The 288,358-nt window shown below is 38.6% G+C and overlaps 2 protein-coding genes across 4 annotated transcripts; both read right to left on the bottom strand.

The window, feature by feature from the left end:
• Window positions 1–55,188: 55,188 nt before the first annotated feature.
• LOC129772992 (homeobox protein E60) lies at window positions 55,189–69,527 on the bottom strand. Its single transcript, XM_055776541.1, has 3 exons — window positions 69,446–69,527; window positions 55,584–55,711; window positions 55,189–55,476 (listed from the first exon to the last, which is right to left on the bottom strand). Exons 1-3 carry the CDS (start codon window positions 69,525–69,527, stop codon window positions 55,189–55,191), a joined length of 498 nt encoding a protein of 165 aa, XP_055632516.1.
• On the bottom strand, window positions 55,596–252,965 carry LOC129779300 (homeobox protein invected-like). Of its 3 annotated transcripts, none has more exons than XM_055786700.1 (3): window positions 250,863–252,965; window positions 84,060–84,153; window positions 55,596–55,711 (listed from the first exon to the last, which is right to left on the bottom strand). In XM_055786700.1, the coding sequence occupies exons 1-2, from the start codon at window positions 252,283–252,285 to the stop codon at window positions 84,131–84,133; spliced, it is 1,446 nt and encodes a 481-aa protein (XP_055642675.1). In that variant the 5' UTR covers window positions 252,286–252,965; the 3' UTR covers window positions 55,596–55,711; window positions 84,060–84,130. The 3 variants fall into 3 exon arrangements, with proteins under 3 accessions (XP_055642675.1, XP_055642677.1, XP_055642676.1); XM_055786702.1 differs by having other exon boundaries at window positions 55,611–55,711; window positions 84,056–84,153; XM_055786701.1 differs by having other exon boundaries at window positions 55,618–55,711; window positions 84,064–84,153.
• Between the last annotated feature and the right edge of the window lie 35,393 nt (window positions 252,966–288,358).

The following is a 288,358-nucleotide window of genomic DNA, read 5'->3' as shown; positions in this document are numbered from 1 at the left end:
CTCGCTCTCAGCTCTCTAGAGCACTGAGAGCACAAGGCAGACAATCGGATATCCCCGTCCGGGATATCTTAGGTAGCCGTGATCCTGATCTTCTGCTTCATCTATACCTGTTCCTCAGAAACGCCGATGTCAACGTTTAATGATGTTTCCTTCGTCGTGTCCCTGTTTCATATCCCTCCTATCCGATCTATAAACTTTTACTTAGTCGCGGCAATACATACACACACTCTTTACAGATACACGGGCCAAAGGTTGTGCAGTCCACTGATCATTCAACAAGAGCCAAAGGTTGTACCGCTTATGACAACTCTACACGAGCTGATGATTGCGCCGGCTAGTGACCATTCTATCCTGGATTCCTCGAGTCGAGAAAGACGCACCACGCTAGATATGGGGTACATACTAGGGGGGCGTTGCTGATTAATGGTCAGCTGCATCCCAATAGGAGGTATCCCGTGTCGGGCACACGTACAGAGCATCGAAGACTACAACATACCAATTATGAGAACACTTGTAATACTAACCTCGAGCCAACCGCGAGTAATCGGTTACATATTACTAACATAGTTGTAAGCAAGCATTGTCGAAATATTGAACTCCCGGCCCCGTTAGGCTGACGCCATATGAGCCTTAATAAAAATATATATTTTGGATAAAAAAAAAATATCTAAGTTTATCAATGAGTAGACTCCTGAGCATACCTAAAACATTTAGTACTTAAACTCACAAAAATGCGTTGTGAAATAAGCTACAAAATCTTTGGTACGTACTTTCTACTAATAATTACTTCGAGCATAACATCGTCCAGAGACGAAATGATGAGGTGTTATTACCAGTACCGAAAATATTCACGTTCACGGCATTCAAATACGGTGAATTTCAGCCTGCCTTGCATTGACAACCTACTGCTCAAGCGAGAGTCGATAAATATGGAACAACACTATCAATGAACACCAGTGCAATGAACATCAACATCAGCTTGCCATGAAGTTCATTTTTCATTTGCGTCTTCATTTTCGCCATTATATTCGTAACGTCGAAATTGAATATCATTGCGTGTTAGTGAAAATCAAAGCATAAAATTCAACGTCAACTAATTGAGAGTGAAATCGATTAATGGTAAAGGATAGCCATTTATTATACAAAATTCTTGTTTTTGGCGACCTTGGCAATGGAATGTATGGCATAACTCTAGCTATATTTTATGAATCTACTCCCGATTGGCCAGAAATGGCGTACACCCCAATTATATGGGCAATGGGTGACAATAACAGACGAGCGAAAAACGAACATAATCTTGTTTTGATTTCCGGTTTAATGATACTGGCTATAAATGACTAGCAATCATATAAAAACCCCTACGATATGGGTATTGGATGGAAGCGCTTAAACAGCGGAAGTGGAATATCGTATTTCGGTGGCTTCTGGTTCATTAAAAACCGCCCTAGGAGACCAAAAATGGAGTTAGTGAAGTGGAGTTAGATAAAAAAAAGTGTTAGAAACTAAGATCGTGTTAGAGCGAAATGGCGATAGTAAAAGATCATATAAAGCAGAAACGGAAACGGGAACGGATCGTACCCTTCACGCTAAAGATCGCGAGTTCAATTCTCACTCCCGACATTCTTCCAAATATGGAAGTGACAAGCCAGCCAAAAAGTGTTGAAAGTCATTATAATACAGTATAAAAAAGAAAAAGAAACGGAAACGGAACGCTCAACGCCGTTCAACACCGCACAACGGTCAACGCTCAACGGAAGCTAATGTTGCCTTCTCCGGATTCCTTTGTTTCTTAATATGGAAATCAAACACGTTTTCAATAGAAAATCACTGCAAGCGATTAAGATCAACTTAACGTTCGTGATAATCACCTGAAATTATTGACAGTAATGGAAGTGCCTGAATGCAGGCTTTCTGAAATTCGTTCATGCTCTAGTTGTTCAATATACCAGACAAAGTTCACGCGTCTCGACTCTTATGTTATACTCATTATGACAGATATGGCGTTGAGTTTCAACAGAAGAGAATTCATCCGACACTGGGAAAAAGCTAATGTCTTCATTCGTGAACAAATTTTGATAATTTGTGGCACTGGTTATTACAGACCAACAGATCCTCTCTCCAGTTGGGCGACTCTGCATTACCTGGCAATGGAACTCTGTTGTTAGGGTATGTTCGATATATTAAAGAAGAACAAAGAAACCGTTCGAACGCGCAGATTTAATGCTTTAACTCACCAATATTGAACCGGATTTAGATAGAAAGTCACCAGGTTCATTCACCACATTTGATGCAAGATGCGGGTAATTTTGTACTCGCATACATTTCTGCAGATCGGAATGAGTTTCCCCAACACAGATTTCAAAACCAATGAGCATGGGGAAATCGGCATTGCGGCACACAATGCTTTGACTCAGTCATTCGAAGATATCCCTTGATGTTGTTGACTCTCTGAACTTCTACGTATGTCGTTTGTAAAATGTTGATAGCAATTTGCTGCGATAACGTCGATAACGTCGATTGCACAATATGCGTTCAACTTACATGTCAAAATTAAAACTGAGTGCCTGAAGCTCAATAAATTAAGCAAGTTTGCGGTTCGAGAAGTACGTACACTTGGGAGATGCAATAAATTCAGAGGGAAATGTAAAATACATTTATCATTTAGCCATTCTGGCGTTTAAATATCTTAGATGTCCACGAGAAATGAATAAAATGAACAAGGCATCATACCATACGACTTGCAACGAAAAAAGTAATCTATCACAATGCATGAATTGACCTGAATTGGGATTTGTTTGCGTCTGAATTCGGAAATTATTTCATTCAATCACTGGTTTAAACAATAATTTAATCAATACACTCAGATGACTACAAAGGCAACGGTAGTCTTACGTGAATCTTGCGATTGTGTTTTAGGTATAACCCACCCATAGTTTTTGACGTAGGATTACGTCTTCCGGGAACATATTTTTATCTCTACTTTGCGATTTTAAAGTTAGTTTCAAAAATTGATTACCTGCTTTAGAATAAGTAATTTGGATTAAAAGTTATTAATTACACTTGATAAGTACTGAAGTTCATGTATATATTTATTTTGTTAAATTTTAATGAGAAAATAATGTCAAGTTTTCTCATTTCATCAACCGCAAAGTTTTTAAATTGGTAAATGTCATGTATGAATAAGAAAAAAAAACTCTATGGTATGGTATCACTTCATTCTGGAAAAGGGGTCTATTGCCCAAAACAGTTTGAGAACCCATCCTTTTCACTGACCGTACAGCTAATTTAGATCAGAAAGAGAGTACCAAACGAGGCGAATAATGCCTTCTCCCTTATAACATGGCTGATTTGATAGCAGTTGTACCGTATTCATTTTGCAATACTTGTACGTCATTCGTGTGTGTATGTATACTGCTGGAAATAACCGGTGATTCGTTGATAATTGCAACGATGCAACCATAGCCACTGGCTTCAAACCTTTCGCTTTTGGTTTATTTCGTTCCTCATGGCAGCAGAACGAACGCACGCGTGCGGACATGATGATATATGTACAAAAGCAGAAGATGTACAGTATATAGGTGGAGATAAGAGGTAATCGTTTATTCCAGATACACCGGGGTTCACAGCTTTTTGCGAGAAGATTCGGTTCGAATTATTTCAACCGAACGAAATGTTCGAGAGTTTATTTAAATAGTGATTCTATTGATTTAGAATTTCTTCATCAGAATAAGCTGTAATGGAGCAGATTCCCGACCATCACGAAAACCCAATATTTGCTAACTATTAGCGTCCATCGCGCAAGTGTACAAACTGATTTAACCACCTGGCTGACAAGTAGCACCAAACAAATCGAGGCGCATCGAACACAAACGCGGGTAAGCAAACAGATACGAAAGCGCTGGGCGCTCATATATTCCCACAAACAACCCACCGGTGTTACCCGCCAGTAAATCATGACCGCTGAAAAGAAAACAAACCGAGACGAGCTGGCGTTAGCATCGCTTTACCTCTCTCCGTCTGTCGTTCAGCGTTTTATGAAAATGATTGTTTTATTTACCCCACCTAAACATCACTAATTGAACAGGCGGATGGATTTGGGGTCTAAATTAAACATTCAATTACCGTCCGGAGAGCGTTGGTGAGTGAAATAGCTAGCCACACATTAGGATTCGAGCACTGGGAACGGCACAAGAGGGGATCATCCACACGAAGTAAGCGCCCACCTAAATTCCGTCATTCTAACTTATCCAAACGTGGTGCATAAACTGCAAGCATGATTTATTCTCCGTCGTCATCGCTATTATTTTTCATTGTCATATCCTTTTCGAGCTATGGAACTCGCCGTGGTCCGAAGTAAGTTGTATAATTGCAGCGAGATTGCTGGGTGCTTGCAAATGAACATCTTTGCAATAAAATAAAGACACTTCATCATCGTCATCATCTCGGTGGACATTTGCAAATTGCCAAGAGCCTCGATGACTCGCAGTAACTACAACCACACCGAGTCACGAGATAGTTATCAGGGTCCTCCGGTGTGCTCTCTCTCCTCTTCAGCAATCAACGACCGGTAGTAAGTGGGGTAAATAAAGTTTGCGATTCTGCTAGCAAACGATTTTAGCTTCTCCCCGGATCGGTGGTAAGCCTGGAAAACGAGATCGCTTATGTCGTAAAAACAAAAGACTTCTTCTCAACACCCTCTGTTGGTCCGCACATCTGTCCGCAGGAACAGACATAACCAATCCAGTGGCCACCGGAATCGTATAGAAATAGGAATAAAAATTTTGTTTTGACGATTTATAACACACACAAGCGATTGGATTATTGAACCGTATTCAACAAACAAGAAAAATCAATATTGCGAAAAATACTGATGTGCTGAACTGTATTATAAGCAAATTAATAATGTCACACTGTACGTATCCATCATCGGAGGGTGGTCTCGAAGCGAGTCTACCCAAGAGAGGCACAGGAAAAATGAATTATTCGCTCAATTAAACGTACATGCACATTGCAATTGTTTGCATAAATATTTATTACGTGTCTTTGCAGATAGCCGCCATTAATTATCGGCGTGAAACAACAGTGGAAGAGAGAGACAGCGCCAAGGAACTGCTTTGCTGGTAAATAAAAACATTTCTTCGCGGAGAGCGAGATGCAAGACGGAGCTCTGAATATTCTCGATTCGTTCTATGAATCGCTAATTTCCCGCTCGACGCGAGCATATCTTTTCACGTCTCGAACTGAGTGCAGAGAGTAGCGCAACGAATACTTTCATGAAGCCAGCCAAGGATAGCATATAAACAGCATTTTTGCGCCATCGTCGTCACTTTCATTGGAACAAAAACTGATATAATTACGAAACGAAGCGATTGTGCCGCCATTATGGTGCCAATGAATGTATGGGAAAAAATCAACCCTATAATTTCAAAAAGTTACCCTACAAAAAATGTTCATCACCTAGAAAAAAACACCCTATGCCAAATATTAGCTAAGGGAGAGTGCCACAAAGCGGTCAAGGTTTGAGTTTTTTTGAAAATCGAAAAGTCACCCAAGGTGGGGGGGGGTAAAGGAAATCGGGGTTTTCGAAAAAAAAATTTTTATGCCAAATCTAGAGATCTTGAGATCTAGTGTCATCTCAAAAAAAAATTTTTTACGACACTCTGAGACTTTTTCGTTTTTTTTCGGCATGCGAAACGAAATGTATGGGGTGCCAATAAAAATAGTTATCTCGGTTTTTCATTCGGAACATGCTACGAAATGTTGAATTGCACAATAATATACCCTATGCAAAATATTAGCTCATTCGGACTTCATTTACTGGTGTCGCAGACGTTCAAATTTGATTTTTTTTAAATCGAAAAATCAGCGGAAGCCGGGTTTTTTTTTAAATTGATGCCAAAAGTCCTAAAATTGCATGACACGTTGAGATTTACAGTTATCTCCAAAATTGTTTGACGTGGGACTACGTCTAACCGGAATATTACTGAATCGGAAAGATGTTTGCATCAAACGATAAGGAATATTTCTACGCATCTATCGCAATTCATAAAATGTTATTTTTCATTAGATAAACAATTGAATAATTGTTAAGCGTTTTCTAAACGTCATGACTGCCTCGTTGTGATTGGCCCGATTTGCGGTTTCCCCAGCACAGTCATCAAAACCAAGCAGCCTTGGGGAAATCGGCATTGCAAATACATGGAAGTAGGGGGACTTTTGTTCTCACCGAAATATGTTCCCTAACACAGACTTCAAAACCAAGCAGCGTTGGAGAAATCGGCATTGTAAATACATGAAAGTAGGGAGAGCTTTTATTCCCTAACAGAGATTTCAAAACTAAGGTGCCTGGGGGAAATCGGCATTGCAAATACATGCGGGGGTATTTTTGTTCCGGCTGAAATGTGTTTCCCTAACACATACTTCAAATCCATGGAGCGTGTGGAAATTGCCGTTGCAAATTCTTGCAGGTCGGGGGTATTTTACTGCTTCAAACGGTCAAGCTGCTCACAGTAGAGAACCGAGTTGAGAGTCTGGCCATAGTTGCGCAGCTCATAGTGGATGATTCCCTTCCAATCCCACCAAACACACAGCAAAACCTTCCTGGCCGTCAATCCGGGCTTGGCGATGGTTTGGGCCGGCTCATTGCGCTTCGACCACGACTTTTTTCGCTTTAGGTTGTCGTACGTGATCCACTTTTCGTCACCAGTCACCATCTTCTTCAAAAATGGGTCGAGTTCATTCCGTTTCAGCAGTGCATCGCAGGCGTTGATTAGGTCTGAAAGATTTTTTTGCGTCAACTCGTGTGGCACCCATACATCCAGCTTTTTTTGGAATCGAATCTTCTGCAAATGGTTCCAAACGGTTTTATGGTCTATACCCAGTTCCTGGCCAATCGAGTGAGTGCTTACATGCCGGTCTACAGGGATGATTTCAACGATTTTATCGGTTTCCACGACGATTGACTTACCAGTACGGGATGTATCTTCGACAGCCACTACACCATGGACTCCATCTTTGACGCGCTATAACTTTAGACTGAAAAGGACAATCACAACACTGTCAAAACGACATTTGTAGCGCAGATTGTCGTCTTTAAATAGCCGCACAGTACGACCCGATGCGATAAATACAACACAAGATATGTTTAAGTGTTGCCATATATTGACAATATACGACATTTCTTTTTCCCCAACCCAATATAAAAATGAATTCTTTTTTGATTACTTCGGAAATTATCATAGAATGCATCGAAATTTCCGTAATATGTCTTCAGCCGAAAATTTTGGTGGTCCTTTTTTTCTGCATTATAGTGATTTTCAACACTTTTGGCTGGTTCGTCACTTTTACCTTTCATTTTTGAAAGACTGTCGGGAGTGAGAATTGAACTCGTGATCTTTAGCGTGAGAGCCATGAATGTTACCACTACGCCAGATCGCCTCCACTTTAGTGGTCCTGGAAAGGACGCGTTTGGGTGGTTCTGTAGACGCAATTTATATCCTTACTAGCTGACCCGGCAAACTTCGTCCCGCCTAAAATTTGTTTTTTCGTTATCAATACCCTCAAACATTCACGTTTTCATACTATGAGCAAGTTTATGGGTCCAATCGCAGAACTGTTCATTGATGAATCTTCTATTCGACCATGTTGAATTTACCTTTTACTATAAAATTCCTAGTTTTCTAACAAAATTCATCATTATAATATCAGATTATTTTCAGACACAATTCTCGTTCAAGATTTTTCAACCAATAGCAAATAACATGTTTCATCGTTACATGGAATAAATGTTAATACAGAAAATATGAAAAAAATGAGAACTATCATGAAAACCTTCCCCGGCCCCAAAAACCCCTACATACCAATTTTCATGTTGATCGGTTCAGTAGTTTCCGAGTCCATAAGAATCAGACATACAGACAGAAATCCATTTTTATATATATAGATTGCCAATGTACGTAGCACACTCAGTGTGCATCGTGAATATTCTTCTATTGCTGGACACAGTGTAGCCCTAGGCGATTACATATTTGTTCCCCCATCACCGTTATATTTTTGATAACGCATAAAATCAATAATTCGTACATGCGATTCGTTCATACATAACCAATCTTCACATAACGATATGAAAACCGACGCGGTAAGTCCTATTTAATATATCCCTTTGCCTTGTTCCTGAAGCGAAAAATTTCGCAAGTCCGTTTAACACGATGGCAAAATTGATACAGAGGTTGGCCACGGCCTTCCGGTGACATGCATCATGTGCTGATCAATCTTGACTTTGATGAACTCTTTCAAACATATTTATAGGATTTTATAATTTCAATGGTTTGCCTTCAATCCAGTTTTTGACCTGTGGAAATAAAAAAAACTAGAAGTGGGTTATATCTTTGATATAACCGCAAAGTGGACGTAGGACTAACGTTAACTTAGCAATAAATAAGTAACAAGCATATAAATCTTAGAAATTCATCTTTCGAATAGGGTGATTATCATACCACTTCGTCTAACCGGAAAAGAATTATTAACGCTCAAAGGGGGAATGGATTCCTCCTTGAAATTACTCACCAAAAATAATGCCCTTTCCCAACAATTAGAAACTACAAACGGTTGCGGCATTCGTACACAAATAATTTTATAATGCAGCTTCCATCAAAGTGATTTCTTCGATATGGTGGAATATCCACTACATCATGTCATATATTTCGTATCTATTTCATTATCAAATCCATAGTCAATGGCACCCATCGACATCGGAATTATCATCGACACCACGATTATAGCTAAATGATCCTTTCAGTTCAGCCTGCAAAAACTTTTCTGAACCCTAATGCATAATTTTGGTGTCCCTGAAAAGGGCCGTTAATTATATGCTAGAGTAATAGCTTCTTCTTGAATGGCGTTAACGTTCCCTGTGGAACTTTTGCCGTCTCAACGTATTCATTAACTAGCGTCGTTCATTAATACTTGGTTGAGATTTCTATGCCGAATAACACGCCTTGAATGTACTGTAAAGTGGCAAGCTCTAGAATACGCGTGACCACAGTGCAGGTCGGAGAAAATTTCTTCGACGAAAAATTCCCCCGACTAGAACGGGAATCGAACCCGAACCCCCGGCATGATAATGTGTGACGCTATCCACTCGGCCACGGGAGCACGTTACGAGCTGTCTGCTTGGTCCCAATGAAAGTCCTCGCTCTCGTCCTCGAGTCCTCGCGGTACGAGGGTAGAGGTAGAAATGAACGAAAGCAATGGAAATGTCATGTTTTATACCCATCCGTTCGGTTCAACTGCAGAAGAGAAATGGATTTGGAAAAGAAGACCATAATGCATAGGCGTCTGCGTGCGACCGTCCTCATCTCACTTCGCCCCATCAACTGAATGGATTTCCAGAGCGTATGAGAGTTTATATACGGTTTCAATAACCTGTTTTCTAAGCCATTTTAAAGCTATTGAAACAAGTTTTCGGGTCAACAATTAACAATCATATAACTCGTGGACATTTTGTCTTTCAAATGAAATGATTATCATACCACTCCGTTCAGCCGGAAAAGAGGTATTAACGTTCAAAACCTTGCAGTCCAGCGTCACTCTTCTGTTTTAGAAACTTTGAACTTACACCCCGGTACAGAAATGAAAGACGTAGTCCTACGTCAAAATTCTGAGTCGATAAATAAAAATATCACTTATACATGTTATCTTTCGAGAGTGATTGCCACACCATTTCGTACAGCCGGCAAAGAGGTATTAACGCTCAAAATCTTGCACCTCAAACGAAACGCTCTCGTTTTCTAAATTTTAAACTTACACCCCAGAACATCCGAAATAATGTGATGTAAAATACAGGAGCATTCTTCATCAGACGACATAAAGGTGGAGAGAGACTTGAGACTTGAATAATGATGATCATGATTAGAATAATAACGACTTTCAATTTTTTTTTTTCCAAAAACCTTTATTAATCAGACTCAATTACTTATCACCTAACGTTTATAGAGTCAAATTTCACCTTAAAATAAAGCTCATTTGCTATATAATTAAAACTAACTATTGAATAATAACTAAATCTAACACTAGATAGGAAGGACAGGAATATGATTTAGGACTAGATGGAGCGAGTGAGGCAGTTCGGTTTGATGAGGAGGAAAGGAATCAAACAGTGTTATAATTTTTTTTGACGTAGGACTACGTCTAACCGGAAGATATAGGGTGTGAAATGGAAATCTAGGCACTGAACAAGTAGGAAAAAATGCAAGATTTGGAACGCTTATAACTCGAGCATTTCTCAATAGATCGCAAAGGTTTTTGCATCAATTGATAGGAAATATATCTACGCATCTATCATAACGAATATCATTTCAATTTTCATGGGATAAGTAATTGAATAATTGTGAAATATCAAGCATTGTTAAAATGCCCTATGTGCCCATTTTTGATTGGTCCATTTTGTGCTCCTCAAATCGTACCGACCAAAACGGGCAACCAGAGCAGCAGCGAAATAGAATGAAGCACGATTGGAAAGGAAAAAGAAAAAAATGAACGAAACATTGGTCGCAGTCTCACACATGCGTAATTCTCGAGCCAGCCAGTCAGCTTAAAAATCCCCGCTTCGCTGCCGTAACGATCATTCTTTGTGTGGACACCGACTGGACAACATCGTTGCTGGACGAGCTGGACGGCGAGGGATCGAGTGGTAGCGCTGGAGTAGAGTAATAGAGTAGAGTAGAGTTTTCAAAGGGCCTTTCTCAAGGCTAGAGACGAATGAACTGCAAAAGTTTAAAGTCTCTATAATACAATACCTTCCTTCCTTCCGTAACGATCATTCTCATTCAAACCGTACACCACATCGGTTCGCATCACAACACATCAACAAACCAAAAAAGGAGGAAAAGTGAAGGGAAAGGCAAAATCCCGCTCGAACCGTGTTGATCTGGAGTTCCCCGCAAGGGTAGCTAGGCCGAGCGCGTTAGTACCAGTGCACCAGTCCACCTAGCCGGCGTTATATAGTTTCGGCCGCCGAAGTGATTGAGTTAGCTGGCAAAGCTGCTCGCGACGATAAGAAAACCCGCATTCGGAACAGAACACATTCGGTTCGGTGGACATCAAGACAACAACAAGCAGTTGCAACGAGTGGCAAACGCAATCGCAAAACGGCATCAGGTAGCAGAAGAAAAAAGTTTGTTCTTTATACAAACTGCTTTGGAGGCAAATCCAGAACAAGGCGGCATCGAGGGCGTTCGAAATGGTTTTTTTCAAAACCACGAGTACTAAGTTTTCTAAATTGGAACCATTCCATAAAACAAGGCGCTTTTCAGGGCCATTAAACCTTCCAAAAAAGAGTTTAGGAAATACAGTTCAATGCTTTCTAAAACATTATCCAAAATAATAATAAAACACAAATTGATTTTTTCATAATTTGTTTGCCAGGATCTGATGAGTATGTGAATTTGAAAGTTGTTCTGAGCTTATTGATAGTTGGGGACTTTCCTGATTATTCAATTTTCACCAATTCTTAAATTGTTTCCAGATTGAAAGTACAGTAATTTACAATTAGTTCGACATTTAGCTAATTGGACGGACATGTAATGCGACTTATTTAGTTGGACATTTTTGTAAACATAGAGATCCAAATTATGACCCCACATTGAAAGTCGACACTGTCATCGCAAATGTTCAATTACAGGTTAAAATCACCTCCAATGCGACACTGAGTGGTGCTTCGGCACGGCGCATTAAATATAATTTACTGTACAACATGTCACAAAGCTGGATGGGAAGAAATTTTGCAACTGTGAAAGCTGTGGCGAGTGGCAACAAATCGCTAAACAGGAAGGTTTAGCCGAACAAGATGGGGATATCGAGTGATAACAAAACAATAAACTCTTTAGATTGAAGATAATTTTGTGATCCTGAAAAGGACCCTTTTTAGCCTGCATGTGAATCCAACGAGCGAACAAATCGTAAATTTAACGCTCATTCTTCGTCTCGTTGGACTCGCCCCTCTGGCTGAGTCTGCCGATTTGTCTCTATCCTGTGAGTGTGTACCGCTAGAGTATAAAACACGCGGACCCCAAAAAAATATCTTATTTTCTTTCAAACCGTAAACCCGTGTGGTTGTACGGCATCGACATCGTGGACGTAACAAAGGAGGACAAGTTAAGGGAAAGGCAAAGTCTCACTCGAACCTTGCAGATCTCCAGTTCCCTGTTGGTCGCATTCACTGATTGCTCCGCAAGGGTAACTATGCCGAACGGATTGGTGCCGGAGCACCAGTATACCTAACAGCGATTATAGAGTTTCGGCCGTCGGAGTGCTCGAGTTGGCTTGCAAAGCTGCTCACGACAATCAGAAAACCCGCATCAAGAACAGAGCAGCTTCGGTTCGGCGCTCATCAAGGCAACAATTAGTTTTAGTGAGTGGCAAAGTGTTTCTCCGGCACGTTGCATCAAATGTAATTTACTGAACAACATGTCACAAGCTGGATGGGAAGAAATTTTCCAACTGTGAAAGCTGTGGCGAGTGGCAAACGCAATAGCTAAACAGGAAGGTTTAACCGAACAAGATGGGAATATCGAGTGATAACAAAAACACAAGACCAAGGTTCTTTTCAGAACCATCAACATATTCATAAAGAATAAACAGTAAACTAATCCATTTTTCAGGTAGATATGTAGGTATTCACGTAGGAGAAGAAAATAAAACAATATATTTCAAAATATATATTTAACAAAAGCTGTCCCCTTTGTATAGTCCTACGTCACTCCGGTTATGTCCCCGACATTACCCACCCGTCTTTTTTGTGAAATAAAAAAGGGACCATTAGAACTATCAAATTTCATGGATTATTCACCTCTTAATTTAAATTATTGAAATAATTGCCCTGATTGGGTTGAAATGGACAATCACATCCAATGCATGATGGAAAGTGAAAAGAATATTATTCCACTCTTTTTTACATTGCTTTCTCTTTTTGTTCTATTTCAGTTACTGGACAAACAAACACTGAGAGAGAGCGAAATTATTCCTCTAGCGAGCGATAGACTTGTACGGATCGTATATTATTAGCCTGCCCATATTCCCCCCACTACATGCCCATTAAAGCCGCATCGATAAAAATGTTCTACTTTTCGGCTTGTTTAAATTTCAGTAAAAAACATTTTTATAAAATATTTGGCCAATTATTTCGAAAACCAGTATATTGAAGAAACTACTTTTAAGTTTTGGAAAACATAAGTTTCCAACGATACAATTAAAGTTCTTCTTAACACGACTTACCCCCATTTTTCCTGTCCAAGACAGCAAATGTGCAAATGAACGAATAAAAAATAGACCTGGCAAACGTGGTCCGGTCTGACTTAACAACGACCACGTAATTAATATGTTATGTCAATGTCCACTTGTGCTTCACAAGTAAACGAAATTGTTTAGTAGAATACCATAACTAACTATTTATTTTACTTTTCTGATATTTTTTGTTATGATTTTTGTATTACAAAGCAATAAATAAAATACCTATATGATAAATCTAGTTACCGTTGTGTGTAGTTTGCCCTATAAATTCGACAGAATAGCACATAGATGACATTAATCGTAATTATAAGATTTATAATAGTTGGGGTAACAGAGAAAAGGATACACAGAAACACATTCAGACATGAGTAATGAGAAAGATGGATATGATCGGGTGGACGAACTGGACATAAATCTTCGAGTTGAAGCTCGAAAATTGAAAGAAGTGAAAATTCTAGAATTCGAAAAGAAAAGCTTTCAGTTGCAGTGAAAATTGAAGCTGAAATTACAAGAAAATGTGGAAGACGATAGTAGAAAGGGCAGCTAAAAGAATCAGGTAGTTGAAAAAAATGGAAGAAAGGCAGTAAGATTTATCTGTGAATTCCGCATATTAGGACCCATTATTACAGGCATATGCCATGTTCAGCCTCGCGTGCAATCGGAAATTGCTCAACGTCCAGCAACGTAATCCAGTTCATCCAATGAGGTACATATAGAGGTGGAGCAGTAGGCGAAGTGTATCTGTATTGGCAAGTAAAATATCGTGTCGTAATTATTTGGATTCAATATGGAATGTATATGGAAGAAACAAAACAATGTTGAAAGTACTCACGGTTGCATGATAATTTGAGGCAAAATTCTCATGAAATCATTCAACTGGTTGTTTTTTAACAGATGACAATTATATCGGGGCTTATTTCGATTATTCATGTGGTAAAAAGGTCCAGAGAGCAGTCGTAGGCTTAGTTCTCGAAAGCAGTAACATTTTCGGTGAAATTTTGATTAATTGGCGATTATTATCTCACAACATACAAACCGACACTAAAAGCCTTCGAAACATCAACTTCATAACGGTAAAATCATGAAACTTCGTTTGTTTCTATGAACGTGGGGGAGTGAAAATCGCACATGGAAATATCACTTTTATCCGTCTTTTTCGACGTGATTTCACAAATATTCATTCCACGATATCACATTAGCCTCATATTCAGCGGGAGCTCTACAAAAATGTACGTTTTTAATTGATAAATTACTTCCTGAAAATAGCATTTTTACATGGATGCGGTGGGCAATCAAAGATAAACACAACGACTGACATCACTATTTGCGAAATAGTTATAGCAGAGCATGCTGTGTCGCTCGAAACTCGACCATCTTCATTACCTTTTTTTCCAGGACATTGCAGTTCATCCCACTCCCGAAGCATCACACCGTAGACCAGAAGAACATCGAAGCAGGCTGGCCATCATACACAACACACACTCACCTAAAACTGTAAGTTAGATTAAAATAAAAGAGTGAAAAAAAGTGAGAAAAAGTTGGTGTGTCAAATTTGGATTTTCTCGAGGTCCGTCTGACCGAGATCAGAGAGAGTAACAACCTAACTCTTCGTTTATTTTGTTTTATGGTCCATAGGAAATAATATTTCCCATGAAATAATAGGAAAGCTATACACCCTGCTATGTTGGTGATATGGTGATAGTCTCTTACTTTACACCCACAATAACTAAAATGTTGTGTTGTATTGGCATATTTAGTCTTGGGCATCTTATGGTCCTGAAAGGGTTAAAATAACTCTTCAGTAGAATGTAGTATAGCGCTGAAAGGTCGATGGGTTTACGTGGTATTGTAGAAATAGATAAATATGGGTGATTCATGATTCATCATTGATCTCGCGAGAACAATACACGAGATGTGTGTCTTTATTGTCAATGTAGCACGCTCGGTATGCATCAAGAATATTCTTTTCTTGCTAGACACAGTACAGTCCAAGGTGATTAGATATTTGTTCTCCACTCATCGTTATCTGTTAGGGAACGTATAAAATCAAAAATTCGTGTGTGTGATTCAATCATACGCAACAAATCTCTACATAACGGTACGAAAACCGACGCGCCACTACCTGCTTAATATTTCTCTTATGCTTTGCTTTTGTCCGTCAGTGCAAGCTCTGCACTACACTTACTATTCGCATATTCTGAGAATGCATTATGAGGCGAAAAAAAGTTTGCTTTCAAAACAGTTTTTGAGCTATGAGGGAAAGTTTTTAATTCAATAAGTAATCTTCCTTTGTACCTAGCAGCTCTGTCTGACATTGGCATTCAGAAAAACTGATGTCTGCTAGCTGGAGCAGGACCGTGACTTAAATAATGATGATCATGGTTTGATCAACTTCTTAAACGACGTGCCCAGTAGAACTTTTGTGTCTCAACGTAGGCTTTAACAAGCGTCATTTTTATTGGTACCTAGTTGAGATTTCTTATGTAAACTAATACGCCTTGAATGTGTTTTCAATGGAAAGCTCCAGAACACGCGTGTACCAGTGCAGGTCGGAAGAACTTTCTTTGACGGAAAGTCCCCCGGTCAGAGCGGGAATCAAACCCAAACCCCCCGCCATGATAATGTGTGCGCTGTTTTCAATTATAGGGGCTTCAAAATTTATCAGTTCATTCACTTCTAGTCTTGAAAAGGGCAATTTGGAAAAACTAAACTAATCTCTCAGTCAGTGGAAAACCACACCACCATCTAATTACTAGCTGAGTGACTAATGAAATGTGAATACTGTGAAATCGTGAATAGCCTGTTCATAGTCAATAAATTGAAAACGGAATGTGCTCAAATTGGAATTTTTTTTTCTATCCACATTGTGCGTAGAACGAACAATTTTTATTTCATGAAACATACCCTGTTTTATGATCATGCACCATTACTGGAAGACGTAGTTCTACTTTAAAAAAACTAGGTAATGGTTTCTAGGGTTTTCGTTATTGTTACCTATACAATTACGTTAAAAAAAGTAAAACCCGATGGCCGGCCCGTGGGCCGCAGGTTGTGTATGACTGCCTTAGAACATCATCGTTCGACCTCAAGATTTCCGGGATTTAGTTTGCCATTTGAATGGGATCATAATATTTTCTATACGATAACTTTATGCAATAACTTTTTTTTGTTCAGTTTCATTAAGGTATCAATAACAAATAGATAAAATTAATTTGAAATAAGGAAAAAAAAATATTTAAAAAATTGAACAAAAACCGCAGATAATTTTTAAGTGCCCAACATTAGTGTTTTATACTAGAAAATGCTACAGATCGGTTTTCTAGAAAATTATCGATGTATCAGCTCTCGCAGTAACTTTTTAGGAGAACTACCCAAAAATGTTAAAAGTAATAAAAAATCAAGTTTTCCAATTTTTCAGCCCCTTTAAGTTATTATGTCAGTTCCTTGCAAACTTTTTGGAATTCCGAAAATGATCAAAATGAATGATCTTTCATTCCATCACATACGAAAAAGACACTCGGCTAAGTGCTCCCTCTGGCATCTACTCCAAACCTGTTGTATTCACGAAGAAAAATCGCGCTTGGAAATTATTCAATTTCTCTCTGTAAAACTGTCAATTACCAGGCTTACACCTACGCTCGTTACGGCAAATCGCGATTGCATTGGCCACACATATATCTTTATCATTAATAATAACGAATAAATCTGTAAGGCAGCGAAAGAGCAATACAACAACAACAAAATAGATTCCGCTAGTTGGGGCCATAAACAGGACCGCGTGTAAATTGCACTCGCCCCGGAGAACAAACGAAACACGAAACCTGATCCACCAGGCCAGTTAGATATACGTATCCATTATCCGCCGGAAGGGCTCTCTCCGCGCTCCAACTTCAACCAACTGCCAACTTTTCGCTGTTCGAACAACAATTTTCGCTGCTTTCCGTGCTCCGGAGGAGATCCCGTGAATAAATAACACCATCGAGACACTTGAACAGTCTGGGACCAAGGCTAGGGGGATATAAGTGCCAGATCATAAATTATTCGTTATTAAATTAACGCCTCTAAGCGTTATGATTTAAACAATTGAATCATATATTTGCTAAACGATTATACAATCTCACTTGCTTGCTGGTTTTTCGCCTGCGGTTATCTCATATGCTTTTCTATCTGGGGCTTTGGGTTCTTAGGGCGTTGGGGAGCTCAAATGGGGGACCAAAAACACATGTTTACTTGTAAGCGCACTCTTTTCAATATGGTTTGCTGCTTATCTTATTAGATGGGTTGTTCTGGACATATGTGAGAATGCACTAGAAATAGCCTGCTATCGAATGTTATATTATTATAAAAGCGCAATATGACATGAAAAAAAGGGTTACACGTGTCACACAGATGTAATGTCATAACATGTAATTCGTTGGTATTTGAATGGTGTCGAGCAAGTTTTGTCTTTGTTTTTCTCCGTGTTCCCTTTTTTGTTTTTTTTTTCACATTTACAACAACTCGCAGTTTAGTTCATCCTGTTCGACCGTAAATGCTTCCACAAAAAGCGAAAATCTTCCAAAAATCATCGGAAAAGTTCCAAAATGTCTGGAATCCAAGTTCGACCATGCCAATCGGCTAGTAGTAGCGACAGGCGTTTCAAAATTTCTGGAAGATGAATGGCTACAACACATACAAGTACATAAAAGAATTGTCATTACTCACCATGCTTGAGGAAAGGCTTAACACTTCCGTCGCCCAGAGCGAATCGGTCGGGTTTCTTGCGGGGCCCAAATTCAATTCTCGATGCGCTAGAGAAACAAGCGGGCAACGATAGTAATGAATTCGGGTTCGATTCAGGACTACTTTTCTGTTGAATCCGAATAAAATCAACTGACTGCTAATTAGAAAACTTACAAAAAAAATTTTTCAGCCATTTGTACAATGTTGCCAATGATAATAAAAAAATAAATTTAACCGAACGTACTTGATCTATATACTATATTCGATGACAATGAATAACTGCAATTTAATTGAAGAATATGCAATATTCTGTTCAATCGATTGCGAAGATTCTGTGAATATATCATGCCAAGAACATATGTCACTTTTGTGGGAAAATAATCGTCACAAACTATATTACATTTGACAACTCCGACTTTTCACGGGATTCGTTTTTATTGTTCTTTGCGCTTGGTAGATAAAAAGCTAAAAGAAGAAGCACGTTGCAAGTTTTTTTTTTTCTGAGAATGAGAATAGTAATTGCCCAACTCGGATAGGCCCAAATTTTTTTTTCTTAGACGCACATGTGTTTTGTTCATCCTCAAAATGTTCACCGGGCGGCGCAACAGTAAATCTGAAAGCGAGGGAAGTAGTGACGATGGAATAGTGCGAAGCGTTAGAAGAAAAGTTTCGAGTATTATCTCATCGAGTTCCGATTCGGATATTCAGGAACGTGACCGTGAACGCAAGTGAAGACCTGGACGATATGTTAGAAGAATTTACTATAGACAACATAAAGATATAAAAGTTTTTAATATTATTTTTGAGAATGTTTTTTCAACAGTACATTCAAAATGTGGTTTTTCTCAAACGGTTTATTGATTTTCCAATAACTTTGTCAAACATCATATTTTAATCAGACTTCTGGTTTTTAAGTTACAATTTTTCGAATGTAAGATCAATCATTTTAATTACGCCCTTTTTAAAAATCAGTCGTATTTTAAATTGGTCATGTAATAATAAGAATTGTAATTTAGATAGTTTTGTACCAACTTTCAAAAAATCGTAGAGGCTTTGGGGTGGAATTGCTCTGTACGAGAGTCGATAATATACCCAATGCAAAATATTAGCTCAATCGGACTTCATTTTTTAATGTCGCAGACATTAAAATTAGAGTTTTTTGAAAACCGAAAAATCGCTGTAAATGGGGTTTTTTGAGCTTGAGCTTGAGCTTGGGTAGACTGTACAATTCGTAGTTGCTCTCCGTGATAAAATTCCCTGTAATCGCTGTAAATGGGGTTTTTTATGGGTTAACTTTTTGAAATTCGAGATTACCAATTTCATTGGCACCCTAATGTTCATATGTGACAAATGCTACGACACCTTTAGCTGACTGGAATCAAGTATTTGTATCCTCCGACCCTCGAATTACCATTTGAATGACTGAATTTGAATGAAGGTGAAGTAATAATTGAATTTCAACACATTTTTGTCGAAAAATGTCCGAGTTATGTTTCGACATTTTCCGCTAAAAGTTCTCCAAACTAACGCTTAAAGAATTTTTTCAACAAATATATTCACAACGTTTTGTGACTTGAGCACCAGTACCGATTGTTCCAATAATTGAAAAAGGTAAAATTCACATTTTTTCTGAAAATCGTGATCAATTTGCCCCGATTTGGGTGATAGAGTGTGCTCAGATTTCGAGGATCTACGTGGTCAGTTAATTTTTTAATTCACATTTTATTCATTTCAACAACTCTGTCTGATATCTCAATACGATAAATCTTGAGTGTTTCAATTTTTATTTCCGACTAATGGAGAGAGGTACTGCCTATCGGCTTAACATTTATAATTTGAATAGAGAGGGACGTGGAGTGTCTAACCACCGTAAAAACATGTATTGCACCCTAAAACCTCCACATGCCAAATTTGGTTTCATTTGCTTGTTTAATTCTCGATTTATGTAGAAATTTGTGTCTCATTTGTATACCACAGTCTTACCACCATAGAAACATTTATTGCACCCTAAAACCTCAATATGTCAAATTTTGTTTCATTTGCTTGAATAATTCTCGAGTAATGCAGAAATTTGTGCTTCATTTGTATGGCAGCCCCCCTAAGAGAGGAGAAAGGGGTATCTAACCACCATATAATAATTTCTTGCACCCTAAAACCTCCACACGGCAAATTTGGTGTCATTTACTTGATTAATTCTCGAGAAATTTCCCCGGCCCCAAAAACCCCTACATACCTATTTTCATGACGATCGGTTCAGTAGTTTCCGAGTCCTTTAGAATCAGACAGACAGGAAGACAGAAAGACAGAAAGACAGAAAGACAGAAAGACAGAAAGACAGAAAGACAGAAAGACAGAAAGACAGAAAGACAAAAAAACACACCCATTTTAATCGTCAAATTATTTCACTTTTTTACTATATTTCCTGTTCGTGTATCAAGCAAAACATTTTTGGATGAATTTCCTGTCTAATGGTATATAACATAACATATGTCGCAATAACGATTTTGAGTTGCGTTTGAAAACTCTTGATAAATCGTTACATTTTTCGTGGAGTGACCCCTCTATACAGAAATCAAAGTCATAGTCCTATGCCAAAATTAAAATCATTGTATTCTGGTCGAATTCGCTAGATTGCAGGTATCATAGACATAGACATATTTTCCCTCTGTGAAACATGGCTTTCTTCAGCCGACGAACTGAATTTCCACGATTTCAACATTATTCGCCTCGATCGAAATGACTCGTTTGGTGGCGTACTTTTTGGGAACAAAAAATGTCACTCCTTCTATAGAGTCACTCTCCCATCGATGACAGGCATTGAAGTTGTCGCTTGCCAAACACAAATCAATGGCAAAGACCTCTGCATTGCCTCGATATATATTCCTCCAAGAACTATGGTTGGCCGCCATCAGTTTTTTTATATCATCGAGGTACTGCCGGAGCCGCGGCTAATCTTAGGTGACCTCAACTCCCATGGAACAGTATGGGGTTCACTCTATGATGACAACCGTGCCACTTTGATTTATGATCTGTGCGACAACTTCAAATTGACAGTTTTGAATACTGGGGAAGCAACTAGAATAGCCAACCCTCCTGCACGGGCAAGCATGCTAGACATATCACTTTGCTCTTCTTCGTTATCCCTGGATTGCACGTGGAAGGTAATCCAAGATCCCCACGGTAGTGATCACCTACCAATAATTTTATCGATCGCTAATGAATCAAGCTTTCGTGAGTCAGTCAATATTTCGTATGACCTCACGAAGAATATTGACTGGAGAAAATTTGCGGAAATAATATCTGAAGCAATTGTTTCAATGCATGAACTTCCTCCACTCGAAGAGTATAACTTTATATCGAGTTTGATTTACGAAAGCGCACTTCAAGCTCAAAAGAAACGTGTTCCTGCTACCACTTTCCGACGTCGTCCTCCATCACTTTGGTGGGACAAGGAATGTTCAAAGGTCTACCTTGAAAAATCATCCGCTTTCAAAAAATTCAGGAAAACTGGATTAGTGGAATGGTTTCTAAAGTACCAAGCTCTAGAAGCCAAACTAAAAGGTTTGATTAAAGCAAAAAAGCGTGGATATTGGCGGAAATTCGTCAATGGTTTGTCAAGGGAGACCGCTATGAGCACTCTTTGGAATACGGCTAGGAAAATGCGTGGCTGGAACCATACAAATGAAAGTGAGGAATACTCTGACCGTTGGATTTTAAAATTTGCAAGGAAGGTTTGTCCCGATTCTGTTCCTGCACAAAGCGTCGTACGCGACATTCCGCTCCAATGCGACTATGAGAATTTTTCGATGGTACAATTCTCAATTGCCCTCCTCTCATGTAACAATTCAGCTCCGGGGTCGGACAAGATTAAATTCAACTTGTTGAAGAATCTTCCCGACTTGGCGAAACAGCGTTTGCTGAGCTTGTTCAACAAGTTTCTGGAGCTGAATATTGTCCCGCATGACTGGAGGCAAGTGAGAGTGATAGCCATACGAAAACCCAACAAGCTGGCTTGCGATCACAATTCGTATAGGCCGATTGCAATGTTATCCTGTATTCGTAAATTGTTAGAGAAAATGATTCTACTTCGTTTGGACAAGTGGGTTGAAGCGAACAATTTGCTGTCAAATACGCAGTTTGGCTTCCGCCGAGGTAAAGGGACGAATGATTGTCTCGCGCTGCTATCTTCTGAAATCCAAATCGCTTTTGCTCGCAAAGAACAAATGGCTTCCGTTTTCCTCGATATCAAAGGGGCATTTGATTCAGTTTCCATGGAAATTCTCTCAGAGAAACTTAATAATCGTGGACTTTCACCAATTCTGAATAATTTCCTGTACAATTTACTGTCAGAAAATCACATGTTTTTCAATCATGGCAGCTTGAAATCTTCTCGATACAGTTTTATGGGCCTACCACAAGGCTCCTGCCTAAGCCCCCTTCTTGTACAGTTTTTACGTCAATGATATAGATGATTGTCTAACTAGAGATTGTACGTTGAGACAACTTGCAGACGATGGAGTTATTTCCATCACGGGTACTAATCCCGCCGTTCCGCAAAAATCCTTGCAAGATACCCTGAACAACCTGTTCACGTGGGCTCTCAAGCTGGGTATCGAATTCTCTACGGAGAAAACCGAAATAGTCGTTTTTTCTAGGAAGCACGAACCCGCCCAATTCCAGCTTCACCTATCCGGCAAAACGATCCAGCACTCGGTGTTTTTCAAATACCTTGGGGTATATTTTGACTCTAAATGTACCTGGGGAATACACATTGCGTATTTGAAACAGAAATGCCAATAACCGGAACATGGTGGGGTGCCCATCCAGGAGACCTCATTCAGTTATACAAAACAACGATATTATCAGTGTTAGAATATGGCAGTTTTTGCTTCCGATCAGCTGCCAGGATTCATATTCTCAAGCTGGAGAGGATACGATATCGTTGCTTGCGTATAGCAATGGGGTGTTTGCATTCGACACATACGATGAGTCTCGAAGTTTTGGCAGGAGTACCCCCGCTTACTCTTCGGTTCACAGAATTATCCTACAGATTTCTCATCCGTTGCAAGATCATGAATCCATTGGTGATTGATAACTTCGAAAATCTACTCCAACTGATTACTCAGTCAAGTTTTATGTCTTTATACCATGAGTACCTTACCCACGACGTGCACCAGGCATCTCCAACCAAGTTTGCTTCCCATACTTCTGCAATTCCTCTGTCATTTTTGATCTGTCCATGCGACAAAAAAATCCATGAAATCCCAGATCATCTACGCTCAGATTCTATTCCGCCGATATTTTCGGCAGAATATGGGGGCATAGTTAGATCTGATAAAATGTTCTTTACTGACGGTTCACTCATAAACGGGTCCACTGGCCTTCGGCATCTTCAATGAAAATTCCAGTGCCTCTTTCAAACTCAAAGATCCTTGTTCCGTGTATGTTGCTGAATTGGGTGCGATATACTATGCTCTAGGGATCATTGAAACACTGCCCATCGACCATTATTTTATTTTTTCAGACAGTCTCAGCTCAATAGAGGCAATCCGCTCAATGAAAGTTGATAAACGCTCATCTTATTTCCTAACAAGAATAAGACAACTATTGAGTGTTTTGGTCGAAAAATTATTCAAGATTACCTTAGCATGGGTTCCCTCTCATTGCTCGATTCCGGGGAATGAGAAAGCGGACTCGCTAGCTAAGGTGGGCGCTTTAGAAGGCACACTTTTTGAAAGGCAAATTGCCTATAATGATTTTTTTCACATTCCTCGTCAGGACACACTCGTTAGTTGGCAGCGCATGTGGAGTGAAGATGAGTTCGGTCGCTGGTTACACACGATTATTCCTAAGGTTTCGACGAAAGCTTGGTTTAAGGGATTGAATGTAGGTCGTGATTTCATTCGCGTGATATCTCGGCTTATGTCCAATCACTACAACCTAAACGCGCATCTCTATCGCATTGGGCTCGCAGCAAACAATCTTTGTGATTGTGGCGATGGCTACCACGACATCGAGCATGTTGTCTGGTCGTGTATCCGGTTCCATGCTGCTCGCTCTCAGCTCTCTAGAGCACTGAGTGCAAAAGGCAGACAATCGGATATCCCCGTCCGGGATATCTTAGGTAGCCGTGATCCTGATCTTCTGCTTCATCTATACCTGTTCATCAGAAACGTCGATGTCAACGTTTAATGATGTTTCCTTTGTTGTGTCCCCGTTTCATATCCCTCCTATCCGATCGATAAAGTTTTACTTAGTCGCGGCAATACATACACACACTCTTTACAGATGCACGGGCCGAAGGTTGTCCACTGATCATTCAACAAGAGCCAAAGGTTGTACCGCTCATGACAACTCTACACGAACTGATGATTGCGCCGGTTAGTGACCATTCTATCTTGGATTCCTCGAGTCGAGAAAGATGCACCACGCTAGATATGGATTACAGACTAGGGGGGCGTTGCTGATTAATGGTCAGCTGCATCCCAATAGGAAGTATCCCGTGTCGGGCACACGTACAGAGCATTGGAGACAACAACATCCCAATTACGAAAACACTTGTAATACTAACCTCGAGCCAACCGCGAGTAATCGGTTACATATTACTAACATAGATAATAAGAAAAATTGTCAAAGTATTGGACTCCCGGTCCCGTGAGGCTAACGCCAATGAGCCTTGATAAAAATATATATTTTGAAAAAAAAATAGACACATGCTCCAAAACTATAAATAGTATTCTACAGTAACCCTTTAGCCAGTTAGAACAAACTGTATACACAACAGTTTGAGTCCCGGAACTTAATTGATACACTGTGACATTAAAATTTGGATCAACACGTACAGCTCACGAAACCTCGTCTTGCTCTAGGCGCTTAGACCAGTCGGAAAACCAAAAAGCATTTTCATACAAACAGTATTCGTGAATTTGTCTGATATTTTTCCTATTTCCTATTTCAATCGAAGCCGATCGACACTCTTTGCACAATCGATTGGTCATTCCTGCACACACAAAAAGTAAAATCCTGCAGTTGATCTCTTGTAGGAAGACGATCGAAAACGTTCAACAAGAACTATAGCACGTAAAGGGTGTGTCACATCAAATTGCATCACGGAAAAAACGCTGTAGAAATTCGCCCAGTAGACCGATCCTCTTGAAAATTTTAGACAGTAAAATAAAAACTATTAAACAACTTTTGGCATTTTCTTTTTATTCATACTTCGAGCCCAAGCCCGTATGCTCGCACCTTCCTCTTTACCCCGTCCATAAGGTTCTGTACAACGTCAGGTTGTAGTTTTTTTTTAACAGAAATCCATTTTCTCTTGAAGTCCGCCTCCGATTTGACAACTTTTGGGTTCTTCCGGAGGGCCTGCTTCATAATCGCCCAATATTTCTCTATTGGGCGAAGCTCCGGCGCGTTGGGCGGGTTCATTTCCTTTGGCACGAAGGTGACCCCGTTGGCTTCGTACCACTCCAACACGTCCTTTGAATAGTGGCACGAAGCGAGATCCGGCCAGAAGATGGTCGGGCCCTCGTGCTGCTTCAATAGTGGTAGTAAGCGCTTCTGTAGGCACTCCTTAAGGTAAACCTGCCCGTTTATCGTGCCGGTCATCGCGAAGGGGGCACTCCGCTTTCCGCAAGAGCAGATCGCTTTCCACACCATGTACTTTTTGGCAAACTTGGATAGTTTCTGCTTGCGAATCTCCTCCGGAACGCTGAATTTGTCCTCCGCGGAGAGGAACAACAGGCCCGGCAGCTGACGAAAGTCCGCTTTGACGTAGGTTTCGTCGTCCATTACCAGGCAATGCGGCTTCGTCAGCATTTCGGTGTACAGCTTCCGGGCTCGCGTCTTCCCCACCATGTTTTACCTTTCGTCGCGGTTAGGAGCCTTCTGAACCTTGTATGTACGCAGGCCCTCCCGCTGCTTGGTCCGCTGGACGAATGAACTTGACAAATTCAGCTTATTGGCGACATCCCGGACCGAACTTCTCGGATCACGCCTAAACTGCTTAACTACGCGCTTGTGATCTTTTTCACTGACGGAGCATCCATTTTTGCCGTTCTTCACCTTCCCGTCGATGGTTAGGTTCTCGAAGTATCGTTTTAGTACTCTGCTGACCGTGGATTGGACGATTCCCGATGTGACAATTTCAGACCGATGTCCCGATGTGGAATTTCAGACCGATGTCCCGATGTGACTACTCCGGATTCTCGAAATGAGTGCACAGGATTAATTCACGACGCTCTTTTTCGTTCGACGACATTTTTCCAAATTTACGAAAAATTGACAGTGAAGCATGGTCAACGTGATCTATACACTCTTATCTGATTTTAAAGCGAAAGCTGAAGATATAATTCCTAAAAATTAAATTTCTACAGCGTTTTTTCCGTGATGCAATTTGATGTGACACACCCTTTAGCATGCGAATCGAAAACTATTACAGCATTAAATGCCAAGCTGTTCTGAAAAATGCACTCTTCAACGACTTTGCGCTACAGACGATAATGAGGCTGCAGTGTAAATACCGAATCAATAGAGAGAGAAAAAGGCACCCATAATGACGAACTGTGCTCGATCAGTCGATAAACTGCTTAAAACATTGCTATTACCGCAAATTACGGTCATTCCCGCGTAAAACTACCCTACGACTTCATCATTTACATGTTAATTAGCAAAAAGGCCAGGCGCAGTGCTTCGGAGCAATGTGCGCTGCGCTTAGCCTGCGCTGGCTGTTTCCTCTGTTTTGTTTAGTCAATTTTCCACGCACGATTAGCAGTGCAAACATACATACACACACACACACTTAGAGAGAATGCCTGAGGAGTGTCTTTTTTTTCAGACCAACCAACTCGATCCAAGCGCCGTGCGCTTATTAACATCCATCATCACGTGGTGGTGGCATTACGCGACATTAGGCACGACTTAGAATAAACATAGTTTGAGCTGTCAGCGGAGGAGGTGCGATTTAGCTGGCTTAACCACCCGGTACCAAATAAGCGCCACTCGTTTGCAACTTATCAAAATTAGTATGCTCAAAAGTGGGCATGGAAACGGTAAATATTTGAGTTTGGTTTGGCGTTTGCAGCGAAATATTCCGAATTCTCTGTGCAAACACGGCTCACTGCTAACACAAATCTATCATCGTGAATCTCGGTTTCGGAAGAAAAATAAAGCGCCACTAGGTTAAATTGGTTTTTAATTAACGCTCGCCCCTCATGAGTCGCTCGATGCCAACCAAAAGGTCGAGAAATACATCAAGCTGCACCGAGATTGACGTTCTGTCTATTCCCGCAGACGTATAAAAGCCCCAACAACAACGCCAAAATAAATAAATCTTCTGGACGGAAACAATCTCAACGTCGGGGAACCATTCCGAAAGGCAGCGCAAAAACGAAATCAGATCCAACTTGTTAAATGAGCCAGATCGGTCGTATTAATAATCTCCAGCTAAATATATTCATCATTAAATTAATCCTAATGAATTATAGCACAGGCGCAACAATAATAAAACGGAGAAAACTGCGCCCACTTCTTCGCGCAGAGCTCTGCTCGGCAAATCTTCAAATCGGACTCGAGAGTAGAAACACTCCAACCGTTGCCATTTTCCATTCCTCCGGTATTTGAACGGAATGTAAACAACAATATCAATGTGATGAAACGAGTACAGATCGAATTATTATAATAACAGTTCGGTGCATGGATCGAATTAAATGTACATATTTATTTTTCTGTTTTATTTAGTAGAGTGTGGGGAATTGATTTTCCCGAGCGCCGCGGAGCGATTCTCACGACGTCGAAGTGAACAGTGTTGTCAAACGGTTGGTTTTCCCCTGAGACGAACACACGAATGGTGTTGGCAACCACCACAATGGCTAAACTAACAACATTTCCACTATATCACTTACCAAATCCGTTCGTCCGCCGGTCCGTCCATTCATCCATCCATCTCAAACCAACCGTCGTATCGCGAGCATAAGCATAAACATAGGCAAAGAATGGAGAGAAAAAAAAGCGAACGCTAAGTAAAATAAATACACTCATAAGCCAGCTTAAAATCGACGCTAATCCTTCAACGGTGTGTGCGCTCGCGCTTATTCGCTTCCACAGACAGTCGCACGAAACGCTAATCGCCAACATCGGGCGTAAAAGGGAGTGAGAAAGACAGAGAGAGAGAGAGGGAGTGATAAAAAGAAAGAAAGCATAAGAGAAACGAGCGCGCGAAAGAGCTCTTTTCCCATTTCTGAGTCGATTCGAACGCAACTTGGGTGGTCCACGGACATCACTCTTTTATTATGGCAGCAGCAAATATGCGGCGCACCGCAAAAAAAAAAATCTACAGAGGAGCTCGTAACCATTCGACGTGGACGACGAGGAACAGATCGGTGGATGCATTCGGCGGGATTTGGGGTACGAGAGAGAGGACTTACGGCAGTAAACCCAGTGCTGAATCAATGTACCGGCTCTGCAGCCAATTTGGCTACATAGGAATGCATAGAAAGAGAAACTGGGCGCAAGAGACGTGACAACGACAGGGTCTCCGACAATTGAGGATGCACGTGAGCTAGATTTTATGGAAGACTCGAAGAAAGTCCATCAATATCGACGATTTGAACAACGGTTCATCTATCATAAATTAGCGAAAATTTCTGGAAGGAGGACATTGATCGACCTATTCTGTAACAAATTAATATAGAATCCTTTACGCGAGTTGCACTACAATGGCGTATCACGATGTCTACTTCAGCACAACCCTGGCTATCCTTCAAGTTACGCAATCTACGGAATGTACTACGTAAAGAGTGTCTCACATCGAATCACGGAAAAAACGCTGTAGAAAATTACCCATTGGGTATTTTCTCTTGAAAATTTGTTTAGAAGTAGTTTAGAGTGTATTGTTTACACTGTGTAAGTTTTTCGAAAATTGGAAAAAATGGCGTCACCCGAAAAGTAACGCGAATTAATTGTTCATAAGCACCTGGAAAATCCTTTACTATCACATCGCGACATTGCAGAAGGCTGGAGATCATGACGAACGGCAAAATACGGTGAGGAGGTCACGGGCCCGGAAACTGTACACTCAGATGCTTACGAAGCCTCATTGTCTCATCTAACGCTATATAGGCCTCGTGCACAAATTACGTAACGCTAAGAATCCGGATTTTGGAACCATCTCCCCCCCCCCTACGTAACTCAATTTCCTATCTCTAATACACAGAAAGTAACGCAACCTCGACCCCCTTCCCCCCCTTATCGCGTTACGTAATTTGTGCACGACGCCTTACGCCAAGACAGACTTTCGGTAGCTTCCGGAGCTACTGTTCTTCACCGCCCAGCACAAATTTGATGCTTCGTAGGAAGTAACAAAACAGAAATTTTCAAATACGGCCAAGCAATACAAGATTTGGCAAGCGATCTGCTCATGTGGCAAACGGAGTGCACCGTTCGTGACTAACGGTACTGTAAACGGGCAGATCCAGGAGGGTCTACATAAGCGCCTGCTTCCTCTGTTGTAGTGACACGAGGGCCCTACGATGTTCTGGCCGGATCGAGCTTCGTGCCACTATTCAAAGGGCGTCCTAGAGTGGTACGAAGCCAACGGGGTTACTTTCATACCCAAGGACATGAGGACAAGGACGTAAGACTTCGAGCACAATTACATTAGAATTGCGTTTTTTTAACTGTTCAGAAATCCTTAAATATAACTCATTCAATACTACAAATGATGGCCCTAGAAAAACCGTTCAATATGGTATTGAAGTGAACGTCAAACGGGTTGTACGAGTTGTAGTGGTGGAAAGAATTCGGAACTATTATTCATTAATATATTCTATTTTCAGTAGTAAACTGTTGAAAAAAAATCAGATAGATATTCCAACATTACCACGAAAAACTCGATATTCTCTCGTTTTCTTTCATCGATGTTCATGAATGCATATACAAATCCGTATTAATAAAACCGTCCCTACAGAAATAATATTCAATCGCTCGCCTTGTTTCTTTGTTTTGTTTTATTTAACTGAATACGATAAGAAGCGATCATCTATCTTATAGTGCATTGTAAAACCTAAGATTGGCGATATTACATTTGTCTGAAACATTGCCTGTGCACATCTTGACTTGCGAACCATATCCATTAAGCCGGAGCTTGCCTGAAACCGATGTCGTAAGCGGCTAAGAGATAAGCTTGAATGTTTATATAAACATATCCAGTCAAAATCATGCATTGGGTGCACGAAAAGAACTGATGGGACGATATTGAACGGAAACCGCGCTATAAGAGTACCGCGTTATAGGAGGGTTGACTGTATGCAATATATCGCAATTACGATTTTGCGTAATACGAAGGTCGTTCAAAAAGTAAGTTCCAGTGCCCCAGCGCCATCTCGCATGAAAAGTTGAAACTACAAAATTTTTACCATGTGATTTCACAACATTTCTAAGCCGTTTGCAAGAAACCTTAGTCGGATCGAACGCGTCGTTCGTGTATTATTGTGTTTTAAGATGGAAGTGCCGCCTAAAAAATCGTCCAAATATGAGTTACGTTCTACCATTCGTTTTCTGACCGCGAAAAACAATAGTGGTGCTGAAATTCATCGAGAATTGTGTTCAGTGTATGGTGTAGGGTGTATGAGTCTTCAAATTTTTTGTAAATTAATTTATTTATGTTTACTAATCATTGAAATTTGAAAAATTTTACAGGTATCTCAAACTGCCATGTTCGTACTGATGATGATGATGTTTTTTTTTATTGTATTGTAGATTATTAAAAAAAAAAGAAGAAAAACGAGCGTTGTCTACGAAAGTTTGAGCCTCGCGCGCGTTTGGTGGGCTTGGACTAATGTTAATAATGAACACTAGCAGAAAACTGACACACAATGAAATTTTATGTAGGGTCTGGAGTGGAAAATAGAATTGGGATAGCTCATTCAGAATTGTCGTAAACTATCTTTCATCAGATGGTTGTATCGATTATTTCTGATTGTAGCAGATCTTTTTTATGTTCTAAGTTGAAACTTTTGGATATTGGGTTCGATTCCCAATCAGTCAAGGATCTTCCCGGGTTGGAAATTTTCTTGACATGCATTGGAAAAAACTTTGGGCCTGAAGTTGAGACTATGACTATGTCAATGTCAATATGGATAGGAACATTGTTTGTTTTTTCGCAGTTTATGCCTATTTTTAATGTTCTGTTAATAGACATTTATGCCAGTTAGCTTTGTTTTTGTTTTTATAATACTGACTTCTTAATATGTTTGAAAATAAATATTATCTATAAGATAAATCGTCCTGCTCAAACCTTTGTAGGGGTATGAGGTGGGCCATCATCACCATCATGAACTGTGTAGTTTAAAGCCTCTATAATATAAAAACTTGAAAAAACTCACATTTGTACAACTACTAATCGTCCCAATGACATGGTTCGAACACTACTCTGACTCACCAAAGCATCTCGAACAAAATTGGATATTGAAATTTGATATTGAAAATTGGATAATGAAAATTAGATAATGAAAATGCGAACTTCTGAACTGGATTTTGGGATGACGTCAATAATAGAGTTTATGTTTATTTGCATTCCGCATTCATACGAAAATGCTATTTTCAGTAAGAGTTTTATCAGTGAAAAACATACATTTTTCTGAAGTTTCCGTGGATTATGAGTATAATGTGATAGAGTGTGGTGAACATTTGTGAAATCACATCGAAAAAAGACGGGTGGGTAATGTCGGGGACATAACCGGAGTGACGTAGGACTATACAAAGGGGACAGCTTCTGTTAAATATATATTTTAAATATATTGTTTTATTTTCTTCTCCTACGTGAATACCTACCTATCTACCTGAAAAATGGATAAGTTTACTGTTTACTCTTTATGAATATGTTGATGGTTCTGAAAAGAACCTTTGGTGTTGTGTTTTTGTTATCACTCGATATTCTCATCTTGTTCGGTTAAACCTTCCTGTTTAGCTATTGCGTTTGCCACTCGCCACAGCTTTCACAGTTGGAAAATTAGGAGGCGATCTGGCGTAGTGGTAACATCCATGCCTCTCACGCTGAAGGTCACGAGTTCAATTCTCACTCCCGACATTCTTCCAAAAATGGAAGTAAAAGTGACGAACCAGCCAAATGAGTTGAAAATCACTATAATACAGATATAAAAAAAAAAAAAAAAAAATGTTGGAAAATTTCTTCCCATACAACTTGTGACATGTTGTTCAGTAAATTACATTTAATGCGACGTGCCGGAGAAACATTTTGCCACTCACTGAAACTAATTGTTGTCTTGATGAGCGCCGAACCGAAGCTGCTCTGTTCTTGATGCGGGTTTTCTGATTGTCGTGAGCAGCTTTGCAAGCCAACTCGAGCACTCCGACGGCCGAAACTCTATAATCGCTGTTAGGTATACTGGTGCTCCGGCACCAATCCGTTCGGCCTAGTTACCCTTGCGGAGCAATCAGTGAATGCGACCAACAGGGAACTGGAGACCTGCACGGTTCGAGTGAGACTTTGCTTTTCCCTTAACTTGTCCTACTTTATTACGTCCACGATGCCGATGCCGTACAACCACACGGGTTTACGGTTTGAAAGAAAATAAGATATTTTTTTGGGGTCCTCGTGTTTTATACTCTAGCGGTACACACTCACAGGATAGAGACAAATCGGCAGACTCAGCCAGAGGGGCGAGTCCAACGAGACGAACGAATGAGCGTTAAAAGGGAGCGATGGCAAAAAAATACATTCATTACGATTTGTTCGCTCGTTGGATTCACATGCAGGCTAAAAAGGGTCCTTTTCAGGATCACAAAATTATCTTCAATCTAAAGAGTTTATTGTTTTGTTATCACTCGATATTCCCATGTTGTTCGGCTAAACCTTCCTGTTTAGCGATTTGTTGCCACTCGCCACAGTTTTCACAGTTGGAAAATTTCTTCCCATCCAGCTTTGTGACATGTTGTACAGTAAATTACATTCAATGCGACGTGCCGAAGCGCCACTCAGTGTCGCATTGGAGGCAACTTTAACCTGTAATTGAACATTTGCGATGACAGTGGTACAGTGTCGACTTTCAATGTGGGGTCATAATTTGGATCTCTATGTTCACAAAAATGTCCAACTAAATAAGTCGCATTACATGTCCGTCCAATTAGCTAAACGTCGAACTAATTGTAAATTACTGTACTTTCAATCTGGAAACAATTTAAGAATTGGTGAAAATTGAATAATCAGGAAAGTCCCCAACTATCAATAAGCTCAGAACAACTGCCAAATTCACATACTCATCAGATCCTGGCAAACAAATGTTGAAAAAATTAATTTGTGTTTTATTATTATTTTGGATAATGTTTTAGAAAGCATTGAACGGTATTTCCTAAACTCTTTTTTGGAAGGTTTAATGGCCCTGAAAAGCGCCTTGTTTTATGGAATGGTTCCAATTTAGAAAACTTAGTACTCGTGGTTTTGAAAAAAACCATTTCGAACGCCCTCGATGCCGCCTTGTTCTGGATTTGCCACCAAAGCAGATTGTATAAAGAACAAACTTTTTTCTTCTGCTACCTGATGCCGTTTTGCGATTGCGATTGCGTTTGCCACTCGCCACTCGCTGCAACTGCCTGTTGTCTTGATGTCCACCGAACCGAATGTGTTCAGTTCCGAATGCGGGTTTTCTTATCGTCGCGAGCAGCTTTGCCAGCTAACTCGATCACTTCGGCGGCCGAAACTATATAACGCCGGCTAGGTGGACTCGTGTACTGGTACTAACGCGCTCGGCCTAGCTACCCTTGCGGGGAACTCCAGATCAACACGGTTCGAGCGGGATTTTGCCTTTCCATTCACTTTTCCTCCTTTACCATTTCCAGACATGGCTGCTTGGGTTGGTTTCTTGATGTGTTGTGATGCGAACCGATGTGGTGTACGGTTTGAATGAGAATGATCGTTACGGCAGCGGAGCGGGGATTTTAAAGCTGACTGGCTGGCTCGAGAATTATGCATGTGTGAGACTGCGACCAATGTTTCGTTCATTTTTCTCTTTTTCCTTTCTAATCGTGCTTCATTCTATTTCGCTGCTGCTCTGGTTGCCCGTTTTGGTCGGTACAATTTGAGGAGCACAAAATGGACCAATCAAAAATGAGCACATAGTGCATTTTGACAATGCTTGATATTTCACAATTATTCAATTATTTATCTCAAGAAAAATGAAATGTTATTCGTTATGATAGATGCGTAGATACATTTCCTATCAATTGATGCAAAAACCTTTGCGATCTATTGAGAAATGCTCGAGTTATAAGCGTTCCAAATCTTGCATTTTTTCCTACTTGTTCAGTGCCTAGATTTCCATTTCACCCCCTATATCTTCCGGTTAGACGTAGTCCTACGTCAAAAAAAGCCATAAATATGATATTTAAGTGAGACATTTCCACTCCCCCTCAGCCATAGAAACAAACGAACTTTTATTATTTTTACGATACCAGTGGCTCTCAGTGTCGGTGTGTGTGATGTGGGAAAATAGTCTTCGATTAGGCAGCAAGTATTTCACTGAAAATGTCACTGCTTTCGAGGACTGAAACTAGGACTGAAAAACTCTTAGGATATGTCCCCGACATTACCCAGCCGTCTTTTTTTTTTTCTTGGGTACAATCAAGAGGTGTCTGCTCCCATACATATAAACATTTTGAAGCTTTTGAACAAGGTGTTTTTATTTGTTGATTTTACCCTTCAGCACATGAAAAAGCATTTCTTCTGCCGAAGATGAAATGTGTTCTGCCGACTATTTACTATTTTTACTTGAATATATTTTTGACGTAGGATTACGTCTTTCGGGAACATATTGGGGTACAAATTGAAAATCGAAAAGCGAGCACATCGTGAAAATTGTCCAATTTCAAACGATTATTGCTCAGTCATTTCATGATGGATTGATGAATTTTTTTTTTTTTATTTAAATCGTTTATTTTTACAGACTCAGTTACATAGGTTTAAAGGAGCCGAACTCCTTACTGTATTGTTACTAGTATATATACATTTTTCCTTCATTCTAATGTTAATAATATAGGAAACCGATTACTCGCGGTCAACTCGAGTTTAGAAGGGTGACATATTTTCTTCAGGAAAAGGAGGGGATATGAGGATATGTTGACAATGATCACACTCACACTCTCAATCACACTCATCACACTCAATTCTTAAACCTATCTTATATCTAATATGTATTTACATTTCATCTTATTCTTAAGAAGGGATCCGATCTCTCACAAAGGAAAAGGAAAAGGAAAAACTAAGGGTTTAAGGACAATCACACACGAAGATCGATAGCTTTAAGAAATACATATATTTGGGACATGTAATCAAGGTCTAACCGAGCCAACACGTCTCTCACCGGCATCATGGGCTGCCTTCCTCGGGCCCGAAGGGTGACTACTAAATTCGATCTGGCGACAAGATACAGCTCGCACGACCAAACAACGTGCTCGATGTCGTGGTAACCTTGGCCACAAACACAAAGATTGTTGTCGGCAAGATTAATACGAAAGAGTAGCGCATCTAACGAACAGTGATTGGACATGAGTCGGGAGAAGGTGCGAATAAAGTCCCGACTCAAGTCCAGACTTTTGAACCATGGTTTGAGGCTAACCTTAGGGATAATCGAGTGGAGCCATCGGCCCGATGAAATTTTTGTGTTAATCGATTTCGGCACTCCATAACAATTTTTTATATAGAAGAAAATAATATATGTCATGAAACTAACTATGGAACAATTGAAAAATCTCAACCCCTATACCCACTTCTGATTGGTTGAAATTGACGATTCTGTAGGGACGGCGGGTCCCTAACAGAGACATCAAAACCAAGCTACCTGGGAGAAATCGGCATTGCAAATACATCAAAGTAAGGGGAGCTTTTGTTCCTACCGAATTGTGTTCCCTAACAAAGACATCAAAACCAAGCTGCCTGGGGGAAATCGACATTGCAAATACATGAAGGTAGAGGAACTTTTGTTCCTACCGAGATGTGTTCCCTAACAAAGACATCAAAACCAAGGTGCCCAGGGGAAACCGGCATTGCAAATATATGCAAGTCGGGGGCATTTTTATATTGCAAGTAATGTGAGTGACACGATTAATTCTAGAAAATAAAATTTAAATTTGGAACGTTAATGTTGGTTGCTTCGTCAAATTTCATATAAATGACCGATCGTGTACAGTAAAACCTGTTTTTGTGCGGTTTTTATTGTGCTATTTTTTTTGTGCGATTTTTTTGTGCGGTGTAAGAAAAGAAGCATATTTGACGAAGTTATCGTCCATTTAGTTTTTTTCGATGGTTTATATGCATTTCGGTGTGAAAAAAGCATATTTGCATAGTTTTTCTAAGTTTTTGAATGACATAATTTCTAACAGCAACACGTTTCGACATGCAACTAAAAGCACAAAACAGCCACGCGCAACCGAAAAGGCAAAGTTTCACATCGCAAAGCAGAGAAACAAAAGGAAATTGAACGGTGAATGGCGTGGATTTGAGTTATTTTTTGGGAGAAACTTTTTTTATGCGGTCCCATTTACCGCACAAAAAAAGTTTATTTCAAATTGTGTACTGAACACGATTTTTTAAAGCTGCTGGTGAAGTTTCGCACGATTTTTTTTATGCGACTTTTTTTGTGCTGTCCCTATTCCCCGCACAAAAAAGATGTATGTATTGTGAAAAATTTAGGACAAGTGTATGTGTAAAATTGTATATGGTAGCAGTTGTGTTAAAAATGACTTGATATATGAAACGATTTATTTCAATTTTCATACATAAAAACCAAGGTGTGTTCCCGCTCCAGAACGGGTCTTTTGGCTTAAGCTGACTGTTTTGTTGTGTTCATTTTTACCCAAGGAAAGTTCATGCGGCGAGAAAAAATTGGAAAAGTGAAGAAATATTAGAAGTGATTTCCCATATGCTCTACAAATAGTATTAGCTGTTAGTCCAATTAAAATTCGCATTTGGGTTGAATAACCCAGAACGCAAAAGTTATAAAAGGCAAATTACCTTTTCCATTTCAATTATGTTTTCTCTATATTAAAGTAACATGTTTTTACTGATGAGAAAAATTGATAATTGTGTTCGGTATTAGTAATTATCTTATATGACATTGGTGAGTTTTTTTCGTTACTTCATCCATACATAACATAGCAGACATCTCGTCTAGGATCACAGAAGACGGTTTCCATCATATCTCGTTCCACTTCGGTATCTTTTATCTGATACGCACGACATCCAACGACTGTTTACCATTCTTCTGCCATCATCACTCGGTAAACACTAGTGGAATGGACAAACAATATCCAACAACCAAACAAAACGGCCCTTCACAGGGTCAAAGAGTTTAACGATGTAATTTTTCAAACATATCCAAAATCAACAGATAGCCTAACGGAATCCTACTTCAACTATACGGTCGTGTCTCGGAAACAACCTTACTGTGACTTTTTCCTTTTTGACGTAGGACTACGTCTAACCGGAAGATATAGGGGGTGAAATGGAAATCTAGGCACTGAACAAGTAGGAAAAAATGCAAGATTTGGAACGCTTATAACTCGAGCATTTCAAAATAGATCGCAAAGGTTTTTGCATCACTTGATAGGAAATATATCTACGCATCTATCATAACGAATAACATTTCATTTTTCTTGAGATAAATTATTGAATAATTGTGAAATATCAAGCATTGTCAAAATGCACTATGTGCCCATTTTCGATTGGTCCATTTTGTGCTCCTCAAATCGTATCGACCAAAACGGGCAACCAGAGCAGCAGCGAAATAGAATGAAGCACGATTGGAAAGGAAAAAGAAAAAAGATGAACGAAACATTGGTCGCAGTCTCACACATGCGTAATTCTCGAGCCAGCCAGTCAGCTTAAAAATCCCCGCTCCGCTGCCGTAACGATCATTCTTTGTGTGGACACCGACTGGACAACATCGTTGCTGGACGAGCTGGACGGCGAGGGATCGAGTGCCTTTCTCAAGGCAAGAGGGTGGAGGTGGTAGCGCTGGAGTAGAGTAGAGTAGAGTTTTCAAAGGGCCTTTCTCAAGGCTAGAGACGAATGAACTGAAAAAAGTTTAAAGTCTCTATAATACAATACCTTCCTTCCTTCCGTAACGATCATTCTCATTCAAACCGTACACCACATCGGCTCGCATCTCAACACATCAACAAACCAACCCAAGCAACTATGTCTGGACATGGAAAAGGAGGAAAAGTGAAGGGAAAGGCAAAATCCCGCTCGAACCGTGTTGGTCTGGAGTTCCCCGCAAGGATAGCTAGGCCGAGCGCCTTAGTACCAGTGCACCAATCCACCTAGCCGGCGTTATATAGTTTCGGTTTCGGCCGAAGTGATCGAGTTAGCTGGCAAAGCTTCTCGCAACGATAAGAAAACCCGCCTACAGAACAGAGCACAATAGGTTCGGTGGCAACAACTAGCTTCAGCGAGTGGCAAACGCAATCGTAAAACGTAAGCAGGTAGAAGAAAGAAAAAGTTTGACTGCTTTGGTGGCAAAACCAGCCACCGTAAAACACGGTGCTTTTCAGGGCCATTAAACCTTTCAAAGAAGAGTTATTGAAAGTTTTTCACAATACCAATGCTTTCTAAAGTGACATAATATGACATATAATATAAACTGATTTATTTTGTTTATCTTGTTCTTGAACTTATTGGTGGTTGGGGTCTTTTAAATTGATCATTCAGTTTTCACAAACCCATGCATGGTTTCCGAATTAAAAGTGGCTTCAAATTACAACACATTGTATGCAGGATGGCATTAACGAATTTTCTTGGTAGCAAGAACTGCTTTCTTTGGTTGATAACTGATGTTGAAAATTAACTGACGTTACATCTGCATTGTATAGAAAAATAACTAAGGAGCAACATGATGAGCTATGTATTTCCTGCTGCTCTGTTCTTATTTCAAAGGACTTTAATCAGAAGGTCATCCATCCCTGTATTTACTGTTGGTTTTTCAGAACGCTTATAGCTCGTTTATTTCTCGACAGATCGTAGAGTTCGTCTCCAAAACCTCAGTTCTTTTCCATTTTTATTTACTTTGTTTGCGGAGACTACAAATCTTACAATTCATTCGTCTCCGAAACACGGAAACAGTTTAAGGTACGATAATGTGCTCAATAGTGAAATATATGATAGTGAATGAGCTGATGACCACCGATGCATTCCCTATCACAGCCATCATTTTGATTGTACGATATGTGTATACGCCGGAAGATGCCCGACGTTGAACATTTAATAAGTACAAAGCCTTCAGAAAAAAAATCAAGAATCAAGTTTGTAAAAAAAAAAACGCAAAAACACAACACCAAAGGTTCTTTTCAGAACCCCCAACATGTTCATAAAGAGTAAACAGTAAACTAATCCATTTTTCAGGTAGATAGGTAGGTATTCACGTAGGAGAAGAAAAAAAACAATATATTTAAAATATATATTTAGCAAAAGCTGTCCCCTTTGTATAGTCCTACGTCACTCCGGTTATGTCCCCGACATTACCCACCCGTCTTTTTATTTGTGGTGGATGATTCGTCGCTAAGTGCGTAGCAAAATCAGCCATTTCTGGAATGATTGTTGTTAGAAAATAGAATTTTTGAACTGCATTCTAGTGCGATTTTTCAATCTTTTTCCTATAGCAGTTATCTGGAGACCTTCGTAGCCACACTGGTTGCGCGTTCGCTTACTTAGCGATCGATCGTGAGTTCAAAACTCAGAGCCCTCAATTGATCATCTTTATGTTGTTATAGAATAACTACGTCCACGCGAAAATAATCAGCGATGGAGATCGATTCAGTGTCGATGGCCTCTCTCTATCCATATGCATGCTCTGTTTGCAACAATAAAAAACATTGGGCTGTTGTGCTATAAATAACACAACAATGATTATATCAACTGTCTTCGCTGTCCGGTCTACTGAACATTGGAAGAACAAAAGGAATACTCTTACGCCTAAAATGGCTACTGTGGAATTTACAATTTATAGATACCAACCGTTCTGGCCGGGAGATTTTTTGTCAAAAAAAATTCTTCCGACTAGCACTGTGGCCACGCGTATTCTAGAACTTGCCACTCCAGAATACATTCAAGGCGTGTTATTTGGCATAGAAATCTCAACTAAGTAGTACTAATAAAAATGACGCAAATAATACTTACGTTGAGAAAACAAAAGTTCCACTAGGAACGTTAATGCCATCCAAGAAGATACCATAAACATATTGGGTAGGGAAAAAAGAAATGTCGTATATTGTCAATATATGGCAACATTTAAACATATCTTGTGTTGTACTTATCGCTTTGGGCCATACTATACGGCTATTTAAAGACGACAATCAGTGCTACAAGTGTCGTTTTGACAGTGTTGTGATTGTCCTTTTCAGTCTCAAGTTATAGCGTGTCAAAAATGGAGGCTACCAAGCAAGAAATTCGCCATATTTTACGTTTTTACTACCTGCGAGGTAAAACTGCAACGAAGGCGGCCGAAAAAATTCGTGTAGTTTATGGACCCGATACTGTAACGATTCGTACAACACAGCGTTGGTTTGATGGATTTCGTTCTGGTGTAGTGGCTGTCGAAGGTACACCCATACTGGCAGGCCAATCGTCGTGGAAACCGATAAAATCGTTGAAATCATCCAAGTAGACGGGCATGTGATTGCTCGATTGGCCAGGAACTGGGTATAGACCATAAAACCGTTTGGAACCATTTGCAGAAGATTGGATTCCAAAAAAAGCTGGATGTATGGGAGCACACGAGTTGACGCAAAAAATCATTTAGACCGAATCAACGCCTGCGATGCACTGCTGAAACGGAACGAACTCGACCCATTTTTGAAGAAGATTGTGGCTGGTGATGAAAAGTGGATCACGTACGACAACCTAAAGCGAAAAAAGTCGTGGTCGAAGCGCAGTGAGCCGGCCCAAACCATCGCCAAGCCCGGATTGACGGCCGAGACGATTTTGCTCTGTGTTTTTGGTGGGATTGGAAGGGAATCATCCACTATGAGCTGCCCAACTATGGCCAGACCCTCAATTCGGTTCTCTACTGTGAGCAGCTTGACCGTTTGAAGCAGGCGATTGACCAGAAGCGGTCAGAAATGATCAATAGGAATGGTGTTGTTTTCCACTAGGACAACGCTCGGCCTCACACATATTTGATGACCCGCGGGAGCTCGGATGGGATGTCCTATTGCACCCACCGTATAGTCCAGACCTGGCTCCAAGTGATTATCATCTCTTCCGGTCCATGCAAAACGCTATTGGTGATTATAAGCTGGCCTCAAAAGAGGCTTGCGAAAACTGGCTGTCTGAGTTTTTTGCAAATAAGGAGGGGGCGTTTTATAAGGGGGCTGGGGGGGGGTGCTTTGGGGGTTGGTCGATAATGAAGTTGCCTTCTAAATGGCAACAAGTTTGCGAACAAAACTGCGCATATTTGCGCATCACGTTGTCATTCTGGTCGCGTGATCTATCGGGTTGTCGATGTTAGATGGTTGGATGAAAAATGTTGGATAAAAAAATTTATATAGCCTAATTCTTAGCCTAAAAATGCATTAAACCTGAGAAAGATTCATTCTTTAATTAATCGCGATTACAGTGACAATTATTCGATGTGTTCATATTTTGATTTCAAATTATTCGATACAAAATTGAACGATTACAATTTCAGATATTCGATTATTTGAATTAATCGAACGATTAACCGACGTCTCTACCTATATAACATGTACACGATTAAATCTGGCTCCATTTCAGCTAAATGCTAATGAGCCTAAATATAATAAATAAACAAATGGGATAACAAACACAGTTATCTGAACGTCACTCATAAAATCCATATTCGTAGAAGTTACCATTTTTGAGATACGTACAAAATAGGCAAAAAAAAAGTCACCGGAGGGTTGTGTTTGAGACACGACCGCATAGTTGACGTAGGATTCCGTTAGGCTATCTGTTGATTTTGAATATGTTTGAAGAATTAAACTCTTTGATAATGATTTGATGGCCCTGAGAAGAGACGTTTGGTTATTGGGTATTGTTTGTTCACTTCACCAGTGTTTACAACCGAGTGATGATGACAGAAGGATCGTAATTAGTTGTTAGATGGTGCGTATCAGATAGAAGATGCCAAAGTGGAATGAGATATGATGAAAACCGCCCTCCGTAACCCTAGACGAGATGCCTCCTGTGTCATGTATGGATGAAATAAAGTAAAAAAAACTCACCAATGTAATATAAGATGAATACCGAACACAATTATTATTTTTTCTCATCAGTAAAACATGTTACCTTAATATAGAGAAAACATATTTGAGATGGAAAAGGTAAATTTCTTACATAATTTTTACTTTCTGAGTGTTTATTCAACCCAATGCGAATTTTAATTGGACTAACAAAACCTAATAGTATATGTAGAGCATATGGGAAATCACTTTTTCGAATATTTCTTCATTTTTCCAACTTTCCTCGAACTTTTCTTGAGTGAAAATGAACACAACAAAACAGAAAACTTAAACGGAACGACCCGTTCTCGAGCGGGAACATACCTTGGTTTTCATGTAGGAAATTTTAAATAAACCGTTTCATATATTAAGTCATTTTAACACAACTGCTACCTTATACAGTTTTACCCTTACACTTGTGCTAAATTTTTCACAATACAGATCGGTCATTGATATAAAATTTCACGAAGCAACCAACATTAAGGTTCCACTCACTCACCTTACTTGCAATATAAAAATGCTCCCGACTTGCATATATTTGCAATGCTGATTTCCCCCGAGCAGCTTGGTTTAAATGTCTCTGTTAGGGAACACATTTCGGTAGGAACAAAAGATGCCCCTACTTTCAAGTATTTGCAATGCCGATTTCCCCCAGGCAGCTTAGTTTTGAAGTCTCTTTTAGGGAACCGTCGCATGTGTCGTCAATTTGACCAATCAGAAGTGGGTATTTCCGTTAGGATAGGGGTTGTGATTTTTCAATTGTTCGATGGTTAGTTTCATGACATATATTATTTTATTCAATGCAAAACATTGTTATGGAGTGCCGAAATCGATTGACGCAAAAATTTCATCAATCCATCATGAAATGAATGAGCAATAAGCGTTTGAAATTGGACAATTTTTACGATGTGCTTGATTTTCGATTTCCAATTTGTACCCCAATATGTTCCCGAAAGACGTAATCCTACGTCAAAATAAGTTCTAGATTCAATTTGGAGGAAAAGAGTTCATCTAATTGGAAGCAGTGTTGCCACACGTACAGATTTATCTGAAAAGGTGCAGATCTTTTCGTTATTTTTGGTACAGATTCTGTACGGTACAGAGTACAGATTTTTGTCAAAAAGTACAGATTGATACAGATTTTTTTCCACGAGTGAAATTTCTTACATTTGAACAAAGCTACATTAAGGTACATAATTACTTTTACGCCGCAGGATCGCTTGGTACGGCAGCTCGAAATTTTCAATAAATGATAGTATGCAATCTAGATTCAGAAAAACTATGTATAAACATCATCAAACACACGAATGACGAATGAGATGTAAATTTGATATTCGTAATAAATGAATGAGTATTTTGTATGTTAATAAAATTGATTTTTCTCTTCAACGTATATTTACGATGGTGCAGATTTTTGGAAAAATAGTACAGATGAGTAAGATTTTTAACCCCTCTGGTACCGGTTTAAATGTGGCAACACTGATTGGAAGTTATGTTTACATCCACAAAAATTAAATGAATTCGGAGAGAATACCAATTATACACGAATACAGGTAGGGTAAATGATCTTGGTTTGTCCGATTTGGGGTGTTTTTACGCAACTAGTAAATGTAAATCGATTTTTCTTCATGAAAACAACATATAATCGATACGAGTTTGGGTTTGTTGAAAAGCCCCAAGTCTCTAGTTGCTAATACTACCATAACGCGTTGAAATTATTAAAACTTTTATGTTTTTTAACGATTTTCCTCAAAGAGGAATTATGATCGTGATTTGACCACCTCTGATCAAGGTTTGTCCAAAAAATGATCATGGTTTGTCCGGCTTTAGAAATCTCCATTTTTGAATGAAAACATTCGAATTCTCAAGTAGACGTTGCATTTATTATTGCTTGAGTTTACTGTCATCATATTGATCCATTCATAATTTGGGTTTTCTTCAAAATATAGCATTTTTTTTGGGCATTTTAAAAGTGTTCACCTCAAGACACTCAACATAGAGAAACTTTATTTCTGCTATTCGCGAAGGACACAATAAACAAACTGCACCGCGTCAAGCGGTTGCCATAGAAATCATGTGGACAAACTAACAATATTGAATTGGACAACTCATGATCAGAATTGAGTTCATCAAAATGCGTTAATTTAATGGTTTAGCTATGTAAATCTGATACAAATGGTGTGCAAGAATGATGTTTACAATATTTGTAAGTGTTATAATCCAGAAAAGGTCTGAATACGTGCGAAATAATCATCTGGTGATCGATTAAAAACTAGCTCGAATGAGGGGCGCGTTGACACCAATAGATGGTGTATTTTATAATCCTTTAAAACATATGATTCCGTAGAGAAATACTAGAAAACTACTGTAAATCATGAAAAAGACAATTTTATTTATATGTTTTGAAACATTCGAATACCTGATTTGACAAAGGTGTACTGAATTAGAGCATTCAAAAAAGTGGACAAACCATGATCATATTTTCGACTGGACTGGACAAACCAAAATCATTTACCTTACGTTAGTATAATTTATTCATCATGTTTTCACCATGTTACATAGCACAGTTATATCAAGTCGAATTTTCTTCCTTACAGATGTTGAAAAATAAATCAAAATAATTTGGCAAAACTATTCAAGGAACCCTGGATCGTGCTGATTTAAAAGCTAACAAACTCAAAATATTTTGCGATAGTGCGGTCAAATTGTAACTGGAGTTATTTACAACGTAAAATTGATATGCATTGCAAAACGAAACACACACCACAGCAACCCTTCTACGATTTTAGACTTCGAACATTCCGCTACCCGGGATATATTCTTTATCGTAATAAATTCAGGCGAAAAAAAAAACAAAAGTTGTGACCAATGAATGAGTGACGGGACTGCAAACCAAAAAAATTGTCTTGAAAAAGCTGCTTTCAAAGCAGCTTCTGGCTTACTTAAAGCAGCATGTTGATTCTTCAGTTTTGTTTCGTCTGATATGGGATTGTGTCATTCTGCAAAAACGGTCTTGAACAAATCCACTAAACTGTCCAGAAGATTGATCAATCTAACAACGCAATAGGAAAAAATCCAGCAAACTCAATTTGAGAAAGAAGTATCGGATTCCTTTATGATTGAAAGTTTTAAGAGAAGTCTTCTTAAATGGCACTAACGTTCCTAGAGGAACTTCGCCGTCTCAACGTTGTATTACTTGCGTTATTTTTATTGGTACTTGAGATTTCTATGCCAAATAGCACGCCTTGAATGCATTCTGAGTGGCAAGCTCCAGAATACGCGTGACCACAGTGCAAGTCGGAGGAAATTTCTTTAACGAAAAATTTCCCCAACCAGAACGGGAGTCGAACCCGAACCCCCGGCATGTCAGGTGTAACGCTAACCACTCGACCACGGGAGCACTTGTGAAGAGAAGTGTTACCACAAATTCGCGCCGCACTGTAATGCACGCCTTCTCCTCTCACCTTTGAGCTCTCTTTATCTTCCTCCCAAAAGGAAGTGATCATCTGCAACGCATTCCCTTGCGCAGCATTGGCAGTTCTCTTTCCTGTGCAAAACAATTAGGGTTTTTGCAGATGTATACCGCAATCGATCTTCGCATTCCGGGAGGAACATTATCCGATCCCTAACGATTACATATCCCGAAAAAAATCATATGACCCACCGTGACCGCAATAGTTCTGGGTAAAAGTCCTGCTAGTTATGACAGATGTACGTCGGAGGGCAAGTTCATCAACCATTCCAGCGAATTGTGACAGGAAATTAACAGTTGTTTGTTTTTTCTTCAAAATTTTATTACCAACAATTCCCAACGATGGCGCCGCTAGTAACAAAAAAGATCGACACGGTTATAAATCTAATTTATTGACACGAAAAATCAATCATCTTAAAATGACTTAATAGCCACCACCCGTGAGTGTTGGGCTTTGCCAATTCTAATCTTGCCAATCATCCCAACCAGAAAATGATGCTAAATAAAGAAATTAAAGTGATTTCCTTCGCTGGAGAGAACGAAAAAAGATCGACCAGATCGACCGAATTGGCCAATAAATAACACATTGCGGGTTAGGTAAATATCGAGATAATGTTTGATTGCCGTTGATCGCAATAAAAGATCAGAGCCTCTTTCGGCAGTGACTCTCCGTCCATCTCTGATTGAACTGCTGAACGCCGGCTAAGGAACGAGTGAGAACTGACTGACGGAAGATTCTGTATATGTTTTGCCGTTAATTTAACGTGCATCAATCAATTAGAGTTCGGGATCGCATAAAATACGACGATGGGAATCGACAAATCGATTAGTGCTGTTTACGATTAAATTTAATTCTTTTTGAAATATTCCCAAATATGTTATGAGCACGAAAACACGGGTCGGTAAAAGCGTTCTGGAATAAATTCGATCTTAGCATTAGATGATTCGTCGAACTTTGCCCCGATCGATACGAAAATACACACAGTTTCAGATACAATTTTGTCACATGACTCAGACCCAGACCCAGAAGGCATTTAATTGCCAACCAGCGGTTGGGAAGGAGATTTGAAGACATAAAATGGTATAAATTAAGACGCTAACAAATTCCACCAAGAATCGAGTGAGATTAGGAACAAGGACACCCGCTCAGGCTAGGCACCTGTACTTACCATTAATAGTGTTTTGTATTACGCCTCGGCTCCGACAAAGTGTTCTCGAGATAGCAAAAGTCAAGCCAAGCGCGATAATGGCTGTCGTGATTGCCGCTCATTGCAGCCAGAAATTAAGTTATGAATTTATTGACTCGGTACGCGCCATCTTTTCCCCACTCCCCCGCAAACTCGGCGAAAGTTCAAGAGGTTTGCGTACGTTCGAATGTCAGACTCATTATCTACACAGGGGAGGGAAAGAACGCGAAATATGTAAATGAAGCCAAAATAAGTCGCATACACAAAAATACGGTACAACAAAAAATGAGGAAAATTTTTATGATAATTGACGCTTTGCTTACACTCATGAAGTTATTTCTTGCGGGATAGATTGGCTCGTGCGACGGGAAAGTTTTGTTCTCTTTACTAGCTCTCTAAACCACATTTATCGCAATGGTTGTTGACGAATCTATTAGCCGAAGGGATAAAGTTATAGAATACTAATGAGAATCGACAAGTTTCTCATTATTGGTCGCTGACATGAGCCGACATTGTTGAATCGAGCGGATGGGAGGAAAATTTCGATACAAAGTTGCATCACGTCCACAAGTCACGTAACTGTACTTCGTAACTTTTAAAATATTCACAAAATCAACAAATGGTCGAAACTTTTATAATAATAGTACGCACTGTCAACAGAGTCCTTCATTGAGCCGGTACGAAACGTGACAACTTGCACTGAACAACTTGTAGAAAAGGATACACCCTTTTTCAACTAGGCAATTAAGTGAATGCGTTTGGTTCTGTAAGGCTTCCAATTCAGGGGAAAGCAGCGAATTGCGATAAGGATCGACGACTGAACAGAATCTACGCATCAGAACAAACGCAAACAAAGCCAATCGCATCGATATTATCTACTTCGTGTTAATTGAAAATGCCAGACTTCTCGGGGGCAGCGAGGCGTTGATTTCACTCGTTGGAAAAGTAAATTAAACGCGCAAGTGTTAACAGTCGGTTGTCTTCGAGTTCAAAAAATAAAATAAAATAAGAACGCACGGGAAATTGGATTGGAAAAGGGTTTTTGTTGTTCGCTGTGCAGAAGGATTCCGAGGGCAACTAATCTTTAATATGTTCAGATCTAGAACCGATAGAAGTTGGTTCGTGTTGTAGTTCGTTTTCGGAGGTTGGAAAAAGGGATTGAACTGTAAACGTGTTGGTTGTAGATTCTAAGCCTGGATTGTCCATTTGATTTATAGTGAAAGAACACGCAATCTCCTGAAGTAGCTACTGCGAGAACAAAGTAGCTATCTGTCGCTGTACCGATTGCATAATTTCCTTTGGATGTCTATAAAATTTTATTACAATGAAGAAAGCTAACTATAACAAATTCAAAAGTGCAAAGCATTGCCTAAACGAAAATTCCGCGGTTTTGATTAGTCGATATGCACATGCAATCTCTGTGCAATGAAATATGTGTATGTGATTGATTTTCTGCATGTTTCGGAAGGTCGAGAGTTTAGTTTGAGCTAGTATTTTAGTTGTTGCTGGAGACTGGAGAAAATTCGTTCAAATTTAGTTTAAGGGGGTGTTCTAGTGTAGAGACACGAATTTCGGACGTTTTTTCGAGCTCCGTAAAATTAAAACAAAGAATATTTTTACTATCCAGTGTATCATAATTTGTTCATCTATCTTGTAACAATAAAACAAGAATCGAACGCAGAAAAAAATATTCATAACTAGAATAGTGAAGAGATGATGAAGTGAGAGGGTTAAAAAAAAAGATGTGTCATGGCGCACACGATTTCAGCCCTTCTGGTCATCTGAAACAAAAAAATCGAATGGGTGCCTTGACCGGAAAAAATCGCCCCAACTACAACAGGAACAATTTTTTTCTTCGTTTTTGGACATTTATTCTGAGGTGAATGTAATGGGGTCCATTCAACGAGGATAATGATTCGCCCGTTAGGTTAGTTTGAAACATAGGATACGATCCTTTAGCAAGGTTTACGTTTTCCCGTTTAATTTTTGTTTTGAAATATTAGATTGGGGACATGGAAATCCATTATTATTTTCTCGGTAGTAATGATCGATATCTCGAATATGTATGCACGTTGCCAAAGTGAAATTTCACACTAAAACAATGCTGTTTTAGTAACACTTTGATAGTTAAAAAATTTAAAAGTTAGTGGTTTTTAAGTTGACGTTATTAATTTTATCCCAAAAAATGCATAATAAACATGATTGTTTCTACCAATTAAATTGATGCTCTCTAAATGCTCTATAATTTGTTCTGCGACATCTAACTCGTATATTTTCTAAATCCACTGCAATATCATTTCAAACAATTCCTGGTGAGCCTTCAGTTATAATCTTCAAAAATCACGATTTTTACCTCATTGTTCTTATAAAAGCCAATAAACTTTCGACTTTACGTTGAAATATTACATTTTTTCTCTTTTTTCTTTTATAAATTCGTTTATTTTTACAGGCTCAGTTACATAAGTTTAAAGGAGCCGAAATCTTAAATATATTTTTAAAACTATATATATATGAACAATTTTCTTAAATCTATGGTTAGTAATGTGGGAAACCGATTACTCGCGGTGGACTCGAGATTAGAAGGGTGACATATTTTTCTCAGGAAAAGGATGGGGTATAAGGAAATTATCACAATGTTGATAATCACACACACTCAATTCTTAAATCTATTCGTACATCTGTTGTGAATTTACATTTCATTCTCCTGTTTATAGCAAGCGGACCAATTACTCACAAAGGAAGAAATGGAGGGTATAAGGATATAAGGATAATCACACACGAACATCGATAGATTTAAGGAAAACATATATTTGGGACATGTAATCAAGGTCTAACCGAGCCAACACATCTCTCACATTGGGCTGCCTTCCTCTAGCCCGAAGGGAGTTCTCTAAATTCGATCTGGCAACAAGATACACCTCACACGACCAAACAACGTGTTCGATGTCGTGGTAACCTCGGCCACAAACGCAGATATTGCTGCCGGCCAGATTGAAACGAAAGAGTAGCGCGTCTAACGAACAGTGATTGGACATGAGTCGGGAGAAGGTGCGAATAAAGTCCCGACTCAAGTCCAGACTTTTGAACTATGGTTTGAGGCTAACCTTAGGGATAATCGAGTGAAACCACCGGCCCAATTCATCTTCGTTCCATTTGCGTTGCCAGTTAGCGATGGTATTTTCACGGACTAAAGAGTAAAATTCATTGAAGGCGATTTGACGCTGATAAATATCGCCTTCAATCGCACCTACCTTTGCTAATGAGTCAGCCCTCTCATTACCCGGAATTGAGCAATGAGAAGGGACCCACACAAAGGTAATGACATAACAGCGTCTGGATAAAGCACTCAAAATTTCTCGTATTCTCTCAAGGAAGTACGGCGAGTGCTTTTCCGGCCTCACTGAACGGATAGCTTCGACAGAGCTAAGACTATCCGTTACAATGTAATAGTGTTCAACAGGTCGTGAGGCGACGCTGTCCAGCGCCCAGTGTATCGCTGCCAATTCAGCAATATACACTGAGCAAGGATTCTGAAGACTGTGTGAGGTGCTAAAAAATTCGTTGAACACTCCAAATCCTGTGGACTCGTTTATAGTGGACCCATCAGTAAAGTACATATTATCACAATTGATACCCCCATACTTTGCATCGAAGATCGTTGGAGCGATCCTCGATCGTTGATAATCTGAATATTCATGGATATCTTGCTGCATGGACAGATCAAAATGTACAGAGGAATTGATGTAGTCAGGGAAACAAACACGGTTGAGAATATACGAAGAAGGATCAACCTGCATGGAGATGAATTCATGATATGAGCTCATGAATCCAGAATGAAAATTTAGCCCGATCAGCTGCTCAAAATTTCCGATCACCAATGGGTTCATAACCTTACACCGAATGAAGAACCGAAGAGATAATAAATTGAAGCGATCTTCTAGTGGGAGTACGCCTGCCAAAATCTCGAGACTCATGGTATGCGTTGAGGGCATACATCCCAACGCAATACGGAGACAAACATACTGAATTCGCTCGAGTTTAATGAGATGTGTTTTGGCAGCTGATTGAAAACAGAAACTGCCATACTCCATCACTGAGAGAATAGTTGTTCGATACAACATTATAAGATCTTCGGGATGGGCTCCCCACCAGGTGCCGGTAATTGTACGGAGAAAGTTTATTCTTTGTTGACATTTTTTACTCAGATACCTAATATGGGCCCCCCAAGTACATTTGGAGTCGAACCAAACCCCAAGATACTTGAATGACATAGCATGAGTGATCGGTTTACCCAAAAGTTGAAGCTTTGGTTTTGCTGGTCTATGCTTCCTAGAAAAAACCACCATCTCTGTTTTCTCCGTGGAGAATTCGATCCCTAGCCCAATGGCCCAGGTTGAAAAATTGTTCAAAGTATCTTGTAAGGGTCCTTGCAGGTCGGATTCGTTTGATCCTACGACAGACACCACTCCATCATCTGCAAGTTGTCTTAGGCTGCAATTTTGTGTAAGGCAATTGTCGATGTCGCTTATGTAGAAGTTGTACAAAAGGGGGCTTAAACATGAGCCCTGGGGGAGGCCCATGTAAGAGACCCGACTTACTGCCGAATCTCCGTGAGAAAAGTTCAAATGCTTCTCACAAAGCAAGTTATATAACATATTATTCAATAGAGGCGGCAGACCCCGAGAGTGTAATTTGTCTGTCAAAACCTCTATTGAAACAGAATCAAAGGCCCCCTTTATGTCCAAGAATACTGAAGCCATTTGTTTTTTTCCGGCGTAAGCCATTTGAATTTCTGAAGAAAGCAACGCAAGACAATCATTCGTCCCCTTGCCCCTGCGGAACCCATATTGTGTATCTGAGAGTAGGCCATTCGTTTCAACCCATCGATCAAGGCGAAACAAGATCATTTTCTGCAACAATTTCCGTATACAAGACAGCATTGCTATTGGGCGGTACGAATTGAAGTCGGACGCGGGTTTTCCGGGTTTTTGAATAGCTATAACTCGTACTTGTCTCCAATCATCTGGAACAATATTATGCTCCAGAAACCGATTGAATAAATTCAACAAGCGATGTTTCGCCACATCAGGGAGGTTTTTCAGCAAGTTGAACTTAATTCTATCCGATCCCGGAGCAGAATTGTTACATGAAAGGAGAGCAAGAGAGAATTCTACCATCGAAAACTCGGAATCAAGATCGCACCTATCTTGTGGTATATCTCGAACAATTCTTTGCACAGGAGCGGAATCAGGACAAACCTTCCGTGTAAAATTAAAAATCCATCGATGTGAATATTCTACGCTTTCATTTGTTGAAGAGCGATTTCTCATGTTTCGAGCCACTTTCCATAATTTTTTCATTGACGTTTCTTCATTTTTTCTCTTGAAATAAGTCATATTTAAAATATTAAACTTTTTTTTCAAACCGTCTATAACAGAGTCCAAAAATGTATATACAGGTCGGACTCGATTATATATAGTCGATCATTTTTTTTCAACAATTATTTTCAAATCCTATACATAATCGAATCTCAAGAAAATAATTTTTTCATTCATGTATGAATGTCAAACATTAATAGAAAAATAACTTTTTTTGTGATTCGATTATGTATTGGATTCGAAAATTAACGTTGAATGCGAAATTGTGATCGAGTCCGACCTGTAATCGAATCTAAAATAAAATAAAGTTCGATCAGTTACATCAGGAATCCAATTTTGTTGTTGTGGTTTTAGTTGAAAACCTGACCAAGAAAATAATTTTTACTTTCGTTGGTTTGCGCCTGGCACCTACGTTTTGCAAGGAAAGAGTTTACAAACATTAGTTTACAAATGGTGTTAGGTCTTTTCATATTGTTGCTCCAGAATTGGACTGTCCTTGTACCCTAATTTATGAACCATTGTTACATTTGCCTAAACATAGTGTTTTCAAACATCTACCGTTCGGAATTTGAATCATGCGTCGAAAATTGATTCAAATTCCGAGCACTATTTAAATACTAATATTAATGAAGATTTCTGCATGAAATATAATTTTCTTCATCCATTTATAGTATTTTCTTACCTTTTATGGCACTGACCATGGAAACAGCAAACAAAATAGCTTAACCATGAAAAAAAAAACAAAATAGTTTAACCGTTTGAGCGCGATAGATCCTCCTGCTACTGCGGGGAGCACCTTTTAACATAGGATTTTGTCGTTCGAGAACATATTGGGAGTACATATTGAAAATGTCTAGATTATATCCCTTATTGTTCATCCAATTTTCGATGGATTTAAAAAATGGCTTTTCAAGTGCCATTTTTTAAATCCATCTAAAATTGGATGAACAATAAGGGATAAAGGGCTAAAGCTTTTATAATTATACCCAAACTCATTCAAATTTTTGCATATTTTGCTCCGCACTCAAACGGATAAGCAACTACAAAAACTGGAAAATTAACGATGCTCGTTTTTTTCGGAATTTGCTAACGCAAATATTTTATCATTTTATCACTGTTCTATACCTTTTGTATAAATGCCTAATACTATGAATTATAAGCTGTATCACCTGTAAATGATGTTAAAATGAAGCCTATACCACAAAGAATGTCAGGAATTTCATTTGTTACGGAGACGTTCACGATTCGGACTCTCAACAGCAAACTCGTGTATTTGTTTGTAGTAAGCTTCAAGCTGAAATTAGTATTATTCATAAATTCACAATTGCATGACATTGTTTTAGGTTTCTCACATTGTCAGTCTTGACGTAAACTGTCCGTATTGAATATAATAATTGTATAATAAGCGAAAAAAACAATAGTTTGAGCGAATAAATATCGACAACAATTTCAGTGCAAGTAATTCATAAAAAGTTATTTGTTTTTGTTCAATTTGACAGTCTAGTCCACGGTTTTCTTACGAGGGAGTCTCGTAGGTAGATGTATTCACCTTCCGTTACTTGTGGAATGGCTGCCGTCCTAACAATCTTTCATAGCATTAAAGTTTAGTAAATTCACATTTAGTTATGAAGTGTTTGGAATTTGAAACAAAACAGTATAGATTGTTATTTGTTCATATTTTTCAGTTGTAAACTGATCAATGGGCTCCTACAAATAGTTAGTGTCTTGCCCATAAAACTCCCGGGATCTTCAGTGTATCGGATACAAAAAAAAAGTAAAATGTGAAATGCACGTTTTTAAATTAACTAAAATATCTATGATGGTAATTATGTGACAGACAAGAAATTACCTGTCATTCTGACAAAAAAATCAGTAGTTGCAGTAGTTGTTTTCTATAAAATAAAGGTTCTAAACACAAAAGTATAACCAACGATCATAAAATCTCTGATTTTGCAACGGTACTTTGCCTGAATGGAGCATCTGCTGGAAACGAAGTAATCAAATCCTCTGGATTTCAGTGCCTTCAGAAATATCTGCCAATCACAAGAACGACAAAAGATTGATGAAGACCATCAACAATGATAATTAGCAAAATAAATCAAATGAGTGCAAGTACATCCTGGAGACGAACGGAAGCCACAATGATTTCGGATACCTGGAATGGAAAACTAAAGGTGAGTACAATTATTGCTAGCGATTTATTTACATTTTGTTCTTTCGAAAATCCGAGCCGAAAGAATTCTCCTCCACAGCTTTCAACTATTACTTGCTTATGATTTCGACCGTTATAAATAAATTACTTTGAATTGTCCTATCCTTAACAAAAACCACTAGTTTTCATGTATTGATTGTAGCTTATCAATTAATAAGATAGTGTAGCGCAATCAGCATTTCGTTTATTTACAGTCATAACATATTTGTTTACCTAGGCGCATCCGCTTTATGTATTTCGCTCTTATTTCAGGTGTATTACTCAAGTCGTTGGATTTAAGATTAAATGGTAAAACTCGTAAATAAAAGTGATTCGAAAAAAAATAATGCAAAAATGGGCGCCTCCCCTGGTGGAAGCTATTGCTATTGAAAATTTACAGTTGTATTGTGGCTGAACTAACATTAAGATATCACAGATACTTCTCTCCTTTCGTTTCGTTTGCGGGAATAAAAAAATCATTGGAGCACATTTCACAACCAAAAAGTCTAGATTGTGTGAAGCAAGGAACAGAGTTTGGGAATATGCATTTTCATTCGATGTACATTTGAAAGTTGATTTTTACAATAGATAACGTAATAATTAAATCTTCGTTTGGAGCATTACGTGATTTCCTAAGAGAGGAAATCGATATATTTTTCACAGCTATCCTATTGCTTCAACCCAAGTCTGTACTTACACCTAACCGCTTGCGGCCGACGAACCGATCCTGGATTCGGCCGCTGCCGCGGCTGCAGCCTGCATTTCTTGCAGCTCTTCTTCCTCCCTGGTGAGTGGTATCGTTGAATGATTGTACAAACCCTGGGCCATCAGTTGTATTGCCAGTGGGTTCTTCTGGCCGGAGGATTTCTTTATCTTGGCTCGCTTGTTCTGAAACCAAATTTTTATCTGGGCTTCGTTCAAGCCAAGCTCGGCGCTCAACTGTTGACGACGCCTCTCCGTTAGATAACGATTTTCAGCGAATTCGTGCTGAAAGAAAAAAAAAAGAATTGTTGCAAAAAAGTTTCGTTATTGACCCGAGACATAACTTTACATATTAAAAAAAAAGTTTAGAGTTTTACATGTAACAAACTCACCTTCAACCTCGCCAGCTGTGGCCCACTAAAAGCCGTCCGGGGTCGTTTGTCGTCCGCCAGGGCAGTAGCGCTGGTGTTCACCGGTGCCTTCTCGCTGGGACTCTTCTTTGGTTTGCGTGCTCGTGGACCTGGAAATGAATGGGAAAAATAGAGAAGAAATGCGTAAGAAAAAGGTAAACAAGATTTAGTCATTAACTGCTCCACGCTTCCGTAACACGCATCGCAAACGTTTCTCGTTAGACGCGCAGCTTTCAGGGTTTCTCATCTGCGTAATGATATTTGGTAATGAGCGATGAGACCACCAGCGATGACGCCCTTCCGTGTGCCGTACCGGGACGCGACCGTTTCTCCAGCCTGGCGCCATTCGAGCGCCAACCAAATAACACTCAATTTAAATTACAAACGACCAGCAGAAGAAGAAGAAGTGCGCACATCCCAGGAATTGGGCCCTGGGCACTTTACTTTCGTTTTGTTCAATTGTTCAAGATCATGTTTTAAATAGAGTCCAATTTGTTTTTCTCTCCTTTATGTCTTGTTTGCATTGGCTCACATCAACTCATCACGATGATACCCCGGACTATATGTTTATTTACTTTCCTTCCGTTCGTTTCTCGTTTTTCTTTCGAAACCCATGTTGTTGAAATAAACCCTCCGTTCCCTAGATTCGTGTTATTTGTTGATGTGTTGTTCTATTTACCCATTCACACGCATCGCCGCACTACGGAACGAGGCAGGTTCTGGCCCCACAAGTGGTTGCTGTGCACTCAGTCCCAGACCCCATTGACTGGGTGAAAGGAGTCGATCAACATGTTATTTTAACATTTTCATTAAGCTGATAAAATGCACCGTTAACATAGTTCTCACAGTGCAGCACTTAAGACACTTCCAGTGAAATATGGAAAATTGTTACTTGCGTGCATCTTACACAAACCTTGATCAACAATGTTTAACTTGGTGAGTACCATTCAACGGCGTCGAGAACCAAAATATTCTTGTCCATCCTCAACTCAATCCTTTTCGAGAGATGTTGTCATTGTTTCGATTGTTTGCAATACGTTTATAGAATAACACACTGAAGTAGCTCTCAAAGAAATGTAATTTTTGAGATTGATGAATATATGCATAATAATAAGAGTGGCGCAGACGAACGTTCCTCTCTTCATTCCAACAAAATGGTAACTGTTTATGACAAACTTTACAAAGATGATGACTAATCGCCTGAGAATCGGAATATTATAACTCTCCAGCTTGAACGAATTCCAACTCAAACCGTATTCTCTGCACGTTCAAATCATTCATGCGATCTTGGACAAAGTCTCAAAACGAAGATTCATAAGCCAACAAATTTTGAATATGTAAATAGCCAGGCAAAAAAATCTTTTGGGGTTTAAAATACATTTTCCCTATTTTAATGGTATTAGTGTAAGTCCATTGTCAGTCTTCCTTCTTACAATAAGCCATTCCTCGAACTTTTTTTTCGTCCATCATCTTTTGCATGAGCACAGTTCCCACTTGTGTGGCCTTCAAATTTTACTTTCGCTTGAAATCATTCAGTTACACTTCCCTCCTTCAGCATCGGTATGTGCTACACAACTGACCAGTATTCCTTAGTGGATGAAATATATTTCCTTGAGAACCTCTGTAACACCACTTTCTCAGTTCCACTGTTTGGTGGCAACTTGACAAAATAGGAAATCCAATTCATGCTGCTTCAGAAAATGCAGTAGTCTCTCCCGTAGGCAATCCTTCTGGTGAATTTGCTGTTTCATGGCCACAGAAGTAATGAAAGTTTTACTTTTTTCTCCACAGCTACTTGTTGGGGGAGTTCGACTTCCTTTTGATTTTACAGTTTTCCGGTTTTTTTTCCATCAAATTTGGTCCTCTATCTTTGAAAGATTCTGAGTCAATCTCCTAGCATCCTGTATAAGGCGTGGTACACAACTTATGTCACACTAAAAATGCGGTTTCCGAACCTGCTTCCCCACTATGTAACAATAAATAACGCAAGACTAACCCCCTTCCCTCTTAACTTACGTAACGCTAACATAATCAAAGTCAAAGTCGTTTGAAAATTTTTCATTATACTTTAAAATAAAATAAGTAAAAAAACTTTTTAAGTTAAACGGTTTAATTGTGATTAAACATAATAATGTACTAAAAGCAAGAAAATAATTAGGCAAGTAGCAGTTAGCAGTTATCACACCTCTCCTTCATTAGTCTAGGGCATTGATGAGACTAAAATAAAATCGTGGGACATATGATGAAGTCGCTAATTGTGGATAATGGAAATCCAACGTGCCCCACGATTTTATTTTAGTCTTATCAATGCCCTAGACTAATGAAGGTGAGGCCGCCATTTTGTAGTGGCAAAAAATAATTTTTCATGAATAACCGTGTTCTACTAATTATTAATGAGGTTTTAAGAGAATATGTAGTCCGCCATTTTGTAGTCTCAGCCATCTTGGATTTACATTTTTCATAAATAACCGTATTCTACTAGTGAAGCCCTTCAATGTGATACCCATATTGATGGGGTTTTGGAGAACCCATATCGATGAGGTTTTGAGAAAATATATAATCCTCCATTTTGTAGCGGCCGCCATCTTGGATTTTCAAGATCATAAAATACGCAGTTTTATAATGACTGCAGAGATAAAGGAGTGTTCCAAATTTCAGATCAATCGGTCAACAGAGAGGGGGTCAAATTTCTATTAATGTGGGTCAGCGCTACAGACAGACATGTTACAAACATACAAACAGATTACAGGGCAAGCTAAATGAAACCGTTTAAAAAAAATTTTTGATCATAAAAATTGTGATTTCGGGTAGTTGTCACCACATGTACAGAGATGCGTTGCGTAATACTTGAGTGTTTGCATGATCCCATGAAGCTTATTAGTGGTCATTTTGAGTGGCTTTACTATGACATGAAGGGTAAGGGTTGTAGTGTCGATCCCTCAGGAAATTTGAAAATTTTGGTTTGTCTTGAGTTTTCTATTGACGTGGGACTATGTCTAACCGGAGAATATGGGGGTAAAATGAAAACCTAAACACAGAAAATGCAGGAAAAAATGAAAGATTCCGAATGCTTACAACTCGAACATTTCTTACTGGATCGGAAAGATGTTTGCATCAATTGATAGGGAATATTTCTACGTATCTATCGCAATTAATAAAATGTTATATTTCATTTGATAAACAATTGAATAACTGTAAAATGTTAAGCCTTATCTAAAATCCCCTAACTGCCTCGTTTTGATTGGCCCGATCTACGGTTTCCTCACCACAGCCATCATAGCCAAGCAGCCTTGCGGAAATCGACACTGCAAATACACGAAAGTATGGGAACTTTTGTTCTCACCGAAATGTGTTCCCTAACACAGACTTCAAAACCAAGCAGTGTTGGAGAAATCGGCATTGCAAGTAAATGCAAACTGCGAGTAAAGGGTGTGTCACATCAAATGGCATCACGGAAAAAACGCTGTAGAAATTTAATTTTTAGGAATTATATCTTCAGCTTTCGCTTATAATCAGACAAGAGTGTATAGATCACGTTGGCCATGCTTCACTGTCAATTTTTCGTAAATTTGGAAAAATGTCGTCGAACGAAAAAGAGCGTCGTGAATTAATCCTGTGCACTCATTTCGAGAATCCGGAGTTGTCACATCGGGACATCGGTAAGATGCTGGGAATCGTCCAATCCACGGTCAGCAGAGTACTAAAACGATACTTCGAGAACCTAACCATCGACCGGAAGGTGAAGAACGGCAAAAATGGATGCTCCGTCAGTGAAAAAGCGCGTAGTTTAGCAGTTTAGACGTGATCCGTTCGGGATGTCGCCAATAAGCTGAATTTGTCAAGTTCATTCGTCCAGCGGACCAAGCAGCGGGAGGGCCTGCGTACATACAAGGTTCAGAAGGCTCCTAACCGCGACGAAAGGCAAAACATGGTGGGGAAGACGCGAGCCCGCAAGCTGTACACCGAAATGCTGACGAAGCCGCATTGCCTGATAATGGACGACGAAACCTACGTCAAAGCGGGCTTTCGTCAGCTGCCGGGCCTGTTGTTCTTCTCCGCAGAGGACAAATTCAGCGTTCCGGAGGAGATTCGCAAGCAGAAACTATCCAAGTTTGCCAAAAAGTACATGGTGTGGCAAGCGATCTGCTCTTGCGGAAAGCGGAACGCCCCATTCGTGATGACCGGCACGGTTTACCTTAAGGAGTGCCTACAGAAGCGCTTATTACCACTATTGAAGCAGCACGAGGGCCCGACCATCTTCTGGCCGGATCTCGCTTCGTGCTACTATTCAAAGGACGTGTTGGAGTGGTACGAAGCCAACGAGGTCACCTTCGTGCCAAAGGAAATGAACCCGCCCAACGTGCTGGAGCTTCGCCCAATAGAGAAATATTGGGCGATTATGAAGCAGGCCCTCCGGAAGAACCCAAAAGTTGTCAAATCGGAGGCGGACTTCAAGAGAAAATGGATTTCTGTTCAAAAAAACTACAACCTGACGTTGTATAGAACCTTATGGACGGGGTAAAGAGGAAGGTGCGAGCATACGGGCTTGGGCTCGAAGTATGAATAAAAAGAAAATGCCAAAAGTTGTTTAATAGTTTTTATTTTACTGTCTAAAATTTTCAAAAGGATCGGTCTACTGGGCGAATTTCTACAGCGTTTTTTCCATGATGCAATTTGATGTGACACACCCTTTACTTTTGTACCCGCTTGTCTCTGAGCAGACTAGAATATTGTTGATTCATGCATGTACTTCTGCACCCGCAAGTTTTTTTTTGCACTCCGAAAAGTGTTTTCCTAACACGAATTACAAAAGCGGGTACGAACACAACGCTATGGCTCGGTTATCCAAGATTGCATTGAAGGATATGCCTTCATATCTTCAGCTCACTGAATTTCTACCATTTGATGATTAGGCAAAATATTGATAACCCTTTGCTGCGATAACGCCTATTGATTAAACTATATGCGTTCGACATACATGTCAAAATCGAAACTGAGTGCCTGAAGTTCATCAAATCAAGCAAATTCGCGTTTCGAGAAGTACGTACACTTGAGAGATGCAAACTTCAGAGGAAAATGTAAAATAAAATAATCGTTTGATAATTCTTCCGTTCACATATATTGTCCAAATATACACCAAACGTAGAAGAACTGTCATTAAATTTACTTGTAATCTATCACAATGCATGAAACACGGCTTTTATTTAATCTCTTTACTCACAAAGCAAATATATTGTATTCAATTGAATTCGGACATTTTCTAAGTTCCATTCAATCAACAATTTAATCAACCAAACAAGTGATTGCTAAGCTAAGGTAGTCCCACGTAAACCTTACGGTTATTTAATAGATAAAACCCACCCATTTTCAATTATTGAATTCTAATTTTTTTGTTTATTTTAAAGAAAAATGAACGAATAAAAAACGAAATGAACATGAAAAAAAATTGTGTCCAAGATACGACCGCATTGTTGACGTAGAACTACACTGTTATTTTATATAAGCCGCCATACATTGGTGCTTGAAACTACTAGGAATATAAACACTTCTCATCATTTTGCGCTGTTCTCAAAAGAAACGCTTATGTTAATATTACTGGCCTCGAAAAAAGTTGCATTACTTTCTCATGCTCGAGGGAAGCGCAGCTGTCACCCTTAGCGGAGGTGGTTTTGCTACTGGCAAGCGAAATCTAATCACATACAAAATTCTAGAACGACATTTACTTTCTTGGTGACTAAACAAGCGAAATAAACTCTTTTTCTTAATAAAAACCTCGAAAATAGTACCAATGCTTCATTATTATCAATATTAGCGCAAATGCAATCCTAGTTGAAGGCAGTTTTGCGATTGGCACGCGAACCCAAATAACTTATAACATTCCAGTAAGACATTCAAGATGCTTGGTATTCCCCAAATATTTTTTTGGCGCTCAACCTTAACGCCTGCTTCGCCATAACGTCAGTTGATTGCATTGATGCATTCTCACAGGCACCAACGAAGCCCTTATGATGACGGAAAACAAACAATGTTAACAGCTTGGAAAAAGACTGAGTTATGCCACACAGCTTGTTCTCTGCTGTAACACCCATCGATGCGAATTCGCTGATGACTTTGTCAAGAGCGACCGCCTTCACCACCGTTTACATTTTCGACCGACGCGGAAAGAAAAACACACGATATGAATAACGACAAAAACAAACTGAAAAAAATCACAGAAGGTTGTGTCCGAGACACGACCGCATAGTTGACGTAGGATTACGTTACGCTATCTGTCGCATGCTGATTTTGGATGTTTGAAAAAATATATTGTTAAACTCTTTGATAATGATCTGATGGCCCTGATTGGCCGTTTGATTTGGTTGTTTTTTGGGTATTTTTTGTTCATTTCACCAGTGTTACAATCGAGCTATCGGTATCAGTGATAGAAAGTTGTTTCAGCTCCGATGCACGTTTACGAGATTGGCGCTCATATTGCGTGAACATATATTCCGACATATTTACTCGCGTAAAACATTATGGAGCAACAAAAACAACAATTCACTTCTGTTGTTTTTTGGCAGCGGTAGCTTTTTCGGAGATGCTGCTGCTTATTTCTGTTTTTATTTTGGTGGTTTTCGTTGACACCATCACGTCGAGCTAAACGGCGAATAGCGAATTTGATACACTGGATATTGTCATGTAGAACCTTGCGATACGCTTCGATCCTCCTTTGCCTTCCTTGCCGCATGAAGTCATGTTGGTTGATGTTGATCTGATGTGACCACACTAAAAACATATATGTTTACCGATCTGAGCGTCGAACAAAATGAGAAATCTGACTGAGCAGCAGCATCAGCAAAAAGAGAGAACATGCCTGAAACTTTCTGCTCATGATGTTTGCTGTTGCCATCAGTACTGGACCGATGCGGGACACAGCTCGATTGTTGATGTTAGGCCTCGATGTTTACCGCCGCTGCTGCTGCTACTGCCACTTAAGTTCGATATGGGACACAGCTCAATTGTTAACCGCTCAGATTCGATGCTCGTCTTGAAGTTCACTGCTGCACTTTCACGATTCCAAGAAGCATGTGCTCGCACTTCTGATGGAGAGAGCGTGCCCGAAATGCTCCGCTCGCGATGCTTGCTGCTGCCACTAGTAGAGTAGTAGTAGTTTGTCGTTGCTTATACTGCCATAGAAGCTTGATGTGAGGCACAGCTAGCCTATTGACCACACAGTTTCGATGCTCGTCTATATATTAGCCGCGTCCACTGCTGCTGCTCTCCACTGTTGTCAGTTCCACGTCCGTTGTAAAAATGAATAAAATCCACGAACGCTCCATCCTTTTATATCATTTGGTATGTGTGAAGTAGGCGCCTCCTCCTCGATTGTCATACAGCTTGCCGGTGAACGAACGAATCGGGCGCGAAAAAGAAATGACGTCAATTTCGATCAATCAGGCCTAGATATCTTCTGTTTGGATAGTGGTTGAGATTTTTTAATTGTTCGATTGTTAGTTACATGATATATATTATTTTATTCAATGTGAAACATTATTATGGAGTGCCGACAACGTATGATGCAAACATCTCATCAATCCATCATGAAATGAATGAGCAATAAGCGTTTGAAATTTTGACGGGTCGCCCATTTATTTTCTAACGATCATTTATTTTCTAACCGGGAAGCAGTTGACATACTACGCTGCGCTTTTATGTACATGAAAAACCATTTTGAACATGCGGGGAAAAAATCTTATATGAAAATTGCCAGATGTCAATGTTGCCAAGCGTAGTTATTGATGGTTAACCCATCCGTTACGAGCGTCGTCTATAGACGACATCCGCGCGACGTCCTGTGTGTACGAATGTCGTCTATAGAGCTGTGTGTACGAGCGTCGTCTTTAGACGACATGAAATTCATACTGCTCTTCGATCACACCAGCGCAATGTGCATACTTTTCGGCGCAGTGCTTCGTACAGGGGTAGCACTTCGGCGGAGCACACTGCCGTAATTAAAGGGGTAAACCGACGCCGAACCGAATAGCGATGAACGCACCCATATCACGAACTTCGACATTTGATTTGCTATTATGGTGCTACTCGCCTGTGTAGTTCGCGCAAAGGCATCGGCAAAATATTATTTTAGAAAATTCCTTGAGGCATTTGTCTGAAACGTGCTGTGTATGACCGGAGCCGTTTCGCTATATATATATGTATACATATGTCATTCGCCTCCCTTACCGCATCCAGTCAGGTTGGTTGATGGAAAGTATGTTTCTGACGTGATAAGTTTCCTGTTAGTTGCACATGATCAAAGAAAATGTAAAAGTAAACAGGAAGGAAGGAAGGTATTGTATTATAGAGACTTTAAACTTTTGCAGTTCATTCGTCTCTAGCCTTGAGAAAGGCCCTTTGAAAACTCTACTCTATTCTACTCCAGCGCTACCACCTCCGCCCTCTTGCCTTGAGAAAGGCACTCGATCCCTCGCCGTCCAGCCCGTCCAGCAACGATGTTGTCCAGTCGGTGTCCACACAAAGAATGATGAAAAGTAAACAGTATTTTTGATCGTAGTTTTATATCATTTTTATGATAAGTGGAAAACAATACATTAAACTCTTTCGTTTCAAAGCAATATCGAAAGTCCTGAAAAGAACTGGAATGGTTAAATGGGTTGTATGGAATCTGCTGCGTGCTAATGTAATGAGGTTTCAGTCGGATGTAGTAGTTGTTAACTTATTGGCAGCGGTAGTTTTTTCGGAGTCGCTGCTGCTTTCCTTGGTTTTGGCATCTTCGGCTTCTGTGCGTCGGTTTGCAAGGGTTTCGTTGACACCATCACGGTGAGCTAAACAACGGATAGCGGGTTTGATACACTGGATGTTGCCATGTGGAACCGTGCGATACACTATTCCTTAACCGGGTCCTTTGTCTCCTTTAACTCCATAACCGCATCCAATTGTATTGGTTGATGTGAACAGGAGTACCAGCAATGCACACTAGAAACACATATGTTTATCGATCTGAGCGTCCAACAAGAATGAGAAATCTGACTGAGTAGCAGCAGCAGCAGCAGCAGTAGAGAAAGAGAGAATGCCTGAAACTCTCTACTCATGATATTTGTTGTTGCCAACAGTAGTGGACCGATGCGAAACACAGCTCGATTGTTGAGGTTCAGCATCGATGTTTACCGCCGCTGCTGCTGCTACTGCCACTTATGTGAGACACAGCTCAATTGTTGGCCGCTCAGATTCGATGCTGCACTTTCACGATGCCAAGAAACGTTCTCGCACTTCTGACGGAGAGAGCGTGCCTGAAACGATCCGCTCGTGATGCCTGCTGCTGCCACTAGTAGTAGACCGGTTTCAACAACCGTTGCTACTGTTTGCCGCTGCTTATGCTGCCATAGAAGCTCGATGCGAGACACAGCTCGCATTTTGACCGCTCAACTTCTATGCTCGCCTATATATTAGCCGCTTTCACTGCTGCTGCTCTCCACTTGTTGTTGTCCGTTCCACGTCCGTTGTAAGATTGAATGAGATCCACGAATGCTCCTTGCTTTTATATCATTTGGTATGTGTGATGTAGGCGCCTCCTACTCGATTGCCATGCAGCTTGCCGGTGAGAGAACGAATCGGGCGCGAAAAAGAAATGACGTCAATTTCGACCAATCAGGACTGGGTATCACTGTTTGGATAGGGGTTGAATTTTTTCAATTGTTCGATAGTTAGTTATATGATATATACTATTTTATTCAATGTGAAAAATTGTTATGGAGTGCCGTAATCGTTTGATGCAAAAATCTCATCAATCCATCATGAAATGAATGAGTAACAAGCGTTTGAAATTGGACATTTTTCACGATGCGATCGATTTTCATTTTTCAATTTGTACCCCAATATGTTCCCGAAAGACGTAATCCTACGTCAAAACCACACGACGATATCCAAGTTGGATTACCACTGGTGGGGTCCAATCTTAGATCGAAGCGCAGCGAAAGCAAAGTGAACTGGATTGCTCAACAGTCCGATGCCGAATGAAAGTTTGCCTCAGCGAGATCCACTGTTTATACAGGACAAATTCAGCGTTCCGGAGGAGATTCACAAGCAGAAATTATCCAAGTCTGCTAAAAAGTACATGGTGTGGCAAGCGATCTGCTCTTGCGGAAAGCGGAGCGCAAGTATTCCCCTTTATTCTTCTACTCTTTCTTTGTTCACGAAGACTTCAAATCCTACGATTTCACCTCCGTTAGTCGTCGATAAGTTGCTCGTTATTGACAGCTCTGTTCGGGAAAGCACACAAATGGACAGAACAAATATATGGGAAAATGGAAAGTTTTCAGGAATTTGAACCATCTACAAACCAGGGGAATCTAATGTATAGCATATTAAACAAATCTTACGGAATTTCCGATTCGTTTATTATATCTTCTTCTTCAATGGCACTAACGTTCCTAGAGGAACTTCGCCGTCTCAACGTAGTATTACTTGCGTCATTTTTGTTAGTACTTAGTTGAGATTTCTATGCCAAATAACACGCCTTGAATGCATTTTGAGTGGCAAGCTCTAGAATACGCGTGAACACAGTGCAAGTCGGAGGAAATTTCTTTGACGAAAAATTCCCCCGACCAGAACGGGAATCGAACCCGAACACCCGGCATGTTAGTTATGACGCTAACCACTCGGCCAAGGGAGCACGTTTATTATATAAATCGCCAAAATCCGTTCGCGACAAAAATAGTTATTAACGTTAACTTTATTGCATTAAAAACGTGACCTGTTTTCTAATTTGGCACCCTTAATGAAAGACGTAGTTCTACGTCAAAAACTATGTAAAAAGGGAATTGTCCTTACGGGTAAACCCTAGAACAATTATTAAAGAGTCGTTCCAGGTCATCTAGGACAAGGAACAATGAAGGAGACACATTACAACCCAAAAAATCACCATAGTAATGAAAGCTGAAGAGTTCTCTGGAGTAGAATCTATCCCGTGTTTTATATTCGAAATAACTAGTCGTCAGTCTAGTTCCAAACAAAGAATCATCTACAGTCTTTCTTCTCTAAAAAAATGGTTCATACAACTGTATTTACTCGACTAACCGGCAATACATCCACACATTTTACGTTACAACTCTAAGCAGATTTCGACTTCCGATTTTCCACGATACCCCTAAACAAGAGCATCACGCTGCTGTTGTCTGAAGAATGATTAAGAAATAAATTTCTCATTCTAGCACCCATTAGGCATTCACTAATTGCCGAAAATTCCTCAACCCAAAGTACACTTACTCTTGCCTTGAGAGCAATTTATTTAGCTCCCAACTATTAGCTATTGACTTTCTTTCCTTTCCGAGACACTTTTCTAGCCTTTAAGCAAGCAATCCCTTCCCAGCTTCGCCGTCAAGAGCAATTGTGGAAAACCCCAAAATATTCTCATTTCAGATCGCTCGAAACACGTCTCACCACCACTCGCCTTTTTCCGCTATGAATCCTTCAACAATTTTCCAAACATCCCCCTCCCTGGGATGTCTACACTCTGGCTAATTTCAATTTTACAAATTGCTTCCCACCCACTGATCTCTCCTGCGAATAGAGAGGAATTTCCCAACCCCCTATCCCGAAGAGGCGAGAAGAGTCACTGGCCCGATTGAAATTAGGCAGAATGACTCTTTATTTCTCGAGAGTTCGGAGGAGAACAGAGAAAATTGTTTCGTCACCGCTGCCGCCGCTGCCGTCGCCAGCACCAGAAATGGGTCGATGGGGATTATTTAGTTATTCAGCTCTCATTTTAATTTTCCATTTTACCGGAAAAGCCTTTCTCATCTTCTCGACTTTATCCAAATGGAGACGGAGCGAGTGAGCGGTTCCACTGCTTCTGGTAGCAGTAATTTTGGCTTTACGTCAATTAATTCTTGGAACGGAGAATATCTTCCTGGAAAATGTGTAGATGACACGAAGGAAGCTGGGCACTATTCTCTGTTCAAATTCCCGATTGAGACATATTGATTTGCTTCGTTCGTTCGGAGCACCGTTGGAAGCCAAGTTCGCCTCGCTGGGTCGAGAAAAGTCAGGATGGAAGTGTCAGAGTGAGCAGTTTTCTTCTCTAATTAATTGTCTCAAGTTTTAATTAGAAAATTCCAAATTAGACTCGGAGAGTGCCTGGTTAGAGAAGGGGCGAACGTCGATTTGTTATGTGTGGATAATTTAAATATCATTTCAATGGCTCGCGACTGAATGTGACTGATTCGATTGGACACCGAATGGCTTCATTGTTTGTTCATGCTGAATCATCGTGTTTAGAGTTTTGCTATTAAATTCAATTACTATCCGAGTTCGTGGATGCTAAATGGAAGCGTTTGACTGAACAAGTAAATACACTTCAAATTCGCAAGAGAGAACTTTTGTAACGATGACATTAGCGATAGCCTGAAGTGAGTGAGCCCTTTTACCACTGCTTCGAACAATCCCAGATAAACGATCTCCATTTCAACACCTTTGCCCGAGCAAATCGGAGTCCACTGGTCGCGACTTCACCGGTCCTAAAGTGGGTGGTCCGAAGCATTTCACCGGAATTTGCTACTTATTATAATTATTCGTCCCCTTCTCTCAAAACCATACCCCCCTCCAGCCAGCGGCAGCAGTTGAACTGTGTGTCGTGTTGCTTTCGCACAGCTTCCATTGATTTATCTCGCATCGGAATCTGAACTCCTGAAAGCGAAACAGTTCGCGTGACGCGATCGACGGCTGATCGGATTTGAGAGCCGCAACAAAGCCACCAGCCGGGAACTCGAGCCGAGGGGTCGAGAAAGATATGCGAGAAATTCAGATAAAAGTAACTTCTCGCAGCTAGACTTACTGACTGCTGTCGACAGATGGGATCCGTTCACTTCACCCGAAAGGAAAAGGGGCGAAACAGGAGCCGAGCGAGGCGAGGGTTTGTTTTAATTGAATTCAAAATAATAACCATCGTTTATTAAATCAAAACAACAATTAATTGGTCCGCTGTGGCCAAGTTTGGAATGCTAATTGGACGGATTTCAACCGCCTGCTCTCTCCCGCGTCTTCCCCGCTGAAATGCATGAGAAATCTTGTCTCGGACCGCCCACGTTGAAATTGTGGAAATGTGGTCCGGCTCAGCACCCGAGCAGGGAAGCTCTGGCAAACGAACGAACCATTCTTGCACGCCAAAATCCAGAACATATGGCTGCGTTTTCTGGAGTGCCAACTGGACGATCGAATGATTTCAGGAGTGGTAGCTAATCTCTAGTTACTGCGGGAGTGAAGTAATGACAAAGTACCTATTCGAGGTGAGATTAAACACTCGAGTGTGAGATCCGAATTGCGCGAATATAAGGGATTGAATTTTACGTAATCGCTCTTGGCGAAGGAGTATACTTTATTTTAGGGGAATATCTATATTGATCAATCGATCGAAACGAGAATAGTAAATGATATACTTTTACGAAATTTATTCAGAATTTTAAAAACCAACGCAAGCAATATAATGAAACTCCCACGATTATCCGACATCCCAAAGTGTGTCGTAAGCATTAGGCGATCGCGAAATATCCACCCAATTACATCACTCGAGCTTATCGCGCTCGACCCGTTCGATCTACTTGTGTAGATCCCACCACAACCCAGCGAAACAAAACCAAAAAACATAGGACAAGATCTAATCGAACACAGGAAAAGCATTACTTAACACACCTCTCGAGATCTTGGCGCAGCTAAATGAATGAAATGCAGTGTCGAAACCTACGCATCATGGATGCAGTCTCTGGCTCTGGCAAATCGTGATGTGTTGTTGCTCTGTGGTTTTGATGTTTCCTCACATCACATCAGATCCAGCTAGATTAAGTTAAACTTACACGCTGGCTGATCGTAAGCGCTTTGCAATGGGCCATGTTGAACAGAGTTGTCATACAAATCGTTTACACCGATCAACCACATTGTGGGGTTTGTTTGTTTGTTTTCTATCTGAGCGTTGGCACCGATTCGATCGATGATTTTCATATGGTGATTGGATAACCTGAAAAGTGTTCAATCTTACACGTCATTTACAGCTAGGATCTTTTGTGTATTTCTTTTAAATGTAGAACATACGCTCCAATATTCTAGCTCAAGCTTCTCAGTTAAAAAAATTCTAAGTATTTGCACCTACACGCTGTTCTAAATCTCAAGTATCAGCTTAGGCAGACTGCACAATCCGTCGTGAGATTTGTTAGAAACCTAAACTAGTCCAAATAACGTCAAACGCCCTGACAAATCCATTTTCATTGACCACCACCACCCACACCTATGTATGTTTAATATAAAAAAAAACCCGTACTTAGTTACTCAACTTTATAGAATTTACCCGAATTTCATCTACTCATAGAATACAGTGATAGACATTGGTTTAGCCGCACTTAAAAAAAACTTGAAACACTTACAAAACAACTAGGAATGTTCTTTTTATCGGGATACTTATTTGCTGTAGTGGTAGTATATTTAAGTCAATTTTATTGAAAGGACGCGCATCACAATCACACACACACAAGGCGGCATCGGTGGATATAAACATTCAAACGTCGTTTTTTCCCGTGACATACGTTTAGCCGCAGGGCATAAACATCGAGTTTTCGCGAAAGGTATTCTATTGACGGAAGAGGGGCGGAAAATAATAAAGATATTCAGTGAACAAACATTTTCTAATCGCTCGATCGTAACAAAAATTGGTCTATCTGAAAAAGTGGTACGGAATTTCTTGAAATACTGCCAGAAATATGGGATATACATAAAGGCAGAATCGGCTATTCCAGTAACGAAGAGGCATATTGCGCACATCTTGAATGAGTCACCAAACATCGTGTGGGAGAAACCTCGAGGGAAGCCGAGGTTACATACACTCCCGGCAATTCATGGAATGGAAACTAGAATGGAGAAATGTTGTATTTTCCGGCGAAAAAAGTTCAATTTGGATGGTCCGGACTGTTACAGTTGCTATTGGTACGGGGTACGGAGTCAACGGGATGTCGTGAGATCGAAACGAAACTTTGGGAGCGGAAGTTTGACAGTATGGGGAGCCGTTTCCTATCACAGCTTCTCATTTATTTCATTTTCACCCGAATGAACTCCGAGAAGTATCTTCAATCACTTGAGGACGTTTTGATTGACCATATTGAGAATAACGCTACCGAGGATGTCGTTTTTCCAGCAGGATTATGCATAGATCCACATTTCCAAGCAACCGAAGGCATGGTTTGCCGAGAAGGACATTCCGCTTCTTGAATGACCTGCTTGCAGTCGATTGCAATCCCATAGGGAACCTATGGAAAATCTTGGCCGAGATGGTCTATGCAAACGGATGACAATTTGACACCATTTCCAGTCTCAAGACAGTAATTCAGGAGTGTTGGGCTATAATCAAGATGGCAACACTTTAAAAGCTGTCGGACTCGATGCCAAATCGAGTTTTCAAAGTGATCCGAAATGAAGGTGAACATACTAAATATGAGCTACCGATTGGACTCGAAATTTGCCGCACAAATTTTCTTTTATTGAAATTTTAGGAGGCTAAACGAATTTCCACCCTGATTCCACGTATTTGAATTACTCAGAAAACAAAAAGTGAATTTATACTTCTTTTTTGGAATGAATTCGATGAAAACAAACAATAATCGTCTTTTATGAGCAAAACTGTACAAAGAATTGACTTATTTCTAAAAATATTGAGGAAAAATAGGGTGCGGCTAAACGAATGTCTTCCACTGTATTCACACGACTTCCATCAACTACTCCAAACTAGTGTAGGCAGAAAAAATCTTCTGCAGAAAAAAATGCTTTTTCGTGTACTGAACAAATAGAAGTACCGTATTCAAGAGTTTTAAAATGTTTGTATGGATGGGAGAAGATCTCTTTTTCTCTCAGATTGAACGTCAGGTTGGAATTGTACCCCAAAAAAATGGTGGAACGATGCCAAGCAGGGATCAAACCAAGCTAACTGGAGTGCAAGTTGTTTCACACGACTACGTTATCCATAAAGCTACTAGGCGCTGTTACACGAATACGTGAGAATATTACATCACATTATAAGAAGTTGTATCTTAACAGTATGCATCGAAAGTATTTTCCGAGAGTAAAAAGGAAAGTATAGACGTATACCTATAAGCTTTTTGGACATTGGCCGTGTATGTGGCAAAGTATGCTTAAAATGGTTTTTGAGAGAGGAACTTTGTTTCAACGCATTTTAGTTTTTGTTAATGAAAACAGTGATTTGGTTAACATTTGAAGGAGAAACAATAGTCAATATTGAGTATGCTTTCCGTTTTTACGAATAGAACTGACATGGATGGCTGCATTGTCTTGCTGAAAAGCGAAGTCTCCAGACATAAAATCGTCATTAAATGGTACCAGAACGTCTTCCAGGAATTCCACGTACTTTTCTGCGTTTATCCTGGTTGAAATTGTAGCAAGAGGTGTTTTTCCAAGACGTGAAAATCCACCACAAATGGTAAGTGTTTTGTCTTCAAATATTCGGCTCAGGTTCCTTCCTCAAACTATTCCAGTAGTATGCACAACAATCAGGACATTCTAAATTGAACTTATTTTCATCCGAAAATACAACCGATCATTTCGCCATGCCATATGCTTTTTGGCGGAAATAAAATCGTGGGGCATATGATGAAACCACAAACTGTGGATAATGAAAATCCGATGTGTCCCACGATTTTATTTTAGTTTAATAAATACCCCATATTAATGAAGCTAATTATTTTCTAGATTTCAGTACATTACCTGTATAATTATTATGTTTGATCACAATGAAACCGTTTAACTTAAAAAGTTTTTTTTACTTATTTTATTTGAATACTAGCTGACCCGGCAAACTTCGTCCCGCCCAAAATTTGTTTTTTTGTTATCAATACCTTCAAACATCCACGTTTTCTTACTATGAGCAAGTTCATGGGTCCAATCGCAGAACTGTTCATTGATTGATCTTCTAATCGACCCCTTTTACTGTAAAATTCCTAGTATTTCTAACAAAACTCATCATTATAATATCAGATTATTTTCAGACACAATTCTCGTTCAAGATTTTTCAACCACTTCCAAATAACATGTTCCAGTCCCTAAATCGGACAATTCCTTCCTCGACTTCTGCTCTTATCAACACATTCGGCGATACTTTTTCATTGGTATAGATAGAAGAAGATATAGGAGTGCGATTCATCACATTAAAATCAATTTCCAGTTTCGAACAAAGATCAATTTCGCTAGCGCAAACATCAAATGGACTATCAGCACTTGTCACTATGTAATTGTAGAACATATGGGAATTTAATTTTCCGAATTTCCCCTTTTTCCTTTCAGAGTTTTCAGATATTTTTCATTATCTTCTCCTACACTTTAAGCATATTCGCTGAACTAAATGTTAGTTTTTTTCATATTTATTCTTTCTTATTTGGGTCCACTGCTTCGTTTTTCCTTCTTTTTGTTTTTCTGGTATGGGACGTTTCATATAGCACATGGACACAGATAGATTTTAGGTAATTTGATTTCTCCATAACTACATTGTGTCAGCCAGACCACTGTCGGCCCAATGGTATCCACACTCACCTGCGGGAGCTGTTAGGGGAGGACCGATAAGCAACAGTCTATCATCTGCTTCACGGTAGGAATCTCCCTAATTCCTCACTACTGGTGTCAAATCACCATAAAAACATTTATCGCACCCTAAAACCTTCACATGCCAAATTTGGTTCCATTTGCTTGATTAGTTATCGAGTTATGCAAAAATTTGTGTTTAATTTATATGGTAGCCCCCCTTTAGAGAGGGGGTTGAAGGAGGTGTTGAACCACTTTAGAAATGTTCCTTACCCCCTAAAATTTTCACATGCCAAATTTGGTTCAGTTAGCTTGATTAGTTCTTGAATTATGCAGAAATGTATGCTTCATTTGCAGAAATGTATGCTTCATGGCAGAGAGAGAGAAGGAATGTCTATTCACCATGGAAACGATTCGTGTCCCCAAAAAAAAAATCGCATGACAAATTTGGCTCCATTTGCTTGTTTAGTTTTCAAATTATGCAGAAATTCGAGTTTCATTTGTTTCAGCATTTCAAACTATCACGAAAACCTTCCCCGGCCCCAAAAACCCCTACATACCAATTTTCATGTTGATCGGTTCAGTAATTTCCGAGACAGACAGACAGACAGACAGAAATCCATTTTTATATATATAGATAAAATAAGAATTCTATTTTTGATTCATCCCCTTAAAGCCAAAAAATACCTTTCTCATATAAACGAAATCATATATTCGGAATCTTCCAGGAGGTGACAGACGATCATATTTTATGAAAAAAATCCTTCTACGCATGTATTTGAATTACAACAATGACAGAGTCATTGAACTTTTTCTTTGTTCCGGGCTCTGTTTGCCCTAAACTGGCTTTAAAAAGTATTCTTCGTAGGGCGATTCTGGTAAATTACCTTTATCTTTTTCTTGAAATAAGCCGTTGTATAAATAACATTTTCGGTTTCTGTTTCGGTTTAGGATAGAAAAAAAAGACGGGTGGGTAATGTCGGGGACATAACCGGAGTGACGTAGGACTATACAAAGGGGACAGCTTTTGTTAAATATATATTTTAAATATATTGTTTTATTTTCTTCTCCTACGTGAATACCTACCTATCTACCTGAAAAATGGATTAGTTTACTGTTTATTCTTTATGAATATGTTGATGGTTCTGAAAAGAACCTTGGTCTTGTGTTTTTGTTATCACTCGATATTTCCATCTTGTTCGGTTAAACCTTCCTGTTTAGCTATTGCGTTTGCCACTCGCCACAGCTTTCACAGTTGGAAAATTTCTTCCCATCCAGCTTGTGACATGTTGTTCAGTAAATTACATTTGATGCGACGTTCCGGAGAAACACTTTGCCACTCACTGAAACTAATTGTTGCCTTGATGAGCGCCGAACCGAAGCTGCTCTGTTCTTGATGCGGGTTTTCTGATTGTCGTGAGCAGCCTTGCAAGCCAACTCGAGCACTCCGACGGCCGAAACTCTATAATCGCTGTTAGGTATACTGGTGCTCCGGCACCAATCCGTTCGGCCTAGTTACCCTTGCGGAGCAATCAGTGAACGCGACCAACAGGGAACTGGAGACCTGCACGGTTCGAGTGAGACTTTGCCTTTCCCTTAACTTGTCCTCCTTTGTTACGTCCACGATGCCGATGCCGTACAACCACACGGGTTTACGGTTTGAAAGAAAATAAGATATTTTTTTGGGGTCCGCGTGTTTTATACTCTAGCGGTACACACTCACAGGATAGAGACAAATCGGCAGACTCAGCCAGAGGGGCGAGTCCAACGAGACGAACGAATGAGCGTTAAAAGGGAGCGATGACAAAAAAATACATTCATAGAGGCGAATGAACTGAAAAGTTTAAACCCTCTTAAAGCCAAAAAGAAGAAGTAGAAGAAAATACATTCATTACGATTTGTTCGCTCGTTGGATTCACATGCAGGCTAAAAAGGGTCCTTTTCAGGATCACAAAATTATCTTCAATCTAAAAAGTTTATTGTTTTGTTATCACTCGATATCCCCATCTTGTTCGGCTAAACCTTGCTGTTTAGCGATTGCATTTGCCACTCGCCACAGCTTTCACAGTTGGAAAATTTCTTCCCATCCAGCTTGTGACATATTTTACAGTAAATTACATTCAATGGCACGTCGCATTACCACCACTCAGTATCGGATTGGAGGTAATTTTAACCTGTAATTGAACATTTGCGATGACAGTGGTACAGTGTCAACTTTCAATGCTGGGTCATAATTTGGACCCCGAACTCTATGTTTACAAAAATGTCCAACTAAATATGTCGCATTACATGTCCGTCCAATTAGTTAAATGTCGAGATAAGTGTAAATTACTGTACTTTCAATCTAGAAGCAATTTAAGAATTGGTGAAAATCAATAAGCTCAGAACAACTGCCAAATTCACATACTCATCATATCCTGGCAAACAAATTATGAAAAAATCAATTTGTGTTTTATTATTATTTTGGATATTGTTTTAGAAAGCATTGAACTGTATTTCCTAAACTCTTTTTTGGAAGGTTTAATGGCCCTGAAAAGCACCTTGTTTTATGGAATGGTTCCAATTTAGAAAACTTAGTACTCGTGGTTTTGAAAAAAACCATTTCGAACGCCCTCGATGCCGCCATGTTCTGGATTTGCCACCAAAGCAGTTTGTATAAAGAACAAACTTTTTTCTTCTGCTACCTGATGCCGTTTTGCGATTGCGTTTGCCACTCGCCACTCGCTGCAACTGCCTGTTGTCTTGATGTCCACCGAACCGAATGTGTTCTGTTCCGAATGCGAGTTTTCTTATTGTCGCGAGCAGCTTTGCCAGCTAACTCGATCACTTCGGCGGCCGAAACTATATAACGCCGGCTAGGTGGACTACTGCACTGGTACTAACGCGCTCGGCCTAGCTACCCTTGCAGGGAACTCCAGATCAACACGGTTCGAGCGGGATTTTGCCTTTCCCTTCACTTTTCCTCCTTTACCATGTCCAGACATGGCTGCTTGGGTAGGTTTGTTGATGTGTTGTGATGTGAACCGATGTGGTGTACGGTTTGGTTGAGAATGATCGTTACGGCAGCGGAGCGGGGATTTTTAAGCTGACTGGCTGGCTCGAGAATTACGCATGTGTGAGACTGCGACCAATGTTTCGTTCATTTTTTTCTTCTTCCTTTCCAATCGTGCTTCATTCTATTTCGCTGCTGCTCTGGTTGCCCGTTTTGGTCGGTACGATTTGAGGAGCACAAAATGGACCAATCAAAAATGGGCACATAGTGCATTTGGACAATGCTTGATATTTCACAATTATTCAATTATGTATCTCCAGAAAAATGAAATGTTATTCGTTATGATAGATGCGTAGATATATTTCCTATCAATTGATGCAAAAACATTTGCGATCTATTGAGAAATGCTCGAGTTATAAGCGTTCCAAATCTTGCATTTTTTCCTACTTGTTCAGTGCCTAGATTTCCATTTCACCCCCTATATCTTCCGGTTAGACGTAGTCCTACGTCAAAAATGAGAGCTGATATTCTCATCATCAGGTTATAGCTAATGCAGGAATGTAAGTGATTCCGTACAATTTTAACGTAAGTCAGTCGAGTTTAGCAAAATTGTTACTCTCAAAATGGTAGGTAGGTATAATGGTAGCATTTTCTTGAGTATTGCAATATTTTTTCACCAATCACGCCCTAACACACCTGGGTACGGAAAAGCATTTTGTGGTCATTAATTAAGATCGTGAATGGTAGTTCACACAGTTTCACACCTTTCGTGTCACCACCATGGTGCAGCTGAAAACACCCATAACAGCAGATTGTCGAACCGATGAAACCAATGAATGGTCATTTGATTATCTGATGCTAGTGCTCATTGTATTTTTTAATGGAATAATATCTATATAAATAAAAATGAATCGCCATCGTGTTCGTCTCCGCCCAAGGGTTATTTAAACGACGGGAAAAAATGATGAATTATAAAAGTAGCGTTCCGTTACTAGAACATGGTAATGACCCATTCGTGACAACGTTTTGACTTACTAAAAACAGGTTTTTTCTCTCTCTGCGGAGGCGATCTGGCGTAGTGGTAACATCCATGCCTCTCACGCTAAAGGTCACGAGTTCAATTCTCACTCCCGACATTCTTCCAAAAATGGAAGTAAAAAGTGACGAACCAGCCAAATGAGTTGAAAGTTATTATAATACAGATACAAAATTAAAAAAAAAAGTTTTTTAAACGAAGCGAAAAATTGGGAAAATCTCCACAATCAATAAGATGTATTCAACAAGAATTTCACCGTATTGTAGCAAGCTGTATACTATGTTTTATGTTTTTTATTACTCTTAAAACTTTATATCTCTGGAACGGTGAATTTTCAGTAGTGTCAAATAAAAGGTGTTACAACGCTGACTGTTGGATTTTCTATTCAGGAGCCCAAGAAATGATTTCCAAATCAACAAAAACTCCTTTTTTTCCTCGAAGAAGTAATTTTTAATTCCTAAAATAAGTACATTGTTAAATCCTTTCACAAGACAATTGATTTCACTTACGTTTAGTGATTGCTTTTGAATTAAAACAATTATTCTTCTTCTAAATACTTCAACTTATGAGCAAATACCTACAATTTTAAGTTGAACAATTTAATAATTTCTTTGAATAATATCTTTGCTAGTTCGCTAAGCTTAAATTCGAATTTAAACTAGAACGTCAGGTAAAGGATTAATTCAAATTATGAATAGAAGTGGGATGTGAAAAGATCATTTTTAGGAATTCACGGCATTGAACTGAAATTTGGAACAGAAAGAGAACGCTCTCTTTTTTCTAGCGTTTTAACGCCATTTTGCGTTTTCATTGCTCCAGAAACAGAGAAACTATATTTTTGACCTGTATGGAAAATGAGTTCAATGTTTGTTGTTGCGAAACATTGCAAAACAAGATAATTTTAATTGGTTATGGATTGCTCATCAAAATAAGCTACATAAATAGAATCCACATGTTATCAGTAGTACACGGCATGCCGTGATTTGGAAAAAGTCGGGTGGCCCAAAGCGACCCCCAGTTTTCATATCGAGATTATATAACACGTTCACTCTGGCGCTTGCCATCAACGGCTCGCGCAAGACTGGTTCATCGAGTGGCGCTCACTACCGGGGGAACGCATTTGATTTTACTATCAGAAACTTTTGATGAAGTCTTTGTATGAATGTGGGCATGTTCGCATACCTGTGTGAAAACGTTTATGTTTGCGTGCTCAAGATGACGTTAACTTTGATCGTTGGCCGTTGCCGTTTACGTGTGCATTTTTATGTGCACATTCTTTATCTAACTCCACAGGCGTCGTTTTAAGGCTAAGTTCTTCCCACTCAAACATTATCTCCCTCTCGCTTAAATCCTATCTGCTCACTATCACATGGCACACATGGATATATGCCAACACTACCATTCACGATCGAATTGTGGGATTTCATTTCATCCACCATCCTCCATTCCAAAATGACATCGGAATACGATACTCGACTTCCGCTGGTAAGACATTTATACCCAATACCTGAATCGTATGTGTTTATTATATTTTTTTGTCCTTCAATACTATCATCAGCAAACCGGAAGTCGAGAGAATATTATATTCTATATTCTGGAATCCACGTTCATTTTCTGTTGACAAAACATAGAGGTGAGTTCATTTGTTTGTTTTGAAATGGAACTGAAATTAATCAAATTAATCATTAATGTTCAATAGTTTAAAAAAGCAAAAAAAAATCAGGTGTTGCCACTTCACAAAAGTATTTGACTGACAACAACCTAACTTCAAAATATTCTCCAACTAATGATTATTGTAGGAAATGTTCTAAATTTTAATATAACGTAGAAAAAGTGTTTGTAGTGATTCAAATTGTTGTCACGTCTCGTATACTTTTCGTGACGTGACAATATCTTCATGAGACAGCTGATATTCCTCTATTTGGGGACCGATCTTAACCAAATTTTGTGGGTTGTAGACTCTCATTATTTGCTAAGAGAAACCCAAGCACAAAAATGTTAGAACTTAGGTTTATCTGATAAACTTAAAAAATACTCTATTTTTTGTGACGTGACAACGCTTCAAAATACCTACTTTTTAAATGCTTGTTTTTCGTAAATTACAAAATGAAACTTAGGGCTACCAACGGCGCTTCAAACAAGTATTCAATTATCCATTCAATGTTATATAGACATTGAAGTTTGGCAGTTTGTATAAAGAACAAACTTTTTTCTTCTGCTACCTGCTGCCGTTTTGCGATTGCGTTTGTCACTCGCTGCTATTGCCTGTTGTTGTCTTGATGTCCACCGATCCGAATGTGTTCTGTTCTGAAAGCAGGTTTTCTTATCGTCGCGAGCAGCTTTACCAGCCAACTCGATCACTTCGGCGGCCGAAACTATATAAAGCCGGCTAGGTGGACTGGTGCACTGGTACTAACGCGCTCGGCCTAGCTACCCTTGCGGAGCAATTGGCGGATACACCTACGGGGAACTGCACACTTACACGGTTCGAGTGGGGCTTTGCCTTTCCCTTAACTAGTCCTCCTTTGTTACGTCCAAACGCCCACGTTGCTGGTTGTTTTCTTTTTATGATGTGATGCGATGCGATGTTGAACGATGCCGTACAACCACACTGGTTCACGGTTTGAAAGAAAATGAGATATTTTTTTGGGATCCGCGCGTTTTATACTCTAGCGGTACACGGTCACAGGATAGAGACAACGAGACGAACGAATGAGCGTTAAAAGGCAGCGATGGCAAAAAAATACATTCATTACGATTTGTTCGCTCGTTGGATTCACATGCAGGCTAAAAAGGGTCCTTTTCAGGATCACAAAATTATCTTCAATCTAAAGAGTTTAATGTTTTGTTATCACTCGATATCCCCATCTTGTTCGGCTAAACCTTCCTGTTTAGCGATTGCGTTTACCACTCGCCACAGCTTTCACAGTTGGAAAATTTCTTCCCATCCAGCTTGTGACATGTTGTACAGTAAATTACATTTATTACCACCACTCAGTGTCGGATTGGAGGCAATTTTAACCTGTAATTGAAAATTTGCGATGACAGTGGTACAGTGTCGACTTTCAATGTGGGGTCATAATTTGGAACCTGCACTCTATGTTTACAAAAATGTCCAACTAAATATGTCGCATTACATGTCCGTCCAATTAGCTAAATGTCGAACGAACTAATTGTAAATTACTGTACTTTCAATCTGGAAACAATTTAAGAATTGGTGAAAATTGAATAATCAGGAAAGTCCCCAACTATCAATAAGCTCAGAACAACTGACAAATTCACATACTCATCAGATCCTGGCAAACAAATTATGAAAAAATCAATTTGTGTTTTATTATAATTTTGGATATTATTTTAGAAAGCATTGAACTGTATTTCGTAAACTCTTTTTTGAAAGGTTTAATGGCCCTGATAAACGCCTTGTTTTATGGAATGGTTCCAATTTAGAAAACTTTGTACTCGTGGTTTTGAAAAAAAACCATTTCGAACGCCCTCGATGCCGCCTTGTTCTGGATTTAATACCGATTAGGTCCTTTGCAAAAAAAAATCTGAATAATTTGTTTGGCTTCAGAAAATACATATACATACACAAAATCCCTTATTTTTAATCCCGGTTTTAGTATTTTTGAATAAACAATATAATTGAACCGTCTTTCGATTTTCAAACAGAATTATTTCATCTGCGTTGTAAAATGACATATGGCCTCAATTCGCTTAAAACAGGGCGCATCGCCAGCGATTTTTTCAGAATTTCAGTTTTTCAGAATGAGAATAATAAATCATTGAAATTCTTCAAATACCACATACTTGGACTGCAAGGTTACAATCACACTATTGTCATCAATCCTGATAGAACACCGACTGGAGAGCACGTGTGTAGATTCAATGCCCATGTTTCTGAGGACGTTGCTGGAATTGCCAATAATCGACTACATAGCGACGCGAGAAATTGTGATTCGAAAATGAGACAATAATCGACGCTCTTAATGGCCCTAACGTTTCTACTTAGTGCTTATTTCAGTATCTATGCCAAGCAACGCGCATTGAATGTATTCTTAGTGACAAACTTTAGATTATGTGTGACCACAGTACAAATCAGAAAAAAAAATCTTCGACGAAAAATCTCCCAGCCATTCTGGATTGACAAGACGGATGTTACATACACATTGAACAACTAGAACTCGCCACAGGTACTTCATTTATAATTTTCTCCATCACTCATTTTGAATTAATATTTATGAACATGCGGTTAGAGGAGACGAAACAAACAAATGTTGAAGAGATAGCTCGGTGTAATTTTTATATAAATCGTATGATGACGCAATGCAGCCAGGATAACGTCATTCTACGATGTCGTGAGCTGTGCCAACAATTCGAGGTCGCGGTGTGCGCGAATGTAGAGAACGAACGACTGCGATTCCTACGGCACAATAAATAGAAGCTGTGTGAGTGAGAACATATTCACTTGCGAGAAGCTATCGTGTGCAATTCCGACACAGCCTTTGTCGAAACGAAATTAGCTCTTCCGTATCAAATATGTGTTCTATGTTAAAGAGTAACACAATCTCTGCATATGGGGAAAATTCTTAAACGAAAATATTGTCTGGTATAAATTTAAAAAATTTTTAAATGCAAGGAGATTTATAGAAAAATAGTTATCATCACTATGTCTTCTCAGTATTTTGATACTTTGAATAATATTCGCTTAACTCGATTGGACTTGAGTCGAACGGATTACAGAGTGCAAAATTGTGATCCATTCTGGTAATAATTTTACTTTTTTTATATTTACCTTTTTTTCAATTCACATTTTACATTTTTACGTACATCGAATTTAAGAAAAAAAGAAAATAAAGAAAATAAAATAAGTTTTTTTTTATTTTTGTCGCCGGTTATCGTTTACAGCACTCCATACTTCTGTATGTTATAGATCACTATCCCAAACATCCGTTCGATCTCCATCAAAGAATGAATTAAACTAATAAAACGCAAGAGTTACGAACGTTTCACGTTGGTTTATCTTATAATCTAAAAAACATCGAACACACTTTCGTTCAAATAATTTTCATTCGAGTAATTTTACAGATCGTTTGAATGTTTTCAAACACACTTACGATACATTAGAAATTTTTTATTTAACAAACAAAATATCCACTAGAAATAATTTATATGGCAGAACAACGTTTGCCGGGTCAGCTAGTTATAATATAGATTTTTATGCGTAGGCGTATTTTTAATGCAGAGTGAGATACACTTGTTTCTCAATTCCTTATTTCCATACCAGAATTGAAAAGGACATAAGTTATTCGGTTATAATGAATGACGCATCAAGAACCAAGGAGGTATTATCAACTAAGGTTAACAACCCAAAAACAGCCATTAATATACACTCAAAACAAGGCAAAACTTTCAAAATCATCTCACCACTGCACTACTCCCTTCCAATTTCCCTACAACTTTGCAACATTTGCCTAATTACAAGAGCTCTAAATCATCTCAACGATTCGAGAAATGGACCCATCTGTGGAGCGTTTCTTGTCTCTCCACGAAGCGTTCGGTACGTCCGAATGGACATGCAATGACACTTCAAATTGTAAGTTACTGCGGCTGAGTATTTTGATTTTAATTAACATTTCGAATAATTGTTAATTGAGCGTAACAATTATGGAAAGTGTCGCCGGCTGTTGTTGTTGATTTTTGGCCAGCGCGTGTGTGGCGCGCCCACTTCGAACCCTAACAACGTTCCCGCGATTCGTGATAAACGAGGGCGGTAGGGAGCGGAACGCGGAAAGGGATTGTGGGACACTTTCGCTGACAAGGGCCAGAATTCAGACCTCCGACAGGACGTTGATGCATTCGCTGCGCTTGATTCGAACTGACATGCTTACAACGGTTCTGGCTGCTGGTGGATTTTTGCATATGGGGCGCGTTCCGCAAGCGCTGTGAATAATTTGAAATTAAGAGCACCGGCGAAGACGGATTAATTAAGCACGGTGACGCGTTCTGGAGGTGACTCCTTGAAGGAGTTCGCTAGTTCGCTCGCTCAGCTCGCGATTGAGACATGTTGCGAACTGTGCGTATGTTTTCCGGGCAAGCACGTAATGAAGCAAATTTTCCCGAGCGGGTGGTTTCGCGTCAAAAGAAACAGCGTGGTAATTGTGACTCGAAAATTCGCTGCCCGGCGTTGTGTGTGGTCCTGGTTGGTTCTTCGAACCCAGCTGCCAGCTTTGACGTGGTGAAAATTAATTGAAAAAGGAAACTGTACTCATCGGAGTTGACATTTGGAGCTCACGCGAAAGTGGGCCAGAAGAGTTCATTCGCGCCGTCTGGAGCGTTTCAATGGACTGTGAAATGTGATGACTGGCTGACGGTGATGAGCAGTTTCGGAATGGCATGACGTACTCAGTCAGTAGCATCGAGGCGTGAAGTATTCAATTGCTCACGCTTACGGCGGAGAACGAATAATTTTGACCGCAATTAGCCACTCATTGATGAATGCAACATATTTTTTTCAGGTTAAAATATTTTCAAGTCAGAATCGACTATCAACAGGGGGCCTGAGAAATCAATCACAAAACCGCAATGTGCTACGTTACGACGGAACACAAAAAATGGCATATTTCTACGCCCTCGTCACACAATGATCGTGAATTTTCGCACGCGCACAACCAGTGTTTCCAAGAATAGCAGGTCACAAATGAGACCACTATCTCTGGGAATGATTACCGTCGGTACCATTTCGTTTGCTTTTCGTCTCACTTTATTGCTTTAATTGCGCTTTTCAATCACCCAACTGTCAGCGGTGGGGAGAGACAGTTGTAAAGTTTCAATAAAATCCCAAAAAGTGATGCTACATTTACGTACTTACTCACACGTTTTCCGTCTGCCGTAGAAGTGATTCACGAGAATGGACCAGACCCGGCGGAAACGACAATACAATCAGAGGTGACACTTACTTCTGCCTGAAATAGAAAGAGAGAGAGAAAAAATGGTAAAAAAATTAATTTAATTTGACAGCGAGGAGTTGGGAAAGGCGCGATATCGATTTCAAGCGAAACACATAAAGGTTAAAATGTGCAACTAAGTGTGAAACTGGTTGACTTGACTGCCTGTCTGAAGCTTTAAAGATATCGATTTGCTCTCAACCGGCAAACCGGCCGAAGCACTGCAGACGAGAATCCATCCGAAGGACCGGGAAGCAACACGGACCACTTCGGCAATCCACCGTAGCGAGGCTCTCTCGGATCATTTGCTTTATAAAGTGCGTGAATACAATGTATTGAGTCATCGGAAGGATGGTATTCAACAGAATGATGCTATGTGGATATTTACTGATCTGAGTGGCTTGAATTTTTTAAAAGCCAAATTCAACTGATTTGACTTATGATTGTCAAAAATATCGTTAGATTAGAAAGAACATTTTCTAATTTGTACGGAATTTATTTTCTGTTAATTCCTGGAAAAAAATGTGCTTTTTTTACAAAAGTTGCAAATTTTATGTAATAATTTGAATCGCGCAATTTTTCATATTTTCTGTTGGGACTCAACGTAGTTTCCATCAAAGATCATATTTAACCATTTGCGCTCGAGACGCTTTTCTGTCGGGTGAACCAGCAACTCGAGAGTAATCTCACGCGCTCCCGCTTATTTCATGAGTTCGTTATTGCTAACTCAAAATAATTTTAGACACAATAAGACATTTTAAACTCGTATATTTCAACATTATACATACTTTTTTAGCCTCATGAAATACAATTATTAACTCATCTTCGCTAGAAGTAATTTCGTCGTCGTGTTCCTTACTTATTGGGCTCACTAACTTTGAAAGAAATATTGCGATCGCCAAGAAGGCTGAGTTCGAACTGATGTCGAAAACAGAGTCCTACTTAGCTATAGGAGATGAAAGTGGTGCCGCAGACTAAATATCGTGGCGATAAGCAGCCATTCACGCATAGTTTGGGACTTATGTTTTGGTGGCCCTGTCGGCCATGCTGAAAAGGTAGCTTGTGTCTGTAACATAAACAGTTTGCGGTACCGCTTTAATCTCCTATAGCGATAGAATCACCCGAGATAAGACATTTGAACACATCGATCTAAATGGTGCCTCTAAAAAACATACCCATTTTATTCTCTAAATTGTTTACTGGTTTGGCTATCTTCACTGTTTGTGGTATAAACAAAAACAATGATGAATTAATTTTCTATCTAATGACATACAGTATAACATATACTGCAATAATGATTTTATATACTCTTAATTTTTCGTTACATTTATCGCAGAGTGACCACCCCCTATATAGAAATCAAAGACGTAGTCTCACGCAGAGATGCCAACCTTCCTGATTTTTCAGGATTTCCCAAACTTTTTAGCACGCTCCCTGATATCCTGACGGACACTCAATTTATCCTGATTTTTTCTGAAATGATCCGATTTTTCCTGATTTTTGTACTCCTTACATTGTTTGTAATACATTTCCATGCCAAAGTTTTCTGCCATATAGTTCTCCGGTTCGCACTTGTGTATATCCCTATCCCTACCCTTTTTTATCCCTAATTGTTTTGTGGCTTCCCAAAACAGTGCAAGAACAGTGCTTCCACTGCTGATATGCTTTCCTCATTTGTTGAGTAAAGATTAATTTCAAAGAATTGATGATGAATTAAGTGAAAATTTGAATATTGATCTCTCTACTTTGTTTCTGTTGGGACTTGGAATGGATTCTGCATTATGAGCTACTACCGAGCAATCTGTTTTTCACATGTATGGCTCGCAACACTTTCGACGAGGAAGCAAACGTGCTCTGGGAGGATAGAATATTTAAGCTGTGTGAAAGATGACGAAAGATTGTGAAACAGAACTATGGATATAACATTAAATTATAATACTTTCATCATCATCTTCGCTTATTTTTCGTCGGCCTATTTCCGCCACTTCAGTGCCAATCACCGACATCAGGGAGGCGACTCCACCTGTTCCTACCTATCAGACTCAACAACTCATGAGCCGGGCCAACTTCTTTTACTTCCACTCCGAAGGAAGACGTAACCAGAGATTTTTCGCCTCAGAAAATCCCAACGACGCCAGCTGGGATTGAACCCAGGCCGATCGGATTGTGAGGCTGTTACGCTAACCACACAACCACTGGCGCCGTCAAATTATAATACTTTGATTGAAAATGATATTTTTATTTTCCTAAAAATCGACATTGACTTTTCGGACAAACCAATATGAGCTATCCTGATTCATCCTGATTTTTATTTCCATGCTTCCTGATTTTTTCAAATTATAGTTGGCAACCCTGGTGTCACGTCTATAGTGCGAGTGTGTTAATTAAGTTATAGCTTTCAAACCATATATTGACAACTATAAATGCCAACTAAGAAGTTTGTTCCATCTGGTCGAACCATCACTGGAGTATACATTTTCAAAGTTTTGAAAAATTTCATGGCCAAAATTCGCCAAAATTGAACGCGACAAGTGTGTGCGTGAATTATTATCTCTAAAAAATGTATATGTTCCAAATCATCCGCTGTAGCCATCTGATTTGACACCCTGTTAACGTTTAGAAATGTAACTTGCAAAATTAAAAATAAATTTTTGACGACGTTGGGGTTATTCGAATGGATTCAACCGAAAAGTAAGTTCTTAAAATGAGCTAGAGCATGTATTTGAATCGCCATTAAATCGATGTAAAATATGTATTGAAGCTGGGGGAAACTACTTTTTCCCAAACATACTCGTCTGTAGAACAACTGTTACATTTTCGCGATCGATTATGAAAATCATTTGAAGAGCTGAGCACCTAACATAATTGGTACCTCGGGACGAAATATGCAAGATTCCTTCGACCATACACTATGTTATAGACAATATGCATTCCGAGGGTTGTTAATTTCTCCGAAGGCCATATAGTGTCAATCATCACCAAAATAAATACAGAAAATATTCAAAATGAGTACTGTAACTCCGTTGAATATAATTCGATCTAAATTCTTCTTACACTATTGAACTGAAAATTGAATGCATCAGACATTAATTTCACCAAGGTCATCTTATAATGGGTGTTACTTGAAGATGTCGATTGAAAATCTATACCAACGTCCTCAATTATATTTACAGTAATTACACAGATAAGGGAATTATTCCCGAAGCGAACGACACGAAGGTATTCTCCAGTTTCTGATGGAGGACTCGCTGACTGGAGTGAGACTGAAATCGAAATCCCAAATGACATGACATCGATGTAATTTTTGTGTAGTTCGAAGCTTAGTTGCAACGGTTTTCACTTCTTCTTAGCACTACCTTGAGAATGCATTATGTGAATGATTTGGAAGCGACTCATCCGGACGGCAGCAGGAATTATGCATAGTTTTGTCAACTTTAACTTGGAAGCAAACAACAAACGCATTGAATATTGGAAGGTTCCGAATGTATTGGTACGCAAATTCTCAAAACCCGTTTGCAACAAAAATAATTAAGATTTTCTATTGAATTTTATTGAATTAAGATTTGTTTCGGATTCATATAGACGGAACAGATTTTTTGATTTGGTACCCTTAAAAAAGACGTAGTCCTACGTCAAAAAGCGATGAATATTGTATACTGCGTGATGAAAAGTGGAACAAAAAGGAAAAAAAGAGATGTGTTCTTCTACAGTGATAGACATTCGTTTAGCCGCACTCTATTTATCCTCAATATTTTTGAAAATAAGTCAATTTTTTGTACAGTTTTGCTCATAAAAGACGATTATAGTTTATTTTCGTCGAATTCATTCTTAAAAAAAGTATAAATTCACTTTTTGTTTTCTAAGTAATTAAAATATGTGGAATTAGGGTGAATTCGTTTAGCCGCATCCTAAAATTTCGATAAAAGAAAATTTGTGCGGCAAATTTCGAGTCCAATCTAATATTTAGTATTTTCACATCCATTTCGGATCACTTTGAAAACTCGATTTGGCATCGAGTCAGTCAGCTTATAAAGTGTTGCCATATTGATTATAGCCCAACATTCCTGAATTACTGCCTTGAGACTGGAAATGTTGTCAAATTGTCTTCCGATTGCATAGATCATCTCGGCCAAGATTCTCCATAGGTTCTCTATGGGATTGCAATCGACTACCAGCAGGTCATTCAAGAAGCGGAATGTCCTTCTCGGCAAACCATGACTTCGATTGCTTGAAACGTGGATCTATGCATTCAAGTTCATTCGGGTGAAAGTGAAACAAATGGGAAGCTTGCTGTGATAGGAAACGGCTCGCCACACTGTCAAACTTCCGCCCCCAAAGTTTCGCTTCGATCTCACGACATGCCGTTTACTTAAATTGTACCAATAACAACTGTAACAGTCCGGACCAACCAAATTGAACTATTTTCGCCGGAAAATACAACATTTCTCCATTCTAGTTTCCATTCCATGTATTGCCGGGCGAAAATGAGATTGTTCTGCTTATGGGTGGCGGTCAGTTTCGGCTTCCCTTGAAGTTTCTTCCACATGATGTTTGGTGACTCATTCAAGATGCGCGCCTCTTCGTTACTGGAACAACCGATTCTGCCTTAATATATGAGCAGGACATCGTTTTCTAGTTGTTTCGTGTCTTATTCGACCTTTAAGATGCAAAGTAACTTCGGTGTTCCCATTTGTTGGTCGTTATATCCCATATTTCTGGCACTATTTAAAGAAATTTCATACCACTTTCTCAGATCGACAAATTTTTGTTACGATCGAGCGATTAGAAAACTTTTGTTCACTGAATATCTTTATTATTTTCCGTCCCTCTTCCGTCAATAGAATACCTTTAGCCATTCCTTTAAATTCTACGTAAACCACTAATCTGACCTACTTCTTACGTTGTACGTCTTATATTTATCTTGCAAAATGAACATCCCCAAGTATTTTTTTCAAAAAACACAGATAAAGGCTTGGTGATTATGCGAAAACTCGATTTTTATGCCCTGCGGCTAAACGTATGTCTCGGGATAAAACGACGTTTGAATGTTTATATCCATCGAGGCCGCCTTGTGTGTGTGTGTATGTGTGTGTGTGTGATTGTGACGCACGTCCTTTCAATAAAATTGAATTAAATATACTATCACTACAGCAAATAAGTATTCCGATAAAAAGAACATTCCTAGTTGTTTTGTAAGTATTTCAAGTTTTTTTTTCAAGTGCGGCTAAACGAATGTCTATCACTGTATTTGTTGGCATTCGAATGACCCCGAATTGTATGTGCGTATCAGCATCTACGGTTTGTTGTACTAGTGAAAGTATTTAATCCAAGTGTTTGGAAGGTAAGAAGACGATTGACAGAAGTGCGCCTAAACGCAAAAATAGATGTCAGAAAACGTAAAAGCTTGAAGCACATAGTAACACACGATCGTAGGATCGGTGCAGTCAAAGTAACAACTATCTTCAATGGAACTGTGGGAGACTAGTACTGCAATACCGGTATGCAAGGACTAAAATCACGAGATCATTGCTCTCCAAGATTAACCCTTTCGTCGCCCCGTCACCCAGATATGAGTGACACTTTCCTCGTTCAAATTGAATAGGACTTTTAGAAGGAATTTGATAGAATAGGCGCCTAAATGTAACTATAGGATATGGAGAAAAATAATAAAATGTTAACATTAATATTATACTGTTTATACTATACTTTTTATTCATTTATAGATCGGTTGATTTGTACTGCAGTTTTTTTGCAAAATCCATATAATATGACTTTGGCATGTGTTATTGTTATCAATTCGTCTTCAATTGAAAACAAACATTACTAGATCATGTAAAAGTTATCTACAAACTAAGTTTGATCTTCATTTAATAATTTACTCGCAAGTTAGGCCCTGCAAGAAACTTAAAAACGTCGCGTTGGGCGACGAACGTGTCAATGCGCCTAATCGATTACACTGATTCAAAGAGCACTTCTGATCAATGGAGTCGAGCAGGGCTCGGTATAGTCATATTTAACTGAAGATAGTCAGGAGACTATGAAGAAATTCCCCGTCGTATTCAATTAGAAATGACTTTTGGCTTCTTCCAGCAGTTTCTCCGTTAACGTGACTCAACAGTCAGTCGACCGTTTAATCGCTATCTCCCTCTACGACTCGACAATTTCACATTTCACGAATGAGTTCGTTTCCCTCTCTCGCATGTATCACGTATGCATGTATCGATGTTTGAATTCAACGTGGTTTGACGAATACTACAGGTGAGCTAGATTGTTTTGTATCGTGCACGAAAATTACTCCCGCGTATAGAATAGCGTGCACAAAAACCATTGACAAATTTGTGAATTTTGTTTGTTATAAACCCGTTTTTCTGTATGATTTTTTCAAAAATTGAACTCGGAGACAAAGTGAACTAGAATTTTGTTAAGAGTTCTCGCGTAACTTTTGAAAAGGACCTATCTACATTGATCGATTATCTTCATTGACTTTCTCTTTTAATAACCACGGCCTTGCGAACAGATTTGGCGCCAGCTTCGTTACATAGCTTGATAAAAGATGTTACATACTACACTCCTGATCTTCGAACACATCAGCAAAAGTTTTTATCGCAAAGTTATTAACGAAAGAGAATTTCGATGAAGAGAATCGATCAATGTAGATAGGTCCTTTTCAAAAGTTACGCGAAAGTTCCTCCCAAACTGCACGCTATTTACTAATACTAATCAATTTTTCGTTTCACTTTATATGGACGCAAAAATAAGATTGCCTACGCGGGTAAGTAGAGTCGTGTCAGGGGGAAGTAGAAGTTTGGATTGAAGTCAGTGTAATGAAGAAGCAGATTTGTATTCATTAGTCACGTCAATTATAATAATCATTGACTAGGATAGATCATCAGTCATCTTCGATCTCAACGCTCGTCAATTAATTTTCTAGTCAATTCAAACGACGACAATTGACGACGAATGCCGAAGTAGTCCAAATCGAAGCAGAGTTACTGAAAGTAGAGTCGATTTCATTTATCATCGTCCAATGTCCCTGATCAGGACATTATGGTCCAGAACGCTTGTTGACACTTCTCGATCGACATTCACTGAGTGCTCGTACACTGTTTTACTGAAGTAAAATATTTGACTTTTTTGACAGATAAAATTTGATCAACGTGTATCAACAGTCCCGTTGTGTCCAAGTGCGAACATTCGAACAATAGAAATATTCTTACGCCGAAAAATGCGACATGTGTTGTGTATCGATAGAATAGGAATTAATACAAAATGGCTAATGTATAATAGATAAAAATGTGTATCGATGAGATAGGAATACTTCTACGCCTATATGGCTACTGTGAAATATACAACATGAGAAAAAAAAAATGTACACGATAAATTCGGCTCTGTTACAGCTGAATTGCTAGATGAGCCTTGTAATAAAAATAAACGGTTGGAATAAAAAAAGTGTACTTATCAAATATATTCGACACAAAACACGATAAGCAAATATTCAGTTACTGAACGTCTAAAACATGTTTTCGGAAACCGGTACTTGGTTCGATATTTCAGTCTAATTTTGACGTGAAAACCTTAACACAGAAAATGCAGGAAAACATGAAAGATTTCGAATGATTATAACTCGAACATTCCTCAAAAGATCGGTCAAATGTTTGCATCAATTGATAGGGAATAGTTCTACGCATGTTATTTTTGAAGAAATAAACAATTGAACAGCTGTGGAATGTTAAGCGTTATCTAAACGCTTAATCAATACAAACAAATGATTACTTCTAAGCCAACGGTAGTCGCACGTCAACTTTGCGGTTATATCATAATTATAACCCACCCATTTTTTCCAACTTAGATGTTTGACATTGTTTGTCAATTGGAAATGAAGAGTGGAAAATAAAATAGTGTTTGTACAAATTTCAATCCTAACTTTATCTGTCGCAAGTGTCCAATATTTCCCCTCCGGACAAACAGTGTACAAACAGCACCTTCATCTTGGGCCTTCATCGGCTAGTTCAAGCTTAGTTTTGCGCACATTTACTCCCAGCATCGGCTAACTTTTCGTATTACTTTTATTCGTTTTATTTCAAAGAAAGGTGAATTTATCGAAATTAGACTGTGAATCGAAAGCTGATTAGGCTGACCGCTGATCGACTGCCGATAGACTAACGGTCGATAAAGTTTTAAAATCATTCTTCCATACTAATGGAATTTGAAATAAGTCCGTAACAACCTTCTACGACACTACACCCAAATATTTAGCAAATTTTTTGACATTCTCATACATTACTTCAAATGAGCATAAGATAAACTGACCAGACGTCCCGCGTTACGCGGGACAGTCCCGCATTTCAACAAAATGTTCCGCGTAAGATTTCGTCCGCGAAACGTCCCGCATTTGGCAAAAGAAACGAAAATGTCGCGCGATATCAATATATTTCAATATCACAATTTGATCATGTTGATTTTCTTAAATGGATGAACCTCAAAAAAAAACTTTTATTTGGCAGACTGTTCAAGAGCGCTTCTAATGCATCCAAAGATTAATACATTGAGCTGGTTTCATCGCACCGACATTGGGTTTTTTGTTTAGAGAGTGTCAACTGGAAGCGCCATCAACTAAATTGGAAAATTTTTATAAAAGTTTATAAAAGTCCCCTATTGATCCGCAGGGACCAACGTGAGTCAGACGAAAAGAGAGATTAGAGAAACTTTGCAAATAAACGTACATCGAAGGTTTCACGTTGTTCGCGCTCTCCGTTTTACTATTACAAAACATAAATTCGTCATTAGAAAGAACAAATTCTTAATCATTAAATACTCCTCTATCATATGAACCTCGGACAAGTCACAACTATTATTTTTTGACAAAATGGCGGCCGTTTAAAAATAGAGTCTTTGCACGTTTTTTTAATGACACTTTCAATTTACAAAACAAAAAAATTAAATTGAAAAATCATAATTTTTCATTGGTAAAAGATGTATAAAGATTCATTTACTTCAAATATGGAAATGGCTATAATTCGGTAAATAATGGGATTTTTCGAAAAATTCTTTCTAGGGTATATGATTGAATGTCTAAAATTCAAAAATATGAAGGAAAAAAATCGATTTTCCCAAATTTCTATACTAGAATACCCTCTTAACCGTATATCACTTAGCGTGTCCAAAGACGTGGTGATTTCGTTTGGACGCAAACACTCTCTCCTTCACTTTGGTTAGGCTCTGGCAGCCGTGCAATGAAAGCGGGAGTCGTCTGTCAAGGATTTGGGCACCCTGATCGATACGAAACTAACCTTCGTGGGCCACCATCTTCGTACACACTTGTTTGTTAGTACCAGTTTGCCAATTTTTCCATCGTGAACTTAAATGTAACAAATTAAAATCAAACATTAATTTCATGGATGAAGTGACACACAAAATGACCACTGATTGAGAAGTATTTGTCGATTGTAAAGAACAAATTGAAGAAGGACGGTAGTAAATATGCGACGAGCCAGAGTTCAATGATGGGCCGTGTTCGAGAAATGATTCTTACAATGAGTTTTGATAAGATACGAGACTAACACAATGGTTTTACCATTAGTATAAAATAGAGTAATTTATTCTCGATGAATTGAAAACTAAAAAATAGACGCACATTTTCACTCCAATGAGACAGTCTTGTCCAATTTTTTTCATGTTCAACGTTCATATTCGAGATTTAACAACAATTTATTATCAAAAAATTGTAAGGGGTTGTATCTAGGACACGACCGCATGTTCGACGTAGAACTACGCAATTATATTATGCAATCCATTTGTTTACCACTTCGAATATTATTTTATAATTCATTGAAATTTTTTAAAATAACTTTTTAGTTTCTTTTATTGTTACTACTTCAGTAGTAAAAATTTTCATTTTAAATTCGAACAATTTCAAACTGGTAAGCCTGGCTTGGTAAACTGATAGAGAATAATAATATTTTTTTTTGTTTTTCGCCTCTAGCCCTGAGAAGGGCTCTTGTGGAAAAAATGGGTGGGTTATATCTATGATATAACGGCAGGGTTGACGCGGGACTACCGTTGACTTAGTAGGTATTTGTATTGCATTGAATAAATTATCAATTGAATGAAACCATTTTAGAATTCAATTGAATTCAACATATTTGCTTTGTAAGTAAAAAGTTTGAACAGTTGTCATGTAAGATGATTTCATGCATTATAATAGATTATGTTCTTCGTTACAAGTAATTTGATGAGCGTCCTTTTGCGTTTGATATGATGCCTAGTACAAAATATGTGAACGGAACAATTGTCAAATGATCATTGTATTTTACATTTCCATCTGAAATTATTGTACATCTCATGTTCGCGTAGTTCTCGAACCGTGAAAGTTCATTCCCCTCTAGTATCTGAAATGACAATTTTCCCAGGCTTCTCGGTTTGAAAGTACATTTCAGAGAAACATATTCCAGTCTGTACAACGACAAGCGAGTACAAAAGTACTCAACAACAAAACTCCCGCGTCAAAAAACATCAAAACCTCTGGACTCGTAAACCGTTTTAATCCAAACTACTTGATGCATATCAGCCTCGAACAACGAACCCAAAAAGCAGATCATGAATGTAACCAGCTTCACAAGCCTATCTCGGATCAGCCGCGCGAAGAAAAACAAGAAGCAAAACGAAGCCTGTGATACCAATCAAGTCAAATCCTATTGAGCGTGACGACATCATCATCATCACCATCGTTTCATCGCCCTTCGCAAATTCACACCACCAACTTTCATCACAACACGTCGATCCCTATTCGGTGTAAGGGGAGAGAAAAACCTCCACCCCCCTGAGACACACAAGTGTTTGTCCCCGGAGGCTGTGATAAAGCAATAATAACTTTAAAATTAATCCAATAAAATGCAATTTCGGTACACCAAGTGGGTGTTGGATTCTTTCCGGACGTCAGCCCTTCTCCATTACAGAAGAAGCGTGTAATCTCACAAGAACACGTGTTCTTCGTGTCCCTACGAAGAGGGCGCCAGAGCTGGATGTAAACAAACATCGGCCTGGTCCGGGGAAGAATCTTGAAGGGTGAAACAAGTGTCTGATCTAGATCGTATTACAAACATTCACTGAATGTCATTCAGGGGGAAGAGAGTGGATGGTTTATCAACTTCTTCCGTTGTGTTTTCCCCCTGTGCGCACGGAGACGATACAGCTCCGCATTTAATCGACTGTGAAGGGTTGCCTTCCGTTATCGGGTCCTGAACATATGGATCGGTGATGTGATTGTACCATTCTCTCGGTCAAACGGGATGATTTGTGTGTGCGCGCACGGAAGAGGGGTTGAGATTTAATAAATCAACGTTCGATACGCCTATCAGCGGGTTTTCCCTTCGTACGTGAAATTCCATCAGAACGTGTTAGATGTATATTTGTGGTAGCTCGACCTGAGAAAAGCTGGGTGGCTCCAAGCAGTAGATCTTGCCGTCCGACGTGAGGTGCTTGAGAATGACAATCGTTTTCTCTTTACGAGCAGAGTCGAACTGGAGAAAGGCAATGAAAAAATGAAATGGATGAACAGTGTAACTCAAGCCCTTCTGACATCACGACCTATAATCTGAGGAATGCATCATGTTCGTAAAAAAGTCGATAATCCCTGAAGTCCAATGAACTTCGCTCCAACCGGGTAAAGATTCGCTCCTGCACGTTCAAATTTAAACTCCCTTCCATATCCCCTCCCCGCGCCAGAAGATAAAATGGGACGAATCCGGCGACCACTTGATGATGGTAGGTGTTGATTTATTGCTTATTGATTTCCGATTCCCTCTTGGCACTGGAGAATCTGGGATCCCTCTCGCTCGCGCCAGAAGTCAGTTTTTTTTATTGAAAATTAATGATCCATTCCACGCTATTTATTGGTTTTTGGTTGCGATTGAGCAAAGCCTCTAATTAATCGTCAACAGATCCAGCGGGAGGTAAGGTAGAAAGCCCGCGAAAAGGTCGCGCTTAGTCGATAATCTTCGTTCGGGCTCGTGCAGGTTGCCATCGGTTCTTGACTCGATAAAAATGGTCGTAAAAAAGTTATTCCCTATTGACAACCGATTGATATATTCACTATCGAAAAGGTCGCACAAAAGCATCACAAGTTCGATGCAAGGGAATTCCGTACATCAGGCAACGGAAAACTACTCACTTTGCATAGGGGGGCAAGACTCGTAAAAATAAACCGAATTCCTACCAGTCGTAAGTTTTATGACAAACCCCCTATCTGTTTGCCTCCCCTAACCCACAATGTTTACGCAATTTGCCATTCAACAAGACAGGTTCAATGTCTCTATGTGCTGTCAAAACGAGCCACGTTACTGTCACGCAACTTGTTATTGTTCATGTCGGCGAAACGGTGGCGCACATTTCGGCATGTTATAAGTGAACTTCCTGCGATCTATTCCGCCTCGTTTTGCAGCTCGGTCGGTGATTGCAAACGCTGTAAAGGTTGGCAAAGAAACCAATACAACCCAACCAACCGAACTGATTCATTATTTATTGACTGATAGTAAACTGCCTTCATCCAGTCTGGTTTTAAGAAAACAAATCAATCCTACATGATTGTGGTTTCACTTTTGGCGGGGAAAAATTATGAATGTACTCGATATTATCGGCACCGATTTGACATATGTTTTTTCAGAAACTGTCCACAAACATCAAAGTATGAGAATGCGATTTGCATACCAATTGAGTTGGAAATTTTCTGAGATTTCCTTATTCAAAAATGGATCAAATTTGAAAAAAAGGAAACAGACCCATTTTCCACCTTTGTTCTGTGAATTTATGTACATGCCTGCCTGTGCTTTCTATACCGAGGAACGAGTTATGTTGTGAAGTACAATTTTTATTCGCCACTGCGAATAAAGCGTGGGTAAAGCGCTCGCTCGAACTGCTAATGCAGCGTTCATTCATACGGACACTGTGGAGAGAGAAGATATTGCAAATCACCCTGCCCGTTTATATCTTATTGTACTCATTCTCGCTCCAACTAGCAGTCAGTAATTTATCTGATGTCACACACATCGGTTTTGTCTAATACAAAGTTCAAGAGCAAAATCATGCCGGAAGTTCGGGAAAAAACTATATCGAAAACAATTGCTTAGCGAAGCCTTTTGTCGACATTTTAACATTCGGCGCGCTGAATCAGACCCAGATACCAGAAACGGTTCAAAATATGTATACTGTAATCTTTGGAGCTCCCGTGGCCGAGAGGTTAGCGTCCCACATTATCATGCCAGGTGTTCGGGTTTGATTCCCGTTCTGGCCGGGAGGGATTTTTCGTCAAAGAAATTTCTTCCGACTTGCACTGTGGTCACGCGTATTCTAGAGCTTGCCACTCCAGAATACATTCAAGGCGTGTTATCCGGCGTAGAAATCTCAACTAAGTACTACTAATAAAAATGACGCTAGTAGTATCTACGTCGAGAAGGCAAAAGTTCCACTGGGAACGTTAGTGATATCCAAGAAGAAGAACCTTTGGAGTGCATAAATTTGGATACCCTTAAATTGGTAGCCACCCAATACCGAAAGTTATGCTTTTTGTAACCTCACTAAGAAGAAGCGATCGTCATTATTATGGATAAAAAACGCGTGAAGAGGAATTAACAAAGCCTTTCAGGACTAACGTGATCACGTCCATTTGTTCCCTAAGTTAATATGATTTTGTAGAGATGGAACTTGAAATAAAAGTGTTCTTCTACTCCTGTGCCGTCCAATTGTGCCCCATAAAATTATGCTCTCTGTGGCAGTCTGTCTAACGAGTTAACCACGTTCAAATTGGTTCATGCATAAGGAACCGATTCAGAGCGGGGTTGTCAAATGTCGACTGAAGCCAAAACCAAACTATTATGGTAATTAAAAAAGGTATCTTCAGACAAACACAGCGGCGTGTCACCGATCCTCCAGTCAAAGTGGTGAACAAGCGAATTGAGTATAATAATTTCGTAGTCCTGCGCAACAATACGGTCTTGGACACAAATCTCTAGATATTTTTTTGAGAACACTCTACACCTCACTAATCCAAAATTCTTCTTCCTTTTTATTTTGAAGAATTCTAATAGAATCATTAAAGTTAACAGAAATCTCGGTTGCAGATGCAGCATATTTTAAACAAGGACAATAAATGTTCGTATGATTCATTGTGCATCAGAACAGCATTACGAATGTTTTTTTTAATTCTCAAAATACAGTACAAATTGATAAAAAAGACGGGACAATAAAAAAAAGTCACAGGGGGGTTGTGTCCGGGACACGACCGCATAGTTGACGTAGGATTCCGTTAGGCTATCTGTTGATTTTGGATATGTTTGGAGAATTACATCGTTAAAATCTTTGATAATGATTTAGTGACCCTGAAAAGGGCCGTTTTGTTTGGTTGTTGTTATGTATGGATGAAATAAAGAAGAAAAAAAACTCACCAATGCAATATAAAATAATTACCAATACCGAACACAATCATCAAATTTTCTCACCAGTAAAAACATGTTACTTTAATATAGAGAAAACATAATTGATTTGGAGAAGGTAATTTTCTTTTATGACTTTTACTTTCTGAGTGTTTATTCCATCCAATGCGAATTTAATTGAACTAACAAAACCTAATACTACATGTAGAGCATATGAGAAATCACTTTTTCTAACATTGTGCTAAATTTTTCGCAATACACGATCGGTCATTGATATGAAATTTAATGGGACAGCAAACACTAAAGTTCCAAATTTAAATTTTATTTACTAGAATTAGTCGTAACACTCACCTTACTTGCAATATATAAATGCCCCCGACTTGCATATATTTGCAATGCCGATTTCCCCTGGGCACCTTGGTTTTGATGGCTCTGTTAGGGAATACATTTCGGTAGGAACAAAAGCTTCCCCTACTTTCATGTAATTGCAATGCCTATTTCCGCCAGACAGCTTGGTTTTGATGTCTCTGTTAGGGAATACATTTCGGTAGGAACTAAAGCTTCCCCTACTATCATGTATTTGCAATGCCGATTTCCCCCAGGCAGCTTGATTTTGATGTCTCTGTTAGGGACCCGCCGCATGTGTCGTCAATATCGACCAATCAGAAGTGGGTATTTCCGTTAGGATAGGGGTTGAGATTTTTTAATTGTTCGATAGTTAGTTTCATCACATATATTATTTTCTTCAATATAAAAAATTGTTATGGAGTGCCGAAATCGATTGACGCAAAAAATTCAGCAATCCATCATGAAATGACTGAGCAATAAGCGTTTGAAATTGGACAATTTTCACGATGTGCTCGATTTTCGATTTTCAATTTGTACCCCAATATGTTCCCGATAGACGTAATCCTACGTCAAAAAAGGTACTATCCCGTTCAAAACGTTACGTTTGGTCAGCCTAGGCGTTGGCTTCATGGTACATGTCAAACAAAGAAGCGGGTCAGTCGATAGAAGCCGGCGAATGACCTTTCCCCCAAAAATAAATAAACAGCACATCTTTTGACATCCTCATTAATCACATTTAATGAGCTTGAAAGTAACAAAAAATGTGCTATCCAGCCATACTTGTACAGCATACTTTGCTTCTTTTCGCATACTTTGCCACATACACGGCACCCGTCGCTAAAGGTTTAAGGTTCGCGTTATTTACGCTCTCCGTTTTACTCTCAGAAAACACTTTTCGTGTGAACTTTTAATATCCAACTGCATTCTGTAATGTGGTCTTGGTTCAATACCTGCTTGGCATCGTTAGGATTTTTTTATTTTCTGTCCAATTCCAAGCTGACATTTAGTATGAGAGGTCAGGTCTGCTCCATACATACAAACATTTTAACACTCTTGAGAAAAGACCTTTTATTTGTGCATCTCGTCGTATTGTTCTTGCGAGGAAAAGAATGAAATCTGCTGATTCTAGAAAACTACGACTCTTTTTTACACCACTAAAATAGTCTACTGAAAAATTATTTCAAATATTTCGATGCACTCTAAAATAATATTCGAAGCGATAAACAAGCAGATTGAATGATAAAATTCCGTAGTTCTACGTCGAAAATGCGATCGTGTTACAACCTCTAACAAATTTTATGTATTTTCAGGGAATAGGTCGTATAGGTACAGAAGGGCTGAGATTCTATGCCACGAAAAGTTTCATAACAACTGCACTCACTGCGTCATCATCAAATCGTAGCTCGTTTAAAAAATCTTATCTCAAAAACGAAAAAAAGCATCTCTGATATTGAGATATGTTATGTAAAGCCATGAAAACAACAAAAAAACAACTACAATCAATAATTACGAAAACAAAATCCATTGTGTTTGCAAGTTCAATATTTGGTCCTATGCAGAAAAAAAATAATTTCTGAATATTTTTTTATTTTCGAATTTTCTTCTTCAATTTGACTTCAAAAATACATATAACCAAAAAAATTTACCCCGATCCCAAATTTTTAATCGCAATTTTAGTATTTTTGTATAAAAAATATCCAAATAATTTAATCGTCGTTTGTTTATGAAACAGAACGAATTTATATACGTTGTTAAATGACAGATGCCGCTACGTTCGTTTCATCGAACCTTCATTCACACATTTCATCCTCAATTCGCCAGGCCAGGCCGGCGAGCTGGAAACCTTTATGAGTACAATAAATTATTGGAAATTCTTCAAATCACACAATGTCGAAAAACAACAGGAAAAACAATAATCTGGAGTGGAGCAAGGTCGACACACACCATTCATACCACGCTTTCCATCTTCTTCTTCGATGACACTAACATTCATAACTTTCGCTTTCTCAACGTAATGTCACTTGCGTCATTTTTATTAGTTGAAGTCCCTATGCCCAGCAACACGCCTTGAATGTATTTTGAGTGACAAGTTCTAGAATATGTGTGAGACCAGTGCAAGGCAGAAGAAATATTTTGACGAAAAATCCCCCTACCGTTCTGCAGAGACAAGACGGATATTGCATAAACATTAAACATCGAGAAAGTTATATTATTCATTATGAACGCCAATTTTCATTTTGAATTATTTTTTATGAACATGTGGTTAGAGGAGAAGAAACAAACAAGAGAGTCGCGAGAGCTCGATGGATTTTTGTGTGTATTGTTGTGTGTGACGATTCGACGCGGTCAGGACAACGTTGTTCTACGATGTCGTTTACTGTATCAACAATTCTCGAAAATTCCAAATCTGTACGATTCAAGTTCAACCGAGTAGTGCAAATGTGGCAATCTCTCTGAAACGAAAATGATAACAAATTTTCGGGTGTAACAAACACGTTTTAATAAAAGAAATTTCAAATGAAAACAAGCTCTCCTCTATCAAATTTGTGTAATGTAACAGAGTAACACATAATCTGCAATTGGGAAATATCTTGAACGGAAGTTGTGTTTGATTATAATTTTGTATCATATATAATGTTTTGACGAAAAAACTCGGTTGTTTAGAAAAATAGTTAAGTTATGGTCAGGACTATGTCTTTTATGTATCTAAATAACATCGAGTAATAATTTCATTTTTTTACATATCTTTAGCATCTCACCTTTAACATTTTTGATATGCATTGAATTAGGGAAATGAATGGTTTGGTTCTTTTCATTTTCTTCGGCTATGATCGTTTATAGCAATTCATTCTTCAGTATGTGATAGATCCCATCCCCACATATTCGTTTGATATTTTAAAAAGAATGGACCGTGATCATACTCGGGAAAATTCCCCATGAAATGCTTGTTTGCATTGATCCTTTCGAATTGCTCCGCAACGATGTGCAAAATGCAACCACGTTGCAACATTTTGACGTAGAACTACGTCTTTCAGGAAGGGTGCCAAATCAGAAAACAGGTCACGTTTTTATGAAATAAAATTAACTTTAATAACAATTTTCATTGTGAACGAATTTTCATGATTTGCATACCAATCGAATCGGTAACTCTCTAAGATTTGTTCGATATGCTATACATTACAATTCGCTAATCTCTAAACGGTTTAAATTCATGAAAAATAGAAGAATTTCCTTTTTCCCATACATTTGTTCTGCCGATTTGTGTGCTAATCCTACCCGTATTTCGAATGCCAATTTACGGTTTCCCCAACACAGACTCCAAAATCGATGTACCTGTGGATATCCGCTCTGCAAATATACATGCAAATCGGGTGCATTTTTGTTTCCACCGAGCTGTGTTTCCCTAACACGGACTTCAAAATTAATGTGCCTGGGGGAATCCGCTTTGCAAATACACGCAAGTCGGGGGTATTTTTTGGTGTTGAGAACTTTTGTACTCGCTTGTCGTTGTGTAGACCGGAACATGTTTCCCTAAAACGTACTTTTAAACTGAGAAGCCTGGGAGAATCGTCATTTCAGATACTAGAAGTGAATGAACCTTCGGCGTTCGAGAACTAAGTGAACATGAGATGTGCAATAATTTCAGAGGGAAATGTAAAATACAATGATCGTTTGACAATTCTTCCGTTCACATATTTTGGTAGTCTTAGGCATCATATCAAACGTAAAAGGACGTTCATCAAATTTATTTGTAACGAAGAACATAATCTATTACAAAAAAATCGATGCATTCTAAAATAATATTCGTAGTGGTAAACAAGTGGATTGCATAATATAATTGAGTAGTTCTACGTCGAAAATATGCGGTCGTGTTCTAGATACAACCCCTTTCCATTTTTTTTCATCATAATAGAACACAACATAAGAGAATAGAACAGATGTGTCACGTTTGTTTATCTAATGAAAATACGCACCGTCCGGCAGCATAAACATCGAAAACACACTTTCGTTCAAATCGTTTTATTCGTTCTATTTAATCGATCACATTCGATCATTTTTATAGATCGTTAAAACATTTTTAACACACTTATAGGAGAAGTGTGTAATACGCACCCCCTAAGCGAGAATGGATTTATCTTGACCATAAAATTTAAGGTAACAACTACGTCAGTACGTAGATAAGTTAACCCTCAATCATCTGTAATCGTTCTGTATTTTAGATACTGAATAACAAAAGTGCTACGAATTTTGTTTTGTAAGGCACCCAAATTCTAAATTTCCAATCATACGGTGTTAAATGGCCCAGCAGAAGTATAATGTGCCCATGAGTTGTTTCTCTCAGAGACTATAAAGCTCAGAGAAACAGCTTGTATATATGAGAGATTCCATCAATCTATTCCCTTCATGCCCACCAGCGAAGAGGAGAAACCGTTCCTCCGGTGAGCGTGTTCTTCCAGTATTCGTGCATTAATTCTCCAGTCCGCGCTCTTGTTTTCCTGCATTCTCTGAGCACATAATATAGATGCCAGATGACATGTGAAGACATGTTTTCGTTTTGAAGACATTTAATTTTGTGAAAACATATTGAGGTTATTTCAAAGTATGTGAAAACAATTGTTTGTGTGATTTATCGAACATGATTTAGAAATATCGTGATGGTTTGCTCAATTTAGTTCATTATGATTACATTTGAAGACATTTATTCGTGCCATGCTGAGATATTTGAAAAAATTATCTGGCATCCCTCACATACAAGCTATTTTTCTCGTGAGAATGGTTACGGCCGAAAGCGAGCAAATTGCCCGGATCGATGGTATGCCATTCTGCCCGATGGTAAGCTTATGCGGAATTAAGGAGGAAATGAATCCTTTCTTACTATTTTCTTCATCTGAGATATTCACTGGGAACTCGACTCAATAAATAGGACCCACAGTTATCGCCCCTGAACCGGTTTCAAGCAACAAAAACCTTATAGAAATGATGTAGAAAATTACATCGAAAATTGCTTCTAAAGAAAATTATTTTTCTTATTTTTTTAAACATGTTACAAATGTAAAACTTGCATGGTAGGATTCTATCATTGACTAGCACGATTGCGTATATCCATTGCATTTCTATTCTTGCTGGTTTACGAGAAAATCAGGCGGGTCAAATTGCCCGGCAGGCGCGTTTTAGACACATTCCTCTACGATAAATTAGTTATTTTTTTGATTTAACAATCAAAATATTCATTAGAAATAATGTACATGACAGAACAACGTTTACCGGATCAGCTAGTCTGCCGTTCTACGCATAGTTGCCCCATGTTCCAAAATCAGCAACTGAGAAAAATGCATTCAATGAATTTTGCATTTTTCTAGCATATTTGGTCGGTGTTAAGTCAGAGCGGACCAAGTCGCAAAATAGAAAATTTCGAGTTATTGATAACATAACTCGAAGCATTATGTAAGCTACATACCAAATTTATCAGATTTGGAAAATCACACCTACAGCAGGAATAACGGATCGAAATTGTTATGATTGATCAACGAAAACTTCTCATAGTACGCAGTCAGAGCGGACCATGTGCCATTTACCATGGCGAAATGGTTCTATATCATGTGCAGACAGAATGGACCATGTGTCAATCATTTGTATATTGAATTTAAATGATTTCCAAGCGCCGAATTCAAACCAACGAAACTTTTTCTTGAAGCTAATAGTTACCTTGTTGAAATGGACTAGAAGCAGTTAGTGTAAAATGAACACATTCTAAGTATATTAAAAAATAAACTTGGTCCACTCTGACTAAACGGACCAGTGAAAAATGCTGGTTTTAGTGTGAATGATTGCAAAATGTACTATTTCAGAGTGCGATTTAGACTCTAGCGATGACAATGAATTTGAATTTGACGATTATATTGAGGAATACTGACTAAGATGATTGAAAATGGGAAGTTTATGTCTTAACATGTTTGCCGTGCAATCATATAATAGTAATAGTTGGCAGAGAATATAATGCTGAACGCAACCAAATATGAATGCATTTCCAACCTCACACCCTTCCTCGCTCTTATTTTCATAACAGAATGGCACACTTTGACTCACCACCTTTCAATTGATTGAGAAATATTTCGAAATTGCTCAGTCATACTGAACCAAGTCTGAAAAAATGCTTCAGTTGGTCCAGCCAGAGTGGACTATGTACGTATAGGCAGCCAAATAACTGCCTTTTTTAGCATGATACTTGATGTTTTTTACAATTATTATACGTCAAAGTATTGCCAGAGAGTAGCTAACATTTCTGAGAACAATATTGATAAAAAAAATTAAATTCTTTAAAAATTGCAGAACACTAAACTTCAAATCATAAAAATATCACATGGTCCGGTCTGACTTAACACCGACCATTTGTCTACCAGAAGCTTTCAGCATTCCGGTTTAGCAATACACTGGGTTTTTTATAAGCAGAAAACTATTGCTTAATGAAATGTGAAACAAACAATGAGTTTTTTGTGTTTTTCCGAAAGATTATGCATAAAAACATCGCTAACAAAGTGTATACGTGTTCTGTTAAACTTTTTTTTTTATTTGTTTGAGAATTAGTTCGTTTTTCCAAACCAGAAATGAATACATTAGCCCTGCTGAAAGTATGACATAAAATACTTGTACTTGAACCAATTTATTTGATATGGATCTACAAAAAATACATGGTGGGACAGTTATGAATAGAATATCAACATGGGACAATTGAGCTTGATGTAGTTTTATCAAAAGCTGGAAACAAACTATAACTTTTTTTGTGTTTTTCCGAAAGGTTAGGCATAACAACATCGTTTTATGAAGAAAAGTGATGATTGTAAAAAACTAACATGGGACAACTATGCGTAGAACGGCAGTAGAATACTTATAATATTTAACTGAATTCAAACAAATTTCCAGACATTCGGCGAAAAAAGATAATCACTTTTTCTCGACATGTGATTTAATATCGGTAATTGAATCGAAATATCTGTAGAAAACCATCCGGATACCAACAACCAACCATGCACTCATCTTATGTACATGAGTGTAGCAAAAAAAGAAACCTCTAACAAATTACCACAAATTGACCGCTATCCATTAGTCTGATTAGCTCCCGAACGTTAACCCCCCTGGGAAATCTCTGCACACCGGGTCAGAACAACATCAAGCAGATTAAGTGCTCAATTATCGATAATCCCAAAAACAGATTGGTGTTAATTTCGGACCCCTCTTCAACGAGCCACCATCGGAGCGAGAAGAGGGTGTTAAACATTCTATAAAAATAATATACACACACACGTGCATAGCTTCCTTCCGTCGAATACTTGAAGTGGTCCTTTTGGGGTTGAACCCCTACTCGTCCGGGAAAACGCAACGCACAGCGAACTGTCGTTGTGGGATGAAATGGCAGAAAATTGACTCCAATGCAGAGCTCATCATCATCATCCATCCTGCCCAGAGATGGCAGAAAATTGAAAATCATTGCCGTTTTGTTGTTTGGTTTACGAGAGAGGGGAGTGGAAAACGGTTGGCAGAATGCCAATGTGCTTCGGGAAAGATAAGGAAGTAAGGGTATGGGCGCCAGAGCTAGCAAAACGTTCTGCCACCCCTTCGGATTTTTCGGATGCGATTGCCATCTGGGGGTTGGAACAACCCCTCGAATTTGCTGGTGTTCATGAATTTCAGATTATGGAGTGCTGCAGGAGATGATGTTAATTTCTGATTGTTATGCGAGGAGATGTTTCTTCACGCAAATGATTTTTTATTCGATGTTCCCCGCAAATTAATTGAATGTTAATCAATCTGTGAATCAGAAAATATTGTAATGAAGCGCCCAATACCACTCGGTAGCAAAAACGCGGTATGCATGTGGGGAGATACATTCGTGTCGATCCAAAATTTGTTTATCATTTTACGACCCTGTTTGGAAACGTTCCGGGCTCATAAAATTGTCTCCTTTATTGGCCCGTAGATCAATGGTATCGATTTTTAGCTGCTCCAAACAATATCTAGTTGATTGATGCATCATCACTGGTTGTGTACACACCGGCAATGGTTTCGACGAGTGGATAAATGTCACCTTTCCGTCACCATGTTGACTATGTTATTGATTTATTTCGTCAGGCTGTTTCTCGTGTGCCGTCAACTGAATGAAATCAAGCCTGTAATGCGGTTGCGAAAATCTTAATTAGACATTGTTTAGAAACTAATTATCATCTTATTCATCTACATGCCAGCGAGCGTCTAACAATTCCAACACTGAAAACATGACGAATTCTCTCAATCGTCTCTCACGGAGGAAAATGTTATGTGAACTTAATAAGTGTCATGTTTTCGTTCTTCGACCTGCTTTCCAAACCAGGAGGAATACATAACCTCACCGGATCCGTCGAGAGAACCGTTCCTCGAAGTTAAAATTTAATCACGTTCTAGTTGCAATTCGGTCTGCACGCCCCTCGTCAAGTGTCTCTGACCTGTCCCTCTGTGCTCTCAAGTCAAGGGGTGGGAAAACATATTTTCCGCTACTGGCAGTATTCGTCGTTGTCTGTCTCTCTCTCTCTCTCGGACTGTATGTTTGCATTCATTCTTCATTTGAGTCTCTGCCGTTCGACGCTATAACACAACCCGAAAACCCGTTCGTTCATTTCAACGTCACATCTTAACAAACTGTCATGGAGTTAAATTTAATTAAATCCTTCATGTCGCTGTTTCTGTTTCCAACGGACGCACTTCGGCTGCCTCTCTCTCTCCAGCTTCCCAACCGGCAAATAATCATTCATTCTTGGGCCCGAAATTCGTTCCAACTGAATGAGAGTGGTCCATTGTTAGCGAGAAGGGCCGTTCTAAATTTAACACTGTTAAATCATTCAATTGTTCGCGTTTTCTACCCCAACACTTGTCACTGCGATGCGTCCTGCCTGGGTAACTCGGCAGTCTCTGGGTAGTAATTTAATTGAGCATTTGTTTATCGCTTGTCAACGTTTTGATCGCGACAAGCATTTGGACAATTTGTAAAATTTTAATTTGAACACGACACTTGAGCTGTTGAGTAGACAACCGTCTGTAGAGTTACAGAGAAGTCGGTGATTTCATAACAGTATTCTACCAGCAAGTTGATATTTTTTTTTTTCGCAAATGTATTTCTCAGTTGACATACTCAGTTCAACTCTCGTTCGAGTGAGTCGTTTTTCTAGTGTGCTCCTTGGAATATACAATTGAATCGCTTGTTTGAGAAATCCCCCAAACGCCACTTAAAAAAAGAAGACTTTTTGGCAGTTTTTCAATTTTGATTTCAAAAAAAGTTAGTTCTGCGAACCCCCTTAACACTAAACCTACCACGAGAGGTCAAATAACCCATTTTAAACGTTTTGTCGAAATTATCTTGCAGGTCACATTTTCACATAATTTGCCTACACTACTTTTCTTAAAACATACATCGAATGTATTTTTCAGTGTTCACTACTAGTGATGTCTAAATTTTTCATTTATTCGATTATCGATTAATCGTTGGGACATTTTTCAATATTCGATTCATTCGAATAATTCTCTTTCAATATTCGATTAATCGAACGAATATTTGTTTCTCGAAATAATCACGTATCACGTTGTCATTCTGGTCGCGTGATGTTAGATGTTGGATAAAAAAAATATATAGCCTAAGCCTAAAAATGCATTAACCTTGAGAAAGATTCCTTCTTTCATTAATCGCAATTACAGTGACTATTATTCGATGTATTCATATTTTGATTTCAAATTATTCGATACAAAATTAATCGATTATAACTTCAGATATACGACTAATTGAATTAATCGAGCGATTAACCCACGTCTCTATTCACTACTCTCTGTTATTTTTACTGAGAAATATATGTAATCTGCCCTAACTACCGCAACGGATCATTTGATCCGCGCAAACATTCATATTATATCAGAAAGGTTTGTATGTGTGGTTGTGATACAAAACCACTGTATTACACATTTTTGCTTTTGGTTTCTATATGTTGTTGTACAGGGCGGACTCGATTATATACAGTTTTTGATTTCTTTTCATTCTGAATTCTGTATATAATCGAGTCATAAAAAAAATGATTCGTTTTTTTTTGCATGTATCTTTCGTTTTTTGAATATAAAAAAGGAATTTGATTTTTGATTCATCTACTTAAAGTCAGAAAACACCTTCCCACATGGAAAAAATAAATTTATCCAGATTCTCTCAGGAGGTGATAGACGATCATATTTGATGAAAAAAATCATTTAACGCATATGGTCGAATTTCAACAATGACAGAGTTACAGAACATTTTTTCTCTTTCGGACTCTGTTGCCTCAAACTGGCTCTACATTAAAAAGTATGCTACGAAAGACGATTCTGTTGCTTTTATCTAAAAGATGAGAAAATTCAGTACAGGATATAGAAGTGGATCATGTAAATTAGTGGACTTAAATAACATTTTAGAAGTGAATAAGTTAAAAGCTAATAATTTTGTATGTGTTATTATCAGTTTTATCCTAAAAAAATATTTTAATCTAGATTGTTTCTATCAATCAAATTGAAGCTCTCTAAGCGTTCTTTAATTTGATCTTTGACACCTAACTTCTATCTTTCTTAATTTGGCTGCTATATCGATATAAACAATTCCTGGTAAAAATTCAAGCAAAATCTCAAAAATCACTATTTTTACCCCACTGTACATGTAATAGCCACATAAATTTCACATTAACGTTGAAAGGTTACATTTCTTCTTGAAATAAGTCAAATTTGAAACATATAAAAAAACCTTGTTTTCCAAACTGTATATAATCGGGTCCCAAATTGTATATAATCGAATCACATATAATCGAGTCTGACCTATATTTGTATTTGTCCGCCCCGGGTGTCACTTTTAGATGGGTGACACACATGACCATGATAAGTATATTATATTGTGAAAAAAAATCATGATTTTTAATGAAGGTAACCGGTTATTACTTCTAACAAAACAAATCTAACAAAACAAGTCACTATGAAAGAGTTTATGTTATAGAATTTTTCTTGGTTTTTATGTTCATTATTTCGTCATACTACATCTTTCATTTCTGTACTGGGGTGTAAATTCAAAGTCTCGAAAACGTTCGGATGAACGAAGTGGTATGAAAATAAAATTATTGGAAAGATAAAAGATCTGCGAGAGATGTTTTTTACTTATTGGCCATTAACACTTGTTTCAATAGTTCAAAACCGCAAACTAGCAAACTATTTATATCATTATAAATAGTGATAGCTTCTTGAAATTTGTCAAATGTCAAAAAAAATGTCAGTCTCGATTGGTCTACGGTTGATGCATGAAGCATGTGTCACCTGGCCAACCTCTGTCCGTTTCTTATTTGCTGCCGTGAAAAAGGGAAGGGGAAAACAAAATATACATTCATATCCATTCAGCTTTGCGTTAATTGCAGAACAATTAATTGTTAATTGCAGAAGAATTGCAAAACAAAAAATCCGTATCCATAGGGTTTGTAGACAACTCTTTGGGCTACGGTGTGTGACTTCATCCTACCAGAAAATTATGATTTAATACTTCTGTGTTGTCTGTAACTCTGATGCATTGTACTACATAAATTACATCTATCGCTGGATATTTACAAACCGAAGAACCATCTCTGAGTAACGTTGTGATCAGACTGAATGCATTGGTAATTTTTCTCGCTGTTGAAGGGAACAGTCTAGACCAGCTATACTCAACCTGTGGCCCGCGGGCCGCTTGCGGCCCACCGGGCTCTTTTGGTTGGCCCATCTGATCCGTTGCCATTAAGTAATATTAGTAGATCAAATATTTATTCAATATATTTAATCCGGGCTAATCTTGTTGACGTTAGTGAATAAATATGAAATTATTACCTACTAGCTGACCCGGCAAACTTCGTCGCGCCCACAATTGCTTTTCTGATTTATATAATTTCGAACACTCACGTTCCCCGAAAATTATTTCTCTGTGCTCGATCTATATTAGCAGCATATAATTTCTTTTTTGACATATGCATTGGATGCAGACTGAGACACTTCAATCCTGATACTGACTGTTCAAATCCGTTGCTCCGTTCTTGAGTTAAATCGCGAGGAACGGACACCAAATCATGTTTATTTATATAGATTATTTGACATACAACTATGTTTATCGTTGCTATCAAATCAGAAAGCACGTCACATTTTTATGAAATAGTTCTAACGTTAATAATTATTTTAGCTCTGAATGGATTTTGATGGTTTGCATTCCTATCGAATCGAAAATTCTCTATTTTTTTCCGGAACGTAATACATTACGGTTCCCTAACCCATATACGTTTAAAGTTTAACGAAAATTGGAAGAATACACTTTTTCCTATCATGTTCCAGTGGTCGAGGTGCAATATTTAAATATCACTGCTAATCGGATGAGCATAAATCTGTCATTCGAAATGCAAATGCAGTATTCGTTCTAAGGACAATGTGGATAGACAAAACATTGCAATCTAAGCTCCACCGTATTCTATTAATTGAGTGAACAAGCCATTCGCGAATTCAAATTACAGTATTCACAAATTATCAGCCATCTAACTAGCAACCAGACAGCAGGGAGACTTTCGAAATGATTTTTCTTAAGGCCGAGTGTTAAGTTTACTTTTTCAAGTTGAACTTTTTCAAGGCTAGAGGTGAATGAACTGATGAATTTTAAAGCCTCTATAATTTGAAACAACAACATCATCAAAGTCATCTCGCTCCAACTATCAGACAGCAGTCTTTCTCAATGCTGATGTCACACAGCGGTTTTGCTCGATTGAAGGAAGAATGAAAGATAGATATCGCTCGGCATGATGCCGTTTTGTTCGGTGGGGACACAACGTCGATTTGTACACCGTCTGGTGAGAAGTGCCTCTGTTTTTTTCGAATCCCATCACATTTGAATCTGTACTGGGGTGTATGTTTAATATTTCTAAAACCAGAACGTTACGTTTAGGGAGCAACGCACAAAACCGTTAATACTTTTTTGTCGGTTGAACGGATTCGCCTGATAACCACTTCATTCGAAGAATCAAATGTCTACGAGTTACGAGGGCAGTCCAAAGTACTTAGCCTACAACAAAAAAAAATTTGGAAAAGTGACAATTTATTTCTCAACATAGTCTCCTTTTAGCTCGATACACTTGAAAAAAGTTACACGGTGCCAAATCTGGAGAATACGGAGAATACGGGCAGCAGCTCGTAGTGCAATTCGACCAATTTGGCCGTGACGACGGCGAAATTTCCACGGTCGAAACAAAACTACGAGTCCGATTCGACTGAAATTTGGACAGTAGCCATTTACGAGAATGTACTACACGATAAGTAATCTCTCGTGCGATACTGACACCATCGGGCGAAGAGCTAAGTACTTATCGGACCGCCCTCGTATATGCTGGTTACTTAATGACCCAAAAGCTTGTTACAATAGAACTATTTAAATCACCAAAATCTATAAATATGAGTCCTTCGTAGTCGAGATTTGTTGATGTCGTTGGCTATCAGTGAATGTTCTCTATATATTGTGCTCGCCCTAACCAATCTCAATTTAAATTTTGATACTGTGTTGAAAAATTTTTTCACTGCAGAATGGATCTTCAGAATATGCAAGAAACAAGCATAGTGTAGAGCAAAATTAAAGCAGAAAAGAAATTCGAGTTTCCTGTTGCCGTTCTTCCTCTCCTGAGATGCTTCATTCTGCGTTAAAGATGTAATTTTGCTAAGAGATACTGAAAAACTACCTGGAAATTCAAGAAGATCAGTATTTCAGTTTCAGTTCTCCAGACAGCGAGCAATCAACAGTACATTTCAATGCTTGGAATCAATGTGACAATCTTCTCAAATTGCTTCGCGAAAAGTTCGCGCTCTTCACTCAGTGAAAGCATTTATTTATCGGCCCTTGTCATTGCTATCAAATATTTGTATCAATTTTTTTTAATTATAAATTACTTTGATGTTTCTACTCTCAGGCAATGATTGTGTAGTTCTAAGTTAACAATGCGGTCGTGGCTCGTGAAGATCATTCTTCTTTATTTATTTATTTGCGGCCCGCGACACAATAATAATACGTGTTTGTGGCCCCTATGAAAAAAAGGTTGAGTACCGCTGGTCTAGACGAAATGGTCATTAATAAGGTTTTATCGATTAAAAATTTCCTACTGATAGGAGAATTTCTCATAAGATGAGTAAACTAGGTGAAAGACTTTCCGGGCCCGGTCCAACGATGGAAGAGGAATGTTGGAGTGCACATGGGAATTACAAGAACGGTCAAAATCGTCTAAAGAAGAAGCCCAAATTTTGGAAGCAATTCAAGCTCGACACATGTTATGAGTACCTGATAGCGAAATGAAAAAGTCGATTTGACAAATTGGCAACTATGAAGTTTCGGAAAGGCAGCTTCAGCTATTGATACCAAGTCTTCGTAGACATTTGAAGATCGCTGAAATTAATTCTAATGATGGCATTAATGAGATAGCATTGAACGTGTTACAGTTTATCACGAAGAATCGGTTCGAACATCAAAGAATCGGTTCCAAATCGTACAGTGAAGCTGTTTCTATCCGTGTTTCTAGTTTTTTTTCATAATAAAAATTGTTTTGAGGCAGAAATTTGGCAAAATTAATGTGTCCGGCGTCTTTGAAAAAAATAGAATGAGTCGGGAAAGGCGGACACTTGAAGAAAAAGATGGACGCTAACAGAAAATTCATGTGTATGTACTCGGTAAGTTTTCGAGGTCTTCAAATAGGCCTTAAAAATGATCGGATAAAAAGGCTTGACTAAAATCCCTCGGAACGGCTTGTAATTTTTCTCAGCTTTTTTATGTCTGAAATATATTCCGGCATTTGGATTACGTTCTAAAAACCGCTCCGCTGATTCGTCTATGATAAAGGGTGTGTCACATCAAATTGCATCACGGAAAAAACGCTGTAGAAATTCGCCCAGTAGACCGATCCTTTTGAAAATTTTAAACAGTAAAATAAAAACTATTAAACAACTTTTGGCATTTTCTTTTTATTCGTACTTCGAGCCCAAGCCCGTATGCTCGCACCTTCCTCTTTACCCCGTCCATAAGGTTCTGTACAACGTCAGGTTGTAGTTTTTTTTGAACAGAAATACATTTTCTCTTGAAGTCCGCCTCCGATTTGATAACTTTTGGGTTCTTCCGGAGGGCCTGCTTCATAATCGCCCAATATTTCTCTATTGGGCGAAGCTCCGGCGCGTTGGGCGGGTTCATTTCCTTTGGCACGAAGGTGACCCCGTTGGCTTCGTACAACTCCAATACGTCCTTTGAATAGTGGCACGAAGCGAGATCCGGCCAGAAGATGGTCGGGCCCTCGTGCTGCTTCAATAGTGGTAGTGAGCGCTTCTGTAGGCACTCCTTAAGGTAAACCTGCCCGTTTACCGTGCCGGTCATCATGAAGGGGGCGCTCCGCTTTCCGCAAGAGCAGATCGCTTGCCACACCATGTACTTTTTGGCAAACTTGGATAGTTTCTGCTTGCGAATCTCCTCCGGAACGCTGAATTTGTCCTCTGCGGAGAAGAACAACAGGCCCGGCAGCTGACGAAAGCCCGCTTTGACGTAGGTTTCGTCGTCCATTATCAGGCAATACGGCTTCGTCAGCATTTCGGTGTACAGCTTCCGGGCTCGCGTCTTCCCCACCATGTTTTGCCTTTCGTCGCGGTTAGGAGCCTTCTGAACCTTGTATGTACGCAGGCCCTCCCGCTGCTTGGTCCGCTGAACGAATGAACTTGACAAAATCTGCTTATTGGCGACATCCCGGACCGAACTTCTCGGATCACGTCTAAACTGCTTAACTACGCGCTTGTGATCTTTTTCACTGACGGAGCATCCATTTTTGCCGTTCTTCACCTTCTGGTCGATGGTTAGGTTCTCGAAGTATCGTTTTAGTACTCTGCTGACCGTGGATTGGACGATTCCCAGCATCTTACCGATGTCCCGATGTGACAACTCCGGATTCTCGAAATGAGTGCGCAGGATTAATTCACGACGCTCTTTTTCGTTCGACGACATTTTTCCAAATTTACGAAAAATTGACAGTGAAGCATGGCCAACGTGATCTATACACTCTTATCTGATTATAAGCGAAAGCTGAAGATATAATTCCTAAAAATTAAATTTCTACAGCGTTTTTTCCGTGCTGCAATTTGATGTGACACACCCTTTATCTGGTTGCTCTTGCAAGCGAAGCTAGTGGGCATCTGTTTAAAAAAAGAAAAAGAAGATAATCAAATTGTTTTCAAAACAAAATGTTTGTCTTTCGGTGGAGTGTCCGTCTCACTCGACTTGATTAGTTTTCTTTTAACATTAATATTTCTTGAGTAAAAATAAGAAAGATTTGATGAAATGAAAGGAAAGTGATGCTAAAACACTCACGCAACGAAAAATATTAAAAAAATTACTTGTTAGCAATGAGAACTTCATTTTCTGCAGATGAAAATTTATATCGAACTGTTCTTTGCAGATCACTTATACGTTTTAATTCACAATTTTGACAGACAGCCAGCTTTGTGTACATAGTGAGTGTCTAATCAATTGATACACTGTATTGCAAGTTTGTACATCATCCAAATTAAAAATAAAAATGTATTTCATCAATTATACATGGGTGTCCATCTTACCCGCCATGTCCGTCTTTCCCGACCTATGATTACATTCAAATTGTAGCGTGTTCGTAGAGATAGGTGTATAAGAAACGACTGTAAACCTAATGTTAAGAACTGATCCGATCGATCGTGAGTTCAAAACTCAGGACCCTCATTGATCATCTTTGTGTTGTTACAGAATAACTACGGTTCGGATTTAGTAGTCGTACGTTAAAAATGCGGTCCTGTCCTAGACACCACCATTCTTTATTATTTTTGTTTGCGGCCCGCGACACTATGATTAACATGTGTTTGTGGCCCCTCTGAAAAAAAGGTCGAGTACGAGCTCAAAGCAAATTTTTATATGCTGAACATATATTTTACTACTTTTCCAAATACACCGCAATTAGATGTAAATTATCTATTCTGGGTGTTGATACTCTCATGGATGACTTGGACTGTCTCAAAAAAGGTGATTATATTTATAAAACAAATTGATTTATAAAATTTTATTTGAACCAGAAAAGATAGTGTTACTGAAGTTAACTATGGATGTTAGAATTCATTATATATTATTTTCTCGGTATCATTTTTTTTGTAAAAATAACATATTATTATGATATTACTTTTTATATTAATATTGTAGAATATCAACATAAAGCTGGAAATAATATTGAAACTGAATCTCAACTGATTGCTGCTGTTTCTGTTGAGCATATGAGTTATCCTTTCCTTTTTCAGCATTCAACAAAACACAATGTTACTTTTTTGTCGCGAATTTCGCTAAATTACTAGAAGAGGCAGAAAACTCAAACATAATACCTTAAAGCGGAAAATAAACAGGCTGAATTTATTTCGATACTTTGCCAATAAATTTCTCCCGGTGGCTGATGAATGGGTCCGCCGTAGTTTTTACCTGTAACAGAAAAGAAAATTGTATAATTAATTAACGTTGCTAATCTTTCATTCTTAAAATATGTAAATCCAACTTTATGTTGACACATAACTGTACCCGGAGAGCGCAGACAAAAATCCCACTGTGCCAAATTCGTTGATTAAGTTATTATCAATCTTTTCTGCGTCTCATTCCAGTTTTTTTGTTGTTGGTTGCCTGTGTTTCGTTATCGCTTCTCGGAACAAGAAAGAAATCTTGAAAATTGTTTTTCCTGCTACTTATTGCCCGGAACGGTACCACACACATACGGTTTGGCGGAGCGGAATTACCGAGAAGCAAGCGACCGTCCCATCGCAGATGTGGTGTTTCCCTTTTACAAATGTATTAGGGAGACCCCCAAACATTTGGTACCCAAAAATTGAAATTTCAACTATACCCCGCACTTAGAGTCTCTTTACTATTGTAGAACAATTGAACACATAAATGTAAAATCGAAAAAATATGTCTTCCAAGTTTCTCCCCGATCGCGAAGGAACGAATAGTGTTTCGTTCCTGAAACAGGATGGCAACAGCAAAAAATGAAACGACCAAAAAAAAAAGTCCACCGCGAGAACATAAATCACATGAATGGCGGCCTCACAAAAATCTGCGCGCACAGCCAAGAAAAACCGGCGAACGCGGCGAGTGTGCGGCGAAACATATTAGAGCGAACATTATAATATTACGAGCGGAATGAATGCCGTGAACATGCTTAATTGGGCCCCCCGTGTTGGTTCGGTGTGCGTGTGGGGTCCCTCGCTGCTCGGCGCTGCTCCATTTTCGACCAGCCAGCCTGTATAAACCCGAAACGATATGCATTCTCATTTTATAAAATTTTCTGTTTGCCTTTCTGACGGGAGCGCCGAATGAGTGAAATGTCAAACATTTCCAAACATGTCCACTAAGAAAAGATTAGTAAGCAATCGGCTTCCGAACTGTCGAACCGCTGTCAGATTTCCATCAAATGGTGGCCGATTATCGGATGCAGCGGCGTCCAACTGACCTTGGGATTGTCATTTTGTTTTGGCTACGGGCCTTCGGCTGGAAACACATGAGTGCATTTTTGTTCCGCGTCTGTTGTTAATCGCTTTTTCGTTGTTGTTAACTGCAGCCAGCCGTATAAACGTCAAATTCATGAGATTTTTTGGTACTCATTCAACGCGCGATTGTCGGTTTATTCTTTATTTTCCTGTATTTGCGTTCCCGAACGGAACAATGTCTGACTTGGATAGTTCGCATGCATCTTTATAATGTCTCAATTAAACCTCCAAGTGTCGGATGTGTCAAGTCGTTTATTTTGTTTACGATCACATAATCTGACGGGCCATGTTAAGAGTAAAGTGGGTTTTCGGCGGAATTTTGGATGGGCACGGATAAACGAATGATTTCTGACTTTTATACTGTGCCGGTAGATCTTTTCAAGTTTTTTAGTGAAAAAATGAAAAACTTTCATTTAATACATCCTCAATCGTCATTTGGAATTTTTACCTGTCCATCTTACCCCCACCCCATCACAAAAATAGTCTACTTTTCGGTGTTTCGAACTGGTCTGTTCGGAAAACACTTTTATGTGGAACATTTGACCGATTCGAGAAAATATTGAAATGGCAAGAAACTGTACTTGAGTTTCGAGAAACATAGATTCACAAAGGTACAATCCAATCTCCGTTTTAACCCCACCTCTACTTCTATTTTATAAACATACATAGCTAGCATAGGCTAGCGTTCAGATATCAAAGTTCATTTGTACTAAAAAAAATGTGTATGTGATTATCTCTAAACTAAACTATGGTTTTGGTCAAACTTGGGTATTAGCTTAGTATTAACTATCTGGACTGTGCGTATGTTTTGTATTGATATTATTGCTTGTTTCCGAGATAGGGCCATAGGAACGTATGATACCAATGTCAACTTGTCATACTTTTCTTCCTGGAAAGTAAATATTTTTCCCACATTAAAAGTTAAATAAATAAAAAGTAAACAGAAATATTTTTGTAGCATGGTCCATTAAATTATGTTTCACGGGAAATTTGTCCCATTAAATTATCTTTTGTAATTTTTTATCGCCGAATGGACAACCGAAAATCGTTTTTAATGCAAGCGTTAGACTAGTCGGATAAGAATATTGAACGAAGCCTGAAAACATGCAAACATTGAAAAATCATTACTCAAAAACAAACAAAAAATTCCTCGCAGATTTTTTGATGTTATGTAAAAGGACCTTTCAAGGCTTTCAAGAAAAAATATAAACAAATATAGAGCCATTTGTCTCTAACTAAGTAATCTAACAAAAACATATACAATCAATAATACGAAAACACGATCCAAAGTTTTTGCAAGTGTAAAATTATCTGCATAGTTTTTTCAAGAAGACTAACTAATTGCCTTTAAAAATCATTTTTGGACTTTTTATGTATTTTTTTTTTTTTTGAAAACGAAGGTGGGAATTTTTTTATGTATTTTTATTACTTTTATAAATTTTCACATATTCATGCTTAGAATCTAGAACAGCTACTCTTTTATTTAGTCCGTTTTTATATACTGTAAGAACACAATTCTCTGTTTTACATAACAGAGTTGAAGAACGAGGCATGTTATTTTCCGTTTGATAAACTGATTTGGATAGTTCCCTTTATGTTTCCTCTGATAGTTCCAACTAGAATTGTTTTTTTTTGTCTATAATTTTGTCGCGAGTGACATGCTAGGGAAAATTGGTCGTGAAATTTGAACATCTTTTAAATGACTTGCCAGGTTTCAGAACAACGTGTTTACTGAGAAGCATCGATGATATTTCCCCAAATAAGAAAAACCATTCAAAACATTTATTCCAATTGTATGCCAAGTTTATTGAGTTTATCAGGCATATACTGTGAGAATCTGCATCTGGTTCTTGTCTAAAATAATTGCTGGTCAACTGTAATATTTTGCCCTGGTTGATAGCAAGCTTGACTATTCTCAATATTCTCAAAGCTCTACAAGCATATAAAATCCAAATAAATGCTCATATTTCAGATAATTCTGTTGTCCAATCATTCCTTAAAATTCAGCAGTCTACATTTGTGCGTATTTTTTATATGCTTGATAATATTGTTATCTATTATCAACGAGATAAGACCATCTGCCATAACACTCGTTTTTGCGTTACCTGTTGGCCCTTCCACACCGTTTAAAATACAAGTAGATGGTAACCTTCCAGGAACACCAGTTTTGTCAAAAATTGACCGCAGAGTACCATCGACAATTGTTCCAGTCTCCTGGGAATTGTTATCTGTTTCTTCATCAGAGTCTGCACTGCTTAGCACTCTACACCTTTCCCCGGATATATTGATGACATTTCCATTTTCATCATTGGTGATCGACTCCTCATCGATATCTTCAGTGTCAGATGTTTCACTTTGAATACAATCTGCCTCATCTCCAAGTTATCATATACTTGTATATTATCATGTGACGGTAATCGAAAAAAAATTTAAAACTGCCTTCTAATACAATGCACAATGCTCCAGGAGATGCATTTAAGTGGAAATTAGCATATAGAGCTCGACCGTTATTCTCTAGACAAAAACTGTTCTTACATATAATAGAGCGCTCATTTTCATGTTGCCAAAAATAGGGTGACCAACATTTTCGATGAAATAAAAAATCTAATTTTCTTACCTCTACAGATAGAGATAAACATAGTTCGACAAGGTTGTAGTCCCAGTTGTTTGAGAGATCTTTGTAGAACAAAGTTTTTTTCTATCTCTTGAAATAACCGATATAGCGCCTTTCTCCTGGGGGGGGGGTCACCATTAAAAAAAACTGTTTTTTGCTCTAACCTTTATACTTAAAATTCTAGATACAAACTGTCTCCGGAAGACTTTTGGAACATACTGATACAAACATTTTGCGATGCAGAACTTGTTAATATCTCAAATTCACTCAAAGTTATTGATATTTCTTCCCAAAAAATACGCCTCTTCAATTGCTTGCCATTCTTTTTGGGGCAAACATAAAAAATGTTTGTTGACGGAATCTGAAAGAACAAATTTCACTCTATATATTATGTGGTTTTCAAAGATTTGTTATTATTATTTTTTTTTTTGAATAAATTAAAATCGAAATTATGAGTTTTTGGGTGAAAACTCATCAATAACCTTGAGCAGGATTGAGATTCTGCATCGCAATATGTTGGTATTGATAAGCTCTAAAAGTCGTACGAAGACAATTTTGATGTAGAATTTTGAATATAAAAGTTAGAGTAAAATAACCGTTTTTTTCATGGTTACCCTAATGCAACATAGTTAAAAAAAAACTTTGTGGAAGATATTTATTCTTCAGACAAAAACTGTCTTCGACAAAGTTGTTACATATGATAGAGCGCTCATTTTTATGTTATCAAAAATAGGGTGACCAAAATTTACGATGAAATAAAAAATTTACCTTTCTTATCTTTATAGAGAGAGAAAAACTTAGTTCGTCAATATTGTAGCCCCATTTATTTTAATCAACTTTGTAGAACAAAACTTTTTTCTATCTTTTGATATTCTCGATTTAGCGCTTTGTTCCTAAGTTGCATTAGGGTGACCATGAAAAAGCGGGTTTATTTGCTCTAACTTTTTGTTTCGAATTCTACATCAAAGCTGTCTTCGTATGACTTTTAGAGCTTATCAAGACCAACAGTTTTCTGTGCAGAACTTGTCAATACCCTAATCCTACTCAAAGTTATTGATGGGTTTTCATCCAATTTTTTTTACTCAAACACGAAAAATAACATAGCTTTGAAAATCACACATTATGTAGAGTGAAGTTCGTTCTTTCAAATGCCGCCAATAAACTTTGTTTATGTTTGCCCCGGAAAGAATGGCAAGCAATTGAAGAGAGCTTTTTTTTTGGGAAGAAATATCAATAACTTTGAGTGAAGTTGAGAGATTGACAAGTTCTGCATCACAAAATGTTTGTATCAGTATGTTCTAAAAGTCTTTCGAAGACAGTTTTTCTAATGGTGACCCTAACGCAACATAGAAAAAAGGCGCTATGGTCATTTTATTATTTAAAATTCCTCAAGCAGTCAAAATGACTGCTTTTGGGCTATATAGGTATAACACATATATATTTCCAGAAATGAAGGAGGGGGGAGGTAACCACAATTATTCATAAACACAGTTATATGTTGTGTAAAAAGTCACAACATTCTAAGAAACTATACCATTATATACATAACAGCTTCCCTAATTGAAATTGGGAAGCAGTCAAAATGACTTGTTTGGGCAATCTAGTGTTAAGCACTCAATACGTTTTTTCGACCATTATTCTACTGACTAGTTTAATAACAGCTAATGGATGTTTGTTAAGTTAGTTAGAGTATAGAAATTTCATAAATTTTTAAAAATTCATATCTCCATTCTGGAGAGACACCACTATAGTCAAACTTTGTTGAATTCAAAAGGTTTTCTCATGAAAATATTTTTTAAAATATCGAAAGGGACATGTTTGAGATGTAAACATTTTTAATAATAAATTCTATTTAGGAGTAAGATTTTTTAACGGTATATTTAAAACGCTATTTTAACAAAATATTTCATCGATTTCCCAACAACATCACTGTACATTATTATTCAATCAGACATTCAGATTTCGAGTTATGTTTTTTGCAAGATTCGTAATGGAAATTGGTCATCGATTAATAAAAACTGGGATTTTAGGACGCTGTAAACATATTGAAAAGTTTGAAAAAATATCTTAGAAGGTCGTGGCAGAGGCGAAGAGGCGAATAGATTCAAATATTTGAATTTTTGGAAACTTGAAGAGAACGACCAAACTATCGGCCAATAAAAATTAAAAATCTGCGGGTCCTTCATGTGCCTTCACCAAGAGGCATAAACGGAAGCTTGACGCAGGACTATAATTTATAAGAAAAAACAAAAGTTTTTGAATTTAGTTCTTTGAATTGTTCACAAATTCCTGAATTCGATTAACTTTACATTACAATGTTAAATGCCCTGAAAACTATCGTTTTTACATGGATTAATATTTTCCAAACGAGTTGTAAAATTTGAAGCGATAGAAAGTTTACCGAATTATAAACATTTTGAATAAATTTCTGCACATACACATATTTTACACAGTCTTCGATTTCTTTTCACTGTATATAATCGATAAAAAGAAAAATTTATTTGATTTTGTATACATATAGATTTTATTTTTATGAATTTAAAAGATGAATTTAATGTTCGATTAATCCCCTTCAATTCATAAAATATATTACTCATATGAAAAATCCGAATTCATTCAGAAGAGAATCATATTTGATGAAACGTATTACAATTCTGTTGTTTCCATTTGAAATAAGAGAGAACTTTATACAGAATACAGTTGTTAAACATCCAACTTAGTGGATTTAAGTATCATTTTAGAAGTGAAGAAACTTAAAAGTTAGTGGTTCTTAAGGTATTATTCTTAATTTTATCAACAAAAAAAAAATAAACCTGAATGTTTCTATCAACCAAATTAAAGCTCTCTAATCGCTCTACAATTCGTTTTCTGACACTTCTGCCCTTTTTTAATTCCATTTCAATCTCAGATTTTTACTTCACTGTACATATAATAACCAATTAACTCTCGCTTTAACGTGTAAATATTTCATTTTCGCTGTAAATAAGTCATATTTGAAATAAAAAAAAAATATTTTTTTTAACTGTATACAATCGAGTCTAAAATTGTTTATAATCGAGTCCGACCTGTATGTTATACGTTACATATCACAACAACAATGCTCCGTAATATGTATTTGGAATCTCTTAAACTTTCGTTACATTCTCATTTTCAATTTCGTTAAGTGACCCTCAAAGAAATCAAAGGCGTAGTCCCATCTTAGAATGTATTACGTTGCAGAAAAATCAAAAAAGCTCGGTTAACTCCAAACATAAAAGAATTTAGTACTGAAGACAAATAGATCAGGTTCATTCAAAAATATTTATGTTTTTTAAGTGCTAAGTTTATATGAATTGGAGAAATAATGAAAATAGAATATCAAGAACACTTGCTTCAAACTTATTAGCATAAATATAATAGGAATCGATTGAAGCGAAAAAAAAACATTTTTCCGTTTATATGACCTAAGTTTATATCACATTCAACGTCTAGGTCATCGAATATTTCTATCACTACAAAACGCATCATATTTGCTTTCAAATAAGTTGAATACTTGCTGAATGCCTTCGTATTACTGACACAGAAAAATATCTCATTGAAAACAAAATTTTGAAAAAAAGTTCACACAAAGAAATCTGAGTATGCCGTTGCGGACCACCCACAAACAATCGCCGGTGATTAGCATCGCGAATCAAGATTCACAAATTAAAATCAATTACTATACACAACTACTGATGAATAGGACCCACTGTGACAGCCCCTCCACGACAGCACCATGTCTCTTATCTTAGTCAAGAGACGAAATTAAGAAATAACTCTTAGCCGATCCGTCAATCTCTGGCCGTACACCTTCGCGGTGAACCCTATCCCCCTGTTCGCTTCCTCCTTTGTCCCTTCCAAGGCTTGCAATCGATCAGCTCAGACTGAAGTCTTAATTTACAGAAGTTCTCCGGGTAAAAAATAAATCAAGAAGAGAGAGAGAGAGAAAAAGAACGACAATGCGAAATAAAGTCATAATAAAAACAAACACACATATAAAGAAGGAAACCCAAGAGCGATCCACCAGAAATTGATATCCAAAAACGGTCCGCGAGGTATCCACTCTGCAGTGATATAGTTCCAACATTGCTGGGACCCACCCAGGGATTGCAATACTCCTCACATCAATCAAGGTCACCCAACGAATACCTCGCAAGTTTTCACTTGATGGAGCGCCTTCTAACTTGCGAACATAAATCCGATGACCATGACATCATGTGTGTGTGTGTATGTTTGTGTGCACCAGTAGAGGGCAAAAAACAGGTGAGACGATTCCTGGGTCCCAAAATACACATATCCACATTTGTACGGCGGCCAAGAACGGCGCGTCTCGCTGACGGAAAAATTCGCCAGTCTTCACCGAATCCGACTTCGTGTGGCTCCGTGGCTGCCGGGAAAGAAGAAGCTGCCGCAGCCGAGGGTGAGTCAGTCAAGATTATACGTTTTAATCTTTCGGACCTCCCAAAAATAGTTTCCGATTCCAAGCGCGACCACCACCGGAGATATTCACCACGGCAAAGGCCTCCGGGCGGGGTCCTCCGAAAGGGGGCGCCCACTGTTGGGGGGGACTATCCAGTTGCGCGATGTTTAATAAATATACGCTTTGCTTTATTGAAAACTATTCATGGGATATTAAAATGATTACTATATTCATTTAAATTTTAAGATGTCTTCATTAGCCGACGTTTTCTTGTGGCCCGTGGGGGAAATCGGCACCGGCAGTCGGTCAGCCTGCGAATGCTGGAGCGCAGACACGTGAAAGAGAAATCGACGATATCGGAGAAGACACGAAAAATTGTGGGAAAAAAGTGTATAGTAGAAGGCGATAGAGTATCGAGATAATGTCCGATATGAGCAGGTACCACATCGGTACCGATTGGGCAATGGAATGATGAGTACAATTGTAAGTTCTGAACTTGAACGTTTACAATTTACAATCTCTTCAATTTGAAGTTTGTATTCAACATCATCAAGTTTCAATTTTTTTCCTTTCATCAAACTAGTTTTATTATTGCTTACGACAGTCTCACATTTCAATTAGCGGGTTATGAGTCAAGCCTGGGCCGACCCACGAGAGACGATCAAATCGGTTAAGCGGAATATGAGGAACGAGTTATAACTTTTAGGGCCCCCCCTCGTTTGTCCTCCACCGCGGGTATCGTTATCTCGCGGTGGTAATTATGTTGTAAACTGAATAGAGCCGCCCCAATTATATAGACAGGGTCATCTAACCTACTAATGATTTAATTGCCGTTCAGTTTATATTCTCGTTGGTTATTGCTTTTTTTTTTTGAGTGAGTCTGAGCAATCAAGCCAGCGCAAATTCGCCGACCCGCTTGTCCCCCCAGAAGATGCAAAGTGAGTGAGATCGGGCGCGACAAATTCACGACTTGGGTGGTCCAGTGTGTTGCCCCTTGGGGAAGGTATGCTGCGAGGGAGATGGTAGTTAAGCGGCTCCAACTTATTTTTTTTTTCGTTAGAGGAACTCGAGGAACCCAAATGAAGAGGGCATGCGCTTTGATGGATTCATTAGTAGAAGCAGCAGCAGCACCATCAGAAGGGCTTATCTCAAATGTTGCCGCGAAAAAGTTTCCGGTTTTCTCCTCTCGTCCGGCCATGAAAGTGGAGCATATTAAGACAATCCATTAGAGGTGTTCGTTCGGTGGACGTTTGGGTCGAGATAATCCTAATTGACATTCCCAAAATTGTTTGGGTTGTGGCTTAGTGGAAAGAATTCCTCTTAGAGCGTGTTTTCGTATCATTAACACCTTTAGCCAGGAAAGATGGTTGAAAATGAAGAACTATGCAATTTTCGTGTTACACTAAATTATTCCCGTTCTACTATACTGCCGTTCTACGCATACTTGTCCCATGTTCCAAAATCAGCAACTGAGAAAAACGCAGTCAAAGTTTTCTAGCATTTTCGTCTACCAGAAGCTTTAAGCATTTCAGTTTAGCAATACATCGGGTTTTTTATGAGCAGTGAACTATTCTCTAATGAAATGTGAAAAGTTCCCTTCACTTGAATAAATCAAGCTTGATTAAAAGTTTAAAAAATCATGGTGGGACAGTTATGTCTAGAATATCAACATGGGACAATCGAACTTGATGTTGTTTTCGGAAATACTGGGAACAAACAATAAGTTTTTTTTGTGTTTTTCCGAAAGATTATGCATAAAACCATCGTTTTATGCAGAAGGGAGTGATCTGCAACACCTTCGCAGAATATAAATCTCATTGTTATTAGGCATTCGCTAACAAGGTGTACACGTGTTCTGTTATTTTTTTTTTATTTGTTTGAGAATTAGTTCGTTCTTCCAAACCAGAAGTGAGTTCATTAGCCCTGCTGAAAGCGTGACATAAAATTCTTGTACTTGAACCAATTAATTCATTATGGATCTACAAAAAAAACACATGGCGGGACAGTAATGCCTAGAATATCAACATGGGACAATTGGGCTTGATGTTGTTTTTTTTTAAAAAATGGGAACATACAATACCTTTTTTTGTGTTTTTCCGGAAGATTAGGCATAGAAACAACGGTGTATGAAGAAATGTGAATATTGTCCAAAAGTAACATGGGACAACTATGCGTAGAACGGCAGTATAGTGAAAACCACTGCACAGACAAGTGCAGAGCGAGAAATAATACAAGTTACAATACAAGTAATTACGTCATCATTCGGTCACCATTTGCGGAGAGCAGCGAATGGGAAAAGAGCTAAAACGAGAGAGTTTTTTTTTTTCTCACTGGAGCGGTGTTGCTAGTAAAACTATGTCGTCTATATGAATATTGGGTGTTCATCGTACACTGGAGAAATAGTTTAGTAAAAGCAGCTACCAAATCTTTAGTAGCAAAAACATTAGTAAAATATACACATTTCTTGTAAATATTACTAAAATTGCGTAAAAAAGATGTCAGACGCAATGAATGTTTCTACCAGGAATTCGTATATTTTACTTTATACCATTAGTAAGTTCGTTTTTATTGTCATACCTAACAACTGTGATGTGCGCACTTCGCAATCGCCATTTGTCTTTTGGAGACGGAGCGATTTGGAGTTAGCACTTTGTTTTTATTGAATTCAATTATGTATTCATCCCCCCGAGAATTTGTTTTCATATTTTCGGCGGGGAAAATATCACAAGAAATTTTGATCCATATTAACATAATTGACCTAATACCATATTTTGTTTTTTTAGTTGGCCTTAAAATTATATGCAGTACAATCATTCATCATAAACAAATCGGAGATAAGTATTCGTTTTTTTACATCATTACATCAGTCACCTCGGTCGGGAAACTGTTTTTATATTCCCGCCAAGGATAAACATCAGTTATATTCTATACATTACAACACTATTGACCTTTTTCCTTGTCTTTACAACTGGCATGATCCCAGACTCGTAATACTTGTTTACCAAAAACCATCCAAGCTATGGGACTGAAGGTAACGGCGAGTTGGAATCTTTCTTCAACACATCATCGACCGTAAAAAAATTAAGGTGAACATACATAATTTATAGCATATTTAATATCATTAACATATGTATTTCTTTTCTTCATAGGGACACGAGAGAACAAAATACGGATGAAACGTGCTAATTCTACCGCCACTCTGCTAATCAGCTAATGCAAATCAGAGCGATGCAGCAGGAAGAGGAACGGGAACTTGCTCGGGAACTTGCTTTGAAATGCTCATGAAATTGAGGTGGTTGAGGCTGCGATTAAAATTTGCCTCTTGTACGCAGTTCATAGAGTGATTTCAACGAGAAATATTGATGTTGTTTATAGAATAAGTTATTAGTATAATGTATTCTAAGTATGTAGAATTAAACGCAATCAAATACAATTTTTTAAATTAAAAATAATTTTTAAAAAATATTGTCATTATCCCTGATGATTACCTCTCACAAATATGAAGCAAAATTTTCACTGTTATTGCACCAATGTTGGACCAACAATTTGTAGTTTGTTTGACATATGTGCCTACCATCCTTTTTTTGTAACATGTACCAATGATTAGTAGGGTAGAAAATGACTAGAGAATTGGTAACATGTACCAAAAAATTCGTCATATTTACTAAATTTTCCTCTCAGTGTAGTGCTGCCTCCACCTTTCGATCACCTCGCGTTCGTTCGTCAAGATGCCTCCTTCCTTGTTTCTGCACATTTCGTCCCACGGCACAAAGCCTTTGTGCGAGGCGTTTAGTTTCTTGAAGAACTTCCGCGATCGAGAACAAGAACGATAAAGCAGCTCCATCTCCTCACACTCTTTCTCTTCCAGGCGGCGCTTGGGCGTATGGAACAAAAAATTCATCATCGATTTTTAAAAAACCGACCATGTACATTTTGTTTATTGGCCCAAAAAAAATGATTTCAGCTCAATCGGACATGATTTAGGGATGCCTCAAAGCGCTCAAAGTTTTGTTTTTTTGATCCTCGAAAATCACGGATTGAATTTGGAAAATCGAAAATTTTTTTCGATGCCAAATGACTTTAAAATGCATGAAACGTCGAGATCATCTCGAAAAAAAATTGTCCGAAAATCGACCTTTTGGGACTGCGAGGCAATGAAGTTATGGGAAAAAAATTCATTATCGAATTTCAAAAACCGACCATGTACATTTTATTTATTTTATTTATCAACGAATTTATCTGTGCAAAATTTCAGCTCAATCGAACATGATTTAAGGGTGCCTCAAAGTTTTGATTTTTTTCTCCTCGAAAATCTTCCAAAGGGGGAGTAAAGGAAATTCAGAGAATTGAAATGTTTTTTCGATGCCAAATGAAAATGTATAAAACGTCGAGATCTGATGTTATCTCGAAAAAAAATATTAAAAAATTGCAGCGTTAAAAATGAAAAATATAATCTGACTACCCTTCCTTGAATGTCTATCTAGCTAAATAATCATATAGTTCGCACTCTCTGAGACTTATGAATCAGGATCTGCTACATTGGTTGAATATGAATCTTTCGCTTTGCGTAGTCCGTATAATCCTGCTGTTTCATTATGCATGGAGAGGTTCGATGTGTATATGTTGGAGGCAAAGAAGAAAATGAACTTTTTGCACCGAAACCGTACATGACGGGTTTGATGTGTTGGCTCGTATGTCATGAAGTACGAATCGAAGCAGCGTTGTCTCCTTCTCTTTTGTGTCGTGATTTGTAGCACGTAAAAGCAAATGAATGCCACTGGGAGAAGTCATTATTCCGCATCGTCGTATTCTTTTTGTTCAATCTGATTCACTTATTTCGATCAACGATTCACGGGATGTCTTACTAACTTATAAAGAAATGCTGGATTACATTGAAACATGATCAGTATTCGCAAATAATAGAAGAGTTGTTTAAAATGCAAAACATTGCCGTTTTCTTCAAAAGTGAAGAAAATTTTAAAAAAGTTAAAAAAATCGACACGAGACACGACCGCTTCGGACGTAGGACTACGCAATCTTTTTTTTTTTTATTTGTTGGTTTATCATTTCGGATGTTAATTGCGAATTTCATAAATAACTCTTTAGTAAAAAATGTAATGGGTTGTATCTAGGACACGACCGCAGTTTTCGACGTAGAACTACGCAATCATATTATTCAATCCACTTGATTATTACTTCGGATATTATTTTAGAATGAATTTTTATTACTTCAGTAGACTCGAAAGAGTCGAGTAGAGACGAAAGGTATCAGCACTCCTCGTTTATTTGGTTCAACTCGCATTAGACTTCCCCTTCCCACTCAGATATCGATAACAAACTATGAACCCTTTTGCTCACATATTCTGATGAAGATGTGATCGAACCCCACAACATGCAACAGTAACCCTGTTGGAATTTGAAAGCATACTTTCATGAAATATTCATTTATATAAATAAATGCAGTGTATATCTATATTCCAAAATTCTCGTTGTGTCATGCTAGCTCACTCGCATCTGTGTTTTCATTCTATTCTATTTTTGGTTTCCGCCTCTAGCCCTGAGTAGGGTCCTTGTGGAAACAAACTCTACTCCATACTCCTCCTTCACCGACAAGAAAACAATCCTCTCCCGCTCGACGCTCTGCGGCGACCATGTTGCTTCGATGACCGCCAAACGAGAAGTGGTGTGGCTTCAAATCGCGGATGGCTGATTTATACCAAATAGGTTGAAAACGGGCAGAAACGAATGTATCAGTTGCTCGTTATTGACAGCTCTGTTCGGGAATGCACACAAATCGGCAGAACAAATGTATGGGGAAATGAAAATGCTTCCAGTTTTCATTAAATTAAACTGTGTAGACATTAGTGGATTGTACTGTATAGTATATTAAGCGAATCTTAAAGAATTTCTGATTCCATTGGTGTGCAAAGTATCAGAATTTGTTCGCTGAGAAAATAGTTATTAACGTTAACTTTATTTCACAAAAACGTCACCTGTTTTCTGGTTTGGCACCCTTCCTGAAAGACGTAGTTCTACGTCAAAAAGTTCCGGAGACCCTGAAAAGGTTTAATGGCTTGCTTGGTTTCGTAGAATCATTTCAAGATACAACGATCCTTTCTTGCCTTTGCGAGAACAATACACTAATTGGTCATATGTCGCAATTTGTTTCTTTATATCAATGCACGCATTGCACTGAGTACTTAACAAGAGGCATCTTCCGTGCATGGTCATTCAACAAGCATCAAACACGCGTCTAACAGATGCACACAGTTGCAGCGATAGAAACGAAACATCGCGAGAATGACTGTTTATGAAAAATCGTTTCTCGACTCTCGGTCAAAACCGTCAACAAAGGACAGAGCCGATGCGCACGAGAGCAAATACGAATGGCAACTAAAAGTGTCGAAGGTGTGCTATTTACATGTACAGGAAATGAACAAGTTCTAAGTTTCGCGCAACGGAAACAAGCAACACACACAAAGCCAAGCACTGAAGGCTAGAAGCGACCTGTATTCATTTGCACTCTTCTCTTTTTTCGCCTGCTTTGCCATGGTTCGGATGATTGTGTTAATTTCGGACACAGAAAGATTCTGAGAATTTTCCTCAGAGGAGATGCAATACTTATACGCTCTGTACGGGAATGCACACAAATGGACAGAAGAAATGTACGGGGAAATGGGAATGCCTCCAATTTTCACCTTTTTAAACCATATACAGACTATGAGATTGTAATGTATAACATATCAAACAAATCATAGTAAAATTCCGATTCGATTGGTATGCAAATCGTTAAAATCCGTTCGCAGCAAAAATAGTTATTATCGTTAACTTTATTTCATAAAAACGTGACCTGTTTAAACATACGTCAAAGAGTTTAAACACAATCATTCAAGATCTCCTCAAATACAGACATCGGAATCAAGCTTGATGCTGTAGCAGGAAGAAGTAATTTTTGTACCAAACGCAAAACGCCAATCACAGCTATTTATTATGTAGCGCATGTTATCTAAAGCTTGTCAAGTTCAGTTGTTACTCTACTTCCGTGCATACCAATCACATTTTTAAAGAGACCCTGATTTTGATGAAGGTTATTTCGATAACGGAGGCGTTGAATCTTTCGATTCATTCGTCTCCGATTGATTACACATGACACTTTTTTAGTTCAATTTGACATTATGAATAGACTGACATCTCAAAAACGCCTGCAAATTGTGTAGTTTTTTACGAAAATAACTGTTCAGTTCAGAAAATTCCTTATCGAATTTCACAGAAAAAATTGTTCATAAAATATAGACTGAATTTGGAATGGATATGATCTTCGTTCCATTGTCGAATCACCATTGCATCCTGAAAAAGTCACTGTTTGGGAACATTATGCCGTTAAGAACGCAGCAGTTAATGGAGACCATCAAATGGTCATAATCATCGATTTTTGTGTACCACAGCTGACTGCCTTTAATCTGTATGAGCTGTTGTTCCAACAAAACGGTGCAACATGCCCAACATTTTTGACGTGGGATTACGTCTTTCATTTCTATACTGGGGTGAAAGTACAAAGTTTCGAAAACTAGAGCGTTGCTCAGAAATCTCAGTGATGATTTCACAGCGGTTGATGTACGATCACTGAAATCTGTGTATTTCCCTAACACAGACTTCAAAGCCAATGAGCCTGGAGAAAATCCACATGGGGATCCTCACTTCTCGTTTGGAGCAACATCGTTGCCGGCGAGCGTCGAACGTCGAGCGGGAATGAACTGCAAAAGTTTAATGTCTCTATAAACCAAACAAGGAAGGAAGGACACGGAGATCCATTCAGTTATAATTGTGCAGCGATTGGACTTCGTTCATCATGAAAGCGCAGATATCTAAGAAGGCGATCAAGATAGCACCAACATCGAAAAGGCTTGAGGTATTGAAGACAGCCGACACACTTGCAATTTTTTACGACAAATAATTGAATTTTGTTATCAAAATCAATGCTCTGTTAATAATGCTCCAGCGATGAATCAGATTTTTGGTTGAACGGATACGTTGATAAACAAATTTGTCGTATTTAGTCACATGAGCAAACACAAATAATACGAGAGCTGCCAATGCATCCCGAAAAATGTATTGTGTGGTGCGGTTTGTGGTCCGGAGGAATCATTGGCCCGTACTTCTTTAAAAACGAAGTAAGAACAGTGTTGCTGACAATGGTGATCGCTATTGTGCGGCGATTTTCAATTTATGTCAATGAAAAACCAAACGCTCGAAAATCACCTGCTTTATTAAGCAGCAGTATTAAGTGTATACACAAAAAATTGGGATCTTTGATACGCGAATAAATCCAAGAGCTCCAAAAAAAAAGCAAAACGGTGTAATCTAAATAATTAAATCCAGACAGGCAGAAGGCATTAATCATTGACCAGCTCCAAAAATGGATTCCTTGACCGCGAAACTGAAATTCATACCGCAAAAGACAACATAAAACGCGTTGTATCCCTGCGAAAGGAATCGTTGCTTGTCTCATTTTAAAAAATGTAGCTCTCTTGCCGTTGATTAATGTCACAAATTCAAATTAGGAGAAGTAATCCAGGGTCACCCGATCATCATAGCGCATGAAGACTGAGAATTTATTAAATTGTGGGAATTATTTAGTTAGCCGTTCTGTTTATTTATGTTTTTATCAAACATCGTATAGTTATGTTCGAAGGTACTTCAAGGCAGCGAGTACGATAGATCACAACAGAAATATGTCAACCTGGTCAAACGTAACGCTTGTTGTACACAATTCTTGGACACAGTCCAGGTTCATGGATGGCTGTTCAAGACCAGGTGTTTTGACGTAGGACTACGTCTTACATTAAGGGTGTCAAATCAGAAATCAGGTCACGTTTTTATGAAATAAAGTTAACGTTAATAACTATTTTTGCTAAACAACGGATTTCAACGATTTACATACCAATTGAATCGACAATTTTCTAAGATTTGTTTGATATGCTATACATTACAATCCCATAGTCTGGAAATGGTTTAAATTGATGAAAATTTAAAGCATTCCTATTTCCCCATAAATTTGTTCTGTCCATTTGTGTGCTTTCCCGAACAGAGCTGTCAATAACGGGCAACTTATGCAGCCGCTGGAATAGAAACAACGAATAGGGATAGCGAAAAAAGAATATTTGCGAAGTAAGTAAGCTGTCGCAGGCGTATAAGTATTGCATCTCCTCTGAGGAAAATTCTCAGAATCTTTCTGTGCCCGAAACCATAAAGGTCGCTTAATCTGCTCGTTTTGTGTTTTATGTTTCTCCTCGAGCTGTGAACGCTAGCAAATATTTCACTTGAAGTTTATTGCTGCAACTGTCTGCATCTGTTAGACGCGTGTTTCATGCTAGTTGAATGGCGATGCACGAAAGATGTCTCTCGTTAAATACTCAGTACAATGCGTGCATTGATATATAGAAACAAATTGTGACATATGACTAATAAGTGTATTGTTCTCGCAAAGGCAAGAAAGAATCGTTGATTCTCGAAATGATTCTACAAAACCACGCAAGCCATTAAACCTTTTCAGGGTCCCCGGAACTATTTACTAAAGAGTTATTTATAAACTTTCAACATATTCGCAAATAATATCCGAAATGATAAACCAAAAAAATTCAAAAAAAAGATTCCCTAGTCCTACGTTCTAAGCGGTCGGTTCTCGGATACAACCCGTCGAATTTTTTCTTTATTTCATCCATACATAACATAGGAGGAATCTCGTCTAAGATAACAGAGGGCGGTTTTCATCATATCTCGTTCCACTTCGGTATCTTTTATCTGATTCGTACCATCCAACGACTGTTTACCATCCTTCTGTCATCATCACTCGCTAAACACTGTTGGAGTGAACGAACCCTTTTCAAGGCCACCAAATCATTATCAAAGAGTTTAACGATGTAATCCTTCAAAAACATCCAAAATCAACAGATAGCCTAACGGAATTCTACGTCAACTATGCGGTCGTGTTTCGGACACAGCCCTTCTGTGACTTTTTCATTGCGGAAATTTATTTCAATGAATTTTCAAGAAACCGAAGCGGAAAACAACTCGGTCACAACATATATCAATACTGTATTCTTTGATGATGTTCGGGATGAAGAATAATTAGGTAGAATTTATTGATTAAAATGTGTAATGCGGGAAGTCTTCTCGCTATAACCCATACAAAATACATATTATTAGATTACTCAACTCAACATTAGTTGTTTTTTGAACGTTTTCTTTCATGTACCCGAATGAACGAATCCTGTATTATATAAGTGAATTATTTGAGGAAGACAATTGAAAGTACATTATCTCGATTTGATTATTACTAGGATAGGTTTCGGTGTTTTGGCAGAATTTTATGAAAATATTTTCACGGTTACGCCATTCTTCCATGAAGGCTTTTCCAGTTAATATTTGGATGATTCTTTCCAACCACTACAGAGTCTCTAGTTGTCGTGCCAACAGCGTTTGATCTGGAAGGATTGTTCACTGAATGGTAAAAATTTCATCATAATTGATACACGCGTTGAAAAGTTATCGGAGAGGAAATGCGAGAGACGTTCAAAAATTTTGTACGCTCACCCACCGTCGGCAAGAGGAATGATCGCCAAGGATCGGATCTTGGTTGTACCATGCCAGCAATCATCCGAACATAACGCTGATATAGAACCTGGGTACCAAAAATTGTGCAAGGAAACTGTAATTCAAAGTTCGAATTTGTCTTTGCAGAAAAAATCGCTCGCAGGTTGATGATATGGAAATGCATCAAGGTTTTCATCATTGGAGTAACTATGAATGAACAGAAACTTTACAAGAAGTAGTGCCTTCAGAAGATAATTTTACCGTTCACTCGATCACACGAAGGTCCCGTGAAGTTTTGGCCTGACTTAGTCAACTGCTATTACCGCCAGAATGGCGTGGAATGCTATAACCAGAATCATATTGATTTTATTAAAAAAAAATAGAATAAATCCATCAAATTCTACAGATTCTCGTCCCATCGTAAAATATTGGGGAATGGTCAAGCATAATTGAAAAGGTGTGGCAAAACAAACAAAACCCTATCAGATATAGAAAAATGATGGGAAAAATAGCAGATACGATTGATAATGTCACTGTATAAAAATGATGGGAAGTTCAAAAAAAAGTTCCAAAAATTCATCAAAAACACAGAAGAATATTTTTTCCTTAAAGCTCAATAAAAAACCTACAAAAATATATTTTGATGTATTTTTTACTTTTTTCCTCATGGAGAAATTGGAAATTTTGTGTGATAAAATTCTAAATGGAACAGACATTATAATCAACCACTGGAAAAAAAAACCCATCGAACCCCTTCTTAATGGGTTTAATGTAGCGATTAATTGCTACATTAACGCCATCAACGTAAACAAATCTGTCCGCCCTCGGGGGATTCGATCGGGAACCCATCGTGTATCCTCGTGTGTGGCATCTCCATCACGCAGGGTTCCACTGTCTGCCGCGGGTCAAATGCAGCTGAATCACTGGGCGCAATATGATGACGCTCTCTACGCAATACAATGACCAGCAAATCAATCCGAACGGCTTTATAATTTAATGATTTATGATATCCGGTGCCGTCGCGCGATCATTCCAAGTTCAATCCCCCTTGTTGTGTATGGAAAGATTGTTTTTTTTTTGTTATACTTCGTTATTATTTATAGAGAACTGTCGTCGTTCGCTCTCCGCCGCAATGGATCATTGCCAGGAAGAAACGAAATATGAAAAATAGTATGGATCAATGTAACTCCTTCATTCGATGGAAAGATGGATGGGAATACATTTACTCTTATTTTTCGGTGGAATCCTTGGCGCCTGTTTTGATTCAGGTAATGCTAGTACTAAGTTGAATCCAGTGGACAGCGGCGTCTGAGATCTCCCCCAGTGGTCTTATGATGTAGTTTCTAATAAATCACAACGTAGATAGTCTTCCCTCCCCACACTTTCCAACAAGGTTCTGAGGAACACATAAATCATACGCTTTACCGAGGCTTGTTTTGCAAGGAACATGCTCTCAGGAGACTTCTGCAATTGCTGTAAATTCCTCGAGCCCAAGACAAAGGCGACAAATTAATTTACTGCTGCGGTTTGATCCGAACCCTCGAAAAGGGAAGCAGAGACAACAATCATAATTCATTGCTTTGATTTGGCTTCTGCTGTTCACTCGCTGCCTCTTGACTATAAATTATAATAAAAGCCGAGCTAACCGCATGAAACATTTTTCGATATGCTTTTTGTAGCTTTTCACAGCAAGACTCGCTCTGGAAACGCTGCTCCCACATTGAACCGACCGCAAGCTGCAGCGTTGTGCAGCGGGCTCGAAAGCTTGCAAGTACACGAAAATAACCAGTCCATCAACCAGAAATTCTACTCGTAAATTAATCAATCAAACGACTGGTAATAGCTTCTGACAATTGAATGGTAATACCTTCGCAACATCCCTCCACCAACCACCACCAAGATCTAAAAGCATGCCTCCGAAGGCTCGCTGAACTCATCGCAACTCTAGCTAGCTAAGGCTTACATCAGCCTCAATTTAACCACTTGATGCCAATAAAACAGTACGAAACCTGCGAGAACTGTGCTAGGAAGTGCAATAAAGTACTCAACCAAGTCTTGGGTCGGATCGCGAAATCGGTTTCCATCCCAGACACTCTGGCTGGCTTCAAAGTGTGCAAATTACCGCAAGCAGGCAGCAGCCAGCGAATGCCATGCTTCGGAGGCTTCTCAAATTACTTACTTAACAACGTTTGCTTGTAATTTTTTTTTTTTTGCTTGATACACTCCGATACAGACTGCCATAGCACTGGGCTGTGGCTAACGAGATAAGATAATACCCGATGCTGCCTTCCTAGCCGAAGCCTACAGGTCCAATTTACATTTCTCGTTTTATTATATTGTCAATTTGGCTAACAGACTTGGGTTGGCGATAGTACCGGTCGCAGTTAAAACTCAATCCGAGACAGGTTTCCCATAGCTTCGAGTGGATCGTTTGGTAGAATGATGAAAGCTTTGAGAAAAATCCGCGGGATTCACATCTATTTTGAATGGAAATTTGAAATGCCTTTACAATTAGTATGAAACATATCGAAACATAGCTTTTTGGAGCCTTGGAAAAAAAAATTATATAAAAAAAAACATCATGTTGACTGGTTCCCAAATCTGTATGACCACAGAGTTGTGAAAATGAATATATGAGATTTGATCATTTATTTCCTCCAATATGGTTTTAAATATATAAAAATATATAATATTTAGTATATATTCTGTGTGAAAAAGCACTGTGAAATTATTTCAGTATTTGAATAACAGTTCCATATTGTATCAGATGAGTTTTGGTTTCACTGTTCACGTTAAGAAGAGGTCTAGAAGAACTTGAAAAATCATAACGCAAAAACGAAAAAAAAGCCTCTCTGATTTTCAGATACAAAAACCTCAGATTCCAAGAAAAAATATAAAAATATATCGCCTTCCATCTTTAACCATGAAAACTGGAAAAAAAAGTAGGAGGGTCTGAGCCTAGGGGCTCGGACGTAAGTTTAACGTAGGACTGTGATTGTTCGGAATAATTTTTTTCATTGTTCAGAAATCTGTTATTTTGCCCCTTTTGAAACTCCAAATGGTGGCCCTGAAAAAGGCCGTTTGTTATATGTACTCATTACCTCAAGCGGGTTGTAACGAACAAAAAATAAAATTAGCTTTCCTGCCAGAAGCTCAACTGTTGAACTGTCTAACTGAATATGAATGAATATCAGTGTGATACATAATGGGATGGACTGGTAGACGAAGCATATGTGGATCGGTAAACAAAAAAAAATCGGCATTGATTACATTGAATATGAAGAAGAAACAAGAAATGTTGAAAATACTTACGATTTCGTGATATCTTGAGGCAAAATACACATGAAATCATCAAGCTGCTTTATTTTGAATGGATAGCTATGGTATTGTAAGTCATCGGGTGTAGTAGCTTTTTCGGTGAAATAATGTTCGTTTGTACAAACACTGTGAGCCGTGACAATACCTCTTTGGTATCGCTGAAATAATGATTTTCTGAAATAAACGCTTCACAATTTGTTCTTTGACATCCAACTTCTATCTTTCTTAATTTCGCTGCAAAATGGTTATAAACAATTCCTAGTGAGAATTCAATCAAAATTGTCAGAAATCACGGATTTTACTCCAATGTACTTATAATAGCCAATCAAACGTCGAAATATTACATTCCCCTAAATCGCAACGGGCATGCCCCACATACTTTGTTTGCAGAAACGGAAACGGAAATGGAAATGCCAACGGTTGGCGTCAACACTCAGCGTCAACCGAACGGGAACGCGTTGACAACGCCCAATACTCAACACTCAACGCTCAACGCTCAACGGTTGCCAACGTCGAGCACGCAAACACAAACGCCCACATACAGGTACGCGCACATGCATATAGGCACAAACACACAGACGCAAATATAAATATTGACACTTTCACGTTGACATGACATTGACAAACACGACAAATATAACACGTTCACGCCACCGGCGGCGTACGGAAGTTTATCAAAGGCGACTGATAGCATAATCAAATGCGTTTCCCCGGTAGTATGCGCTGCCCGATGAGCCTAGCTTGTGCAAGTCATTGATGAGTGAACGTATTAAATAATTACGAAACAGAAATTAGAGGATCAGTTTAGGATCACATTTTTTTGGTGAGTTCAGAGCCACTCCAACTTTTTTAAGTAACGGCATAACAGCATATTACATGCAATTACATATTAAATTCAAACCCTTGTTTTGATGTTCAGACCGTATGCAATCGGAATTGCCTAGTTTTGTTATTTTTCATCATCTAAAAGCAGTTTGATTTATTTTCCGTACAGCTTTTCCTATCTTGAAACACTGAAAGTCCAAAATAGGGACAAAACGCTAGAATGAAGGGAGCCGGAAAAAGGTTTCCATACAACAAAATTGTCAGGATTGTTAAAGGGTGTACTTTTTAAAATCCGCACATACAAAATTCATTCTCAAAAATTAAGCTTTTATCCGATTATCACCAAATTTTCTTGGAATAAAAACAAACTAAAAAAATTCAAGTTAGTTTTGGCATCATTAATTTAATTTATTTCGCATTCTTATCCGGATACGCGAACCATGACCCTAACCCCAGCCATAAGGTTCTGCACGACTTCAGAATCGACAGTTTTTTGTATATTAACCCATGCTTTCTTCATTTCTTCTACGTTCTTCACCACTTTAGATCGCTTTAGAAGGTGCCTCTTCATCTTCTTCTTGGATGGCACTAACGTTCCAGTGGAACTTTTGCCTTCTCAACGTAGCATTACTTGCGTCATTTTTATCATTAGTACTTGGTTAAGATTGCTATGCCGAATAACACGCGTTAAATGCCCTCTGGAGTGGTAAGCTACAGAATATGCGTGACCACAATGCAAGCCAGCCGATATTTATTTTTTGACGAAAAATCCCCGGGCCAGAACGGGAATCGAATCCGGATCCCCGGCATGATAGGGTAGATCAAAAGTTAGAGCAATTTGAGTGTGTGCGGATTTTAAAAACCCTTTACACCGCGGGTAAGACGGACAGTGGGGGTATAATGGACAGGTGGTTGATTTGTATAGTTGCATTATGAATTTCAAATTTCTGTTGATGGGAAACCCTATTCTATTGCTATGCTATTCTATCATATTTAAACCATCCTATGACAATGAATACTGGTCAAAAGTAGAATAGAGAAACAAAAACCGAAAATCGAACATGATTCCGCGTGTGGATGTAACTTTTGCGGCTTCGATATGAAGCATTTTGAGTGGTTTAATTGCAAAATTGAATTTGCTGATGGTTATATTTCGGTTTGTGAGTTATCAGAGAAGCGGTATTAGGTATGTACGGAAAAGTAAATTCATTCGTAAGTGGTAAATTAAAATTATTGAAATAATTGAGCTGGGAGGGTTGAATGGACAGTCACTTCCATAATCACATCCAATGCATGATGGAAAGTGAAGGGAAGAATATTGAACTCTTTTTTATATTGCTTTCTCTTTTCGTTCTATTTCAGTTACTGGACGCACAAATACTGAGAGAGAGAGTGAAATTATTCCTCTCGCGAACGATAAACCTCTACGCTTCGTATATTATGAACCTGTCCATATTACCCCCCCCCCCCCCCCCACTACATGTCCATTATACCCGCACTGATAAAAATGTTCTACTTTTCGGCTTGTTTTATTTTCAGTAAAAAAACATGGAAAAACACATTTTTATAAAACATTTGGCCAGTTATTTCGAAAACCAGTATATTGAACTGTAAGAAACCGCTTTTAAATTTTTGAAAACATGAGTTTCCAAAGATACAATTGAAGTTTTTCTTAACATGTCTGTCTTACCCCCTTCTCACCTACCATTTGTATAATATATATGCTATAGCAATAAAAGAGCAATTTGAGCGAGCGAAACAAGAGACACATTGCAAACAAGCACGCATTAAAGGTTTTCGCATACTCTTTCACATACACCGCCCAGACCGAGAAAGCTCTAGATTCACGTTTATGCTCTGCTTTTTACTCTTAGAAAACACTTTCCAACTTCAGTTTGTAATGAGGGGTATAATTATCACGCATTTATGTAACATCACTAGTAGCTATGTGGATAGTGTTGTCGTGTAAAACAGCCTTGCATTCCAGTCGGCCTTGGTTCGATCCGCATTGACATCGTTTGGATTTTTTTTTAGTATAATCCCAAGCTGGTGTTCAGTCTGAGAGAAAGAGATGTCTGCTCCCATACATACAATCATTTTAAAACTTTTGATGAAGGTGCTTTTATTTGTTTATTTCACCCTTCAGCACACGAAAAAGCATTTTTCTGTCGAAGATGAATTCGTTAGTTTGTGCTTCGATGAATTTATGCAATAAAAGTCAATAATTTGTAAACGCTGCTCGGTTGGATGTCTTTTCTCGATGAAATAGCAATATAAACTGAGTGCTTTTTGCTTCAACGCTTGGCACGATTCACGAGTGAAAATGAAAGAAAGTGAAATGAAATGATAGTTTGATAAACTTCAAATTTTACCCTGTATTTGGACCTTAAGGGAGCTTTCGAGCTCTGAACAAATAAATCATAAATATGATTACCATCCATTATTTAATTCTTTGTTTATGATCCTTTTAAATACACGAAAATTAAAAGAAAAAAAAATATTCAAAATATAGAAATTTACAAGCTGATGATGTAGGGGGTCAACAAAACCAGTCCCCTGGCGTATCAGATTTAATCCTTCTTTGTAATTAAGAATAAACTATCTATAATATATAATCTTTAAAAAATCTCACTAAAAAATTAAATTAAAAACATATATATTTTATCGCAATTCGACTATCTCTAATATTTTTTTTATTGAATAGACTCTACGAACCAATAGGATTCTAAGTAAATTATAGACCTAAGTTCATATTGATCTATATAAATAAAAATGTAAGGCCAAATGTGTTGCTAAGCGCGAAACGCGCGAAAGAAGAAATCGTCCGATTTAAGCCATCTTTATTTTGATGTTTTCGTCTCTGCATGTAGATCAATTTTATGGAGAGAAATATCGGAAAATTTTCCAAAAACTCAGAAGAAAGGTCGTAAAATTCGGAAAACTTATTTCCCTTATGTTTTAAAATTTTTTTTAGAAATTTATTCTAAAGAATTCATATCAAAACAATAATTTTAGACGGCGCCAGTGGTTGTATGGTTAGCGTAACAGCCTCACAATCCGATCGGCCTGGGTTCAATCCCAGCTGGCGTCGTTGGGATTTTCTGAGGCGAAAAATCTCTGGTTACGTCTTCCTTCGGAAGGGAAGTAAAAGAAGTTGGCCCGGCTCATGAGTTGTTGAGTCTGATAGGTAGGAACAGGTGGAGTCGCCTCCCTGATGTCGGTGATTGGCACTATAGTGGCGGAATAGGCCGACGAAAAATAAGCGAAGATAAAAAAAAAACAATAATTTTGGGCGGGACGAAGTTCACCGGGTCAGCTAGTTCGTTATAAAAACAAACGATAAATGAATCAAATGTTTTGAATTTGATTATATATTTTGAAAATTTCACTTAGCTTTGAAAAAAACAGCACAGCACTGATGCTGACATTTTCAAGCGAATTTCCAGCTGTAAACCATCCACCTCAAAGGTGGTAATAGTGAATGCAAGCCCCATATCTCAACTTCTTCCCACAGCGAGAAACCACCCAGTCACTTGATAAATGATCCAATTTGAAATCGGCACAAAACTAACATTCCCGCGGCCGGCAGGGATTGACAAATGACACAATGAGTTGTGTTGTGACATTGCACCGTGTTGTTTCCATAACTTATCTCGATCTCCACCCAATTTACACCCTTTCGGAAATGAGCGGGCGCGCAAGCGTTTCAATGCATTTCTCTCGGTGTGTGTCCAAGTCGCAAGGAGAGCCGATCGCAGAAATGCAATAAATCGCGTGTTTATGCCTTAAGACGATTTGCGCAAAATTATTCCTTCGTGCTTCCCTCCCTTCGCTTTCCCATTTTCACTTCCCCCATCAGGTGAACAGCGTGGGTGGCATCATTACTCGCTGGTCCACAGCGAACGAACATGCGCTGAGGGCGAGACACAACCAGACAGACAGACGGACAGACAGAGAGTGCTGCCGCTGTGAAGGTGTAAATTAATTGAGTTGTAAATATTTTCACGTCTTGCTTCGAGAGATTCGTCTGTATTCTATTCCCCCGCAGCTTGCCTCACTTCGATATCCGCCTAAATCAAGGTATGATAGGGTTCCCGAGACGAGGAGCAGTGTCAAATTTACCGCTAGAATTTGGCTCACAATGCTACTTTAGATGCCGAATACTGTGTAGTGCTTATTTTTCTCAACGGTTGTTTCAATGCTATCTGGATCTGTGGAATTAAAATTAGCACTGAAAATGAATAAAACAATTCCTTTACGAGAGTTGATCTTTGTGCCCAGATTTGGTTTTACGACTGTCGAAGGAGTAGTAAAATTTAAATGTAAAAAACTGATCTAATCTACAAAGTTGAGAAAGTTAATTCTGAAATTAAAACAGCTACGATCGTCACACTCCGAAACCCATGCACGATGATCGAAGAGCAGTGGCCAACAACTGTACCATATGGACAACACCTTCTGCTCGTGGAGGAGCAAAAATTTATTGCCATAATCCGCTCGTATTGTAAACTATTTGTCTCTATTAGTGTCACCTGCGAGCAAAAGGAGCAGCGCCAAAGACATCCTACACCGGCGTTCGCCGAGAGGCCACCTCAAATAGAGTTGTGCTCAACGGGACGACCCGCGTGGTACTTTACTAGGTTCGTAAAAGGGAAACCGAAACCTCCCTGAAGCCTGTAATGGAAGCAGTCTGACGAGCGCAAATGACCACCGGACTGGGAGATTGGCTATCGGATCCGATCTCGATCGATGCGAGACGAGATTCGAGATAGTAATCGATGGTAATCCATAGCTGGGTCTGTTTGTCGGAATGAAGCTGAAGGAACAATTTGAAAATTTCGCTGCGTTTTACCCACCCCGTCTGGCTTATCTCACGCACGTTAATCGGTAAAAACTTTTTAGTGTGTAATTAAAACGATCGAACCGATGACAGCATTCCAACTGTTCCGACTATGGACCGCAACGTGATTGACTGATATCGTATTGCAAAAGGAAAATCGTTTCGAGAATCGCTTCCACAGTATTTTATTGCCCGTAATGCCTTCTGGGGGAATAAAGTTATGAAAGTGATTTCGGAGTTGGCTTAGGGTCCAATCGGAGGGTATCCTCAGGTGGTTGTGGCACGGTCCGGCTTCGAGTATATATAGACATCAAACGCGTAAATCCATCTTTGGCGAGACATAAAACCGTCCTCTGTCCAAGTCATGTTTTACTGCCGTTTTATTGGTCCCTTACGAGATCGATGCGCGGATTGAGAGTCACTCGCGGGTGGTCGTGCACAGGTCCCAGGGACCCAGCAACCGATGGACCGAACTGCCACAGTATTCCCCGTCTAATGGTCAATCTGGGCCAAAACCGCGATCGGTGAACGGTCCGTGGTCAATTTGTCACCCGTCCGACTGGCCGTTGACCCCACCCAGCCCGGACGCTCGCTCCGTCTGGGTGCGAAAGAATGGCCAATAATAATTGTCACATTTGATATTGATTTACGGCATAAAAGCTTCGTTCGCTTTCGCCCGGGGTGTTCCCGACGAGGAGCCAAGCCAAGCAAGTGGGGCAAAGCGTCGATCGGTGCGAAATGAAGTCATAAACATGACAACAGTTTTGCATTTCTGGTGAATTAGCATTGATCAGTGAGGCAGTCTTGCCTGTTTTGGTGTCGCTTCACGGTGATATTGCTCTCTTGCTCATGGGTAGCGGGATGAAGCTGTACTGGCAACTGGAACACAAATAGATGGTTTTGACACATTCAAGGTCTATATGAACTATCTAATGTGGTTGGGATTCCGTCAACTGTTGGACGATAATAGTCTGACTCATTCAAATTCAGTGACGAAATTTGTAGCCTCATCAACACTCACTACCCCCTACAGGCCCCGCGTCTAGATAATCTTCAGTTGACCACCCGTTCCTGGTGACAATCATCTAGATATACCTGCCGAGCCAGAAAGTTTCCAATATACGGAATAAACTGGTCAACACCTTGAGGAATATAACCGACCCAATAATCGTTCTAGGGGACTTTAACCCTTTCTCTACGAGTGTCGTCTATAGACGACATCCGCTCCTTGAAAAACTAACCAAGGCGAACCTTTTGGTAACCTTCAACCAGATATTGACCGAACGTGATTTCCCTCAAGAATGGTTTGACAGTCTAGTTGTTCCGGTTAAGAAACCAGGCGAAACCGGACGCTTCCAGAATACTTCTGCTCCATATCGCTGACCTGTTGTGCCTCCAAGAATAAGGAAAGAATGGTCAACTGACGACTGACTCAATCGGTCCGAAAGCATTGATTTTTTTTTTCAAAAATATCGCCAGAATTGCACGTCAGGTAATCGAATAGGGATAATCAAATGTAGGGGTTTTGAAAACTAGAACGGAAAAATCGGAAACGGAACGGAAAACCCTGGGGTAAGTTGAAATCAGTAAAAATCGACTATTTCTTTAAACACTACTGCAGATACCGGACGTTATTTGTCGGTGAATGCTGTATGAATGAATGATGATAAATTTAAAAAAAAAGAGAATCATTCATATTTCGATCCTCAGCCTGTTCTACACAATTTATGAATACACTGACATGATACAAGTAAAATTTATTAATTTTGATACAAGGACTCATTCAAACATTACGTAACGCAGTTTTTCAATTTATATTTCAAACTCCTTTTTCTCTACATAACATAACATGTAACATGTATTGACACTTGAATAAAAATGTTTAGGTTTAGTTGGATTTATTTCTAAAAAAGTTCCCACAAGCCATCTTCGCCTCCCTTTTTGAGTGCGTTAAGTAATATTTGAAGATTTGAATGATCCCATAAACCTTATTAGTGGTTATTTCAAGTGGCTCTACTCTGACGTGAAAGCACCGAAATTAGTATTCTTGATGTTATTGTTTCATATATTAATTCCTAGTATGTAGTGTCCATTTTGCGTATATCAGACTACTCCTCCACATCTCACGTGTACCAAAACCCCTTTTTCCAATTGTTTATATATAATTCCTTCAATTTAGTATTTCATCAATCAGTTCGAGGAACAAAACCGCACAATAAACTCATGACAGTTTGCGTTTCAACTTACCTCGCTCTCAGGATAAGTTGAAACATTGGATATGAAAACTAAACATTTTAAAAATTGATATTTTTCGAAACATCCAGTGTGAATCCCAATTGTTTATCGAAATTCTGTTATACCTTGTATATGCTGCAAACAGATTTCAATTTAGTGAATTAGTGATTTTTTAAGATGACTTTGAAAAAAAATGAAAGATTTTTTTTTAACTTCGTATCAACTTGCCCCGGTCTACCATATTGGATGTACAATTAAGTCCCAATCGTTTGACTCAATAGGTTTGCCATTTCAAACATACACATCGGACAACACTGAACACAACTTTATTATAAAGATAAGAGTTGAGGCTTCAAGTATCACTGCGTATTGAATCCTCAAAGTCATACATTTTTCCCATCACCCAAAAAACTCGAAGAAGAGGAATTGGAGTTGGAATTACTCGATGAAGATCAATGCCAGACGCAAACTTGCAGAAATGTTGGAAGTAACACAACGAGCAATTTCACATTAATTAAAGCACCTCGGAATGATTCGAAAACAAGCCAATTGGGTCCCATATGAGTTGAAGCCGAGAGATATTGAAAGACGCCTTTTCACATGCGAACAGAAAAGAAAAGGTTTCCTGCATCGAATCCCCACCCGCCGTATTCACCAGACATCGCTCCCTCCGATTACCATTTGTTCCGGTCGATGACACATGGCCTGGCTGAGCAGCGATTTTCCTCCGATGATTATACCATATAATGGGTCGTTAACTGGACTGCCTCAAGAGACCAGTCCTTCTTTCAGCGTGAAATCCGTATCCTACCAAAAAGATGGGAGAAGGTTATAGCTAGCGATGAACAGTAGGGTAACACGGGGTGATTTGGACCACCCATTTATCTAAAAAATTACGGCTCAACTTGGATTTTCTATAATGTCATTTCCTTCTATTGTTGAACCGTATGTGCCTAAAGTAAAAAAAACTTTGGTAAAACTTCACAAGTAGAGGGAAACGGTAGCATGAATACAGCAAGCACTTTGATCGTCAAAAAATGTGAGTTTTCCGATAGTGGTTTTAAGCTTTTTCCCGCTAATTAACCAAACTTTTCGTGTATTGTGCAGTAAAGTTCTGTTCGCCTACAGAAGAGGAACAATTTGATGTAGCGAAACTGTAAGTTTGATAACAATAAATGAAATTAATTGCATTTTAATTTTTGCGTGTTGTGTGGGGTGACATGGACACGTTTCTGTGGAGTGAATTGGTCCTACAGGTTTGAGACTTTTCTTTGGTCTAATTAATTCCAGATGCCGCTGAATTACAAGAAGAGGATGGACAGACAACGTTGGAAGAAGGAGGAGCTTGAAAGAGCAACGCAGGCCATCGAGAACGGATTTTCTTTGACCAAACATCAAAAGTGTTTGAAAATGCTCGACCAACAGTGAAAAGATTAATGCAGAAATCGAGATGGTGTCAACCCAACTTTTCTGGTCTGAAATCTGGCCAAGACACCTGGTATCGATCCCAAAACATTGTTACTGATTGTAACATTATCCCAAAATACTTTACATAAACATAAGTATGTTTTTTTCGATAAAACACACACTGGACTAAATCACCCCACAGACGGTCCAAATCACCCCGCATCAAACTTTAATGTCCAAAAATCATCTCTTTTATTTTATGATATATTTGGTAGATTAAAGCTTTATATAATGATTAAACATTATTTATCGAGAGAAAACAAGTGTAGCTCAGAATACAATGTGACATTTTTTATTTAGACCGTATTGGTTTGGAAATATTAGGCGATTTGCTTAGGTGGTCCGAATTCCCCCCTTTTCCCCTACTTTGAATAATCTGTGACTTCTCTTCTTTTTATGATAAAGCGTTGAAATTTTCAAAAAAAACGCTGAAAACTTATTTGTACTCTCAATACTTATATTAGACAAGATAAATGATTTCTTTAATTGTGGCCGGTTTTGGATTTGATTCAGATTTGGATCCTGGATTCGGAAAGATCGACCCATCCTTGGATACAACAAACTCGCGCTCACTGGCGCAACTTCCGAAATCACATTTATATGGATACCGGGCCGTTTTGGGATCCCAGGGAATGAAGAGGCAGATCATCTTGAAGCTGTGGGCAGGTAAGTGACACTTTTCACGAAGTTAATCCGTGCAAATGACCAAACTCGATACCGCTCTTCAGAAAGGATCGACGCCACTGAACAAACTGTAATCCGAAAGTTAGTGGATGAGGTAGAACGTCTCAGTCAACATTTTCCAGATAATTATTGACCATTCTATGAAAATGTGGTCTGGTCTTGTCATGCTATAAAATTAACCTGATTGAAGTTTCTGTTACCTTATGTTCAAAAATTTCAAAAAATCGGAAAGTGTCAGCATCTGAGAAAATGTTTCGATTTAAGAACCGAATCTAGCTTGTTCACTTTTTTGTCAGTCAGATTTATATCAGTTTTAGTCTGCAGTGCCTTTTGATGCTGGAACATTTCCAAAACTGATGCTTAGGTGTTAATTTCTAATATTGTCACAAATTACGATGATCGAATCAATCGGGATTTCGAATGCTTTTACTGTTAGCTAGATGCGCTACTTTCGTATCAATCTTGCCATCAACAATCTCTGCGTTTGTGACCAAGGTTATCACGACATCGAGCATGTCATGTGAGGTGTATCTTGTCACCAGATCGAATATAGAAAACTCCCTTCGGGCCCGAGGAAGACACATTGGGACCAGCGTGAGATGTGTTGACTCGGTTATACTTGATAACATGTCCCAAACATATGTTTTCCTTAAAACTATCGATCCTCGTGTGTGATTGTCCCTATATCCTTATACTCTCCTTTTCTTCCTTGCATAATATATATGATATGAGAATATATTTAAGAATTGAGTGTGATCAACATTGTTCCAATCCCCTTTGTCCCATCCTTTTTCTGAAAAAAATAGGTCACCCTTCTAAACTCGAGTCGACCGCGAGTAATCGGTTTCCTATTGAATTAATCAAATGTTCATATACAGCCATTCCATTCCAAACCGATATAGTGGTTCTCAGTTTTCCGTCAAAAGTGGTAGTTTTGTTCATTATCGCGAAACATTAGACAAACGTAATATTTTTCCGAAGAAAACTAACTCATAAGCTTCAATTTGATATGTCGACCATCTGGATCGGTCCCGTAGTTTAAAAGTTATGAGCAGTGTTTCCACACGTACAGATTTATCTGGAAAGGTACAGATTTTTTCGTTATTTTTGGTACAGATTCTGTACGTTACAGAGTACAGATTTTCGTCAAAAAGTACAGATTGGTACAGATTGTTTTTTTTTTTTTGTCCCTTTTATTTATTTTAGGCTCATTGGCATTTTAGCTGTAACAGAGCCGAATTTTAATCGTGTACATGTCACATATTTATCATATCTATAATTAGCACATTACACAGTTGCCATTTTTCGGCGTTAGAGTATTCCCTTCTATACCATTCCATATAGTACACATTTACACAGTAGCAGCCATTTAGGCGTATGAGTTTTCTATCTGTTCTTCCATTATCCAGTTAGACCGGACAGCGGAGACAGTTGATTGATCATTGTTGAGTTATTTATAGAACAGCAGCCCGATGTGTCTTGCAGAGCAGAGCAGTTGTATGGATGAATCGATCTTTGTTCCACCGTGGATCGATTTCCATCGCTGATGATTGTTGCGTGGACGTAGTTATTCTGTAACAACACAAAGATGGTCAATGAGGGCCCTGAGTTTCGAACTCACGATCGATCGCTTACTAAGCGAACGCGCAACCAATGTGGCTACGGAGGCCCCCTTAGTACAGATTGTTACCACGTGTGAAATTTCTTACATTTCAGCAAAGCTACATTAAGGTACATGATGACTGCCGCAATATCATTTGGTGCTGCTGATGATAAAAGCATTTACAATGCAATAATTGATCAGTTTCATGAGGACGGAATTCCTTGGATGCCTTCAAAAATAACGGTTCGCTCGCTTTCGGCGCTTAGATGTTTTTTTTTTTTTTTTATTAAATCGTTTATTTTTACAGGCTCAGTTACATAAGTTTAAAGGAGCCAAACTCCTATCTGTATTGTTACAAGTATATATAATCATTTTTCATTAATTCTAGTGTTAATGAAGTAGAGAACCGATTACTCGCGGTTTGCTCGAGTTTAGAAGGGTGACATTTTTTCAGGAAAAGGAAGGGATATAAGGATATGTTGACAATGTTCACACTCACATTCGCACTCAAATTCATCATACTCAATTCTTAAGCCTATCTTATATCTAATATGTATTTACTTTTCACCTTATTCTATTGTTAGTAAGAAGGGATTTGATTTCTCGCGAAGGAAAAGGAAAAGGAAAATATAAGGATATAAGGACAATCACACACGAAGATCGATAACTTTTAAGAAGATTTTTTTTTGGGACATGTAATCAAGGTCTAACCGAGCCAACACATCTCTCACCGGCACATTGGGCTGTCTTCCTCTGGCCCGAAGAGAGTTTTCTAAATTCGATCTGGCAACAAGATACACCTCGCACGACCAAACAACGTGTTCGATGTCGTGGTAACCTTGGCCACAAGCACAGATATTGCCATCGGCAAGATTAAAATGAAAGAGTAGCGCGTCTAACGAACAGTGATTGGACATGAGTCGGGAGAAGGTGCGAATAAAGTCCCGACTCAAGTCCAGACTTTTGAACCATGGTTTGAGGCTAACCTTAGGGATAATCGAGTGAAGCCACCGACCCAATTCATCTTCGTTCCATTTGCGTTGCCAGTTAGCGATGGTATTTTTACGTACTAAAGAATAAAATTCATTGAAGGCGATTTGACGCTGATAAATATCGCCTTCAATTGCACCTACCTTTGCCAATGAGTCAGCCCTCTCATTACCCAGAATTGAGCAATGTGAAGGGACCCAGACAAAGGTAATGACATAACAGCGTCTGGTTAAAGCACTCAAAATTTCTCGTATTCTCTCAAGGAAGTACGGCGAGTGCTTTTCCGGCCTCACTGAACGGATAGCTTCGACAGAGCTAAGACTATCCGTTACAATGTAATAGTGTTCAACAGGTCGTGAGGCGACGCTGTCCAGCGCCCAGTGTATTGCTGCCAATTCAGCAATATACACTGAGCAAGGATTCTGAAGACTGTGGGAGGTGCTAAAAAATTCGTTGAACACTCCAAATCCTGTGGACTCATTCATAGAGGACCCATCAGTAAAGTACATATTATCACAATTGATACGCCCATATTTTGCATTGAAGATCGTAGGAACGATCCCCGATCGATGATAATCTGGAATTCCATGGATTTTCTCCTTCATGAACAGATCAAAATGTACAGAGGAATTGATGTAGTCAGGAAAACAAACACGGTTGGGAATATACGAAGAAGGATCAACCTGCATGGAGATGAATTCATGATATGAAGTCATGAATCCAGAATGAAAATTTAGCCCGATCAGCTGCTCAAAATTTCCGATCACCAATGGGTTCATGACCTTACACCGGATGAAGAACCGAAGAGATAATAAATTGAAGCGATCTTTTAGTGGGAGTAGGCCTGCCAAAACCTCGAGACTCATGGTATGCGTTGAGGGCATAAATCCCAACGCGATACGGAGACAAAGATACTGAATTCGCTCGAGTTTAATGAGGTGTGTTTTGGCAGCTGATTGAAAACAGAAACTGCCATACTCCATCACTGAGAGAATAGTTGTTCGATACAACATTATAAGATCTTCGGGATGGGCTCCCCAACAGGTGCCGGTAATTGTACGGAGAAAGTTTATTCTTTGTTGGCATTTTTTACTCAGATACCTAATATGGGCCCCCCAAGTACATTTGGAGTCGAACCAGACCCCAAGATACTTGAATGACATAGCATGAGTGATCGGTTTACCCAAAAGTTGAAGCTTTGGTTTTGCTGGTCTATGCTTCCTAGAAAAAACCACCATCTCTGTTTTCTCCGTGGAGAATTCGATCCCTAGCCCAATGGCCCAGGTTGAAAAATTGTTCAAAGTATCTTGTAAGGGTCCTTGCAGGTCGGATTCTTTTGATCCTACGACAGACACTACTCCATCATCTGCAAGTTGTCTTAAGCTGCAATTTTGTGTAAGGCAATTGTCAATGTCGCTTACATAGAAGTTGTACAAAAGGGGGCTTAAACATGAGCCCTGAGGGAGGCCCATGTAAGAGACCCGACTTACTGCCGAATCTCCGTGAGAAAAATTCAAATGTTTCTCACAAAGCAAATTATATAACATATTATTCAATAGAGGCGGTAGACCCCGAGAGTGTAATTTGTCTGACAAAACCTCTATTGAAACAGAATCAAAGGCCCCCTTTATGTCCAAGAATACTGAAGCCATTTGTTTTTTTTCGGCGTAAGCCATTTGAATTTCTGAAGAAAGCAACGCAAGACAATCATTCGTCCCCTTGCCCCTGCGGAACCCATATTGTGTATCTGAGAGTAGGCCATTCGTTTCAACCCATCGATCAAGGCGAAACAAGATCATTTTCTCCAACAATTTCCGTATACAAGACAGCATTGCTATTGGGCGGTACGAATTGAAGTCGGACGCGGGTTTTCCGGGTTTTTGAATAGCTATAATTCGCACTTGTCTCCAATCATCTGGAACAACATTATGCTCCAGCAACCGATTGAATAAATTCAACAAGCGATGTTTCGCCACATCAGGGAGGTGTTTCAACAAGTTGAACTTAATTCTATCTGTTCCTGGAGCCGAATTGTTACAAGAAAGGAGAGCAAGAGAGAATTCTACCATCGAAAACTCGAAATCAAGATCGCACCTATCTTGTGGTATATCTCGAACAATTTTTTGCACAGGAACGGAATCGGGACAAACTTTCCGTGCAAATTTAAAAATCCATCGATGTGAATATTCTTCGCTTTCATTCGATGAAGAGCGATTTCTCATGTTTCGAGCCACTTTCCATAATTTTTTCATTGACGTTTCTCGTGACAAACCTCCCACGAAAGTTCGCCAATAAGCACGTTTTTTCCCTTTGATCAAGTTTTTAAATTGATTTTCAAGGTCCAAATACGTTTGAAAATTCTCAATGGTTCCACGTTTTCGAAAAGCTTTAAATGCGTTCGATTTATCCTGATAAAGCTTGGAACATTGGCTATCCCACCATGAATTGGGAGGCCTTCGACGAATAGTGGAGCCTGGGATGGGTTTCGTTTGAGCGCGAACCGCGCTGTCATAGATCAAACGAGAAATGAAGTTATACTCCTCCAATGGAGGCAAACCATCTCTGGAATTGATGGCTAGAGCAATCGCGTTCGCATATTTTTTCCAGTCAATGTGTCTTGTGAGGTCATATGCCATGTTTATAGATTCAGAAGAATTCGACCCAATGGTGATGGAAATTTTGATTGGCAAGTGATCACTACCGTTGGGGTCCTGGATTACATTCCACTTGCAATCTAACGATAGTAAATTCGAGCAAAGCGAGAGGTCAAGAGCACTTGGGTTAGCAGGAGGTTTAGGTACACGTGTTGTTTCCCCAGTATTCAAAACGGTCATATTGAAGCTGTTACAAAGGTCATATATCAACGATGAACGATTATCGTCGTAATGTTCCCCCCAGGCAGTTCCGTGAGAGTTGAAGTCTCCCAAGATCAATCGTGGCTCAGGAAGGAGTGAGCACATGTCAACAAGTTGCTTGCGGCTAACCGCAACTCTCGGAGGCCAATACAAGCTGACAATACAGAGGTCTTTGCCTCTGATGTTTGCATGATAAGCAACAGCTTCGATCCCTTTCGATGTCTTGTTTGTAACGTTTTCACTATGCCTCACCCCTCAACAATTGTCGAAAAAAAAATTTCTGAACATAATCAGAACAAAAACAAGTCTCGAAATCGGCTCTGCAACGATACGATGAACACTATATTGAAATCAAAACATTTGATTAAACATCGTGACGGCTGCTCGAAAATTTTAATAAATGATAGTATGCAATCTAGATTCAGAAAAACTATGTATAAACATCATCAAACACACGAATGGCTTGCAAATGTAAATGTAGTAATTGTAGTAAATAAATGAGTATTGTTTTCATGCTAATAAAATTGATTTTTCTCTACAACGAATATTTTCGATGGTACAGATTTTTGGAATAAAAAGTACAGATGAGAAAGATTTTTAACCCCTTTGGTACTGATTTAAATGTGGGAACACTGGTTATGAGTTTTTGTAGTGAGAGAAAGGAGAAAAAATGATTTTGCGAACCATCGATTAACTTTGAAAAATCATATCTCAAAAACGAAAAAAAACCTCTCTGATATCGAGATATGCTATGTAAAAAATCCTCAACTTTCAAAAAAAATATATAAAAAATATAGAGCCCTCTGGTCCAAAGCCATGAAAACAATAAAAACTACTTCGATCAATAATAACGAAAAACAAAATTTTTGGCGAGCTCAATATTTTTTAATAAAAGTCTTATTGGCTTCAATTTTATATGTCGATCATCTAAATCGTTTCAGTGGTTCAAAAGTTATGAATTTTTGAAAAAGTCTTTTTTGGGAAAAAGTGGAAAAAATGATTGTTTGCACCGCCCCAAAATGGAAATGGGCACCTAATAAAAAACGGGTCTAATATTTATCGATAAGAACAAAATTGCCACTTTTCACGAAAATCTGAGAACCACTATGTTGGTTTGACATGGAATGGCTGTATAACTATTTGTTTACAAAATAACGATGACTACAACCCACACCACAATCCTAATATATTCAACTAAAAAAGAAAGTCGAAGACCTCATTTTGATCAATTCAATATTTTTGAACATCTCTTCATAAAACATCTCTACGTTTCAACAAAAAATAGTCATATGCAGGGCTGCCAAATATAATTTCCAAAAATGAAAATTAAAATCGGGAAAAAAATCAGGATAGCTTATACGGGTCGGACTCGATTATATACAGACTCGATTATATACAGACTCGATTATATATAATTTCTCGACTCGGTCTCGATTATATTCAGTTTGAAAACAATTTTTTTTAAATTTCGAAAATGACTCATTTTAAGAAAAAATGTAACCTTTCAACGTTAAGGTGAAATTTAGGTGGCTATTACATGTACAGTGGGGTAAAAATCGTGATTTTTTTGCTTGAATTTTCACCAGTAATTGTTGATTTCGATATTGCAGCCAAATTAAGAAGTATAGAAGTTGGGTTTCAGAGAACAAATTATCGAGCAGTTAGAGAACTTTAATTTAATTAATAGAAACAATTAAGTTTGATATAATTTATTGAGATAAAATTCATAATAACACGTTAAAAATTATTAACTTTTAAGTTTTTCGCTTTCAAAATGTTACTAAAATCCCCTAATTTTGATGTTCCACTACTGTATCCTGTACAAAATTTTCTAATATTTCAAATGAAAGCAATAGCATCGTCTTCCGTAGCGTACTTTTTAATGTAGAGCCAGTTTGAAGTAACAGAGTCCGAAACAAAAAAAAAGTTCTAGAACTCTGTCATTGTTGAAAGTCGAACATATGCGTAAAAGGATTTTTTTCTGAGAGATTTTGGAAAAAAATTTTCATGTGGGTTAAGGGAATTTTTGAGGGACCTGAACCTGTAATAATCTGTAGGTGCGATATCCGGTCAGCTTAGCTGATGAAATAGAACATACCAGCCAAACTCCAAAAATTTTCAAATAGTCGAAAGTGTATCTGCGAAAACGCAAATCACGTTGAAATAGATAGATAATAAACAAAAAAACATAAAATGGGTTATATCTATGGTATAACCGCAATGGTGACGTAGGACTATCGTTGATTCAGAGATCTTTTGTTTGAAGTTGAATTCAGATTCATTCTGAATGAATGAATAAATGAATATTTGGGGGACTTCGAAAACGAGAGCGTTACGTTGGAGGTACAAGGTTTTATGCATCCAATATTAGATACTAAAATATCCTACTGATGGGGAAGAATAATCTTCAGAAGCTATCCTGTTAATTGCGATTGATTGAAAAATCACAAAACCAAATGTATTTGGTCACAGTGTTACATGGATAGAAAACATTCAAATGAACTCTTTCACATGAATGTATTTTTAAATTCCCAGAGGAACTGGCAGATTATTTTCAGTAACGATTAGATATTTCCACATTTTCCTCGATACTGGAAGCCCACCAGTGGTTAATGCTAATTCGATAACCACCTGTTAATAGCACTTGATTGAAACATATTTGGTCACAGTGTTACTTGGATAGAAAACATTCAAATAACCTCTTTCACATGAATGTATTTTTAAATTCCCAGAGGAACTGGCAGATTATTTTCCGGATCTTTCTCGATGCTGAATGGCATCCAAACGGAAAGAATTCCGCGCGTGTATGTGTGTGTGTGTAGCGGCTGCTTCGAGATCTTCCCGGGGAACCGTTTGTGGCATCACTCTCGTCTTGATGGATTCATGTCTGGCCTAAGGTGCACAAACAGGCTCTTGGTGACACCGTTCATCCGTGCTTTCATGATAAACGAAGAGCTTCACCACAACAGCGACAACATGCTCCAATCGCTGTTCAATTAGAACTGAGTGGATTTCCGTGCGGCGCTCGCTTATATACCGATTGGTGATTTCAATAGCCTGTTTTGAAAGCAATTTTAAGACTATTGAAACAAGTTTTTGGATCAAAAAGTAACAAGTATAGAACGCGTAGACATTTTACCTTTCGAATGAAGTGTTTATCATACCATTTCGTTCAGTTGTTTAGGAGCTATTAACGCTCAAAATCTCGGTCTCCGGCGTAACGCTTTCGTTTTCGAAACTTTGATTTTACACCCCGGTATAGAAATGAAAGACGTAGTCCTACGTCAAAAAATAAACATAATACATTCTACAATACCAGTGAGTTTTTTAAGGTTATTATGACTGTTGTCATTTCCAACCAGTAAAATAAAATTGAAAAGTATGAAAATCAGGAAAAATCAGGATCATCAAGAAGGTTGACATCTCTGGTCATGTGGCAATGAAAAATGAGTGTTTGAGAAGTCGTCATTATACAAAATTGCAAAAATAAAAGATTGGGAAGCGGATAAACGATTTTGCACTGAATAGTTTCTAGTTCATATTTGAATTCTATTATGTTTGTTATTCTCATGTAGCGTGCATTCAATTCAATACCAACGTATACGTCTACCTCCTCGAACATTTTATCGCATCGTTTCTCGAATCAATCCATATGTTTTGCTTACAATCTCAATCACAACCGTGTTTAACCAGTAGATCTTAAAGTTCATCACGTGATGCATGCTTCATTAGTCAAGCACATAGTGAGTAAGCATAACAATTAACAATAATAATAACAATTCTTGATTTTAATTTTTTTCTCGACACAATCACGATTGCTTCCATCTCTGCGAGCAATAACATTTCAATTAACAATGTGCAACTCGTTTTTTACAATTCGCTGCGGAGAACATGCCGCACGGAAGAAACGAAACCCAAAGATCGCTTCACTCGTCTCTCAAGAGCCTATCATCAGTCAGTCAATGTGTCTGCGAATGTCTGCGGGGCTGTAATCCGTGCGATCAGTTCTACTAAATTCTTCGCTCGATTGAATCAACCGGTAACGTTTGAATGAATGCCACCAACGGTGGGAGAGATTATAATGTTGATCTGAATCTTTTTTTGATGATCACCCATATTGCCCGAACTATTTAGATCGGACGTCTAATTTATCTCAATAATAAATATCGATGTAAAAACCTATAACTCACGACTACTATCAAGAATCATCCCCCGCGAATCGGAGGCAAAAAAAATGATCACTCTTTTCGCGCCCCATCGGTGTCGGTGTATCGAATAAATCTCCCAAATAAAGCCATAATGGTATACCCACCGAGAGTGCCAATTCGATTCGATTTCACGCGAAGGAACCAAGCTTCCTTCCTGACCGAAAAGGAAACAGCATCTTGGCTCCGAGAATCGTAACTCTTGTTGCGGACCATTTCGTTTATCAACCACGCGAGACGCATTATGTAAATTCCGTTCACGCGACATCGATTCGAGATCAATTTCGAAACAATCGATATTGCCCCGACTAGAGATGACCCGGGGGTGTTTCGGTGGTCAACAGAGAAATATCTGCGTTTGATAAAGCACGGGGCACAGGGGAAAAAACGTGGGAGCTAGACATACTCCGAACTCGCGTGGCCTTATTTAGAGTTCACACTCCATAAAGATATGGTGCACAGGACGGAAAGGCGCTGAAAAAAAGAGGGTTTCCTGGGTGGTCCATAATCCGGTCCACTTTATACCGTCATCAATTCCATTTGCTTGAGTTATTGAATTGCAGTGCTCGTGAGCAGAAACCGCGCCGGATTGGTGGGAATAATCTCCCAGAAACATATACTATACGATTTTTCCTCATGAATAATCCATAGTGCGATCGCGGGAAGCTCATCTCTTAATCAAGATGAACGGAAATTAACGCCGCGCGATCCGCTGGCATGTTGTACACCACGTTCTGCGTTGTTCGTTTGCCGAGAGAAATGTGGACATGGAAGCCCATCTTCTTCGCTGGCACTGCCATTCACAATAATCGGACGATTTTTTGTCACTTTTCGTTGCCCATCATGAACATATGCTCGGACCGGTTTTTTTTTTGTTGTTGTTGTTGTTGCTGATTTCCAATGAAGACGCAAGCCATCACATCCAACAGCAAATGAGGCAATCCGACAGGTTGACACTTACCTGTAAATGAGCAGGGAGAGAGAGAGGAAAAAAGAAAATTTAATTTCGAAAATAAGACATTACAGGATTCTTGCAGAACAAAACAGATTGATTCCGGGACAGAGCAAAATGAATGAAGAGGCCTCATTTGATGGAGCCCCAACCTTGACACAGCTAATACCGAGAAATGAGCAAACATGTTGGGAGGCTTGCCAAAAATGTTGACCGCTGTTTTACTCCGCTGATTGCGCTTCTGGAATTTTGTCGCTAACATAACATGGTTTGGCGAGAATGAGCAGTTTTGGAGCAAGCACTTTATTTCCTAGAATTCTCGGTAAAACGTTCGGAATGGATTGAACCAGTCTGACGATGACTTTCTGTTTCAATCTGCAATCATCGCACCAAAATGCTTTTTGGTAGCAAACATTGTAGGTAGTGTTGCCACATTTTCATCTGTACCGGAAGGGGTGAAAATCTTTTTCATTTATACTTTTCTTCCATAATTTGTAGCAGAAATCTGTACTATCGAAAATATTGGTTATAGAGAAAAATCTGTTTCATTAGCTGTTTATAGAAATACTCATTTTTTTTCTTCAAAATATTACATTTCTTTCTCTTCGTAAATGGCACTGACGCTCCTAGTGGAACTTCATCGTCTCAACATAGTATAACTTGCGTCATATTTTACTAGCACTTAGTTGATATTTCTACGCCAAATAACACGCCCTCAATGTATTCTTAATGACAAATTGAAGAATACGCGTGACCACAGTTCAAGTTAGAGGAAAATGTCTTTGCCGAACTACATACACCCATACCTCGCTATACGGCCGCTCTTTATACGGTATTTCGCCATAACGGCCCTCTTCAATTTAGGCACGTTTTCGATTTACGGCCTAAAATGTTTCGCTATAACGGCAAAAAAAATTTTCGATGTCGATATTAATACATAATAATACAAATTTTTTTTCGAGATCACACTAGATCTCGACGTTTCATGCAATTTTAAGACATTTGGCATCAACAATTGTTTTTCGAAACCCCCGATTTCCTTTACTACCCCCTTGGGTGATTTTCCGATTTTCAAAAAACCTCAAAAAACTGGCTTTGCGCCGCTCTCCTTTAAGTCCGATTGAGCTAGAAATTTTCCATAGGGTGTTTTTTCGAGGTAGTGAACATATATAATGTTAATAAGAGCATCCAATGAAATGGTTTGACTTATAGAATACAGTAAATCATGAAAACATTCCACAAAAATAAAGTAAGAAATAAAAATTAACAAAAAATCTTGAATGTACATTGTAGTGAAATATTCGAATGATACATATAATACAATAAAAACTAGTAAATAAAATATTTATTAAAAAAAATTCAAGTTAAACAGTTTCATTGTGATTAATCATAATAATAATACATATACAGTACTAAAAGCTAAAAAATAATTAGCCAATCTCGGACGCCCCTCACAGGCTCTATCTTCCACACCAGCTATTTCTTTGTATCGTAATTTCGCCGTTTTCCCATGTGCACTCAAACATCGCAACAGTTGCCACGCGCTTCTCGTACAGTTACAAATGAGAATCCCGGATTCTGACTTATGCACGGGAAAAGTACATTTCGGACCATTTCTCGTGGAAAACACTTCCCTCATCGGCCACTTTTCTTTCATTGCCTGATTTCCATGTTACTTCAATTTACACAAGACTCGCGACTGTGAACAAAAAGAAGCGATTTTCAATAGACATCATGGATGTCAGGTGATTTTTCAGATGACTTCACATGGTACGAAAAAATATCTTCAAATGACTTCACAAACATATTGACGGAAACTAAAATTCATAGCTTACATTCGAACAAAATTTGATAGCTTATTCCATTTTTTTCTCGAATCGGTATTGTTATATAACGCATTTCATTCAACTTACCTTGAAGTTTCGAAGTTTACTTCAATAAATGTGAACAAAGAATATATAGCGCAATTGTGAACTAAATTTTATTAGTTTAGAAATGACAATTGGCTTGAAAAACCGTTGATTCAGTGAATATACTCCCAGCTCTTCCACAACTTTCACAGTAAATTTACAAGGCAGTGTTTTTGCGCCACCAATTTTTTCAATTGTTTCAAAAATATTTTTTTTTTAAATAATAAAAATACAATGTCACAATAATTCCAATTCTCGAGCGCAAAAGAACTAATGTCTTCCAGAAACAATATGTATTCAGACCGCATAAAGTACACCAAAATATAAAAAAAAATCGTTTTGTTGTTGAATTTATTCTATATACTTGTGAATTTTCTGCATAAACAAGTTATACTGATAAAAAAGCGAGCAAAAGAAGCTGAGACAAAAGTCTTTTGACGATATTTCCGGGCAATAGTTGGAATTTTATTGAAATAATATCTCTCAAAAATTCACATACGCTATCATACTGAAATGTCTTCAAAGAATCTTCTCAAAATCAAATGTATACACAGTAAGTCAAATGTCTTCAAAATGAAGACATGTCTTCAAATCTGGCATCTCTGATAGACACTGAAATGGTGAATGAACTCAACTGCCTTTCAATAGCGAGAGCGCAGAAGGTTGAATTAGCACGGAAATAGCGGGAAAGAAAACAGAAAATGATCAGCTTGGATATACCCAGCTAACAAGGCTTACTCATAAAGTTATTTTTACTCACTTGTATGGATGAATTTTTATCTATATTCTGATTTATCACCCAGATGAATTTTTTTGCAACATATTTCAAATCAGGCCGCGGGCCGCATAAGCAACGTCGCGGGCCTCAGGATGGCCACCACCAGGGCACCTTCCCGGTTTTTCAGGATTTCCCAGACTTTTTGGCACGTTCTCTGACGTTCCAGACAAACACTCAATTTTGCCCGATTTTACTAAAATGATCCCGATTTATCCTGATGTTTGTATTTACTTCATCAGAATGAAAATGATCCGCAATAATTACAATGGGATCTCTGCCAAATTTGTCCTGGTTGGAAATGAGAGCTGTCATAATTCGCGTTGGCGCGGATCATCATAATCCGCGTTGGCGGCATTGAGCGTCTTTTTACGAGTTCGGCGAGCGTCAGATTTCTTCTTTCTTTCTTTGTTTTTAAGAGGCTTTAAACTTTGCAGTTCATTCGCCTCTAAGAGCGTCAGATATAATACAGGGTCTTTCGGATTAACCGCTCACGCAACAAATTTTAATAACTTCTACAAAAGTGAACCGATTTTCATTTTCAAAAAAAAACAAAATAAAGCTTATTTTAGGACATTTCCGATGTGACCACCCCTTTTTTGATTAACGCGTTAGAAACGGTGAACGAAATTCTTCATGCACAACTCTAACATTACGTCTTCGATGTTGTTGAAATTCCGAGTTATTCCTTCTTTAAGTTCCTCTAAATTTGTGGCGTATAAACATAGCAACGGTCCTTCACGTATCCCCAGAGGAAGTAATCGACGACGAGAAACGTTGAAATTCTTAGCATAAGGGGACAAAGTTTCATTAAGACTTCGGTTGCCCGAGTAAAACTATTTCACTAAAAATACACGTTCTTGTAAATTGTACATCTTGACACTAAAAACCATCCGATCAGACTGAACGAATAGCCGAATATTATCGTCCCGAAGTGGGTAATACAGTGTTACCATCGACGGAGCGAAAAAAAATCCATAAGAAGCTATTCGATTTTTTTTGCGTGATCGTTTAATCTGAAAGGCCCTGTAATTGATTTTCAGGCGAAATGAACACGCTTTTGAAATAAAAATTATGAATGGAGGTTTACTTCTCCTTATCAAATTAGTATTCTATGTAAATGAAAAACACTTTTTTGCAGGTGGTGAAAAAATCTCATGCGAAAATGTATACACAAATGGTTAACTAAGAGTCAAGAATACGGGTTTTATGTAATTGAATAACTTGATGTTAAAATTTTCATTCAAATTTTAACATTTTAAAACTGGCCTCGTGCCTTCTGATCTGATAAATGAAGGTTTGGGATTTGGATCGCACTTGTATAATAATTACTTTTTATTTCGTTATTCCAAAGCAATTCAAGTAATTGAAGGTGCATTGTTGACATTTATAAAAGCTCGAAGATGGCGTGAAAGAAAAATCAGATTTGCACGCTTTTGCATTCGTCTATACATTTCCTGATATTTCTACCAAAAAACTCATCATTATAATGCAAAATCATCAGATACAGTTTTTTGCTTCGTAATTTTTACAATTTTCGTAAAACCAAGTTCCTTTGTTATGTAGAATACATATTCGATTGGGAGAAGTAAAGTTTCATGCACATTTTTTCATTTAAAAAATGCGTTTATAAAAACCTGATGAATCGCTTCACAATGAGTTTCATGTTCTGTCATTGTGACGCTTTCGCTTCACAATGACAGAACATGAAACTCAATGCCGTCAACGCGAATTGAATGGATGAGTATTTAGGCTAGTACTGAGTAGTCTTTTTTCTCTCATTCCAGTATCATACTTCTAGGCTCTAGGATTCTATATGAAGTACAATAGACATGATAGAAAAATCATATGAGATTATGTAATATGTAATCCAGGACAAACAGAATTAACCAATATGATAGATGTTAGCGCAATGCTACACTTTTTGACACTTTGACAACACAAAAAATTAATTTGATGTCTGGCTAGGAGGTACTGTCCTACCAGCTAAACTAACCGGGAATTACACCATCAGATCAACAAATGTTCAGGTCCCTGCAAAGTTGTCTCAAGCGAAAAAAGACTTCGGCTTCATGGACATTATAAAAAATTCCTTCAACAGTTTTCGATGAGAAAAAGCCAAGATGTTCTGGGAGGATGGCGTAGTTTTTGACGTAGAACTACGTCTTTCAGGAAGGGTGCCAAATCAGAAAACAGGTCACGTTTTTATGAAATAAAGTTGACGTTAATAACTATTTTCACTGTGAACGAAGAATTCTCATCATTTGCATACCAATCAATTCAAAAATTCTCTAAGATTTGTTTGATATGCTATACATTACAATTCGCTAATCTCTAAACGGTTTAAATTCATGAAAACTGGAAGAACTTCCTTTTTTTTTGTTGTGTACTTTGGTACTCGCTTGTCGTTGTGCAGACCGGAAAATGTTTCATTTAAACGTACTTTTAAACGGAGAAGCCTAGGAAAATTGTCATTTTAGATACTAGAGGTAAATGAACTTTCGCGGTTTCGCGGTTCTAGAACGGTTGTAACGAAGAGCATAATCTATTACAAAAGTTTCGATGCATTCTGAAGTAATATCCGAAGTGGTAAACAAATGGATTGCATAAAATAATTGCGTAGTTCTACGTCGAAAATATGCGGTCGCGTCCCCTTACGATTTTTTTCAGGTAACCGATTTTTACCCAACAAAAATTTCTTTACGGAGTAATTTAATATTTAGGTACGGTTTTCATTCCATTCCATAAAACCAGAAAACGCTTCCAATACTTCTCGAACATTGTTAGATTGGGAATGTTTCTGGGATTTGACATTGTAGCTGCCTTGAGGGTCCAATCATCGAAATCAAATGTCTGCCTCACCAGTGATACCAACTTCAGGTGGTATTAATTTATTGTTCCAGGAAATCTGTACCTATCTGTGCTTTTGTACAAAAATCTGTAATCTGTACCAAAAAATCTAAAAAACCAGTACCATTCTAGATAAATCTGTACGTTTGGCAACACTGATTGTAGGTCCAAATTGAGGCGATGTAGAATCCTCTGTATCATTCTATATATGAAACCCACATATTATTAACTCACTGCTTCATCATCTCACATCAGAAACAGTCCGATATGCAAAACAACAGCCGACCTCTGGCAAGCTTCTTTCGGCTCAACAAGATCAAGCGAAGGGGGAAAACCCAGCCAGCAACAAAAGTGAACGAGACATACAAAACTGCACTTGATTGTGGTAATCTGTGGTGCTGGTGTGCATAATAATTACCCTCATTATTGTCATTACCAATCATTAGAGGTCCTAATGATCGGATATCACAACCTCAACCAATTGTTTGCACAGAATCTCCCAGCAGCAGTAGCAGCAGCAACAACAGACCTCTGATACGAAAGGATCATCGATCGATCAATCAAAGCATATGACGACTTTTAGCACACAATTCTGGTTCAGGAAGAGACGAGAAGGAAAACAGAATAATTCATATCCCCTATCTCTCGGAAAAGTGGCAGGCACAACGCAGATGGCACTATTTCTCGGTCTAATGAGTCCCTTTTATTTTGATGATGCTTTCTGAGCACAATGTATTGAATCGTTCTTTCTTCGGCATCTTCCGCTTTCTTCCGAAGAAATTGGATGGAAATGGGAAGTGATAATACCTTCCGTTTTGCGGCTTTTCGTCGCCACCAAGGCTCATTAGAAGCCATCAAACAACGTGTCGAATCACTCCTCATCCGTTTTCCCCTTTTTTTCATGTCAATTTTGGTCTAGTGGCGTAGTGCAGACGGGCTAATAGATATGTATCGCTAGGGATAATTTGAGACGATTGTTTTAGATTGACGGTTATCACAATTGACACAAATTAACGATGAATAATGTCCGCAATGTGCTGCCAAAGAGTCCGAATGTGAAAGTTTCAACCACTTGCCGCGCGGGGGCCAATTACCCGATCAACTAATCCAATTCATTTCGCTCCGGTATGCCATTGAGGCGAACCCACGCCACGGGCTGGCCGCGGCCAGGCAGTGCAGTGGTAATCCAAATTGTCACATTAGGCTCACCGATGGCCTCGATTCGAACCGATCTCCTCCCCGTTTATGGTGGGCTGTCGACAATTCCACGTACGCTAATACCCGTCTTAAATTAACATTAATTCTGTCAACAAAGAGATCGTCTCGTACGAAACCGGCCGAACTCGTGATCAGGAGCCCCCTTCTTTCAGAGTACAGATGTATAAAATATAGAAATACTAATCCATTGAAAGTACCACGCGTACCGCTGATCCGATTGGACCGCGCTCGGATTGGCACACGGTGATATCTGTGGCAGTAAAAAGTATGGCGTTCCGCTCCGACGAAGTGCGCCTACTCGAGCGCAAATTTCAGTTGCACTTGCACACACCCTGCCTGTATCCGTGAAGCTTCCGCGAGAGATGAGGTATTCTCTGACCGGCAGTCATGGTAGCTGACGAGCGCGCGGTACCAAATATGGGAGGCAGGCGGTCACAATTACCCCCGTTCGCTGCTGCTGCTGCTGCGATCTGAATGAAGACGACGATGACGACGGTCGGATGACGAACGGGGCCATTCGCAATGAATTGCCATTGATGCCACAGGTTTTGGGATTACCCGATAGGGTTGGCAGCGTTGAGAAACTTGTACGTACCATAAGGAATACGATAGCAGTAAAATATTGATATTAAACGAAAGAATGAATAATACCATATCAGAGCAGGTACTCCTGTGGCCGAGTGGTTAGCGTCACACATAATCCTGCTGGGGGTTCGGGTTCGATTCCGTTCTGGCCGAGGAATTTTCAGTCAAAAAAAAATTATTCCGACTTACACTGGGATTACGTGTATTCAGGAGTTTGCCACTTCTGAAAATATTCAAGGAGTGTTACTTGGCATAGAAATCCCAGCTAAGTACTACTACAAAAAATGACGTGAGGAATACCTAAATCTAGCATATAAAGTGATAGATGACCAACATTACAATTTTCAATATCTTATGATCACTTTAAATTATGACTGATTTTTTCCGATAAATTCAATCAACAATTTACAAATGTAGGGGACATAAACGAATACTTCGTAATTCGGAATCAGTGCCGAAAACATTCACGTTCACGACATTCAAATACGGCGAATTTCAGCCTCCCTTGTATTGATAACCTACTGCTCAAGCGAGAGTCGATAAATATGAAACAACACTACCAATGAACACCAGTGGAATGAACATCAACATCAGCTTGCCATGAAGTTCATTTTTCATTTGCGTCTTCATTTTCGTCACGATATTCGTAACGTCGAAATTGAAGATCATCGTCGTCCAATTGAGAGTGAAATCGATTAATGGTAAAGGATGGTCATACATCACACAAAATTCTTTTTTTTGGCGACTTCGGCAATGGAATGTTTAATATAACTCTTGCTACGTTTTATTGATCTACTCCCGATTGGCCGGGAATGGCATACACCACCAATTATATGGGTAATGAGTGACAACGGTTTATTGATACTGGCTCTAAATGATTCAACATCGCACAACGGTCAACGTTCAACGAAAACTAATATTGCCGTTATCCGGATTTCTGGTTTTTTATTTTTTTCACCTTTTCAATAAAAATACACAACAAGCGATGAAGATCAACTTAACGTTCGTGATAATCACCTGAAATTATTGACATTAATGAAAGTGCCTGAATGCAGGCCATCGAAATTCGTTCATGCTGTTTTCGTTCAATATACCAAACAAAGTTCACGCGCCTCGACTCTTGTGTTATACTCATGATGACAGATATGATGTTGGGTTTCAACAGAAGAGAATTCATCCGACACTGGGAAAAAGCCAATATCTTCATTTGTGAATAAATAATAATTTGTGGCACTGTTCAGAATAGATCATATACAGATAGCTTTGATGGCATTCTTAGAGCTTTACAACGTCTTTGCGATCCAACGGAGAATATAAAGAGGAGAGGTACCATCAAAGAACTCATCCACAGTATTGGTGATTATGATTTCATCTAATTTGAACATTATTCATGTGCAGTACTTGAAGAAGTGGATAACACTTAGTTATATCAATTTTAAAAAGGGGCGACCATGAACAGAGTTGTTGTAAAGTTTGAAGCCCTGAAACTCTTCTTAAATGAAAGCCGCCGAAAATCGACGGATGAATTTTGAAGACGCGACATCCACATGTATCAAGCTTTATATGTTCAAAGTAAATACGCGTTATATTCAGGAAGCAGCTTGGAGCACAGCACAGGAGGCGAGATACGAATGTCTGGATAAATTCAAAGAATTTATTAGGTTCTATCAAGGTCAAGAAGCTTTTTGCAGTTATTCAACCGATTTTTTTTAATGTTGGTTAAAAAACGACAATGGGAACAATTTACTCGAAAGCTGTCTTCATTCTAAAACTTTTTGGAGCAGCATCAAAACGATAGTAATATCAACATGTCGAAGATAGCGCCGGCTAGTGACCATTCTATCCTGGATTCCTCGAGTCGAGAAGACGTACCACGCTAGATATGGGGTACAGACTAGGGGGCGTTGCTGATTAATGGTCAGCTGCATCCCAAAAGGAAGTATCCCGTGTCGGGCACAGGTACAGAGCATTGGAGACAGCAACATCACAATTACTAAAACACTTGTAATACTAACCTCGAGCCAACCGCGAGTAATCGGTTGCATATTACTAACATAGTTATAAGGCAAACATTGTCGAAATATTGAACTCCCGGCCCCGTCAGGTTGACGCCATATGAGCCTTAATAAAAATATATATTTTGGATAAAAAAAAAACATGTCGAAGATATGTGATAGCGCAGAGTTCCCAATTAGAATGCACGTGAAGCACATATTTTTTCGTACAATGGGATTTCTAAAACCCATTGTCGACATTAGCGCTACCTCTGGAACTGTTTCTTCGACGATATGTAAATCGATTGCGCCTAATGAAGAAAGATTTCGAACCTTACGTTCATCAAGGACTGTTTGAGATCGGCTATGTCGTAATCTTGCCTGAACAATAAATCGATCTTGTCAATTGAAAACGAATTAATAAAAACGATCGATTCTGAAGAAATTATTCCGTAATCCGGTCGTGTCAAAATTACCCGAACGGATCTCGATTTTGCATTCCTGAAATCCAATCGTGTTAAACCGAACCGGGTTATACGAATGTGTCAACATTGCCACGCAATTCGACACAGACGGCATCGAACACCGTGTTCTGGTGACTTATTTGCTTCAATCAAAGTCCAAATAGTTCGTTTCTGATATAATAATCAGAATGCAACTCGGTGCTGATTTGTAGCAAGTTTTTCGTGCTCAGTTGACTTCTCATGCTCTGGCGAATGAGCACCCACCGAAACACAGTTCAAATGTTTTGTTGTCAGCATCGTTTTTGCACTGAGTTTTGCGCCGTGTTCTGCGCCGAATCTTGCGCCGTATATCTATAGCTGTTTTACACCGCACTTGAATCTGGCTTGCTTCCTTTGTAGAGTTAATTTTCTTCACACAAGCGCATACGGTTAGTAAGGAGGCACGCTACTGTTTTTATGCTTTGCTTAGAACGAGCGAAGACAAAACGGGCGCTAGAATTTGATGTGTGTACGAAATGAGGCACGCATCACATAAGTGAGAGGCGATGTTTAGTATCTGAATTTTGCGCTGTGTTCATTCGGCGCTCTCGTGTTTATGAGTTTTGTACACTTCGTACCAAGAGAGTTTGTTATGAACGCGCGCTGATTAAAATTAATCTTGAGTGCAGCGCAGTGTATGTTTTCTGGGATTCTCAAAGTGGTCCATATCGACCCCGTTTGTTAGTTTTTTCAAAAATAATTACCTTTATATTTACTGAATGTCTATTTATATTGTTGAATTTTGATGAAGAAATTATGTCAAGTTTGCTCACTTGAACTACCGCAAAATTATCAAATTGGTAAGTATTTTATGTGACTAGGAATAAAAAAACTAGAAATAGAATTTAAAAAAAAAATACTATAGGGGTCTAAAGTAACTCTTCATTCTGGAAAAGAGGTCCATTGACCAAAATAGTTGGAGAATCCCTGATGTAGATATTGATAGATTTTCTGTCGTGCTTTGCACAATATAACGTTTAAGAATATTATCTACGAAAGTGATTATTTTTAAGTAGCCAAGTTCAATTTACCATCATTACGCAAAACCCCAAATCATTAGGATAAAATTTTACGTGTTACTAAATGGATAAATCTGGTGACTATATCTAGGTGATTATGAATGGACTGAGTATTTAAAGAAGCAAGGGAACCAAACGAACACTGGGGACCCTGACAGTGCCTGACTGCACATGGTTTGGAGGGTAGAATGGGATGATCTGATGCTTTACGACAAGAAAAGTTTAATCTCGATGGTCTCGACTACTGTGGCTATTATTGGCATGATCTTCGAAAGGATCCCCAGATACAATCGACCAGAATCTTCGAAGGAGGCAGTCCCTTCAAATTTTAGCAAAGGAAAAATCTCCACAATTTCGACAACAATGAGTTCCGATAGCTACATGGAGTTGCTGGACAGTGTCTCGATCGCCTTTGCGGATCTATTTGATGACAACCTTTAAAATAAAAAAAAGAATTCGCGTAAAGGAACGTTTTGGAGATGGTTATGCATGTCACTTCTAGACAATTCATGTGGTATCCATTTGCCTTTCTTCTGAATCTTCCCCAATATGTGTAAACATTTGAAAACAGCTACTCTAGTAACTCCTAGCTCGAAAACATGTTCTTCTGACGTTCGACCTTAGTTTTAATGCAATAGTGATTGCAATTCAACGTCTTCGATTTTTTTAACGACTGTCTTGAGCATACTTTGCCATTGACTTTTCAATCGTTTAGAGCACTCTTCGCATGTTGTTGATCACCTTAACGTTATTGAAGTATTCGACTAATTTCTGCTACATTTTTCCAAAATAATGTATCTCCAAAAACACATTTCGACATAACACTATATCGCGTACGTAATTCTACACCCAAACTAGCGTTGGCAGAAAACATATCATCTTCGGAAGAAAAAATACTTTTTCGTGTACTGAAGGGTTAAATAAACAAATAAAAGCCCCAAAAAAGTTTAAAATGTTTGTATGTATGGGAGCAGACATCTATTTCTCTCTGACTGATTGGGATTGTACCCAAAAAAAAGTCCAAACGACATCAATCGAGGATCGAACCAAGGCCAGATGGAATGCAAGACTATTTTACACAACCCGCTATCTACATAGCCACTGATGCTGTTTCATAAATGCGTGATAATATTGCACCACATTACAAAATGAAGTTGGAAAGTGTTTTCAAAGGGTAACAAGGAGATCATAAACGTAAATCGGCCTGGGTCGTGTATGTGGCAAAGTACGCAAAAAGTTTTATCCACTTGAACGAAAATGACGTCATAAACTTTCCTGAACAAACTGACAATGACGAGCTGGACTCGCCAAATATTATTGAGGTCTGATGCTTTCTATTAGAGCAGTATCTGTAAGTCATATCGAGAAATGGATAAAACAGTTGAGTGAATATGAACAGTCCTTCCTCTTAGAACTAAGAAAATCAAATCATCTGCAAGGGGTTAATGCGTGCTTATTCGCAAAGTGTATCTTGCTTCGCTCGCTCATATTGCTCTTATATATATGGCATAGCAATATTTTAGCATATATATGAAACAAATGCTGTACCAGTATGAGAGAGTAGCAAATTTTCTGTTATTTTTAAGCTCATTTAATGTAATAAATCAGTATTCCAAACCAACCAATAATGTTTACGCAAATATTCCTCACTGATTGTGACCGAGAAATGTCAAACCAAGAAAAAACAGATCAGATACGTTAGAAATTTACTTCACTATTTAATAAGCTTTTTATCACTATTTGACACATAGTTGAAGGTCATGATGAAATATGTTTATTATTTGGAAGTTTGCGTTTCAAATTATTATTTCGTGAGCATAATCATGGGTCGTGGCATTCTTCAAAATAAAAATGCATAATCTGTATGCCTGTATCCACTTGGTCATGGAGAGACTTTACCCGAGCAGCGTTACAAAATCATTGAATTCTGCACCCGAACTAGCATTGGCAGAAAACATTTCATCTTTAGAAAAAAATGATTTTTCGTGTGCTGAAGGGTGAAATGAGCAAATAAAAGCGTCTGTTTCAAAAGCTTCAGAATGTTTGTACGTATGGGAGCAATCTTTTGTACAAACCAAAATATTATACAATAATATTGAACGTCTATGGACCGCTATAAAACATTGAAAAATCATAACTCAAAAACGTCAACAATTTCCAATTGCTTCATTTGTTTTGGACATTTTTGAAATTAATAATATATTTTAATAATATAATAATTTATTTTTATTTTTGTTCAATATGATTGTGAAAAATTGTCAATCCATTTTCTCGTGTCGTGTGAAGAACAGGAACCACCATCGCTTCCATTCTTCCATTCATGAGTTACTTTTAAGAAATACAGATTTTTTTTTTCAAATCTAAATTCTATGGTAATGGCTCTAATGAATAAAAAATGGAATGCAAAATACTTGTCTATACGTCGTTCATACATCGCAGAAAAGGGAAGGTGCGAAGAAAAAAAAAAAGTTAAATGAAGAAAAATGTCCAACATAAAACTAAAAATATTTTTTAATGTACAACACCACAATGCACAATGGCCCAGGAGATGCATTTAAGACTAACTGCCGAGCGCTAAATGCTAACTTCCACTTAAATGCCTGGACCATTGTCCACCGAAATCAAATATATTGTTCAATAGGAAAGGAAGGGAGAATGGACAGTGGGAGTAGGAGATGCGACCTAAATAATAACATTAGCGCTTCTTAGGAAGACATATATGAGAAACATAAAATTAAGGTCGCGAGTAGCTAAGATATCACGAACTGGCATGCGTGAGTGTACTCCTTGAGCCTCTAAATCGGCAATCAGTTTAATTCTTTCATTTCAAAATTCATTACATAACCAAACAATGTGCTCGAGGTCATGATATCCTTGACCACAACTGCATAAATTGTTAGTAGCAAGACCTATGCGGAAGAGATGCGCATTCAGCGCGGAATAATTGGACATCAATCTGGACATAGTTCTAATAAAATTTCTGTCAAGATCTAACCCTTTAAACCAGACCTTCGTTGAAACTTTGGGGATAATAGAGTAAAGCCATCTCCCAAGCTCATCTCTGTTCCATTGGTTTTGCCAACTGGTGAGTGACTGCTGTCGGGAAATGGAGAAGAATTCCCGATACACTATTTGTCTTTCAAAAACTGTGCCCTGCATACTACCCATCTTTGCGAGTGTATCCGCTTTCTCATTACCAGGAATAGAGCAATGGGAAGGAATCCAAATGAAAGTGATTCGAATACTTTTATCAACAAGAAAATTCAATGCATTCCTAATTTTGATAAGAAAATATGATGCTTTCGTCTGTTGTTTCAAGGATTGAATAGCTTGAAAATAAAATAGTGATCAGGTGGTAAGGACTCAATGGTCTTAATTGCATGATATATTGCAGCCAGTTCGGCAACATACACTGAACAAGGGTCTTCAAGTTTATGGAAGCTAGTGTAATGTTCATTAAAGATTCCAAAACCAGTGGATCCGTTAATTCTTGAACCATCAGTGAAGAAATCAAATATATGTTGTATTAGAAATAACATTTCGAGAATCAATGTAAAGTTTGTACCTAGTAAATTTTACTCATAATTTTAATATATTATTTGTATTCATGTAGAAAAAATCACTTTCAGACAATATTAGAAACGATTACTCACGATAGTGTAGCAGATCAGTTGTATTTTTACATCAGCTCAATGTTTGAAAAACGATTTTTGAATAAAAAAGGTTATTTTATTCATGGTTGACAATAATTAATCGGTGAATTTGTGTTCATGAACGTTAACGGTTCTATTTTTATAATTAATTATTTAATCATGATTATATACAATATATTGAAATTAAATATGAGATCATACATATATACAAACAATATGCAAAACAAGGCAAATAGCTTATAATGAATTTTTCCACGTTCCTCGTCAGCACACGCTCGTAAGTTGACAGCGCATGTGGAGTGAAGATAAGTTCGGTCGTTGGTTACACACGATTATCCCTAAGGTCTCGACGAGTGCATGGTTCAAGAGGTTGAATGTAGGTCGTGATTTCATTCGCGTGATATCTCGGCTTATGTCCAATCACTATAACCGAAACGCGCATCTTTATCGCATTGGACTCGCAGAAAACAATCTTTGTGATTGTGGCGATGGCTACCACGACATCGAGCATATTGTCTAGTCGTGTATCCGCTTCCATGCTGCCCGCTCTCAACTTTCCAAAGCATTGAGGGCACTAGGCAGACAATCGGATATCCCCGTCCAGTATATCTTAGGTAGCCGTGATCCTGATCTTCTGCTTCATCTATACCTGTTCCTCAAAAACGCCGATGTCAACGTTTAATGATGTTTCCTCCGTTGTATCCCTGTATCATATCTCTCCTATCCGATCGATAAACTTTTACTTAGTCGCGGCAATACATACACATACACTTTACAGATACACAAGTCGAAGGTTGTGCAGGCCACTAATCATTCAACAAGAGCCAAAGTTTGTACCGCTCATGACAACTCTACACGAGCTGAAGATTGTACCGCCCAGTGACCATTCTACCCTGGATTCCTCGAGTCAAGAGAGATGCACCACGATTGATACGAGGTACAGACTAGGGGGGCGTCGCTGATTAATGGTCAGTTGCACCCCAATAGGAAGTATCACGTGTCGGCCACACATACAGAGCACTGGAGACAGCAACATCCCAATTATGGGAATCTTTGTAATACTAACCTCGAGCCAACCGCGAGTAATCGGTTACATATTACTAACATAGTCGTAAGACAAAAATGGTAAAAATATAGAACTCCCGGCCCCGTCAGGTTAACGCCATATGTGCCTTAATAAAATATATATTTGGGAAAAAAATTTGAAAAAATTATAATAAGCTGTTGTTAGAAATTTGTTTTCCTTGCACCTGCCCTTTTTGCGATGCGAGTCAAAAACACTCCCATTGTATATTTTTCAAATTTTTCAATAACATTCTTCCAATTTCATATATATCATTCATAGGACACATTTGTGGAGGAGTAGCTGTTTCCTTTTTTTTTTTTTTTTGAATCAAGAGAAAGACTGAAAATCATCCAGGTTTTCTGAAAGCTAATTTTAACATACTTTGAAAAAAAAATAGTTCGCAAAAATGCAAATCCACAAATTTTGAATAAATTCTGATATGATTTTTCCCACAAAACGAGTTACTTCAAAATAAAACCGAGTTGGCAAAAAAAAAGTTAAACCGGCTATCGAAAACACAATTGCTGGTCACCCTGGTCACAAATCTCTCGCCAACGTCTCGGCCATGAGCATCATCCGCGTGCAGTAGTCTGTGGGGAATCCGATAATCGTCAATCTACTTAATTTGAAATATGAAATCGCATCGTATCGCCCATTGAAACTACCGTCGCACTAAATATGCCAAATGGTCGTAATAAAAATAAGCTCACGTTCCGGTGGTCAGTCAGATCATCGAATGGTGTGCCGTGCGTGTGCTGTTTGTTGTGTGGGCTTTATCGGCGGCAGTATTGCGAAAAAAAAAACACCCAACAAAACATCAGCCACTCTGTTATCTGAACGACTGAATGAGAAAAAAGGGTTCATCGGGAGCCAACGCTAGGACTGCGAAGGTACGCGTCGGATGATGAGGAGAATCCCTGTTGTTCCTTCCAACCAAACAGGTGTGAACACACCGCTCTCTCTCTTTCCCACTAACTACCGAGAGATGAATGGATCATTTTGTCAGGGATAGCTGAAAAAGAGACCGTGAGGAACACGAAGACGAGCTGTTAACAGACGTAGCGGATAAAATGCAATCGATATCTTCATGTACGCGTTGTTGTGCGCATGCACTTCGATCGAACCCTGTATTCGGTCGGTCGGTCGGTTGGTGGTTGAGGAACATAGTGCGCATTGCCGGAACCGAACACAACCTTTGGCCGTGCCTAACGGTACGCAAAACGAAACCCGCAATATAATGGAGTTGCTAAGGGGTGTGGACGGAGCGTTTATATGCGCATAATCCCTGCTTCGAGCGGTCTCGCAGTCTATCGGCTCAATTACATGGTCTTATAATGTCAACCGTAGACAGCGAATTGCACACTGTTTATTTATGCCGAGGGTATCAATTTGAGACGATGAATGGCGACGACAATGTATCAATGAGAAATCACTTCTGGTATTTGATTGCGAAATTGCAGGAAGTAGAGCCTAGCTTAAATTATTAGTTATACCGAGAACAATATCCGCTATATTTACTCTTTCATTGAGAGAATCAAAAAGGCACTGTTCCGGAAACAAGCAGCCACCGACTCTTCCCACCCAAACGGGGGGAAGGGGGGGGCAAATTCATTTGAATCCACTTAAAACGATCTCAAATATATCATCTTAATCTCGCGCTGCACTGTTTTTTATGGGGTTCCCTTCGGGTCCGTTTCGTTTCCCCCCTGCGGCAAAAGCCCAAAGATCCAAGTTCCGTTGCGCCAGAAACGGAGCCAAAGAGTGGTGAACAAAACAAAAAAAAACGACCAACATGTGCTTGGCTGACTTTGGCTCATACACACAATCGCATTGGGTGGTCCAAAATGTCAGATGTGTGGTCTTTATTAATAAACTTGTACTCCAATGGCATTCTCCTCTCTCTCACAGCCTCTTTCTCTCATTCGCTCATATGTCGTAGATCTTGGTGGATCCGAGGATGCTGGAAATTCTGCTGGGGAGATTCTGGAATAGTGAACACAGTCCGAAAGAAAAAAAAACACACAGAGAGACAGTAAGAATCCAACGGCGAGAGATGTTTTGAGCGAAACGCCGAGGTTCCTCTGACTCATTCAGTTTTATTCAAATCGGGTTCACCCGAGTCGACCGGGTGCAGGTTGTAGTTTTCTGAAGGTTGCGCGAGAGTTTTGCGCGCAAAGAGGAAAAGATGGGGGACGAGGGGAGCAGAAGATAAAAAAGCTCACTGAGCATTATGTGTTCTTTCCGATGCTCTCGGTCGTGGGATGCCGACAGCAGCGGGAAATGGACCCGAAATCGGGAGGTGGAAGTGCCACAAGAGCAGTGTTGTTGTGTTATGAGTTAATTTAGGAGGTCGTTTCATCAATCGCGATATTGCTGCAGCCGGAGTCTGGTGGGCTTTCCTCGGTAGGGATGTAGATGCCGATTAGACCCCCAACAGAGTTGGTTTTTTATTAGTATTTTGGCTCTGGCTCTGGTGAACTTTTTTTGTATCGCCGATTTTAGCAGCAATGCGACACATAACGGTTATTGAATTTGCATGTTCCTAGGTCAAGTGTGTATCTTATGATAGAGTTTCATTATGTAATGGGCTGTGTACTTTATTTACCGTATTGCTATGGGTGTGGAGCGCCATTTTTTGTAAAAAATAGTGATTGAAATTTGAAAAAAATCCATAAATAGCTATTTCTATTCCTGTATTGTTGGTTTCCATAGGAAGTTCTATACAAACATTGAAATTGTAAATTTAAATAAATTTGACGTTCCGTCGTGTTTCTATCATAGCTGTGCACTCGATACACTAGTGTTGCCTCATATCTTTGTTCACTCTGTTAACAACAGCATATGTCGGCCCTTCGAAACAGTCATCAACCGTGGCCTCCACTTCTTCATTACTGATCCTTCTTTAGGATAGAGTCATTTATTTCAATTTTAGAATTTTAGAGACATTGTTTATAAATAATATCCAGAAGGGCACTTTATCTTCCCAACGTGGAACTGTTTGCATCATCACTACCAAATGCCGATAGTAGGATTTCTATGGCATGTTTCTTCTACCCCGACATGCGTGTAAACTAAACCCGATGCACCCATCACGATATTGTGATTAGTATTGAGGTCTTCTGCTAATCGGTAACGTGAGCCGCATAGTGAGGAAGAAATTCGCTTTCAACATTTATTGTTGCAGAGTAAGACAAATTGAGATAGTTAAATCCAGAACGTTCCTATTTCTATATACTTTTTTACAATACTAACTACATTTATTTTTATTTTTTTCTATCCTCCACGTTGGGAGGAAGTAACATAATCACGAAATACAGGGTCAGTGTGATTACTTTTGAAAATACCCTAAGGTGTGTTAGAGGAAAATTTATTACTTCGAATTAACTCAAACAAGTGCACAATGTTATAACCGGGGCCCTGGCAACCCTATCTCAACCAATGCAAATTGAGCATAGGCAGCATAAAACAGGGCTCACGCTTTAGGGGCTCACGTATTGTTCAATGTTTGGAGTCATATATGTTAATATTTGATGATGTTGGATAGTTTACTTTGGCAAGCGATGTTTGGATACCCATCCGGAAGCTTTCTTGGCGATTTGCAATTAAAATCACTTCTGGAGAATCGCGCGGAGCACTTCATTTTTAATTTTAGGTTATGATTTCTATGCTCATGATTTTCTATGCTAGCTACAAGAAGGCGGCCATTTTTGCAATCCCTTGGTTATAACATTGTGAAGCGACCAGCTATTAGCCAGCTTTTGAAGATGTGAAACTCTCAGATTTTACGCGTTTCTTATAAAACTATCATTATTCTTAATCGATCAATTGATTTAGCGAATGCGTCTATTGAAAACTCAATTTTATTAGTGGAATGTGAAATAATTCAATATTCTAGACTATTTTTATTGGCATAGATTTCAATACACTTTGCCACAAATATTGTAAACCTGATGTTTTTACTCTGTATTACATGTAAGCATAAATTCTAGGTTGACAGTTCTTTCAAGTTATTAGATCAGTGATAGATTCATAAACGAAATGGACTTCCATGTGGTACTAACAGACTTTTAGAATAAAACAAATACTACAGGGTCTTTCAGATTAAACGCTCACGCTACACATCTTTATAACTTCTACAAAAGTGAACCGATTATTATTTTAAAAAAACGAAAATAAAGCTTATTTTATGACATTTTCGATGTGACCACCTCTTTTTTCGATAACGCGTTTTAAACGGTGAACAGAATTCTTCATGCCGAACTCTAACATTACGACTTCGATGCTGTTGAAAATCCAAGTTATTTTTTCTTTAGGTTCCTCCAAATGTTGTGGCTTATTAACATAGCAACGGTTCTTCAAGTACTCCTAGAGGAAGTATTCGACGACAAGAAATGTTGAAATTCTTACCATAAGAGGACGAAGTTTCATTAAGCCTTTGGTTGCTCGAGTAATACGATTTCACTGAAAATACTCGTTCCATCTCAAATGTCTCTTCGTGACCTTCCTCATAGCGAATAATAATTTCGCGTTGCGCCTATTAGTGGAAATATTTTTATAAAAAAAATCCACTGTACGATGGGAAACCTGCAGAACAGTTGAGCATCAAGTAGCATCAAACTTGAACGACGATCAGAGACAAATACATAACAATGGTATTCGATACTCTTCTACCCAACATAATTGGACTCTGAACGGGCGCTTTCCTCTTCTGATAACTTTGTTAATGAGATCCGATCTACGACAAAATGACCATTCTCTGTGTCCTTAAGTATTACTTTAACCTGCAATTTTTTTTTGTAAACTAATCATTATAAATAAAAGCCCCAAGGTGTCGATATTGACAACTTTGAGAATCCTTGTTCTAGATAATGTTTGTATTATTGAACTGTTTATTCTCCCTCCATCACTCCGTCGCCAGGCTGAGCTATTTTAGTACTGGAATGAAAGAACTAGATAGTCTGATTTACACTAAAGTAAAAATGGCACAGGCCGAGGGTACTGTCTACCTTCACTACGCCGCTGCCTGCATGTTCTGTGTTCAAGTTTTCATTCACCCTGGTGACGTCTTTAGAGAACCCCTATTGAACTAACAGGAGCCAACATATCGAGTATCCCACTGACATTTTCCCTTTGTTTTCACATGTATTAGGTATCCCACTGTCAGCTCTGATGGATATTTTACTAACGATCCGAGCATCAATCATAGCACCCGGCTGTTTTTATTTTACCCCCATATCAATGAGGTACATATAGGTGGAGGTGGAGCAGTAGGCGAAAGTAATCACGGTTGCATGATAATTTGAGCCAAAATACTCATGAAATCAATCAACTGATTGTTTTTTAACAGATGACAATTATATCGTGGCTTATTACGTTTATACATGTGGTAAAAAGGTCCAGAGAGCAGTCGTATTCTTAGTTCGCGAGAGCAGTAGCATTTTCGGTGAAATTTTGATTAATTGGTGATTATTATCTCACACCATACACACCGACACTGAGAGCCTCCGAAACATCAACTTCATAACAGTAAAATAATAAAAGCTCGTTTGTTTCTATGAACGTGGGGGAGTGAAAATGGCGCATGGAAATATCACTTTTATCCGTCTTTTTCGACGTGATTTCACAAATATTCACTCCACGCTATCACATTAGCCTCATATTCAGCGGGAGCTTTACAAAAATGTACGTTTTTAATTGATGAATTACTTCCTGAAAATAGCATTTTTACATGGGTGGCAATCAAAGATAAACACAACGACTGACGTCACTATTTGCGAAATAGTTATGGCAGCGCATGCTATGTCGCTCGAAACTCGACCATCTCCCAACCGCACCCCAAGTCAAAATTTTTCAAATACTCATATCTCCCTTTTAGTGAGTTTACCATGGCACCAATACACGTCCAACTTTGTTAAATTGGAAGGGCTTTCTAATAAAAATATACAAAAAGTATCGAAGCGGGATGTTTTGGGATATAAATGTTTTTAATATTAAATTCGATTTTTGAGTGAGTTTTTTAAAAGTAAATGTAAAATGTTATTTTTCCTAAATGATTCATTTATTTTCCAACAACTTTGTCATACACCATAGTTGCATCAGACATCAGGTTTTCGATTTGCAATTTTTTGAAAGAAAGATCAATGATTTCGATTACATTCTTTTGAAGTAATTGAAACTGGTCATATGAGAATGTAAATTGTGAGTTTCTAGCTAGTTTCCATCATAAGTACGAAGTTTAAAAAAAACGGAGAGGGTAAGGGTCAGCAGCCGGGTGTTTTGGGGTGGAATTGCTCTATTATTGAATGTCTAAACTTCGGAAATATGAAGGAAAAAATCGATTTTCTAAAATATCTAGACTAGAATACGATTTATTCTTGTTAGCGATTTCTAGCTAGCAGCACACTATGAATAAATGATGAAATTTGTCGTTGTTTTCGTTCGCATTTATTTAAAAAAACACGTTTTTGGTTGAGATGCAACTGATTTTGCTCATAACAGCATTGAGGAGGGAGGACTAGCCAAAAAAATAAGTAGAATAGGAAAACGCAAGGAATGACATGCAGTGCTAACTAAAGCAGAGTTCTCTCATTCTTGTTTGTAGCAGTGTTGCCACATTTTAATCTGTACCAGAGGGGTTAAAAATCTTACCCATCGAAGATATTCGTTGAAGAGTAAAATCCATTTTATTAGCATGAAAAATACTTATTTATTTACTACAAATATCACATTTACATTTCACTCGTCATTCGTGTATTTGATGCTGCTTATACATAGTTTCTCTGAGTCTAAATAGCATACTATCATTTATTAAAAGTTTCAAACAGCCGCACCAAGCGATACTGCGGCGTAAAAGTAGTCATGTACCTTAATGTAGCTTTGTTCAATTGTAAGAAATTTCACCCACGGAAAAAACTGTACTAATCTGTACTTTTTGACAAAAATCTGTACTCTGTACCGTACAGAATCTGTGCCAAAAATAACGAAGAAATCTGTACGTTTCCAGATAAATCTGTACGTGTGGTAACACTGATTCGTAGCATATAACAACAAACGATTGCCACTGGGGAAAATTACTTTTGCAAGATCTTTTCAAACAAACGAGAAAGTGAGTCATTCAGTGAAATGTTCAATCGACCATGACTGCTGACAGCCAATATGCACTATGATTCTATACACTCTCAGCTTTGATTCAGTGAAATTTGATAAAAACTGCCGCGAAGAAAATCGAACTCTTTAAAAACGCTGCCGTTTAATGAGCTCCATTTTCTTCATGTTCAACCTTTAAACCGTCAAATCTTTTCAGGAATCCGATTTTTGTCAAAAATTTGGCGCACAGAATTCGTTCTCCAGCTCTTCTCAATTCAGTCGTAAAAATCTGGAAATGCTTTCAATACTACAGGGTTTTCCATTTCGGGCTTCCGAAAGTATACAGCCCTGCGCTGACAACCGTTTGACATAGCTGTCAACCAAAGCGTCATATCGTTAGTTGAATGTCTGCCATTTTACAATATGGATCGTTTTAGCATCGCACAACGTGTTAATTTTATTAAATTATGCTATAAAAATGATGAAAAACCGGCAAATGTTTTTCGAGCATTACGGACGGATTTTGGTCGTCATGGACGGCCTACAGAGCACACAATCGCTAATGTATCGCGTAAATTCGAACAAACTGGATCCGTAGCGGATATTGTGAAACCTGTGCATCATCGTAATGTGCGTTCGACCGAAAATATTGCTGCTGTTGCTGCCAGTGTGGAGGAATGTTTCGATCCCACGGCGTGCTCAGCAATTGGGCTTGTCAAACACATCATTGTGGCGAATTTTGCATTTGGACTTGCACCTACATCCATATAAAGTCCAACTGGTACAAAAATTAGAGCGTGGTGACCATGGAATGCGTCGGGCATACGTCGATTGGGTGAACGAACAACAGCAGCAAAATGCTGAATTTTCGCATCAAATTTTCTTCAGCGATGAGGCATATTTCGAGCTCGGTGGCTATGTGAACACCCAAAATTTCCGTATATGGGGCTCAGAAAATCCACACGTGATTGTTGAGAGGCCATTGCATCCGCCAAAAGTCACTGTTTAGTGCGCATTATGGTCTGGTGGAGTCATCGGGCCGTATTTCTTTTAAAATGAGGACGGCGAGACGGTAAGATATGGATATGGATGACATGTGGTTTCAGCAGGACGGCGCCACGTGCCACACAACACGACCGAACATGGCCATCTTGCGAACGAAATTTGAGGGACGCATAATTTCGTGTTTTGGCCGTCCATATCATGCGATTTGAACCCGCTAGACTTTTTTTTGTGGGGTTATGCGAAAGACCGTGTCTATGCCAACTCTCCGCAAACTCTTGAACATTTGAAAGACAACATTCGTGAAGTTATGACCGAGATACCGCCCCATATGTGCCGAAAAGTCATCGAAAATTACCTGTTCCGGATCAATGTGTGCGAGGAAGCCCTAGGTGGACATTTGAATGATGTTGTATTTCACACATAATGGCATAAACCAAACTTTAATTTGAAATTAAAGTTTAATCGAAATTCGAATTCTAAGTGTGTTTTATTTCAATTTACTTTCGGAATTTAAAGTTGGAAAACCCTGTACAGGGAATCTTCGATATAACGTACCCTCGTTATAACGTACCCTCGATATAACGTACATTTTACCTCGATATAACGTACATTTTACCTCGATATAACGTACACATTTCCAAGGTGTAAAGGAATTTTTTTTTCAATATTTTTTTCCTGATAGAACAATGAATTACCTGTATTGTGATGCTAAAACAAGTTTTTTACCTTCAATCAATCCCGAAATACAGGTGGTTTTGTGATTCCGGATTCTAAATGAATCAAACTTTAATCAACAGTACGAAGGGAAACATCATGAGAAAGGCTGGCTTCGTCTTCTGATTGAAGTTATTCATTAACTTTACTAAAACAGCAACACAATAATGTATTATAGACTACGTTTGTGAGTGCTTTATTATGCTTCGATATAACGAACAATTCGATACAACGTACAATTTTGAAAGTGAAATGTACGTTATATCGAAGTTTACCTGTATATTGGTGCCTGCTAGATTGAGAAAGATTCCGAAATTCAGCATTGTAGCCCTCTTTTTCTCATCTGCTCACAGGTCCACAGAAAAACTGCGACAGATATCATTCAAAAATTAACTGCCTTTCGCCGTCCTTTGTTCCAGTTGTTTCTCCTACTATCAACATAAATATTTTTGCCCTCATTGAAATGATCTTCAAACTTAGGAAATAGTGGCAGATGGAGAACGAAACGATAATCTAGTGGCAGGATCACGCAGATCAAAAATATTATTTTATCAAGAACCTACAAAAAAATGAATATCATCGATTTTATGTTCAGTTTTTAGACATTCGTTTTACAACCCTCTACTTTCCCGTTTAACAAGATCCTACATTGCAATTCTGAATCATGTGAATCATGTGAATAAATGCAAAATGTAATACCAAATACAGTCAAAACATATTAATGGAATAAACCTGATACGTTGAGTGAGAGTTGATATTACAGCATCGGACTTATATGTAAAAAAAGAAACACGAATTATAACAAATTGTAATGACGTTGGATAATTCAATATATTAACGCAAAAATAATACCACACCACATCGTTGCAGTGTGAGTCACAACAACGTAGCTGAGCTACCAAACAACACCTCACATTATTGCAGCCTTCGAGTAGCCGTCACGCCCAGAGTCGCAGTTCGATGCAGATGAACATTATCATTATTGACGTAATTTTTAATTTACATCAATACGATTACGGGCGAAACACATCACGCGGTAATTGCGTGCCATCGTTTTTGGCTCGGATCGACAGATCGACGGATCTCCTGGGACCCTGGGTCGCTTCGCCGCACATGCACTTGATGGTTGATGTGGCCTCGTATCACTCGCATGGATTGGATATAATTACTAGCAATATTTAGTGCTTTTTTAATCATGGTGCAATTACGGGACTTGTGAAAGCTGCCTGTGAACGATTAGTTTCGAATAGTCCCCGAGGGGGAAGGGAGGATTGACTTTGGCACTTCAAGTGGGAACTATTTTAGCGCAAAATTATGCTAATGAGTGGTATGTGCGAATTATCTCTGCCATGGATGTGATAATATTGATGTACAATGTTCCTTTTTTGTGGAGTAACGAATTTGGGTCAACAGATCAATAAATTTTCCATATTTTACAAGCTAACCGAGTCGGAATCGACAGGATCTGGACCTCCATCGCGCTGCACAGATGTATGATTTAATGAATTGGCTTTCATTTAAATTTAAATTTATGATAACCCAGTCATTGGATTTTTTTCGGTATGTGCTTTTTTCAAGCGGATGGCCACTTGTTTGTTTAAGATGCACCGGCGAAGAATAAAATATATGATCGTTTTTTGATTTCCTATTCGTACATCTGCGCCTCGAATTTGCAAAACGACAGAAACATTTCCTTTCGCAGGCCACAACAAGAGAGACGCAGAAAGAAGCTGAAGTCGATTTATTAGTGAGTTCGAAGTATACATATTTGCATGAGTTTGAAATCCATTTGAATAATATCCTTCATACAGGGATTATTTTTTTATCGTCCAATTAGGGATATTTTATTTTGACATAAATAAAATTTGATTCTGATCATTTTTGGAGGAAACGGAACCAATCATGACGAATTCCTCATCGTCTCCTACGAAGAACAACTTCCAAGGAAATTCCCATCAGACCACGACTACAAAAAAAATGCATCACCATGCACCGGCAGTGAAAATGACGGAAGATCGAATATTCTCACAGTTTCCAGCATCCCGCGAACAGAGGACTTCGACGGATAAACACAACAAACTAGCGCGGGTTCGGGTACATATGACTCTCCACATGGTCTTACGGCTGGTCGTCGCATGTGACCGAAGTCATCATCTCGGCGGCTGCGTTGGGTGGCACTCTCGGGAAGCAAACAACATCTAAACAGTAGCAAACCGCACCTCCTGTCCTCACAGCATGCGGTATGCGCCCTATCTTCTCTCGCCGCCTGACATGATCTGGGAGTTCCGAGAGGACAAAAAAGCCGCCTTCGAAAGAGTCGAAATAGAAATGTTAATGAGTTAATTAGTGATCGAGCTCAGCTGCGGCTGGGCGCGAGTGGTTGATCCCGAGCGTGGAATACATGAGCGGCGGACGCGTTCGGGGATTCCGAGACCCATCCATTACTCCAGATTTCCGTATGTCGATTAAAGTGTTGTGATTACGTTTTTTGGTATCTTTATGTTCCACAGAATGCCACTCTTGCGAACGAAGCACGCATGTGGTGCTTGATGAATCAAAATTATTGTTTTCTCTTAAGCTCGGCTACCAGCTGTATAACAGTCTTTATGACAACATCACCTAATCCCAAATATTTTTATTGTCCTTTCTTTCGACTACCGGAATTTCTTCCCTCGCTGTGGTTCTCCGCGCGACAAACAGAAACCTATTCCTACCGATCTTAACGAAGCGGAAGGGATACGGCTAATAATCAACCGGGAGAAAGAGATAAGTTAAGAATTGTTTTCCATAATAAATTATCACGATAAAAGTAATAAAACATTCAAGCAAAACGATAAGACGGTCTTTGAAATTTCACTTACTACGCCGCAGGGCCTATCAGAGAGAGGGAAACCCGGAGAGAAAGGTGAAGGGTAGCCACAAAGTTGCACAAAACATCTCATCAAACTATAAAGCCCTCGACTTAATTAATAATTAATTAATTGTACACGGTCACATATCGATGCGGTTATCTGGCCATTCCTCTGGTGGCGTCTCAAGGAAGGGCGGAAAGAGAGAAGAAACCGAAGAAGAAAAAAAAAAGCGTCGAACGCGCTCACGTAGATAATTAAGACTAAGCACAACCAGCTTAAATTGATATGTTAAGATGTTGATGCGTCGTTACGTCTGCTCGTTTTCTACCTCTTTGGTTGCTGTTTTTTTGTGTTGTTCTTCAATTGAGGACCACACCGCGAACTTCTGGACGGCAGAATAATGAAACCACCCGAAAACTAGAGTAGTACGACATAATTAATGAAGATAAGATATGATTATCGGTGATAAAACGTCGCTTGCGTCTGTGCGTCTGTTTGCTTTTTTTTTCTCTGAACAATGCTACGTTTCTGTTTTAATGCCATCTTTGATCTTCATGTCAATGCGCAGTATCAATAAGACTGCCGAAACAGGTTTGATTTATGATTGTTTACTGTTCTGGTACTTTGGTATCCCATTAACACCGCTATAATCGAACAATAGTTGCTGACTCTATTTTCAGATATACGATGAGTGGAGTGTAGTAATGTTCAAGCCAAAATAAATGTTTACGTTATTTGATACACAACAAGACAGACGCTCTAGAAAATTTTGATTTATACTCCAAACATATTTATTTATTTGCGCCCTTACTAAATATATGCACAAGAAACCGGAATTTACACATTAATATAGGGTTGGGGAAAAATAAATGTCGTATTTCTGATCGAAATTTGACGCTTTATTTAATATACTTAAAATTATCCAATTTAAGTCAAATATGCGCCGTTTTGTTCACAAACTTGTTGCCATTTAGAAGTTTTCCCCCCTTATAAATCCCCCCCCCGCCTTCCTATTTGCAAAAACCTCAGACAGCCAGTTTTCGCAAGCCTCTTTTGAGGCCAACTTAGTATCACCAAGAGCGTTTTGCATGGACCGGAAGAGATGAGAGATTTTCATCACCAGTCACCATCTTCTTCAAAAATGGGTCGAGTTCGTTCCGTTTCAGCAGTGCATCGCAGGCGTTGATTCGGTCTAAAAGATTTTTTTTGCGTCAACTCGTGTGGCACCCATACATCCAGCTTTTTTTGAAATCCAATCTTCTGCAAATGGTTCCAAACGGTTTTATGATCTATACCCAGTTCCTGGCCAATCGAGCGAGTGCTCACATGCCGGTCTACTTGGATGATGTCAACGATTTTATCGGTTTCCACGATGATTGGCCTACCAGTACGGGGTGTATCTTCGACAGCCACTACACCAGAACGAAATCGATCAAACCAACGCTATGCTGTACGAATCATTACAGTATCGGGTCCATAAACTACAAGAATTTTTTCGGCCGCCTTCGTTGCAGTTTTACCTCGCAGGTAGTAAAAACGTAAAGTACAACGTTAGTACAACACAAGATATGTTTAAGTGTTGCCATATATTGACAATATACGACATTTCTTTTTCCCCAACCCAATACAACCAAACTAGGGTTGGCAGAAAATATCCTTTTTCGTGTGTTACAGGGTAAAACGCACAAATAGAAGTATCAGTTTTTAAATGTGTTATAGCGTTTATATGTATGGAAACAAACTTCTCATTCTCTCAGACTAAATGTCAGCTAGCAATTGAACCAAAAAGTAAACGATGCCAAGCAGGAATTGAACCAAGACCTGCTGGGTTGTAACGCTATTTCTCACAACCACGCTGTTGATTCCACCGCGTCTAGATACCCGACGAGCCCCAATGTCTCTACTACGGTTGACAGAAATTCGTGAACATGATCTCGTCCGTGTGTCGAACATGGGATAGTCAATGGTGATAGTTTACAATTATAAAATTATGAAAAACAATAGATGGATGTGAAAAAGCGATGAAGTGATCAAATTGAAAATATTTAATATCTAGTTTTCATTATACAGTTACAGATGTATAACTATACCAGATAACGAGGTAGCCAATACACAAAAGAGCAGACAAACACCAAGCAGGCTGCGAACGGACTCCTCGCCAACAGAAGATGCCAGGTAACAGACCTCAAGCAGCGTGACATTCTTCAGAACCATATTTAGGGAACAAGAGTTTAGTTGTTAGCCAGTCTCATCCGATCTTTCGTAACGTTAAGTACAAAGATTGTGAATGAATAATTAACCAGACTTAACATGAATTGACCAGACTCATTATTATATATCATTGAAATTGAAGAACAATAGATTTTAAAACTGATCATTTACTGATAAATGATTTACCAGAATGATTAGGATCGATAACCTCACCGCGAGTGGAAACTTACTTTACAAATTACAAAAAAAAAACTGGTGCTCTCATACAGATGCATGCGGATTGGGGTGCCAATGAAAATGGTCATCTCGGATTTCAAAAAGTTACCATATAAAAAATGTCCACCACCCCGAAAAACACCCTATGCCGCATTTCAGCTCAATCAGACTTAAGGGAGAGTGACGCAAAGCGGCCAAAATTTGAGTTTTTTGAAAATCGAAAAATCACCCAAGGGGAGAGTAAAAGAAATCGGGTAAAAGAAAAAAATTGATGCCAAATTTCTTTAAATTGCATTTGTCGAAAATAATTTTTTTTTTTTGACACTTGGTCGTTTTTCCGCCTGAAAAATCGGGAAAGTTCTACAAGCAAACGTTCGGTCTCAGTATGGGTAGCAAGCTATCGCCAATCTTGTCGAAGATTTTCATGAAAGATTTTGAAACAGAGTTGGCGAAAGAAAAAAAATTCCCTCGAATGTGGAGACGCTATGTAGATGACATCTTCGCAGTTGTGAGAGAACGCTACTTGAAGCCAGAGCTGCAATCCATCACCGTCAATGTCACAAAAAAAGCTGACCATAGTCACTCAATTCCTCTCACGGCACGTGAGATCCAAATATTCAGTAGTGATACTCACTCTTTTGTTTCTGACACCTAACCAAATGACGGTTGGTTCCAATGCCTCTCACTGCCGATCGCTCTGTTTACAACTTTACGTTACGAGAGCGGTGGTTGTGGCGTATGATGGTAGTAGAAATCTGAGTGATCAGACATTTCTAATCATTTTTGACAATCGCGACGGTTGTTTAAATTTGTTTGTTGAAGTAGAAGTTGTTGTTGTTGTTAGAGATGTTTAAATTTTTCGTTTATTTGAAAATCGAATAATCGTGGGGCCAATATTCGATTCATTCGAACAATTGTCTTTCAGTATTCGATTAATCGAACGAATATTTATTTCTTGAACAGACATTTACAATAAAAAATATTATGGTGTCATAATTTCAAAAATCACATTAAATATAATTTCAAAATAAACACGGTGCGGCATAATGGTTTTTGAATGAAATGGTATTTAAGTATATTGATAAAATTACCATTTCATAATTATATGCGGATCATGAAAACTATCCGGTTGAAAACTGACAAGGCGTGTTCTTTTTATTTAGAATTAATCATTACCAAAACTATTGAAGTTTAGTTAATAAACATGAGATGAACACACAAATGTTATTTTTTCATAAAACGAAAGAAAATTGCGATCTGAAAGAATCGCTCAAAAATCATCCACATCCACCAGAAACTTGAAGTGTCACAAACTGCGCCACGAACACTTCCAGATGGAATATATGTTTGCTTCCTTGCTGCTTCCGGTGTTAATAATACCCGGCAAAATTCAACGTTTGCGTCTTCAGACTCATATCGCAGTTTTTAACCAGATTCGGTACCAATCCACAGATTATAACATTCGATAGAACGCCTTGGGATAGCAGCTCGTATAGCTGTTTCCTCACCACCTTCAGTTTCTGTGGACTTTGTTCGAGGACAATCTGATTAGCGGTTTCTCGAAGGAATATTTGCCAGTCGATTTCCGGCACCTCTTAGTTGACCGTAAACGGTTACTGTTGTATCTTGCAAGCTTCCAGCATGAGGATAGCGTAATTCTTTTCGCTAGCTCCGAAGGAAAGTGCTGAAATGCAAATAGTGTTGTTACATTCAAGAAACAAACAAATGACAATCTTACATTCAAAATTTTAAGAATATCCTACTAAAATAGACCGGCACTCTTATTCCCAAGCAACGACTCCTAACCGCAGGAATAACCCGCGAAGTAGAATTGGCGCACAAAATCAATCTGCATGTAGAAAAATACTTTTCAATGGCTCTTCTCAGCGCATCCTGGGTATCTTTGGTCAGCTAATCCACCTCGGACAAGAGTCTCATATTCACTCTACCCGCTGGGATCAATTTGCTTGATCAAATCCGACACAACCACCATGTTATATATCCCGGCAACCGATGAATTCAACTCGATGTGGTAATTACTGCTGATGGACCTGATTTCCACCTTCCGGTTCGCGGGCGTTGTGAAGTTCATTATTGCGTAGCCGTTCCGCGCCCGATTGGTAGTTTCCGCAGCAGACACATGATGCGAGTTTTCTTACTGGCCTGGAAGGACCGTAGAACATGTGGGAAGTCTCCCTGGGAGCAAAGATTAATTAGATGCGTAACTTGCGTTTTGTGGCAGTCCAGTTTGGACAGCTGGCGCGGTCGGTAGCGGTCAACCCAGAGAGACATAGTACACAAAACTATTTGATGTATAATGTATACAAAAATACTTGGTGACTTGTCATTTTCGTGTTGGCCTTTGTCAGAGTAAATGTCATCATCTCCAGAGATGCCAGATGATTTTTTTGTGAAAGCCTTCGACAAAAAACTGAAATGTTGATGTGTATAAATGGCAGATATTTTTGTAACCGCGAGAATAGCAAAGTAATGTATGAAAAAAGGGTTGTTAGCGCAGGGAATCAAGTCATAAAGAGTAGAAATACCATATCCCTGCAGTCTGCAACTGAAAATATAAGTCTGCAACAGAATAGACAAGACACTAAATATCAGTAAAATTGCGAACATGTCTGCAGATTTAGTATCCTTGCAATGATGAGAAACAAATTTGGTAAAAAAATCGAAGTCGAACGGGTTACAAAATGCATCATTTTGCTAATTTCAAACCCGATCGGGAGCCGGAATAGAGGGGATACGCAAGGCGTGTTATTCCACAAACTAAGTACTAATACAAATGACACGTGTATTACTACGTAGAGTCGGCGGAGTACCGCTAAAAACGTTAAGGCCGTCTGAAAAGTTGAAAAGAAAATACATGCCTGAAAACACAATATTCTTCAAATTGTATTTAAAATGAAACTGTATATTCACATCTGGCATCCCTAGTCACGAAGAACGAACACAAAGAGGCGAATGTTGTGAATATCGCCAAACACCAAACCATCAGCTAGACTTTTGAGTGTCGCACTATTCTGACATTTCAGCGACAGGACACTCAGCAAGGAGCTCGGATTTCTACTGTCAAGTAGAAGCTCACCATGTGTTAGTGTTGTGATAATACTCTTCTCACACTATTGGACTGGCTTTGGGATGGTCACCAAAGATAATCGTAACACAAAATTTGTTGATTATCTTTGTATGAGTACCATCACTTGATTCTCACGACAAATCGCAGCTCTGCTTGAAGCAGACATTGGAGTTGTTGAGTTCCCGACATAGGACGATTAAGTTTACCATCGAAAAAGAAAAAGACGGTACACTTCCTTTTCTGGACCTGTACATTACCCGGAAGGAAGATAATCGGCTAAAGTTTGGGATATACCGTAAACCAACGTCTACGGATAGATATATAACTACCGACTCTAATCACTTCGGCGCACAAAAACAAGCAGCCTTCCACTCCATGGTGTATCGTCTCCTCAACATACCAATGGAGAGAGATGATTACATAGCGGAGAAAAATAGAATCTACCATGCTGCAGAGCTGAATGGGTACGAGAGATGTTTTGTGGAGAAAATCCTTCGGAAACACTAGAAGACGAAATGGAGAAAAAACAACACTACATTAGAGCCTGAGAAGGAACAACACAAAAGGATCAGCCTACCGTACTATCCCAAAATAACCAACGCAGTCCAGTCTACACTCCGGAAACACGGATTTCATGTGGTGTACAAAAGTGAGAGCTCCCTGAAAGACCTTTTGTGCAACCTGAAAGATAGAATTCCACCGGATGAAAAATCCGGGATCTATCAGATTCTCTGTAAAGACTGTACTAGTGTATACATCGGTCAAATTCGTCGGAAATTCAAAATCCGCCTACGTGAACATAAGAATGCGGTGGTTAATGAACGAGCCAACGAATCAAGTGTGGCAGCACATGCTTTAACTCAAGCCCACTGCGTAGACTGGGAGAAGGCAAAAATAATAAGAAATGTACGAAAAGCAGTTGAATGCATGGGAATCAATGTACATCTCAACCAGCGATTCCCCACTTATGAATGAAGAAGCCAATATCATCTCAACTCTTCCATCTGACGAAGCTGATAACTCAGTAAAATATATCTTCGACAAATACTGATAACCGTATAAATATGTGTTAGTGCTCCATCGTAACCAGTCGGACACCGTCCAGTAGATGGGCAACATCGAGCCCGAAACCGGTCGACGAAAAAGGTAATGTTTGTAAGGATTATATGTGTTGTGTCCTAGTTCCGTGTCGCGTCTCGTAAGTGAATAGTGATAAATGTCCTTACGTTAGCACAACCAAAAATAAGTAAGTAGTTGTAAAGAATAAGGCCATTTTTTTTCATTTTTACGTAATAAATATTTTCAACGATATTGTTTTGAAGACATGCTTTGAATAATAGAATATTAAAAAAAAAAGTGATAATAGATTCAAGAACCAAATGAACTGCAAAGTTTAAGTGTTTCTTAAAAACAAAGAATTAACTGAACTGATAATAAGTTTCAAACAAGGATAAAATGAGTCTATCATTGCAAAGCACTCACAAGATATTGTTTTGAAAGTCTTCTTTCATAATTTTTATATCCGTCTAAAGAAAGGCTATCACTTTCTGCTTTTAGAAAATTACTTGAAATCCATCAGATGTTTTATATGAAGATTATGTTTCTGACAGATGATGTTAATCAGTTTCTGTTTAAATAATTGAATCAAACCTCGAGTCCCGTATATCAAATTACACCAAAATAGCAAAAATACAGGGTTGGAATTCAGAATTCCATGTCTCAGCTCAGATTATACTGATCGTGAGGTGGATAAATTCGGGTTTGTAGAAAATTGTAGAAATGGTTCTTATAAAATGATTCTGACATTGACCTTTACTAAATGCTTCTCACTATTCAAACGAGTAAGACAGAGTTAAGTAAGAGAATATGCGAGATGTTCATTATTATACGTAATAGTCATGTTTTATCTCTAGAGTAATTTATAGAAAGAGAAAATAAAATAACATTCCCATATGTTCAACAACTACATTATTCACGATCAACCAAGTATTCTTCCTCATCTTTGAACTAGCATTTCATTCAGCAATCTAACGCACGCATGAATCATGGGATGAGCCCGAATAGTTGAGATTGAAATACCGAATCATCGAGGTATAACCGCAACTTGTCATTCTAAAACATACGCTTAATTAAATAGAATATTATCTCATACACTTATTAATTTTACCTACATAATGTTTGAACGTCCGAGATTATGGAACCGACTTAACGTTCAAACGCCTGAAATTATACAACTGACATGTCTCTTATAAACGGGAATGAACTCTTTCACTTCACGGAGTTTATTTTTACACGCAACTGTCCGTGACAATGATGATAGACACAAAAATATTAAGTGAAGTGTAAGTGACGTGAAAGCGTACGTGGCAGTGATGTTCGTGATCAAGCCCATAGTTAATAAGGTTTAAACTATTTCATAAAAAGTAGAAAAGTCTGTACCTAGCGGTACGGACAGAAACTTGACGTAGGACTTTGTCGGAAATAGCTTTTGAATTAAGTTTATGTAATTGTTCAGAAATCCGTAAATTTAACTCATTAAATACTCCAAATTAATTTGATCTTGAAACGGATTGAAAGAGTAGGAGTGGTGAAAGAATCCCGAACCATTAATTTCTATTTTCAACAATAAACTGACGATAAAAATCAGATGGATATTACAATAATCACACGAAAAACTCGACATCGATATTATCGTTTTATTTAAGGTTAATAGCAACACAATTAATAACACGACATTTATTTCAATAACAATACAATGTGAAATATCCCTAAAAATGCGGTTCTTCTGCCCAATTAGGGAAATTCGAGTTCGAACAAATGTAGAGTAAATGTAAAATCACGGTCTATATAAAATTCGGGCGAATTTTCGATTCAATTTGGGTGGATGTACTTTGGAAAAATGGTATTCGGGTAAATGTTACAAAATTCGATGTAGTTGAATCATTCATAACTTGAAAGCAAATTGCAAAATCGTTGATATTTTCAAATCAACAAAGCACTTTTCAATCAAAAAAATGTTTTTTGTATGACAACAACCTGCATGCTCCTTCCTATCATACTCGTTAGCTATTTCAGAGAATTTTACCGTTCCAATCTCGGAGAATTAAGTTCACATCACATATCATATCATTACATAGCAATCGTAAGCTATCATTATAAGAAATATCTTAGCAAAGTACCTTCGCCAACGCCGCCTCATCATGTAATCAACCACACACATATGGGCCCAACCCCCGCAGAATGAGTTCGCGAGGCTCTCCCAACCACATTTGGCGTCCACAGGTGATTTGTAAATGATGGATATGAGATATGACATATTCGATGTCTGCCACTGACACAACAGAAGGAGTAGCTGCCTCGAGAAACCAAGTGATCGTCAGTCAGTACAGAGAAGCGCATACAATAAATGGGAAGACTGCTCCCGCGTCCGCCGCCAATATTCCACCTTGGGAGGAGGAGGAGGATAAAAACTCACGATCCCAAAATGATATGATGATCTACTCTCCTCGTGCATATATGTGCATCGGTTCGTCTCACTTCCGCATTTCATAGCATCGTAAATTATGTTGTAATAAAATGATCGCATCAGTACAGAGCAGCGAAACAAAACGAACAAAAAAAAATGCAGAAAAAGTTGTTTTTGCTAATGATTCATTACCACTGCTGATGCCACCTCGTTGCCGATTTTCATATATCGTCCCGCTCCAGCAGCTCCGCTTCCAACGAAATCGAGGCGACGCGTTTTAAATTTTGTTTTGGTCATTCGCCTTCCTCCGTCAGGTGAGATTCTGATGACTTTTGAGTTATGTGCACAATCAGAACCTGTGACTGCGAGAGAAGGCGATGCCAAATTTGGATGAATTCCACAGACAATCAGCAACAAAGCAATAAACCTCTGGGATAATGAAATCCAAACAGCACTGATGCTTTAATTAGTAGACATACTTACAAAAAAGGCGAACGCAAAATTTTCCCACGTATAATAGGCTCACCTGGAAAGAAGTAAAAAAAAATTATTGGTCTCGATCCAACAGAAAAAATATTTTGTTTTTTTTTTGTTAGAAACAAAATATGAAAATGTTCCCGAAAATCCCAATCCCTTCGGACTCAGCCTACAACCCTGCACACCCTGCATGATATAATGAATCCTGTCCCTCCCGAGCGCGAAGTGGTTGCTGAAGTCCCCGGTCGGTTTGCGACACTAACGACACCAGGGACTCCGCCGGTAGTTCTGCCGTGTGTGCATAAATACTCGAAATGAAAGGGAGAACCGTACGAACAAGAGACCACCCAAGTCGAGTCATTCATTACTTTTCCTGGGCCTTACGAGCCGCTGCTGTTGTTGTTTCCATTCTACCGTTGTCGGGCCGAAACGTTTGCACGGCTCCTTCCCGATTCCCGGGTGCAGCACAAAACCGAACCGTCAGAACCGAACCGTCGGAAAGCAAAAACACAGTGCATTAATGTGCATCACGCAGAATGGGTTCTCCTGTGTGAGTGTGTATGCTCAGGCATAGGCGAGCATATGCACGCGGGATCACCTTTATTGGCACGTTTAATGTCTTTATGCTGTTGCAATTCTTAAGCTGCACCGATATAACCGAGGGGAAACTCCACAACCGACGAGAAAAGGGGCTCTAACAATGAGTCAATTTATAGGCAAATTAGGAACAGACCGGGAGCTCGTGTTTATGAACAAAAAAAAAATTCAACACTCACCCTCTGCCTCGCAATAACAACATTCGTCTCAAAAGTATGACATGAACTCGAGACATGACGAGACCCACCGCCGCTATCACTGCCACCCACGTTGCTGCCTCGAGGCGTGATTCTGGTCCAGCTCTTACGCTCACCGCCACTATACAACCATCAAATTGATTCGTTTTTAATGTCTTATTTAGTCTACACTGGAAGAGCAAGAGCGAGAGAGAGAGAGAGAGAGAGAGAGAGAGAGAGAGTGGACCTCATAAACTACCGGACCACAACAGACTTCGGTGACAAATTGAAGGAAAATCGAGGTTATCTACGAAGAAGAATCATCGTCAGGGATGCCTTCTATTCAAATGAATTGTCGAGCCTCGAAGATCTAGCCGAATCGATGTCCCTGACAAAATACGAGTCCGGGGGCTTTCCTTCTATGTTCTGTTTGCGTGTATGTTTTGTTCTTTTGTGTCCGATTTCAACTCTCATGACATAATTCATGCTTTGCTGTTTGAGTTAATTTTTTTTTCTTTCGACCCGATATCTGAACGCTGATAAACGAGACCACATACAGACTCATTCTTGATCTCTTTGAACTACGACAACCACTTTCGAGTTTTTAACTACTTCCTGAACCATACTCGATTTTGTGTTCAACACACCGAAAGGTTTGTGAGCTTCATTCCGGGATTATGATAAACAGGCGAAGGCATTGTTCCGAGTTCATAGTTGCTTGGGTGGTCTCAATTTTGTGGAGTACGCACGATCGTCGGTATCTGAGATATCTTTATTACGCCCAACGCTGTGTGATATGTGTCCGGGAGGCTGGAAATTGTATGGAAGGTGAAATAGAAACATTCGTCATATGTTTTTTTTCGTGCATCTCCGACTGCAAAGATGTCTAACATCATCATTTAAATCACGACTGTAATAGGATCGGATCGAGTTCATCATAACATGATACTAGATTCAAAACAAATAACTCCTCCTCATTCCTGCGCCGTGAGTGACGTGAAATGGCTCGCACCACAGTATTCCCGAAGGATAGGGATACCATCTGGTCGGAGTTGAAAATCAGGACATCTGTTATGGCTACGCTTATGACCAAAACATTGTCATTGTTTTGTGATATAAATAAAAACATGTTGTACGTGATTTGCGCTTCCAGATACCAAATAACTTAAATCTATTTTTCTCTGTATTATAGTAACTTTAGACACCTTTGGCTGATTCGTCACATTACTTAATTTTTTGAAAGAATGATGGAAGTGAGAATTGAACTCGTGACCTTAAGCGTGAGAGATATGGATGTTACCACTACGTCAGATCGCCTCCGCTCTAAAATATATTTATTTAACGTATTTCTCGGATGATCCATGCGGTGAAAATTATCCGGAGGTGATAGCTTCTATTCTGTTAGAGAACAGGAGATTTTTTAACGGTTTCCGAGTCATCAAACATCATGCGCAATGGTGCCAGAGAATTTGAAGGTTTTATGATGCATGAAACGCGAGAATTCCCTCTGCAGTTCAAATCTTCTGAGCGATGTGATTTTTGCATCACATAATTCAACATGGATTTAGAAGACTGTGCAATTCTAGTTGAATGTTCTTGCAATGTTTCGGTGTTTGGATATGCTTTTTCAAATCAGATCTACCTGTAATTGTTCATTGTGGTTCAAAATTTCCTTTTCAACAAAATGACAAAAAAACGCTACTGACCACCAACACTTATAAATCACATGTGGAGTACTTAGTATTATAATCATTGGGTCATTCTGTGAGACAAAGGTACTTTCGGCGCAACTGGTCGGTAAAATAATACTTCCATTTAGACATTTTAAAGTTTTAGTCACTAGTAAAAAGTTACAGGAGGGTTGTGGTCTAGAAACGACAGCATAAGACGTAGGATTATCTGCTATTATTGCAAATTGTTTCTGGATATGTTTGAAAAATTTCATTATTCAACGCTTGGATAATAAAATGAAGGCCTTGAAAATGAGCGTTTAGTTTGATTGTTGAGTATTCTTTGTTCACTCCACCAATGGTACAATCGAGCGATTATGGCAGAAGGATGATGATTAGTCATTGGATGCCGAACAAAGTTGCAGCAAATTGGTCCAATCAAAACCAATGATGTTTCCTCCGTTGTATACCTGTATCATATCCCTCCTATCCGATCGATAAACTTTTACTTAGTCACGGCTAGGGATTGCATAACCGGTCAAAATTTCAATAACCGGTTATTCGGTAATGAAAATTTCATTACCGGAAAAACCGGTAAAATAATACTTTGAAAGAAAACCATTTTCTTGAAGAAACGGCTTCTATTGATAATGATTAGTTTATAAGAAAACATTTTGCAGGATTTTGCAACTTGGTTTGTTGTTTAAATTAATACTAAGGGACACAAATAATGGTAATTTTGTAGTCTTCTAATCTAAACCGGATCTCATTAGGAGAAATTAGGGTAAAACCGACACCCTAAGGATTTCCACATATTTCCAAGACCTCTCATGTTCCTCCGACTTCAAATCGTTACAGCTATTCATGAACTATTCTACAGTATCTGTTGATTATTTTTTGAGTAGAACTCGAATTTTGATAGAATACAAAAACTGATGTTTTTAGGTGAAATAAATGAGTGCGGGTGGAATCAATACCCTTTCGGGTTAAAACCTTTAGAGAAATGAATGTATACTTGTTACAATAAGCAGGTGATGGACAAATTCCTAGTTCTGGTCCGGAATAAACACGAGAGTTTTAATTCCAGCTTGGGTGAGCAACCACGGGGGTTGTGCCAATGAGCGTTGAAGCTCTTGCACGCTGTTTTGTTGACAAACCCTGTTCAACCCTGTTCTGTTGGTTTTGGCTGTTTTATCAATCCATTTCTATCGTTTTGTCTTCCAAATATAAACACAAGACATCTACAAAAAGCAAGGACGCATTTTTCCTGTCAGTGGAACACAAACCAGGTGTCGGTTTTACCCTGACTGAAGGTGTCGGTGTTACCTCAAATGGGCTCGAAATTTCAAAACAACGTTTTCCATCATCGATAATCAACAGGTACTTGATATTAACAAAATGTTGTAAGCGTGGAAAGATAAGAGGATCTCCTTCAAGGAAAATTAATTCCGACCGCAAAGGGTTAGTATTTCATTTCGTTTCATTTTTGTGATGCGATGTAATGACGATCTCAATAGGTCCTCGCGTGATAATCGCTGCGATCCTCCTAGTATTGATATCATTTTTCGCTGTACAATTGCCCATGTTGCCGCAGCCCGGATAACACTCGCTTATGATATTCATCTCCCCGTCATATACAAAAGTCATTTCCTAACTGAAATATCTTCAACTGGATTTATCTATAACAGGGTGTACGTTAACTGGCATGCAAAGCAGTTATGTATCAATAACAGATGCTATCTTCAATTCTAAATATTGCCTTTGCTGTTTTGCAGTCCAGTTAGCGGGTAAAATTCGATAAGTGTATTGATTTCTCGGCCCAATTAACGAACCTTTTTAAATTGGTAAATTGTACACTTCTGTTATTTTTTCCACTGTCTCAGGTGAAAAAATTGCTGGATAAATTTGCTGTCTAATGGTATATATTATAACAGATATCGTAAGAACAATTTAGCGTAATATGGATTTGAAAACTCTTAGACAAACATTACATTTTTCGTAGAGTGACCCCCTATATAGAAATCAAAGACGTAGTGCGACGTCAAAAGTAAGCTAAAATTTTTCATTTAAATGTTAAAATTTCGAAACTGCATTCGGGTTCTTCTCTGATAAAAGTGGATTCCTACCTAGATGGGAACTACGGACGTTGATGATGCTGAAGTTAAAGAAGTGTTTTCGCTTACTCAATCTGCACATTATTGCTGTAACCATTTTTAAAGTATACTGATTTTTTGAAAACAAAACTCTACTCTTTGTGAACTCTACAACAGTTCATGTTGCAAACTTTTATCTTCGAATAAAGTACTAGTAGCAGCTGAATACTACTTAAATAATGAGAGAGTGCGAAATTCATTCAAACTCTTGTGATCATCCTTTCTCTTTAACATTTCCAACAAACCCCCTTCCGCTTTCTGCCGTACTGTTTTCTACCGCTCCTCTAACCCTGCTTAATAACCAAACGGGCGCACCTTTTTCCGTAGATCTGCCTTAAGCTCATCAAGTAGTTTGATAGGTTTGGCAATGACAGCTAATTTTGCAGCACATTTTGACTTTCGAATCATATCCTCTAAGCCGGAGCTCGCCTGAAACCGATGTCGTAAACGGCTAAGAGATTATCTTGAATGTTTAACATTATAAACATATCCAGTTAAAACTATGCATCTGTTGCACGAAAAGAACTGATGGGACGTTGTTGAACGGAAACCGCGTTATGAGAGTACCGCGTTATAAGAGGGTTGACTGTATTTGCCTCTGATGCCCTCTGTACGAGAACATGTCTGAGGATTTCCATCAATCCGTTTATACACGTTGAGCTTGGGCTGGACGTTGATACCTTTTATTGCTGCAACCGTCAATTTTTTCCTTGATGCTCAACAGATTCTGCATCTTCCAGTGCGTTTTTTTTCCTCCTGTTATCCAGCTACTGAACCAATACCATAATCCTCAAATTTAATCAAAGCACGAACGATTTAAAATGCCTGCTTGTTCAATGCAGTCCGTGAAGTTTGATAGAAGACGCCGAAGTCATCATTAATTGTGCCACGACTACCAGCAGAATGCAGATCATATGTCAGTTTCATGAAGGGTGCAGTTCTTCCGGTATAGCAGTTCAACAGCGACCAGAACTGTTTCGAGGGCATCGATTCTCGAGTTTGAGCAGCTATCTTTGAACAGAAGGTCAGAGGTCGTAGAATCGGCGCAACACTGCCAGTGGGATTTTCGATCTTATTTAGATTCTAGAGTAATATTTCAAAGTGGCATAAAGACGAATATTATTTATGGTGTAAAAATTAAAATTACCGAAATTACCGGTTATCGATTGTAAAATCACCGGTAATTCGGTAATGGAAAATGACCCGGTATCACCGGTAAAACCGGTTAACAATCCCTAGTCGCGGCAATACATACACATACTCTTTAAAAATACACGGGCGTTGTGCATCACACTGATCATTCACCAAGAGCTGAGGATTATACCGCTCATGGCAACTCTACGCGAACTGATGATTCTGCCGGCTAGTGACCATCCTGGATTCCTCGAGTCGAGAAAGAAGCACCACGCTAGATATGGGGTACAGATTAGGGGGGCGTTGCTGATTAATGGTCAGCTGCATCCCAATAGGAAGTATCCCGTGTCGGGCACACGTACAGAGCATTGAAGACTGCAACATACCAATTATGAGAACACTTGTAATACTAACCTCGAGCCAACCGCGAGTAATCGGTTACATATTACTAATATAGTTGTAAGCAAACATTGTCGAAATATTGAACTCCCGGCCCCGTGAGGCTGACGCCATATGAGCCTTAATAAAAATATATATTTTGGATAAAAAAAAACGTGAGATTTTCCGCAGCAGAAAATCAAACCAAACGTCCCGTATTCGTATTGAATGAGTAACTGGGAGTGCACAGATAGCCTATGCCAATTGACCAATCTGAACGCGGGACTTTCGTGCAGATAATGCTTGACATTTTTCAATTGTTCGATGGTTAGTTTCGTAAAATATATAATTTTCTTCATTGTATTAAATTATTAGGAAACTCCTAGATCGATTGATGCAAATATCTCGGAAATCCATCAGCACATGACTGAGCAATGAGCGCTTGAAATTGGACAATTTTCGCGATGCGGCAGAGTTTTCGTTTTTCACTTTGTACCCCATTATGTTCCCGATAGACGTAATCCTACGTCAAAAAATTTCAACTCAAAAACAAAATACAAAAAAAATATAATCAGAGATTGACAATTTCGAAACAAGATGATGAAAATGATTTTTTTTTTACTTTCTCACTAGCCAGAATCTTTTTCGATTGTGTGTATTCTCTACTCAAACTGAAACATCGATTCTTCAATTTCATTCTATTCTGGTGTCATTTTCATTGAATTTGAAGCAAACGCTTCCTCTTGAAGATTGAAACTGCTTGAATTCATTATCATTTGAATGGGCTTTACGTCAGTTTCAGTTTCACAGTATAAGGACGATCGTTGCTTCCAACTGAATGTTTCATTCGGTTTGATTTCTCCAGACTGGATATTCCCGGACTGTGTTTCCAAAAAAAATTTGAATTAATAGAGGCATATGAGAGCATATTAGTCTTACAACCAGCGCCAGCAACTGATTGTGCCTGTGCCTGCATATCCTTCCATCATTTTCGGCTGATAAGAGTAACGCAGTAATTTTTTGTCACGTCACAATTTTAATTATAGAGCAGAGATTCGCCATCAAACTTTGTGCCTCCAAGGCAAACAGTGAATGTTTCCATCAGTTTAATTTTGTCATTAGAAAACAATCATCTCCCAATAGGAACCAACGCCTTCAAAGCACCTGCAAGTAAGTGGTCCCAAGTCGAACGGGCGATGAAAAATGCCTTAATCAGCATCAGCAAAGGGTGCCGGCTCGCAGGGAGAGACGCAAGGGTCTATAATTGAATCTAACTCGGACAAATAGAATTGCTTACTTCTGTGTGCCGTACACACCACCGCGGAGAGTCGCGGAACAGCCAATTATACAAGTGCCAACGAGAGAGATCCGTTTGCGAAGGATAGACGCCGCCGCCACTCGATGATGGGATGATGAATTATTAGCGGAGCTTGTTGATTCATAAATCATGGGCCGCGTGATTTTCCATGTGGCCCACTGACGCAAAGTTCAGCTGGACCCTAGAAGTTGTGGGCGTTTCCAGCGATAGATAGGACACGCGGATTCGAGTCTCGTGCGGTTTCAGTAGACTGCGCGCGTATGCTAATCCGGGTACTAATGGCAGCAATTTTAAATTGTTCGAATGTGACGATCGCCGCTCGGTAGCAATAACTGCCATTGTTTAGCCGCTGACAGCTCAAACAGCGCAATTCAAGCGCAAAATTGATCGTCGTACTTAGTCTGCATTTAGTGAGAGCTCGAATAATTGCTCAATTGAATGATCGCCGTGTGCGCGTATCAACCGTAGATAAAGGAGTAGATGCGATCGGGCGGTCGTCTTGCTTCGAAACCGAGGGAAAGAGAGAGGAATCGGTAATCAGTCGGTTGACTTTGGTCGATTTAATTAGAAATTCAAATAGATGAGATCTGCTGACGGGTAATCGGCAACGCGACAGGCTGTCAAGTATCGGCCATACTCAAATACACGCAAACACGGGTACACAAAGCAGCAAACGGAGGAGATCGGTGTATTAATTATGGTGACTTTTTAATTTAATTAATTGGATGCCGCCGCTGCGATGAAATGATCCGAGAGGACAGTTGAGGGCCTGCGCTAAAGGGCTAGATACTCGATGGGAAGACAGGTGTAGAACAGTTGGTAACCGGTGGTTCCTGACGATTAGTTTGAAATATGGGAAAATAACGACGGTTGAGTTATGCATCACTTCTGGCGTTTCTTTCAGTTGCGGCATGTTTGTAAACACATTAGGCAAACAACAAAGTCAGGGTCGAACGTCGAATGGTTAATACAGCTTAGTTTCGCTAGAAAGCGAATTAACGGTGTACATTTGTACCATGGTGGGTGGTCCATTTTCGGATTCTTCTCGAGCTAAATCCCGCATGCGCTAACGACTTGATGAGCACATGTATTTTGGTCCGTCCCAATCCTCCATTCTGGCTTCCCCCAAGCTTCATATCATGTCATATTTGGACACATATTGTCATATTAAACGCGCTTCGTTTCTTCTTCACTCCCCGCCGAACTCAGACTGAGAACCAATGATGCCAGATCTATAGATAAATTCGTAGGTATGCGGAATTTCTAGTCTAGATTCTATAGATTTTTTTTACAGTATATGTATATGTTTCGCTCTCTGCAGAATTTGGGTATAATAAGATTTTGAAGAGGGACGAATTCACTGGACGAAAAATCTGGCATCTCTGCTGAGAACCTCAGAAAATGTTTACACTGTAGCGATCCATCCTCGCTGGGTCTGTGCTTTTCTGCGCGGTCAGTTTCCAAATTGTCGATTAATTTATTACCGAGTTTTATGCCCAACTGTGTCGTGTTCTGTGAAATTCGTTTACGTTTCCACAATCGTGTCGGGTAGAAAGCAGTCTGCATCAAAACCTTTTCCATCGACCGATGAAAAAGTCATGTCGATGCTTGGGTCGGTCGGTCGGTTCATCGCCTCTCCACTGAGGTGCCCACCATGGTCATAACAATAACCGTTCAACAATAAAATGAGCGGTCAAACATAAAAATAATCTTCTTTAGATTGAAATGTCAAAATATTGGTTTTCGTTCTCTCCTCCCCCAATTCGTCCTCCTGTTCCCAGCACTTCACGACCGATCGGAGATCGGGGTTAGCACAGATCGGACGACCTCTTACCGTTTTGCTTTGTTCCAATTTTTTTCTTCTATTAGGTTCTCGTAATTTTTCTCAAATTTCGATTTCGACGGTGTGAAATGCTTTCAGACATGAATGATTCATTGTGTGATTTATTTCGATCAAATGATGTCAAACTGCCGTAGAACTCGTCTTCAAAAGAGATTAAAGCTCTCGAGAACACCCACCAGAGATGAAAAAAAAAACAATTTGGGGGATCTCTGGACTGACGCGGATTGTTTGACTCAAGTGACAGCGCACGAGGGTCATTTGTCATTTATTGAAAATGATGGTACGATTGAACTTGTTAAAACGTATACCACAAAGTCTCACTTAAATTGTCTCACGTCACAACAGCACGGAAAATTAGTGCGCTTATTTGTAAACATTCTGACAAAATGACTCAAAACTTCTCAATTATACCCCTGCCCTTGGTTCGATAAACGTAAACATAGCGCCATTGGCACGGAATCATGTACCGATGTGACACACAATACCGCTGGTGCTGGTGGAAAATGTCATTCAGAGGGTACAAATACTCAATCGAATGTCATAAATTATGCAACCAAACTGCAGTCGCAAACTCGCACACAGCCACACACGAGACGCATGGGAAACAATGAATTATGCCGTTTGCTTTCGTGCCACAGAGAGACAGTTCCGATGTGACAGAGCCCTATGAGGGTGACATATGGACAGTTATGAATGAAAAAGCCGGAAGCGGTATTTCAGTGAGTTGGTTAGCTGACAGCGGGGTAGAATGGCATTCTGCTGGTGCTGGTGGTGATTGCATTCGCTAATCAAATTAGATTGTGCTGATCGTTAATTGGTAATGAAAACGATTTGTTGAACAAATCGATACACTACGAAAGGTTATGAAAGATTTATTGTTATGTGTTTCATGCAAATTCCGTTGAATACCATTGATTTGTCGCATTCCGGATGTTCTCATGGTCCAATCTGAAGCCGCATTGAAGGGGTATTTATATAATTTGTTCTGGAATGTGGGCTCATTGAACCAGACCGGAAAAATTAATATTCATGGGAACTTACACCAGAGATTTTTAGTGATCAGAATATCAAAGTTTTAACTATAACTAAAAAGTAAAATTGTCCGTTGTATCGATTTGTAATCATGATTGCTTTGAAACTAACGCATAGTTAGAGGTAATTAGTAGCCCGAAGCTACGAGTTCAAAAATTAAACAAAGTTCGTGTTATACGATGATTTATTAAATGTTTTCAACGACTTTCAAAAATCAATCATTAAACCTATATGTATATAAATGGATTTCTGTCTGTCTGCCTGTCTGTCTGTCTGATTCTTATGGACTCGGAAACTACTGAACCGATCAACATGAAAATTGGTATGCAGGGGTTTATGGGGCGGGGAAGGTTTTCGTGATAATTTGAGACCCCTCCCCCTCTCTAAGGGGTGGCTGCCATACAAATTAAACACAAATTTCTACATTACTCGGGGATTGATCAAGCAAATGAAACGAAATTTGCCATGTGAAGGTTTTAGGGCGCAATAAATGATTTTATGGTGGTAAAACTCTCCACACCCCTCTCTGATGGGGGGCTGCCATACAAATGAAACACAAATTTTCGCATTACTCGAGAATTAATCAAGCAAATAAAACCAAATTAGGCATATGGAGGTTTTAGGGTGCAGTAAATGTTTCTACGGTGGTTAGACTCTCCATCCCCCTCTTTAAGGAGGAGCTGCCATACCAATGAAAGACAAATTTCAGCATAAATCGAAAACTAATCAAGCAAACGGAGGCAGATTTGTCATGCGAATGTTTTAGGGGACACCTCCTCTCTCTCTGAGGGGGGGAGGTTGTACTGTCATAAAAATGAAACATACATTTCTGCATAATTCAAGAACCAAATTTGGCATGTGGAGGTTTTAGGGGGCAAGAAACATTTCTAAAGTGGTTCAACACTCCTCTCACCTTTCTGAGAGGGGGGAGGCTGCCCTAGAAATGATACAGAAATTTCTGCATGACTCAAGAACTAATCAAGCAAATGGAACCAAATTAGGCATATGGAGGTTTTAGGATACAATAAATGTTTCTATCGTGGTTAAACACCCCCCCTCTTCTCTAATTGTGTCCGAAAATAACCTGATATCATAATGATGAGTTTTGTTAGAAATACTAGGAATTTTCTAGTAAATTCAACGGGGTTGATAAGAAGATCAATCAATGAACAGTTCGACGATTGGACCCATGAACTTGCTCATAGTAAGAAAACGTGAATGTTTGAAGGTATTGATAACAAAAAATGTTGGGCGGAACGAAGTTTGCCGGGTCAGCTAGTAAACTATAAAATAACAACTATAATCTGTAATAGAAACAATTATGTCTGAATGTTTTTCGGTCTCTGTAATTCAAAGAAAATATTTATTTTCAGTTTCTTTATTTGCTATGGCAACGAAAAGAGTGTCTTCCAATGAATGGTGGAGATTTTGATGTTTAGAAGCAGGGTTAACATTGCTCCAATATCGATATAATTGGCTATATAAAACCTATTTATATGCACATGCGCTTCTTCGGAAAACTAAATACTGTTAATACTGGAACGACTTTCGAACAATTCAGTGAGAAAAACAAACCGTGATCGAAGATCTTGTTCAATTAAATCTTGTATTACCTTTATTTAGTATTAGCTGACCCGGCAAACTTCGTCCCGCCCAAAATTTGTTTTTTGTTATCAATACCATCAAACATTCACGTTTTCTTACTATGAGCAAGTTCATGGGTCCAATTGCAGAACTGTTCATTGATTGTTCTTCTAATCGACCCCATTGAATTTTCCTTTTACTATAAAATTCCTAGTATTTCTAACAAAATTCATCATTATAATATCAAATTATTTTCAGACACAATTCTCGTTCAAGATTTTCAACCACTTGCAAAAAACATGTTTCTCCGTTACATGGAATAAATGTTTTATACAGAAAATATGATAGAATGAAGACAGCACTAAATCGGACAATTCCTTCCTCGAGTTCAGCTCTTATCAACACATTCGGCGATATTTTTTTATTGGTATAGATAGAGAAGATATAAGAGTGCGTTTCATCGTGCGTAGAACATATGGGAATTTAATTTTCCAAATTTTTCCATTTTCCTTCAGAGTTTTCCCAAAATTTTCAATTGTCATGTTTGGTTGGAATATTTTTGGTTGAAATATGTGTAATATTTTTATGGGACCCTCTCTCCATTCCAGATGAGGGAGGGTGTCATATCATTATAGAAATATTTCTCATACCCAAAAACTCTCACATCCCAAATTGTGCTTGATTAGTTCTCGAGTTATGCATAAGTTTGTGTTTCGTTTGTATGACAGCCCACCCTTAGAGAGCAGGAGGAGTGTCTAACCACCATAGAAACATTTATTGCATCCTAAAACCTCAACATGCCAAATTTGGTTTCGTTTGCTTGATCAATTCTCGAGTAACTCAGAAATTTGTGTTCCATTTGTATGGCAGAACCCCCCCCCCCCCCCCCCTTAGAGAGGGGTGGTGGAGAGTCTAATCACCATAGAAACATTTATTGCACCCTAAAACCTCAATATGCTTAATTTGGTTTCATTTGCTTGAATAATTCTCGAGTTATGCAGAAATTTGTGTTTCATTTGTATAGCAGCCCTCCCTTAGAGAGGGGGAAGGAGTCTCAAACTATCACGAAAACCTTCCCCGGCCCCAAAACCCCTACATACCAATTTTCATGTTGATCGGTTCAGTAGTTTCCGAGTCCATAAGAATCAGACAGACAGACAGACAGACAGACAGAAATCCATTTTTATATATATAGATGAGTAGACCCGACGAATTCTCTCCCGCGAACAAGGCGAATCGGCGACCGAATAATTTAAACTCGAAGGTGAATCGGTTAAAATGAGTAGAATTTTCAGAATTAACTTCCTGGCATTTTGATTTGAGCCCTTGAATATCGTTGCTTGAAGAAAGTTATTCTTGAGTTGCAATGGCCAAGTTATTGCACAATTCTGGCCGATTGAGGATCCGAAGAATGAAGGTAATAGATAATAGTGATCAAATATGTCAGTTGAGTAAAAATAGTGGTTTAGAAGATTCTAATTGAAAGAACATCAAGGTGTGATTTACTTGATTATGCAGCGAAATAAAAACAAAATATTAGTTGGATGTCAGAAAATGGAAAATAGTGAGTTTCAATTTGATTGACAGAAACAATATCATATTTATTGTGCATTTTGGGAAAAAAATATAAAAACGCATACGAAAACATTAACTTATTTTGTTAACTTCTAATTCCACTAATTTACATGTATTACAACTGTATTTAGTAGAGCTCGGTATAGTCATAGTTAACTGAGGATAGTCAGCTGACTATCTGACTGACTATATCCGTATTCAGTCGGAAATGACTTTTGACTTCATCCCGCAGTTTCTCCGCCAAACGATTAACAATCAGTCGCGAGTTTAGTCGCCATCTCCCTCTAGCGAATCGACTATATCATTTCATTCTTCCCAGTCAAATTGTCTTCATTGCATTTTGAAGTGACTTCCCCCAAAACGAATTCGTTCTCGTACGTTCTCTCTCTCCCACGTATCATGTATGCATGCATCGATGTTTGAGTTCAACGTGGTTAGACATACGCTACAGGTGAGCTAGTTTTTTTTTTGTATTGTACACGAAAATTACTCACACGTATAAAATAGCGTGCAGTGTGTGTGTGCTATTTTGCACGCTATTTACTAATACTAACGCGAGGACCTTTATAGCATACTTGATAAATATCTAAGTTCGATGGGTAGACAATAAACCGTCCATTGATAGGGTAACTACTTTTTTGCATCAGAAAATAAGTTTTCGTCCCTCTTTATATCGACGTAAAAATAAGATTGCGCACGCGGGTAACAATTTCGTTTCTAGGGGGGTAAAAATGTGGATTGAAGTCAGTTGAATGAAGAGGCAAATTTGTATTCACTAGTCGCGTCAGTTAGAATAACCACTAACTGGACTAGTTCATCAGTCATTCTCGCTAGTCAACGCTAGTCAATTCATTTTTTATTGACAGCTACTGTTGAAGTAGTTTTAGTCGAAGTGAAGCTACTGAGAGTAGAGCCGGTCTCCATTTTTCACCTTTAAAGATTTCGGGCCCTGGTATTTAGTACGAATTTTTTTCATCTTTAAGATGGACAGAATCCAAAATAAAAAAAAAAGTTCAAGAACTCTGTCATAGTCGTGAAAAAAGATACACCCTCCACAGTGTCGAAGAAGGTCCGCTGATACACCCTCTCGCGGTAAAGAAGGTCCGCTGCATCAGTGACCGGCTTAATACAGCAAGGGCAGATGCTGTATTAAGCCGGTCACTGATGCAGCGGACCTTCTTTACCGCGAGACTCGTGAGACTTCTATGAATAATCCAAATGGCAACAATAAAAAAAACTTCGTGTTCCGGCAGCCTCTCTCTGTCGGAAAAAACTATGGATGGGTTATACCTATGATATAACCGCAAGCTTGACGTAGGACTACCGTTGGGTTAGTAATCGTTTGTGTTTTTTCAATTAGCAATAATCGCACTTCGTATGTTCCTCATTGAGAACGATATCACCGCTGCGCAGAACTATTGATTAAATTATTCATTAAACTAGTGAATGAATGAAACAATTTACGAATTCAATTGCAAACAAATCCTAATTTAGGTCAATCCATGCATTATGATAGTGGTTATCGCAGCAAATAGTTATCAACATTTTGTCTAATCATCAAACGGTATGCGTAGAAATTCAATGAGCTGGCGACATGGAGGGGCATGCAGTCTTGAGTAACCGAGCCAAAGCGTTGCATTTGTACCCGCTTTTGCAGACCGTGTTAGCAAAAGGAATGCGTTTAAAAATGCCTGGGGGTATAAAAAGCACTGCCGAGATCCGGAATGCCGATTTTTCCAACTCATTGGAAACTGTGTTGGGAAAACACATTCCGGTTTGCAAAAAACGCAAACTAGTACAAAAGTACCCGCTGCTTGCATCTATTTTGCCATGCCGATTTCCCCAGGCTCCATGGTTTTGAAGTCTGTGTTAGGGAAACATTCCGGTTAGCAGAAACGCAAACGAGTACAAAAGTATCCGCTGATTGTATCTATTTTACAATGCCAGTTTCTCCAGACTCCATGGTTTTGAAGTCTGTGTTAGGGAAATATTCCGATTTGCAAAAGCGCAAACGAGTATAAAAGTACTCGCTGCTTGCATCTATTTTAGAATGCCGATTTCCACAGGCTCCATGATTTTGAAGTCTGTGTTAGGGAAACATCCATTCATTCCTGCGATGGTACCTCAACCGCTGCTCAATTATAACTGAGTAGATTTCCGAGCGGCGCCCGCTTATATACCGATTGGTGATTTCAATAGCCGGTTTTGAATGCAATTTTAAGGCTATTGAAACAAGTTTTGGATGAAAAAGTAACAAGCATATAAAGCGTAGACATTTTATCTTCCGAATGAAGTGCTCATCATACCATTTCGTTCAGTTGTTTAGGAGCTATTAACGCTCAAAATCTCGGTCTCCGGCGTAACGCTTTCGTTTTCGAAACTTTGATTTTACACCCCGGTATAGAAATGAAAGACGTAGTCCTACGTCAAAAAACGCCATAGAGATCGACTCTATGAGTGTAGAGGAGGATGAAGTACTGAGAGACGCACCTGTGGATGTTCAGTCATACTCCTCTTCCATCCTCAATACATCGAAATTTTGCTGAATATTGAAATTCCACCAAATATGCTTTCAACATTTTTTTCGTAGTTACAAACAGTCGTTTAATTTTGAGAAATTAATTCAACATTCTGAAGAAAATACTTTCAAAATATCAAAAGGGTGGTTTTTGAGCTAAAATAATAATATTAAATTCAACTTTTAAGCATGTTTGCAACAGTATCATTCATTTTGTTTATTCTTGAAAGTCCATTCACTATTGAACAACTTTATCTTACATTACATTTTAATCAAACAGCTTTAAGGCTATATATTTTTTGGAAAAAAGGTCAATTGTTGTGTGAGCAAATAAATTATCAATAATTATGCTAGCAAATGCAAGTCCCTTACGAACATCGCAAGAATCGGAGTGGGGCACTGAAAATGGGCAGTTTTTCGAATAATTTGATGTGGAATTACTCTGCTTTCTCAGCTATCTTGCAGCTCCTGAGTGGAAAACTTCTTTATTGTTGACCTAATCAAAACATTCCGTCAAGTCTATGGATAGTACATTTTCTGAAATGTTGTGATTATTTGAACATTTTCAAAATTTTTACATTTTTATCTACCCCCTGTATGAATTTCGTAGAGGTGTTTCCGGAAATGTTTGAAATATTATTGATTTAAGCTGTGGGACCTGATCGTCAAATTAGAAGTGGTTGGGCTTAAGAGGTGATTGATGCTTGATCCAAATTACGAATTAGTTTACCTCCGAAGCATAAATGCGTTCATAATTTAATGAGTGACAAACAACAAGCACAACGGAAGACCGGTAAGCTACCGATGCAAAAGTGATTGCCAACATTTAGCCGCTTTGTAAAATACGATTACTGTACCCGATTCGTATTTCAGCGCATTTAACCGCATTTAACATTGCTTCCATCACATGAACATTAATCCCGCCTAACAATAGCTGGCTGGCGAATTATTATAATTAATCTTTTCTTAACTCAAAATGGATCGGACCACAATAAAGCAGAGCAAATGGGAAATCGCGCAAAGAATCCGGTAAAGTACCGACCCAAGCCCGGTTGCGCAACGGTTCCGCCAATGTGGATTCATCCGATTGTATGGGGTTTAACACAAAAAAAAAACTTTATCCACTGAAAGTGAAGGAAATACTGAATGAATCCACACCTTCACGATCGCCCCGGGCAGCCCCGGATAGAGGTGAGGAAACATTTCACGAAGGCGATTGTAGTTGTTGTTAATGGTCATAAAGTTGTAGCTTTCAATCGTTCGTAGGTGGGGATGAGAAGGAAAAAAAAATCTAACAAGCATCAGCCGCTTTGAAGTGCTGCACGATGGATGATGGCGGCATCGGGCTTTTGATCATTGGCGCAAATGAATTCCAAACTTGCGCCGGAATGCTGCTGATCTCGATGAATGAATGAACTGATTGGATGGAATCTGTGACGCAAATAGGATGAAGGAGCACATATGGAAAATCACCTGGTGTCTCTAGTCAGGGGGAGATACTTCGGAGTAGTTACAACCGTCACCTTTTATTTAGTCATCGATTTCAATTGAAGTTTGATTAGCAATCAGCACGTGAATCGCAGGCTGTTTTGATCGTCAAACTAGTTGCGATTGAATGGAACCGCCAACAGTAGCAATTGTTCGGGTCCGGGTGGTCGTTAAGCAGGGCAGCTGCTGAATTCATTAGGTGTCTTATTTCAATAAAGCAATTATTCAAAGAACGCCACCACTGCTTCGACTAAAGATTGATGGGAAGCTGTACATCCGTCAACTTATATTATTTATTTTTTACTTATATTGTAATAATAACAGGTTCAATCAATTTTCAAAATTTACTGAATTGTAGTTCATATTAGATTACAAGCTGAGAAAAGATTCTCAAACAAAATGATGTGAATTAACGTGGAAATTGAATGTGCATTAGATTGTTCATCTCAATGATTGATATCATTACGGCTGCTGGTGCCACGCGTATCCCAACAAACTGCTCGAGTTAGCTATAATTACGGCTAACACGTGCCAGTTCCGACTTCTACATTTTTGGATTGGTAGCAATCTCACGCTTCTCGGAAGGTGCTTATTTTCTATCTCACTAAATGATCAGTTCAGTTCATCGATGATAATGAGGGTAATTAACGCTTCTATTATTGAGCCCCTTCTCCGCGCTGCCAGACTCTTCATCTCAGGGCACCTACAGTCAATCACTGTAATTAATTTCGATAATCTCAATACCCCAGTTTGTAATTTCGCACCTCTCGAAATGACGAAATCAATTCGCACAAACGAGACAAATATTAGTTCCACGCGGATAATTGCTTCATCCGTAACTACACATTGTCACCACGGTTACCGCGATGGCGCGATGGCTGATTACATCTTTTCATCTGAGTGAGTGCAAATTTATGACAGTTTCGCACCGTGTGGTTTTCTCCTCGAAACTGCACCGATGTGATAAATCAAAACCAACCGCAGGCCGATCGCAGCTTCCAACGGCAACTAATTGCCCGACCTGCGGCCGCGATAGAACTTGCCCACTGCCAATTATCGCCACCGATCGAACGACCGACCGACCACGCATGTCCTCCGCCATGTTCTCCGCCAAAGTGTCGCGCAGCGCGAATCAATCAGGAAAATAACGACAAACGTTTACTCATTTTAACACCGTCTGGATGTCCCTGATGCGAGGAGACCGGGCGACTTCGGCTGGCCGTGTTCACAGGTCGCAATCCGATAGCGACACGTCGATTGGAGTTACTATTCAATCCCAGCGGCTACTTCGAGTAAGATCGTTAACATTAATTAATAATTAATCTTTATGAGTATTATTCCGCGGAAACCGTGATGGCGGGGCTTGAAGGTTGATGGCGCGGTGGGCAGCGCGCGGGATGAGACAAAAAGGTTGTAATTAAAACACGCCAACCGTTCGGAGTCGTGAGTACATATGTGTGTGTTTGTGGGGGGTATCACTTGGGTTCGCCTTTGCAAAAGAGCCAATTAATTCATCAACCAGAATGGATTGATCTGCAAGAAAGCACCTGTTGGGTTGTTCGTGTGTGGAAATGGATGAAAAAACTGTCATAAAGTAACACATGTCGAATAATGTGATGTGATAGTGATCGTCATTGAAGGTGTGGAATGGTCGCTAATGATGTAGCTGTTCTCTTTCATATTCAATCTGCAAAATCTACAATCTACAATTGACATAACATAGAAAATACTCCAAAATACAAGGTGCTCATAAATTGTTCTTTTGTTTCATCAGATTACAATTTATTGTGAACATAATAATTCATATAATTTTTATTTGTTATGTCAATATGTTAATGGATTTTTAACTAAAACAATTCCACACCCTCCTTATTCCCGCGATATTGCTGCCTTCGGTTTTGTATTTGGTTTCCCTAACTCAATAGTGACCTCAAGGATAAACATTACTCCTTAGAAGGTAGATCTAATGTTCTGGATAAAGAAACGTCTGCAAAAAAATTCAGTGACGGAATGAAAAAATTTAGTAGGACTATTGTTGACTTAGTAAACATTAGTAAACATTTAAATCAATTCTCAATGAATGGACATTTCAAAATGGAGCTGGAACATCTTCTTGTAAGTTTGTGAAATGGTGAGAATAGAGACTTAAAACTCTTGCAGTTTATCATCCCTAGCCTTGAAGAATGCCAAGTTTTTTAAACTTATGCTAAATGTTTTTTAAACTTATACTGTCTTTCTGTCTTGCTGTCTTGCTGTCTTGCTGTCTTGCTGTCTTGCTGTCTTGCTGTCTTGCTGTCTTGCTGTCTTGCTGTCTTGCTGTCTTGCTGTCTTGCTGTCTTGCTGTCTTGCTGTCTTGCTGTCTTGCTGTCTTGCTGTCTTGCTGTCTTGCTGTCTTGCTGTCTTGCTGTCTTGCTGTCTTGCTGTCTTGCTGTCTTGCTGTCTTGCTGTCTTGCTGTCTTGCTGTCTTGCTGTCTTGCTGTCTTGCTGTCTTGCTGTCTTGCTGTCTTGCTGTCTTGCTGTCTTGCTGTCTTGCTGTCTTGCTGTCTTGCTGTCTTGCTGTCTTGCTGTCTTGCTGTCTTGCTGTCTTGCTGTCTTGCTGTCTTACTGTCTTGCTGTCTTGCTGTCTTACTGTCTTGCTGTCTTGCTGTCTTGCTGTCTTGCTGTCTTGCTGTCTTGCTGTCTTGCTGTCTTGCTGTCTTGCTGTCTTGCTGTCTTGCTGTCTTGCTGTCTTGCTGTCTTGCTGTCTTGCTGTCTTGCTGTCTTGCTGTCTTGCTGTCTTGCTGTCTTGCTGTCTTGCTGTCTTGCTGTCTTGCTGTCTTGCTGTCTTTCTGTCTTGCTGTCTTGCTGTCTTTCTGTCTTGCTGTCTTGCTGTCTTTCTGTCTTTCTGTCTTTCTGTCTTTCTGTCTTTCTGTCTTTCTGTCTTTCTGTCTTTCTGTCTTTCTGTCTTTCTGTCTTTCTGTCTTTCTGTCTTTCTGTCTTTCTGTCTTTCTGTCTTTCTGTCTTTCTGTCTTTCTGTCTTTCTGTCTTTCTGTCTTTCTGTCTTGCTGTCTTGCTGTCTTGCTGTCTTGCTGTCTTTCTGTCTTGCTGTCTTGCTGTCTTGCTGTCTTGCTGTCTTGCTGTCTTGCTGTCTTGCTGTCTTGCTGTCTTGCTGTCTTGCTGTCTTGCTGTCTTGCTGTCTTGCTGTCTTGCTGTCTTGCTGTCTTGCTGTCTTGCTGTCTTGCTGTCTTGCTGTCTTGCTGTCTTGCTGTCTTGCTGTCTTGCTGTCTTGCTGTCTTGCTGTCTTGCTGTCTTGCTGTCTTGCTGTCTTGCTGTCTTGCTGTCTTGCTGTCTTGCTGTCTTGCTGTCTTGCTGTCTTGCTGTCTTGCTGTCTTGCTGTCTTGCTGTCTTGCTGTCTTGCTGTCTTGCTGTCTTGCTGTCTTGCTGTCTTGCTGTCTTGCTGTCTTGCTGTCTTGCTGTCTTGCTGTCTTGCTGTCTTGCTGTCTTGCTGTCTTACTGTCTTGCTGTCTTGCTGTCTTGCTGTCTTGCTGTCTTGCTGTCTTGCTGTCTTGCTGTCTTGCTGTCTTGCTGTCTTGCTGTCTTGCTGTCTTGCTGTCTTGCTGTCTTGCTGTCTTACTGTCTTGCTGTCTTGCTGTCTTGCTGTCTTGCTGTCTTGCTGTCTTGCTGTCTTGCTGTCTTGCTGTCTTGCTGTCTTGCTGTCTTGCTGTCTTTCTGTCTTTCTGTCTTTCTGTCTTTCTGTCTTGCTGTCTTTCTGTCTTTCTGTCTTTCTGTCTTTCTGTCTTTCTGTCTTTCTGTCTTTCTGTCTTTCTGTCTTTCTGTCTTTCTGTCTTTCTGTCTTTCTGTCTTTCTGTCTTTCTGTCTTTCTGTCTTTCTGTCTTTCTGTCTTTCTGTCTTTCTGTCTTTCTGTCTTTCTGTCTTTCTGTCTTTCTGTCTTTCTGTCTTGCTGTCTTGCTGTCTTGCTGTCTTGCTGTCTTGCTGTCTTGCTGTCTTGCTGTCTTGCTGTCTTGCTGTCTTGCTGTCTTGCTGTCTTGCTGTCTTGCTGTCTTGCTGTCTTGCTGTCTTGCTGTCTTGCTGTCTTGCTGTCTTGCTGTCTTGCTGTCTTGCTGTCTTGCTGTCTTGCTGTCTTTCTGTCTTTCTGTCTTTCTGTCTTTCTGTCTTTCTGTCTTTCTGTCTTTCTGTCTTTCTGTCTTTCTGTCTTTCTGTCTTTCTGTCTTTCTGTCTTTCTGTCTTTCTGTCTTTCTGTCTTTCTGTCTTTCTGTCTTTCTGTCTTTCTGTCTTTCTGTCTTTCTGTCTTTCTGTCTTTCTGTCTTTCTGTCTTGCTGTCTTGCTGTCTTGCTGTCTTGTTGTCTTGCTGTCTTGCTGTCTTGCTGTCTTGCTGTCTTGCTGTCTTGCTGTCTTGCTGTCTTGCTGTCTTGCTGTCTTGCTGTCTTGCTGTCTTGCTGTCTTGCTGTCTTGCTGTCTTGCTGTCTTGCTGTCTTGCTGTCTTGCTGTCTTACTGTCTTGCTGTCTTGCTGTCTTGCTGTCTTGCTGTCTTGCTGTCTTGCTGTCTTGCTGTCTTGCTGTCTTGCTGTCTTGCTGTCTTGCTGTCTTGCTGTCTTGCTGTCTTGCTGTCTTGCTGTCTTGCTGTCTTGCTGTCTTGCTGTCTTGCTGTCTTGCTGTCTTTCTGTCTTTCTGTCTTTCTGTCTTTCTGTCTTTCTGTCTTTCTGTCTTTCTGTCTTTCTGTCTTTCTGTCTTTCTGTCTTTCTGTCTTTCTGTCTTTCTGTCTTTCTGTCTTTCTGTCTTTCTGTCTTTCTGTCTTCCTGTCTTGCTGTCTTCCTGTCTTGCTGTCTTGCTGTCTTGCTGTCTTGCTGTCTTGCTGTCTTGCTGTCTTGCTGTCTTGCTGTCTTGCTGTCTTGCTGTCTTGCTGTCTTGCTGTCTTGCTGTCTTGCTGTCTTGCTGTCTTGCTGTCTAGCTGTCTTGCTGTCTTGCTGTCTTGCTGTCCTGCTGTCTTGCTGTCTTGCTGTCTTGCTGTCTTGCTGTCTTGCTGTCTTGCTGTCTTGCTGTCTTGCTGTCTTGCTGTTTTGCTGTTTTGCTGTCTTGCTGTCTTTCTGTCTTTCTGTCTTGCTGTCTTGCTGTCTTGCTGTCTTGCTGTCTTGCTGTCTTTCTGTCTGTCTGATTCTTATGGACTCGAAAACTACTGAACCGATCGACATGAAAATTGGTGTGTAGGGGTTTTTGGGGTCGGGGAAGGTTCTATGGTGAATCGAAACTTCTCCTCCCTCTCTAAGGGGGGCTGCCATACAAATGAAACACAAATTTCTGCAATACTCGAGAATTAATCATGAATATGAAACCAAATTTGGCATGTGGAGGTTCTAGGGTGCAATAAATGTTTTTACGGTGGTTAGGTGGTTAGACACTCTCTAAGAGGAAGCTGTATAAATGAAACACAAATTTCTGCATAACTCGAAAGCTAATCAAGCAAATGGAGCCGAATTCGGCATATGAAGGTGCTAGGGGACACGAAACATTCCTATGGTAGATAAACACTCCTCCCCTCTCTCTCTGAAGGGGAGGGGGCTGATAGTGCGATAAAACGCACTCCTATATCTTCTTCTATTTATGTAAATAAAAATGGATCACCGAATTTGTTGATAAGAGAAAAACTCGAGGAAGGAATTGTCCGATTTAAGGCTGTCTTTATTCTATCATATTTTCTGTATCAAACATTTATTCCATGTAACGGATAAACATGGTATTTGCAAGTGGTTGAAAAATCTTGAACGAGAATTGTGTCTGAAACAAATCTGATATCATAATGACGAGTTTTGGTAGAAGTACTAGGAATTTTATAGTAAAAGGTAATTTTTAAGGGTAGATTAGTAAATCAATCAATGAACAGTTCTGCGAACGAAACGTGCGCTTAGTAAAAAAACGTGAATGTGATAGCGAAACATAAATTTTGGGCGGGACGAAGTTTCCCGAGTCAGCTAGTAGAATCTATATTTTAATCAAGATCAATAAACAATGTGAGTGAGATAAAAGTGAGACAAATGAGACAAATTGATAAGTAGAAACTTGAGTCTATTTTTTACGTTGGCAAAAATAAATCAAAATCCAACAGACAGCACCAGCTGACATGGCGAAAGCTTTCAAGTTGGTTTGGAATGCCATCTGGTCATACAAATTCATATCAAACCACAATCGTATGACATATCAATCAAAGTGTATATGTATCTAAAATCGTATAAAATGCAAAAAAAAAACCATTTTCTATATCATTGAGGAATAAAGTCGTATATCGATAAACGAGTATCGTAATATCGTTATATGCGGCGTAATATACGAAAATAATATGGCATATACGTATATCACCTCCCTTTTTGCATGAATATGCCAGTTATACACATCAGAAATCATTCAAATATGTATTGGATGTATGTATATCATCTCCAATTTTAGCATTTTATACGATTTAATTTTTGCTGGGGTGGTCCTAATAGCGAAAAAAAATTCTATGGACAAGAAAGTAACCTTGTCAGAAAAGTGTAGAATTTATGCTCATATTCTTGATTTTTTTTCAGCTTTTGATGAGATTTGACATACGACTACGTCTTTCAATTCTGTACCGGGGCGGCAGTTCAATATTTCGAAAACGAGAGTGAGACATTTGCAAAGTTTTGAACGTTAGTAACTATTTGGCGGCTGAACGAATTGGAATGAAAATCACTTCATTCGAACGATAAAATGTCTAAGACTTATATAATTGATCCAAAAAATGTTTTAATAGCTGAAAAACTGCTTCGAAATATACTGTTGATATCATTTATAGCTACCTTCTTGATATATAATTTCAGTCGCGATGGAACTGCGGTTGAGGCATGATGCATGATGCGTCGACAGGACAACCTCTCTCAGTTTCTATTCTGCTTTCGCATAATGTGGTAATGAAAAAATGATGCTTTTGAATGCACCCAAGCGTAGAAATATTCGCACAAATTCGCGCATTCGACTAGGTGTTCCTGTGATGCAGTTCAAGAGCATTAGTTTCAATTCTGCTTCGCATGGAATGGTCATGAAAAATCTCGCGTATTATTCTCACGAGAACATAAATTGATTATGTATCAAACAATTTCAGTTGCTCTTACAAAGCCACTCAAAAATGTTGAATTTTATGTTAATAACAATTCCATATGTTACGACTCCTCGATCGACGCGTCTCACGATGCGAGCGGAGCGACAGAAGACTCAGCCGACAGCGAGAAACGTCAATAACAAAAGTAACAAACGTTTTGTCATGATTAAACACAATAGGATTCCGCAATATCCAATTGAATAGGACTGTTTGAGAGGTTTGTTCTTACGTGCTACATTAAAATCAATAGTTAATTATACTTAAGCCTAATTGTGAACTAATTGAACTACATTAGGTCTACTTACTTGGTAAATACGGCTAAAGTTCTCTTAATTTACATTAAATGTATTTATTAAAGTAACCTCAGAAATTGATTTGGCAATATTGCACTTAAATTGATCTTAAAGCTAGTTTAAATTCAGAACTATTGTAAAAGGTAAGAAAGAATTCTAAATTAATTATGTACAATTAAAAACATCTTAAGCACCTTTGCACTATGATGTAGGAGCCATTCCATTCTGAGAATTCCACGTCCACAGCTCGTGACGCAGATTATAAGTAAAGATTAACCAGGGGTAAAAAAGATACTGAACGTAGGTTTTTCATTTAATTATAATTCCATCCATAAATGTATCAATTTGTGAACTTACAGAAAGTTTTTAATACACGTTTCTACGGTATTCAAAAACTTGGATTTTTCTTATCCCTGCCATCGTTGACCTTACGTCAACACCATACTTATACTCATCCACCCTCCCACTGACACGAAGGACTTTCAGCAATCTTTAAAACTATTCAATCATTCATTCATTCATTCATTGAGAATTGATTCAGATGCGTTTTCAAACAAATGATTACCAAGCCAGTGGTAGTCCTACGTCTACCTTGCGGTTATGTCACAGATATAACCCACTGCTAGAGTCTCAATTTTAATTATAAGGATTTTAATTTAAACGCGTCTAGGAATTTATCTAATTTGACGAAGAACAAGGATTTTGTTCTAAGTGCTATTGAATCACTGATAACTATACTAGCTGGTATTTCTTTTGACCGTCTTAGATATTAAATTGAATTTAACAGGAATAAAAATAATTTGAACGATTTATAGTTTTTTGCTTTTTATATAATTTAAAAGCAACATACTCAAGCAGTCTCATCATTAAAGATCAAATTTAAAAAGGAAAAATTTAGCAATTATTTTTTGGTTTATTTCATCACCGCCATCTTGAACTTTCTCTCTCACTTAGCGAGATACTGAGAACATCCTACTTATTTTATCCAAGAATAACTCATTTCATTTGCAACTTTTGAGTAGCCCGAAAAGTAATTGTCTACTAATAATATACTTTTTTTTATAAATAAAATGAACACACACAAAGATAGGATGTACATCATTTCAAATCTTGAACTCTCAAATTTTTTGCAAAGAAGGAAGAATGAAGAAGGAAGAAGGAAGAAGGAAGAAGGAAGAAGGAAGAAGGAAGAAGGAAGAAGGAAGAAGGAAGAAGGAAGAAGGAAGAAGGAAGAAGGAAGAAGGAAGAAGGAAGAAGGAAGAAGGAAGAAGGAAGAACGAAGAACGAAGAAGGAAGAAGGAAGAAGGAAGAAGGAAGAAGGAAGAAGGAAGAAGGAAGAAGGAAGAAGGAAGAAGGAAGAAGGAAGAAGGAAGAAGGAAGAAGGAAGAAGGAAGAAGGAAGAAGGAAGAAGGAAGAAGGAAGAAGGAAGAAGGAAGAAGGAAGAAGGAAGAAGGAAGAAGGAAGAAGGAAGAAGGAAGAAGGAAGAAGGAAGAAGGAAGAAGGAAGAAGGAAGAAGGAAGAAGGAAGAAGGAAGAAGGAAGAAGGAAGAAGGAAGAAGGAAGAAGGAAGAAGGAAATAAGAATGAATTGAGGAATGTTGTAGAAATAAAAACAAAACGAAACCAACGAAAATCGAATCCATTAACACCAAGCGCGAAAGCCATCATCTGGCAACATTATCGACAGCGCCAAGGTTATGATTCAGGATAAAGAGTTATTTTTTCAGTCAACTAATTCATTTTCCGAGTAGATCACTTCACGCACAAGTCTCACTTTTATTTGAAAAATGCAATTTGATGCAAATAAACAATATATTTAAATTAACAGCCTTTGGTGTAATCCTACGTCTCTTCGGCTTTGTCCCCAACATTACCCACTAAACATCTTTTTTACTCAAAATCTCAATACATTCAACCCAAACGATCAAAAATTATAATAACTTGAGTGGTATGGAATTCTATCGTGGAAACCCTTTACTAGATTGAATAAAGAAGAATGAAACCACCCCAGCGATACTCGACACGGAGCTGCGCAGGTTTTCCTATGGCTGCTTGGGAAATTAAAACATCATTTTAACACTCCCAAATCACGAACATCGCATACTGATGAAGCAATTACTCATTACGCTGCATATGCTGCGAATGAACGAGAAAAATATTTACATAAACCAATGGAAGTTCCTCCCAATATACACAACTTTTGTTGCCCGCAAAATTATAAGTACGAACGCAACCATTGCGTGAAATTTGGTCGTTTTTATTCGATAGAGCGGGCGAATTTGGAGTGTTTCACAGTAGTAGTGATTATCCTCATTGGTTTTGTTCCATAGTGCACATCAAAGGGGTGTGGGTGAATTTACTTTATTTAACATTTTTACAAGATTCTCAATTGTAACCAACTTTTACAAGTTTCCATTGTAACCTACGTCGCTAGAAAACGATGTCTTGCACATCCATTTTCCAAATTGCATCACGTGAAACAAATAAGGGAAAGGAACGTAGGAACGACAAACAAAATGCGTCGGCGTCGGCCATTGTTGTAGCTTCATCGAGTCGTTTTGATTGTATTGAAAATTCACGTTGGACAAAATTCAGCTTAAAAAAATAAACTGCTCTATTCAGCGGCTAGCAGCAACAGCACTACTGAAGTTAAACCGGCTCGGAAAGGAATGGAATCCATTCAGCTGTTGAGATACTCGCGGTGCGAACCATACGCCATCCTTTATTCCTACTTCCACCCGCACCAATTAAAAGCTGTAAAATAGTCCATCTCTCACAATTGGCATTTTTTCCAGCGAAACCAGTTGATATTGCACTGTTAATGTGTATCGCTAAACAGAATTAAAACATACACTCTCTCTCGGGTGTCCGTCTTTCTTTTCCTATTCACCACTCATTCTCGTGTGTTTTTCTTCTATGCATTTTACATAAGTGCTTCTGGAACCTCGGAACGTTGCAGTCAGTCAGCGCATAAATAAAACATTATTTTCACAAACGAGACGAGCCTACCCCTCGGCAGCATAGCACTACCGACCCGTCCCTCCACTGGCCGTGTGGCCGACGTAAACATTATAATGGGAGCCATTTCACCGCGGTGAGGAAAAGCTTTCCCGCTCGCGAATGGTGGCGCTACTGCTACTGCAACCGTTCGGAATGGAAAAATATATCAAAACATGCAATAATAACAATATTTTTTTCGCTGCTAGTTTCATGATCTTAGTTGCTGCCGAGTTGCTGATCTCGTAGTGGTAATTAAGTGGTCGTTAGCACTGCAGGCATGTAACTAAAGTTGCGTTGAACACGAAACACAGTTCTGGGAGTTTCCAATATAAAACTATCGATCATGGTGCGGCACCTGTTAGGGGAAATTATCACGTTAAGCTTTCATTCTGTGTACAAATGAACATTTCCACGTCAAATGACGAATAGGCCACATTCGAGCGGTTCCAGGCTTTTAATTAAACATTGTAACTCTGAAACGTCTGGTTGTATAGTAAAACTCTTCAAAAACAAGTTATACAGGTACAATTAGTCCCCTTGCTATAAACAGTAGAATAAGTTGAAATGTAAATACACAATAATAATAGAACTATTATGGAAGCCACAACCTTGCCCATCTGTCAGGTATTACATAGATTCCATGCTGGTAGAAGTCTGTTTTTTAAGCGATCCAGTTATCGAGCATAAGACCGTAGCCACTCTTTAGAAAGGGACGCAATAGACCGGTGCAAATAGTAATCTGAAGAAGCAGTTTCTGGAGAATATGACGATTGAGGTTGAACCTTCCGGTTCACTCTTTCTGGATAATTCTTGACAGATCCATGAACTTCGACGAGCAAACTATCGGCTGTCAGCTGCTCTTTTCTTTTGAAAAACCCCAATAGAACTTCCGGTGAATGACGTTTTTCCGGTACAAAATTCGACATTTTCAATGCGATAAAAATATTTGTTGTTTACACTTCAAACAAATGAATTGTACTAGGGAAAGTGGGGAAATGAATTGTACTAGGGGGAGGGGAAGTGGTCACCCTAAGGAATATGTCCATGCCCAGCGTCTACATACCACTTTTCTATATATTATAGAAAAAAATGGATGGGTTATATCTATGCTATAACCGCAGAGTTGACGTGGGACTACCTTAGCTTAGCAATCATTCGAGTGTATTAATTAAATTCTTGATTGAATGAAACAGTTTCCAAATTCAATTGAACTCAATATAATTGCTTTGTGAGTAAAAAGATTGTATAATGCCTTGTAAGGTCAATTCATGTAATTGTGATAGATTATGTTCTTCGTTACAAGTAAATTTAATGACAGACGTTTTACGTTTGGTATGATGTCTAGGACAAAATATATGTACGGATTTTTTTTTATTTTACATTTCCCTCTACCCTCTTATTTTATTTTACATTTCCCTCTGAATTTTACATCTCTCAAGTGTACGTACTTCTCGAACCGCGAATTTATAACTGGAAAGTTCGTTCGCTTCTAGTATCTGCACGATTTTCCCAGGTTCCTAAGTTTAGAAGATCGTGTTGGGACAGACATATTCTGCACAGAGGCAAGCGAGGACAAAAGTACTCGCAGTTTGCATTTATTTACAGAGCCGATTTCCCTTGGTTTTGAAGTCTGTTAGGGAAACACATTTCAATCGGAACAAAAATACCCCCGAATTGTGTGAATTCGTAATTCTGATTTCCTCACGCTCCATGGATTTGAAGTCTGTGTTAGGAAAACACATTTCAGTCGGAACAAGAATACCCCCGACTTTTATGAATTCGCAATGCCGATTTCCCCACGCTCCATGGATTTGAAGTTTGTGTTAAGGAAACACATTTCAGTCTTAGCAAAAATACTCCCAACTTGCATGAATTTGAAATGCCAATTTCCTCCAGGCACCTTGGTTTAGAAATCTCGGTTAGGGAACATTTCGGTGGGAACAACAGCTCCCCCTACTTTCATGTGTTTGCAATGCCGATTTCTCCATCGCTGCTTGGTTTCGAATTCTGTGTTAAGACGCGTCCACAATACGCCAATCGGCCTTGGCCGCCCGGTAAGGCCGACTAAATGTGGACGCACCGCCCGGACTTGCCGACGTGCCGAAAACCGAATTGAATCAAACCGAACCCAACCCGAAACAAGTGGGTCTGGTTCGAGAAAGTCGAACCAAAATAAAACGAAGTAAATTAGCGTTGACGACATTGTGCTTCGTGTGTTCGTGACGGCTTCGTGCATCCGATGGGACTTCGGCTTCGTGTACCCGATAGGGCGTCCACATTACATAACGAACCGAATATACCGCCTGGTACAGGTCGATCGGCATCATTCGGCATAATGTGGACGCGCCTTTAGGGAACATTTTTCGGTGAGAACAAAAGTCCCCCTTCTTTCATGTATTTGCAATGCCGATTTCCTCAAGGCTGCTTGATTTGGATGGCTGTTTTAGGGAAACCGTAAATCGGGTCAATCAAAACGAGGCAGTTAGAGCGTTTAGATAACGCCTAATATATATTGTTTATCTAAAGAAAAATAACATTTTGCTAGTTACGATAGATGCGTAGAAATATTCCCTACCAATTGATGCAAACATCTTTCCGATCCAGTAAGAAATGTTCGAGTTATAAGCATTCGAAATCTTTCATTTTTTCCTGCATGTTCTGTGTTAAGGTTTTCATTTTACCCTCCATATATTCCGGTTAGACGTAGTCCCACGTCAAAAAGTTGAAAAATCGAATATTTTTTTGGCCTGGAGGTAAAGTGGTCACACGCACATATCATGCTAAATGGGATAAATCAATGCGTTTTTCTTGTCCAAATTTGTTTGTCATTAAAATAGTAGGTACATGTATGAAATATGAAAGGCCTATTCACCTAGAGTAGTAATTTATTTGTTTCCATGCCTCCAAAATCATAGTATGAAACACATAACGTTTCGCAAAAGGAGGCTTGGTTTAGTTGATGTGGCATATTTTCCAGTGTCAAAGTCACAAAAGGAACCAATTCAAGGGGAGAATGTGAAAATGTTTATCAGATTAAGTAAACAGAACATTTGAAATTGTTATCCACCACTGACCACTTTGCCTCCAAACATCAAAGTACTTTCTTTGTGAATGAATCGCTGAGATTAAACATAATACGAGAAGATACAAGCTTGTGTTGAAGAAGATTATGATTACAGGGTGAAACGATCAAAATTTGAATTTGACTTAAATTTGACGTTTTCCTTTGGAGCGTATGTTTAAAAAATCCGAACACTTCATTCAAAAATCTGAACACTTCAATCTGAACTTCATTCTTCGCCGATTGCCCGAAGTAACCAGACGAAGGAAAGTCGCGTCTAAGTTCCGTTATCGGTTAACGCGTGATTGTTGTTTTTTTTGCCGCTGAAGAGTTCATTTCGCTATCTGGATAGTGAGTGTACCCTGAATGAAAGCGGATAGAGGCTTTCATCATCGGAAAACCAAGGATTGGTTTTTATTTTGTCGCTGCTTCGCCGACATTGGAGTTTTCGCCGAATCATCGTGCCAACAGTACCAGTGCGGGTAAGCTTTTACCGACGACTGTGTGTAGTGGTGTCGTAAGCACATTCTCACCACCAACGAGCTTTCAGCGCGCTCCCGTTCATCTGCACTGGAGTGCGTTCATAGGTGAATAAGATTAAATATACTCAGAGAAAATATTTATTAATTATAAGATTTTTTTTTTGTTTTAGTGAATTATTTTATTGTGAAATATTGTTTAAAAAACAAAAAATACTTAGAATATAAGTGCAAATTTTAAAATGGCAGAGAGTGGGGGACCTTCGGATATGGAGGTCTCTGACTCCAGTTCCCTCCTAAGTGATAAAAAAAAGTCACTCAAACGCGTACCAAATACGGAAGATACTTCTTCTGGGGACGAGTCAGCTGACCCTACCAAGCCTCCCTCCAAAAAACTAGCAAATCTCCCATCTGCCCTTAACGATCCCACTTTACCTTCAACCTCGTCTTCTCCCTCTGTTCTCCTCGCTCCTTCTCAACCTTCACCTTCCCACCCTACTGTCCCTGATCCCTCTCAATCTCCGTCCTCGCCTTCCACCCCTGTTATTCCCACCCCGCGTGTGAAGGTCTATCCAGAAGATGCGCCCGGAATTGGTCCCTGGGTTGTTTTCTTCAGGCCTAAGCCTAATGGAAAAGCGTTGAGAGTCATGCAGATCGCGAAAGATCTGGCAAGATATACCTCTGTTTCGGAAATTTCGAAGGTTAGACCAAACAAATTACGAGTTGTCGTGACTGACCGGAAAGACGCAAACAAGATTGTTGTCGATCAGCATTTTACAATTGAGTATCGGGTTTACATTCCCTCTCACATAGTCGAAATTGAGGGTGTGATAACCGAAACGGGCTTGACGTGCGAATACATTACGAGTGAAGGTACTGGCCGTTTTAAAAAACTGCCCTCGACGACTGTTAAGATCTTGGGTTGCCGCCAGCTCGGAACAGTCTCCCATGAAGGAAATGACACTAAATTTACGCCGTCCAACTCGTTTCGAGTCACCTTCGCTGGTTCAGCTCTACCTGACTACGTGATGGTAGATAAATTGAGGTTAGCCGTGCGACTTTTTATTCCAAAGCCAATGACTTGTCTAAAGTGCAAGTCAGTTGGTCACACGGCTGCTTATTGTGCCAATAAAAAACGATGTGCCACTTGCGGAGAACAACATGAGGGGAAATCCTGCAGTGCGACTGAGCATAAGTGTCCATATTGCGGGGGATCCCCACACGTGCTCTCAGCTTGTGAAACATACAAGACTCGCTGGGAGAAACAGAAGCGCTCTTTGAGGGAACAGAAATTTTGAAGGGCGCTTCTCCACTGGCTCAAGAACAACAACCAATCAATACACACAATGTCTTCGCTACGTTGCCAGTTGACGAAATGGAAGCGGATACAGCTAACGGGGGCACGCCGTTTATTTCTCAAGGGAATCCCCGGCGCAAAAATGTGACCACTCCCAAAGTTCAAGGACAAGTCCCTCCGGTGATACCCCCTGTTAGCTTGCCCGAAAAATCGAGTGCAGCGGATAAGCAAAATCAGGTTTCTCCTGGCCTACGTGGTAATAGTTCACCTTCGAACAACCCAGCACTCGAGGGGACATCAAAAACCCCAACTGTCCCTGTTTTTCCGTCCAGTTCAACTTCCCAATCGGCTCGAAACATGAGAAATCGCTCTTCAACGAATGAAAGCGAAGAATATTCACATCGATGGATTTTTAATTTTGCACGGAAGGTTTGTCCCGATTCCGCTCCCGTGCAAAAAATTGTTCGAGTTATACCACAAGATAGGTGCGATCTTGATTGAGGGTTTTCGATGGTAGAATTCTCTCTTGCTCTCCTTTCTTGTAACAATTCGGCTCCGGGAACGGATAGAATTAAGTTCAACTTGTTGAAAAACCTCCCTGATGTGGCGAAACATCGCTTGTTGAATTTATTCAATCGGTTTCTGGAACATAATATTGTTCCGGATGATTGGAGACAAGTACGAGTTATAGCTATTCAAAAACCCGGAAAACCCGCGTCCGACTTCAATTCTCCCATCTGCCCTTAACGATCCCACTTTACCTTCAACCTCGTCTTCTCCCTCTGTTCTCCTACCGCCCAATAGCAATGCTGTCTTGTATACGGAAATTGTTGGAGAAAATGATCTTGTTTCGCCTTGATCGATGGGTTGAAACGAATGGCCTACTCTCAGATACACAATATGGGTTCCGCAGGGGCAAGGGGATGAATGATTGTCTTGCGTTGCTTTCTTCAGAAATTCAAATGGCTTACGCCGAAAAAAAACAAATGGCTTCAGTATTCTTGGACATAAAGGGGGTCTTTGATTCAGTTTCAATAGAGGTTTTGTCGGACAAATTACACTCTCGGGGTCTGCCGCCTCTATTGAATAATATGTTATATAACTTGCTTTGTGAGAAACATTTGAACTTTTCTCACGGAGATTCGGCAGTAAGTCGGGTCTCTTACATGGGCCTCCCCCAGGGCTCATGTTTAAGCCCCCTTTTGTACAACTTCTACGTAAGCGACATTTACAATTGCCTTACACAAAATTGCAGCCTAAGACAACTTGCAGACGATGGAGTGGTGTCTGTCGTAGGATCAAACGAATCCGACCTGCAAGAACCCTTACAAGATACATTGAACAATTTTTCAACCTGGGCCATTGGGCTAGGGATCGATTTCTCCACGGAGAAAACAGAGATGGTGGTTTTTTCTAGGAAGTATAAACCAGCAAAACCAAAGCTTCAACTTTTGGGTAAACCGATCACTCATGCTATGTCATTCAAGTATCTTGGGGTCTGGTTCGACTCCAAATGTACTTGGGGGGCCCATATTAGGTATCTGAGTAAAAAATGCCAACAAAGAATAAACTTTCTCCGTACAATTACCGGCACATGGTGGGGAGCCCATCCAGAAGATCTTATAATGTTGTATAGAACAACTATTCTCTCAGTGATGGAGTACGGCAGTTTCTGTTTTCAATCAGCTGCCAAAACACACTTCATTAAACTCGAGCGAATTCAGTATCTTTGTCTCCGTATTGCTCTGGGATGTATGCCCTCAACGCATACCATGAGTCTCGAGGTTTTGGCAGGCCTACTCCCACTAAAAGATCGCTTCAATTTATTATCTCTTCGGTTCCTCATCAGGTGTAAGGTTATGAACCCATTGGTGATCGGAAATTTTGAACAGCTGATCGAGCTAAATTTTCAATCTGGGTTCATGAGTCCATATCATGAATTCATCTCCATGCAGGTTGATCCTTCTTCGTATATTCGCTACATCAATTCCTCTGTGCATTTTGATCTGTCCATGAAGCAGGATATCCATGGAACATCAGATTATCTTCGATCGAGGATCGTTCCAACGATCTTCGATGCAAAGTATGGGGATATCAATTGTGATAATATGTACTTTACTGATGGGTCCTCTATGAATGATTCCACAGGATTTGGAGTGTTCAACGAATTTTTTAGCACCTCCCACAGTCTTCAGAATCCTTGCTCAGTGTATATTGCTGAATTGGCAGCGATACACAGGGCGCTGGACAGCGTCGCCTCACGACCTGTTGAACACTATTACATTGTAACGGATAGTTTTAGCTCTGTCGAAGCTATCCGTTCAGTGAGGCCGGAAAAGCACTCGCCGTACTTCCTTGAGAGAATACGAGAAATTTTGAGTGCTTTATCCAGACGCTGTTATGTGATCACCTTTGTCTGGGTCCCTTCACATTGCTCAATTCCGGGTAATGAGAGGGCTGACTCATTAGCAAAGGTAGGTGCAATTGAAGGCGATATTCATCAGCGTCAAATCGCCTTCAATGAATTTTATTCTTTAGTCCGCAAAAATACCATAGTTAACTGGCAACGCAAATGGAACGAAGATGAATTGGGCCGGTGGCTCCACTCGATTATCCCTAAGGTAAACTGACCAGACGTCCCGCGTTACGCGGGACAGTCCCGCATTTCAACAAAATGTCCCGCGTAGGATTACGTCCCGCGAAACGTCCCGCATTTGGCAAAAGGAACGAAAATGTCCCGCGATATCAATATATTTCAGTATTACAATTTGATCATGTTGATTTTCTTAAATGGATGAACCTCAAAATAAAACTTTCATTTGTCAGACTGTTCAAGAGCGCTTCCAATGCATTCAACGATTAATACGTTGAGCTGTTTTCATCGTGCCGACAGTGGACTTTTTGTTTAGAGAGTGTTAACAGGAAACGACAGCAACAAAATCGGAAAATAGATTTTTATAAGGATTTGATTTTTATAAACATTTATTTTTAAGATTTTTATAAAGATTTATAATGATTTTTATAAAACCAGGGACCAACTTGAGTCGAACGAAAAGTTCATCTTTGGTCCTCTAGCTCGGTCAGGGATTAACGTGTTAAATAAGCCGGAAGAACTAGTGTATGCTGGACAGGAAGAGGTAGGGTTGTTTAATAAAGTATCGCAAATGAACAGCCTTGAATAATTTTTGTTGTAGGCTTAATAAACGTATATTTTTGTCATGCCAATCGGAAAATATTCCATTTTTTAATGCATACGTTAACACTAAATTGGATGAAAAATGGATTGAAATTTTCGAGCATTCCATTCGGTAATTTGAAGACAATTAATGAATTTGAATCGTGCTTGCCAGGCTTAAATGCTATAACTGAGTCAGTGATTTTCAGGTGTAAACAAAATCTAAACAACAGAAAAATTACAACTGAATAACGATACTTAGAAAGAAATAATACAGATCAGATTTAATTGCGAGGACACATGAACAGTGTTTCACGAATAAATGAGACTCGCTAAACTATGGTTTATTTTCACATAACGTATATACATAACGTTTTGTTATTTGTGTCCCGCGGTAGACCTTTGACCATCTGGTCACTTTACCCTAAGGTTAGCCTCAAACCATGGTTCAAAAGTCTGGACTTGAGTCGGGACTTTATTCGCACCTTCTCCCGACTCATGTCCAATCACTGTTCGTTAGATGCGCTACTCTTTCGTAATAATCTTACCGACAACAATCTTTGTGTTTGTGGCCAAGGTTACCACGACATCGAGCACGTTGTTTGGTCGTGCGAGCTGTATCTTGTCGCCAGATCGAATTTAGTAGTCACCCTTCGGGCCCGAGGAAGGCAGCCCAATGTGCCGGTGAGAGACGTGTTGGCTCGGTTAGACCTTGATTACATATCCCAAATATATGTATTCCTTAAAGCTATCGATCTTCGTGTGTGATTGTCCTTATACCCTTAGTTTTTCCTTTTCCTTTTCCTTTGTGAGAGATCGGATCCCTTCTTAAGAATAAGATGAAATGTAAATACATATTAGATATAAGATAGGTTTAAGAATTGAGTGTGATGAGTGTGATTGAGTGTGTGAGTGTGATCATTGTCAATATATCCTCATATCCCCTTTTCCTGAAGAAAATATGTCACCCTTCTAAACTCGAGTCGACCGCGAGTAATCGGTTTCCTATATTATTAACATTAGAATTAAGGAAAAATGTATATATACTAGTAACAATACAGTAAGGAGTTCGGCTCCTTTAAACCTATGTAACTGAGCCTGTAAAAATAAACGATTTAAATAAAAAAAAAATCTGAACTTCATTTTGTAGGCGCGTTCGTATAAAATGATTCCTCTATTTTGATATTGATGTTCAGTCTTCAGTTATAAAAATTGGTTTCAAGCAAGTTGATCAAACGCACCCGGAGTAGGCAAAATCGGCAAAAACATCAAGTAGTTTTTCGGGACAGGGCTTTCACAAGTTTTACAAGACAGGAAGGGGAAAGGTGGCAGACATCTTCAAGACCTTGAAACTATCAAAATCCCCAAAAAATACCAGGTTTGGTGGGTCATCCACCCCTGCGGTTGGAAAAGGGGAAATTTCATCGTCACCGAGACTATCAACCAGAACATATACATCAATGAATTCCCGGAGATCACACCCCAAAGTTCCGACCCATACAAAATATTGAGGCAATGTTAAGAAAAATTCCAAAAAATTAACACCGGTAAAAAACGCAACATATTCGCGCTCTGAGGCTTACAAAGTTGGCGAGAACGCTGTACAACGTTTTCAAGTGTTGCTCCTCTTGCTTTTATGTCATGAGAACTGAAGAGCGAGCGTCAAAATCAGAAAAGAAGAACCATGCTGCATTCACACACCTAGAAAATTAGGGATGTTCAGGGTTTTAAATGCACTGTCAAAAGAAATACGTCAAATTTGAGCTAACCAAATTTTGATCCTTCACAATTTATCTGCGGATCCAATGTTCAGAAAACTTTGCACATGGATTGCGATGAGGATAGCTAAACTGCATTTTTTTTATGTAATGCTGCAAGAGAGCCGATGGTATTGTACCCCGATAGCGGATTGATGGGTGTTTCTGATGAAGATTTTGTTTATGAAACATGTATACAATTTCCTAATATTGTATTGTTGACGATTATAAAACCCATATCAGTACAGAACTAACTGAGATCTCTGCAGCTCACGGAATACACTGCGTTTCATAACTATAGAACCACTCCATTTTTCTGAGTTTCCAGATATATGTAAGAAGTCGGTTGAATTGAAGTATATAGCGTCAGATATAATAACTATCATCATTTATAAGACTGGCAATTTGAACTATATTGTTATGTCCAGGCGAGCAACATTCAAAAAACTAAAATTCCATTGTTTCATAACTATAGAACCATATAGAAAAACACTCACTCCTTTACAAAATTAACGTCAATTTCACATGAATCACAATAAGTTTCTAATTCGTAGGACATCATTAGTTCTCAATCAGTTGAAATAACCCATTCGGGTGATTCCGACCATGCTGCGCCATGTTATAATGTGTATCTCGTTCTACGCAGAGGATATTGCTTGTTTAAGCTCTTCAAATCACTCATACTGCATCTAATACTCGTACGATTACTCCTCATAAGTTCTTTATAGGGTTTTGATTTGGTAAACAAGCTGACCAGTCCCGGATCTGAAGCCCCTATTCATTAAACCATGTCATGACTTTCCGGATTTTATTAATTGATGCCAAACGACCCAATTATCACGGTGTTTTTTATGTAAAAACAGCAGTAAATGATACTGAAGTACTTCGTTGCACTTCTGACTATTCATTAGTGTTGATGGTAAGCTACTTGAACCAGACCTTTTTGAGCAATTTTTCCCCAAACCATAAAAATCTCATTTTCAAGGCTGCGGGTACAAAAACTAATGTGGAAGCTAATGTCATGGGTTTCACTATTTCATGAGAACTTTTCTGACAAAAAGAAATCCAACTTGAATAGAATTTCTTCACACTGGAAGGACTTACGGAACGTGTCATGTAATTTTTCAACTCGTAACTTTGCAGGCGACAGTTTGATGATTTGAGGGAAATATTTTCAAAACTGTCTGGTTCAGATAGATAGTTATGAAACGCAGTGTATTATCAAATTGTTATTGAATACTTCTCCAAGTAGTCCGAATCATAAGCATCGGATATTCTGAAACGAAATCCATTCAAAAAATCGTAAGTTGTAAATTGAGTATCATCTTAGGAGCACTGACTTCACCAAATCTCCGAGAAGATCCAACTGAATGGGATCATTCGACCAACATAAAATCAATAAAGAGATGCCAAGCATATCATTGAACGTACAATTCAAGAGGTTTGTTTTGCAATCAGCAATAAACACAAATCAACTCGAAATATCCCACCAGCCAGTTCAAACAAACCAATTTTGAATCGCTATGAAAAAAAAATGATCTGATTTCAGCTTAAATTTAGCACAAACACATTTTGCATCCACGTCCTGTAAACATATTCACAATTCATGGTAGCCTCATACCTCACAGTGTTAAGAGACGAATGAAGTTTTCATTTTGAAGCTTCTTTAATTCTAACAAGAATGAATTCAAGAAGAACCTCAAAGTAAAAAAGGTTCAAAAGTATCCCTTCTCGACGGCAGAGGAATAGACATAACAATTTTCTCACTTCTTATCAATTACCAATCAGCATACCTCGATATAAGGCAACCTCGATATAACGTAACTTTTTCAGATGTCTTAGAATTAAAAATAAACAATGCAGAAATAGTTTTTGGAGTACGAAGTATGTTTCCAGTAAGTTTTTAAACAAATGAGTACCGTAAAATGGGATAGCATTGGACTTTTTTCTCAATGCTTTGTGAATATGTACTATATAAACCCAATAATATTACGTTTCATATTTTCAAAACAAGTACTGTCCTAGTTGATACGGAAAGAAATAAAGTTCACATTTTTTTAAACATTTAAAATTATAAAAATAAATGTTTCATGTGCAGTTTTCATTTTGAATCTCGACCTGGATGGCGGAATTATTCAATAAAGTTGAATTAATTTAGTTCTGGTAACTTTCGACGCATATCGATACATGTTTGAATTTGTTTCAAGAACAAAATTCAGGGGAAAGTAAGTAAGTCAAACATAGAAACTACAACATAAACATTGACACTGGAGATGAAACGGATATCTGGTCTATCCGGCCTATATTTGCTATCCGGATATTGGAAAAAATCAACAATTTCTCATTAACACAACATAAATCATAACAAAATAGCTCATTAGCTAGCTTATGCTGGCTAATTTATCTCCAATTAAAAATAAAGTTTTATTACTGAAATGCCAAATTTTTTTTTTAAATTAATATTTACTCATAACATTAATTTATGAACAGTACTAAAAATTACTCAGTGGTAAATTATGATGAATAAATTATAAATTTTCGGAAGTTGATGATGACCACCGATTACGTTTTTCTTCGTACATCAGACCAACTTTAGAGAACAGCCTTCGCTGTAATACTACTGCCAAGAGCTGAAAGATAAACTCTAACAATCCTTGCCCTCGATTGATTGCTTAGATTTTAATGACCACCAAATTTTGAACCGATCGCAATCGTCATTCACATTTCGTCAATTTCGTCAGCAACGGGTTTTTTTTCCTGAACGCGACGCTAACTATTATTTTCATTTGCCAATTCGTTGAAACAGTCCCAAAAGGTGTGCCGTGAGTTTCGTGTACCGTTTTGTCTTAAATTCCGAACAATTTTAAATTTGAAATGTAAATTTACTCAACATTAATGTTATAAATAATTTAATAATAAAAATCCTGACATTCTTTGTGGTATAGGTTTCATTTTTACATCATTTACAGGTATCGTTACTGCCCATAACTTATAATACTAGGCATTTGCAAAAAAAAAGTGACTGTCTAAACCAGCGATAGAATGTTTTCGTGAGCAAATTCGAAATTTGAATCAAGTTTCGAAGAACAAATTCCATTTTTTGGGGTATAGTATTTTTCCAAAGAAAAATGTTTTATTTGGTTTTAAAATGTAATAAAAGGCTCTATTGTATCCAAAAACCACAATAATTCCGCGAAAAAGTACCATTTTGAGTATTGGGCCAACAAAGCTGTATAATGGCCAACAAAGCTTAAGTGTTCGGAATTTGGGACAAAACGGTATAAGGTTTGATTCAGTTTCGTCTCGTTTGTTTCATTTACAGGTCTTGAAGATGACAATGAGCTGTTACTCTCAGAAGATTCGTCGCAAGATATTTTATGTACTCCAATAACATTTCCAGCAAGACTGTTCCTCTTGACTTGATCATCGGTTCTAAAAAGGTTTCTATTAAGTAATTCTGACCTTCTCCTAAGTAGTTGAATCGTTATCAGAAAAAAACCCAGTTGAAGATTATTTACAGAAAACTTGAATCTCTATTAAAGGATCCACGGAAACGGACAATTTATTCATAGTTCATTATTTTTCTGTGTGTTTATTTCTTCTTAAATGTAATCCTTTATTCGCTTCATGCACACATGCAGTGTCTGCTAGTTTCGTATTCGCAAATAACGGGTGTTAAATATAGAATGAGAATTTTTTCAATCACAAATAAAAAAAAATTATTTTTTTTCATCGATTTCAGTATTTTTTATTAATAACATGCTGGCCGTGATCGTGGTCTGCTGCTCGACGCAACTTTGTCGCGATGCTCTCACAAGAACGTTGTACGGCACTTACGTCCATTTTCCGGATTCTTGTAGTCAGTTGCTTCGTGTCCTTGGCCCTCCAATTGTTTTTATACACTAGGGCACTGAGTGAGCCAAAGAAATCCTCTATTGGGCGGCACTGGGGCAAGTTTGTTGGGTTACGATCTTTCGGCACGAACGGTATCTTTTTCTCCTCAAGATACGCCAGCGTCTTCTTGGCGTAATGGGAAGACGCCTTGTCCGGCCAGAAGACGTACTTCCCATCCGCGTGATGCTCGTTCAGGAACGGCAGCAGAATTTTATTGAGGCACTCTTCTCGATATATTTGTTGGTTGATTGCCAGACCGCTCGGCTTAAACCAAGGCTTTGAAATGCCCCGGTCGGAAATGGCGATGTACAACATAACCTTTTTTTCAAACTTGTGCTTGAACTTTTATTTCACTTCAGGCGGTGTGGGTGACTTGTCGCTGGAGTAGTAATTATCATTTCCTGGAATATGCGTTTTGGACAGCGGAAAATAGCTTTCGTTGTCCAGAACGAAAGACGTCCCGCGGTATTTTTTGGTCATCCACCGACACTGTGATTTAACCGTCTCAATCTGCTCTTCCGTGTACTCCGGCGACCTCGTCTTCTTCCTGCAGACGATTCCTTCCATTTTGAGGGTCCGATGGATCAATACGTGGGAGCAGCCATATTTCCGACCGGCGTCACGCAGGCTGGTTGCGTCCTTGCTGTCAAACAACTTCTTTAACGATGTCTTCCCCTGCTTCGTCATTATCGTCTTATCGTCACCGGACGACCACTTCCGACCTTCCGCTCTACGTTCAGGGAACCCAGGATACGATATACCGTACTGACAGGTATATTTTCTTCCTTTAAATGTGCCACCGTGAACTTTTTTCCTTGCTGGAAATACGTTTCGTAGAACCGTACAATGCGTTCGCGGAGCACGTGCTGTTTCGACGCCATCTTTGCTTTGACTAAATTCAAACTAGCAAAACCAAACACGCCTACTGTTTCTAGAGAGCCCAAAGAGCAATTTTCTTGGAGAAAGAAAATTTTACGCTCTTTATTTGAGTTACTGAAAGGTATTGAAAAAATTCTCATTTTTTATTTAACACCCGTTAAAAAGCCGAATATCCGATTGCCGGATATCCGCAATCCGCCTTGAAACTATCCGGTATCCAGACAAACTACTATCCGTTTCATCACTAATTGATACCAACTTCACTTCATTTTTTTTTTTTCAAACCTTTTCCTCTACTTAAAACTGATCATGTTTGTTCACGAAAACTATCTTAAATGGGCATAAGAAAGGTTTATGAATACTGCTGGGTGATTAAAAATGAGTTTTTGCGCATTTTTGAATAATCAAGAATCAAAATCAATCTGAACAATTTTGTTTGTTTCGACATAAGGTAACTCGATATAACGTAACGAAAAAAAAAAAAGTTGCCTTATATAACTGTACTCGAAGAACTAAGATTTTAGAGCTACCAACGCTCCATTGATGTATATATATAAACTAAATAAATTATAGATTTTAATTAACAAGTAAACTTCTATTGGAACTGGAACCAATTATTAGACTCATGCTTTCAGATATTACGATTAAACTACTAGAATATGTTAAGATATACATCCAATAACTCTGAATTGGAGTAGAAGATAGCATGAAAAAAACAAAACGAAAGCTATTGCATCAAAGTTTTTGCTCCAAAACCTCACATGCTCATGCATAATGATGGATGAGAAAGTGTGCAATGCACTTCGTCTTTGTGTTCCGTGAGGGGAGGGGCAGAGATAACACCACTCCACCAGCGGTCAATCAATGTTTGCAAACGCCCTGACCGGACCAGAACCTCTGTCGGCGGCGCTAAAGTCTCGTCCCGGGCCGGAGAAAAACAATGGAACAGCATATTCCGATGCGTTATTGCAAAGAGTGAAATGGGCTTGTTTTAATTACGGGTTTTTATGTGTTAATTAAATGCCGGCCCGCTCGTTCCCGGGAAAGTTATTAATAAATAACGGATGATGGCAAAAAATAGTGCACAAAGCAAGGCGGAGAGTGAATCCGGGAAGGTATCACTTTTGGTTGAGATTCAACGAATTCCCAGTGTGAGTGAGAGGCGGAAAACGAGTTCACTATTTCAAAGTGAAATTTCATCGACGCGCCCCAGGTGTAATTTTCGAACGCCGCCAATATCGTCGGATCGCCCATAAACATCACCTCTCGTCGTCACATTTCACTTGGAAACACAGTTTAATTGCGTCTAAATTGTGTGCTGCAAATTAAAATGATGACATTCAGACTCTCCATTAAATTGGTCCAACCAACCGCAAACAAATGGGACTCTGGTCTGGTTCGTGCACCCCAAAAACCGTCGATTACGAATAGAAGTGCTTCGGTCGATTGGGGGTGGGTTAAGAGGAATGTCACCAAACTGCATGCATATGTATTGAGACAAAGCGCCCGGTTTGTAATGAATTCATCACGCCGCAGAATTGCTTCATTTGGAACCAGCATAAAAACGAAACACTTTCCAAGAAATGGAAATTTTGCAGTCAAACTGTAATTCACAAACCACTTAATGAGCTGCTCTTGGTAGAACTTTAACCAGTGTAGGACTGGTGAATTCTCCCTGAAAAAGGAGAAGTTGTCCACAATTACATGCACATACACACATGGACGCACACACGCACACACTGTTCGCATCCAAACCGACCATAGTTGGCGTGGCGTTTATCTTATCTTGCCTCTCACACGTTGATTCGTTGCGAACGCGAATCGAGCGCAAGTAAACAACATGTTCATGTTCGACTGCATGAACGCTGACAACTGCTGCAGCTCACCGTCCGAGCAGGCGTTGGACCAACGGAACTACGCCACCAAGGTCGCGTTTAGCAGGTGCGCGAGAGGTGTGGAAAGTGATTACAGCTGACACTGATCCGTCCCGGGACGCTTCAACGCGCTAGGTGATAGAGGCGGTGTACCACAAGGAGCAGTAAGGCTAGAACACCAGCCATCCCGGTCTGGGATTACACGGTGGAAATTGCTTATTTTTCGTCGACGGGTAAACGAACGCGCGCGGCGTCTCGGTAACGAGTGAAGTAATTGCTGTAACCGGAGACTTCAAATTCGTCCGAGATTCAAACCCAATCGACGTGGTTCAAAAGTGACAACATTGCCTTGATGCGTAACAATCGTCAAACATAATTCATCTGTATTCGTGGAGCTATTTACTCTCTATAATATTAACATGCCCGACAGCAGTTTCAAATTGTTGAAACATGAATGAAAATGATCACCTGGTGCTATTCAAATACTTCGAACACGTATTTCTCACCCTAGCTTTACTATTTTCTTTATAATTTCCCTAGCCTTTTCGCTAATACATAATCAATAATATGAGATGCCTGTCAGACACAATTTCGTTTCGCGTCGTGGTAATGTTGACACTTTTGCATATGGTCTGTGTTCAGTCAGATCGGACTATGTAACAAAATTAGAAAAAAATGGGTTAATAGTAGCGAACAATCAAGAATTTCTTAACATACATTCTACTTTCATGAGATCACATTTGCGTCGCAAACAGCTAGGTTTATAGCATAAATTTATATTGACTGATCAGCAATAACTGATACCACGTGGACAACTTTAGGGAGGTAGTGGTTACGGAAATGTCTACGCATGCCCACGATGAGGGGGGAGGGGGTATAGATAATGTCCACGTGGACACGTTAAATACATAATTTGAAAAAAAAATTACATCTGTTTTAACAATGAATGAAATTTATTCTGCATTTCCGAGAAATTTATCGGTGTTTATCGAGGTTGAGTTGTCTGAAAAAATTCAAATTTTTTCATATCCGATGTATTTTTATTAGTTTGAGAACACAATGCTGAAATGACAGATTGAAGACATCGTCAATGCTAGAATGTTGTAATATTAAAAATATACGACATTGTTTTCCTAGATGGTGTTTTTGGTTCAACTTCCGCTCTTGAAACCGTTTCGCTTCCATCTTTCGAAAACTTCCAAGGCTTCGCGAAAATAAAATAATAACAAATTCTTTTATGGATACACGCACTGTATCTCTCGAAAGTGTTCTTAACATCTCTTCTTCGTTCTGGAATACGCTTCTATTGGGTTGCCCAGCAAGTTCATACCGTCACTAATGATAATCAAATAGAGACGCTGATCAAGAATAATCCTCAGTACACGACATATGAATTAGCAGCTCCATTACAGATACAGTAGAACCCCGATTATCCGTGAAATAGTTTGGGAAGGTCACAGCGAATAACGGAAATCGCGGATAACGCGTTAATGAACTAAAAATGAGGTGCAATCTAGGGTTGGGCGATCTTTACAAAAATAGATAGATCTTGTCGAATCGATTTTCTAAACGGCGTAGGGATCGATCCACTGATTATATCGGTACCAACGAATCGATCTTCGAAAAATCAAAAGCTTTTTTCCCAATTTCTCTGATTATTCTATAGGAGTGTTACTGTCCTTTAAACAGGGAATACAAATTTTATATTTCTATTCAAACATCAAAAGCATTTTGTTTTGATCCTCAGCATTAAGGACATAACAAATTTTAAAGTTCAGAAAAAAATATTTTCAGGGGTATTCATCTTGTGCCGTCAGGGAGTCGTTTTATCAAATAAGCAACGATCCCATAAAAGCCAAACGTGCCATACGTCTGTCATGCAGTCGAAGCCGATTCTACATTTTGGCATCAGTTCTCAAAACCAACCTTTCACATGGAATTGATGTCAACATCTAGTCTCTATCAGCATTTGTACGAAATTAAATCGTAGAGGAAGCGATTTAAATGTTGACATTATGTTGAAAAAAATTGTTAGGTGGCCTTTGGTGATATTAAAATCGATGTATACTGAAAAAAAATCTATTAAACGTTTTACAAAGATCGAAAAAATTGAAAGCAAAAAAATCGATGCTTTCGATTTTCTCGAGTACAAAAGATCGATTAAAAAAATTTGAAATCAGAATCAGATCGAGCTTCTAAAAATCGATCCGGAATCGCTCAATCCTAGTGCAGACACGAAATAAAAATATTTTAGCAGAAAACATTTAATGGGTCGTATTTCGTTTTTTCGATCGTGGCTGGTGATGCAAAATCGAAGCATTCACAACAATGTTGAGTGAAACAAAATTTTTGAGCCAGCCAAATGACCTACTTTAGCTATCCTCAAATCCTGTCTACACCAAGAGAAAGTCATTCTTTGTTTCAAAAACAGTGGATCCGCGAGCGACAGCGAGTTCCGTAGTATATTTATAGGCCTTCCCGGAATTTGGCAGTGAGTGAAAGGCTCATGCACTTTTGTTTAGGTCATGGTTTTCACATTATCTGTCCACTGGTGTACACGACCTTGTAGATGGATTTAATGATTTCTGTATTGATAAAACATAGTTTTCATGCTAGAATATATTTTTTTTCATGTTTAGTCCTTTATTGCGTTATCCGCGATTTTCGTTATACGTGGGTAGCTAGCCAGACTATTCCGCGGATAATCGGGGTTCTACTGTATTGCATCTTTAGATTACCATTTGTTCAGGCCGGTGGAAAAAGTAATTAAAGGACAATCATAAAAAGCACGTTGCGCAGTCTTTTGACAAAAAAAAACAAAGAAGTTCTGCGATGATGGAATTTTAAAGTTGCGTGAAGGATGACGAAAAATTTCATTATTTTAGGCACTGACTAACGTCTATTAGTTTGAGCAATATAGGTGTTGATCAAATCAAAACTACATAACACCACACAACCAATTAATATTTTAAACAACGTGATGATATCGATTTTTTATACCACTGAGGCCTTGTTTCATTGTTTGATTTTCTCCAAAACTTAAGCAGCTAAGCCAGTTTACGTCAGTTTATGCTAAAAAATCTCCGAGATAAAATTCACAAGTGACGATTTGATATAATTTGATATAATGAGTTCTATTACTATTAACAAACTATTCATAAACTTTTATATCAATGTTTAAACATAGCATAGCATCCCGATTGTTATTCAAAAAAAATCGAGAAATGTCTACTTCGACAACAGGGGAAGGGATATAGGAAATGTCCACGCTTGTCCACGGAGGGGAGGGGTGTCTAAAATCGTGCTTTTTCTGTCCACGTGGTATGTGGACAGCCCCTAATAGTATGCAGTCAGAGTGGACCAAGTGCATATGACCATAGCGACTAGAGCAAACCGTGTTTTTTGACATCCAGAAAAAGGAAGAAATTTCAAATAAAATGTTGGATTTCTGCACATCAGAAGATTCTTTCCTTTGTCCTCCAATGAACACGGAAATTAACTCATATTGAAACACAATGCATTCGTTTTTCAGACAATAGTTATTCAAAAGTTGATCGAATATATTATTATATCTTGTTCAGACAGAGTGGGCCAAGTATCAGAGTATAAAAAAATGTTTTTACTAAACTTTCTATGATCGAATTAATTTCCAATCGTGTTCTTTCATTGACTGCACGTACTCTGTTTCAAAATCACGCTAACCCATTTGTCGAAGAAAATTATTTTTTTAGAATATCAAGAACTGTACTCGTAATTGATTATTTTTGGTGAGTAACATACTCTTTCAAGCATTATGGCTTGTTTTATTGTAGAGGTTTAGTGAGGGAAATTCTACTGAGTAAATGATATTATTCCATGAGCAAATTGTTCAATCAAATCTCTGAAAAATATTTTTTGGTTCAGTCAGAATGGGCCAAGTACATATACCCAGTCGTAGTCGCAGTCGTTTTTTCGGTAATAATACCATTACACGACTTTGCTGAAGAGTATCTAAGAGCTGTAGAAAAACAATTGGGGAGAATGATCGGAACTTCGTCTTGCCCAAAATTATTTTTTGATATGAACTCTTTCAAACAATCACGTTTTCTTACTAAGCGAACGCTCGTGGGTTCAATCGAAGAACTCGCAATTTTCGCTCAAGATTCTTGATTCACTTGCAAATAATATGTTTCTCCCTTACATGGAATACATCTATATACATCTATATATATATTCCATTCATTATATATATATATATATATATATATATATATATATATATATATATATATATATATATAAATGGAGTGATGTCTGTCTGTCTGTCTGATTCTTATAGACTCGGAAACTACTGAACCGATCGACATGAAAATTGGTATGTAGGGGTTTTTGGGGGCCGGGGAAGGTTTTCGTGATAATTTGAGACCCCTCTCCCCTCTCTAAGGGGGGGCTGCCATACAAATGAAACACAAATTTCTGCATTACTCGGAAATTAACCAAGCAAACGAAACCAAAGTTGGCATGTGAAAGTTTTAGGGTGCAATAAATGTTTCTATGATGGTTAGACAGTCCTTCCCCCACTCAAAGGGGGGGGCTGCCATACAAATGAAACACAAATTTCTGCATTACTCGAGAATTAATCAAGCAAATGAAACCAAATTTGGCATGTGGAGGTTTTAGGATGCACCAAATGTTTCTATGGTGATAAGATACTCCTTCCCCCTCTCTTAGAGGGGGCTGCCATACAAATGAAACACAATTTTTTGCATTACTCGGAAATTAATCAATCAAACGAAACCAAAGTTGGCATGTGAAAGTTTTAGGGTGCAATGAATATTTCTATTATGGTTAGACAGTCCTTCCCCTACTCAAAGGGGGGGCTGCCATACAAATGAAACACAAATTTCTGCATTACTCGAGAATTAATCAAGCAAATGAAACCAAATTTGGCATGTGGAGGTTTTAGGATGCAATAAATGTTTCTATGGTGTTAAGATACTCCTTCCCCCTCTCTTAGAGGGGGCTGCCGTACAAATGAAACACAAATTTTTGCATTACCCGAGAATTAATCAAGCAAATTAAACCAAATTAGGCATATGGAAACTTTAGGGTGCAATGAATGTTTCTATGGTGGTTAGATACCCCTCCCCCCTCTCTTAGGGGTGGCTGCCATACAAATAAAACACAAATTTCTGCATTACTCGAGAATTAATCAAGTAAATGGGCGGGACGAAGTTTGCCGGGTTAGCTAGTGTTTGATAAAATTTCAAAATTTTAACCATAACATAACATTGATCTACGGGAAGAAACGAATACAACAAAATAAAGACAGCTCAAAATCGGACCATCCCTTCCTCGGGTTTTCCGCTTACCAACACATTTGGCCTTCATTTTTATTTATATAGACAGAAGATATAGGAGTGCGTTACTTTACTTGAAAATCCTTTTCCACTTGCGAACAGAGACCGATTTCATTAGCGCAAACATCAAATGGACTAAAACGCTTAAATTCATTTTTCCGAATTTTCCTTCAGAGATTTCCAAAAAAATTCCGATTTTTCTCTCCGCTATATTGATCAACGGGAAGAGACGAATGCATCAAAGTGCATCAAATCGGACCATCCCTTCCTCGGGCTGCCCGCTTACCAACACATTTGGCCTTCCATTTTTATTTATGTAGATATGAAATCGCTTTCAGACACAATTTTGTTCAGAAGTCAATTTCGTTCGGTTTATAGAATGCAGCATCGCACAGTGCGTTGAGCCGTAGACAAAACTCAATTTTTATTTTTTTTTTCATGTCCAATACACTCGAACATGTTTATATATGCCTAAAACTATATTTAGCAAGTATTGGTAAGCTAGATGAAGCATCACAACTACTAACGGAAGCGGCTAAACATTTAACTTCTGCCAAAATTGTTACATGCGAGGGTTTTTGTGAAATTTCAAAAGGATTTCAACTCCTTTTTAAAAGTCAAAGCTTGTGTGTCATCAAATCAACTGAAATGGAATGCAATTATCACGATCAGTAGAGAATTTTTTAATATAAAAGTGACTTGGTTGTAATGATACTCTTAAGAAACGGGGAAGTTGAATTTGCAATTAAATTAAAAATGCTGACATCAAAATTCAACCATTAGATATGGTTTTAAAAAAAACTTCCACCGACTTCCGCTCTCAAACCTCCACAGAATCATTGCGAAATATGTCCTCTTGGAAGGAAAATAAGACTTAGGTGTAGTTTCCTGCAGTTCAAATGTTGGAAAAGTGGATGGAAAGTAGTGAGAATAACAGAATCTCATGCTTATTCCCTTATCTGATCACTCATCGGTCAGAAGATAGTCCGGAGCATGTTTACAAAAACAATTTACATTTTGCACTGTCGACATTTATGAAAGATTGAATTTGGCGTGAAGAAATGATATTCTATCAGATTAGCACCCCCGAAGACAATTTCGAATCGTTACATTCTGCATGAAAATTATTATTTGATGTTTTTTCAATGCTTCAAACAAGTAGTAAATGTTCACGTTAAAGTAAATTTTCATTTAATATGTTTATTCTGAAATAGCTGACCCGGCAAACGTTGTTCATAAAATTATTGTTCCTACAGAATATTTTGGTTGGTAAAAATAACGAATATATTTCAAGAGAGGTTGTATGCTATCTTCAGATCTGTAAAATTAATCTGAATGATAATTTTCACTGCGAAACATACATATGCGTACCTCTTTGTTCGAATTTTCCCTTTCTATTTTCAATATCCTTGTTTTACATGGGAACATGGGAAAAACTCCTGAACAATCAATGCAGTGGTTGACGAAATGCTATTCCACTTCTGCTTCTTCGAGAACAACGGTTTATCGGTGGTTTCGTGAATTTAAAATGGGCCGTACAAACACTGCAGATGCACCTCGCTCTGCAAGGCCAAAATAGTCTTCGAATCCAGAAATCGTAAAACCAGTCGCATAGACTCGTATTAAACGATTGTGAAGTGAAGATACGCGAGTTAGCTGAGGTATTTCAAATAAACCGTACAAAGATACATTTTGCACGACATTTTAGACATGAAAAAGCTATGCGCGCGATGGGTGCCGCGTTTGCTGACTGTCGACCAAAAACAGCGGCGCGTTGATGATTCATGCGTTGTTGAAGCGTAATCGAGTGGACTTCTTTCGACGTTTTGTGACAATGGATGAAACGTGGATCCATTACCACACTCCTGAGTCCAATAGGCAATCTGCAGAGTGGCGCTGGGGCATATTTCGAAGACTAAGACGTTTCGTAGTACAGAAAGGGAATCGAAATGTTGGAAACTCGCTATACCAAGCCCTGGAAGGAAACTATTTTGAAGAATAAATTCAGCTATGCCCAAAAAACGATTGTTTTCAGTAAAAATCCCGGGACTTTTCATCCCATGTAGTATAAGATATGCATAGTTTTTTTCGAATTTTCCATTCATCATTTATTTCAAAAATCCTCCAAAGTATCCTATCATTCTAATTCAGGTGAACACAAACTCAACGATATATAGACGACACAAACTCGATCAACCGTTCTCCTGTGATGATGTGTTATACGTATGTGAGAAAAACCTTGTTTTATATGTAGATAAGTGCATTTATTCCAACTACAAATCCAATATGATTTTCGCCTAACAATATTAGAAATAAATTTTTAAAATTTCGCGAATTGGATTGGAAAATTCTACAAGTTTTTTTTTTCAATCACTCTAGAACAGCTATACTCAACCTGCGGCCCATTGGGCTTTTATGGTTAGCCCGCCTGTCCCGTTACCATTTTGTATGTGTAGCAATCCGATTATTGTCGACATTTTAGCAAAATTAAAATTAAAATATTGATATAAAAATATGAATATGAAATCATTATCTAATTTTTGACATAAGATTACGTCTTTCAGTAATGGTTCCAAATCAGAACACTTTTTTATGAAATAGTTTTACCGCCAATATTTATTTTATCTCTGAACGGATTTCGATGGTTTGCATTCTAATCGAATCGGAAATTCTCTATTTTTTTGGCAGGTTATACATTACGGTTCCCTAACCTATAAATTATTTAAATTAAGGAAAATTAGAAGAATTAACATCTTCCTATTGTGAACCGTGGATGAGTATGTATCAGCGAGGTACGATATTTGAATATTACTGATAATCATACGAGCGAAAATCGGTCGCTCGAAATGCAAATGCAGCATTCGCTCTTCGAACAATGTGGATAGAGAAAATATTGCAATCTCAGTTCCCCCGTATTCTATTCATTGAATTTAAACCTCGTAGGTGACGTCCAAATTGAAACCCTATTGAACTGACCGAACCCAACATATCGAGTCACCCACTGACATTTTCCATTTGTTTTCTTCTGAACTGGGTTCCCCACTGACAGTTCTGCTATGGATTTTCCTAACGATCTTAACATCAATCATAGCACCGGACTGGTATGAACAAGCTATTCTCAATTCCAAATTACAGTATTCACAATTCATCAGTCATCCAGCTAGCGACCAGACGGCAGTGAGGCTTTCGAAATTACCTTTTTCAAGGCCGAGTGTTTAGTTTAGTTTCCCAAATTGGTCTTTTCAATGCTAGAGGCGAATGAACTGATGAATTTTAAAGCTTCTAAAATTCAAAACATCATCATCATCATCATCATCACCATTCAAGTCGTCTGGCTCCAGTTTTTCTCAATGTTGATGTCACACGCAGAGGTTTTGCTCGATTTTACTCGGAAGAATGAATGAGAGATATCGCACAGTATGGTGCAATTTTGTTCGGTGTGAGAAACCGCGTCGATTTGCATGCCGTCTGGTAAAGAGTGCCTCTGCAAAGCTGCAAAGTTTCGAGCGTTAATATCTCTTTGTTGGTTGTACAAATTTGTATGGCAATCACTTCAGTCGAAAGATAAAAGGTGTATGGAAAATGCTGGTCACTTATTGACCCAAAAACTTGTTTCAATATTTCAAAATTTTCTTCAAACTATTGCCAACCATTGAAATAAAAAAAAATTACAAATATGAGTGCTTGCTTAGAAATCGCAATTGATCTCGAAGCTGAATCCATTCATTATTCTCGAATCACAAGAAGATCATCCAAGTCAGTCGCTTTCAGAAGAAGTGAATTGTGACAGTGCCACACAATTTGGTCAAAAAAATCTTAAAAGGATTGCATCTTCATTGCGTTTATGAAACGACTCGCTTCATAATCCCAACGAATGTTTCTGATGTGCTATCCCATCAGCTAAACTAACTGGATATCACAGGTTCAGCTCCTTGCAAAATTCACTTAATGGCAAGAACTTATGTAGACTCTGCACCCAAACTAGCGTTGGCTGAAAACATTTCATCTTTGGCAGAAATGGTGCCGTTTCGTGTGCTGGAGAGCCAAATGCGCAATAAATGAGCTGTTTTAAAAGCTGGATTGTATGTATGCGAGCAGACATCTTTTTCTACTTTCTTTTCTCATTTCATTTGGGATTGTGCCCGAAAAAAGTCCATACGACGTCAATGGGGATCGAACCAAGGCCGGCTGGAATGCAAAGCTATTTCGCACGACCACGCTATCCATATAGCTGCCAGCGCTGTTATATAGAAGCGTGATAATATTACAGCTCATCATAAAATGAAGTTGGAAAGTGTTTTCTAAGAGGATGAAGAAGAACATGAACGAGAATATATCTTTCTCTGTCTGGGCCGTGTATTTGGCAAACTATACGAAAAGCCTTCATATGCTTTCATTTAAATGTGTCTCCTGTTTCGCTCGCTCATATTGGCTCTAGCATATATATTATACAAATGATATACACGTATTGGGAAGTAGAACATTTTCTGTTATTTTTCAGCTCATTTAATGTAATAAATCAGGATGCCATAACATGTGCTAAAAATTAACTTTGGGTGTACAGACAACATAAAAAATACCTCGAACAGTTTTCGACGAGAAAGCAAACATATTCTGGGAGGATAGAATTTTTCAGCTGCGTGAAAGATGACGAAAATTGTGAAACAAAACGGCACATATAAAATTAAAGGGAAACAAAATTTAAAAATTATTCTAGTATCATATCTATATACCAATACCTATATCTATATACCAAGTCGGATGGATAAATCGCGCCTTACGATTAACTTTGCCGAAAACACCATGCATCTAGAAAGCATCTCATAGGAGCTATTAATTTCTTCCCGATATGAAGGCTTTCCGACTACTGAGCGAGGGGATGTACCACAATGGGCAGTAAGTCTAGGGCACCAATCATCCCGGTCTGGGATTACATGGTGGAAATTGCTTAGTTTTCGTCGACAGGTAAACGAACGCGCGCGGCGTCTCGGTAACGAGTGAAGTAATTGCTGTAACCTGAGACGTCATTTTTATTACCCCTCGCGAGCCTCGAAGGCCGCGGAACCGTCAGCGTGAAAGCACAACTCCAAACGACACAACAACCGCTGCGAACCGCGACTGTCCATTAGCAGAGTTTGTTTGTTGTCTCATGAAGATGATTTTCTTCGAGTCAACGACGCGAGGTTTGTTCAGGTTTTCATTCTCATTATCACGTCGTCATGTACCTCACACTAATCGTCGGTCAATGTTCCCCCCCTTGTTCCACCACTCTCAATCCGCGGTAGGGAAATAACCACAGCGTAGGGGAATTTTCGCTCGTTCCCTCATTGCCTTCTTCAAGTTCCGGTTTCATTTTCGATTCACAGAATCGAAAGCGGGACGCGCGTCTGCTGTCTTTGGAATGTTCCACCCGGGTTGCAACTCACCTGAACTAGGACGATCGCTGTAGCGGGTACAGTAGACCCAGGCCGGCCACACCATCGGGCCACCGCTTCCTCCACTGCTGCTTCCGCTGCCGCCGCCACCACCACCACCACCACCACTACCTCCTCCTTCACTCGGTTTGCTCGGAGGCTGGGGAGATGCAGGGATTTCAATTTCACTTCCACTAGCACTAGAACTACTGCTGTTATAACTTCGGCTGGCAACACTGGACCCATTGGAACCATTGTTCGCATAGGTGCCATTAGTCACAACTAGTTTTTCCGCGGCGGTCAAATCTATCGCCGCGTTTGACTTCTCCACCGTCACCGACGGCTTTTTCGCATAGCTTTTGCCACTCCGCTTCAACGGTTCGGTTATCCGACGGCCAAAGTCCGCCTTCAGGATATTGTCGATGCTGAACTTGAGATTCTGATCGTTAAGCGCAATGTTGTTGTTAAGCTGCAGCAAGTGTGCTTGAGCTTGGGGAGGTGATTGAGAGCTCTCGCGCGAGGCAACACTGGACAGACTGGACGGGGAAGTTAGCTTACTGAGGTCGCTGTTAAGGTTCTGCGTTATTTGCGAAATGGCACTCAAGTGGGAGTGAATGCCTCGGAAGGAGGACGACTCTGGCGGTGAACGAACACTCCGCTCATCCGACCATCGGTTAGGGTCTTGGTAGAATTCCCCAACCCCCCGAATGTGCGGTCGAAATCCAAGTTTCTGCTCCTCCGTGAAGCCTATTCTGCCGGGACTTCGAGCTTCCTGCAGTCTCGAGACCAATCCAAGCGTTGGATCCAGCGGTTTTGGGCTTAGATTTAATCCTCTCGCTGCTGCCACGATCTGCATCTGCTGCCGCATCAGCTCCTCTGCGTACAGCTGCGAATTTCTTAGGAACTCCTCGTGCAATCGGGTGGGACTAGGGCGCATCACCGGAATTTTCAGAAAATCTTCCGACGGTTCCTTCGAGCTTGAGTACCGAGAAGAATCGTTACTCATTTCGTCACCCACACTTTGTCGATCAATCATCTTCTCCACGTCCATCGCACCTCCCAGCCTAGAGCAAGTACTTGCCACACTTAACTTCTCGTCACTGTTCATAGTTTTATCGTTCTCATCGAGCCCCTCCTGACCCACCGATAGTTCGCTGTCCTCGCTGCAACAACTCATCCGATCATCCTCCCGCTCGCGCTGCTGCATCATCAACGATTCGGGACTTGATCGGGCCTCGCTCGCCATATCCGGACTGCTCCGATCCGTCGGTGCCAGCCCAATGGACGGTCCATGCCCAAAAACATCCTCAACCGGATGCTTCACCAGCAATCCGGACATCATCAGCCCGGCAGTAGTTTTCGCCAGGGCAGCTGCGGTCGTAGCCTTCAGAGGCAACGGTATCAGCGGCAAATTGTGTGACATAATTGTAGCCATTTTACTGCATACTGCTACCACACAAAACACACCACCACGGAAGCTGCCCAATCCGAAATTAACCCGTCGCTACGAAAAAATTGCACTTATTCTTGCTGCCACTTGTCTGTCCTATCGCACACCGAACTCCGGAACTTTGTCCCACCAAAATCACATTTCTTCCAATTGGAACTCAATTGCCACCACGCGATACAAGCACATCACGCCTGACCAAGTCTTCCTGTTCCAACAGGAGCCAGAAACAGTCCCGCAGTCTACTCGACGGGCGTCCACCACGGAGCAATTGCAACTCGAAAGGATTATCGGTAATTAAATTCGCACCGTGTCACGGGAGCAGCGCGTAGTGTTACTCGCGTGTCTGCGGACAACAATACAGTACAGATTACGACCCGGGGGTTGCATGTGACACACTCAAAAACGAAACCAACCAAAATATAGAGAGAAAAAAAAACAACTAGTGCTGTTACTGCTGGTACTATTTACCCCCGCACGTTACGCACACACGTCTCGCAACACGAACACACCCTTCGGCCGGTCGCTTTAGTTCATCACTTAGGTCAGACAAGCGATTGGGGAACGGCAAAGGGGCACCCAAAAAGAAGGGGAGAGGGTGCACAGAGATTATACCCGGCAACACTTGACTACTGAAGTGAGCAACGGAAACGGTCGTTCCATCACGGTACACGTAGACCAACTGAGGCCCCCAACAGCCGTCCTCAAGTGGTAGGCGTTGCAGCACCCGGTGCGTCTGTATTGAGCACCGTGCCGTGAACTACACCAAACCGCTTTTCAGTGGGGATCCCAGCAGGCGTGGCTTCGCCCCGATTGGCCACAAACTTGCTCTCCGGCCGATCGCAGTATTCGTGTGGCGAAACACGGCACACAAAGATGTGTGCTAACGCGAGTAAGGCAACAGCAAAAGGGAAACAAAAAGGGAATATAACCAACACATCGAAGCCATCGCGCATTTATCTTATTAGACGTTAAAAATCACGTCGCACTCACACTGAGGGCTGCAATGTGGGAAGCAAAGCGCACAATCTTAACATTTTTTCGCCATAAAGCAAAGCGTACGATAAGCATAAATACATATGCAATTAGCGCGATCTTCGGTCCCTTTCCAACCGCCACCGAGTCGAATTTCAGCCACTCTTTCACACCGAAACGAGAGCATAAACCCACTCCATCACCGCCTGCCTGCAGATTGGGAGATGGGAAACCTAATAAGCTTTTCCCCCCTCAATTTCTCATTCTCCTTGGACCGGTGATTCCAACTGGAATTCACCGCCAGCTTGGATGATTCTCATTCCGATGAAGCTTTTATATGGTGTGCCGGGCGAGAGTGGGGTGGCGGGTGGCACGCTCGACAAAAGGGACGAAATGAAAATGTTTCTCTGTTTATACAAATATTATGAAGCATTTATGTTATATGGTTGTTCCCTTTTGCTCTCTGCTGATCGGTGTCCGTAATTCTTCCCTTGTGCCACTCTGGACCACCACACCGCGCCAATGCAGAAGGGCTTTATCGTGTGTCGAGGAACCACTTTACGCTCGCTCACTCGCTCTCACCATGATGTTATGTTACGTCGAGTGAATGTTTCATGTTGTTCCTCCCTGCCGCACATGGTGCTCGTGCAGCGCGGGGCGCGGTGCGGTGCGGTGCTGATGTCGATGATGATAATGATAATGATGGTGATGATTATGATTGAGATTTGATGCTCGATTCCTGAGGGGGAAAACTGGATAGAATGTGGACGGGAGCGGCTGAACAAGGACCGGTTTCACGATTCAATTTCGAAAAGTGCTGTCGTTTTTTTTGGCTAAATGATTCGGGATGTTTTAGAGATATTTTTATTTAGGTGCAGAATTTTCAGAGAATGCAATTTGTATTTACGACGATTGCATCGTACAATGCATGGGAAAACTCCGAACACACCAAGTTATCAAATATCATTGGATGATAACTTAGTGTATTCCATGGGATGACATTCAGTCTTCGAGAAACGATACTGCTTTTTGGCTCATATTAACCAGGTCTTAACTGCTCTAAATTATATCTTCTCAAATTTTTCGGTCACAACGATCTGTCCGATTTCTTCATAGCGTCGAGGCTCGAGACTAGAGAGCTTCGAGTGACGAAATAAACCACCGTTACTTCGATTATTTTGAATTTATTGACACCGTTGGATTATTAGCACTCTTTCGGCGCGTCTAAATGTTTGTCGCATGAATTTGATAAGTTGTCAGTTTGTTTCCAGACTCCAGAGAGGATAAATTCAATAATAATTGAGCTGTTGAATCTCTTCTCGCCTATGAAAAATACAGTTTTTTTTTCGATATTTGCGTTTTCGGCCAATAGTAATTATACCCATGCATGACTCCATCGCTGTTGAGTGTGCAACTGGAATAAATGTTAAATGTTGATATCGAAAGCAATTCGGGTGAAAACTTCAGTCCTGTTACAATATGCAGTGTATTCGCTCGTCGGTTTCAAGCAAACAGTTAGAATTTCGATAAGATACATTCATACATTGCACATTAGTCCAGGAGATGCATTTAAGTGAAAATTAGCATTTAGAGCTCGACAGTTACTCTCTAGACAAAAATTGTCTTAGACAAAGTTGTTACTCATGATAAAACGCTCGCTTTTATTTTGTCAAAAATAGGGTGACCAAAATTGTCGATGAAATAAAAGCACTAACTTTCTTATCTTTATCGATAGAGGTAAACATAGTTCGACAATGTTGTTATTTGTTATTTGAGACATCTTTATAGAACAAAGCTTTTCTCTATCTCTTGAAATAACCGATATAGCGCCTTTTTTTTCTAAGTTACGTAAGGGTCATCATGAAAAAAACGTTTTTTTTTTTTGCTCTACCTTTTATGTTTCAAATTTTACATGCAGACTGTCTTCGAAAGACTTTTAGAGCTTACTAATACAAACATTTTTCGACGCAGAACTTGTCAATATCTCAACTCTACTCAAAGTTATTGATATTTCTTCCCAAAAAACATGCTCTTTTCATTTGTTTGTCATTCTTTCTGGGGCAAACGTAAACAAAGTTTGTTGGTTGCATTTGAAAGAGCATATTTCACTCTTCATGATGTATGATTTTCAAAAAAAAATTTTTTTTTTGTGTTTGAGTAAATTGAAATTGAAATCATGAGTTTCTGGGTAAAACACTATAAATAACTTTGAGTAGGATTGAGATATAGACAAGTTCTGTTTAGCAAAATGTTGGTATCAATAAACTCTAAAAGTCGTACGAAGACAGTTTTGATGTAGAATTTGAAATATAAAAGTTAAAGCAGAAAAAACTTGTTTTTACATGGTCACCCTAATGCAACTTAGGAAAAAGCGTTAAATCGATTATTTTAAAAGATAGAAAAAAGCTTTGTTGTACAAAGTTGTTTAAAATAACTGGGGCTACAGCATTGTTGAGCTATGTTTATCTCTATCTATAAGAAAGAAAGTTAGATTTCTCATTTCATCGACAATTTTGGTCAACCTATTTTTGATAACATAAAAATGAGCGCTCTATCATATGTTATAACTTTATCTAAAACAGTTTTTGACAATAAATATCTCCCACAAAGTTGTTTTAGCGCCTTCTATCTGAGTTACATTAGGATTTTTTTAACTCTAACTTTTATATTTAAAATTCTACATCAAAATGGTTTTCGTACGACTTTTAGAGCTTATCAACACCAACATTTTGCGATGCAGAACACGTCAATATCTTAATCCTGTTCAAAGTTATTGATGGGTTTTCATCCAAAAACTCATGATTTCAATTTTAATTTACTCAAATACAATAAATAACATTGTTTTGAAAACAACATATCATATAGAGTGAAATCTGTTCTTTTAAATTCCGCCAACAAACATTTTTTATGGTTGCCCCAGAAATAATGACAAAAAAATGAAAAGAGCATATTTTTGGGAAGAAATATCAATAACTTTGAGTAAAGTTGAGATATTGACAAGTTCTGCGTCGAAAAATGTTTGTATTAGTAAGCTCTAACAGTCTTTCGAAGACAGTCTGCATGTAAAATTTGAAACATAAAAGTTAGAGCAAAAAAACCGTTTTTTTCATGGTGACCCAAACGTAACTAAGAAAAAAAACGCTATATTGGTTATTTCAAGAGATAGAGAAAAACTTTGTTCTACAAAGATGTCTCGAATAATTGTAGCTACAACATTGTCGAACTATGTTTACCTCTATCTATAAAAATAAGAAAGTTATATTTTTTTATTACATCGATAATTTTGATCACCCTATTTTTGACAACATAAGAACGAGCGCTCTATCACGAGCAACAACTTTGTCTAAGACAGTTTTTGTCTAGGAGAATAAGGAGATTATAAGGACCCTTTTGGCATGTCTGAATGTTATGGCATAGGCTAATTTGTCCTTTCCTGCAAGAAAAGATATAATATTAGGCTGTCAAAAACAGTCCTGCGGTATTTTTTTTTTAATTTTCATTTGTTCATAAAATTAGTTACAATCATCTGTTTTAAGTCAAAATGCGCCGTTTTGTTCGATGACTTGTTCCCAACGAGATGCTAACTTCATAATACCCCTGTTATAGAAGCTCGCTTCCTTATTGGCAAAAAACTCGGATAGCCAATTTTCACAGGCCTCTTTTGTGGCTAACTTCTGACTACCTAGCTCGTTCGCCATGGACAAAAACAGGTGGTAGTCACTTGGTGCAAGGTCCGGACTATATGGCGAATGCAAAAGAACCTCCCATCCGAGCTCCCGGAGCTTCTGGCGCGTCACCAAAGAAGTGTGAGGCCGGCGTTATCCTGATGGAAGACAATGCGGCCTCTGTTTATCAAAGATGGCCTCTTTGGGTCGATTTTGTTGTGATTCAGCAGCGATTCACATGCGTCGATACGGTCAAAGATGTTTTTTTGCGTCAACGTGTGTGGCACCCATACATCGAGCTTCTTTGTGAATCCAAGCTTCTTTAAATGGTTAATAACGGTTTGATGACTTATCCCCAGCTCTTGGCCGATGCTACGGCTGCTACTATGCCGGTCTTACTCGGCTAATTCAGCGATTTTGTCGCAATTTTCGACGACAGACCTTCCGGAGCGTGGCGCATCTTCGACGACCTCTACACCAGAACGAAAACGTTGAAACCATCGTTGTGCGGTGGAAATGGAAACTGTATCGGGTCCATAAACTGCACAAATTTTATTGGCAGCTTGAGATGCATTTTTGCCTTTGTCATAGTAGTACTGTAAAATATGTCGGATTTTCTCTTTATTTTGCTCTATATTTGCGACACTATAACTCACGAACGACTTAACCAAACAAAACACTGCCAAGGACTATATTATAGTGCGCAAAAATACCTTTCCAACAAGCTATAGTATGACTCGATACAATGAATACAACTAGAACTACGCGCTTACAACGACACCTCGCGGAAATACCGCAGGACTTTTTTGACAGCCTAATATTTGGGATAAGACTATTCCAATTAATTAATTAGAGGTTTATTTGGTAGAAGTACAGCGCGGACTCGATTTTATACAGTTTTTGATTTGTTTTCACTGTATATAATAAAAAAAAATATTTTTTATTGGTTTTTTTGCATGTATTTTTCGTTTTTTGAATATAAAAGAGGAATTTGATTTTTGATTCATCCCCTTAAAGTCAGAAAACACCTTCCTCACATGAAAAAAAAAATTCATCAAAATTCTCTCAGGAAGCGATAGACGATCAAATTTGATGAAAAAAAAATCCTTCTACGCATATGTTCAAATTTCAACAATTACAGAGTTATTGAACTTTTTTTTTGTTTCGGACTCTGATGCCTCAAACTAGCTCTGCATTACAAAGTACGCTACGGAATACAATTATGTTGCTTTCATTTGAAAGATGGGAAAATTTAGTACAGGATATAGTAGTGGAACATCTAAATTAGTTCATTTTAATAACATTTTGGAAGGGATAAACTTAAAAGTTACTAATTTTTAATGTGTTATTATTAATTTCATCGTAAAAATTTATATTAAACTAGATTGTTTCTACTTTCAAATGATATTACATATTGGACAATTTATATCATGAACTTAGTTGGGTTATTGGCCATGTTCAGCCCGGGTTTTTGTGTTATATAATATACATACGGATTACTGGCTTTCAACTTCCTGATGTCCTCGATTTTCGATCGGAACTTTTCCATCTGGTTATGCAGGATTGGCAGTGAGACTCAATTGACCTGGTTTCGAATTTAGAACCCAAAAAGTATTGCCATTGGCGTCACGTATGTGATTTTTTTTTCCACTGCCACGTCCTTGAAGTCTTTCGAGTGAGAAAATTGATTGAAATGCGAAACTTAAAGGGTTTTTTTTACGAAATAATTGTTTTCCCGCAGTTTTCTCGACCAATGGTGTAGTGAGATACTGTTACCGGAAACCGGTTGTCGAACAAGGTCAATTATAGTTCTCAGCTTGGGGTTTCCGGTAGATGATTTGACTCTCAACTCGTTACAGTAATGTCGGAACATCTAACCCATAAGTATTTTCTCTAAATGGTTTAAATAATCCATCCGAGATATATCTCTTCCAATGACGTTTGATATCGATCAAGTTTTGCAATTATTAGTCCTGTTCGCTTGTACAGGGCGGACTTGATTATATGTAGTCTCTGATTTCTTTTCACTGTATATAATCGAATCCTGTATATAATCGAGTCAAAAACAATTTTTTTCATTCGTTTTTTATTCATATGTGTTTCGTTTATTGAATATAAAAAGAAGAATTTAATTTTTGATTCATCCCCTTAAAGTCATAAAACACCTCTCTCACATGAAAAAATTATCCAGAATCTCTCAGGGGGTGATAGACGATCATATTTGACGAAAAAAATCCTTCAACGCATATGTTCGAATTTTAATAACGACAGAGTCACAGAACTTTTTCTCTGTTTCGGACTCTGTTGCCTCAAACTGGCCGTACATTAAAAAAGTACGCTACGGAAGATAATTCTGTTATTTCCATTTGAAAAATGAGAAAATTTAGTACAAGATAAAGGTGTGGAACATCTAAATTAGTGGATTTAAACAACATTTCGGATGTGAAAACGTAAGAGTTTGTAATTTTTGATGTGTTATTATGAATTTTATCTTGAAAATTCATATTAAACTTGATTGATTCTATCAATTAAATTAAAGATCTCTAACCGCCCTACAATTTGTTCTCTGACACCAAACTTCTGTCTTTCTTAATTTCACTGCAATGTCGATATAAAAAATTCCTGGTGAAAATTCAAAGCAAAATCTTAAAAAATCACGATTTTTTCCCACTGTACACATGATAGCCACTTAAATTTCACTTTAACGTTGAAAGGTTACGTTTTTGCTTGATATAAGTCATATTCGAAATGAAAAAAAAAATTTTTTTTTGAACTGTATCTAATCGAGTCCAAAATTGGTATATAGTATAGTATTGGTATTGGAGTATAATCGAATCATATACAATCGAGTCTGTATATAATCGAGTCCGACCTGTACTTTTAACCAAGCAAACCTACGAGGTATGGCTATTAAATAACGAGACTGCGCGCCTGCAGGGCGCTCTAGAGGGGTGTGGGGAAAAACGAATAGTGCGTTCGGTAGCTTGAAGTATCTGCTTTAAACGTACGAAAACACGTTTTTGTCACTATAGTAGTTTGCGAGCAGCGGTGGTTTGAATGGAACGTGGTTTGTAGTGCGCGTCGGAAATCATGTGTGACGAAAAACACGAACAACAACGCACCTGCACATAACGCGCTGTCGGTGAAGCAATTTTTAGCCGATAAGGGCATTTCAGTGCTCGAAAATACCCCGTACTTGCCAGATCTAGCCCCATGAAAAGTTTCAGCACTGCTTCGAAAAATGGAAAATAAAACATATGGAAAGGTGTGTGACCAGCCAAGGGGAGTATATTGAAGGGGAGCATATCGTTGTACCGTAATTTTTAAAATATAACCCATTTTTCATAACCAGTCTCGTTATTTAATAGCCATCCCTCGTATCTGCGGTCACCACGGCCAAATTGGTCGAATTGCACTACGAACTGCTGCCCCATCCACCGTATTCTCCAGATTTGGCGACGGAGGCCTACTTTGCAGACCTCGTGAAAACGTGTTTTTCAGATGGATTAAAGAAGTTGGAGCATCGCTGGGTCAAGTGAATCGAGCTGAAATGAGACTTTTTTGAAAAATAAATCGCCACTTTTCCAAAATTTTTGTTTTTATTTTGTAGACTAAGTACTCATCGGACTGCCCTCGTATACAATTACATATCTATCGCAGTGCTGCCCGTGGTGCTAATTACAAACATGGACGTGTGGGATTTCTCCAACAAACGAATATAGGCAATAGGAATTTATTTTTATTATTTATGGATTGTTCAATAAATCATAAAAAGGTTTTCTTTTAATCCTCTGAATTGTATGATTTTTATACATGGTTTTGTTGAACTTTACTTTGAAGTTTTCGTCATTTTCATCCTTGAAGCTCCTCCTTGAGCCGATGCATAGTTTTTCGCTTTCAAAATAGAGTCTGTAATTTCGGAGGTCAACCGATTCCCGGATTTTGTTTTGTTGGCACTGTAAAGCAAAAATATTCGCTCAACACACGCTGATGAATGTAATCAAAAAGGGCATCCCAAACGATCTTAGCGATGGATATAAAAAAAAACTATCATCCTTGTCTATTACCTGGTTTAACGAATTGAGCAAATTGGCGTATCGAGGTTTGGCAGTTTGACGAAAATTTGAGGGTTTATTAAGACCGCAGTTTTGATAACCGGATCGCTAAAATCAAATCGCATCGAAATATGTTTCATGAGAATTCAATATAGAAGTCACAACAAATCAAATTGAAGGTCAGCTTACTAGCTGCATCCATTATTTTTTCAGCTTCTTCTTCTCGATACCAACGGATAGGATAGTTTAAATGAGTCGATATACGATTGGCGGATTGATTATGGTCATACTTAACGACGAAAACTTAACGACGAAGCTCTTAAAATCGCTCAAGATTTCGCTTAACGACTGCCTCCAACGAAAGTCATCTCGTTGCGTTGAACTTTCTTATAAATCAAGATATGTCTGTATGCACTGTAATAAGTTCAATATTTAAAATTGATGTTATAAAAAATGGGAATTCGGTATTTTTGCTGAAAATCTGTAATTCTGTATATAAAGATTCTGTATCTGAAATTTGGCGAAAAATCTGTAAAATACAGAATATTCTGTATATGTGGCAACCCTGATGATCTAGCTGCTTTGTGTCATTGCAAACAAACAATGCTTCAATTTATATTCTAGTGTGTAGGTATTGGTGACTACCATACACTGCATGATTTTCATATGTGTGTGTGTAAGCGCTGAGCGTAAACGAATGTTTTCGTATTTTCAACTGTCAAGTTTCTGTAAGACCAGTTACATTTTCCGTTGTTTTAGTTGTTTTGATCAATTAAATCTGGCAAATGCCGAAAGGAAAAGTCCTCACAGAGAGAGAAGAAAGACAAATCGATGAATTTTACCAAGAAAATGAGTATACGGTAAGAAGGAGCGAGTTCCTAGAACAAGTTCGAATACCTCAAAATCGCATGTGCAAATAAAGCAATATTTCAACTACTTTAACTGCTCGGGTGACAATTCGTCAATTTTTGGTAAAAAATCCTCGCATAAAGAGATCTTAAAGGGTTAAAACTCATCATCTTATACCATCTTACATCGGAAGATGTCTGAGTTTTGCCACAGCTTACATGAACCGACAGTGGGGCAAGATATGTCATGACAAAGAATGTTTTCAGAAAATACATTTTGTTATATACCATAACGTAAAGTTCTTCAATGTATAGGTTATCTTCACTGACGAAAAAAAAGTTTAATTTGGATGGTCCTGATGGTTTCAGCGGGTACTGGCGTGATTTACGGAAAAAGAAACAGTATTTTTCAACTAGGAATTTTGATGGAGACTCGTACATGGTTTGAGCGAGATTCTGTGCAACCGGAAAGCTCAAAATAACACCCACATCGTTCAAGGATTACAGGATATGTTCTGGAATTCTCTCTCCTAACGTTTTTGCGTGTATATCGTCACAAAAAAATTACATTCCAGCAAAACAATGCTTCTACTCATACCAGCAAGGAAACTAAGTAATAGATTAAGGACCAAAAACTTCATTTTTTGGACTGTTGAAAATCTTAGGGGGGATCCTTGTACGCAGAATACACAACACAACTTCAATACACAACGATTGAAGAGCTCAAGGTTGCACTTTCGGAAAAATGGAAATATATCGAGAAATCCGTTCAGAAGAATTTGGTAAATAGTTTTCCAACACGTATTTCCAAGGTTATTAGTCGAAATGGCAAGGTTACCAATTATTGACATGTAAATCAGCCGATCGTTTTAAATTTTTCATTGATAATACCTCTGAGTTTTGAAGTGGTCTTATAGAAACTGGACAGCTGAAATTATCATATTTAAGCACAATAAATCAACAAACAACTCTTTAGAACGAAATTGACGTTAAATATACTTTATTCTAAGCATTCAACAATGTATGAATGTATCTTGTTGAAATTCTAACTGTTTGTGTTGCAACGAAATATAATCAAGGTGGTCTTATAGAAGTTGGACAGAAGTTCATCAAATATGATCCTCCATCACCTCCTGAAAGATTTCGAATATATGTGTGTTTTTTCTGTATAAGAGAGGTATTTTCTGACTTTCCCCGTTTGGATACGAGGCAATTTTGTGAGCATGCAGATGAGCTTGGTTATATTTATATGAATTGATGGACTGGTGCAACAAAATTCTTAAAACCATGTAAGAATGAATGAACAATGAGTGATAGAATCTAGATTTTTTCATATTGTACTAAATAAATGAATGAATATTAAATAAAATTCTTCCTTTTCATTAAAAAAAAAAAACAAAAAAGTATATGTATATAGAACAGTTTTAGAAAAATTGTTTTTTGATTCGATTATTCAGTACAACCCTGATTATCCGCGGAGTAGTCTGACAAGATCACCGCGAATAACGAAAATCGCGGATTACGTAATAAAGAACTAAAAATGAGATGCAAACACAAAAAAATATATCTCTGCATGAAAACTACGTTTTATCAATACACAAATCATTAACATGTTGATCCCCGTGTCGGTCCCTAAGGACTGACGTTGAGCTTTTCATTAGAAAATCGTATATCACTGGGACTGACAGTTACAAAATAAGGAAATATACAAAAAAAATGTTTTCGGATGTTTTACGATATGAGACTACATTGTAGTCTAATGTATCTATTGATATTTAGGTTCTATAAATTGAATCGGAAGAACATGTTAGTTGGTTATGTAGGCAAACGCGACTTTTTTAATCAAATATGCCATTCCCCGAATAAAAATATAAAATATTCAGAACAGTACCTATTCTTGAATTATCGTGTATTTAGAATTGAAGGAATCACGATACGATGGGTTGTGCTAACTAACTTTCGTAAGTATTTCCTGTTTTCACCGATTTTTCTCAACGTTCAACGCCCATATTTGTATGACTTTACATTGTCTCGGATGACTTCAAGTGAATGGAACCAAATACCGCATCACATTGTGATCCTGGCGAGAAAACACATAAATTCAACAAACCAATGCAAAAAGCATCAAAATATTTAGCCGCCTACTTTGTACCCCATACTGAGCAAAGCCATAAATTATCCCATCTAATCTCATTGAGCGAATTAGAAGCGCCCGCCTTTCACGGTTAGGAATAGTTAAAAAACAGATTCAAACAACATCCGAAGGTGACCCAAAACATAATATTTACACACAGGTAGAAAACGTTACAAAATAGGTGTGCGAAAAAAAAAACCAGACTCAAACCATAAGCCGATTTGTTACACCCCAGAGCAGAGGTTGTAATTTGTGGCCAAAATTAGTCTAAGCTAGAGAGCCCAAGAATGGATTGTCGCGTCCTAATTCGTGACCACCCTACAAATCACGACTCACAGCCGATACTTTGTAGGTACATATCAAACATTACAGCCCTCAGTGCGAAAAGCACACGTCTAATGAAATAATCAATAATTATGTTCACGTCCACTGCTGCTGCTGCTGCTGCTGCTCCTAGTACCGAGTTGCCAAGCTACACTCAACTACTCTGCGAACGGCAAATAAACTCATTTCCATCCACTTTAGAGCAACGAACCAACAAGGGTGGTAGCGATCAAGCGCGGAGTCCCATTGACCAGCCGCCTTAATTATCGCCGCCTCGGCTCAAAGTGTGTAATGTAAGTATGTAAGAACTCCTGAGGCCAACGCAATAATTTTCTCATCAGTTTTTTTTTCCTTCCATTCTCGAAAGAAAATGAAAGCAGCCTTATTAAGAGAGTTCTCCTTCGCTTTGAATACCGATTTTGGCGCCGCTGTGGATCCGTGTTTTTTTTTCTTGTTATTCGATACTCAGTGGAAACTTCTTCCTCTCGAAGTGAAATCAATCGATGGGAACATACAGAAAACGTGCCTCATCACTTGAGACCTCCCTTCAACGGACAATGTGTGGGGTGCGCTGGGGCTGGGGGTGTTATGTATAAAAGGCGATAATTAGTTGAGTCCTCGCGTCGCGCGTTCCACCCGCGGAGGTCTCACTCGGGGCTCAAAGGAGTCGCAAATAAATTGTTACATTCTTGGAACGAATGCACGGCACATTCGTGACAATCAACCCCGGGGCCTCCTGAAGCACACCGCCCTTCCCATCCTTCCCTTTATCCCCGGGCAGTCCACACATATAACCATTTATGGCCGCGCCCGACCGCGCGGCACTATCAAAAGGTGATAAACTAAATTGCTTTATTGATGGGACTTTCGCGTAAATTCTCACATCCATTCGCGCCCATTTGGAATGGCACAATTTAATTTGCATCACTGGCGGGCGCGGACACTGGACATCGGATTATAGCAGGGGCGAAGGATTGCGAGCGATCGACAGGATAGATTCGGCCCGGGAGTTGGATGAAGAGGTAATGTATTTTATTCTGTCGCTCTCTCTTTGCGATAGCGTTGCGTTTTGCAATTATAATGCAATCAGTTGTGGATGTAGAACAACGATGAACAGGAGTTTCAATTGAATTCCTTTTAAATTAAAATTTCTATTGATTTAAAGGGCCTGGCCGGGTAAGGGAGTAAAAAGTGCCCCCAAACCAAATCACTAGCTGTATGGCAAATATTGTAAAGGATATTAAATAAGAAATTTTGGTGGTTTATTTGAACCCCTATGTGGTTTGACGTAGGATCTATAGTGAAAAACGTACTTTTTCGTTTATTTCACGCCATCCTCAATAGATCCGAGATAAAAATTTGAAAAAAATACTGAATGTACATCTTACCACGGTGTATCAAGAAAAATTATCAAAAAAAAAAATTCATCAAAAATTTTAGTACTAAAAATAATATTTAAATTCTGAAAAAAAAATTTTTGGATTTTGAGATTCAGTACTGCTCTAATTCATATTTAAATGTGCTCTTACGGCTTTTCTAGATTGATAAATATCTTCAAGCTGTTTTTTTTTCTTCAAATATCTAATAATAAAAATAAAATAATAAAAAAAAATAATACACAGTACAAAAAATGTTATAGATTTTCTGGCATTTCGAAATTTTTAAAAGAAAATATAACTTTGAGACCCACTCCTGCTCAAATTTTTATTTAAATGCGTTCGTATGTGTCTTTTTTCTACCTGTGGCGTAATTTTTCCTGAATTTTTAAGAGCATTGTGTGACAAAAAAATAATTTTCTTCATCGTCTGCATTATTATTTTTATTTTTTTGAAATCGATTATTTTATTGTATTCGTGGTTTTCAATTGAAAGATTAAAATTAAAAAAAAACAAATCGGATTTGTGGTCTCGAAGTTATATTTTTTTTTCAAAATTTCGAAATGCCAGAAAATCTATAACATTTTTTTGTACTGTGTATTATTTTTTTTATTATTTTATTTTTATTATTAGATATTTGAAGAAAAAAAACAGCTTGAAGATATTTATCAATCTAGAAAAGCCGTAAGAGCATATTTAAATATGAATTAGAGCAGTACTGAATCTCTAAATACCAAATTTTTTTTTCCAAAATTTCAATATTTTTTTAGTACTAAAATTTTTGATAAATTTTTTTTTGATAATTTTCTTTGATACACCGTAGTAAGATGCACATTCAGTATTTTTTTCAAATTTTTATCTCAGATCTTTTGATGATAGCGTGAAATAAACGAAAAAGTACGTTTTTCACTATAGATCCTACGTCAAACCACATAGGGGTTCAAATAAACCACCAAAATTTCTTATTTAATATCCTTTACAATATTTGCCATACAGCTAGTGATTTGGTTTGGGGGCACTTTTTACTCCCTTACCCGCCCAGGCCCTTTAGTCAGAAATAAGAGGGCAAGGTAAAAAGGTTTTTCTTTAATAAAATGATGAATCTGCTGAAAATTAAATCAAGAGCAAATGTTTTGCAAAATAATGTAGCGATGTTAATACGAACAGAACAATAGTTGTTCTATTTTACATGTCTGTTTAATGTTTTTGTCTGAATAAAGATTGAATGAACTTGGTCCGTACGATTGTATTTTTTCTGAGAAATAATCGATGTACAATGACGTCTCGATTATATCACTGGGCGTGTTTATCACGTTTCGTTTATATCACTCTCGATTTTATCACTGAAAATGTTTTTTCACGTTTTTTCGAAACGTAAGAAATAATATGCAAATTTCAATTCATCGTTGAATTAGTGAACAAAAAAAGAGAATGAAGCTGAAAAAATTATTTTTAATTATTCATACCGCCCCTAGTGATCAGTCGTATCCACATAGCTTACGAAAAGTTTGTGGGATTTGTTGCGAATATTGCGCATTTCTTTTGAAAGCCCCTCGTACTATTTTCATAAACACAAAATCAACAACTATGGATGATTCTGAAGCAATTTTCTCTTTGATTGTTGGTTGATTACGGCCTGTGCCTTTTCTCAAGATTCATCCGTGAAAGAATCAGTAATACAGTATTTTATTTCGTCGATTGTCGAAATTCCATTAGAATGAATTTTATTTATGACAGCCTTTGCGAATTGAAGTTTTAATTTATGCATTTGGAACGTCAAATAGGCCAGACAAAAAATCCCCCGGGACCTGAAACGAGTCTGGTGGTATGTTGAAATAAGTGTGTGCTAGTTAATGGTATCTAACTTGTACACTATAGGAAGTGACCACTCCCACGTCGTGACCAGGGAAGAAAGTTTGGAATAAAATATTATACTTTATTTAAGTTTAGAAAATTAGAAAATGATTCACTTGCAAACTAAGAAGTTTGTACGTAATTTCGGAGCACATGCGTTATTCTAGTTGCTTAATTATGGAAAGAGTTTCGACAGTCGTAAGCTCAAAATATTGTATGTAGCGTAAAGTTTTCGGTCGATTATCGGGTTAGTTTGAACCAGGTATATAAATGAGACGAATCCAAACCAAAAAAAAACAAATAACTTTTTTATCGTGTTCCTATTTCTCTGATACTCTTAAACTACCATTGATAATAATTGTAAAATCGAATAATCCTCGATGTTTCAAAGATTTCTCACTTCCAACGTACTATCGAGGGTCTACTGTTGCTCTGATGAACCGGTAACTATTTTGTGAATGGTTCCAAAATCAGTTTCTTCCGGATTTCGTCAGTGTGACCAAAATTGTCGATGAAATAGAAAATTTAACTTTCTTATCTTTATGGATAGAGGTAAACATAGTTCGACAATATTGTAGACCTCATTATTTGAGACATCTTTGTAAAACAAAGTTTTTTTCTATTTCTTGTAATAACCGCCTTTTTTCTAAGTTACGTTAGGGTACCATGAAAAAAACTGTGTTTTTTCGCTCTGATTTTTATATGTCAAATTCTACATACAAACTATCTTCGGAAGACTTTTAGAACTTACTAATATAAACATTTTGCGATGCAGATCTTGTCAATACCTCAACTTTACTCAAAGTTATTGATATTTTATTCCAAAAAACACGCTATTTTCAATTGTTTGTCATTCTTTCTTGGGCAAACATAATGTTTGTTGACGGAATTTGAAAGAACAAATTTCACTCTGTATAATATATGATTTTCAAAACTATGTTGTTTTTTGTGTTTGAGTAAATTAAAATTCAAATTATGAGTTTTTGGGTAAAAAAAACATCAATAGCTTTAAGTAAGATTAAGATATCGACAAGTTCTTCATCGAAAAATGTTGGTATTGATAAACTCTAAAAGTCGTACGAAGACAGTTTTGATATAGAATTTGAAATATGAAAGTTAAAGCACAAATAATCCGTTTGTTCATGGTTACCCTGATGCAACTTAGATAGAAAGCGCCAAAAACAACTTTGTGCGAGATATTTGTTCTTTAGACAAAAACTGTCTTCAACAAAGTTATTACATATGATAGAGGGCTCATTTTTATGTTATCAAGAATAGGGTGACCAAAATTGTCGATGAAATAAAAAATCTAACTTCCTTATCTTTATCTTCCTTAGATAGAGATAATCATAGTTCTTTGTAGAACTATGATTATCTCTATCGTTTTTCTATCTTTTAATGTAAATGATTTAGCGCTTTTTTCTAAGTTGCATTAGGGTGACCATGAAAGAACGGGTTTTTTGCTTTAACTTCTATATTTTAAATTCTACATCAAAACTATTTTCGTACAATTTTTTTACTCAAACACAAAAAATAACATAGTGTTAAAAATCACACATCATGTAGAGTGGAATATGCTCTTCCAAATGCTGTCAATAAACTTTGTTTATGTTTGCCCCAGAAAGAATGACAAACAATTGGAAAGAGAGTGTTTTTTGGGAAGAAATATCAATAACTTTGAGTGAAGTTGAGATATTGACAAGCTCTGCATTGCAAAATGTTGGAATTGATAATCTCTAAAAGTCGTACGAAGACAGTTTTGATGTAGAATTTGAAATATAAAAGTTAAAGCAAAAAAAAACCGTTTTTCATGGTCACCCTAATGCAACTTAGAAAAATAGCGCTAAATCAATTATCAAAGAAGATACCATAGGGATATAATGTATGCGACTAAGTTTTAGATTAAAATATGAACTTTTGTCGAAGACGTCAACTTTCTATCTTTTATAGTTTCGGTAATATGTGGCATTTTTGTATGGAGACTCCTAAAAAAAATAAGTTCTACTCGTATTTTTTTGGTGTGTAAATTCTTGCTTTTGACATGTTTTTAACCTGCTTTTAAATAGAAAAAAAAGCTGGCAGAAAATATCAATCGCGATAATCTACGCACTAGAATGTTACATGTGAAACATTAATAATGTTAAATGTGAAATATTAATATTATGTTGAAGAAAAAGTAATGCATTATTTTTGAGTGAAATTCAAAATCTTTTTTTTTAATATGCTTCGTTTTGTTCAAAATTTGTTGCCATTCTAAAGGTAGCATTAAAATGCCATAAATAAAATCTCATAGAAACCTTGGCCTTATTATCGAAAAACTCTAGCAGTAAATTTATACAATCTTCTCTTGATCCCAAATTCTATCTTAAATAATTATAAATTGCATATAAACAACTTAGAAAGTTTTGCAATGTGAGAAAAAGGTGGTAATCGCTTGGTGCCAGGTCCGGACCTTATAATGAATGCATCGAAACATCCCAATCAAGCTCCCGGAGTTGTGTGGCCTTGCGTTATCCTGATGGAACACAACACCTCTTCTGCTGGCCAATTCAATTTACCAATAAGTCAATCCATACATCGGAAGAATGGCACTGCTACAAGGAAACAGTTTTGCTAACAAGTCTTCCATGTTTTTTTGAGAAATTACTATTATTGTTTAACTCGTTACCTTTCTGGTGCTTGAATTTTCATACAAAAATGTTACGAGTTATGAAGCATTATTTTTTTCAGAAGTCTCCATACAAAAAAGCCATTGTGCCAGAAACTATAAAAGATAGAAAGTTATAGCCGTCAACTTTACTTTACATAATTAGGATTAGGGGTCCATATACCACGTGAACAGAAAAAGAACAATTTTAGACTCCCTCCTCGCCCTTCGTGAACAAGCGTGGACGTTGACTATACCCCTCCCCTTGTTGTCCACGTGGACATTCTTTCTTTTTTATTGAATAATAAAAGAATAAATTGAACTACATATTCTATTATATGTATGTCTGTTTTTATTGTTTTATAATCAAAAATCCAACAATCGAGAAAATAAAATATGCTGATAAAAATATAGTAGGCACCAGATTCAGTTTCAACACGCATTCTTTTTTGCGATGTCAGCTTCTCTACATAAAACGAATAACGCTGAAAATACAATTTTTTTACAGGCAAACCTGTTTTTGTGCCATTCCTCATTTGTGCGGTTTTATCAATAAGTCGAAACTTGAATCGCTCAAACCAATCGCAAAAATAATAAAATCGTTCAAAATGTGTCACACTTATGAGGAATCACACCGAAAGGGATCGCACAAAAAAAGGTTTGCCGGTATGTCTCTGAATCCGGCGTCTTGAAAATTTTTGTGTTCAAGCCTCTAAAAATTGTTTTCTTTTAAATTTCTTACGATTGAAATCAAATAATGATTTGCTTATTATATTTTTTTCTTATAAGCGAACACAATCATGTATATTGTCGATCATTTTTAAGGCCTGTTTGAAAAATCAACGTTTACTTAAGGTGTCCGTTCTTACCACCCTTCACCTAATCGTACAAAGTTCCTTTATTTTCATTCCATTGAACTAATCGTACATTACATCGAATCGAGAGCTACCTCAATCTCGATCTAAGATTTCATATCGTTGTGCTAAACATACACTCTTCCCATCGCACCGATAACCACAAACATATTTCACGCTCTTCGCCCGACATAATTAAGAGCATCTGACAGCCAGACAGTCTGTTATTTCGCATCAAACAATTGTGAAATAAACCGCATACTATCCATCCATCCTACCATCAATCGGGCTGTCCGTGTCCTTGCCTCCTAGCCCACATTCTCCCATCCGAAGGGCTTCAGATTGTTCAATCGTACCGTTTAGCTGAGCTTGCGGTTTTTCGCCGGTTGGCGCTATAATCAAGTCCCCTATTTCATCCGGAAGCGCCGACCAACCGAGTCAGCTCTCCTCTCCGCTGAGCCATAAACATAGATCGCAACGCAACATAAATCAATCATAAACATGTTACTTGTCAACATTTCTGTCCCGCTCAGCTATTGGGTTGCTCTCACAGGCTTCCAATCTGTTGGTTGCCCTGATCAATGGCTGTGTGTGTGTGTGTGTGTATGTTAACGGCGCTCGCTGTCTGTCGCTCAGTCTTTCTGCCTGAGTGACACTAATGACAGACATCGACGACAATGATTCCTCAATCAAAAAAGGCTTTGATAGAGGAGTTGGAAACCTTATCTAATGGGTCGCTCTTGCTTTCGAGATGCACCTGTTAGCACAAATCAATGCAAGGAGCGTCCGCGGGACGCATACAAATAGAGTAATGAAATATTTAACAATTCGTTACAAATGGTAGAATTCATATGTATACAACACCACACTCAGTTGGAACTAAATTGCACACCCAATTGAACACGTTGATGGTTTCATACTTTCCTCCCGCGGCTCGGAACGCCATTAATTCCGAATATGGATCCGAGCGAAGTAAAACAAATATGCGCCTGGTTCGACGAGTTGCGAGAGAGGAAAAAAACACGAAAGGTTCCGCTTGCCTGAACTTTTAATGGCGGTCGGGTCACATTTTTCCCCAAAGGTAAAATTTTTCTTTCTATTCGGTTGCACTCTATCGACCAAAAACGGTTGCTAGGTTGCTGTGAGTGTGTGGATTCGAAGAACCTATCCTATAGCCGGGTTCAGACGGTGCGAGTAAGCATACGAGTCGGTCTAGTCAGTTACTGCAGTGCAGCTACTCACACCGTGTGAACACATCATGCCAGTTATTGTCATGTGTGATCCGGCGTGCGAGCTACTTCAAAGTTTTTTGAATTTAAGGCCCATTTATACGTTGCTAGTAGCTGACTGACTGAATGAGCAGCTACTGACCCGGTGAACTCGCTTGACAATTGGTTGACTCGCCTTGTCCGTTCACACGGTGTGAGCTGCTGACACGAAACTAGATACTGCAGCATTGGCTTACCAGGGATGCCAGATGATTTTTCAAATGTCCATCAAATAGTCAGGAACAGCAATCAGGTCCGAATATGACAGATGATTGATCCGAATTCGACTCCTCTATAGGCAGTATTCGTCTCAGGTTTCCAGTAGCACACTGTTGGATTTCATTGGTCCAAAAATACAACGCCGAGATACACTCATGAGGGATGCTATACCTGCAAGAGTGAAATTAAAAAACGACATTGATGTGCCTTGCTTCTGGAATATCGTTCAGATTGTTGTCGTTATTTTTTAGAATCTCGAAAGCATTCATAACTAAGATAATTCCGGAAGTATGTGATGCTATAAATGACAACATTGAAGATTTTTTAAAATTTTATTTAGTTCGTCTTGCCAGCAGCTTCGTGTTCCAATTTGTGAAATAAAAATGATGGTAGATTTGCAGGTGGAATAAATACGCGTCAAAAATTGAAATAATGAATGGAAATGTACTTTTTAAAATCGAATATGTATTGTGTTTTTTAGAACAATACTTTCTTTGCAAGTTGTGAGAGAATTTTGAATGAAAGTTGTGCCTGATAATGATTCTATATTAGAGATTCTCAAGAAAACTATCTCAAAAAGAAAGCATGCCCAGCCAGCGTGCATATCAAAATAACAACGATTTCATTTAGAAACTATGAGGGTTTTATTTGTTTTTCCAATAATTTTCAAGTCTATAAATATCTTCGCATATTTTCAAATATTTAAAAAATTGAGACATGTCTTTACATTTGGCATCCCTGATTCGAACGCTAAATTCTGTTTTTGACGTTTTGAGAGATGCGAGTGCGAGTGAATTCAAAAAACTTTGAAGTAGCTCGCACGCCGGATTACACATGACACTAACTGGCATGATGTGTTCACACGGTGTGAGTAGCTGCACTGCAGTAACTGACTAGACCGACTCGTATGCTTACTCGCACCGTCTGAACCCGGCTTTACTCGCACTTGCATGCTTCACAACGTCAAAAACAGAATTTAGCGTTCGAATCAGTGATGCCAAATGTAATGAAATGTCTCTATTTTTAAGATATTTGAAAATATGTGAAGATATTTATAGACTTGAAAATTATTGGAAAAACAAATAAAACCCTCATAGTTTCTAAACGAAATAATTGTTATTTCGTTTTGCACGCTGGCGGGGCACGCTTTCTTTTTGAGATAGTTTTCTTGAGAATCTCTAATATAGAATCATTATCAGATCACAACTTACAAAAAAAAGTATTGTTCTAAGAAACAGAATACATATTCGATTTAAAAAAGTACATTTTCATTCATTATTAAAATTTTTGAAGCGTATTTATTGCACCTGCAAATCGACTATCATTTTCATTTCACAAAATAAATAAAATTAAAAAAAAAAATCTTTTAGACTACCATTTATAACATCACATCCTTTCGGAATTATCTGAGCTATGGATGTTTTCGAGATTCTAAAAAATATCGACAACAATCCCAACGATATTCCAAAACAAAGGCACATCAATGTCATTTCTAATTTAACTCTTGCAGGTACAGCATCCCTCATGACTGTATCTTGGCGTTGTATTCGTGGAGCAATTAAATCCAACAGTTTTTTCACTTGTTCAGGTGTTATTATCAACACTGCTCTGTAATCTCAGGGATCCTCATCGTAGAGTTCCTTCAATATTGTATTTGTTGCTCCTTTTCTTTGCATCTAATTCCTGGCCCGAATCCTTTTCTCTTTCTGCTTTTTCGGATAGTACCTTCAGTTCAAAGAAATTCAGCACAAAGTATGTATTTTTAAACACGATCAGCGTTTGTTTTGCTATAAAATTGTGTGATGATACATTCAACTGAAAACCTAAGATGAAAACTGCCAATAAAGAAGTCGATTTTGGACCAATCATTTGACAAATTCGGACCTGATTGCTGTTTCTGACTATTTGATGGACATTTGAAAAGTCGCCTGGCATCCCTGGTAAACCCGTGCCGTAGTATCTAGTTTCTCGCCAGCAGCTCACACTGTGTGAACGGACAAGGCGAGTCAACCAATTGTCAAGCGAGTCCACCGGGTCAGTAGCTGCTCATTGTCAAGTCAGCTACTAGCAACGTATAAATGGGCCTTATGCGAAGGACAATTTTACGGTAAAAAGTTCGATGGTTATTCGGAACTACGGTTTCACTCAACGTATTTCTTTTTCTGTGTTCCCCGGGTGTTAATCATGGTCTTTGAACATAGCTAAATTTATTTATAGCCGCGAACAGCGAACAATTCTAGTATAATTCTCACCTGCAAAATTCACATTCTTGCAAATATTTCGCAATATAGTTGCAGTTTGTGGCGAAACACAAACCCGAACGGAAAATTCAAGTTTGTGAATGGAATTTGAGAGTTACGGTGCAGCAGAAAAAATTCGAATGAAATTTACCCCGCAGAAAATAAAAGTGATGTTTTGTTAAAAATATATTCTCTGTGTAACATTTTTCTCGGTCCTCTAATTTCTATTCTATTCTTTTTTTCTTTTTGATATATTGGGTTGCCCGAAAAGTAATTGTCGGTTTCACACAAGCCCAGGCGAGCACAGGCTGCTAAAAATTACATGTATGTATGGCCTTAAAAGGAGAGATCAAAATGTTCGCTCAGCTGCGAGATGAGTAGAGGAGATGTGTCTAAAACGCACCTGTTGGGCAATTTTGCCCGCCTGATTTTCTCGTAAACCAGCAAGAATAGAAACGCAATGGATATAGGCAATCGTGCTAGTTAATGATAGAATCCTACCATGCAGGTTTGACATTTGTAATATGTTTAAAAAAATAAGAAAAACAATTTTCTTTGGAAGCGATTTTCGATGTAATTTTCTACATCATTTCTATAAGGTTTTTGTTATTCAGTATCTAAAATACAGAACGGTTACAGATTACTGAGGGTTAACTGATCTACGTACTGACGTAGATGTTACCTTAAATTTTAAGAGCTCGGTCAAGATAAATCCATTCTCGCTTAGGGGGTGCGTATTATACACTTCTGCTATATTCAGCCAATCAATCTAATTTTCGATGAGTTGTACAATTTCAAAAATTTTTTTCGGGGAGAAAGAAATGTGGGAAAATCTCTCTTTCTGAAGTTCAACGAGCATGCTTTTTCGTCTTTCATTTAGTACTGAAAGTATGGAGTGAAAAATTTATACAAATATCATAACTCGTCGAAAAATAAAAATCGGCATTACGTTTCTCGCGAGAACCGAAGTGAACGTATAACATTATTTCGCCTTTCATATTCTTAACTATTCTATCTAAAGCAATGTTTTGACGTTGGATTACGTCTTTCGGGAACATATTGGGGTACAAATTGAAAATCAAAAATCGAGCACAACGTGAAAATTGTCCAATTTCAAACGCTTATTGATCATTCATTTCATGATGCATTGATGAAATGTTTGCGTCAATCGATTTCGACACTCCATAACAATTTTTTATATTGAAGAAAATAATATATATCATAAAACTAAATATCGAACAATTGGAAAATCTCATCCCCTATCTTAACGGAAATACCCATTTCTGATTGGTCGAAATTGACGACACATGCCGCGGTTCCCAGAGACATCAGAGACATCAAAACCAAGCTGCCTGGGGGAAATCGACATTGCAAGCGGAGACGAATGAATCGTAAGATTCAGAGTCTCCGCGAACAAAGAAAACGAAGAAGAAGAACATTGCAATTACATGAAAGTAGGGGGTGTTTTGTTTTTGTTATAAAAGAAATTTACCTTTTCCATTTCAAATATGTTTTCTCTATATTAAAGTAACGTGTTTTTACTGATGAGAAAAAATGATAATTGTGTTCGGTAGTGAAAATCTCATATTACATTTGTGAGTTTTTTTTTCTATATTTCATCCATACATAACACATGAGGCATCTCGTCTAGGGTCACAGAGGGCGGTTTTAATCATATCTTATTCCACTTCGGCAGATAAAACTCTTTCGCTTGTGGTGTTTTTTGACGTTCGACACTCAAATCAACAAGACGTGTTTATTCAATCTTCCGTACATCAGAAATATCTTTTCCGTGATATAAAAAATATCACGGAAACACTTTTCTAACTGGCGAAATGTACCATATTCTACCCCTTGGGTGTATCCACAAGAAAACGATTTTGCATGTCGGTTTATCACAACAGAAAAGTAGAAACGGGCATAGGTTGGCCAGCCGACTTATCATGCATCATGCATCAACCACAGACCAATCGAGACTAAAATGAAATATCAAGAAGCTATCGCTTTTTATGATGATTCAAATAGTTTGTTTTCGAAGCAGCTTTGACTAGATCTTTCGAGTAATGTTATTTTAATATTTTCTATATTCCATCCATACATAACACAGGAGGCATCTCAGAGGGCGGTTTTAATCATATCTCATTCCACTTCGGCATCTTCTATCTGATACGCACCATCCAACGATTGTTTACCACCCTTCTGTCATCATTACTGTCGTCATCACTCGGTAAACACCGGTGGAATGAATAAACAATACTCAACAATACTCAGGCCCACCAAATTATTGTCAAAGAGTTTAACAATGTAATTCTTCAAACATATCCAAAATCAACAGATAGCCTAACGGAATTGTAGGTCAACTATGCGGTCGTGTCTCGGACACAACCCTCCTGTGACTTTTTTTCTCTCAAATCGATGAGCATTTCGATCTCTGCAAAAAAAGAGTCACAGGAGGGTTGTGTCCGAGACACGACCGCATAGTTGACGTAGGATTCCGTTAGGCTATCTGTTGATTTTGGATATGGTGGAAAAATTACATCGGTAAACTCTTTGATAGTGATTTGGTGGCCCTGAAAATGGCCGTTTTGTTTGGTTGTTCGGTATAGTTTGTTCACTCCACCAGTGCTTACCGAGTGATGATGATAGAAGGATGGTAATCAGTCGTTGGATGGTGCGTATTAGATAAAAGATGCCGAAGTGGAACGAGATATGATGAAAACCGCCCTCTGATGAGATGCCTCCTGTGTTATGTATGGATGAAATAAAGAAAAAAAACTCACCGATGTCATATAAGATACTTACCAATACCGTACACAATTATCAATTTTTCTCATCAGTAAAAACTTGTTACTTTAATATAGAGAAAATATATTTGAAATGGAAAAGGTAATTTTCTTTTATAATTTTTACTTTCTGAGTGTTTATTCAACCCAATCATTCAAATGTCCACCTAGGGCTACCTCGCACACCTTGATCCGGAACAGGTAATTTTCAATGACTTTTCGGCACATATGGGGCGGTATCTCGGTCATAACTTCACGAATGTTTCAAATGTTCAAGAGTTTGCGGAGAGTTGGCATAGACACGGTCTTTCGCATAACCCCACAAAAAAAGTCTAGCGGGTTCAAATCGCATGATCTGGACGGCCAATTGGCATCACCAAAACGCGAAATTATGCGTCCCTCAAATTTCGTTCGCAATATGGCCATGTTCGGTCGTGTTGTGTGGCACGTGGCGCCGTTCTGCTGAAACCACATGTCATCCGTATCCATATCTTCAATTTGTGGCAAAAAAAATCGGTTAACATGCGGCCATAGCGCTCACCATTCACAGTTACCGTCTCGCCGTCCTCATTTTCAAAGAAATACGGCCCGATGACTCCACCAGACCATAATGCGCATCAAACAGTGACTTTTGGCGGATGAAATGGCCTCTCAACAATCACGTGTGGATTTTCTGAGCCCCATATACGGAAATTTTGGGTGTTCACATAGCCATCGAGCTCGAAATGTGCCTCATCGCTGAAGAAAATTTGATGCGAAAATTCAGCATTTTGCTGCTGTTGTTCGTTCACCCAATCGACGTATGCCCGACGCATTCCATGGTCACCACGCTCTAATTTTTGTACCAGTTGGACTTTATATGGATGTAGGTGCAAGTCCAAATGCAAAATTCGCCACAATGTTGTGTTTGACAAGCCCAATTGCTGAGCACGCCGTGGAATCGAAACATTCGGGTCATCCTCCACACTGGCAGCAACAGCAGCAATATTTTCGGCCGAACGCACATTACGATGATGCACAGGTTTCACAATATCCGCTACGGATCCAGTTTGTTCGAATATACGCACTACATTAGCGATTGTGTGCTCTGTAGGCCGTCCATGACGACCAAAATCCGTCCGTAAAGCTCGAAAAACAATTTCCGGTTTTTCATCATTTTTATAGTATAATTTAACAAAATTAACACGTTGTACGATGCTAAAACGATCCATATTGTAAAATGGCAGACATTCAACTAACGATATGACGCTTTGGTTGGCAGCTATGTCAAACGGTCGTCAGTGCAGGGCTGTATACTTTCGGAAGCCCGAAATGGAAAACCCTGTACTATATGTAGAGCATATGGGAAATCACTTTTTCTAATATTTCTTCACTTTTCCAATTTTTCTCGCCGTATAAACTTTCCTTTGGTGAAAATGAACACAACAAAACAGACAGCCGAACCGAACGACCCGTTCTCGAGCGAGAACACACCTTGGTTTTTATTTATGAAAATTGAAAAAATCGTATATATCGATTAGCATATATCAAGTGTACTATATTTTTCACAATACACGATCGGTCACAACACACGATAATTTCACGAAGCAATGCACATTAAAGTTCCAAATTTAAATTTTATTTGCTAGACTTAATCTTATCACTCACCTTACTTGCAATATAAATATGCTCCCGACTTGCATATATTTTCCATGCCGAGTACTCCCGGGTACCTTGGTTTTGATGTTAGAGAACACTTTTCGGTGGGAGCAGAAGCTATTTTGTAAGTATTTGCGATGCCGATTTTCCCCAGGCTACTTGGTTTTGATGTCTCTGTTAGGGAACCGCCGTATGTGTCGTCAATTTCGACCAATCAAAAAAGGGTATTTTCGTTAGGTTAGGGGTTGAGATTTTTCAATTGTTCCAAAGTTAGTTTCATGACATTTATTATTTTTTTCAATATAAAAAATTGTAATGGAGTGCCGAAATCGATTGACGCAAAAATTTCTTCAATCCATCATGAAATTAATGAGTAATAAGCGTTTGAAATTGGACAATTTTCACGATGTGCTCGATTTTCGATTTTCAATTCGTACCCCAATATGTTCCCGAAAGACTTAATCCTACGTCAAAAGACAGTGCGGAAATTGGTTTGATAAGCTTCGTTCTGCCACGTTCAGTTTGGCCAATGAAAGCTGATGATGAACAAATTCAAAGCCATTATCGAATTGATGCGTATCTGTATCTGAGCGAGAGATTACAGATAAGTTGAAAATACCGAAATCAACATTCCACGATCATGCAAAACGTTTCGGACTCGTTAAAAAACTTGATACTTGGGTACCACATGAACTGAAAGAAAACCATTCAATAAAGCGTATCGGTGTTCGCTGTATGCATCTCAAAACGCAATCAATTCGATCCTTTTTTTTAAGCGAATAACTACTGGCAATGAAAAATGGATTGTTCACCATAATGTCAATCGAAAACAATCATGGTGCAAGCATGAGGAACCACCGAAAGCCACATCCAAATTTGATATTCATCAAAAGAAGATTTTGCTTTCAATCTGGTGGTAGGAATCAAACGATCAATACGGAAGTCTACTGTCTTAGAGATGAACCAGCCTTTGGCTGAAAATCTCTTTAATAAAGAAAGAAAAAAAAAAAAAAAAAAAGTCTACTGTCGACAACTGATCGAACTTAATGCAGCGTTTATCGAACAACGTCCAGAATTAGTCAATCGTAATGGTGTCGTCTTCCATCAGGACAACGACAGACCACACACACTCTTTGGTCACTCGCCAACAATTTATGAAACTCAGTTGGGAATTGGTTATACATTCACCATATTGTCCTGACCTTGCACCATCATATTGCTATCTGTTTCGATCTTTGCACAACTACTTGGATGGTAAAACTTTCAAAGATGATCAAGCAGTGAAATCGTACTTGAAACAATTTTTTGCCGATGAAAACCAGAAGTTCTATGAGCTATGAGTTCAGAAGATCATCGAACAAAATGAGAATTGTATAATTGATTAAAGTTCATTATATATACAAAAAAAAATGTATTGTATTTGCAATGAAAAAAACGGCAATTACCTTTCCGACAACCCAATAGATTCATAGCTGGAACAAATAATTTAAATCTTCAAATAATAAAATCAATCGTCACAAATGTTTGCTTGGGCGTCATTCGATAGTCGATCGCCCGATTTGATCGGTCCGATATAGTGGTTCGTAGATTTTCGTGAACAGTGATAGATTTATTGTTTATTGTAAAATATAACACCCGTATACCTTTTTTTTCATTAAAATGCCCATTTACATTTTAGGGTGATTCGAGAAATCAACTTTCTCCCATTTTTTTTTTTCAAACATGACTTTTTTCAAAAACTTCTAACATTTGAACTGAAGATGAAGATGATCGACATATCAAATTAAATCCAATGAGCTAAAAAAATAGATTTTGTTTCCGTAATTATTTATTGTATTCGTTTCTTGTTGTGTTGTGGTGTCAAAAGTCCAAGGGCGCTATATTTTTTATATAATTTTTCTTGAAAACTGAGGTGTTTTTTACATAACATATCCAGAAATCATTATATTTTATATATTGTGGATTGTCTAAATCGGTCTGGTAGTCCGTAAAAATTATTTATCGGACCATCGGTTAATTTAGAAAAATCATTACATGAAAACGACAAAAATCAAATTTCTGATTTTTGAATATGTTATGTAACAAACCTCAGCTCTTAAAAAAAATATATAAAAAAATAAGCGCTCTCTATTCCAAAGCCATGAAAACAAAAAAAAATACAATCAAATCAAATCTATTTTTTTTTTTTGCTAGCGAAATATTTTTTCAAAGAAGATTAGTGCATTGGTTTTAATTTGACATATCGATCATCTAAATCGGTGCAGTAATTCAATAGTTATGATTTTCTTTATTATATTTGATTTTATTTATATATTTGGAATAATATGGGAAAAAATATTTTTCGTACCAGCCTAAAATGAAAATTGGAGCCCTATTGTTTCGTTAAGGTAGCCATATCCATTTCCTGTGTGATCCGAAATTTTTTTTTTTTTAATTTTTTCAAAAATGCCTTTTTTTTAAATTCATAACTATTGAAATAATGAGATTGATTTTTGTCGTTTTCATGTTATGATTTTTCAAAATCAACCGATGGATTCCCTTTTTTTTCCACAAATGACTTCATTCGAAAATTCATAACTTTTGAACTACTAGGCCGATTCAGATGATCGATATATCAAAGCTAATTGAATTAGTCGTTTCTGGATCCTTTTTCATTGTCCCGTCTTTTAATCAACTTGTACCGTATTTTGAGTATAGAGAAAAAATATTTATTTCTTTGTCATTATTTTCAAAAACACAGTGCTACAAAACCTTTTTTCTTTTCTCAATTCTATCTATGGTTTTTCGTGGGCTTCGGCACAAATCTGGATGTCTTGAGTTTGTGCCCTTTTCACCTTAACGAAAAAAGATACCTCATTTTGAATTTTTGAGAAATTGGATTTTTTTTATGATTTTAGGTTGCCGAAATCGGTCAAGAATTGCGCCTTAAACAGTACTTTTACTGTAGTCATCTCTGCGTGATATCCCTAATTCTTTCCTTCACCTTCACGAACCTTCAGAAAGATGGTGAGCCTGTGGATATCGATGACAACATTGCGACGTTTAGTTTTGAGCCGAAGACAAATAAAAAATCATTAAAATAATTTGTTGCAAATTTTACTCATTGTATTCACAGAATTTTACGCAGATGTCATCGATATAAAAATGATTGCTTGGCAATCGATATTGGAAGCTTCGCTGTGAAAGTTTACAAACATTGTACCGTGTAGAACAATTAAAGAGTTGAACAGTAAACAGTATGCTAAATTGCTTGATCACGGTAACACATGATTTCTTTTTCTTCGATCTTTTATCGAGAGGAGTATTTTTGACGGATTACGCCCAGGTTTGTCAACTACAATTTTCAAATATCAGGAAAAATTAAAATAAAAATCCGGAGAAATCAGGATAGTCCGTATTGGGTTTTCCGAAAAGTTTGCTGACGATTTTTGGGAGAGCAAAAGTATCTTTTATATAGGCAGACATACAATATTTTAATGTACATAGTTTTGTTTTACAATCTTTCACGCAGTTTGAAAATTTTATCCTACCAGAATCCTGCTGCCTTTAGTTTGTGCAGTTACGAGTTGAAAACTTATCGACTGGTTGCTAGATGCTCATGATACAGAATTCCTTTCCAATCCCATCAGACACAGAGTATGTATTTCTACAGGTTTCTACAGAAGACCTGCTTTGGGGTTAGCTAATGGTGGTTCGTTTCGCTTACTCGAATTTTTATTCCGCTCAACATTGTTTAAATCATTCTCGTTGCGTTTAATATATTCATTACATATTCTCATACGGTTTTTTTACAAAGTTATAAAACTATTTTTAGAAAACGTGGGCCATATGAAAAGTTCTTTGTCGGTTCCCTACATCGCTTGGAGCTAAACGTGTTATTGTCGAAACTATACTTTCGATAACGCGAATCACTTCGGAGTAGATAGTAGATAGGAAAAGTAAGCATCATACAAGTGCCAAACGGTTAGGGGGTCTTCGTAGCCACTAGGTTACGCGTTCGCTTACCAAGCGATCGACCGTGAGATCAAACTCAGGGCCCTCAATTGACCATTTTTGTGTTACAGTCAACTCTCCCTAACTCGATATCCACGGGAACCATCGAGTTAGGGAGGTATCGAGATACAGAACATTTTTTCATTATTTTTTTTATGTCATAAATTGTCATATATTAGGGTAAGTGTCCCAATTATGGTATGAATTTGAATTTTTGATTAAGTGAAAAAATCCTTCTACGTATATGTTCGAATTTCAACAATGAAAGAGTTATAGAACTTTTTCTTTGTTTCGGACTCTGTTGCCTCAAACAGACTCTACATTGAAAAGTACGCTACGTAAGCCGATTCTGTTGATTTCATTTGAAAGATGAGAAAATTTAGTACAGGATATAGTAGTGGAACATCTAAATTAGTGGATTAAAATAACATTTTGGAAGTGGAAAATTTAAAAGTTATTTTTTAAAATTTGTAATTATAAATTTTATTCCAAAAATTCATACTAAACTTGATTGTTTCTATCAATCAATTGACGCTAACCCCTCTACAATTTGTTCTTAGACGTCCAACTTCTATCTCTCTTAATTTCGCTGCAATATCGATATAAACAATTCCTGATGAAAATTCAAACAAAATTTTCAAAAATCGCGATTTTAAAACCCACTGTACGTATGAAAGCTACTTGAAATTTTTTTTGAAATTATTCATATTTGAATCATAGAAAAAACTTTTTATTTCAAACTGTATATAATCGAGTCCTAAATTTTACATAATCGAATCATATAAAGGGTGTGTCACATCAAATTGCATCACGGAAAAAACGCTGTAGAAATTCGCCCAGTAGACTGATCCTTTTAAAAATTTTAGACAGTAAAATAAAAACTATTAAACAACTTTTGGCATTTTCTTTTTATTCATACTTCGAGCCCAAGCCCGTATGCTCGCACCTTTACCCCGTCCATAAGGTTCTGTACAACGTCAGGTTGTAGTTTTTTTTGAACAGAAATCAATTTTCTCTTGAAGTCCGCCTCCGATTTGACAACTTTTGGGTTCTTCCGGAGGGCCTGCTTCATAATCGCCCAATATTTCTCTATTGGGCGAAGCTCCGGCGCGTTGGGCGGGTTCATTTCCTTTGGCACGAAGGTGACCCCGTTGGCTTCGTACCACTCCAACACGTCCTTTGAATAGTGGCACGAAGCGAGATCCGGCCAGAAGATAGTCGGGCCCTCGTGCTGCTTCAATAGTGGTAGTAAGCGCTTCTGTAGGCACTCCTTAAGGTAAACCTGCCCGTTTACCGTGCCGGTCATCACGAATGGGGCGTTCCGCTTTCCGCAAGAGCAGATCGCTTGCCACACCATGTACTTTTTGGCAAACTTGGATAGTTTCTGCTTGCGAATCTCCTCCGGAACGCTGAATTTGTCCTCTGCGGAGAAGAACAACAGGCCCGTCAGCTGAGTCCGCTTTGACGTAGGTTTCGTCGTCCATTACCAGGCAATGCGGCTTCGTCAGCATTTCGGTGTACAGCTTCCGGGCTCGCGTCTTCCCCACCATGTTTTGCCTTTCGTCGCGGTTAGGAGCCTTCTGAACCTTGTATGTACGCAGGCCCTCCCGCTGCTTGGTCCGCTGAACGAATGAACTTGACAAAATCTGCTTATTGGCGACATCCCGGACCGAACTTCTCGGATCACGTCTAAACTGCTTAACTACGCGCTTGTGATCTTTTTCACTGACGGAGCATCCATTTTTGCCGTTCTTCACCTTCTGGTCGATGGTTAGGTTCTCGAAGTATCGTTTTAGTACTCTGCTGACCGTGGATTGGACGATTCCCAGCATCTTACCGATGTCCCGATGTGACAACTCCGGATTCTCGAAATGAGTGCGCAGGATTAATTCACGACGCTCTTTTTCGTTCGACGACATTTTTCCAAATTTACGAAAAATTGACAGTGAAGCATGGCCAACGTGATCTATACACTCTTATCTGATTATAAGCGAAAGCTGAATATATAATTCCTAAAAATTAAATTTCTACAGAGTTTTTTCCGTGATGCAATTTGATGTGACACACCCTTTATAATTGAGTTTGTGCATAATCGAGTCCGACCTGCATGAGGAACTAAGTTAACAAAGAAAATATTGATTGAGTATGTTATTTAAACCAATTTGTAATGATCACGCAGATACTGTTCAATCACAAAGAAATGTTCGAATAGTTTCACAAGAACATTTTCAGTTGACTTCAATATTCCGGATATATTCTTCAGGTTTGATTTAACGTTCGAAGATGTAATTTTGACTCAATCTTCTGAACCTTCCTGAATATGCTCCATCTCAATAGAACTACTATCTTCAGCGTTTTTCTCAGCTTTTTCAACACATTCCAATATATCGGTATCTGGCATCAGATCACAGCAAATCACGTTTTGGTCCTTTTTGCACCAATCATTAAAAGACATTGAGCAATCGAACGGTATTGTACTGTCGACATCAGCAAGCTCACGACGCATCAATTATGCCAGCGGAAATTTCAGGAAAATTCAGCTTCCTGAAGCAATTTTAAATAGTCTCAGATTTAACCTTACTGATTTTAGAGGGTGAAAGTATCTCAATTGCATCCAATACCGGTATATCTGAAGGGTCCTAGAGTGCATTAAAATACAGTAAAAATTCTGAATAACATGAAGGTTGAAAAGGACAAATATCCCCCATTTCTTGCAATCTTCGTTTAACTAATCGAACTAATCAGTCCGGAGATGGCGATAGTACTGATTCAGGTTCTTGATTATGTCGAAGCCCAGCTACTGAGCTACGGAAGTAAAGATTTGTGGAAAAATTGTAAACTTATCGATTTGAACTTTGGTCGGAGGGATTTTGGGTGCGATGTATAGTTATCAACGAACATGACCACCTTTGAGAAGAAATATATGGAAGTATGATACATTACCATTACACATAATTCAAGAAATAATACCTTTCTGTTTCCATTGGAAAATTTTACGTCAAGTTGCATTATCCATTCTTAAAAAAGCATTAGGGCCATCCAGACCTTGGTGTTGCTCTCGTATATCACTGGTAATGACTTCTTCTTATTGAAACATCGTGGGTTTTTACTCTTTCCATTGATCAGCAACGATAATTTATCGCTCCCGTCCATGTTGTTTGTGCTTTAAAGTTGGGAATTCCCAGTTTCTGGACAAATTCGCAAGCCATATCCCGAAGAATAGAGCCTGAGAGAGGTAAATAATTCTCTCTGGCTTGATAAAACAAAAATCCATTGACCGCTCCAGCTTTTAGATTCCGACCAACCTTATATGCTTTTGGTCTAGATTCAATTTTCCATTCCGATTCCATTTTTACTTTAGTATGAATACTGTTGATACCGTACATTATGCAATACTGAAATTATTTGCAGCTTCAGACCCCTTCCACCCATACTTTTCGACCTGCTCCATGATGCTCAAACGTTGCGCAATGGTTAGCGTTTTGATTGTTCGTTTAAAAGGTTTCTCGTGGTTTTTCATACTTGAGAAGAAATTGTTTGATGACACGAACACTCCGTCTTCACTTTCAAGAGCAATTGAAATCAGAGGTAATAACGCACAAAAACATGTACGCAAAAATCAATCGAGTTAGGGAGGTGAAAATCCATGGAAAAATGAATTAAGACCCATCGAGTAGGGGAGGTATCGAGTTAGGGAGGTATCGGGTTATGGAGAGAAGAATGCTTGTAAAATCGAAGGTGCATTGAAATCCATCGAGTTAGAGAAAATATCGAGATACAGAACATCGAGTTAAGGAGAGTTGACTGTATTATAGGATAACTACGTCCACGCAACCGTTATCAGCGATGGAAATCGATCCACGGTGGAACAAAGATCGATTCATCCATACAACTGCTCTGCTCTGCAAGAAACATCGGGCTGCTGTTCTACAAATGGCCCAACAATGATCAATATCAACTGTCTCCGCTGTCCGGTCTGCTGAACAATGGAAGAACAGAAAGAATATCTTTACGCCTATATGGCTACTACTGTGTAATTTACAATAATGTAATGGAACAGAAAACTTAACGCCTAAATGGCTACTACTAACTACTGTGTAATTTACAATTTATAGAAACATAAACATATGTACATGTACACGATTAAACCCGGCTCTGTTACAGCTAAAATGCTAATGAGCCTAATAAATAAATAAATGGGATAAAAAAAAAGTGCCAAACGGAGAACTTTTTAGGTAGAATATTATGACAGTTCTGATTTACAACAGAAAAACTTTGACATGAATTCCACTATATTTAGTACGGATAGTTGTTATACCAAGCAAAATGTACAAAAATCGGGAAAAATCAGGGTCGCTTCAGAAAAATCAGGCAAAATTTAGTGTTCGTCAGGATATCAGGGAACGCACCAAAAAGCCTGGGAAATTCTGAAAAATCAGGAAGGTTGGCATCCCCGCCTCAAACTATGGTTGCTTTTTAACAGAGATCAGTTGGTGACCTTTCAAACATTTATTGCCTCGTTGAAAACGACGAAGTAATTACCTCTCAATTTTCTATTATTTCAGATGATTCAATCTAAATATAGAAAAACATCTAAAAGCCCATGAAATTTTTCTACGATACTATGTTGAACTAGATTGAAATATGGAAGGTTAGGCTAGGAGAAACTTTAGGTACAAATGGAAGATTGAAAGTAACATTTGTAATTCACCCATTCATAAAATTCTTCAAAAAAATGCATTTTTTTTTCTTACGTGTCCCGTTCTTATTTCTGAACTAAAACTGAAAACATGAAATTGGAAAATTATAACTCAAAAACAAAAAAATAACAACGCTCTGTTATGTGAAAAAAACATGTTGTGTGAAAAAAACCACAGCTTTCAACAAAAGACAAGAAAATATAGCGCCCTTGGTCCCGAAACCAAACAAACTATAAAATAACGAATACAGGTCGGACTCGATTATATACAGACTAGATTCGATGATTCGATTATTCGATTATATACAATATCTCTATTATATACAGTTTGAAAAAAAATATATATTTTTTGATGTAGGACTACGTCTAACCGGAAGATATAGGGGGTGAAATGGAAATCTAGGCACTGAACAAGTAGGAAAAAATGCAAGATTTGGAACGCTTATAACTCGAGCATTTCTCAATAGATCGCAAAGGTTTTTGCATCAA

Source organism: Toxorhynchites rutilus, chromosome 3 (assembly GCF_029784135.1).
Source record: "Toxorhynchites rutilus septentrionalis strain SRP chromosome 3, ASM2978413v1, whole genome shotgun sequence".
Classification (NCBI taxonomy): domain Eukaryota; kingdom Metazoa; phylum Arthropoda; class Insecta; order Diptera; family Culicidae; genus Toxorhynchites; species Toxorhynchites rutilus.
The sequence above is the reverse complement of the archived record's forward strand: the minus strand, read 5'-3'. Positions and strand labels throughout refer to the sequence as shown.

Bases quoted from the DNA above. Each gene is read 5' to 3' on its own strand.
- LOC129772992 (XM_055776541.1), bottom strand. From the start codon at position 69,527: ATGTGGTTGATCGGTGTAAACGATTTGTATGACAACTCTGTTCAACAT. The intron at 55,712-69,445 runs GTAAGTTTAACT...ATTCATTTCCAG, and splicing joins CGCTTACGATCAGCCAGCGT to GTCCACGAGCACGCAAACCA. The intron at 55,477-55,583 runs GTGAGTTTGTTA...TTTTTCTTTCAG, and splicing joins CACAGCTGGCGAGGTTGAAG to CACGAATTCGCTGAAAATCG.
- LOC129779300 (XM_055786700.1), bottom strand. From the start codon at position 252,285: ATGGCTACAATTATGTCACACAATTTGCCGCTGATACCGTTGCCTCTG. The intron at 84,154-250,862 runs GTGAGTTGCAAC...TTTCTATTTCAG, and splicing joins CAGCGATCGTCCTAGTTCAG to GCAGAAGTAAGTGTCACCTC.